The 283571-nt window shown below is 39.2% G+C and overlaps 21 protein-coding genes, 4 long non-coding RNA genes and 4 pseudogenes across 47 annotated transcripts in view; 12 read left to right on the forward strand and 17 right to left on the reverse strand.

The window, feature by feature from the left end:
* Positions 1–2651, reverse strand: part of LOC149105614 (DELTA-actitoxin-Afr1e-like) — a 4618-nt gene extending 1967 nt beyond the window's left edge. Inside the window, exons 1-6 of one of the 3 annotated variants that reach the window (XM_089271176.1) lie at positions 2569–2651; positions 2299–2404; positions 1764–1799; positions 1274–1342; positions 863–956; positions 379–573 (exon numbers count right to left, since the gene is read on the reverse strand). In XM_089271176.1, the coding sequence (XP_089127302.1) occupies positions 379–573; positions 863–956; positions 1274–1342; positions 1764–1799; positions 2299–2397 (493 nt within the window). In that variant the 5' untranslated portion in view covers positions 2398–2404; positions 2569–2651. The remainder of the gene's footprint in view (positions 1–378; positions 574–862; positions 957–1273; positions 1343–1763; positions 1800–2298; positions 2405–2568) is intronic. The other 2 variants (XM_089271177.1, XM_089271178.1) reach the window with 2 other exon arrangements.
* A 2048-nt stretch (positions 2652–4699) lies between these two features.
* On the reverse strand, positions 4700–6230 carry LOC149105615 (uncharacterized; annotated as a pseudogene). Its single transcript, XR_016201610.1, has 3 exons — positions 6166–6230; positions 5633–5689; positions 4700–5441 (listed from the first exon to the last, which is right to left on the reverse strand). The product of XR_016201610.1 is annotated as an uncharacterized LOC149105615 (transcript).
* A 6782-nt stretch (positions 6231–13012) lies between these two features.
* LOC149105616 (DELTA-actitoxin-Afr1e-like) lies at positions 13013–17784 on the reverse strand. 2 transcript variants are annotated; one of them, XM_089271179.1, is made up of 7 exons: positions 17551–17784; positions 17281–17386; positions 16705–16731; positions 16228–16296; positions 15839–15932; positions 15337–15531; positions 13013–13467 (listed from the first exon to the last, which is right to left on the reverse strand). In XM_089271179.1, the coding sequence occupies exons 2-7, from the start codon at positions 17377–17379 to the stop codon at positions 13130–13132; spliced, it is 822 nt and encodes a 273-aa protein (XP_089127305.1). In that variant the 5' UTR covers positions 17380–17386; positions 17551–17784; the 3' UTR covers positions 13013–13129. The 2 variants fall into 2 exon arrangements, with proteins under 2 accessions (XP_089127305.1, XP_089127306.1); XM_089271180.1 differs by lacking the exon at positions 16705–16731 and having other exon boundaries at positions 17551–17781.
* A 1933-nt stretch (positions 17785–19717) lies between these two features.
* Positions 19718–20550, reverse strand: LOC149105617 (uncharacterized; annotated as a pseudogene).
* An 11335-nt stretch (positions 20551–31885) lies between these two features.
* LOC149105618 (DELTA-actitoxin-Afr1e-like) lies at positions 31886–36426 on the reverse strand. Of its 2 annotated transcripts, XM_089271181.1 has the most exons (6): positions 36361–36426; positions 36091–36196; positions 35043–35111; positions 34663–34756; positions 34165–34359; positions 31886–32311 (listed from the first exon to the last, which is right to left on the reverse strand). In XM_089271181.1, exons 2-6 carry the CDS (start codon positions 36187–36189, stop codon positions 31974–31976), a joined length of 795 nt encoding a protein of 264 aa, XP_089127307.1. In that variant the 5' UTR covers positions 36190–36196; positions 36361–36426; the 3' UTR covers positions 31886–31973. The 2 variants fall into 2 exon arrangements, with proteins under 2 accessions (XP_089127307.1, XP_089127308.1); XM_089271182.1 differs by lacking the exon at positions 35043–35111 and having other exon boundaries at positions 31887–32311.
* Positions 36427–41007: 4581 nt separating this feature from the next.
* LOC110040909 (uncharacterized) lies at positions 41008–45486 on the reverse strand. 2 transcript variants are annotated; one of them, XM_020746170.2, is made up of 3 exons: positions 42482–42560; positions 41953–42009; positions 41008–41762 (listed from the first exon to the last, which is right to left on the reverse strand). In XM_020746170.2, exons 1-3 carry the CDS (start codon positions 42533–42535, stop codon positions 41151–41153), a joined length of 723 nt encoding a protein of 240 aa, XP_020601829.2. In that variant the 5' UTR covers positions 42536–42560; the 3' UTR covers positions 41008–41150. The 2 variants fall into 2 exon arrangements, 1 of the variants encoding a protein (XP_020601829.2); XR_016201509.1 differs by lacking the exon at positions 41008–41762 and adding an exon at positions 45429–45486 and having other exon boundaries at positions 41779–42009; positions 42482–42562.
* LOC110061618 (uncharacterized) lies at positions 44500–46384 on the reverse strand. 2 transcript variants are annotated; one of them, XM_089271570.1, is made up of 3 exons: positions 46251–46384; positions 45429–45485; positions 44500–45254 (listed from the first exon to the last, which is right to left on the reverse strand). In XM_089271570.1, exons 1-3 carry the CDS (start codon positions 46251–46253, stop codon positions 44643–44645), a joined length of 672 nt encoding a protein of 223 aa, XP_089127696.1. In that variant the 5' UTR covers positions 46254–46384; the 3' UTR covers positions 44500–44642. The 2 variants fall into 2 exon arrangements, with proteins under 2 accessions (XP_089127696.1, XP_089127695.1); XM_089271569.1 differs by having other exon boundaries at positions 46242–46384.
* Positions 46385–49476: 3092 nt separating this feature from the next.
* Positions 49477–51144, reverse strand: LOC110061628 (uncharacterized). Its single transcript, XM_020768459.2, has 3 exons — positions 50997–51144; positions 50410–50463; positions 49477–50231 (listed from the first exon to the last, which is right to left on the reverse strand). Exons 1-3 carry the CDS (start codon positions 51105–51107, stop codon positions 49620–49622), a joined length of 777 nt encoding a protein of 258 aa, XP_020624118.2. The 5' UTR covers positions 51108–51144; the 3' UTR covers positions 49477–49619.
* Positions 51145–53567: 2423 nt separating this feature from the next.
* On the forward strand, positions 53568–58209 carry LOC110061624 (uncharacterized). Its single transcript, XM_020768457.2, has 3 exons — positions 53568–54173; positions 56466–56606; positions 57520–58209. The coding sequence occupies exons 1-3, from the start codon at positions 53597–53599 to the stop codon at positions 57789–57791; spliced, it is 990 nt and encodes a 329-aa protein (XP_020624116.2). The 5' UTR covers positions 53568–53596; the 3' UTR covers positions 57792–58209.
* LOC149105619 (uncharacterized) lies at positions 57799–62691 on the reverse strand. The gene is made up of 3 exons (XM_089271418.1): positions 62313–62691; positions 59955–60045; positions 57799–58699 (listed from the first exon to the last, which is right to left on the reverse strand). The coding sequence occupies exons 1-3, from the start codon at positions 62674–62676 to the stop codon at positions 58570–58572; spliced, it is 585 nt and encodes a 194-aa protein (XP_089127544.1). The 5' UTR covers positions 62677–62691; the 3' UTR covers positions 57799–58569.
* A 775-nt stretch (positions 62692–63466) lies between these two features.
* On the reverse strand, positions 63467–67657 carry LOC110061627 (COX assembly mitochondrial protein homolog). Its single transcript, XM_089271503.1, has 3 exons — positions 67499–67657; positions 65642–65732; positions 63467–64372 (listed from the first exon to the last, which is right to left on the reverse strand). The coding sequence occupies exons 1-3, from the start codon at positions 67587–67589 to the stop codon at positions 64288–64290; spliced, it is 267 nt and encodes an 88-aa protein (XP_089127629.1). The 5' UTR covers positions 67590–67657; the 3' UTR covers positions 63467–64287.
* Positions 67655–70457, forward strand: LOC110061625 (progestin and adipoQ receptor family member 4-like). The gene is made up of 2 exons (XM_020768458.2): positions 67655–67961; positions 68631–70457. The coding sequence occupies exons 1-2, from the start codon at positions 67745–67747 to the stop codon at positions 69293–69295; spliced, it is 882 nt and encodes a 293-aa protein (XP_020624117.1). The 5' UTR covers positions 67655–67744; the 3' UTR covers positions 69296–70457.
* Positions 70458–75670: 5213 nt separating this feature from the next.
* LOC110061623 (uncharacterized) lies at positions 75671–80802 on the forward strand. Its single transcript, XR_002297987.2, has 3 exons — positions 75671–75876; positions 75966–76199; positions 78732–80802. It is a non-coding gene; the product is annotated as an uncharacterized LOC110061623 (long non-coding RNA).
* Positions 80803–81329: 527 nt separating this feature from the next.
* Positions 81330–95305, forward strand: LOC110061614 (signal transducing adapter molecule 2-like). Of its 2 annotated transcripts, XM_089270529.1 has the most exons (19): positions 81330–81634; positions 81720–81804; positions 83571–83646; positions 84315–84410; positions 85012–85091; positions 85645–85708; positions 86094–86184; positions 86886–86923; positions 87378–87437; positions 87816–87916; positions 88942–89033; positions 89546–89614; positions 90221–90255; positions 90966–91053; positions 91398–91452; positions 92034–92096; positions 92413–92527; positions 92760–92867; positions 92949–95305. In XM_089270529.1, exons 1-19 carry the CDS (start codon positions 81592–81594, stop codon positions 93318–93320), a joined length of 1731 nt encoding a protein of 576 aa, XP_089126655.1. In that variant the 5' UTR covers positions 81330–81591; the 3' UTR covers positions 93321–95305. The 2 variants fall into 2 exon arrangements, with proteins under 2 accessions (XP_089126655.1, XP_089126656.1); XM_089270530.1 differs by lacking the exon at positions 87378–87437.
* A 4879-nt stretch (positions 95306–100184) lies between these two features.
* Positions 100185–101675, forward strand: LOC149105620 (uncharacterized). Its single transcript, XM_089270547.1, has 2 exons — positions 100185–100589; positions 100993–101675. Exons 1-2 carry the CDS (start codon positions 100554–100556, stop codon positions 101377–101379), a joined length of 423 nt encoding a protein of 140 aa, XP_089126673.1. The 5' UTR covers positions 100185–100553; the 3' UTR covers positions 101380–101675.
* A 1763-nt stretch (positions 101676–103438) lies between these two features.
* LOC149105621 (uncharacterized) lies at positions 103439–121345 on the reverse strand. The gene is made up of 5 exons (XM_089270762.1): positions 120806–121345; positions 120559–120647; positions 106775–111560; positions 106591–106658; positions 103439–106347 (listed from the first exon to the last, which is right to left on the reverse strand). Exons 1-4 carry the CDS (start codon positions 120889–120891, stop codon positions 106592–106594), a joined length of 5028 nt encoding a protein of 1675 aa, XP_089126888.1. The 5' UTR covers positions 120892–121345; the 3' UTR covers positions 103439–106347; position 106591.
* Positions 121346–124692: 3347 nt separating this feature from the next.
* LOC149105622 (uncharacterized) lies at positions 124693–136562 on the forward strand. 8 transcript variants are annotated; one of them, XR_016201139.1, is made up of 6 exons: positions 124694–125076; positions 126321–126405; positions 127198–127286; positions 127986–128354; positions 129892–130008; positions 135863–136562. XR_016201139.1 is itself a non-coding variant. In XM_089270544.1 (6 exons), exons 2-5 carry the CDS (start codon positions 126335–126337, stop codon positions 129911–129913), a joined length of 204 nt encoding a protein of 67 aa, XP_089126670.1. In that variant the 5' UTR covers positions 124696–125076; positions 126321–126334; the 3' UTR covers positions 129914–130008; positions 135863–136562. The 8 variants fall into 8 exon arrangements, 7 of the variants coding, with proteins under 7 accessions (XP_089126665.1, XP_089126667.1, XP_089126668.1 ...); XM_089270544.1 differs by having other exon boundaries at positions 124696–125076; positions 128333–128354; XM_089270542.1 differs by lacking the exons at positions 129892–130008; positions 135863–136562 and having other exon boundaries at positions 124695–125076; positions 127986–128044; positions 128333–129063.
* A 3922-nt stretch (positions 136563–140484) lies between these two features.
* LOC149105623 (hydroxymethylglutaryl-CoA lyase, mitochondrial-like) lies at positions 140485–150048 on the reverse strand. Its single transcript, XM_089270548.1, has 11 exons — positions 149935–150048; positions 148259–148330; positions 147796–147903; positions 147145–147240; positions 146628–146686; positions 146011–146100; positions 145220–145279; positions 143943–144019; positions 141994–142109; positions 141456–141581; positions 140485–140970 (listed from the first exon to the last, which is right to left on the reverse strand). The coding sequence occupies exons 1-11, from the start codon at positions 149983–149985 to the stop codon at positions 140854–140856; spliced, it is 972 nt and encodes a 323-aa protein (XP_089126674.1). The 5' UTR covers positions 149986–150048; the 3' UTR covers positions 140485–140853.
* A 1616-nt stretch (positions 150049–151664) lies between these two features.
* LOC110048746 (signal transducing adapter molecule 1-like) lies at positions 151665–171483 on the forward strand. Its single transcript, XM_089270546.1, has 16 exons — positions 151665–152056; positions 153401–153511; positions 153632–153713; positions 154504–154586; positions 155755–158248; positions 158342–160285; positions 160532–160665; positions 161396–161475; positions 162213–162276; positions 162647–162737; positions 163464–163501; positions 168556–168647; positions 169162–169230; positions 169835–169869; positions 170597–170684; positions 171029–171483. The coding sequence occupies exons 9-16, from the start codon at positions 162248–162250 to the stop codon at positions 171085–171087; spliced, it is 501 nt and encodes a 166-aa protein (XP_089126672.1). The 5' UTR covers positions 151665–152056; positions 153401–153511; positions 153632–153713; positions 154504–154586; positions 155755–158248; positions 158342–160285; positions 160532–160665; positions 161396–161475; positions 162213–162247; the 3' UTR covers positions 171088–171483.
* A 1319-nt stretch (positions 171484–172802) lies between these two features.
* On the forward strand, positions 172803–175866 carry LOC149105624 (uncharacterized). Its single transcript, XM_089271609.1, has one exon. The coding sequence runs from the start codon at positions 173089–173091 to the stop codon at positions 175270–175272; it is 2184 nt and encodes a 727-aa protein (XP_089127735.1). The 5' UTR covers positions 172803–173088; the 3' UTR covers positions 175273–175866.
* Positions 175867–177463: 1597 nt separating this feature from the next.
* LOC149105625 (uncharacterized) lies at positions 177464–179273 on the forward strand (annotated as a pseudogene). Its single transcript, XR_016201609.1, has 2 exons — positions 177464–178182; positions 178586–179273. The product of XR_016201609.1 is annotated as an uncharacterized LOC149105625 (transcript).
* Positions 179274–203062: 23789 nt separating this feature from the next.
* On the reverse strand, positions 203063–219429 carry LOC149105626 (hydroxymethylglutaryl-CoA lyase, mitochondrial-like; annotated as a pseudogene). The gene is made up of 13 exons (XR_016201423.1): positions 219344–219429; positions 217846–217909; positions 216728–216835; positions 216108–216203; positions 215564–215622; positions 215025–215114; positions 214488–214551; positions 213859–213933; positions 208253–208368; positions 207334–207459; positions 206425–206536; positions 205043–205108; positions 203063–203656 (listed from the first exon to the last, which is right to left on the reverse strand). The product of XR_016201423.1 is annotated as a hydroxymethylglutaryl-CoA lyase, mitochondrial-like (transcript).
* LOC149105627 (uncharacterized) lies at positions 208842–213677 on the reverse strand. Of its 2 annotated transcripts, XM_089270533.1 has the most exons (8): positions 212354–213677; positions 211941–212171; positions 211632–211706; positions 211341–211412; positions 210792–211171; positions 210112–210501; positions 209856–210014; positions 208842–209634 (listed from the first exon to the last, which is right to left on the reverse strand). In XM_089270533.1, exons 2-8 carry the CDS (start codon positions 212029–212031, stop codon positions 209104–209106), a joined length of 1698 nt encoding a protein of 565 aa, XP_089126659.1. In that variant the 5' UTR covers positions 212032–212171; positions 212354–213677; the 3' UTR covers positions 208842–209103. The 2 variants fall into 2 exon arrangements, with proteins under 2 accessions (XP_089126659.1, XP_089126658.1); XM_089270532.1 differs by having other exon boundaries at positions 211941–213677.
* LOC149105628 (uncharacterized) lies at positions 209934–211345 on the forward strand. The gene is made up of 2 exons (XR_016201143.1): positions 209934–210037; positions 210141–211345. It is a non-coding gene; the product is annotated as an uncharacterized LOC149105628 (long non-coding RNA).
* Positions 219430–221755: 2326 nt separating the features above from the next.
* LOC149105629 (uncharacterized) lies at positions 221756–241994 on the forward strand. Of its 2 annotated transcripts, XR_016201141.1 has the most exons (12): positions 221756–222286; positions 223613–223694; positions 224465–224547; positions 225727–229431; positions 230117–230180; positions 230989–231068; positions 231806–231869; positions 232366–232416; positions 232544–232625; positions 233399–233482; positions 235209–235314; positions 241219–241994. It is a non-coding gene; the product is annotated as an uncharacterized LOC149105629 (long non-coding RNA). The 2 variants fall into 2 exon arrangements; XR_016201140.1 differs by lacking the exons at positions 231806–231869; positions 232366–232416; positions 232544–232625; ... (1 more) ...; positions 235209–235314; positions 241219–241994 and having other exon boundaries at positions 221764–222286; positions 225727–225872; positions 228102–229431; positions 230117–230255.
* Positions 241898–246705, reverse strand: LOC149105630 (uncharacterized). Its single transcript, XR_016201142.1, has 3 exons — positions 245466–246705; positions 244963–245028; positions 241898–243865 (listed from the first exon to the last, which is right to left on the reverse strand). It is a non-coding gene; the product is annotated as an uncharacterized LOC149105630 (long non-coding RNA).
* Positions 246706–246801: 96 nt separating this feature from the next.
* LOC149105631 (hydroxymethylglutaryl-CoA lyase, mitochondrial-like) lies at positions 246802–257325 on the reverse strand. 4 transcript variants are annotated; one of them, XM_089270534.1, is made up of 11 exons: positions 257206–257325; positions 255485–255556; positions 254358–254465; positions 253657–253752; positions 253140–253198; positions 252339–252428; positions 251549–251612; positions 250262–250334; positions 248311–248426; positions 247773–247898; positions 246802–247287 (listed from the first exon to the last, which is right to left on the reverse strand). In XM_089270534.1, exons 1-11 carry the CDS (start codon positions 257323–257325, stop codon positions 247171–247173), a joined length of 1041 nt encoding a protein of 346 aa, XP_089126660.1. In that variant the 3' UTR covers positions 246802–247170. The 4 variants fall into 4 exon arrangements, with proteins under 4 accessions (XP_089126660.1, XP_089126661.1, XP_089126663.1 ...); XM_089270535.1 differs by lacking the exon at positions 257206–257325 and adding an exon at positions 257037–257060; XM_089270537.1 differs by lacking the exon at positions 257206–257325 and adding an exon at positions 255890–256373.
* Positions 257326–264094: 6769 nt separating this feature from the next.
* Positions 264095–279802, forward strand: LOC149105632 (uncharacterized). The gene is made up of 17 exons (XM_089272373.1): positions 264095–264177; positions 265287–265434; positions 265665–265760; positions 266604–266720; positions 266964–267083; positions 267504–267620; positions 267914–268036; positions 268234–268356; positions 268915–269037; positions 269992–270165; positions 270493–270669; positions 270942–272263; positions 272697–272835; positions 273372–277325; positions 277543–277710; positions 278182–278418; positions 279062–279802. The coding sequence occupies exons 1-17, from the start codon at positions 264133–264135 to the stop codon at positions 279271–279273; spliced, it is 7395 nt and encodes a 2464-aa protein (XP_089128499.1). The 5' UTR covers positions 264095–264132; the 3' UTR covers positions 279274–279802.
* A 2518-nt stretch (positions 279803–282320) lies between these two features.
* Positions 282321–283571, reverse strand: part of LOC110062785 (nicotinate phosphoribosyltransferase-like) — a 12913-nt gene continuing 11662 nt past the window's right edge. The window contains exon 12 of the mRNA XM_089270730.1: positions 282321–283045. Coding sequence (XP_089126856.1) covers positions 282968–283045 — 78 coding nt within the window. The 3' untranslated portion in view covers positions 282321–282967. The remainder of the gene's footprint in view (positions 283046–283571) is intronic.

Genomic DNA, 283571 nt, shown 5'->3' on the forward strand with positions numbered 1-283571 from the left:
CCGGTCGAAATTTCTAAAATCTCTTTCTGTGGAAGGAGTTGAAAAAAAAGATTCAGGTGCTTCGATGTTACCAGCTTCCGCCATTTCAGTTTAAAATTTGTTCCTTTACCGCTTTTAGTGATATGGAATACATTTTTCAAGTGGGAAATCGCTGAACTGTATTGTTTCTGGCATAAAATTTAGTCTTGTGTCAATGGGAAAGCGAGGAAAACACAGCGCTAAGCCAAAATAGGTATCAGTATTTTTAAATTCGGCTAACTTTTCTAAATATCTTAATGTTTCTAGAAATCTCGGAAAATTGTAAATATCCAAAAGCATACCCAGATATTTGTGGCAAGGCCTAAGCGAGCCTCTGTAGATGCTAGATTCACTTCTTACCGTTATCCACAGAATAAGGCAAGTTTTCATCCGCAGTGCCAGAATAGAAGTAGAAAGAGCCTTGCTGCCAACGAAGTCCACTTTCGTTGTCAACGCCAATCGCGCATTTGCGTTTCACGTTAGCGAGGACATTTAGGACGTCTTTCAACAGATTGATTGTAAGCTGAGCACCTTCAATAACCGTTCCTGCAGCAACTGAAATGAAATAAGCAAGTTAGTTTCACAACCGAAATCTCGTTAAAACCTTACCACTGAAGTCACCGATCTAAAGATCTACTTGCTATACCAACAGCTCCTGATTTTGACGAGTGGCGGCAAACCTTTGCCATGTTTAGAGGGCTAACTCAACTAGAGTTGCACCAACTGGTAAAGTTTTCACTCTTGTAAAGTTCTGTGTACATGCTTTACGTTTTGATATGTTTTGTTTGTTTGTTTGTTTGTTTTTGTTTTTTTTTTCTAAGCCCGATTCCTAAAGATCATTTACCTTTGCGCTTGGACTTTTCGCTGTCTTGGTCTTCCAAGTCCTTCCGCAGTTTAACTTCAGTGTTATGAGATCGCTCCAAAAGGGCCTCCAGTTCCTATGTAGGAAAAAGGAAAACAAACCAAACAACCCAAAGAGAGAGGTTTTTTTTTTTTCAGTTTTTAAGTTTCTTAAAGGAAAATTGAAGTTTTAGGGATAGTTTTGTAAAGGGCGTCGGGCAAAAAAATGGATGTGTGCGCTATATAAATGAACTATTATTGTTATCATTATCATTATCATTATTATTATTATTATTGTTACTTATTACTATTACTATCATTATTGTTGTTGTTGTTGTTGTTGTTGTTACTATTATTATTATTCAGCTGGATTTTACAGAAAAAAAACAAACAAAAAACAATAATTTCTTTTTACCTGGCGGTTGGGAACCATTTCAGGGAAGTCGGTCAAACCAGCATCTCGCAACAATGCCTCAGCTTCCCGCTTTGTAAAGAAAAAAAAAAAGCTAAAATTTTCGAACAAGAATCAGCAATGTTTCAAAACTGTCTCTTGACACTTTGTTATTTAGGAATGTTTTATGCCAAAATTTAACCGTCCTCTGGCCCGTATGTTCTAATTCTCACCTTATCATGACGACATAGTTGAATCAGTTTACAATGCACAAAAAACATCAGTAGCAACATCATCACCATAATCGAAATTATTGTTATTGTTACAATTATTATATTTATCAATGGTGTTGCCATGGACACTAATGTCAACATTATTATAATCGCTTATCACTTTTAATAACCTGAATTCAAGTTTTCACTTTCTGATTTAATATTTACAATGTATTTGTTTAATTTATTCTTCTTTTCTAGTGGACAGCTACAAATATCCAATAAAAGTTGTCATTACGTACCTTGCTTTCGCGGCCGCCGGGCAGTTCTTCTAGTTCCTATGTGGAGCGAAATATATCCAACAACTTACTGCGGCTATTTCTTAGTGGCTAACACATGCAAAGGCGTGTTTCAATGAAATTGTGGCCGTTTTAATTTGACTTTCTTGCAAAAGTGTTTACGTATGGCAGGGTCTCAGCTAGCCTACCAACAGGTTCCCGGCAAGGACAGAAAAACAAATTCGACGAGCAAGTCGAGCGGGCAAGCGCAAAACTGAAGAATTTGGAGAGCAAGGTGATCGGGGCGCGACGCTCGCTCGCCGGGAGCCTGTTCACAGGCTAGGTCCTAGCATAAATTTTAGATTGTAAATGGCACCTCGAGTTGCAAAAGCTCATTTTCATGCGCTTTTCCATTTTCCATGCTCGTGTTAAAATTCGAATTTCATTCATGGCGTAAAACGGACCACAAATGCCATAGGAATTTTACGATAGACGCCATTTAGGGTTGCAAACAGAAAGTTTGATCAAAGGCAATAACATAAGTCAATTCTTTCTTTACCTCTCCATTTGGGTTGTTTGGTTTGATCGCAGATCCAAAGCTAGTAGTAGTAACCGAAACGATTAACAGCAAGGAGAAGATAAAACTGAGGTGGTCCATGTTCAACCTAGAAAACAATAATAAGACCACAGAGCATTCATTACCAATGACAAGAAGTTCAACAAACTTACCGAAAGTTGCTTCAACAACGATTTCGGTTTATGTTGGAAACAAAGTGATGATTGTTAAAGAGGCAGTTTAAACGTAGAAAATAACAAAAAACTGACTTACTGTTTTCCGCGCTGTATATGTATCTATCTCTGCGTAACCTGATACGCCTTTACGTGAAATCGCTCTAAACAGGTTTTTATATACCGTGGAACTTCGCTATACCCACGAGAGTTAATTGTTTTCTATTTCGTCGCCTATTTTTTGCTTTGCCTTTGTTTCTATCAATTCAAAATATTTCTAGCTGCGTTCGGTTCAGTTTCTGCATTTATTAGTTCATTTTTGCGTACTTTTTCCGTGCAGATTAAATGTAGATTAGTTTTTTTCACGTCGTGTTATGTAATCCCTTATTGTTAATTACGTAACCTCATCAAGTCTCTTCTTTTGCTCAAAATTCCGTATATAGCGTCGTAGTTTTTTGAATTGTTTTTAGTCGTTGTTGTCCCAGCTGGTGACCGTATTAATGGGGTTCCAACATAGGCAAAGTCAATTATAGGAAAATTGACGGCTACGCTATTTTGTCGTCTTCATGTTAGAATGCTTGGCGATCCTTGCCTTCTCGCACGGGACTGGTTCTGAAACTGAAAATGACATCCCGGCACTGAAATGAAATGTTTTACTTCTGGCTATTTGCACAGTTCAAACAACGTTTGTTGAACACTAGTTTATCTCCGCGAGCTAATTAATGCAAAGGAAACTTGACGTAGGCGATGAAATGCAATTGTTCTAAATTATTCAAAGTGGTCGGTTCGTGACTAGTGCCAACGCTAGTTCGCGCTTTGTAACTTAACCTTGAGGCTTGAATAAAGTTAAATTTGTTTGCGTTCTTTCGTTTGCTCTGTACTTTAGAAAACTTCACTTAAAAACACTCAATAAATATCTTTTAAGTCACTTTTTGACTTGATAATGGCGCAGGGTAGCGCCGAAACCTCGCTCGCTTTTTTAAATGCGTTTTAAATCTTTTAGCGTTGAACTTCTTGTTCTTCTTAAGAGCACAAAAGGGCAGCGAACTAAGGATTCACTTCGCTTTTCCATGTAACGTGACGTTAAAATTATTTTTTTACGGGAAAATTTAGCCTAGATAATGGAAGGAATTTACGGCTTTAGTAACGACGACGCCGTAATTATAGCCTTGGAGCTACTTCATAGTTTTATACTGTACTGTAAGTATCTCGGACGCTTGAAATTTCGGGCGCTTAAAAGTTTCAGACAGAGTTTTTTTGGGGGGGGGAGGGGGGGACATCGTTTTTCTTCGAAATTGAAATCGTCCAAGATTTTTGCAAGTTATATATCCTACCTGGTAACAGTTTTCGAAGAGCGAGTTGGGGAACCGCGGAAGATCGAATTTTGGCGCCAAACGAAAAACTTGAAGACACAAAATGTTTCATTTATATTTTTTTACCTTTTTCTTGTGTGTGTGTTTTTGTACTTATTACAATCGGATGTGAATTATATATATATCCCTTAGTTGCGTTTCGTGGTTATTAAATGCCGTCTCCAGTGAGAAAAGTTGCCCGACTTCAACGCCTATCTTATAACATGCTTTTGACGTCAAGACAGTAAATTTTTAGCAACTGCTGAATCCTGATTGGTCAATTCAAATTTCAGGCGCACTGGCCTTATGTAAGGAGTTCACTGAATCCATGATTTCACTTCATAATCAACTCAGTCCGTAAATTATTTTGTAGCTAAAGATGAAAGTGTGAACTGTCAAAAAACCTGGCTTTTTAAAATTCAAAACAAGCCAGTGTTCTTCCTAAAACTTATCCCAATACCGCGGGTGTTCGATTCCATAAACGAGTGATATCGACTTTGCTCCTATTTTCCGCTGCTTAACCTTTAACGGTGCTTTTTTTGACCAAGAAGACGTAAGAGCATGTTTGTCCAGATTGGAAAGATTTTTTCGCTAACTGATAACTGTAAAATGACGATGCGTGCACATCAAAAGAAATGGGACGATTTGCGTCTGATACTGATCGATTATATACAGCGTAAAAAAACAATGACCAAGAAATTTCTCTTTATGGTGTATTGCAAAATATTGGTTTTGAGTTTGTGGACTGACAATGTTTGATCATAGATAATACATAAAACGACCAACAAATTTCTCTTTATTGTGTATTGCAAAATATTGGTTTTGAGTTTGTGGACTGACAATGTTTGATCATAGATAATACATAAAATGACCAACAAATTTCTCTTAGTCCCGTTTTTATTTAGTAACCAACTAAAAACATACAATGATTGAAATTTCTTTGAAACTCCCAGTATTGCTCGTGTTTCCTTTTTCTACTGTTATGGTTCCCTTATGTGCGCTGTGTTTGAGCATTTCTCCTCCTAGGCGTCTTGCTTGACAGCGACCTTGATGTACCTGATCCCAACCCTCTCTCCTGCACTACCCTTGTAAACCTCGAGAGTGAGTCCCTTGCTGAGCATCAGTCGGTTGTTGTAGCCAGCGCTCCTCACGAAACCTCCATCATGCGCAGTGTAGCAGGAGCCCCAGCGTTCATCCAACTTGACTGACCGGGGTAGAAGGACTCGCTGGGTTTAGGGGTAACTGACTCCTATCGAAGAGAGGTCAAAGTAGAGCCAGACAAGCCTTCCAATCCATAGCATGGAGAATTAGTTCCATAATTTCCTTTGTCACATGTTCCAAAGCCGATAAATCTGGTACCGTCTGACACGCCATATTTGATATCGCTGTCAGTTCCTTGGCCAATGCTGACGTCATGCGCGACTTTGATGTCTACGGTCAGCGGAAATGAATTTCTCATCACACCAGTGGGAATCATGGGAATCTTTAGGAGAGCTGCGTCACTTACTGAGCCAGCGTTGAATGTTAATTGATGAGCGGTAACTGTGCGAGAACTGTCAATGTAGGACGCATGCGCCTCCAGCCACGATGGAGTCATAGTCTGATGGTAAATCAATTTCTCCTACAAAACAAGCTTGTGAAAAAACTCATCAATTCACAATGAAGACTTATTTTCTGGGTGGGAGAGTGTCAAATACAAAATCCAGATATGCCGCCCAGGAGAGACAACAAAACTTTAATACATTTTTTTTTAAATGTTTAGCTGTCAGCTGAGTTCAAGAAACATTTGTCTGGCAAGCCAACGTAACCTACCTGTGGTTCACAGTAGTCTGGTGAGCATGAGGTATGCAGACAACGGGAATTAGCGATCTAAAAACAAGAAAAAATTAAACTCCAATCAGAGCCATGGCTGCAGAAATTGAATACTTCTCCGCAAGCCGTCGTGAATAGACTTACAGAATACTTCGGGATAGTCGGATACGACAGGCCATTGTCGGGCGACTTCGGGCCCGAATATTCGACAGCAACAAGTTTTGTTTTTCAACGGAACAACGTTATCATTCTTTTTAGCAGTTGTACCTATAGTTTATAATACTATTCGTAGTGAATTTGTGGGCGGTCATTTGAATCAACAGTTGTACCGAATCGGTTCCTTCCATTTAAAATCGAATGTTTTGTTTTCATCCCTTTAGCCTACTGATTCCTAAATCAAAACCATATCACGTGTTCGCAATGTTTTTTTAGATAACTGTGTTTATAATTAGCACCAGATTGTATTTGATAATGTACAACTTTTACGACCAATTGCAGTTGTCTTATGACTGTCTTCATCTTAATTGACTTACCACGCCGAGCAATAGAACCAGGTTCAGGATCGAACTGAAGGGTAAAAATTGCCTGATTCCGCTTGATTCTTAAAGAGTCAACCAAAAACCCGATTGCCAGTAGATCGCAATAGAGTCAGGAAACAAAGAAAAAGAATAATAAACTTGCTCAATTTATTCTCGAGCAAAATGTTTACATTAAGCTAAAGTACACACAGTACAGAGCAGCGTGCAAACAGCTTGATTCATATTGTGTTTAATCTCTTGCTAAATTAAAACGATTTTGTTGCATATTTATTCCGCAAAAATTGATTCAAAACATGCTAATTGATTTTATATCAATACAGTCTAATTATGATTGTATACCATTTAACAAAAACTTCCGGAAATTTCGGTCAGAATGTAAATGGTACGTAACACAAATTTGGCTCTACCGACCGGAAAATTTTCCAAATAAGCAAAACATTTCGAAAGTTACTAGTTCAAAATTTCCAAACGAAACGTCCGAATGAAAAATGTGCTTACCATTTACAAGTTGTGGAATTGTGATGAGCAGGTCGAACTAGTCTAGACTCTCTTGGTAAATTAAGACTTGCCGAGTTAATGGTAAATACCCAATACGTACGGAATTCAAAATTAGGGGATTTTTGCTTACCATTTGCGCAAACAGATGACGAACCGTTTTATCCGTGTAAACGGTAAATAACCTAGTACCTAAATAACCTAGTACGCTGGACAAAACTGTTTTGGTTGTCTTAAACCTTATTAAATTCCACACATGGAAAATTATTTCCATATAGATCACGCAAGGAAGGCTTGCGTTAAAGCGTAGCTAAATTTGCGGACTGAATCACAAAAGTATGGAAAATTGCGCGATTTCTAAGATAAAAATTGTTATGGTTTACATCGACATCGTAGTGTTAGACTAGTGTTGTTGTGCGAAGAATATCATTGGGTGTTTGTGGATATTTTCATGAATTCAACGAGATGGCATGAGGAAGGAGTGATAATCCATTTAAACAGCACTATAACCCGGTGATACATCAGCGGTATAGAGAATCAAAGATTCAATTTGCGATGCTATTACTGAAGGGCCGCAAAGCAACCCAACAAAGTTATTTCAAGCTGTTATGCAGGAAAATCCGAAAAAATGGCAAGCTACTGGTAGATGGGCCCAGAAACAAGTCCGTAAACATTTCTAAAAGCTCAAATAGCAGTGCCTATTGTTATTGGCCGACAACGCCTTAACACGGCATAATTTTGAGCAAATTGTGGCTTGTACGAAGCGCAATAAAAGACAGCCATCGTCAAAACAGGCGCAAGACCGATCTAGTGGCAAGAACAGTTTCAGAGTTCTAAGATCATATTGTATTTCAGTGGCCAAATAAGTTTTAAGAGTCTTTCTCATGCTTTCTTGTCAAAATCGTGACAAAAAGATCCACCGGCACATAAAGAGTTTCTTCGCAAAACAACACTCCAAATATGACTCATTTTTGTCAGAAATCACGTGATTTTCAATACTTTTGTGACTCAGTTACCAAATTTGGACAAGGTGTAACGCAAGCCTTTCGTGCGTGATCCATATAAAAATAAGTTTCCATGTGTGGAATTTAGTAAAGTTTAAGACAATCTCAAATTTTTTTTGTGTCACTATGTTTGTTTTAATTTTTCGCGGCAAAACGTCGATCCAGAACAGTTTTGTCCAGTGTACTGGTTATTTCGCTGTGTTTGCCCTTCGCTAACCATCGCTAAAGGAAAAGAAACCTTTGTTTGCTGTTTTTCTGTGTTTATCGTTAATATCAGGATGTAACAGGAGCCATAATCGGGGACGGAGACCGTAAGTCTTAGGATCCGCGCGCACCTATGATACCGGTTAATTTTTTTTTATTTTTAGAACAAATTGCGCCATCCTGACGTCATATATCTGCGCGGATCCACCTACATGTCGAGGGCTCTCGCGTGGGTGTTGTCACGTTGTGTGATCAACTAAATGGTGAGAGTTGCGAGATTCTCCCGCAGATTTATCACAGCGATGGCAGGAAATAAGGCAGGGAATAAGAACCAGGGCTCTTAGATGTATTTTTATGCTCTGAGCTAATGAAAAAGGTGAGTTTTTCAGGGTCGAAAGCATGACTTCAATTTCGCGCTGCGAATGAACAATATCTGCTCGCGCTAGTTGTACGAGTAAGATTTTGCGTTTGGTTCTGGAAAGAAAAGTCATGCAACAAAACACTTTACTCTGGTATCGAGTTAATTTGTGAGTTTCCCAAACAATGCTTAATCATAACCAAACCCTGTTTTTGATAGTTTCTTATTGTTCTGTTTGTATGGCGAGTTTGCAAAAGTTTTTGAAAGGAAAGTCAGACGCGTACATAAGTAGCTAATTTGCATAGTGCAGCTCGTGTACTTCCAAATCCGAGTCGGTGTTTTCAATTGTCAACAAATCTTGACAAAGATTTCTTTCGCTGTCTTTTGTGCTGAGAAGTTGCAACAATTTTCACCAACGCCAAAAGGCTCCTGACATTATGTGCATTTCTTTTACAACCTAGTGAAATTTTACACTGCCAAAATAAAATAGACAAGGAGTTTTGATAACTCAACCAACGAAATCGAAATCGTTATTCGAGTTGATTAAAGAAAGCGTCATCGTAACTTTGCTGATTATTTCTGCTGTATTCGCATATTTTGAGCTAAGCTTTTAATATGTTCTCAAACATTTATCACCTTAAACATATTTCAAAACTAGAGATATTATATGAGTTCGATGTACGTTTTCACACGAAAGTGCGGAAGTCCAATTTTGTCATGTTTTACCGACTGTACAAAACACGCATCGGCGGGCGCTCTTATTGATCGACAATAGACAATTGGATTTTTACACAAACAAAACTGAGCAGCATCTACAGACGTAAACGTTATTGTCACTTATTGGGCCTTGATAAAACATCAAGCGTTGCTTACAAGTCAGGCGAAACTCAAACTTGACATTATTTTTTTTTACTTTTCGGTCGCGATAGACTCTGGCGAAATCCTCGCAAGCGTGTGGCAAGAGGAGAGAAACTTTGAAGTCCTGAAACGGTGCTATATCCAAATATATCCAACCGGTTTTTTGCTGTCTTATGGACAAGCTGTTAATCTTCAACATATGTGAAACTTAGAATGGAGTAATGTGGAGCTCTTGTAAAAGAAGCAGCGGAACACAACTTTTTGAGTGGGACATAACTAAATTCGACACTGTCTTACTTCACTCAAACTGGAGCAGCTTACGACGAAAATACTGAAGCAAAAATCCAACAGACATGAACGTATTGATTTGTGGGCCAAAAGCATCAAACATTTCGGGAATTTCGGACACCATTTCCCCGCGCTACATCCGCAAAAATCCTCGTAGCATTGTACACGCGTGTGTCGCACATGATGGCGTAATTTGTTCTAAAAATAGAAAAATTGTCCCATATCATAGAGACAGCCCCAATACTAGAAGTAGCACGCGCTTACGGTCTCCGTCCCCGATTATGGCTCCTGGATGTAATTAAAATTGACCTCACAATCAAAGGATCAAAGCCTGGGTGGGAGACTCCCATATAAAAAAGACGGGGCTGTTCGTCGGAAATTTTAGCCTGCGAACAGGCTCCCGGCGAGGTCGAAAAGAAAGCTCGACGAGCGCGAAACTCAAGAATTCGGAGAGGGAAGCGATCGGGGCGGGGACAGGGGAGCCTGTAGACTTTCTTTTTGATGTGCCTATCCGCCCTTGGTGATTAGCCTGTGACAATTCAGTCAATGAGGCAATTAGACCTGTCAAGAAGCTACAGTTTCAGTACTTGGAAACAGTTCTAATCGACCTAATCAAATAGCCGGGCGGGGCGTCATAATATAGAGTGCAAGTAAGCAACATGTTCACGGAATATTTCAAACTTATCTTTGTCCCTCTAGAGCCAATACTTAGAGAGCTTAAAACACATTTTCCAAAACTGAAATGAGCCTAAGGAAATTATAAGCACATGATAGAGGTGTCAAACTCTACGAAGCGACGTGCCAATAACAGTGGAAAGTCCGGAAACCATGCCTTTGACCAGTAACCGGTCGTTTCGCCTAGAAGTCGATTCGCTTGTGTCGAAGTCGTTTCGCCTACACCACCGAAGTCGTTTCGCCAAACGGCTCCACTCCACTAGCTTTTACTTAAAATTCCTCCTCATCCTTCAAAATCACTTGTGAAATAACGAGAGGTCGAGAGACCGAAACTTAAAAGAGAACGGCAAACGCACTATTGTAAGGAACCGTTGGAGTCGTGTAATTTTACAAAGATCTGTCAAATATTCATCTCAAAGATGTCAACAATCAGCGATTTAACCAATCATATCATGATACCAGGAGCTGGTACCATAAAACGGCGGCATCAATAGAATGTCTACAGGCTCCCTCGTTTCGTTCGGACTCACCGGGAGCCTGTTCGCAGGTTACGGAAATTTCAAAAAGAACGCCTAAGGGGTTTCAGGATCCTGTTTTGTGGATGTGGCTTGAAATTATTTCACCCCTAAGAGGTGCCAATTCTAAAACAACACATAACTGGCACCGACGTTTTTCGGCTCAATTCCCTAAAAGGTGCCGCAAAAGCTTTCACTCTGGACCTTTTAAGGCCAAACACCCTAAGAAGAACCAAAACTGCTTTTTTAACTCCCAAAAGCTACGACGACCATCCCTGTTCCTTTTACATTTCCTCGCCCAAAAATGATGGACACACAATTGACACATCAAAATTTCTGCAGTGAATGAAGGAACAGCTACTGAACGTTTCAGCCCTTTAGAGTAAATTGTGTTTTAAAAACTTTGGTAAAGCCTTCTATGGGGAGGGGGTGTGGTTGATGCCAGCCCCCCCCCCCCCTTGTACGTCCGAGGGGAAAGAGTATTACCTCCGAGGGTTAAAAGAATTAGAGAGAAGAAAGGAAATTAAAGAACTTTGGCAAAAGAAACAAAATCAAACTAAAATATTATACCTAACACATGATATGGAAATTAAGGTATCATGGTAGGTGGATTGATAGTGTTTGGAAATCGCGCTCTTACGCTGGCGCTTGAATGAAAGAAAACTCCATCAACCTATACATTTTCTGAAAGCTTAATAGTTATGGTATAAAATGGTATCTTTGAAATTTTCTAAAAAGTTTTTGTCGCAGTGACATTAAAAGAAATACCCAGAAACATTGCTTCGCTTAAACTGGTTCGCTTCCGCGCGTGAATGATCGGAGCGGCGCGATTTACATCGGAAATGTTTTCTCACACATCACCCTCAAAAAGGTGTCTGCGATTTTCCAGATGTGGTTTGGTTTTTTTCCTACACCCTCCTAAACTTTGATATTTTCAATGCGGACGTTTCCTTCTACTTAAGAGGCATAACTTTGAAACGGAAGCGAAATTACACAAAGCCCGACACCCTTTTTCGAAGGAGGTATCCTAGAACATACCTGCCGATTTTCAGCCAATTCCATCGGAAGACGCGCGTAAACGAACTAAAAATGTTCATCCTTATATGCAGTTTTATTTCATCGAGAAAAATACGAAAAACCTTTTATGAGATTGATATGAATAGGTGTTAAAAGTCCCCTCCGCACTGACAGATGTCGACACGGGTCAGTTTACCACAACAATGAGTTATGACAACTTGAAATAAACAGACGACTAATATTCTGGGGCGGAAACCCGTCGCAGTGAAATCGTCCGAGAAGCGACCTACTAAAAGTTAAACTGCCGTGATTACTTTTACTTAAAAGATTTCGTCGGCGGCATTGGTATTATGTTGCTTAAGTTTAGGCTCCTTCGTTCTCCAGACATTTTTTGAAACCATGCCTCGTGAAGCCAAAAAGCATGAAAAAGAGGAAATCTCGAGGTCTACATTGTCTACATCTACATCTGCGCTTAACTCTCTCATTGTGGAAGTTTCGGAATCGCGTCCGTTCTAAAACAATTTCGGGCCGCTAGCACTTGTTGTACTTTGTCCTTTAGCTTCATTGGCAAGACTAGTGTCCTCGAGTTCCTTCAACCGTTCTTCTTGGTTACAGTACGGTCGCTCGGAGCCAAAGATCTTGTTCGACGCTGAACCTGTGGGTTCCACCAGATTTTCGTCTCTTCAGCTTCTTCGAAGACGAAAATGGGCAAGAATTTTTCATCCGGACATAAAGAAAATTTGACAAGAACGAAAGCCAACTTGTGATGAAACGACCAGATTGAGAACATTTCGCGTGCACAAATGAAATACCACACCGCAATCCACCGTAGGAAAAAAGATGGCGGCTGTACATTTCACCACAATGCCCTGCGAACCTAACACAGCCTTAAGGGCACAAAGAAAGCCAAATTTTTACAATATTTGTCTCTGTACGAAGGATATTAAGTAGCCTATGCTTGAAGATTTTATAACGTTTCTGTACGTTTTTATGAGCTTTGTCGACATTTTCGTGCGCTAAGAACTATGGGTAAATTTAACAGTCGCCATCTTTTTCCTACGGAGGATTCGCATTATATGTGACAACTGGCGGTGAATTTTAATTAGAGGTGTCGACGCGCTGTAAGGGGTTAATGATATTCAAAGATAGTTTTTGCTTTAACTCAAAAAGTGAAAAAAGCGTTTTCCCCCATTCAATTCTTTTTGCAAAATATTTATCTCAGTCTTCTCAATTTGAACAGCGAAACAGAGATTTTTCGCATTTTTCGTAAAAATCCACCTACCATAATACCTTACGTAGCAAACAGGGTTGACATGTTAAAAGGAGGACGCCATCAGCCCTTTAAGAGGAATTCTCCTGACTAGCTCACTGAGCTCCTTAGTGTAGGTCAACTTATGAAAAACAATAAAACAGTTTCTTTTTCCCACTCGTTTATTTTTCATTTCAAATCTTCAATACTAAGCACCACAGGAAAAAAAAAAAAAAAAAAAAAATCGGTCATGCGATTAAGTTGTGCACGCATTCTTAGTTTACATGCCAGTTGCTCATTTTTTAAGAACATGAATTTCCAAGGTAGCTTTACCAGAATTGGACATAGAGCCGCGAAATTTCAGACCAGAACCGAGGGATCTGTCATGCCAACCATTTGCTTTGAAGGGATTTGCATCATAATACAAATCATAGTACTGATCATAGTTGGCCCTTTGGTTTCCAGGGTACAGCTTAGCATTCCACCAGTTCTGGTAAAAGTTATAATCAAACGGAACAGAGAACATCACAGCAAGTGTTTTGTCGATGCTTGGAATGTAGTAGGCAAGGACTCCGACAGCTCCCGTTGCGACTGGTCCGGACGTTTTGCGAGGTCCGTAAACAACAGCGCACGCTATGGAAAATAGAATAAAAGAAACAGACAAACAATTTACACGTTTTAAACTCGGCTATCGCAAAACATCGTGATCTGCGAGTGGCAAGCAGATCGATTATTTGCCAACGCCGAAGGCCGAGGCAAATAACTGACCTGTGAGATCAATTATAAGATAATAAACCACCAGCCTAGAAAATATAGCCCTAGGCCTTCTGCAAGCCACACATGACAAGTACAAACTTTATCGATGCTCCAGTACTCGTACATTTGAAAATATTTGAAATTTCGTAGTATTAGAAAAAATGTAAACATTTAAAAATCACGACACAATTCAATTTAATATTTAGAAAACATGTTTTCCAAAGGCGTTTGCAACTTTGTAAGCCCTAATGTAAAGATGTTAACAAAAAAAAGCTAATTATGAATACTGAAGTGTCCGAAACATGTTTTCTTAAGTCAAACTTGCGTCTTCCTTTTGAAATTTTGAACGCATTTTTAAATAGAAAATTAATATTAAGACCCCTGAACGAAAAACTATGTGCCGAGTTATTTGTTTTTGACCTGCGCTTTCCTGGCAAGGGTTTTAAGGTGATTTCCGCAGAACATTCAAGCAATGGCAAAAATTAAGTTACCAAAAAAACTTCATGGCATGGTAATATTTTGAATAAAGGTAGGAAGATCTTATCGAAACCTTAGCTCTCAAGTTGACCCCGCAAGACAAAACTGGACTTGAAGTTAATTATCCATATTTCAATTAAAACGGACGTTTCGCGTTAGTTTAAAACGCAATAACACGCGCTTTAAGCATTTTTACGAGGTTCGACATTAAATTTCTCGAGAATGCTTGAAGATTTAATCGCGGGGTCATCTAGAGAAATGAATTACAGTGAGATGTTTTAAATAGTATTCAAAAAGTTACCGTGCTATAGGTAGATTTTTAGTAAATAAATTTTGCACTTATTCCTTGAACTTTGAGCGGAATCCGTCTTTATTTTTTTCCTAGTTATGAATCTGGGCCCTTTTAAAGAGACTCCAATTCTGAAAAATGGGGATATTACTTAGAAAATTACATCACACATTAAGCATGGCGCGAAATGGTGAAGGATGTTTGCGCAAGAGTCTTCTCAGAAAAAAAATATACATATATGTTTAACAAGGTGAAACGTTGGTGTTGCTCATATTGTGTTAGTCAAGTTCAAGTAATATATCAAACACGAGAAACAGTGTTTCATCGGGATATTGAAACACCGAGAAGAGAGTTGAAATACGACGCGCAGCGGAGTATTTTTGACGAAATTCGAGGTGTTTGGATAGCCGATGAAACACTGTCTCCAGTGTTTGATATATCTTCTCAGTGAAACAAAAACTAAGCAGAAAAATCGCCTAAATATCTTCCCAGAAATTCTCAAAAAATCTCCTAAATATCAAACGCTTTTTAAATATCTTGAAAACTCCTCTAAAAAATCTCTCATTTTTTATCGTAAACAAAAACATTCCGATTTTAAATTCCTTAACCCAGCCAAAATTTCTAAAATCTCTTTCAGTGGAAGGAGTTGAAGGAGAAGATTCAGGTGCTTCGATGTTACCAGCTTCCGCCATTTTTAAAATTTGTTCCTTTAGCGCTTTTGTGATATGGAATACATTTTTCAAGTGGGAAATCGCTGAACTGTATTGTTTCTGGCATAAAATTTAGTCTTGTTTCAATGGGAAAGCGAGGAAAACACAGGGCTAAGCCAAAATAGGTATGAATATTTTTAAATTTGCCTAACTTTTCTAAATATCTTAATGTTTCTAAAATCTCGGAAAATTCTAAATATCCAAAAACATATCCAGACATTTGTGGCAAGGCCTAAGCGAGCCTCTGTAAATGCTTGATTCACTTCTTACCGTTATCCACAGAATAAGGCAAGTTTTCATCCGCAGTACCAGAATAGAAGTAGAAAGAGCCTTGCTGCCAACGAAGTCCACTTTCGTTGTCAACGCCAATCGCGCATTTGCGTTTCACGTTAGCGAGGACATTTAGGACGTCTTTCAACAGATTGACTGTAAGCTGAGCACCTTCAATAACCGTTCCTGCAGCAACTGAAATGAAATAAGTTAGTTTCACAACGGAAATGTTTTTAAAACCTTCGCACTGAAGTCACCGATCTAGAGATCTACTTGCTATACCGACAGGTCCTGATTTTGACGAGTGGCGGCAAACCTTTGCCATGTTTAGAGGGCTAACTCAACTAGAGTTACACCAACTGGTAAAGTTTTAACTCCTGTAATGTTCTGTGTATATGCTTTACGTTTTCATATCTTTTGTTTGTTTGTTTGTTTGTTTGTTCTTGCTTTGTTTTGTTTTATTTTTTTTTTTTTTTAAGACCGATTCCTAAAGATGATTTACCTTTGCGCTTAGACGTTTCGCTGTCTTGGTCTTCCAAGTCCGTCGGCAGTTTAACTCCAGTGTTATGAGATCGCTCCAAAAGGGCCTCCAGTTCCTATGTAGGAAAAAGGAAAACAAACCAAACAACCGAAAGAGAGGGATTTTTTTAGTTTTTACGTTTCTTAGAATAACACTGTAGTTTTTAGGGATGGTTTTGTAAAAGGCGTCGGGCGAAAAACGGGTGTGTGCGCTGTATAAATGAACTATCATTATTATTATTATTATTATTATTATTATTATTATTATTATTATTATTATTATTGCTGTTGTTGTTCTTGTTGATGTTGTTGTTACTATTATTATCATTCAGTTGGATTTTACAGAAAAAAAAAACAATAATTTCTTTTTACCTGGCGATTGGGAACCATTTCAGGGAAGTCGGTTAAACCAGCATCTGTCAACAATGCCTCAATTTTCCGCTTTGTAAAGAAACAAAAAGCTAAAATGTTAGAACAACAATAAGCAATGTTTCAAAACTGTCGCTTGACACATTGTTATTTAAGAATGTTTTATGCCAAACTTTAACCGTTGTCTGGCTTGTATGGTCAATTCTCACCTTATCATGACAACATAGTTGAATCAGTTTACAATGCACAAAAAACATCAGCAACAACATCATCCTAATTATTGTTATTGTTATAATTATTATAATTATCAATGGTGTTGTCATGAATAACAATGTCAACATTATTATAATCGTTTATTATTTTTAGTAACCTGGATTTTCGTTTTCACTCGCTGAGTTAATATTCACGATGTATTTGTTTACTTTATTCTTTTTTTTTTCTAATGAACAGCGACAAATATCTAATAAAAGTTGTTATTACCTTGCTTTTGTGCAGTTCTACTAGTTCCTATGTAAAGAAAACATATTTCCAAGGCCCTTTTAGCGTCTAACACATGCAAAGACGCTTTTCACCCTCTGTTAAGTGTTAAAAATATAAATAAATTCCTTCGACATGTAAACTTAGTGTATTTGAATGAAATTGTGGCCGTTTCAATTCAACTTTTTTGGAAAAGTGTATAGGTATGACAAGGTCTCAGCTCGTCTGCCAAGAGGCTCCCGGCGGGGACGGAAAAAATATTCTGCGAGCAAAGCGAGCGGACGAGCGCGAAACTGGAGAATTCGGAGAGCAAGGCGATCGGGGCGCGACGCTCGCTCGCCGGGGAGTCTGCTCGCAGGCTAGGTCTCGGCATAAATTTCAGATTCAAAATGGCACATCGAGTTGCAAAAGCTAGTTTTCATGCGCTTTTCCATTTTTCATGCTCGGTTTTAAATTCGAATTTCATTCAAGGCGTAAAACGGACTTCAAATGCCATGGCAATTTTAGGAGAAACGCCATTCAGGGTTGCAAACAGAAAGTTTGATCAAAGGCAATAACATAAGTCAACTCTTTCTTTACCTCTCCATTTGGGTTGTTTGGTTTGATCGCAGATCCAAAGCTAGTAGTAGTAACCGAAACGATTAACAGCAAGGAGAAGATAAAACTGAGGTGGTCCATGTTCAACCTAGAAAACAATAATAAGACCACAGAGCATTCATTACCAATGACAAGAAGTTCAACTAACTTACCGTAAGTTGCTTCAACAACGATTTCGGTTTATGTTGGAAACAAACTGATGATTGTTAAGGAGGCAGTTTAAATATAGAAAATACCAAAAAGCTGACTTACTGTTTTGCACGCTGTATATGTATCTATCTCTGCATAACCTGATAAGCCTTTACGTGAAATCGCTCTGAACAGGTTCCTATATACCGTGGAACCCCGCTATACCCACGAGAGTTAATTGTGTTCTATTTCGTCGCCTATTTTTTGCTTTGCCTTTGTTTCTATCAAATCAAAATATTTCTAGCCGCGTTCGGTTCAGTTTCTGCATTTATTAGTTCATTTTTGCGTACTTTTTTCCGTGCAGATTAAATGCAGATTAGTCTTTTCGCGTCGTGTTATGTAATCGCTCATTGTTAATTACGTAACCTCATCAAGTCTCTTCTTTTGCTCAAAATTCCGTATATAGTGTTGTAGTTTTTTGAATTGTTTTCAGTCGTTGTTATCCCAGCTGGTGACCGTATTAATAGGGTTCCAACATAAGCAAAGTCAATTATAGAAAAATTGACGGCTACGCTATTTTGTAGTCTTCATGTTAGAATGCTTGGCGATCCTTGCCTTCTCGCACGTGACTGGTTCTAAAACTGAAAATGACATCCCGGCAGTGAAATGAAATGTTTTACTTCTGGCTATTTGCACAGTTCAAACAACGTTTGTTGAACACTAGTTTATCTCCACAAGCTAATTAATGCAAAGGAAACTTGACGTAAGCGATGAAATGCAATTGTTCTAAATTATTCAAAGTGGTCGGTTTGTGATTAGTGCCAAGGCTAGTTCGCACTTTGTAACTTAACCTTGAGGCTTGAATAAAGTTAAATTTGTTTGCGTTCTTTCGTTTGCTCGATCTGTACTTTAGAAAACTTCACTTAAAAACACTCAATAAATATCTTTTAAGTCACTTTTTGACTTGATAATGGCGCAAGGTAGCGCCGAAACCTCGTTCGCTTTTTTAAATGCGTTTTAAATCTTTTAGCATTGAACTTCTTGTTCTTCTTAAGAGCACAAAAGGCCAGCGAACTGAGGATTCACTTCGCTTTTCCATGTAACGTGACGTTAAAATTATTTTTTTTACGGGAAAATTTAGCCTAGATAATGGAAGGAATTTACGGCTTTAGTAACGACGACGCCGTAATTATAGCCTTGGAGCTACTTCATAGTTTTATACTGTACTGTAAGTATTTCGGACACTTGAAATTTCGGACGCTTAAAAGTTTCAGACGGAGTTTATTTTTTTTTTGGGACATCGTTTTTCTTCGAAATTAAAATCGTCCAAGATTTTTGCAAGTAATATATCCTACCTGGTAACAATTTTCGAAGAGCGAGTTGGGGAACCGCGGAAGATCGAATTTTGGTGCCGAACTAAAAACTTGAAGACAAAATGTGTTATTTTTTTTTTTTTCTTTACTTTTTTTTGTGTGTGTTTTTGCACTTTTTACAATCGGATGTGAATTATATCTATATATCCCTTAGCTTCTCGTGGTTTTTAAATGCCGTCTCCAGTGAGAAAAGTTGCCCGACTTCAACGCCTATCTTATAACATGCTTTTGACGTCAAGACAGTAAATTTTTAGCAACTGCTGAATCCTGATTGGTCAATTCAAATTTCAGGCGCACTGGCCGTATGTAAGGAGTTCACTGAATCCATGATTTCACTTCATAATCAACTCAGTCCGTAAATTATTTTGTAGCTAAAGATGACAGTGTGAACTGTCAAAAAACCTGGCTTTTTAAAATTCAAAACTAGCCAGTGTTCTTCCTAAAACTTATCCCAATACCGCGGGTGTTCGATTCCATAAACGAGTGATATCGACTTTGCTCCTATTTTCCGCTGCTTAACTTTTAACGGTGCTTTTTTTGACCAAGAACACGCAAGAACATGTTTGTCCAGATTGGAAAGATTTTTTCGCTAACTGATAACTGTAAAATGACGATGCGTGTACATCAAAAGAAATGGGACGATTTGCGTCTGATACTGATCGATTATATACAGCGTTAAAAAAAAAAAAATGACCAACAAATTTTTCTTTATTGTGTGTTGCAAAATATCGGTTTTGAGTTTGTGGACTGACAATGTTTGATCATATATAACACATAAAATGACCAACAAATTTCTCTTTATTGTGTATTGCAAAATATTGGTTTTGAGTTTGTGGACTGACAATGTTTGATCATGTATAATACATAAAATGACCAACGAATTTCACTTAGTCCCGTTTTTATTTAGTAGTCAACTAAAAACATACAATAATTGAAATTTCTTTGATACTCCCAGTATTGCTCGTGTTTCCTTTTTCTACTGTTATGGTTCCCTTATGTGCGCTGTGTTTGAGGATTTCTCTTCCTAGGCGTCTTGCTTGACAGCGACCTTGATGTACCTGATCCCAACCCTCTCTCCCGCATTACTCTTGTAAACCTCGAGAGTGAGTCCCTTGCCGAGCATCAGTCGGTTGTTGTAGCCAGCGGTCCTCAAGAAGCCTCCGTCATGCGCAGTGTAGCAGGAGCCCCAGCGTTCATCCAACTTGAGAGTGAAGACAAACTGACCGGGGTAGAAGGACTCGCTGGGTTTAGGGGTAACTGACTCGTATCGAAGAGAGGTCAAAGAAGAGCCAGACAAGCCTTCCGATCCTTACCATGGAGAATTAGTTCCATAATTTCCCTTGTCAATGTTCCAAAGCCGATAAATCTGGTACCGTCTGACACGCCATATTTGATGTCGCTGTCAGTTCCTTGGCCAATGCTGACGTCATGCGCGACTGTGATGTCTAAGGTCAGCGAAAATGAATCTCTCATCACACCAGCTGGAATCGTGGGAATCTTTAGGAGAGCTGCGTCACTTACTGAGCCGGCGTTGAATGTTAATTGATGAGCGGTAATTGTGCGAGAACTGTCAATGTAGGACGCATGCGCCTCCAGCCATGATGGAGTCATAGTCTGATGGTAGATCAATTTCTCCTACAAAACAAGCTTGTGAAAAAACTCATCAATTCACAATGAAGACTTATTTTCTTGGTGGGAGAGTGTCAAATACAAAATCCAGATATGCCGCCCAGGACAGAGAACAAAACTTTAATATATTCTTTTTGAATGTTTAGCTGTCAGCTGAGTTCAAGAAACATTTGTCTGGCCAGCCAATGTAACCTGCCTGTGGTTCACAGTAGTCTGGTGAGCATGAGGTATGCAGACAACGGGAATTAGCGATCTAAAAACAAGAAAAAATTAAACTCCAATCAGAGCCATGGCTACAGAAATTGAATAGTTCTCCGCAAGCCGTCGTGAATAGACTTACAGAATACTTCGGGATAGTCGGATACGACAGGCCATTTTCGGGCGACTTCGGGCCCGAATATTCGACAGCAACAAGTTTTGTTTTTCGACGGAACAACTTTATCATTCTTTTTAGCAGTTGTACTTATAGTTTATAATATTATTCGTAGTGAATTTGTGGGCGGTCATTTGAATCAACAGTTGCACCGAATCGGTTCCTTCCATATAAAATCTAATGTTTCGTTTTGATCCCTTTAGCCTACTGATTCCTAAATCGAAACCATATCATGTGTTCGTAATTTTTTTTAGATAACTGTGTTTATAATTAGCACCAGATTGTATTTGATAATGTACAACTTTTAAGACCAATTGCAGTTGTCGTATGACTGTCTTCATCTTAATTGGCTTACCACGCCGAGCAATGGAACCAGGTTCAGGATCGAACTGAAGGGCAAAAATTGCCTGATTCCGCTTGATTCTTAAAGAACCAACCAAAAACCCGATTGCCAGAGGATCGCAATAGAGTCAGGAAACAAAGAAAAGGAATAATAAACTTGCTCAATTTATTCTCGAGCAAAATGTTTACAATAAGCTAAAGTACACACACTACAGAGCAGCGTGCAAACAGCTTGATTCATATTGTGTTTAATCTCTTGCTAAATTAAAACGATTTTATTTCATATTTATTCCGCAAAAATTGATTCAAAAAATGCTAATTGATTTTATATCAATACAGTCTAATTATGATTGTATACCATTTAACAAAAACTTCCGAAAATTTCGGTCAGAATGTAAGTGGTACGTAACACAAATTTGGCTCTACCGACCGGAAAATTTTCCAAATAAGCAAAACATTTCGAAAGTTACTAGTTCAAAATTTCCAAACGAAATGTCCGAATGAAAAATGTGCTTACCATTTACAAGTTGTGGAATTGTGATGAGCAGGTCGAACTAGTCTAGACTCTCTTGGTAAATTAAGACTTGCCGAGTTAATGGTAAATACCAGGAGCCATAATCGGGGACGGAGACCGTAAGTCTCGGGATTCACGCGCACCTACGATATGGGATAATTTTTCTATTTTTAGAACAAATTGCGCCATCCTGACGTCATATATCCGCGCGGATTCACGCACATGTCGGGGGCTCTCGCGTGGATGTTGTCACCTTGCGTGATCAAATGGTGAGAGTTGAGAGATTCTCTTGCGTATTTTTCACAGCGATGGCAGGGAATAAGGCAGGGAATACGAACCAGGGCACTTATATGTAGTTTTATGCTCTGAGCTAACGGAAAGGGTGGGTTTTTCAGGGTCGAAAACAAGACTTCAATCTCGCGCTGGGAATGAATAATAAGATCTGCTCACGCTAGTTGTAAGCTTACGCGTATGTTTTTGCGTTTTTTCTGGCTTAAGAATATAGCAAGAAAACTCTCTACTCTGGTATCGAGTTAATTTGTGAGCTTCTCAGACAATGGTTCGTCATAACAAAAACCTGTTTTGATGGTTTATTGTTTCCGCTTGTTTGGTGAGTTTGCAAAAGTTTTTGACCGAAAGGAAAGTCTGACGCGTACAATTAGCTCATTTGCATAGTGTAGCTCGTGCACTTTCAAGTCCAAGTCGGTGTTTTCAATTGTCAACAAATCTTGACAATTGAATCTTATCTTATCTTTTGTGCTGAGATGCTGTAACAAATTTCACGAACGCAAAAAAGGCGTGTTTCTTTAACATAAGCATGGTGAAGTTTTACACTGCGAAAATGAAAATAGACAAGGAGTTTTGATAACTCGATCAACCAAATCGAAATCGTTATTCCAAGTTGATTAAAGAAAGCGTCATCGTAACTTTGCTGATTATTTCTGCTTTATTCACACATTTTCAGCTTAGCTTTTAATATGTTCTCAAACATTTATCAATCTTAAACATATTTAAAAACTGTAGAGTTATTGTTTGAGTTCGATGTACGCTTTCACACGAAAGTGCGGCGGAAGTACAATTTGTCATGTTTACTGACTGTACAAAACACGCATCGGCGGGCGCTCTCATTCATCGACAACAGAGAATTTACTGGATATTTACACGAATAAAACTGAGCAGTATCTACGGACGTAAAGTTATTGGGCCTTGATGAAACATCAAGCGTTGCTTACAATTCAAGCGAAACTCAAACTAGCAATTATTTTGTTTTACTTTTCGGTCGCGATAGACTGACAAATTCCTCGCAAGCGTGTGGCAAGAGGAACTAGGAAACTATGAAGTCCTGAAGCTCTGCTATATCTAAATATATCCACCTAGTTTTTTGCTGTGTAATGGAAAAGCGGTTAACCTTCAACATATGTGAAATTTAAAGTGGAGTAATATACAGCTCATGTAAAAGAAGCATCCGTCGGAACACAACTAGGTCGGCGATATATATAAGCTTACAGCGGAACATACCTAAATTCGACACTGTCTTACTTCACTCAAACTGGAGCAGCTTACGACGAAAATACTTAAGCAAAATTCCAACGGACGTAAACGCGTTGAGTTGTGGGCCAAAAACATGAAAAATTTCGGGAATTTCGGACGCCATTTCCCCCGCGCGACATCCGCAAAAATTCTCGCAGCATGTACGCGCGTGTGCCGCAGGCGATGGCGCAATTTGTTCTAAAAATAGAATTATTGTCCCATATCATAGGGACAACCCCAATACTAGAAATGGCGAGCGCTTACGGTCTCCGTCCCCGATTATGGCTCCTGTAAATACCCAATACGTATGGAATTCAAAATTAGGGGATTTTTGCTTACCATTTGCGCAAACAGATGACGAACCGTTTTATCCGTGTAAACGGTAAATAACCTAGTACGCTGCACAAAACTGTTCTGGATCGCCGTTTTACAATAAAAAATTAAAACAAGCAAAGCGATGCAAATAATTTTTTGGTTGTCTTAAACCTTATTAAATTCCACACATGGAAAATTATTTTCATATAGATCACGCAAGGAAGGTTTGCGTTAAAGCGTATCTAAATTTGCGGACTGAATCGCAAAAGTATGGAAAATTGCGCGATTTGTAAGATAAAAATTGTTATGGTTTACATCGACATCGTAATGTTAGACTAGTGTTGTTGTGCGAAGAATATCATTGGGTGTTTGTGGATATTTTCATGAATTCAACGAGATGGCATGAGGAAGGAGCGATAATCCATTTAAACAGCACTATAACCCTGTGATAAATCAGCGGTTTAGAGAATCAAAGATTCAATTTGTGATGCTATTACTGACGGGCCACAAAGCAACCAACAAAGTTATTTCAAGCTGTTATGCAAGAAAATCCGAAAAAATGGCAAGCTACTGGTAGATGGACCAAGAAACAAGTCCGTAAACATTTCCAAAAGCACAAATAACGGTGCCTGATGTCATTGGCTGACAACGCCTTAACACAGCAGTATTTTGCGCAAATTGTGGCTTGTACGAAGCGCGATAAAGGCAAACATCTTCAAAACAGGCGCAAGACCGATCTAGTGCCAAGAACAGTTCTAAAACTTCAGAGTTCTAAGATCATATTGTATTTTAGTGGCAAATAAGTTTTAAGTCTTTCTCATGCTTTCTTGTCAAAATCGTGACAAAAATCCACCGGCACATAAAGAGTTTCTTCGCAAAACAACACTCCAAATGTGACTCATTTTTCTCAGAAATCACGTGATTTGAATACTTTTGTGACTCAGTTACCAAATTTGGACAAGGTGTAACGCAAGCCTTTCTTGCGTGATCCATATAAAGATAAGTTTCCATGTGTGGAATTTAGTAAAGTTTAAGACAATCTCAAAATTTTTTGTGTCACTATGTTTGTTTTAATTTTTCGCGGCAAAACGTCGATCCAGAACAGTTTTGTCCAGCGTACTATGTATTTCGCTGTGTTTGCCCTTCGCTAACCATCACTCAAGGAAAAGAAACCTTTGTTTGCTGTTTGTCTGTGTTTATCGTTAATATCAGGATGTAATTAAAATTGACCTCACAATCAAAGGATCAAAGGCTGTGGGGGGAGGGGCGGGGAGGAGGAGACTCCCGTATAAAAAATACGGGGTTGATCGTCGGAAATTTTAGCCTGCGCACAGGCTCCCGGCGAGGCCGGAAAAGAAAGCTCGGCGAGCGCGAAACATAAGAATTCCGAGAGCGTAGAAATCGTGGCGGGGACAGGGGAGCCTGTAGACTTTGTTTTTGATGTGCCTATCCGCCCTTGACAATTAGCCTCTGACAATTCAGTCAATGAGGCAATTAGACCTGTCAAGAAGCTATAGTTTCAGTACTTGGAAACGGTTCTAATCGACCTAATCAAATAGCCGGGCGGGGCGTCGTAATATAGAGTGCAAGTAACCAACATGTTCACGGAATATTTCAAACTTATCTTTGTCCCTCTAGAGCCAATACTTAGAGAGCTTAAGAGTCACTGACTGAAAATATCGAGAATGGCTGGCCAGGTTGGAAAAATCGAAAATCCTGAAACTTTGCCTAAACAACGCTTTTAGGGAGCCACTTTCGAAAATATTATTCCGATTTTCTTAGAATTTAAAGTCTTCGAGAAATTCGCAAAAAACGAAAATATAGCTTTTTGCCTCATTAAATATGCAAGAAATATCTGGAAAATTGACAAAGTTCTCGGTATTCGCATTGAAACAATTTACAAAACTAGAACTCGGGATAAACTTAGCATAAGAGCTTTACTTTTCTTCTTTCTAACAATAGGAAGTTTTAAGTTTTTCAAGCATTTTGAAGGATTCCGTCGGCCGTTGAAGAATTGCCTTCTAAAGCCCTTATGAAAACGGCAAAAATTGCGTAGTTTTACGGGCTTAAAACGCATCTTGGTATGTCCGATATGGAACTAAAACAAGTACTGTGCAAAAGAGTGTTGCTTCTACTATAATAATATGGAAAAAAATTTCTGGGCAATCGAGGTTCACACAGGTAAAATGCAAAAGTTCGCGACAGTCTCTTCTCAAATTTGCATAATGCGGTATGTTCAAAGAACTGTATTGTTGAGCACTCTAGTCTGTTTTTGTTCCATTTGTGGGCCTTGCTTTGTGGGAAATATACAAAAAGAGAGTTGATCCATGTCGTTATTACAACATTGTTTCATTATTTCACGCAAGGTACATAAAACTACAGACAAAGCCCAAAATAGAAGTTCAAACACGCTACATGTATTACGTGACTGGCGTCAAGTAATATTTATTTTCAGTTAGCTCCAATTGGAAGTACTAGATTATTAAAGTTTAGGCCCAGTTCAGACGTCGTGCTTCTGTCGTGCCGAACTAAATACAATTAGGTTTGGCTGTAGCACAGCAGGAAAACAACTCTCATTCAGACGTCGTGCCAGAGTCGAACCAAATTCGGGATATACTGATGCCTCGTAACAATTCTCCTCCTAACTCCCCGTGGGAACGCAATCTCCCCAAAATACATAAATATAATTTATGAATTTTGTTTAGCGCGGCAGAAGCACGACGTTTGAGTCACTGCCGTGCCAGAGTCGTGTAGTACGGCAGAGCTTGTCGAACTTAATTGCTTGCCGAACTTAATTCAAAAGTTTGATTCAGACGCCGTGCTTCTGCCGTGCTTTTGTCAAACGTAATTCCTGAATTTAGTTCGGCACGGCAAAAGCACGACATCTGAACTGGGCCTTAGACACTTGCTTATAATAGAGACATAGCAGGGTTTGTCTTTCCCGTTTATATACACTCGATTAGTCTGCAAATATTCGAAAGGAGACTGGTCTTTTAAAGTAGTTTTTAACCATTGTGTGTCGATTTTGATCTTCATGGGAAACGGATTAATTAGAAGCACTAAATGAAACGAAGAAGTTTTATTAACGTGATCCAGCTAGACCAAGGAAGCAGGTTTTTTTGAAAAATAGAGTAAGACTGCTTGATGTCTGTCCCGCGATCTGACCTCGGTTGGAATTCGGCCTAGTCCAAACGTCGAATTTAATTCATTCGCGCAGAAGATCGGAAGAAGTTTGCTTTGTTGAAGACCTTTTTAAATGCTAGAAAGCAACTGCAGCTGATGCAGCAGGATATGAATTCACGGGGACGGCGGAGTCTTTTTTCAAGTGAAAGAAAGGGGGGGAGGGGGGAAGGGAAGGTGCGGGGCTTGAAAACGAGCGGTGCCGGCGCAAGTTTGTAGAGGGGTCTAGGGGCATCCTCCCCCCAAAAAAACCTTTTTAAGTCTAGGGGCTTGGAAATGGTATTTTTGATTATCCCCATGGTGTAGTTCTTAAGAAAATCAACCTAGTGGATGAACCATAAAATGACAGGTACTTTTAGTGCATTTACAGCAATATATTTTGAAGGTATTGTGAGCTTGATACATCTTTGTCAGCCCTCCATGATATATCACGACCTTAGTACTCACTGACCTGCGCTTTTACACAAGCCTCCCGGTGTGTGGGTAGGAAGTGCACGCAGCGAAAAGGTTAAAACTATGTAAACATGAAAAGCTTCCTACCGATTTGGTACGAGGTTGTAGCTTTGTGAATTCTTAGTAAATCTGTAGTCAACCAGACTTTTTTCGTCTTCATTTCCTTCTTCTTTATTTCTTCATCTGTACCTCATACTAAAAGAAAATAAACTGTCATCGTGGTAAAAAGTGGAGGGGAGTGGGGGGGGGGGGGGGGGCTTAAGCCCCAATCCTGGCTCCGCCGTCCCTGGTTCAGTTTGGCACGTGCATGGCAAGAGAACGCCGTTCGAAGCCAAGTCGCGCTACTGCCGTGCGGAACGGCATTAGGCCTGCCGTGCTATAAGTAGTCGCGCCGACTTTAATTCAGCCTGCCGAACTGAGTGAATGCATGGTCAGTCAAACGTCGTGCTACTGTCGCGCTTGAGTCGAAGTTCTCGATAATCGCATTGAAACAATTTACAAGATTAGAACACGGGATAAACTAAGCATATTGAAATCTTTATATTAAATCAAATTTTGAGGGGTTCTGTCGGCTGTCGAAGAATTCAAGCCCCTATGGAAACGGCAAAAATTGCATAATTTTACGGGCTTAAAAGGCGTTTTATTTTGCCCAATATCGGGTCGAAATAAATACTTTGATTAACTTTTGGTCTTGTTCAATCAGTATTTGGAACAAAAAATCTGGGCTGTAAGAGCGTGCGCCAGCAAACACAAACGTTTTTAAGGCTAGGTGAACATTTTTGCATAATTGACGAAAATTGAAGTCTCTTCATAGAATGGCTACTCGATATATTTCTAACAGTGTTGTTTTGTCGTTGTTGGTGCCTTCAATTACTTAGCCTTAATAGTTTCCAAATAATAAAGAAAGAGGGAAAATCGATGGTTAAACTGACAACCGTTTACATAACACATTATCCCCTGTCATATTTTTCGGCTCAATCCCCGTAAAAGGTACCGCGAAACCTCTCGCGGTGGACCTTTTGAAGATTAACCCCGAAAATGTACGACAAGCACCCCCGTTATTTTTATATGAGTCTCGATCTCGAACAGCCTTACTCTATTTTTCAAGAAAACTTGCTCCCTTGGTCTGTCTAGATCACCAAGATCAAAATCGAGACACATGCTAAAATTTACATTAAAAGACCAGTCTCCTTTCGAATATTTGCAGACTAATCGAGTGTATATAAACGGGAAAGACAAACCCTGATATGTCCCTATTATAAGCAAGTGTCTAAACCTCAATAATCTAGTAATTCCAATTGGAGCTAACTGAAAATAAATATTACGTGACGCCAGTCACGTAATACATGTAGCGTGTTTGAACTTCTATTTTGGGCTTTGTCTGTAGTTTTATGTACCTTGCGTGAAATAATGAAACAATGTTGTAATAACGACATGGATCAACTCTTTTTTGTGTGTATTTCCCACAAAGCAAGGCCCACAAATGGAACAAAAACAGACTAGAGTACTCAACAATACAGTTCTCTGAACATACCGCATTATGCAAATTTGAGAAGAGACTGTCGCGAACTTTTGCATTTTACCTGTGTGAACCTCGATTGCCCAGAAATTTTTTTCCATATTATTACAGTAGAAACAACACTCTTTTGCACAGTACTTGTTTTAGTTCCATATCGGACATACCAAGATGCGTTTTAAGCCCGTAAAACTACGCAATTTTTGCCGTTTTCATAAGGGCTTTAGAAGGCAATTCTTCAACGGCCGACGGAATCCTTCAAAATGCTTGAAAAACTTAAAACTTCCTATTGTTAGAAAGAAGAAAAGTAAAGCTCTTATGCTAAGTTTATCCCGAGTTCTAGTTTTGTAAATTGTTTCAATGCGAATACCGAGAACTTTGTCAATTTTCCAAATATTTCTTGCATATTTAATGAGGCAAAAAGCTATATTTTCGTTTTTTGCGAATTTCTCGAAGACTTTAAATTCTAAGAAAATCGGAATAATATTTTCGAAAGTGGCTCCCTAAAAGCGTTGTTTAGGCAAAGTTTCAGGATTTTCGATTTTTCCAACCTGGCCAGCCATTCTCGATATTTCCAGTCAGTGACTCTTAAAACATGCTTGACAATATTGAAATGAGCCTAAGGAAATTATAAGCGCAAAATCACTTATGAAATAACGAGAGGTCGCGAGACGGAAACTTAAAAGAGAACGGCAAACGCACTATTGTCACAAACCGTAGGAGTCGTGTAATTTTACAAAGATCTGTCAAATATTCATCTCAGAGATGTCAACAATCAGCGATTTAACCAATTATATCATGATACCAGGAGCTGGTATCATAAAACGGCGGCATCAATAGAATGTCTACAGGCTCCCTCGTTTCGTTCGGACTCACCGGGAGCCTGTTCGCTGGTTACGGAAATTTCAAAAAGAACGCCTAAGGGGTTTCAGGAGACTGCTCGAAATTATTTCACCCCTAAGAGGTGCCAATTCTAAAACAACACATAACTGGCACCGACGTATCTCGGCTCAATTCCCTAAAAGGTGCCGCAAAAGCTTTCACTCTGGACCTTTTAAGGCCAAACACCCTAAGAAATACCAAAACTGCTTTTTTAACTCCCAAAAGTTACGACGAGCATGCCTGTTCCTTTTACATTTCCTCGCCCAAAAATGATGGACACACAATTGACACATCAAAATTTCTGCAGTGAATGAAGGAACAGCTACTGAACGTTTCAGCCCTTTAGAGTAAATTGTGTTTTCAAAACTTTGGTAAAGCCTTACAAGAGGGGGGGGGGGGGTTGATGCCAGCCCCCCTCCTTCCTCCGCCTTGTACGTCCGAGGGTAAAGAGTATTACCTCCGAGGGTTAAAAGAATTAGAGACAAGAAAGGAAATTAAAGAACTTTGGCAAAAGAAACAAAATCAAACCAAAATATTATACTTAACACATGATATGGAAATTAAGGTATCATGGTAGGTGGATTGACAGTGTTTGGAAATCGCGCTCTTACGCTGCTGCTTGAATGAAAGAAAACTCCATCAACCTATAAATTTTCTGAAAACTTAATAGTTATAGAATAAAATCTATCTTTGAGATTTTCTAAAAAGTTTTTGTCGCAGTGACATTAAAAGAAATACCCAGAAACATTGCTTCGCTCAAACTGGTTCGCTTCCGCGCGTAAATTATCGGAGCGGTGCGATTTACATCGGAAATGTTTTCTCACACATCACCCTCAAAAAGGTGTCTGCGATTTTCCAGATGTGGTTTGGTTTTTTCCTACACCCTCCTAAACTTTGATATTTTCAATGCGGACGTTTCCTTCTACTTAAGAGCCATAACTTTGAAATGGAAGCGAAATTACACAAAGCCCGACACCCTTTTTTGAAGGAGGTATCCTAGAACATACCTGCCGATTTTCAGCCAATTCCAACGATTTATGAGATTGGTATGAATAGGTGTTAAAAATCCCCTCCGCACTCACAGATGTCGACATGGGTCAGTTTACCACAACAATGGGTTATGACAACTTGAAATAAACAGACGACTAATATTCTGGGGCGGAAACCCGTCGCAGTGAAGTCGTTCGAGAAGCGACAAACTAAAAGTTAAACTGCCGTGATTACTTTTACTTAAAAGATTTCGTCGGCGGCATTGGTGTTAGGTTGCTTAAGTTTAGGCTCCTTCGTTCTCCAGAAATTTTTTGAACCCATGCCTCGTGAAGCCAAAAAGCATGAAAAAGAGTAAATCTCGAGGTCTACATGGTCTACATCTACATCTGCGCTCTACTCTATCGTTGTGGAAGTTTCGGAATCGCGTCCGTTCTAAAACAATTTCGTGCCGCTAGCACTTGTTGTATTTTGTCCTTTAGCGTCATTGGCAGGACTAGCGTCCTCGAGTTCCTTCAACCATTCTTCTTGGTTACAGTACGGTCGCTCGGAGCCAAAGATCTTGTTCGACGCTGAACCTGTGGGTTCCATCAGATTTTCGTCTCTTCAGCTTCTTCGAAGACGAAAATGGGCAAGAATTTTTCATCCCGACATAAAGAAAATTTGACAAGAACGAAAGCAAACTTGCGATGAAACAACCAAATTAAGAACAGTTCGCGTGCACAAATGAAATACCACACCGTAATCCACCGTAGGAAAAAAGATGGCGGCTGTACATTTTACCACAATGCCCTGCGAACCTAACACAGCCTTAAGGGCACAACGAAAGCCAAATTTTTGCAATATTTGTCTCTGTACGAAGGATATTAAGTAGCCTATGTTTAAGATTTTATAATGTTTCTGTATGTTTTTCTGAGCGGTGTTAACGTTTTCGTGCGCTAAGAACTATCAGTAAATGTACCAGTCGCCATCTTTTTTCCTACGGAAGATTCGCATTATATGTGACAACTGACGGTGAATTTTAATTACAGGTGTCGACGCGCTGTAAGGGGTTAATGATATTCAAAAAAAGTTTTTTTGCTTTCACTCAAAAAGTAGAAAAGCGTTTTCCCCGATTCAATTCTTTTTGCAAAATATTTGTCTCAGTCTTCTCAATTTGAGCAGCCAAAAAGAGATTTTTCGCACTTTTCGTAAAAATCCACCTACCATGATACCTTAAGTAGCAAACAGGGTTGACATGTTATAAGGAGGAAGCCATCGGCCCTTTAAGAGGAATTCTCCTAACTAGCTCATTAAGCTCCTTAGTGTAGATTCACTTATGAAAAACAATAAAACAGTTTCTTTTGCCCACACATTTATTTGTCGTTTACTCTTCAATACTAAGCACCAGAGAAAGAAAAATCGATTATGCAATTAAGTTGTGCATGCATGCTTGGTTTACATGCCAGTTGCTCATTCTTTAAGAACATGAATTTCCAAGGTAGCTTTACCAGAGTTGGACATAGAGCCGCGAAATTTCAGACCAGAACCGAGGGATCTGTCATGCCAACCATTTGCCTTGAAGGGGTTTGCATCATAATACAAATCATAGTACTGATCATAGTTGGCCCTTTGGTTTCCAGGGTACAGCTTAGCATTCCACCAGTTCTGGTAAAAGTTATAATCAAACGGAACAGAGAACATCACAGCAAGTGTTTTGTGGATGCTTGGAATGTAGTAGGCAAAGACTCCGACAGCTCCCGTTGCGACTGGTCCAGACGTTTTGCGAGGTCCGTAAACAACAGCGCACGCTGTGGAAAATAGAATAAAAGAAACAGACAAACAATTTACACATTTTAAACTAGGCTATCGCAAAATATCGTGATTTGAGAGTGGCAAGCAGATCGATTATTTGCCAACGCCGAAGGCCGACGCAAATAATTGATCTTTGAGATCAGTTATAAGAAAATAAACCACCACCCTAGAAAATATAACCCTACGCCTTCTGCAAGCCACAGAAGACACGTACAAACTTTATCGATGCACCAGTACTCATACATTTGAAAATATTTGAAATTTCGTAGTATAAGAAAAAATGTTAGACATTTAAAAATCACGACACAATTCAATTTAAAATTTAGAAAACATGTTCTCCATCGTCAATTCAAAGACGTTTCCAACTTTGTAAGCCCTAATGTAAAGATGTTAATAAAAAAAAATGCTAATTATAAGTCAAACGTTGTGGCCTGGTTTTTGAAATGTTGAACGCATTTTTAAAATGAAAATTAATATCAAGACCCCTGAACGAAAAACTCTGTGCCGAGTTATTTGTTTTTGATCTGCGCTTTACTGACAAGGGTTTCAAGATGATTTCCGCAGAACATTCGAGCAATAATGGCAAAAATTAAGTTAGCAAAAAAACCTCATGGCATGGTAATATTTTGAATAAAGGTAGGAAGATCTTATCGAGACCTTAGCTCTTAAGCTGACCCCGCGAGACAAAACTGGACTTGAAGTTATCCATATTTCAATTAAAACGGACGTTTCGCGTTAGTTTAAAACGCAATAACACGCGCTTTAAGCATTTTTACGAGGTTCGACATTAAATTTCTCGAGAATGCTTGAAGATTTAATCGCGGGGTCATCTAGAGAAATGAATTACAGTGAGATGTTTTAAATAGTATTCAAAAAGTTACCGTGCTATGGGTAGATTTTTAGTAAATAAATTTTGCACTTACTGCTTGAACTTTGAGCGGAATCCGTCTTAATTTCTTTCTTAGTTATGAATCTGGGCCCTTTTAGAGAGGCTCCAATTCTGAAAAATGGGGATATTACTTAGAAAATTACATCACACATTAAGCATGGCGCGAAATGGTGAAGGATGTTTGCGCAAGAGTCTTCTCAGAAAAAAAATATACATATATGTTTAACAAGGTGAAACGTTGGTGTTGCTCATATTGTGTTAGTCAAGTTCAAGTAATATATCAAACACGAGAAAGAGTGTTTCATCGGGATATTGAAACACCGAGAAGAGAGTTGAAATACGACGCGCAGCGGAGTATTTTTGACGAAATTCGAGGTGTTTGGATAGCCGATGAAACACTGTCTCCAGTGTTTGATATATCTTCTCAGTGAAACAAAAACTAAGCAGAAAAATCGCCTAAATATCTTCCCAGAAATTCTCAAAAAATCTCCTAAATATCAAACGCTTTTTAAATATCTTGAAAACTCCTCTGAAAAATCTCTCATTTTTTATCGTAAACAAAAACATTCCGATTTTAAATCCCTTCACCCAGCCAAAATTTCTAAAATCTCTTTCAGTGGAAGGAGTTGAAGGAGAAGATTCAGGTGCTTCGATGTTACCAGCTTCCGCCATTTTTAAAATTTGTTCCTTTAGCGCTTTTGTGATATGGAATATATTTTTCAAGTGGGAAATCGCTGAACTGTGTTGTTTCTGGCATAAAATTTAGTCTTGTTTCAATGGGAAAGCGATGAAAACACAGGGCTAAGCCAAAATAGGTATGAATATTTTTAAATTTGCCTAACTTTTCTAAATATCTTAATGTTTCTAAAATCTTGGAAAATTCTAAATATCCAAAAACATATCCAGACATTTGTGGCAAGGCCTAAGCGAGCCTCTGTAAATGCTTGATTCACTTCTTACCGTTATCCACAGAATAAGGCAAGTTTTCATCCGCAGTACCAGAATAGAAGTAGAAAGAGCCTTGCTGCCAACGAAGTCCACTTTCGTTGTCAACGCCAATCGCGCATTTGCGTTTCACGTTAGCGAGGACATTTAAGACGTCTTTCAACAGATTGATTGTAAGCTGAGCACCTTCAATAACCGTTCCTGCAGCAACTGAAATGAAATAAGTTAGTTTCATAACGGAAATGTTTTTAAAACCTTTCCACTGAAGTCACCGATCTAGAGATCTACTTGCTATACCAACAGCTCCTGATTTTGACGAGTGGCGGCAAACCTTTGCCATGTTTAGAGGGCTAACTCAACTAGAGTTGTACCAACTGGTAAAGTTTTCACTCCTGTAATGTTCTGTGTATATGCTTTACGTTTTCATATCTTTTGTTTGTTTGTTTGTTTGTTCTTGCTTTGTTTTGTTTTATTATTTTTTTTTTTTAAGACCGATTCCTAAAGATGATTTACCTCTGCGCTTAGAAGTTTCGCTGTCTTGGTCTTCCAAGTCCTTCGGCTGTTTAACTCCAGTGTTATGAGATGGCTCCAAAAGGGCCTCCAGTTCCTATGTAGGAAAAAGGAAAACAAACCAAACAACCGAAAGAGAGGGATTTTTTTAGTTTTTAAGTTTCTTAGAATAACACTGTAGTTTTTAGGGATGGTTTTGTAAAAGGCGTCGGGCGAAAAACGGATGTGTGCGCTGTATAAATGAACTATCATTATTATTATTATTATTATTATTATTATTATTATTATTATTATTGCTGTTGTTGTTCTTGTTGATGTTGTTGTTACTATTATTATCATTCAGTTGGATTTTACAGAAAAAAAAAACAATAATTTCTTTTTACCTGGTGATTGGGAACCATTTCAGGGAAGTCGGTTAAACCAGCATCTGTCAACAATGCCTCAATTTTCCGCTTTGTAAAGAAGAAAAAAGCTAAAATGTTAGAACAACAATAAGCAATGTTTCAAAACTGTCGCTTGACACATTGTTATTTAGGAATGTTTTATGCCAAACTTTAACCGTTGTCTGGTTTGTATGGTTAATTCTCACCTTATCATGACAACATAGTTGAATCAGTTTACAATGCACAAAAAACATCAGCAACAACATCATGGTAATTATTGTTATTGTTATAATTATTATAATTATCAATGGTGTTGTCATGAATAACAATGTCAACATTATTATAATCGTTTATTATTTTTAGTAACCTGGATTTTCGTTTTCACTCGCTGAGTTAATATTCACGATGTATTTGTTTACTTTATTCTTTTTTTTTTCTAATGAACAGCGACAAATATCTAATAAAAGTTATTACCTTGCTTTTGTGCAGTTCTACCAGTTCCTATGTAAAGAAAACATATTTCCAAGGCCCTTTTAGCGTCTAACACATGCAAAGACGCTTTTCACCCTCTGTTAAGTGTTAAAAATATAAATAAATTCCTTCGACATGTAAACTTAGTGTATTTGAATGAAATTGTGGCCGTTTCAATTCAACTTTCTTGGAAAAGTGTATAGGTATGACAAGGTCTCAGCTCCTCTGCCAACAGGCTCCCGGCGGGGACGGAAAAAATATTCTGCGAGCAAAGCGAGCGGACGAGCGCGAAACTGGAGAATTCGGAGAGCAAGGCGATCGAGGCGCGACGCTCGCTCGCCGGGGAGTCTGCTCGCAGGCTAGGTCTCGGCATAAATTTCAGATTCAAAATGGCACATCGAGTTGCAAAAGCTAATTTTCATGCGCTTTTCCATTTTTCATGCTCGGTTTTAAATTCGAATTTCATTCAAGGCGTAAAACGGACTTCAAATGCCATGGCAATTTTAGGAGAAACGCCATTCAGGGTTGCAAACAGAAAGTTTGATCAAAGGCAATAACATAAGTCAACTTTCTTTACCTCTCCATTTGGGTTGTTTGGTTTGATCGCAGATCCAAAGGTAGTAGTAGTAACCGAAACGATTAACAGCAAGGAGAAGATAAAACTGAGGTGGTCCATGTTCAACCTAGAAAACAATAATAAGACCACAGAGCATTCATTACCAATGACAAGAAGTTCAACAAACTTACCGAAAGTTGCTTCAACAACGATTTCGGTTTATGTTGGAAACAAACTGATGATTGTTAGAGAGGCAGTTTAAACGTAGAAAATAACAAAAAACTGACTTACTGTTTTCCGCGCTGTATATGTATCTATCTGTGCATAACCTGATACGCCTTTAGGTGAAATCGCTCTGAACAGGTTTTTATATACCGTGGAACTTCGCTATACCCACGAGGGTTAATTGTTTTCTATTTCGTCGCCTATTTTTTGCTTTGCCTTTGTTTCTATCAATTCAAAATATTTCTAGCTGTGTTCGGTTCAGTTTCTGTATTTATTAGTTCATTTTTGCGTACTTTTTCCGTGCAGATTAAATGTAGATTAGTTTTTTCACGTCGGGTTATGTAATCCCTTATTGTTAATTACGTCACCTCATCAAGTCTCTTCTTTTGCTCAAAATTCCGTATATAGCGTTGTAGTTTTTTGAATTGTTTTCAGTCGTTGTTGTCCCAGCTGGTGACCGTATTAATGGGGTTCCAACATAGGCAAAGTCAATTATAGAAAAATTGACGGCTACACTATTTTGTAGTCTTCATGTTAGAATGCTTGGCGATACTAGCCTTCTCGCACGGGACTGGTTCTGAAACTGAAAATGACATCCGGGCACTAAAATGAAATGTTTTACTTCTGGCTGTTTGCACAGTTCAAACAACGTTTGTTGAACACTAGTTTATCTTCACGAGCTAATTAATGCAAAGGAAACTTGACGTAGGCGATGAAATGCAATTGTTCTAAATTATTCAAAGTGGTCGGTTTGTGATTAGTGCCAACTCTAGTTCGCGCTTTGTAACTTAACCTTGAGGCTTGAATAAAGTTAAATTTGTTTGCGTTCTTTCGTTTGCTCTGTACTTTAGAAAACTTCACTTAAAAACACTCAATGAATATCTTTTACGTCACTTTTTGACTTGATAATGGCGCAAGGTAGCGCCGAAACCTCGCCGCTTTTTTAAATGCGTTTTAAATCTTTTAGCGTTGAACTTCTTGTTCTTCTTAATAGCGCAAAAGGCCAGCGAACTGAAGATTCACTTCGCTTTTCCATGTAACGTGACGTTAAAATTATTTTTTTACGGGAAAATTTAGCTAGATAATGGAAGGAATTTACGGCTTTAGTAACGACGACGCCATAATTATAGCCTTGGAGCTACTTCATAGTCACGGTTTTATACTGTACTGTAAGTATTTCGGACGCTTGAAATTTCGGACGCTTAAAAGTTTCAGACGGATTTTTTTTTTTGGGACATCGTTTCTCTTCGAAATTAAAATCGTCCAAGATTTTTGCAAGTAATATATCCTACCTGGTAACAGTTTTTGAAGAGCGAGTTGGGGAACCGCGGAAGATCGAATTTTGGCGCCAAACTAAAACTTGACGACACAAAATGTTTTATTTATTTTTTTACTTTTTTGGGGATGCGTGTGTGTTTTTGTACTTTTTACAATCGGATGTGAATTATATATATATCCCTTAGCTTTTCGTGGTTATTAAATGCCGTCTCCAGTGAGAAAAGTTGCCCGACTTCAACGCGTATCTAATAACATGCTTTTAACGTCAAGACAGTAAATTTTTAGCAACTGCTGAATCCTGATTGGTTAATTCAAATTTCAGGCGCACTGGCCGTATGTAAGGAGTTCACTGAATTCATGATTTCACTTCATAATCAACTCAGTCTGTAAATTTCGCAGCTAAAGATGAAAGTGTGGACTGTCAAAAAACTGGTTTTTCAAAATTCAAAAGTAGCCAGTGTTCTTCCTAAAACTTATCCCAATACCGCGGGTGTTCGATTCCATAAACGAGTGATATCGACTTTGCTCCAATTTACCGCTGCTCAACTTTTAACGGTGTTTTCTTTTCTCCTAGAGCCTAGGAGAGTATGTTTGTCCAGATTGAAAAGATTAAATTTCGCTAACTGATAACTGTGAAGTGTCGCTGCGGGCACATCAAAAGAAATGGGACGATTTGCGTCTGATACTGATCGATTATATACAGCGCAAAGAAAATGACCAACAAATTTCTCTTTATTGTGTATTGTAAAATATTGACAATAATTGATCATATCAACAATGATTTAGATAAACATATACAGGCAAAAACTAACGATAGATAAATCCGACGTTTCGGCGACATCTTGGCGCCATTGTCAAGGGAAACTAATTAAATATGCGATTTCAAGAGTAACTAAGAGTTCAGAGTTTCTAATTTGCATACGTTAGACAAAGACTTTAGCGCGAACTGAGTCTGATTGTACATTTAAACACGGTCGTAATTGTTTAATGAGTAACATCTCATTAATGAGACAATCAAACTTGTTGTGGCATTTTTTCAACACGCTAAAACAATTGCGAAGGTCATCCGGAATCCTGCCTGCGTGTCTATTATCATAGTGATTGCGTACTGACGAGGTCTTGCTTCTATGTCCATCAACGCGTACGAACAGATGGCCACGGGTGTAACCGACATAACCAGCATCGCACTGGTCACACTTGAAGTTATACAAAACGCATTGTTGATCAATGAGCTGAGGCTTAGGTTCGCTTGTCGGGAACTCCTGGGCAATCTTGCGGCTCGTAAACACCGGTTGAACACTGGTCTGCAGCTTCACACTGAGATCTTTCAACTGTGTCTTCACGATATTAGCAGACTCCTGGTTTTTAAAGGGTATGACAACCCGAGTAGTGTTTTCTGTCTTAGATCTGGACCGTAATGAGGGCTGGTCAGCGACCTTTAAATTTAGGAAGGTTTTGACAGTGGAGTTAACAAGGTGCTTGGGATATTTCAGTTTAGAGAAAACAGACTTCAGTCGTTCGCACTCCTCAGTGAAGTAGGACCATGACGAAGACAGGCGATGTGCGCGATCGAGCATAGTTGTCAATAGTCCGCGCTTGTAGCTATTATCGACATGACTGTGGTAATGGAGAAGCAGACCACTGTTTTTTGGCTTCACAAACACTTTAGTTTCAATACGAGGCGCTCTGTTTAGGAGTTGAGTACCGAGAAAGGGAAGCATTCCATCAGTTTCGACCTCCATAGTGAAGTTGATGGCGGGGTGAGAGTGGTTGAGGGTGTTAAGAAAGTCCCTAGTTGTAGACAAATCTCTTCGTCCGACCGTTTCTAGACTGGCACACCTGTACGGGTTGCCGAAAACACACAAGGAGAAATTAGCCATGCGACCAATCCTATCAGCGACTAATACGTATAATTATGCTCTGGCGAAATGGTTGGACAACAAGCTCAAACTGTTGTCGTTAAATCAGTACACAGTCACGGACATTTTCGATTTTGTGAACGAACTACCGCGAGACCTCAACATAACACCTGGTGACTTGCTGGTGTCCTATGATGTGTCCTCCTTGTTCACGAATTACCTTTGGATGAAACCATTACGATTCTCGCAGACAGAGCCTTTAGAAACAACTGGTTTAATTCCGAGTATGATTTGAACATTTCAAAGCAAGACCTTATTGATCTTTTGGGTGTGGCCACCAAGGGGCAGCCTTTCCAATTTAATGGATCCCTGTATGAACAGATCGACGGAGTAGCGATGGGGTCCCCCCTTGGGCCCTTGCTAGCCAACGTATTCATGTCGTCTATTGAAGAGAAATTAGATGTTGAGGGCAAGCTGCCGCCTTACTATCGTCGATATGTTGACGACACATTCACTGTGATGAGAGATTTGTCTACAGCTAGGGACTTTCTTAACACCCTCAACCACGCTCACCCCGCCATCAACTTCACTATGGAGGTCGAAACTGATGGAATGCTTCCCTTTCTCGGTACTCAACTCCTAAACAGAGCGCCTCGTATTGAAACTAAAGTGTTTGTGAAGCCAACAAACAGTGATCTGCTTCTCCATTACCACAGTCATGTCGATAATAGCTACAAGCGCGGACTATTGACAACTATGCTCGATCGCGCACATCGCCTGTCTTCGTCATGGTCCTACTTCACTGAGGAGTGCGAACGACTGAAGTCTGTTTTCTCTAAACTGAAATATCCCAAGCACCTTGTTGACTCCACTGTCAAAACCTTCCTAAATTTAAAGGTCGCTGACCAGCCCTCATTACGGTCCAGATCTAAGACAGAAAACACTACTCGGGTTGTCATACCCTTTAAAAACCAGGAGTCTGCTAATATCGTGAAGACACAGTTGAAAGATCTCAGTGTGAAGCTGCAGACCAGTGTTCAACCGGTGTTTACGAGCCGCAAGATTGCCCAGGAGTTCCCGACAAGCGAACCTAAGCCTCAGCTCATTGATCAACAATGCGTTTTGTATAACTTCAAGTGTGACCAGTGCGATGCTGGTTATGTCGGTTACACCCGTGGCCATCTGTTCGTACGCGTTGATGGACATAGAAGCAAGACCTCGTCAGTACGCAATCACTATGATAATAGACACGCAGGCAGGATTCCGGATGACCTTCGCAATTGTTTTAGCGTGTTGAAAAAATGCCACAACAAGTTTGATTGTCTCATTAATGAGATGTTACTCATTAAACAATTACGACCGTGTTTAAATGTACAATCAGACTCAGTTCGCGCTAAAGTCTTTGTCTAACGTATGCAAATTAGAAACTCTGAACTCTTAGTTACTCTTGAAATCGCATATTTAATTAGTTTCCCTTGACAATGGCGCCAAGATGTCGCCGAAACGTCGGATTTATCTATCGTTAGTTTTTGCCTGTATAAATTGATCATATATAATACATAAAATGACCAACGAGTTTCTCTTAGTCCCGTTTTTATTTACTAACCAACTAAAAACATGCAATGATTGAAATTTCTTTAAAACTCCCAGTATTGCTCGTGTTTCCCTTTTCTACTGCTATGGTTCCCTTAAGTGCGCTGTGTTTGAGGATTTCTCCCCCTAGGCGTCTTGCTTGACAGCGACCTTGATGTACCTGATCCCAACCCTCTCTCCTGCATCACTCTTGTAAACCTCGAGGGTGAGTCCCTTGCTGAGCATCAGTCGGTTGTTGTAGCCAGCGGTCCTCACGAAACCTCCGTCATGCGCAGTGTAGCAGGAGCCCCAGCGTTCATCCAACTTGAGAGTGAAGACAAACTGACCGGGATAGAAAGACTCGCTGGGTTTAGGGGTAAGTGGCTCGTATCGAAGAGAGGTCGCAGTAAAGCCAGACAAGCCTTCCAATCCATAGCATGGAGAATTGCTTCCATAATTTCCCTTGTCACATGCTTCAAACCCAATAAATCTGGTACCGTCTGACACGCCATATTTGATGTCGCTGTCAGTTCCTTGGCCAATGCTGACGTCATGCGCGACTGTGATGTCTACGGTCAGCGAAAATGAATCTCTCATCACACCAGCTGGAATCATGGGAACCTTTAGGAGGGCTGCGTCACTTACTGAGCCAACGTTGAATGTTAATTGATGAGCGGTAATTGTGCGAGAACTGTCAATGTAGGACGCATGCGCCTCCAGCCACGATGGAGTCATAGTCTGATGGTAAATCAATTTCTCCTACAAAACAAGCTTGTGAAAAAACTCATCAATTCACAATGAAGACTTATTTTCTTGGTGGGAGAGTGTCAAATACAAAATCCAGATATACCGCCCAGTACAGAGAACAAAACTTTAATATATTCTTTTTAAATGTTTAGCTGCCAGCTGAGTTCAAGAAACATTTGTCTGGCAAGCCAACGTAACCTACCTGTGGTTCACAGTAGTCTGGTGAGCATGAGGTATGCAGACAACGGGAATTAGCGATCTAAAAACAAGAAAAAATTAAACTCCAATCAGAGCCATGGCTGCAGAAATTGAATACTTCGCCGCAAGCCGTCGTGAATAGACTGACAGGATACTTCGAGATAGTCGGATACCCCAGGCCATTTTCGGGCGACTTCGGGCCCGAATATTCGACAGCAACAAGTTTTGTTTTTCAACGGAACAACGTTATCATTCTTTTTAGCAGTTGTACCTATAGTTAATAATATTATTCGTAGTTAATTTGTGGGCGGTCATTTGAATCAACAGTTGTACTGAATTGGTTCCCTCCAGTTGAAACCTAATGTTTCGTTTTTATTTCTGTAGCCTACTCATTCCTAAATCAAAACTCATATGTTCGCAAAATTTCTTTTTTAGATAACTGTGTTTATAATTAGCACCAGATTATATGTGATAATGTAGATCTTTTAATAGCAATCGCAGTTGTCTTGTGACCTTCATCTTAATTGACTTACCACGCCGAGTAACACAACCAGGTTCAGGATCGAACTGAGGGGTGAAAATTGCATGATTGCGCTTGATTCTCAAAGAGCCAACTGAGAAAAAAACAAAACGATTGCAAGCTGATCCCAACAGACTCAGGAAACAAAGAAAAAATATGAAACTTGCTCAATTTATTCTCGAGCAAATTGTTTACAATAAGCTAAAGTACACACACTACAGAGCAGCGAGCAAACAGCTTGATTTATATTGTGATTAATTTCTTAATAAATTAAAACGATTTCCCTTCATATTTATTTGGCTCAAATTGATTCATAAAATTCTAATTGATTTTATGTCAATAAAGTTTAATTATGATTATTTACTATTTACCCAGACTTCCGGAAATTTAGGTGAGACAATTTTGGCTCGACCGACCAGAAAATTTCCCAAATAAACAAAACGTCTTGAAAGGTAGTCCAAAATTTCCACACGAAAATATCATTTGCAAGTCTTGGAATTGTGATCAGATCGAACCAGTCCCAGGTTCTCTCGGTAAATTGAGGCTTGTTGAGTGACGGTAAATGATCTGTAAATGATTAATACGAACGGAGTTAACATTAGGGATTTTGCTTACCATTTGTACAAACAGTTGACAAACTGGTTTCTCTGTGTAAACAATAACTAAATAACTGACCGATATCAGTATTTCGATGTGTCTGCTCTTCGCTAACCATCGCTCAAGGAAAATAAACCTTTGTTTGCCGTTTGTTTGAGTTCACCTATCGTTAATATCAGGATGTAAAATTGAGCTCACAATCAAAGGTAGCCAGGATTTTTCTCAAAGGCACTGAATGTAGTTGGTGTAACAGATGCAGGGCGAATCAGCTCTCACCGCAACGAAATCTAAAAGCTTCTCTTATTCTCATTAATTTTCTTTTTCCGGATAAACGATTGCCATTCAGTTAAAAAGCAACTTCCACCAGCAGACTCGCAGACCCGCGCACGGGTGGCTAAACTGTCAATTTTATTCGTAAAGAAAAACTCTCACGAGCGTGGACAAATATTTTTCGCTTTTCCCGGCCAAATAATTGTATTTGATTTTGTACTAGTGATTTAAGACATTTAAGAGCAAAAGAGTGAGCTGCCATATATGAAAATTGTTCCAATCATGACAAACTCACGACATATTCGCTTCACAAGATAAAATGATGTTGTTATTGAGCGAGTGTTCGTTGAAAGGGGTTCAAAAGCCTATTTGTGGTGAGGTTTTGCGCCTTTGCTAACCAAATTACACAGGGCTATCGATCGTGGAAGTTCAACATGATTGCACTTGACCAACGACAAGGCTCAATGTCTTCCTAAGTCGAACTCTAAGAAAGGCTGTCAAAACACTAGTTTGCTAAGACAACCGCCTTTCACCGCGTCTTGTCACACTTTCTTGGTAGCAATTCCAATTAACTGAGTCTATGTATTCCGGCACAAACAACTCAGTCTATAACTTATCTTGAATTATATAAAAAGTCAAATAACGCTCGCATTTTGACTGGTTCTTACTTATAAGCCATTACAGGACAGACGTAAAGATGACGTCATTAACATTTTTTCTTTATCATGCAAGACCAGTAGATTCCATTTGCCTTACGCTCGGCCGATTTAGTAATAGATCACACTAGGGGTCAAAACGGGCTTGGAAACATCAGTTACTCACTCGTCTAATGGCTCATGTGTCATTGTTTTGTTCTTACCACATTTTTACCTCATGCAATCCATTTGTTAAACTGACACTGACTGGTGTAGACTGTGAAAAAACATGGCTTGCTTGAAACTCAGTAGCACAGTATTATTCCTCCATAAATTAGTCCTTATTCCTGGCGGGCATTCCATAAACAAGTGACATCGACTTTGCTGTGTTTTTTGAGCTGCCCAGTTCTTAACAACGTGTTTGTCCAGATTGAAAGGCTTTTTATTTATTGTGCATTGTAAAATGTCGGTCTTAAGTTTGTAGACTGACAATGATTGATCATATATAACACATAAAATGACCAACAAATTTCTCTTAGTCCCGTTTTTATTTACTAACCAACTAAAAACATGCAATGATTGAAATTTCTTTGAAACTCCCAGTATTGCTCGTGTTTCCTTTTTCTACTGCCATGGTTCCCTTAAGTGCGCTGTGTTTGAGGATTTCTCCCCCTAGGCGTCTTGCTTGACAGCGACCTTGATGTACCTGATCCCAACCCTCTCTCCTGCATCACTCTTGTAAACCTCGAGAGTGAGTCCTTTGCTGAGCATCAGACGGTTGTTGTAGCCAGCGGTCCTCACGAAACCTCCGTCATGCGCAGTGTAGCAGGAGCCCCAGCGTTCATCTAGCCTGAGAGTAAAGACAAACTGGCGGGGATAGAAGGAGTCGCTGGGTTTAGGGGTAACTGACTCGGATCGTACGGAGGTTAAGGAAGAACCAGACAAGCCTTCCAATTCATAGCATGGAGAATTGCTTCCATAATTTCCCTTGTCACATGCTTCAAACCCAATAAATCTGGTACCGTCTGACACGCCATATTTGATATCGCTGTCAGCTCCTTGTCCGATGCTGATGTCATGTGCGACTGTGATGTCCACAGTCAGAGGAGATGAATCTCTTATCACACCAGCTGGGATCATGGGGACTTTAAGGAGAGCCGCATTAGTTACTGAGCCTGCGTTGAAAGTGAGTTGGTCGGCGGTAATTGTACGAGAACTGTCAAGGTAGGAGGCAGAAGCCACCAACCAAGATGGAGTCATAGTCTGATGGTAAATCAAGTTCTCCTGCACAACAAGTTTATAACCGATTTCATCAATTCACAATGAAGGCTAATTTTTTTGATGGGAGAGTGTCAAATACAAATCCAGATTTGCAAAGGACGTTGAACTTTAATCATTTTCTTTTTAATGTTTAGTCGAACTCAGAAAAACACTTGCCTGGAAAACCACGTGACTTACCTGTGTTTCACAATAGTCTTCTGAACATGCAGAATGCAGACAACAGGAATTAGCGATCTAAAAATAAGACATAAAAAAAAAAGAAAACACTCAATTCCAGCCATGGCCATGAAATTGAATAGCTCTCCACTAGCTATCGTAAATAGAGACGACATAATACTCCGGTGTAGTTGGAGTACCCTAAGCCGGATTTCGTCGACTGTGGGCCCGAATATTCGAATACTAAGCTAATACTAACAAGTTTTGTTTTTCAACGGAACAACGCTATCATTTCTCATAACATTTGTACTACTATACTTTATTTATAACATTCGTAGTTAATTTTGGGGGTGTCGTTTCAATTAACAATTATACCGAATCGCTGGGCTCCTTCCGTTTAAAACCTAATAGTTCGTTTTTATCCGCTCAGCCTACCGATTCCTAAATCAAAACTATTTGTTCGCAAAATTTCTTTTTTTTTACTAGATAACTGTGTTTAGCACGAGATTTTATTTGATGATATGCGACTTTAAGACCAATCAACAGTTTTGAAAACTTTTCAGTTGTTGACGACAATACATTGTTCACTAGCTGCCAGTACCTCAGTCACGGTAGGTTTACACATGTACAAAATTACCTTCAAATTGAAGGAAACCTGAAAATAGTAGTTTACTAAGATAAACTAAAAAAAAAACATCAAATATGAAATGATAAACCATAAAGGAGCAAGGATGGTTAAGAATGGAGAAGATTAACACGGATTACAAACAACGAACTTGAAAAATTTAGGCTAAATTTTTCAAGATGTGCAAAAAGGCGAAGTAGCTCATTTACCTGACTTACCATGCAGAGTAACAGAACCAGAGTCAGGATCGAACTGAAGGGTGAAAATTGTATTATTCCGCTTGATTCTTAAGGACCCAACCAAAAACCCCACTGCAAGCTGATCCCAGCAGAGTCAGGAAACAAAGAAAAGAAATAATAAACTTATTCAATTTTTTTCTCCAGCAAAATGTTTACAATAAGCTACATAACACAGTCTACAGAGCAGCGAACTAACAGTTTGATTGATATTGTGATTAATTTCTTGCTAAATGAAAGCGATTCTATGTCATATATATTCGCGAAGATTGATTAAAAAAACTGTAATTGATTTTATATCAATACAATGTGATTATGATTGTTTACCATTTACCCAAAACTTCCGGAAATTTCTGTCAGAATGTAAATTGTAAGACAATTTGGCCCGACCGACCGGGAAATTTCTGAAATAAACAAAACGTTTTGAAAGTTAGTTCAAATTTGCAAACGAGATATCCGAATGGAAAATGTCCTAACTATTTGAAACTCTTGAAATTTTGATCAGCATGAATTAGTCCGGCTAGGCTCTCCCTGTAAATTGAGGCTTGCTGAGTGAATGGTAAAGGCCCAATGCGTACGGAATTTAACATTAGGGGATTTTTGCTTTCCATTTGCACAAATAGTTGACGAATCGAATTATGCGTGGAAACGGTAAATAAACTAGTATTTCGCTGTGTTGGTCTTCGCTGAATCGCTTAACTAAAGAAACCTTTGTTTGCTGTTGGTCTGAGTTTATCGTTAATATATATCAGAGTGTAGAATCGAACTCACATTCTCAAACTTATCAATAATTGATCAAGTTAAAAGAAGGAAAATTGCAACCGTGAAGGAGGTTTGGATACCCTGCTATAATTAATAGCATAGATTTTGACGATTTTACTTCTCCGTTTACTCCTTAGTTTTGTTTCGATTGAGAGGATATATCAAACACTCGAGACAGTGTTTTATTGGCTATCCAAACACCTCGAATTTTGTCAAAAATAGTCCGCTGCGCGTCGCATTTTCAACTCTCTTCTCGGTGTTTGGACATCCCGATGAAACACTGTATCTCGTGCTTGATATATTATATCAAATGTGGCCAGGATTTCTCTGAGGCGCTGGATATAGTTGGCGTGCAGATGCAGGCCGAATCAGTTCTCACCACAACGAAATGACACCTTCCGGTATTCGTATTAAATTTTTTACCAGATGAACGATTTCCAATAAACAACAACTTTCACCAGCAGACTCGCAGACTCGCGCTCGGGAGGCTAAATTTGTCAATTTTATTCGTAAAGAAAAACTCCTACACAAGTATATTTTGTTTTTCCCGGCCATAGCAATGTAACTGATTTTATAGCAGTGATTTATGAGCAAAACAATGAGTTGCCATACATAAAAATTGGTCCAATCATCACAAAATCACGACATATTCGCTTCACAAGATAAATTAATTTTGTTATTGTGTGATTGTTTGTAGGGCGAAGCTCAAATGTATATTTTTGGTGACATTTCGAGCGTTTGCTACCGAAACTACAGAGAGCTATCATGGATGTTCGACATGATTGTGCGTGAACAAAGAAAATGCTTAATGTGCCTTAAACAAAACTCCACGAAGGCTGTCAAAACTCTAGCTTTCAAAGACAACTCTCTTTTATCGAGTTTGATGTCTTGTCACAATGTTCTTACACAGTTAGTAGCGGAGCTCCGGCGACCCGAAGGGCCGCCAGGCGGAGCCCAATACCCATATAAGAAAGAAAAGAAAACCCGTGAATTTAATATCTCATGGTTATCATGGCTAGCAGTTCTGCTCGTGGGCGCGTACGCACGACGACAACGGCGACGGCAACGACGACGACGGACTCACATGAATGCCTTGATACCCTTTGAGAGGACAATACTAACAATGGAAACAACGCCCCCCTAGCCCCGAAACAATAAAAGTTGCGAACAAGCGAAAGAATTACAAGTTTACAAGAGCTGCTACACTTCCGAAAACGACACGATAATGAGTCTTTTCCTTCGTAGCCAACAAACAATAAATAGAATTCTGGGTTTGACTTAACCAGAACAGCATTTTCTTGTTGAAAAGGGCACTGTGACTAAAATGCCTGCAAAAACTTTCGACTTCGGACGTTTAGATTACAAACACTTTTTGTCTTCGTTTCGGACAAATTTTGGACAGCAATTTCTGACACTTTGCCGAAACATAACTAGTAGACTGGAACAACATTAAAAGATGAAAGTTTTACTGCACCCTCAAGGTTTTCTGAATACACCGACGAGAAAATAATGCAAATTCTATCAAGCCGTTAGGTAGTGTCCGAACTGGAGTTCGCTCTATAAAGCCGGAACAAAAGAATTTAATCCTTGGAGCAACTGTAAGTATTTCGGATGCTTAAAATTTCGGACGCTTAAACGTTTCAGACTGATTTTTTTTTTTTCGGACACCTTTGTTTTGTCCAAAATTAAAATCGTCCAAGATTTTTGCAAGTAATGTATCATACCTGGTAACAGTTATCGAATAGCGAGTCGCCGAACCGCGGAAGATCAAATTTCGGCGCCAAACTAAAAACTCGAAGACACAAAATGTTTCACTTTTTTTTTTTTTTACTTTTTACAATCGGAAATTAAATGCCGTCCCCAGTGAGAAAAGTTGCCCGACTTCAACGCCTATCTTATAACATGCTTTTGATGTCAAGACAGTGTAGCTTTCGTGACTGGTGAATCCTGATTGGTCAATTCAAATTTCAGGCGCACTGGCCGTTCATGTATTCACTTCATGATCAACTCAGTCTGTAAATTATTTTGTAGCTAGAGATGAAAGTTGGACTGTCAAAAACCTGGCTTTTCAAAATTCAAAAATATACCCAGTGTTCTTCCTAAAACTAATCCCAATACCGCAGGTGTTCGATTCCATAAACGAGTGATATCGACTTCGCTCCTATTTTCCGCTGCTACACTTTTAACGGTGTTTTCTTTTCTCCTAGGGCCTAGGAGAGCATATGTTTGTCAGGATTGAAAAGATTAAATTTCGCTAACTGATAACTGTAAAGTGTCGGTGCGGGCACATTAAAAGAAATGGGACGATTTGCGTTTGATACTGATCGATTATATACAGCGTAAAAGAATGACCAACAGATTTCTCTTTATTGTGCATTGTAAAATATCAGTTTTGAGTTTGTAGACTGACAATGATCGATCATATATAATGTAAAATGACAACAAATTTCTCTTAGTCCCGTTTTTATTTACTAACCAACTGGTAACGTACAATGATTAAAATTTCTTTGAAACTCCCAGTATTGCTCGTGTTTCCTTTTTCTACTGTTATGGTTCCCTTATGTGCGTTGTGTTCGAGGATTTCTCCTCCTAGGCGTCTTGCTTGACAGCGACCTTGATGTACCTGATCCCAACCCTCTCTCCTGCATTACCCTTGTAAACCTCGAGAGTGAGTCCCTTGCTGAGCATCAGTCGGTTGTTGTAGGCAGCGGTCCTCACGGAGCCTCCGTCATGCGCAGTGTAGCAGGAGCCCCAGCGTTCATCCAACTTGAGAGTGAAGACAAACTGACCGGGGTAGAAGGAGTCGCTGGGTTTAGGGGTAACTGACTCGTATCGAAGAGAGGTCAAAGTAGAGCCAGACAAGCCTTCCAATCCATAGCACGGAGAATTAGTTCCGTAATTTAGCTTGTCACATGCTTCAAACCCAATAAATCTGGTACCGTCTGACACGCCATAGTTGATATCGCTGTCAGTGCCTTGGCCGATGCTGACGTCATGTGCGACTGTGATGTCTACGGTCAGCGGAAATGAATCTCTTATCACACCAGCTGGAATCATGGGAACCTTTAGGAGAGCCGCGCGATTTACTGAGCCCGCGTTGAAAGTGAGTTGGTGGGCGGTAATTGTACGAGAACTGTCAATGTATGACGCATGCGCCTCTAGCCATGATGGAGTCATAGTCTGATGGTAAATCAATTTCTCCTAGAAAAGGAATTTTTAGACAAAATCAGCGATACACGATGAAGACTTTTGATTGAACTGATGGGAGAGTTTCGAATACAACTCCAGATGTGCCCTAGACAATGGACATAGCTTTATTAGATTTAGCTGAGCTAAAAAATAAAAAATCACTGGCCTTGCTAATCAAGTGATGACTTACCTGTGTTTTACAGTCTGTTGAACATGTGGACTGCAGACAACAGGAATAAGCGATCTAAAGAAAAAAGAAATTCAAATCAAAAGACAATGGTCATCGACAGTATTTTGATTGAGTACTCCGCCACTATCTCGTGAGTTACTTACTTTTGAGTTAAAATTTATCGGAATACCTATAATTATAAATTAGGCATACACCTACTTAGCATGCTTTCGATTTTTGTAGAAGAAGAATTGAAGCGACGTACATTTTTCATTAATTGATGAAGTAAATGAACTAATACTAAATTAAATGTATTCGATTCAAAGTGACTTTGTCTATTTTATATTTCCTATGATTGCAAATAATTTTGCGCAGTCAATACATGCTACATTACGGTCGATATTTTTTTCAAAATTTGCGTTTTGGGGAATTTTGTTTTCTCTACTTTCATGTGCGCTGAGTGAATGCGCCAAGCTTTAGGCTAAAAGCACCGAAGCGCAGAATTACGTTTACCAGCGTCGTCCGATGGAAACAGTTTTCGAAGTTTTTAAAAACAGAGAATAATGTATGGCTAAACAGCTCGCTTAGAAAATCGTGGATTGACTTACTGGACTGAGTAACAGGCACAGAATTATTAGGCTTGTAGTCACTGAAGCGAAGGGGAAGAACTTCATGATTTCTTCCACAATTCTCGTTAAAGGCAAAACTGAAAACCTCATAAGCCACTAACAAGGAAGTCTGCATGAAAACAAAATGACACAGTCACTAGGTTAACTTAATTTAATGAATTAATGAACACGAACTTTTTCGAGCCACGTATTGTTGACAATTTGTCTTGATCAATTGGGATTCTAAAAGTTATTTATATGTACGTACGATCGATTTTGCCTTAAATCTGATATGTATGTCACACTCATTTGTTTCTCAGTGAAGTTTTCGAAACGTTTAATTAATCCTTATAAGCAAAGGTTTTGTAAAGCATAAACAAGTAAACTTGATAAAACTTAGCGATAAGAAAGAACAGCGTTTCGGTGACATCGTGACACCATTTTCATTTCATTTTCATTTTCATTTTCATTTTCAAGTTTTACCATTTTTCCGTTCTCAGGAAGTACATGAATAAGTTCGATTGTTTAGTGCATGAAGTGCTGTTAATTAGAGAATTGACACCATCTCTCAATGCCCAGTCGGACTTAATTCAAGCAAAACTATTTGCGTGACATTACATATGTGAATACGAAGTATGTTAATCTTGAACGAATTTTCTGACAGTTTTTTTTCTTATTGCACTGTTTGAACTTGAAAATGGTGTCACGATGTCACCGAAACGTTGTTCTTTCTTATCGCTTTTTTTCACTTGTTTAATTAATCAGACGTATTTTTCAGAAATAATAGAGAGGTTAAGCATGACGTTAACGGCAGACGGCAAACGGCGAAGATAACTTCTGATTTTAAGTTCTTTTGTTCTAATCCGTAAATAAAACACACAAAAATGGAATAACGTCTCCCACTATTCATTGCAAATACAAATAATTTCACTCTACTGCACACACAGCTGAAGAGAGAGGCAAAAGTTTCATTTTGCCGTTTGCCATTTGCCGTATGAAACGTCATGCTTAACCTCTCTACTATATTATGCTGCGCTCGCCTTTCGCTATCGATAACATATGGAAAACTGGGCTTTTTTTTGATAGACGATGACCGACGTTTCGGTGTGATCTTGACGCCATTGTCAAGGTGATATATAGAAATATTGCGCGAGTCCTTTTTTGTGAAAAGCGGGTCTCGATGAAGTTAACCGTCAACCGTGAAAATTAGCCGTCAACCATCAAATCGGAAAATGTTTTACTATCAGCCGTCAAACAACCGAAGATATAACCGTCAACCGCCAAAAAGCTATATTAGGGGTGGCGAATGGTAAATGCGAGACTTCGCGAGACGGCGAGACGAGCGTTTTTCTTTGTGAGCCCGAGACATTTTGACTTTTTAGATTGCGGGGCCGAGACTTCAAAGTGTTTTGAGTGCGAGCGCGAGACGTTCAGACTCTTAAAATTCGAGCCCCAGATTGAAGGAGCTTGTACAGCCTTAAGCCAACTTCTTGGAACTGACTGGAACTGGAAATTCGATTATAACACACTACCTTATGATATCCTAGAGAAAAATAACTGTTTTTCTGGCACCAAAACGGACGTTGCGATAGGTTTCGTACCTTTTTGTGGAATTAAGACAATTAGGAGAAGTTAGGATTAACTTTGTCTCGTAAAATTTGTAAGTTGCTTCATTGAAATTCCATATCAAGTGAAGAGAAGACGTAATTTATAAAAACAGATAAAGGAACGAATTGGGACTTCGAGACCCTTAGCCTTGCGAAAAATCGAGACTCCGAGGCAGCTTCGTAGAAAAATCGAGACTGCGAGACCCTCATAACCGCTAAAAAACGAGATTGCGAGACCCGTGAAATTCGACTAAAATTTTACGAGACCCAGAGCTTTTGAAGGACCATTTGCCACCCCTTATATTTTATTAGCCTTCTACAGCTTTCTACTGTCGAATCGAGGCGACGGTAACCCACCATTACGACCCTCTAGGAAGTCAGCTAAATTTGCATAATAAATTAAAAAGTTGAATTACATCTGTATACTTTTGCGTGAATAGGTTATATAGTTTTAAGACTTAGGAATTCCTAATTTCCCTCGTTTCTATCAGTTTAGCAAATTGACGTCAGTTTTTCATGCGTCTGCCCTGGTATTGATCCTGAATTTCGTCATAACATTGTCAAAGTAGTTGTTGATCCATTAACTTGGGAGCAGGGCTCACCTTTGAGTCACGCGCGCGAGCGGGGAGCAAAGCGATCCGGCAGTAAGGAGCCTGGTAGCCTGTTCGGAGGCTATGGATCCACGAGGCGATAGCCGAAAGGTACTTTGACAATGTTATGACGAAATTCATTGTCCATAGCAGGACAGAGGCATGTAAAACTGACGTCAATTTGTTTTTTTATGAGAACAAATCGTCAAATTGTCCGCTCTCGTCTGTCGACGCATCGTATAAATTATAAATTCATGTGCCTGTCTGCTTATTGACAATGAAAATTAGCAGGAGCCATTATGGCTCCTGAAATTAGCCAATGAGGTCGCGCGGTATTCGCCTCTCCTCTCCACTCCCCTACTCAGGCTAGAATAAGGGAGACTGGGTTCCATAATGAAACAAAATGGCGGACGAATTTGCAGAAAAAGTTCTTCAAAAGGCTCGCGCTTTGGGGTTGAAAATCCGCAACCGTATCATTTCTACGGAGGGAAAATCCGTAAGAGTGGATTTAGCAGATGTAGCACTTTCTAGTGGGCTTGGTGTAATAACGTTTCCACTTTGTTTGGGAGCTTTACAAACTGGTATTTTTCGTCCGCTACGAATGACTTCAAATATTCGCGTCATTGGCTCTGTCTGTGGAGGCATTTCTGTGCTTATCTCCAGCAGTACTGCTTCGCTAGCTTTTCTTTCCAGCACTGTAATGTTGAAAGAAGTCAAAGACAACTCAGTGAAAGTTTCGGTGGAAAAATTCCTCTCGTTTGTTCCTGTAGACAGATGTTCAATCTCCATTTCAGTTTGTTACAAGGATGTACCTGTCTACGGATTCGCGAGTTTGTTTGTGTTTAAATTGTTGGGTGGAAAGTTTCGATCAGTCTTACCAAGCAACTTGATTTATCCAGGGGCGTTTGCTAAAGGTTGCTTTCCGGCCAAAGGACAGAATTATGCCTCAAACGCTGTGAAGCAGAAACTTACATTGCTTGGTGAGTTTTTACATAGTTTACGTAAACAGTGTTATCTATTTGTAGTCTAGTGTTATGGAGTGAGGTGAGGTGTTATTCCACTTATTAAGGTCATTCCACTGAAATAGAACCCGCACTGAGATTTTTGTGAAACTTTGCCTATTGATTGTTTATATTACAGGAACTTAAATTCTGAAATAAAAATGAGGGGTCCCCATGTTCGTTAAGGAGCAACAGCACCTTGTTTATACCCATATAAATCCTTATAATAGCACTATGATTGTAGTCACGATTGCTTGCTAAATTCACGTTTCCGTCGATTGCTTTTTGTTCTACATTGAGAACTGGTCCATATTTGTTTTACACAGAGAAATTTATTGCTCAATTCAAAACAACAGACAAAAATGCTAGGTCACCATACTCGTTTGTGAGAAAATGACGATTTACCTCTATGGCGAGGTCCAGCTGTAAAGAAAAAGCCGCCATTTTTTTAATGCGCTCGCGCTAATCACGCGTGAAATTATGCGCAGTAGGGATGTGCAGTGCAATACTGGGGAATGACCTTAATTGGCTGCCTGAGCAGGTATCATTCGTGTGGGAAGAGGGAGGGGTGTAGGTGGGGAATATGGTGTCTGAACAAATGGGACGTTCCATTTTTTATCTGCACCAGCCCCCCCCCCCCCTCCCCTATGGAGGGTATATTTTGGTAAGGTCTGAGTAGACTCTGTTGGAGTTTGCAATTTTCGTTGTAGGAGTGGGGATAGGAAATGTTTTTTTTCTTTTTAGAAAGCTAGGTTATCAGAATCTGTAATTTCTGAAAATTATCACTGACAGAATCAGTATAAAATTGAGAAAATTGCCCTTGTCAGAATCAGCCTTTTGTATTATTAAAAAAAAAATCAGTTGCATCAGAATCAGTAAAATTGAAATTAAGACCTGTCGCAAGCAGTTTTTTCGCTGGATCCGAGACCTGTCGGAATCTGACAGGTATCTATCTGTCCATCTCCAGATGCGGAAAATTTTTGGAATGTCCCAATCTCATTTCCCACCTCTTGACATGTACTCCCAGGGCACTTTCCATTTGAGCAAAAATTCTGATTTGAGCCTTGAGAATGTTCCAATACTGAATTAAACAGCATTCAATTCTGGTTGACTTTGCCTGAATGGAAAATTTCTCATTTCGTTTTCTTTTTCGAAAAGATGCAAACCATATTTTAAAGTTTTCAAATTTTCGTTTTTGGAATTTTTTTTTCTTCTGCTGTTGATCTTGGAAATTCTCCAATTTCCAGGAAATGGTTTAAAGTTCAGATTCTCTAGGAATTTTTCCAAGAAATTCTTGTACCATTCACTCCTTTTCTTCAAAATTATAGGTGAATGGATTGTGTTCTCCCCCCCCCCCCCCCCAGTTCCCACCTCCTTCACGGTGGCTACTGTTTTTCAATATTTGTAAAACACTATGGAAAAGTAAGGGGAATGGATCACGTTCACTGTAGGCTCAACACTCGACTGATATGCAGTCTGACACTCGGCCAAGTGTTGGTTGAGTATCAGTTGAGTATTGGTTGATACAGTGTATGTCAGCCATTACTGAATTGACACTCGACTGACACAAATATCAGCCAACTCATTGACCGATACTCAACTGATATCCCAGGGGGGGTACTCCCAGAAAAGTTGGGTAGGGGTGTGCGGCCCACTTCCCAAAACCCTTACCCTATTTATGACCAAAATCTACCATTTTCCCTACCCTATTTATGACCTTACCAAAAATTTGATACCCTATTTATGACCTGACCAATTAAATCAAAACCCTGTTTCAGACCTGCGTTACAATAAGCTCCTTAGTTCAGACCAATGTTAAATTGCTGTAAACATAATTTGTGAAGGACTTTTGTTAATTTTCTTTTCGATAATGATGAAAAAGTGGCCTCCTCTTAAAAACTTACCCATATCAAGGCTAGAGTGCAAAATCCATGCCCTATTTATGACCAAAACGGTTGAAAAACCATACCCTTTGGGGCAGCACATACCTATATAGCTCATAGAAGGGAGTACCCCCCCCTCCCGGCTGATACCCAACCGACACTCAACCGACACCTGACTGACACTCAACCGATACTCAACCAACACTCGACTGACTGCTGGCCAATTTATCAACCATGTATTGGCTGAGTGTCAACTGATATTCTGCCGATGTATCAACCAAGTGTCTGTTGATATATTGGTCAATAGTGTTGGCCGACAACACCTACAGTAAACTTGATTCGGGTGAATTAGCTACTTAGCTGAGAGTTGACTGCTGCTGTTATGCAGGGAAAAAATATGGTTGCCATTCTTGTGGAAAACGGTGGAGTACATCTTTTGTAGGAGATCATATGCCTCCAAATAAACTAGTTAGAAAAGGACAACAGCAACAGTTTTATCCACAATGCAGAAGCTGCTCTAATTTACAAGGTGAGACTGACTTTCTCCAAATGTTTGTAACACAATTCTTTATTGTGTTCAAATGCTGTATCATGATTTGTCTCCTACCAAACATGGCCATCTCTGGTAACATTAATAGCAGTTGCTTTGCTTCTGGTGATAAAATCAATAAACAACACATGCGTCTCTAGTTGCTTACAATATTAGCTGAAATAAGAAAATCATTGATTTTGTCACTTATTTTATGGGAGTGTTGAGGACACCATATTCATGTCTGAAGCCATTTCAGAAGAGAGACTTCTTAGTAATACTGTATCACTATTTATGAATGGTTTACTGCCACTTATAAGCCCTTCCACTTAGAAGCTTAGATCACCATAGTTCATTAGAAAACCGTTTATTTTTTCCACTGAAATAAGCCCCTCAGTTAAGGCCATTCAAAACCTCATACGAAGTTGTATAAGCCCTGGGCTTACAGTGTATAAGCGGCAGTCTACTGTACATAAGTTCCCAAATTCTCCAGTGATGGTGAAATGATGCAATGTAGGTGAATGCAGTCAGGGGAATTTGTGTCTGACTAATTAACAATTAGACCCGTGGCCCTTGTAGGCTACGGGTCAATAGCCCATGAGGCAAAGCCGATTGGGCTATTGACCCGTGGCCCTTGAGGGCGAAGGGTCTAATTGTTTTAGCATCACCCAACTAGTCAGAGAGAAAAAGTAATAATAAAGTTAACAAATGCAAGTTCAAGAAATATTTATTTGGGAATAAAACGAAAGAAAGCGTCACGCTTGATGGCGCCAACTTTGCTACTCGATGACTATTACTAATAGTCCCCTAGTAGCGTAGCCAATCAAAATGTAGGATTTGCATTAGTCCACTAGTTGGGTGATACTAAGTGTGAATTAGCCACTAAAGACAGCTTGTTATTACTAACTAATAGGTGCAGCGTTATCTTCAATGTCAAGAAAGCTACGTGTCAAGACCCATGGCTCTTCCTTAAGACTCTATCACTTGTGGTTACCATTACCCATTCCATTGGCGCTGTTAAGGAATTATGTCACTGTCAAGTTGGATCTACAAGACTCCAACACAGGGTGTGATAAACAGTCTGAAGATGGGCAAAGCCCAGATGAATATTTATATAAACTTGTGACGAAGACAATGTTGTTTTTAAAACTAAGCGATAAAGGTGACAATGGAGATGACGATTAGCCCCAGAGATGTTTACAAAATACTTTATTGACCATGTACTCCCCAGCAGTGCTTTCCAGTGACAATGTTTACATACATGTAGTATACAATTTTGGATATTTTCATGCTGTATCTAGCTGATTCTGCAGATAAACAAGTTTCAAGTAAGACAATCACATCTGACAGAATTTTAGAATGCCCACTTTCAAGTCTTGCCACATGTCTTCTGATCACTTATTTGTAACATGTACATTTCCTGGCTAGGTCTCAGAGAAAGCTTGATCATAGATCAAAGAGTACATTGTACCACAACTGTATGTAGAGCAAAACCATGACCCGGGAAAATCCTTTAATTGAAGCTACTGTGCAACGCTGGAAGATAAATCGTTGTTGTAATAAAGTGCAATGCTGAGATCAATAAATCACTTATATTAGTCAGGTTGTGAGTCAGAATAAGTAACAAACAGTTTGATTCAAGACAAAACTCTCCCTAGCTAAACTATAAAAATGGATTGTACTCAGTAAGAGAAATTTAGCAGTTGATCAGATCAGTTCTACAATCTGTACATGTCGGGGACATACATGTAAAAGTCTGGGGTCCAGAAATTTGATGGTGCAAAAAACACTCCTCAATCTTCTTGCAAAAGTCATTTTGTTTTTGTTGTGTCACACATCATACAGTATGTATAATCATAGGAATGTTTATCAAGAGGTTTAACCTCAGATGTTCTCAGTCAGTGGCAGTGAAGCTTTTTCATTTACTACAAATCCTTAATTTCTTTTCTTTTCATTCCTCAATTTATGCTATTACTGATTCTTTCTTCTTCATATCTGCCGTATTTCCAGACTGAACATAGTTCATTTGATAATCTTCTCGTTTCTTCAGGTACTCTTTCTTGCATTGTTCAAAAAAATCTTTGTCTTGGTAGCTAAGGATAAATCAGATAAATATATTGTTGGTAATCAAAGTCCTTACAAACCTCTGTAGAGGAATCGTAAAAATTAGTGTTTACAAAACTAACTACGTAGTGTAAAATAACCAGTTAAAAATATCTTTTGAAGCCAAAGTTAAATCTACATCACTTTTTAATTTGAGATTAGTGTTACTGTGTGTGTGTACCATGAACTGGGCGATTTGAGAAAGAGTTAACCAATCTGAACATTACTTGAGAACAAAGGAGAGCAATCTTTTTCTTAAATAAACCAACAACATTGGAGAATACAAACAATCTAGTTCTTAACAAAATTGAAAACCCAGCAAAGTACAAGGTGTTGCAGACCTCTCGAGAAACTTTGCCATTTATTGATTGGTTAGTCTCCATCATACATCTCTTACATTTTTCAACGGTTTGGGTTTAGTTGTCGCAAAATGAGTTTTCAAGCTAAATTTTTTGAGCAGAATGTATAATTATGGTTATCATACATTGTAGTCACCATCTTTCTTCTTATTGGTTAAAAGCCTACAGTTAATTCTGATAAACAGCCCAGCCTACAGATTATTCACTAATCTGCTAACAGATTAGAGAATAATCTGTAGGTTGTGCGCACAATGCATGATTTCCAAGAGCACTGTCAAGTTCACGGACAACGAAGTAAGAACATGGCTTATCGAAAATATCCTGCGTATGATGCGATAATGTGTTTGTCATTATTTCCTTTAAAACAATGCGTAACAAAACAATTATTTGATTCGGTTTTTGTGACATTGAAATAATCAAGGTCTCAGTTAGTGTTATCAGCCTCAGCCTGTGGCTTTGGCTGATAACACTTACCTCGACCTTGATTATTCCGAATATCATAAAAACCTCATCCAATAATAATATTGTTTATAATTTGCCATCACGGACTGAATCTCTGAAAGTTTATATAGTGCAGAGGAGTGGATTGTCTCATAAATTCATCTCAAAAAGACCATATTATTTGTCACCACAAGGAAAATACCAGTCCATTGTTCTCAGTTTACATTTTGATTGGTTAGTTTTCTTCTACAGTGTAGGTGGTCAGCTTCGAGTAGACTAGACATATTATAATTGGCTTTCAAAAAGCCTGTCCCAGACGATAAACCCTCTGACATCTCCTGTAGAAATTGTAATTTGCCTCATTTTTACACTGATGTCAAAATCACAGAAACAACATAAAGCGGCTTGTTATGACCCTTAAAGTTTAGTAAAGAATCAAACTTACTAGCTTGTCATACAATCCTTCATTGCTTGGTTTTCCTTGCGGCAGGCCCAAGCAATGGATACTGTTCTGCCCTTTGCACATTGTGTAAAAGCTGCCAAAAGAAACATTAGAGAAATGCTCTCATCTTGGACCAAATGCCTAGGGGTTTCATTTATGCTTTCAGCAGGCAGGCAAAATGTTTTGAACTGAACTTCTAATCAGAACAACAAGAAAACAAACAAGCAGACAAGAACATTGAGGCTGTTAGGGAGGTGGATGCCATCCCCCTTCAAGTACAATGTGTTCTTGTCCCAGAAAATGTTCATTTCCCATCAAAGTTGTTTTTTTTGGGGGGGGGGGGGGGGTTTGAACCTCTCCGGCTACCCCTCAGGAAATTCTAGTTAATTATAACTTCGCACTTTCCTTCAACAATTTTGGCATTTGATACCCCTTCCCTCTCAAAATTTCCTATGACCATCCAAGGGGATGGGAGGTATGGATAAAGGTAGGTAGGTAAAAAGTCTGCATACGAGCCAAGTGGTCCATCAGACTGGAGCTTATCCCAGTTACTGTAGCATGATGGTAAAATGCAGACTGTGGACCAGGGGTAAAATGCAGACTTAAGACTTCTTAAGTATATATAGTGTTATTTCCTTTATAAAGTGCTAACTGTAAACAGGGATATTCAGGCTACATGTACTCGTAGTGAAAGTCTGCACTCTGGTAAGCTTGAATATCACTCAGGTTAGCCTGAAAAACAACGTTCCGGTTAGCCTGTTTACAGGTAGTTCTCAATGATGGACATGGTAACAGGATAACTCAATAACCATAAACAGGAATATTCAGGCTACTTGTAGTGAAAGTCTGCACTCCGGTACGCCTGAATATCACTTTGGTTGACATGGCCTGAAAAACAACGTCCCAATTAGCCCGTTTACAGGTATTTCTCAATGATGGCAATGGTAACGCGATAATTTGATAACCGTAAACAGGGATATTCAGGCTACTTGTTGTGGAAGTCTGCACTCTGGTAAGCCTGAATATCATTGGGATTAGTCTAAAAAACGTTCCCATTTACAGATAGTTCTCAATGATGGAAAATGGTAACATGATTCAATTAAAAAGTCGTTGGTCTGCAGTCTGCATTTTATCCCCGGTCTGCAGTCTGCAGATGGGCAGTCTACGTGCATTTTACACTTACCATTGAAACAACCATTATAAGCTTACTCGTGCTGTGATTGTTCAAGTTTGTTGACACCCGTTGACTTTGAAATGTTGCCTTGGACCGCAATGTTAAGATCTCAGTCAACATGTCGAGATGATAAGAACTTTCAATGTTTGAAAGTCAGCATTGAGAAAAATCAACTTTCAATCTTTGAAAGTCGGCTGAAAAAAGGGTGTGGACAAAACATGGGGTAGGCCATGGCCAATGCTGTGGCCTACCCTATAGCCTACTGGTGGTCAGATTTTTAAAAACAGAAACAAAACATCAGTAAGAGTCGAACAAGAAAGGTGGCATAAAATTATATCCCTCAAATGAAGGTATACTAAAAAATCAATAACACAATCCTCAAAATCGGAGGGAACAAAACAATGCAAACCTTACAGCACTCAACCTTGAAACGTCCTATTTCTCATTGTGCTCAACGTCTAGCTTCTTCAGCCAAGCAATCAACCATAACGGCATGTTAAGAGGGAGGGGAAGGGCCTGGGAAGGGTGGGGGGATTCCCAATTATAAAAAAGATAGGGGTGCTCGTCGGAAATTTTGGAAAGAACCCCTAAGAGGTACCAAGATCCTGTTTTGTGGACGTAGTGTGAATTTTTTTATCCCCTAAGAGATACCAATTCCGACATAAGACATTATCTCCTGTCATATTTCGCAAAAGCTCCTGCTGTGGACCTTTTTGAGGCTAAACACCCTAAGAGGAACCAAAACTGCGTTTTTAACCCCTAAAGATATGGCAAGCACCCCCGTCACTTATATATGGGATTCCCCCCTCCCCCCGGGGGAAGGGCCGATATTACGTGGTCGCTGAGAATATCTAAAATGGCGGCTCCACAATCCATACCGACTGCCAGTTTGTAACATATAGTGGAGTGCTAGTGTAAACATGTAATGAACGGCGTTAGTGACTGTTAGTGTTAGTTAGTAACTTTTTAGTATACCCCTATTAGAGGCATACAAGAAACCACGAGGGATGTAATTTTATGCAACCTTACTCATTCGACTCTGTTATGTTGTTAAAAATCTGACCACCGGTGGGCCAAAGGGTAGGTCACAGGGTAGGCCATGGCCTACCCCACGTTTTCTCCACACCCCTGAAAAAAATCAGCATTGGCACGATCGATAAAACATCGTTGTTCAACGTGAAGCCTACCTTTAACAAAATCATCACATTTGGCCTTTGCTTTCTCTCTCACAATTTTGGGAATAAGAACTTCTTTTTCCACGTGTCTTAAATTTTCACCGCGTGCCCAAGGAGAAATTTTACTCGATGGATCATCATCTGTAGTATGAACATCTGAGTTTGAGGTAGCCATCTTGAAAATGCCCCAGCAGTCCTTGCAATCGTACAAAAGAGTGTCCGCGGTCGTCCGCGGGCGATCCCGTACCCAGTGTCTACGGATGTCGGTGGACGGTCCTACCGGAAGTAACCGGAAGTGAGATCCGGAGAGCAAGACATTGAGAGGATATCTTTTCTCAACTTTTACAATATTCAGATTTTCTCTGTGAGCAATCATGTCTGTTCCAAGTTTATGCACTGCAAGTAAACTTTATACTTCTCTCAGTCAGCCTGGCAGTCAAGCCTTAGAACATCAAAACAAAAAAATTTTGTTTTTGCATACTTGCTTGGCGGTTGTAGCCCTAAAACAGATACTTCCGGGATATCAAAACGAAAATTGTTAACTTTTGAAATGGGATTAACGAGATACTGGATAGTTAGGCCAAAAAAAGTAAAAGTAACAATAATTCTGCGTTGATTTGCCTGGTGCCAGGCATTTACTGAAAGGGCCTGACCTTATGTTGCTAGGAAGCTCTGTGTAGACAGCCTGCAGCTGGTCACAAGATCAGTAAACGTCAGAGAGACGCTGCATAGATGTGCATATAATTTTATTTTTATGCTGGTCGTATATTACATGTAACAGTCTCTAGTGGTCAATGGCAGGGTGTGGGGGGGTGGGGGTGGTGGAGTTCCAAGAATGGTGAAATAACTAAATGGCACTGCGTAAGTGTTGATGTGTGATAGGTGTTTTTGTAAGGATTAACTTGCTGCCATGTCAGTGATATTTATGCCAGAGCACAATTTATGCTAACCAGAGCTCCATAAGGCTAACTGTGGTAGGGGCATACTCATAGTCCAGTCAAGCAGTGAAGGTTAGAGAGAATTTAATAATTTGCCGTTATAACTGGTTTTGTTTGCAAATGCAGTAATCGGAAGGATTTGGAAGGACTTCCAATGAAAACCCAAGTTGTATATGGCAATCTCTGCATACGAAAAAAAAAAAAAAAAAGAAAAAACATCACCCAACATTTTTTGATTATTATTCTTTTAATAATCTCCACAAGACATTCTGTAATAAAATTTTCTAGCATTTTTTAAAATGGCCACTCAATCTTGAAATTAGGGTACATTTAAAACACACAATGGCAAAACGACAAAATGGGACTAGCACAGTTACCCTAAATATCACTGACTTGAGAGTGGTTAACTCTCAATAATTTTAAGGGTGAACCCTTAGTTACAGACTTCCCTATCCCACATTGTCTCTTACAGTCCACCTGTAGTGCCATTTTGTCATTTCGCCATTTCATGTTTAAAACATATCCTTGAAATTTGTGCACACAACAGGCTATGTAATTAGGTATTAAAAGCCCATAATTTGCCTGCACTGAATTAACAATAATTATATCTGCATGGCCTTGAAGATGTCAGATACTCTTTAAATAGCATCAACAGCTTTCATCTTCCACAACATTTTCAAACTTTTCCTTGGATGGTAATGGTTTTCCAAACTTTTCAGCAAGATCAGTCCTGGAGTAAATTGCCAACACTTAGTTTCTCTGACACATCCAATATAATTCTGACTTCTTGGCTTCTTTGGATAAGTTCAACAGTCAACTTTTATACATGTACAAATCCTCCTTACAAGTCTATGTGCCTTTCTTTAAGACCTAGAGGCATTTAGTTGCCTCAGTTGGTTATCACTGTTTTGTAATGAGAAGTTTGATCCTGATCCATAGTCTCACAAGCTTGATTTAGATCACAAGCTTGATTTAGATGTCAATTTAGCTTGTTGAAATGGGAACACTATTCATGAGACCAGAATCCAGATTATTTTGATGACTGTCTCTCAGTGTTGATTTACTTCCTTCCTTCCTTCCTTGACTGTTTTTAAATACTCGTGCTTGTATTTCTTGAAGTTGGCTTTTCCATAGCTGAAAAGAAATTTAAAAATTTAAAGATGTGGAAAGTGTATTATATTGCATCAAGAGTTATCCAAAGAGTGTAAAATTCTAAAATAAACTTTGATATGACATTGTACACCAAAGTAACACGTACTGTGTATATCTTAGAACTACAGGGATGATCTCCTCGAGAGTTTCCTGTCTACTCATAAACATTTCATTGTTTCTCCTTTGTGATGTAACAACAGTCCACAAATTAAATCTAATTCCTGGCTTTCTGTTTTGTATAAAATTAAAACAACAAAAAAATTAAATGGAGCTCTGTGGAGTCAATGGAAACAAATGCTCGAAAACAAACAATTGTCAGCGAATGAACATAACATATTATTAAGTAGATCCAAAATGGTAGGAGGCCAACCTCTTGACCATTTAGAAGCACTTTTTGTAATGGGATTACAGTGTGACTGAACTCAGGACTACCAAGAGCAACACCAGCTTGTGGCCAGAATTGAACTGAAACTTAATTTAAGTTCAGTGCTCTAAACCACTAGGCCACGCTGCTTACTATGACTTAGACTGCTTGTAGCCGGGCTCTTCTTGTAACTAGGTTTGTAGCTAACAAAATAGTCTCCCACCAAAGATTTTCATTGAACTGGTCACCACTTTTCACAAGAGACCTGGAACAAAATTTTTGTCCCCAATCTTTGGCAACCCCTTGAATGTGGGGCTACCAAGCTGCATGTACATGGAAAGAGAACACGCTAAACAAGTGCTTAAGACAAGATTTTGTTTCAGTTATCTTACTCGATATAGTGGCACTGATACTCAAGCTAGTCAGGAGTTTATTCCAAACTTTCATGATCTCAAATGATTGTACGTGCATAACTTAAAAACTGTTCATTGTCCTTAACCAAGTGATTGCCCACCAAAATCCACAATCACCTCTTTCTCATCTGGGGAATTTCACTGGCAGCTGGTGCTTAGCAACAACCCTGCTTAGGATCACTTAGGGGAGCGTTTAGCCATTGTGAACACAAAACGGCAGCACCCCTTTAAGCTAAAGCGTCTTGCCTCACAACCCCTGCTGAAGTTCGAGAGAACTCAGACTCATACTACAGTCACAACGCAGTGCACATTCCAAAGCAGTCCTTCATGATTCATTGATTACTTTAAACACATCACTTGATGAACACAAACTGTGTTATAACTTATTGCACCATCACTCTTAGCCTTTGTGAAATATACCAAGACTCAGAGATTTTCTACTGTTAATGATTTCAATGCATACATATTACTTACAATCCATTCATGCACTGTTTCATAGCTTTGTGTTCTTGACGGCAAGACCAGGCCAATGAGACTGTTCGGTTATCTGCACATTTTAGAAAGGCTTTTGCAAAGAGAAAAAAAAAGGAAACAATTTATTATTTAAGACAATTCACTTATTTTCATTGCAGCTTGCATCAGCCATCAACACGCTAGCTTAGTAATATACATACCAGATTGTATACCAAATGCTCTTGAAACCTGTGCATGCACCCAAGCCAGGTTTTGGACTACCTTATATAAAATTTCCCCTTGTGCATAAAGTATGTATTGTGCATCATGCAAAATGATCCTGAAAACCACTCAACAGCTTATATTCCTGAATAGCAAAGTATACTGTTAAATATAAGTGTTCTCACAACGTGAAAATCCCAATTCTGAAGACAGTGGGAAACAACATCTGCTCACTCATTTTAGAGTCATATCTGCCTATATCATATCATATCAAGCCTATGAAAATTATACTGCAAATTCCCCTGGGTTAATGACTTGTTTTAAACATACAATGACTGTATAAGTTCTAGTTGACAAATAATTAAACTATAAGACCCAGGTCAAAAGCCAAACTTAACATAAGATGAACTAAACAGAGTGAATTAAATTCATGATAAGTTCGACGTTTAAATGAACTGAATTTAGATCGACCAAAATGATTTCCATCTGTCTGAAGCAGATGGATAGAACATGTTGGTCCAACGATCGAGCTTTACCCATTTGGATAGACACAAATTGCAATTTAGTGCGACATCTGACCTGGGCCTGAGAAACAAAATTGGTTTCTCTGCATGCATGTTGTAGTTCAACACTACCAAGGCTTGGTACAATTTGTTATTTTCCCTTGTTTGATACACACCAGAACAAAGGAAAATATTGAGTTATAACACAGGATACCAAGGGTAAATATACATCTGCAACCTAACTCTCCCACCTTTTCACACTACCCACCCTCTCCCCCTCCCCCCACCCAATTCCCGAAATAAAAAATAGAAAATACATATTAAAAAAACCCCAAGATCTTGCTTTGCAGACTGATAACCCGGCATGCCCAATCAATGAAAATCAATCATCGGAAGGCAATCAATATAATCAATCTAATAGATAATAATTAATTGATTATTATCGATTGCCTCAATTAGTCAATGAAAATTGATACTCACAATCCTAGCCCTCGTAATTGCTATAGATTATATTGATTGTCATCGATTGTCATCGGTGATAACAATGTGGTGACAGGCCTACACAACTCCTATCCACGTGTAATAGCTGCTTTGAGAGTTTTGCTCAAACTAGTATATCTTTGAGGATCTGCCTCTTTTATTGCAAACAAAGCTAATCTCTTGTCCATTACGTTTTTCGCTGAAATTAAAACAAAACAAGAAAAATCGATAATATCAATGAAAATCAATAATATCGATGACAATCGATGAAAATCAACGGAAATCGATGAAAATCGATACTCACAATTTTCTTGGTGATCGATTTTCATCAATCAATTAATATCGATTACATTGATTGATATCGATTATATCGATTATTGGTTTTCATCGATTGGGCACGCCGGGACTGATAATGAGTAAATTAATTATCATTATTTTTAAAAAAAATCAATACCAGTGAATGGACCTCAGGGCTGTGTCAGTTGTGGTTAATCTAGAAATTGCATGGACCTTTCATGTAATAGCTTTAGATGTGAAGAGGTTCACAGATCGATGGAAATGTATTGATGAGGTAGCCCCGTGTTAATGGATCGACTCGTTTCTCCGTATTGAAATGAAACTGCAGGGAACGAAACTTAAACAAATCGAGATTACTCCAACCAAGAGTGCGTACCTTGCACATAAGAATAGCAATTGAGTTTCGCCTTCTGATAGAACCACTCTTTGAACAGGTCATCTCCTTCGACTTGCGTAGGAACGTCCATGTTTGATTTTACCCATCATCAAGTAGTGCCGTTAATGACCGGGAGAGCCTTGTAACGAGAAGATCTATGTAACGCATTACAGTTTGTCACGTTTTGATGTTGTGAGACGGAGACGGTCAAGCTGCCGGTATAAAGGTTCAAAATCCACCGTAAATATGGAGAAAAACGGATGTATAAATCATGCCAGCGGCAATCATTTCATCGAGAGGAAACCGGCCAAGGATCCCCGACTATTTCGACTGGAATTCTGCCCTCCATGGTTGCAATTCAACAAATATATTCTGGGAGGATATCGCTGCCATTTGTCCACAAGTCAATGTGTGGAGAGCTTGTTCTACATTCACAATGAAACATTTAATATTTATTCTCATGGTAAGTATGGAAGTAAGAAGAATTCACTCTGCTAACGCTTGTTGATTTTAAGGTTACAGATTCGTGAACTTCTGGTGCAGAAAAATGATAAAAAAAATTACATGCTGTGCGTACATGTTCCATGGGAGGGAACTTCTCGTTAATTATTAACCGTTGTTGACTGAAAAATCCTGCTTGATGTTGAAACGTACGCTCATGAATATTAAGCATCTTTGTGCCATTAGTAAACTGTTTCTGGAACCTTACCTTTTGAGCTGACTTGCCCCCAGTCCTCCATGCTGTGGTGTGGAGGAGGCTGCCTTTTGAACTGTAATGAATTTATGTTGATTGATGCATGGCTTCTCAGCAAAACTAATCAATGGGCCTTTCTTTTTTATTAGCACCCTCCCTTTGGAGGATCAGATTCAGATACACTAGTTTTAATGTTGTCAGCCCCTTTGAAGTTTGCCTCTAAGGGGCTCAAGATTTTGTCAACCTCTTTTTCGGACTCATTACCAGGGCCTCTCTCCAGGGGGTAGGATGAAGAAAGGCCCTGGGAATGAGTTTGCCTCTTTTTGTGCAGTGCTTCTATCATATACCACTAGTACATGCAGACCGGCATATCACCTACTGTATATTGCAGCTTTTACCGGAAGTATATTAATAAATTTTTGGCAAATTTTGTTTCAGGTATTCCTTGTGTATTGCTATTGGTTCTTATCCCAATGACGGCAAGTCAAGCTTGTCTAGAAAGTCCAGTTTGGTTTTTGCTACATTACTTTGCATGCTTCGCTCCATTTTTTGCAAGTCCGATTTATCATTTATTTATGTGTCATCAAAATGGCCAAGATGCTTATCACAAACTGCTCACCTTTGATGTCTGTGGAGTCTGGGCGATTAATGCTTTTGGTGGCCTTTGTGGAATCAGAGCAACATTTCATTGCCTTCCATTTTTGGGTTCCTTATCTGTAGCATTCTACATAATGGTTTCCTTGTTATCTGTATATTTCATTCTGGTAGCAAGTAGTCCCAAAGAAAGATTCAAGCCGTTAATGCTGTTTGGACTAATGAGATACTTCTTTGTCGCAGTCCGTATCTTGCTGTATACCTTTGATATTTCTAAATGCAGTATCAGTGCTTTGCCATATTACCTCTCTATGGATTTCTTGGCTTTTATCGGTGGAGCGCTGAATGTTGCTAGGATACCAGAAAGGTGGTTTCCTGGAAAATTTGACATCATTGGTAACAGTCACCAGATTATGCATGTGATAACCGTGCTGAGCGCTGTTTGCTTGCATATTGGATCTGTAAAAGATTTCAACTGGATGCAAGGAGCCATTTGTGAAGACATGTAGCTTGAAATTGTGAAAGTCTGTCACATATGCAATGCAGCCACGTTCTAGAATTAACAAACCTCGGTCTATTGTCTAAATTAATGTTTGGTAAGGAACTCACATGGGTTCAGTTCAGACAAAATCCATATTATTATTGTACTTTGGAGGGTGTAGACAACAAGTTTTACTTTGAGAACAAATTACAATTGCAACAAGTTCACAATCATGAAGTATTAAAAAAATGTGATTAAATTCCTCCAACATTTCACTGATTAAATTGACCTGCTTGAGCACAAAATCTGCTGGTTTCTTTTAGGTAGTATTTTCCTCAGACCTACCATAAAAGGCTCTCTTTGTAATGAGTTTTAGAAGCCATTTAGTCAAAACACAAAAACATTCGTCAGAGAACATCCTTCCTAAACATTTCTAGGAAAACTATAATTTCATATTTGTAAAAACTAGCAAACACTAAAGCTGTATTAAGTTTTAAGGGCAAGCCTGTCCATAGGGTCCCATGACAAAATGGGCAAATAAGCATGTGTTTTATGATTGTTTCTACTTGCGCTTGCTTTGCTCTTATTAACTGCACTTGGATAATGGAGGACAGGACAATGGATTAATCTGACTTGTGAATATTTAAGAATGAAGGGAATGGTTCACCAATTTTACCTTTAAGTTTGAGATATCAAAACATCTTGTAAACATAATGTAAATACTCGCTTTGCATCTAGATCTACTTTCTATCTTCCAAAAATTCGAACAAATTATGGCAAATTTAATATTCGATTTAATGGACCTACATTATGGAATGAACTCGATGAAAGATTCAAGTGTTGTACTTCTAATCATTTTAAAAAAGAACTAACTTTGCATTTCATTAGTCTCTATTAATCTTTACTGATATTTTGATGGTTTATATCTATTTATTTTGTTTTGTTTTGTATATTTAATCTTGTACCAAGTTTATGATATTTATGGGTACCAATGTATTTGTTGTGCCTCTTCCTGACTCTTACATTTTTAATTATTGTAACTACGGTCACCCAACTAGTTTAGCTTTTTAGTTATTTTGGGTGTCCCACTACTGTATGTACTGTACTGTTTATTTATATATTTATAATTACAATCTTGTAAATTCTTTTAGTTGCTTACAGTAGTAGAAAATAAACTGTTGTAAACTGTTGATATGAATTATATAATTATTATTTTAAGCTGTTTCAAGGGATCGTTTAGTCGGGGAGCATCATGAAAAAAATCGGTCAGAGGATAAAATAGTTTACCTCCTCAAACTGAATGTCTAAAACAGGCCATTATTATTTATGCTGTCTGCAAAGCAGTTACAGGTGTTATATTTATATGCAGGATCATACCAGGTCAATACCAGATCCAAATAAACACTGGTGTACAATTCACAGTCTACCGGTTCCGAAGCCCCAACACTGTAGTTTTTCACACTGTTTTTGTCTGAATGTCATTTTCGCTGTCCGTTCCAGACCTTTTGGTAACATTTGCTAGGTTTCGGGGTTTTTCCACGATCCGTAAAAATATCCCACAAATTATAAGTTGCCGCGAAAATTTTCGTCGCAATAGTTTACTCTCAGTTACTAAGCGCGCTGTGAATGGGCAATTTAGCGGGCTGTATTCTACTATGCGGTTTTCTGTATTCTACTATAGCAGTTTTTTTATGTCAAAATGTTTCGTGATTTATCGCCAAGTGTCCTTAACTTTTACAACAAGTAAAACTTTTTTTGTTACTTTAAATTGTGTATCAAAACGTGCTAACGGCCTAACAACGATTTCAAATTGACTCGTTACAATTCCGTCTTTCGACGTACGTCAGAAATTTGAAGCCGTCCTGCGTGAATAGAAATCGTTCCCTGAACACATCAGGCACACATTAGAGATAACTGTAGTAAATATCTTACTATTAACGTCGTCTTCTCGGTCCATTCTGTAAGTTACGGATTCTCGTATTTTTTTCCCTTTGATTTAATAATGGCCCGCCCGCTCCGCGCTTGGGTCGTAAATTGAAGGGAAAAAAAACGAAGATCCGTAACTTACAGTCGGTTAGTAAGGAGTATATAATATGTAATAAAAATAAACTAAAATGTTGTAATTCCAATTATTATATGGCTCTGTCTCCCAAGGACTGGAAACTACCAAATTCACGAATTTGATTGGCTGAAATCGATATTGAAAGCGGTCTAGATTTTCCCGTCTACATTTAGACCGGCATCTAGACGGGTAATGTTTTGCAGTGAAAACGTTGCAAAGTAAAATGCGAAATCACTAACTATTTCATCAAACAATACTTATTTATGGAAGTGCCAAAAAGTCTGGTGAGAAAAAAACAGTAAAGAGGACGAGCAAACTTTGACAGAATTAAATTTAGCTCATCGACGTTCGCAAGCAAAACGTCAGTTAGTACAAACCAGTTACATTAAACGAAATCAATTGTTCTTGTTTGCGCCATATAATAAACATCGTAGTCGGTCTATATGGGAGAATCACTCGGGTCTTGTGTACAGACCTCACTGCGTTCGGTCTGTACTCACGTTCTCGGTCAAGATTCTCCCATACAGACCTCCTGGTCCCCCTGCTCGGTCAATAAGAGCCAATTAAACATGGCTTCCTGAATATCACAAAAATCTATACTCAGCAAACAACAACAACAACAACAACAAAACAGTCTTTTACAATCGCAAAAATTATTTCCCGCAAAATACAAAAAAAAACGCCGATACACAAAATTAGCTCCCGCAAAAATTTCGTGCCACGTAGCACGTCACCTAAAGCAGCTCAGTGATATAAGTTTATCGTATCTAGTAATGTATATGAAAAAATTACTCAATTCTGATTAGCTGAGAGCAGTGCAAATTACACATCGTTATTCTGGATTATGATTGGCTGAAAGACAACAGGAAATTTTCTAAGCCAATGATACCACTTGAAATGATGATGAAAATTTTGTGCCGAAACTTTGAAAAAAGTTTTCTCGAATGAAAAAAAAAATGGCTTCAAGAAAGATATTTCAGCACTTCCTCCATGCAAATTTTTCCATGTTTATATACGGTTTTCCTCGTTCAATTTGGAAATAATTTGCACTTGTGGGTTTTTCAAACAGTTAAAATTGCACTCGCCGAAGCGGCTCGTGCAATTTCAGCTTTTGAAAAAGTCACTCGTGCAAATTAATTCCAAATTGAACTCGAAACCGTATGATTACCTCTACTAATAATATATATATATTTTTTCGACTTTCTCTCTTTTACGTTTAAAGATGAAATACCCGAAGGAAAGCAATGAATGCATCTGAAACCGTCAGACGCATAGCAACATTTTAGGCCATGTCATACCCGTTGGGGGCTCAAAACTGCAGACAAACCTCGTTCCCACACAGGGGTTTTCCCTTCGAGATTGGGATAGCCTGCGAGTGGACTGGGAAGAGGCATGTGTAAGATGGCCGCTCAGCTCTGGGACCTCTGTTTCGACATGTGTAACGCGTCTTTTATTTTTGCAGGGTTAGGGGCATTGTTTTCACCTCTAATTCTTTTAAAATACTACGACAGGGACTGGGAATGTTCAAATGACAAACAGCTTTTGCGATGACGAAATCAAATATTTCTCTTTTACACAGATAAATAAACGCTCTCATTCTCCGGTTTTCAAGGCTTTTTGTCAATTCGTTGTGGTGCTCAAAAATCCACTTCGAAGCACCTTCACTATTATTCTTCGTTTTCAAAATAAACAAGGGTTTTTAATTGCTTTTGTAGTCAGCGAAATGAAACGGTATGGTGGATGATTTTATACGGCCGTGCGTTAGCTAACAGTGTTGATATGTAGCCTCGACTGAGCTGGTTGCCCCTTGTTTGCTCGCAGTGTAGTTGATATGATGCGCGCTTGGGCTATTTTCATTGATGTTTGCATCCATAACCCGATGGACACACGCTATTTTGACCTGAAGCTATTTTTAGGAACCAAGGGGGTATCATGTAGAGCTAGTCGCCCGAGATGTCCAGACCCCGGGGGGGGGGGGTTACTTGACCCATGTTTGGGTATAGGGGTGCCGCCTAGGGCTTGAAATCTTGACCCTGTTTAGGACAAAAATACTCGAAAAACCCTACCCTGTATAGGACAAAGAAACAAAGTAAGTAGACCTACCGGTACGACCTCAGTATTCTGTCAATGCGCGCTAGTTAATTATAATACCGATAAGTAGAAAAAAAAAATTAACCGACGACAATAGTATTCTTGTCCAGAAAATGATCTGATGCTGATTGATGATGACCTTGTAATGGCCCGTTAGCGTCTCTCGGCTCGTAATACCATACCCTGTTAAGGACAGGTTCAGACCCTGTTTAGGACAGAGGCGAGTAAAATTGTATACCCTGTTCAGGACAACGGGGCCAAAAAAACATACCCTGTCCAGCGGCACGTCCCCGTATAGCCCAAATAAGGGAGTACTCCCCACCCCCCGCCCCCTCCCCGGGGTCCAGATGTAATGAGTGACCGTGTTGTGGTCCTATTTATGTTGCCGGGCCATCGTTCAGATCATTCATCCTGTACGTTATATGTACAGAAATAATATCGTATCGTACAGAGAGTTTTGGTCCACTGTTATTTCAAAGGAGTCAGTGAATGTCACGCGCATCAAAACCAACCGGGATCAATGCACGTTCCGTACAGAAAATTTTTTCCCGTATCTCACTCGGGATTGGCTGTTCATACAATTACGTCACTCAGCCTGAATAAGCATTTCACTCAGGTGTTTGTTATTGCTCATCAGTGGTCAAAACAAGATAGCGTTAACTAACTAGAAAAAATCTTACTGGTCTTCACGAAACCCGATGGCATGTCTACAGACTGATTTCCAACTTGCTTTCAGTTGTTCTGCGACTAACTTCACATCGCTCGGTTTCTTTTGCGTCAAGTTGTAATCAGATCGGGGAAAAGTCTGCTGAGGGTGTTGTATTTGTAAACACTAAAGTTTGGTATCGACGATTGAATCCCAGGATTTGTACCAGGCGCTAGCTACTGAAGAAACTTTGTCTCCAACAGGCGTAGAGATGTCCTCTGTTCCCATTGCAGTAAGCCTCGTCAGGCACCAAAGGAACTCACACGAAGCTTTGAAGTAGAAAATAGACACCATGAAGACATGTAGCATTGAACCCACCGAAGAAAAAGGTGAAAAACAAAGTTCTAAACAACATGTTATTGTGAAAAGGCAAAGCTTGTCGTTCTACCATGGTCTCTCTACGCAAACAAAGAGCAGATAGAGATTCTGAAGAATTAAGGAGACTTGAAAACGAATCGGGTATAAGTTTTCATTAGTGGAAAGTTTATAGCTTCGTACAAAGTTTATAGCGCGATATCATGACGATCTTTAGGGAAAAAACTGACTCTGAATCTTCCTCGGTTTTACAAAGTGTACGCACGTGACTCTGATCTCGTGTCATTGCAGCAGCTGTTTCTGACGAAGGCGCTATGACAGGACTTGACTAAGCCGCTGATACTGAATACATCATTGGGCTTTAGTGAAGCAGTTTCATCACTGTTCCACATTTTGTGAATACTGCTAAAGTTTTTGAGTGCATTTTCACAATAAAATCATACAACAAAATATAATCAAGAGCTTTTTTAGACTTCTAATAAGACCAGGAGAGGAAGAAGAAGAAGACGAAGGAAAAAAGGGTGAAAAAAGGGTACGGTTTCCAGCCGTTTTGGTCGTAAATAGGGTATCGATTTTGGCCACTTTGATCTTAAATAGGGTACATGTATGGTTTTAGCACTCTAGTCTTGAATTGGGTATGTTTCTTGGAAGAAGCTATTTTTTCATCATTATCGATAAAACCGTCAAGAAAAGCCCGTCACAACTTATGATTAGGGCAACTGCGCCAGCCGCAACGGTCATAAATAGGGTATCGAATTTTTGGCCAGGTAATAAATAGGGTAGCAAATGTCGTAGATTTTGGTCATAAATGGGTAAGAGCTTTGGGAAGTGGACCGCACACCCCTACCCAACTTTTCTGGGAATACTCTTCCCCCTCCCCCCCTCCCCCCCGGACTGAAAAATTGTTCAATGAATTCATTTCCTGGGACTCTCTTTTTTAAAATTTAAAAAAAAAAATCAATCTTCTGAGTTGATTCCAAGATCCCAACTGACCATTCCGCTCGACAATTACTTGGGGATCAATTTGGGCTTATGTTAAACAAACATGGGTATCATGTCGGCGCTGGGGGATAATAATGATAACAAAAGTCTTTATTTGTTCACGAGAGCCATTGTACAGCAAAGTACAAATTTCGAAAAAACGTGGCCATGACGTGACCACGTGAAAATCGTACTCCGATGTTCTGATTGGCTGTTGAAAATGATCTTTGTACTTTCTTGTCGATGTTTTGTCTACGGGAAAGGATTCGATTTCAGTCAGTCGTGTTCGAACGAAGATGGAGTTTATGATGCGTTCATTCCTTCTTGAACGCGTTTCTACCGACTGGTTAAGAATTGCAGTTATCTCCAATTCACTCTGTGTTCTGTGATTCATCTTACAGTATTATTTCTGACTTGAATAGCGCGAAAATAACATCACAACATAAATATTTAGGTAAGATCGGAACGAAAGCTTGAGCTTATTCTATTCCACTCGGAACATACGATTTTACTCTAGTTCCTTGTCAATGTTTTGGCTTTCAGATATGTCTTCAGTTCCTATAAGCAAGGCCTACGTTTCGAAACGCTCTAATCGGGTGAAAAACAACCCTAAATGGACATTTTTTCACCATCAAATAGAGGAAAACAGCACTAGCAGACTTTCTCCGCTCGAATCACGAAAATACAGTGAAAATTTTGGGAGCGATTGCAAGGTTTCAGTACTGTGGGATGTCAGCGCCGTGCGATTGTACGTTGAAACAAGAAAATGATGGGACGGTAAGTTTCTGTGTTTGTTTTGGATCTCTGGCTTTGCTTGGCTGCAGATCAGACTTAAGGGCTTACATCGTTCGATTTAGTTATATTCAGTCATTAAGCTTACATTCGTTTCGGGTACAATACAGAAGTAACGTACGAATAAGCCTTATATATTTTGTTTTTTGAAATAACGACTCCTTTTCCTGTTCTATGCTTCAGGGGTTGTGGTTGAAATGTTAAGCTTATGTCAGTACATGACAATTGAATACCAATGAAATGTCTTGGCATACATTAAGTCAAATCTTCCTGTTGATTGAACAAATTTCTAGTTCATTTCAATTTTTATTGTCTTCAGTTTCTTTTTCATCCGATGGGCTTGTACATCGAATGGCAAACTACAATTATAGCAAATAAATACTGTCCTAAAATCCCAGATCTCAGTCAAATTTCAGAATAACTGAGCTAAATTTCAGGGCCATTCCATTTGATCTCCAGCTCCCCTCTCCTCTTCCCCACCCTCTATTAACAAGGTTAGTCAAAATTTACCAGCTAAGGCCCCATTTGTATGGTCTCAGGTGCCCAAGTCAACCCTCCCCCTGAGGCAACTTTATCAAGCGTTTGTATGTGAAAACATTGTCTCTGTAGTCGGAGTCAAAGTTGACCCACCATGATTATTCATAACCCTTATTGAATAATCAAATGTACAAATGTCCCTCTTTCTTTGAGTTTCCCTTGATCATTTGATCAAAGTACAAATTTCTGCTTAAATCCTAAATCAAGGAATTACATGACACTCGCCACACCAAGAATTGTCCCGGGTTAGGCGAGGCAAAGTGTTTACATGAAGAAAAGTTGTCCCGCCTGCCAGGGCTACCCTACCTGCCGTTGCAAGACAACTCGCCCACCCAAGTTGTCACACCCCCAAGATGAGTTTGTGATCCTCTTGCAAATGTTTGGTTGAATTTTGCAAAGAATTAAGTGCAAAACTAATGAATGAGTTGCCAGCAATCGGATACCTGTGTTATGTGCAGAGGACTCTGGGATTGCCAGGGGGCAAAAAATGCAAATCACTAGACGGAAATGTACAGCGTAAAGTGTTTTGAGGTGCAAAAAAAAAAAATTTGGGAGAGAGCGACGCTTTTTCGACTCTTACCGATGTTTTGTTTATGTTTTTAAAAATCTGACAACTGGTATGCCATAGGGTAGGCCACAGGGTAGGCCACGGGGTAGGCCATGGCCTACCCCATGTTTTGTCCACACCTTCTTGAGAGGCTACCTGGTGCAAATGGTAGAAAGGACCCTCTAAGAAGTTTAATATATAAAAGACAGAAAAGAAGCTCTAAAACAAAAGACGGGAATGCACAAGAAACGTCTACCCTTTGTCATGCGATTTCAACTGATTTTGTTTTGCCAAAAGAAGAGCATAATCATGGTCAAATGGCATTTTTAAACAGAAAGACTTGGAGAGATCATTCAAGGAATCACCCTTGATCTGTCATAGAAAAGGAAAATCGCTTAAAGATGTGCTTGTAAAAGCAAAACAACTTTAGGCAATTGCCAGACAGCATGAGCCGCGTGGTCTGTCTACTCTTAATCAACCCCACACAGCTCAATGATTGCCACCGGGCTTATTTTCAATATTTTTGTATAACTGAGCTTCAAAATCATCCAAAAGTAGCCTGTACATAACTTAAAAGGCTTTACAGGGTTATTTCCTCTCGATTTATACCTAATTTTGTAATATTTCAGACCATTATTCGATGTAAATTTCACAATAAATCTCATGCAAGCAGAGGAATTTATCAGTAGATTTTATCACATATTTCACGGTTATTCAAACAAAAGCTTACATTTTCCATGTATTTACACTGCCCGAAACCACTTGCAATAAAATGACAGAGAAAAAGCATTGATCTTTCTCCAAAATCCTTTTTTTGTACCTCAAAACAACTTTTTACTATACATTTCCTTTTAACAATTCACAATGGTTGCCCCCTGACAATCCCAGAGTTCTTTGCCCAAACACCAGTATGATATCTGATTACTGGCAATTTATTAATTAGGCTAGGCTAGGCTAACTAGCCATATAAATGGGGCCTAAGAAAAAAAAGTGGTCATGATCCCCCTCCCTTCAGAAATAAAGTTACTTTTCTTTACACTGAAAAAGCAATTTTTGTTCAAACGTTTCCTTAAATCTTTAGATGAGTAGTCGTATGCCTTGTAGAAAAAATTCATTTATTGGAGAGGAGAGGGGTAGAGAAAGAATAGAATGCCCCCCTAACCAGTGTCTTGCTGTTAAGTTTGTGATTTGAATCAAGAAAAAATTATAGGTCTGGAAGGCTGCAGTTGAATAGCTTTGCAATCCATAACTTCGTTGAACATTCAAAATTTTAGTTGAGGAATCACTTGCTGATCTGCCAGGATTTCACGATATTCAGTAATTAATCGACCCATGGCTCATCAACAAAATCCCATGTAATCTTGTAGCTAATTATTTCTGTAATTTCTTGTTTTGATCCATGGATATTTATATATTTTAATTTTTTTTCTCAGGATAATACAGCGGATTGCCTGTACTGGATCAGGAATTAATAACACACCCAGATGTATGTTCATCAGACTTTGGTTGGCGCATCAAGTCCCAGGAACTTCAACAATTACGTGTATTATCACTGAGCCAGTGCAGTATTCTCTGAACTGTGTTTCATAACTTGTACATAGCAATATAGAGAGTTAAATGCTTTTACATGTATCTGAACATAATAGCATAATATTATAAGAAGGATTGAAGAGTCATGTAGTGTTTACCATTAAGCCGAAAAAATCTGGAAATTTTTGTTGAAATTCAAATGTATTAGTGACAATTTATAGAAAACTTGTTCAGAAATTTTGGACTGCCATGACCTCCAGAGGTACTCCTCTTGTTCTGTTTGGAATGGCATGTTCAAAATTTTCTTATTATTTTCTCAGACATTTCTTATATTAATTTTCAAGTCGTTCATGAATTAAGGGAATTGGTGCAAGCACCATCTCTATTTTGTTAGTTTGCTTATTTTGGAAAAAAAAAACTTTTCATATTATTCAACATTCATTGGTCTACTTCTGACATTTTTTTCAAGAAATGGTTACACATAGCCCTCACAATGTTCCTCTTAACACTATCAGGTTCTAGAAATCTTCTGGTTACGTAGTTTTTCAAAAACTATTTAAGTAAGAGGAAAGAAATTGGCCTTCTTGTCATTGGGATATTTTTCCCGCACAGTGTAGAATTTATTGTCAATATATAGTAAAATGAGAAGAAGATAGTTTAAGTTTGATGGCTTTTACACCCAGATCTTTATTCAAATGATACATATTAGTTGTTTTCCATTTGGAAAAAAATTCCAAAAAATTTGGTGAAGAATCTGTGTTCCAGGGCAGCTGATTGTTTTCCACTTGTAGTTTCCTGAAGAACCTGCCATTTGTTTGTCTTAGGTGCAAAATTTGGCATGGCAATAAGAGGCCGAAAGGCTTGAAACTAGTGCAAACAATACAAGACAGTAAATAAAACACTAATTTCCAAAGTTTTGGAGCGGCCCAATAGAAAAACAGGATTACTTTTGAAAGGTTCTGTTCTGGTGAAGTCATCATCCACTTAAGACCAAACCGAAAGGTTACAAGTGACTATTTTCTTTCCAACCTAGAATTTCCCAAATTTTTCTGTGAATGGAAAACAACCATACTGCAGTTAAAGCTGTGTATTAATTAAATGTATATTTATTGTTACTACATAATAAGTATTTAATGAAGAATAATCATTCAGTATTTGATAAGGCTTCAACAGTCTATTAGTTGAAGCACAAGTCAATTTAACAAATCAAATGTGGTTTAGCATGGTAGACCACATTTTGATTTGTTTTTTACCACTATCAACGTCAAAGAAAATTTTTCTTCAGAGCGCGAGCTTAAAAAGGCATTGCATGACACATTGACGCAAGTAGCGTTGTCTGGGCTCTTATCAACAACGGCAAATTAACCAATCAGATAGCGAGATTAGTAGCAATTATGGTAAAAACAAGTTTTGACATCTTAAAATGGTCCCTGTTGAAGATATGCACTAACTTGTTTTTATAAATTTATCAATTTACAATCAGAATATATTTTGAATGAGAGTATTTACAGTGTAAATAAAGATACATGGATTGATATGACTTCCATTCATTGAGGGAAACACATGCAAAATTGATTGCGATATATATATTTTTGATCTTGTTTTTTAACCTGGAAAAGCTTATTTCCTTGTGTGTCCAGCTTTGTCCTGACATACTTGTAATCTTTACCCATGGGCTATTTAAGTCTTAACATTTCATGCAAGTTTGTCCCATGTATTTTCAGTTTAAAGCTATCCCAAAATAATATGAATGACAGTTAAAACATCAGAGTGGAAACTTTTGCCTGGATGCCAGATGGACACCTGCAAAATGTAGGTCTCTAGTCTGGCTCTTTTGTTCATACTTGGCATTTTGAACTTAATGTGTTCACTGTAGCAATCCACTGACAGGATAGGTAACATGTAGTAATTTAGATATATATTGATGTAATTTGTATATGCTAGTGAATAAAGATTGAATGATTTCATCCAAAATTCTCCTGACTGCTGGTTTTGATGGACTTTCTAAAGCAAAGCAGGTTTCACCAGTTAGTAACTGGAAAGCGAACAAAAGTTGCTTGTTTGAAAACCACACATTGTGGGGGGAGGGGGGGGGGGGTGGGGAAATCAATATCAAGCTCAGGGTTTTTCCAGCTCATGATGAAGGTTCTGGGGGAGGGCGTGGTATTGGGTAGGATTCTGTAGACTTCAGACCAAAAACAACACACATTGAGAACAGTATCTGACCTTTGTTATTGTTGTTGCTTGTTTTGCTTTTATATGTAAGTCCATTCGTTTTTCTCCATGCTTGTCATATTCAGAGTATCTTGTGAGGCTGGGTTCAGGGTGGTCAAACTGCATCATTAGCTTGGGTTTCAGTTTAAATTCTTTAGGTCTTACGGACCCCCTGCCTCCCCCCCAGGAAATTCCAATCCCCACTGTGTAGGGAGTATCAATATTTTATGGAAGTGCACAATGTTGTTATTCCCTGGGTGCCGGGCATTTGCCTGGTACCTGAATCTTTTTTTTTTTTTTTCCCCTGTCTCCTCAAATTACGAAAAAATTTTTTACCAGCACAACTCAATGTGTCGAAAATAGAACACATGGTAGACCTGTGACTTTTCAGGTTCTGACTTGAATATCCTACTGGTCAGTGGTATCTCGTTTTAATTCTAAGGCCGCAATGACATCATGGTCAATAATATTTCAGGAGCGAAGTTTGTTACGATTGTTCCGACAGTTTACCCTTGATTTTATGTTGAAAAAAATTGCTGTAGGCCTATAATGCCGTTATTTTCTAGTTCTTCACCCTTTGACCAAGATGTTGGTGAGTAGAATCACATTGCTGTCGCTTTCCTACAGCTTTCGTAGTAGACAACAAAATGTCTAACAATTTACCATTTCAACAACAGAGAAAGCGACAAGTGAACTCAATACCACGGACGACTGGCAACTTATTATGGAAATCTGTGACCGTATTCCACGGACATCGTCTGGGTTTGTTGATAAATCTTCATTTTAGCGAGTTCTTTTTATTCTTTTAGAGCGGTCGCGCAATTCACATAGGAAAGAATATTCAAGTATCGCCCATTCATTTGATGTTAGCACGTACGTAAGCTTGATATGAAAGACACGTTTCGCTTCCGTATAGTTCTGCCAGAGTGAACCAGTTGATCTTAGAAGGTTACTGATACCTGGTATTTATTCTGAGGTGGGAGATATTGCTGTAGAGTTTTAGACTTGATTACAGCAAGCTTCTCAATCTGCTATAGCTTCTTGTAAAGGTGATACACGTAAGACTAGAAGTGTGATGTGATGATGCGCTTCAGACAAAGGTACAAAGCTAGCTTAGTTATTCATGTTTTAGATTGAGGTAATATTACATGTACATGATAGGAGTTTAGGTATGCAGAGAATCGAGGAGATGTGGTTATGAAACATTTTGCTTGAAATACACACTTCTCTTCAGTCAAGAAAATAATACGTGTTCAGCTGCACCTCCTGGTGACTGTAAGAAACAGTCTTTAGTGACATCATTATGACATCATCAAGACAGTACATTGTATCATGACATCACACTTTACCTTGCAGAGTGTTGAAACCACACACAGCTTAAACGTAGGCTGCCTTGAACGTTCTTACATGTACCACAATGTTGTACAAGTAGTGTTTAGCCATGAACCAAAAGCATGCAGTTGCTTATTCGACTTCTGAAAACCATCTGGCCTCAAACTTCGATGATATAAACTTTTATGCAAATGATGTCTTCTAGGGTGATGTTGCATAAGCCCTTTTTTAATGTCGATTTTTTACACAACATTTATTGCATTAAAAATCGAAATCAATGTCATGTAACATGGTGTACATGGCAACCTTAAATGCAACCTTAATTTTTGTGACATTGTTGTCCAAATTTTAATTTTCAGAGAATGTTGCATTAACATCACCTTTATGGTTTTAAAATTTTGAATGTATAATGTTCAAGGGCAAAAAACACAACAAACTGCAGGAACAGTGGGAAGATTGAACTTACTTTGCAGAGAACCTTTTATATTCCTCTAGGTTTTGCCTTTCCATAAATATACAAAAAATAGCCTCTGTTTGGCAAGAAAATATGGTGGATATTATTTTTTCTATGGACATTATGTGTTCTAAGAAGCGAACAGTTTTCCCAGAGTGTAGCTCTGAAAACTGTAAGCTTTGAGGAACAAATAATGTCCAAGGACAAATATCCAAGCATATGTTCATGCTAAATGGAGGCTACTGTGTTTTTAATTTTCTTCAAATCTTTTTCGCACCACATGCAGTTTTGAAGAAAATTGTGGAATATCACTCAGATGTTCCCCAGTTTTAGCTGGTGCATATTCAGTCATGTGAAGCATTTAGATGGATTGTATACTTGTAAAAATATACCGTGGGGTCACAATTGTAGAGATTGTGCTTACCTGGCCAACCATGACTCATCAGTAAGTTGGTGGATTATAAATTCAACTACTTGTATAGTGGAATCCCAATTTCTCAAATACTTGATTTTTCAAACCTCCAATAACTCAAACCAAAACTTGTCTTTTCCCTCTCCTCAGTCAAACACTGTAATATTTTACCCCCAAATTTCTTGAACCACATGTACTCTATTTTTGAAACCAATTTTTGTTCCCATGGAGGTTAAAAAAAAATTGGGATTCCACTGTCTTAGTTTATCCTTAGGGATGTATCATATTGATTTCCTAATGCATAATCATAAGTTATACTTTTCTTTTTAGACCCAAAGATGCATTACGTTCAATAATGAAAAGAGTAAACCATAGAGTTCCCCACGTTGCTATTCAAGCACTTACAGTAAGTTTTTAAGTAACGCTATACCTGTGTTCCGTTGGGATGATATGGATCAGGATCAACGATCCAAGATCGCTTGGATCATGGTGCATCTAAGTAATCAATGAATCCAGTCGGAGTAAGGATTCATCAGGTCCATTGTTATGCCATGATCCCAGTGGTTTTGGATCGATGATCTTGATCCTGCAGAGGAACTTGTATGTACATGTAATTGTACAGATATGCCCCTTCTTATCACATCTAGAAGGACTTGTTGTCCAGTTAGTGTTACTCTTATTGAACCTTTGGCTCATTTTCCCTACAGAGTGTTATAATAAGTTACATCTACATCTACATTTATTAAGTTGGTAAAATCATTAAAGACATCACACCAACTAAATTATAAAAGTTGGGTGTTCCAGGCACATTTGTTTAGATATAATTATGTAAAATTTCAAAGAGTCGGTTGGTACATGTAGTTGTTATGCTGGCCTGTTCTCTTGGAGATTTCCCATTTAAGATTTCTTGTGAGCGGTTATGATCATCTGTAAATAAATTGTTTCTATTGTTTGCAATCACTAACAAAGTCAATTCAATTAATGAGGCAAGACTAGACAAGTGTGTTTCTTACTGTAGGTTCATTACTACATACGTTCCTCAAAGTGGTGTGTTTTTCTCGTTTGATAATTTAGCTCCTATCTGCTTGTGTGAATAATTGTGATAAAGTGTTCCACTTGGAAGTGTGCTCCAGGGATTTTGTCAATGAGGCAAAAAGTATAATTTCAAGGGTAAGTACTGTTACAGTAATATTACAGTTCAGAAAAAAAAATACAAAATAATAGAAATAAATTCTGCTCCTTCATCTTCTCATCGACTAAAAATGTATTAACAAGTGCATAATGTTTCAAAACAGCTTTCTGTTTCATGTGTTGAGTTACAGTTGTACATACATGGACATCAGCTGGGAGTAGCACAAATAGCAAAGCGTGTGAGTGACATCATAACTCAGACAAACAAAATGGAACGGTGGAGAATTTGACACTTTTTCATGCGTGTAAGCGAGTGTTCCTAAAACAATTTTTAAAATGAGAATTTGGCCTTCATTTTCCTCCTATTTCTGTCAGAATGCGCTAATGTTGTCTGACTCTCGCGGGGTTTCAATAATTTGCATTCTATTTTCAGACGTCATCCCTGTGATGGCACGTAAGGTTGAACATTCCAACGCTGGTGTAGACCTCAGTTTGTACTTGTACATGTACATGTTATTAAGGTTCAGAAGTTGGTTTCAATAGAGACTGTGCTGTGTTTGTAGCATAGTTTTGTTATGTGATGAACACTTTTCTGGATGGATTTTGATCAGTTGTACCATGTTCATCATTTTTTTTCTAGGGACATCCCAAAGTAACCGAAAAACTGAAAAGCCTGATAAAGGAGTGGTCTGTTAGCTTCAAGGATGACCCACAGTTGAGGTATACAATTTTGTGTGTTATTTTTTTTGTTAACAATTACAGTCCAACCTCTCCATGGATACAGACACCTCTCTAATATGGACACCTCTCTAATACGGACAATTTCCTATTTACCGGCAAAATTCTCATACATTTCCTCTAAAAAACCTCAGTCTATAATACAGACCCTCTCTAAAATGGATGACAGGCGCTAAATCTTGCAAATACAGTACAGTGTAATCAAAAATACTTCTGTGGAAACTTACATGTAAAAGTGACATCATCATAGTGACCTCCAATATGGACACCTCTCTAATATGGACACTTCGCTCTGTCCCTTCCGTGTCCATATTAGAGAGGTTTGACTGTACATGTCTACTATAGGGTGTTTTAAATGGGTACCAGATAAATTATGGAAGGTACATGTGGATGTACAATAACATTTTACTACTTGAAGCTTAATACAATGAAACCTGTACTAAGCAGACACGCTTCGGACTCTCATTAGATGATCAGTAATAATATTTCATGATGTGCATTAATTTTAAGACTTTGTCCTCTTGTTCAATTTCAGTCTAATACCATCGCTTTACAAAGAACTCAAAGCAGATGGAGTTAGTTTTCCTGACAGTTCCAAGGTTGGCTTATTTTACATACTTCTATTCTATTTCTTACCTTTTGATTCTTTGCACCTGCAGTTCAATTTGAGCAGCAATAAATTATAGGGATGAGGCTATTTATTACATTGTATTTGTGAAGAGAAAGTCTGAAATTCAGATGAAATTAAATTATGTAGTACACAGAGAATGTAAACAGATAGTGAAGCACCGTGGTTGAAACTAAATGCAAAGTGTTTTTGTAATTTTCATAATCAAAATCTATTGAGTAGTTTTGACTACTAAAACTACAGTTTTCAGAGGGAAAAATGCCACTTTCTTTCATTATTTTATTTATTTTATTGACTTTTGTATATATTTTTATATACATGTAGTATTGCATTGTTTGTAATCATACTGTTTATAGGACACAAGTTCAAGTTCACCAAGTTCATCAAGTCATTCTTCAGCTCCTGCAACAGTTAGTGCACATCAAGAAGATGAAGATTTAGCCAGAGGTACTTGAACATCACACACTACACAGGTCTACTCATTCCGACAAAAACTTGAGAAAGGATCTCTATGAAAAAATTCGATTTTGAAGCAACTTCAATGCTTTTAACTGTTTCCAACATTACACCCTTCATTCAGCGAGTGAATACTTTACATTTTGTCGAGTTTTCACGTGACCTTGTGCAGTCACATCACAAATAGTCAGAGATGAGGGCATCAACCTTCCCTCACCAATATGCAACCATAGCATGGTACAGTTTGTTGCAGGCATGATTGCGACAACAAAATGTTTTGGCAAAAATCTTGGCACCATTTTTTTAGCAAACAATTCTTGCCTTCAGCTACCGTTCTCAAACTCATAATTCATCAAGTTAAAACAAAGCAAATCACAACTGTGAAGGAGGTTTGTATACCTGGTCTTAATTAGCATACAAATACTCTGCTGCCCGTCGTATTTTCAACTTTCTTCCCGGTGTTTGGATACATTACTTCCCTTCCTCACATCAAGTGCAATTCTGAATTGGAATTCTCTCCATTGAACCATGCGACCATACATGTATCTCAGCATTGTTCTAGTGGGAGATGTATGTGGGGTTTGTAAGGTGTCTGTATGTTGATGATTTGCCAACGGTGTTTTGACCTAAGATACTCTTGCTTTGCATTTCTAATACAGATATTTGTCATTTTTTTTCTTTTTCACCTTCAGCAATTCAGTTGTCCCTTCAGGAAGCAGAAAGTAGTAAGGTAGAGCATACTGATTTATACTATGCTTAAGTAGTCATCGTTTTTACTATGTTGTTCAAATCACTGCTTTTTCAATGAGTTTTCTCTTTGCTTTCTTGAAAGTCAGTGGTATGTGACATGCTTTGTACACAATTGGGAGCTTTTGGTCAAAATTTCATGATATTGACCTTTCTAGTGATAAACCAAAAATTTGAAATGCCTTGAAATATCATCGTCGTGCAGTTTTACAGCTGTCTTTGATTTTGCTCAGCATATAAATACTTAATATGTAAGTCTTCTCTGGAACAACATTGAAAAACATACCTGTAACAGAGTAGGCATGTTCTTGTTTGTGTAAACAGGGTTCAGATCAATTGATTTTGTTTGGTGACTAAGCTGTTGATCATTCTTTTGATGTCCCTTCAGTTGTTTTTCATGACTCTAGAAGTTTGATTGTTTCATTCAATATTTGTAGCCCAAGGTCTCTAGTTTGTATCCAAGCTTCAGTTCACCTTCACCAGCTCCTGCAAGAAGGGTAGGTGTCCTGTTTGAACCACAGCATATCCAGTTATTTGATCTGCTTTCAACAAGTCAAAATTGAAATTATTAGTTATCACCTCTATGACATCTATGTAACAGGATTCCATTCTGTTTGGTTTGATCAATCATATTTGAATAAATTTCAATGGCATGTGGTAGGGTGGGGGACATTGTCTTTGTAACACTTGCCATTGCCATGGCAACTACAACCTGATGCTTGAGTGATTTTGATTAATAAGTTCTCTTTGAATCCAACAGAAATTTATGAAACTGAAATGCAAAAACATTTATCAGTACAAGCAAAAAAAGCAAGCTACGACCTTAAAGAAAGACAATATAGCTTTCAACTGAATGTCTTTTTGTATTATGTTAGGTTGAGGCCAAAAAAGTCCGAGCGTTGTACGATTTTGAGGCAGTTGAAGACAATGAACTTACATTCAAGTCTGGAGAGATAATATCTGTTCTTGATGACAGGTTGGTTCCTAACCTAATCTTGTTTTGCTGAACATTTCTTTTATCAAACGCCTACTGTTTGTTGTCCGGAGGGGTGGGGGGAGGACTCCCAGATGAAAAGGACTGGAGTGCTCGTCGGAAATTTTGAAAAGAACCTCTGCCAAGATCCTGTTTTGTGGGTGTGGCTTGAAACTTTTTTCACCCCTAAGAGGAACCAATTCTAAAACAACACATGCTCTCCTGTCATTTTGTTCGACCCAATACCCTAAAAGGTACCGCAAAAGCTTCTACTGTGGACCTTTTGAGACTGCACACCCAAAGAGGTACCAAACCCGATCTTTTAACCCCTACAGGGTACGACGAGGCACCCTCGTCCTTTTCCTATGGGAATCCGCTCCAGGAGGTTTGTTGTTCCGTAGACCACAAGCGATCCCTGCAACCAGCCTGCTAAACTGCTTTCCAAGAGTACAAATACTGTGAGACACTTGTGTTCAGTTCGGCGTTATTTGTACTCTGCGGAGTGCATTTGGATGATAAATACCTCGTACTAATGGAGTTCCAGGTCCGCACTGCAAGTTATGGACCAAGGTTTTTTTTCCTCCTTCGATTTACGACCAAAGCATGAAGCGTGCTGGCCATTGGTCAAAGGAGAACTTACAGTACGGACCGTGATGACGAGATATCTCTACTATCGTACGGGTTCGGCAGACCATTTCGTAGAGGTCAAAACCAAAATGACTCAATTCGAGACATGTCGCCAACGTTGAGAAATCTTGACGATAAATAACGAAACGCTTTCATCCTCATCATTCTTTATAGCCCCCAGTGGGGCACAGGGGCGCTTTGGCAACAAAAAAATAAAAAAATAAATAAATAAATAGCGAATACCGCCTCTAACTTAATCAATCACAGCGCGCGTATCAACTGAGATATATAATATCAATGTTATTAATATAAAACACTACCTAACGATAAAGAAAGATGGTCAAATGTTTTCCTGCTCATAAACTTATACCTCACTATATGACCGTCATCTCTTTTTCCAGTGATGTGAACTGGTGGAAGGGTGAAACAGCTCGTGGCGTAGGACTCTTTCCTTCTAACTTTGTGACGTCGGATTTGTCTGAGCCCGAAAGTCGTAAGTTTGTATTATGTTAAATCTACCCTATATAAAACTACCCAGATTCTGGCCATGCAGGGTCTCTGTGTTGTATTCTTGTGCAACGCTGTGTTGTATTCTTGTAAGTGATCATTACTTTTTTTTTCTTTCTTTCCTTTTTAATATAAACTCTTGCCCCCGCCTCGATTAGTTCTGGAACTAGTTGCGGTGACAAGCAAATTTTGTACATGTAACTATATGTAAGAAAAGAAAAAAAAATTAAACTTAAACTTAAACTTAGACTGAAACTACAAGTTTCTTTACTCTCAAAGTCCCTTTTACTATTGTGCCGAAAAAATGAATATCTGGCCACTTTGGAAACGAGAAATGGCATGAAAACAAGCTGTTTGAATGACCCACTCTAAAACGTGAGCACAACTATATGAAACAGCTTCTCAGAAGTGGTAGTCTTACTAAGTTTGCAGTGAATTGAAAGCCTGTCTTCTACAAGTTGTAATCGATATGTTTTATATTTTTGCTGTTGTCATCAGCGTCGAAGGTGGAAAAGAAGAAGGTACGCTGGGCTGACGAACCTAGGCACCAGGCCCCGACATCTGAAGGTACTGTGTTTTATTTACGGACCTTGTATAACCGCAAATGATTTTCGATAATTTGGGAATTTCATTAATTAAAAAAAAAAAGAAAGCAAATTTTAAAAACGAATTAAAGCCCTAGGTGGAATTGAATAGTTCGGGTTAAGCACTGTCATATGAATAGCTTCGCACGGAGACTCGTTTTCACACAGGCAAGTAAGAAATGGCCTATTCAAGAAAATCTCGCTCGCTGACTGGCCATAAAGGCGTGTTATTAAGCGTGAAATCGCCATTGGATGCGGCTATATTTCAAATGGCGTTTTAGTACTCTCAGAGACAAACTTGGTCCCTGAGTAGATAAGTCACGTAAAGCTATGTGATTCAAATGAAATTCATTGCTAGACTCGTTCGTTCCACGTTCAATGCATGATATGTACCACAGAACTCACTCGTCACGCGGTGAATTTTTCCGTAGTACACCGCTGTTGACACTTTCCTATATTGTTCTTCAAGAGATATTTAGTTGTTTTTAAACAGTTGTTAGCCCGCTTAGTAGGCTAATGAGTTGTGAAATGTTCCCTCTCGGTGTAGCTTCGAATTTCGTCACTTCGATTTTCTTTCTTTGTTATCTAGAGTCAACAGTACCAGTGAAAACAGAAATCAGTGAGGTGAGATTAGAGCTATAAAGTGATGAATAAATATCTTAACTGACAACTTACTGAGTGGGGCTTTTCAGAGGCATTGAAACAATTTTCGTAAATCAATGCGTCAATAAGCGTAGTAAAACAATTGATAACATGACATCAATGCGCTTTTCTAACGTTTTACTTTGAAAAGAAATATTTTTAAAGAGCGTAGCAGGTTATGCAGGTGGAAAGGTTGTAAAGAAACTTTAAAATGAAGATAGTGAGAGCTGAGGCCAAGGAAGAAATAGAGAGCAATGGAACCCCTGCCTCTCCTCCCACCCACCCTTCTCCCCTCCCTCATCCCCTCTTCCCCCTTTCGCCTCCTCCCTACCCCCCTTCAATCTCCGTTCAGGGAAGGCTTAACAGGCCACGTTCCATATATCAATATTGTAACATGGCTCCGACGTTTTCAGTGCAAAATTGCAAATTTGTTAAGTTTCTCTTTTCCCCTCAATTCCCAAATTAAATGGGACTTGGTTTAACCCTGCGATGGACTAGCATCGCAGGGTTGAGACGAAGAACAGGCTAAGATTTCATGTCGGATTGGCTTCAGGTTCTCATAGAAACAGTCATAAGTCGCTTCATGTTACTGAAACCGGGATAAGCGCCGGCCTGATGGGCCACTTGGCTCGTATATAGACTTTAACTTTACTTTACTGTTGTTAATACCATAACGTTTTATCTGCATTTAGGAAAAGATAGACTTGTGTACAAACATGTTAAAGGGAGCCAATATCGAAGGCGAAGACGAACAAGAGGAAACAATTCAAGATATGGAAGGTTCGTTTTGTTGTAATGAAAATTGTGCCACTCTGCACTTGAGCAGGGTTGAGATGAAGAGCAGGCTAAGATTTCATGTCGGATCATCGAGCTTCAGCTTCTCCCTGCTACGAATAAAGAGGAATTCTTTGAAAACTTACGAGTCTACTTGAATGGGCGGAGGGGACGACTGTAAGTTGAGACCAGAAGCCGCTACTAAATCGGACATTTGTATTTAGCTGGTCAGGGAAATTTGAATTTTATCTGTGGCAACCATGTTGTTAAACTACGGGCACGGGATGTTCTATAGTTAATAAATTGAAGTGTTGTTGTGTTAATTGACTAAGCTCTCCTATACATCACAGATGAATGCTACAGAATGGAGCCTCTTGTCAAGGGCAAGATTGAAGAAAGTGAAAGGTGAACCAAACCTCTTTATTTCTTTTCTTTTTTTACAACTAACAAAACCCGCTTTTAGTGATCGTGTTGTTTTGATGGAAGCTATCCTTACATTTGTGTAAAACCCCATGTATGAGAATTTATCTAGCTAGCAGTTACATTTTTAATAAGTTACAAACCGTAGGAAAAATAGATGGCGAATTGCTCATTTACCCATAATTTTTACAGAAAAGTTCCAAACAGTTCAAACCAAGCATACACAATGTCGTCAGTTCAGGGACAAGTGTTGCATTTAAGTATGGCTTTCCTTGTACTTTATGGGCTGTGCAAAGTTTGCATGGGATTGTGGTAAAATGTACAGCCGCCACCGTTTTTCCTACGGAATGTTGTACAAATCAACTTGAGCAGTCACGAAAATAAAGCCTGAAAAAAAAAAGAAAAAAAAAAGCCTTGAACGTCCTCCTCCAAGTTGTCTTTGACTTTCTACGTTTTCTCCTCCCTTCAGGCTTTCTATGGACTGCTGATTTCGGAGTAACATTTCCTTCCATCCTTAGCATATGATCGGTTATAAGTAATACATCATCTTTTTTCCCTTTTTGTAGGAAACGCCAAGAATTATCATCAATGAACGAACAATATTTACAAGCGTTGAGTTTATACCAGAGGTAATCTCTTGATAGTTTTTTTCTTTCATTGCCTCCCTCATAATTTAAACTTACTTCTCGCGCAAAAATGTGGGGTGCTATCATTGCAACTTAAAATGACCCCTGGCACTTGAGCTCAAAAATTTGATCACAAGATGTCAAGTGGACTTTTTGCTGTGGAGTTAAGGAATGGCTGACAGAAGTGTGCTGAATCTGTCTAAAGTGAAAGCTTAAAAATGTAACGCTCTCTTTCTGTTTGTCTCTCTTGTTCGTAAAAAAAAAAAGAAAATATTTCAAAAACAGTTTAGTAAAGCAGGTTTTTCTTTTTGTATTACAGGCTGATGAAAGAGCCATTACCAGTTCCTACGCTGCCTTATGGATATGGCGCTAATCCCCAGGCCTCCATGGGCATGTATCAGCTGCCTGGATCAACAGCTCAGCAATACCCTCAAGTAAGATGCATAGAACGTCCCTAAGAAACTCTACCGGATATTCAATGTTGGATATGTTTTTTCTTATGGTAACAAAATTCTCAAAACCATCGTCGCAAGGTTTGTGGAAAGGCCGACATTTTCACCCCGATTACGGTTCGATTCACTTTCTACATGTGTAGAAGCCCTGGGAAGTAATTCACATGGACGTTGCCCTGCGTTTACACTAACTTGTCCCGTTACTCTTTTCCAGGCCACCCAGCTCTATGCCCCACATCCTGCAGGTTATCCCCAGGTCTCCCCTCCAACGTCACTTCAGTATATGAGCGAGCCGGGTGCCGTTCTGGGGTCATCTGTTATGGTGAGTGTTTGGAGGAAATCTTAATTCTTCATGCTGTCGGCACTTTTTCCAAGTAATGTTTGTTTCTTCCACGGTTCGTAGGGCACGGCATACTCGAGCCAAGGGCCTGTGCAGCCCTACGCAAGTCACATGTCCAACCACGTGACTTCAGCGCCTTACCAACCGACTCAGCTCAGCCAAGCGCAAGCTCCACCCCAGGCCCCGATGCAGCCTCCAAGCAACGTCCAACAAACGTTCCCAAGCCAACAGCAAGTTCAACAACCACCAATGTCCTACCAGCAGCAACAGCAACTTCCTTACCAACAGGGGATTCCTGCGGCACCACCCGAGTATCCGTCCCAGAGTGCACCGCATGATTACTATGCCCAGTCTCTAGCGCAACCTAGCGTCGCGGGCTACTCGAGTTTTCCCGCGCAACCACAAATGGTTTACTCGCAGCAGCCGCTGCTCTGATAGTGACTGCGGTCTCGTAAATTCCTGGCTTTGATTGATTAGTCGTTAGTGGTAAAGTTTTGTGGCTTTAAAAGGAAACACAAAATTCCCTTTCACTAGACAAGACGAGCGAAAACAAGCCCATTCATAACGGTAAACAATTGAGTTGGACCTGTCTAGGTCAGAAACGTCCTGTTAAGAAAATAACGTTGATTGATGAATTTTTCAGAGCTCAACTAAATGTAACACCAAAACAGTTTAAGATTTCAGAGTTGAATGAAGTTTGGGAAGGAATCCCTTGATAATAAAAACTGGTGTAATGAGTTGTATTCGTTGTTCAAAACCAAGGTCCATACATAACACTGTAAAATGGTGCTTGATTAAGACGATTTTTAAGTAGGATTAGACGTTATTTGTGAGTTATGTACGGTGCAATATAGATGTCGTGAGCAATTGTTTTACAGTTCCTCAATACGAAATGCGTGTAAGATATCATTTGTTAGTATCACCCAACTAGTGGATTAATGCAAATCCTGCATTTTGATTGGCTACGCTACTAGGGGACTATTAGTAATAGTCATCGAGTAGCGAAATTGGCGCCATCGAGCGTGACGCTTTCTTTCTTTTTATTCCCAAATAAATATTTCTTCAACTTGCATTTGCTAACTTTATTATTACCTTTTCTGTCCTTTTCTGTCCGGCTTCGCCTCATGGGCTATTGACCCGTAGCCCTTGCGGGCTACGGGTCTAATTGTTAATTATAAAATGTTTTACGTGTAATAGCCAAATTTTATGCACGTCCAAAAAGGAACGTAATCAACATGAACTGCCATGTGATAAATTTTTAACGCCTTTAATTGTAATCTCATGTCTAAAAAGTGTTCGACAAACTATATTCTTGATCGACTCCATAAATTAGGGTTTTGATATCATTGGCTCACAAAAGACACAGTTACTTGATTGCGATTGGTTAAAACATGTCGGGTGACTGACGTGAGCAAGTGAAAACTTGATTAACCGGATCGACGGAAATCCAACGACATTATAGGTTTATTTTTTATTGTGGAGGACATAAATGAACTTTAAATTCATCAACGGGATTCCAGCTAACCCAATGGTTGAAAAATGCTACTTTGGGTTGAACTCAAGTAACAGTTCTAACAGAGCACTTGCTCTTGTGTTGGAAATTTTCAAAGGGAGATTGAAATTACAGTCTGTACAAAATCCCCTTGCTTATTTTAAATTGTGTCAAAGGATAGAGCACGTGCGTCTTCTGTTTTAGTGATAGTTTCACTTAATCTTGTTTATAAACCACTACAGTACTCAATAGCTGAATGGTCATACATTAGGTATAAAGTTAGAACCCCCTTGTACAGCACAGTAAACAGTACCACATGAAAGTAGTGCACAATAGCTTTTATTTGAATGGTCACACACTAAGGTTTCATCCACAGACTTAAAAGTTAGAACTACCTTGTACAGAATAATAAACAGTACCACGTGAAAGTACTGCTCCATGGCTTTTATTTCATTGGTAATGCACTAGAGTGTCGAGTGGTAAAAGTTGTTTTACAAGTGAGGCTAATTTTGGGGAAATTCTACGCCAATTTGTGAAAGGCTGTCTGCATAGAAACCATGTAATTTTACCTTCTTCCCGTGTCGTATTTTGAGCTTTCTAGTTTTGATTATTACCTGTTGTTGTTGACTTCGTTGATGTTGTCTTTGTTGTGCTTGTTCGGCACATGAGTATTAGTGGACAGTCATTCTAAAAATAGCCTTGCTTGATAAATCTTTGACAAATGACAGCACGTGAATACTCCACTTGACGAGCTCCTGTGTAGGAAGAAGAAAACTAGCTCCAATAGTTCAGGTAGCTAGTGATACTGTCTTGTTAAAAACTCGATGAAGAAGAGTACGGTTTGAATTTGCAAACAAGATCTTGTCTAAAATACACAGGAATAATTTTATCAGTGTATAATAGAAATAAACTATTAAGAGATACATAATTTTGTTCAATGCTGGCCACTAACTTAAGTTCACCGTCCTCGTCATATAGAGGGAGGGGGGAGGGGAGGGGGTGAAGTCGATCTAGGTCACTTGGTCAATCCAGCTTAAGTTGGTACGTAGCGTGGAGCAACTTAGAATAAGGCTGCCACCCCTGGGTAGGGTGCTAGTCCATTGGTAGTCTTTCCCCCCCCCCCCACCCCCCAGATCACTCTATCAGTTGTAACCCACTTGACTCCCTCACACTGTAACTCTTAGAAAATTGAAAAATATGTTTCCCTCGGGGCCCATAATATGGAACAATAACGTCAGGTGACGTAGAGATGACGTCAACATGTCCAAATTTCTTTGGATCCACTAATTTTGAAAAACGTTACAAAACCAGCAAACGTGGCTGAAAAATATAGTCAAAACCGGCAAAAAAAACTAAAAATAAAGAAAAGAAGTTGCTCTAAAGAAGTTAGAATTTTCGTGGGCAAAGTTGGAAATTTGAAAGGCATGCATGGTTGCCAAAATATGATTGTTAACGTAGACATCAAGCTCGTAACCAATGACATGTCACGCCCAATTATTCCCAGAAATATTTCGGAAAAGGTCACCAAATTTGGGACTAATGGCCTTAAATCGTTTTAAGGTTACAAAGTTGGCAAGGGCCTCAGCATCCCCCCCCCCCCACCCCCGCTTCTCCCACTCTCTCCCTCACTCTCCCCTACGCTGGTCTCAATAGGGTTAATTAAGGCACAGGCGGCCCAAGCTCACAATGCGAGGAGTATTTTTTTTTTAATCTTTATGCGAACATTCAGCGTGCGAAACGTGACACGGTTACCGCCGACATCTACTATTACATAACGACCGAGTTTGGTTACGCGAAACGTGACCTTCGCCTTCCAGTATGTGGTGGTGTTGTGTTACAACGGTTTGAATTTATAAAGGTTTGTATGGGGAAAAACGGTAATCGACATTATAGCTGAAATTTTGGTATTTTTGCAATAAAAATGACTCACCTCAATGCCTTGTTGTCTTTTCTATTGTCATCTCGCTTCTCAGCTCGATCCGAAGCCTTTTAAGCAAGTTGTCGCTTTTTGGTTTTCCTCTACCAAGAAAGAGTAAAGGCTACACACTCGATTCTGTACTGACCCCCGCTCGAAGCGAAAAAAAAACACTGAAATCCCGCCAGCCGCCCCAATTCCTCCGCAGAATCATGGTACAGGTTTAAGCGCTCCCTTGCAGTTAAATTCCAAGCCAAATTCATCTCCACAGCGCACGATACAAAGCTCTGAATCGAAGAAAGCTAACCATCAGGAATCAGTGATCATGCTGCCGGTGTCACAGTCATATGTGTATCCCCGTGATATGTGTATCCCCGCACACATATCACTAGTGATATGTGTATCTCCCGTGGGGATACACAAAACACTGATACGCGCCTGGGCATTCAACGAACAAAATGGCGACTCGGTTGCGAGGTTCCAACGAGCGCTGTAAAGAGTAGGAGAAACCAGAAATGAATTCGCGCCCAACGGAGCAGATTAGGATTTCTTGAGTTTGGTTGAGTTCCAACCGACTCGATTGTATATCTGACTAAAACTTCGAACAGCGGATACACATATCACTAACTTTCATGGCACAGTGATCTCAGTGTGTATCCCCTAAACACAGCCTTTAGATTGGCTATCTTAATCTACCTGATCGAAGAAAATGGCCAATTATTGCCGAAACGTGCTGGCTGCTTACTCGCGACGACGTTTATACCCAGGTTGAGGTTTGCGGAGTTTGCAACTCGAATGTCTAAATATCTAAACTGAAATCGCGTACAGGGGATACACATATCACTAATTATTTCATGGCGCAGTGATATGTGTATCCCCATAAACACAACTGTTATAATATAGCGCATCAACGTTGTCAAAACTGCAGGAAATATTAGCACCCGACGTTTTTACACGGCTTGGGTTTACTAGAGTTTGAAACTCGATAATTCCACTAAAAACGCGTGCACGCGTGCACGGGATAAAAGGGATACACATGTCACTGATTATTTCATGAACTAGTGATATGTGTATCCCCATGGACACAGCTGTTATATTGGCTTTCTACCCAAGAAGAAAAATGCCCATTACATTTCATTGTCAAAGCTGGCTTGCTAGAAATATTCACACCCGGCATTTATTCATAGCTTGGGATTTCTGGAGTTTCACTGACCTCAGTTGTACACGACCGCATGCAGGGGATACACATATCACTAATTATTACATGGCGCAGTGTTATGTGTATCCCCTAAAGACAGCCGTTATCTAGGCTAACTGCCGAAGAATAAACGTCGATTGTTATGAAACTTGTTAGCAATGTTCGCAGTATAGCAATGTATACAGCTTGAGACTTAACATATCTTACAAAAAGTCGAACTGAAAAGCGGGTGCAGGGGATACACGAGTGCCACTAATCATTTTATGGCGAGCGGGTCGAAGCAGTGATATGTGTTTCACTCCACGAATAATTCAGATGCAAACAAGGCGATGAACAGTGGAGAATATGCGTTACTCGATGGGTGAGAATGCACCGCGCAATTAATATCGTCCTAGAAATCCCGTGCCGTGAAACTCAAATTGAAATATATCTAGATCCATTTGGTGTTCAACTTTAAATTCATTATATCCTGCTCTCAGAAAACCAGTTAGGATCAAGAACACAATTCCAGCAGCAGATACGTATGCTTTTTCAACTACAAAAATTGAGATCTGTGTTTTAAGTCTGCTTGGGTTAGTCGTTCGTCCAGTAAGCGACCGGACGACGAGAGCGCTTTCAAGAAGGATATTGCTATTTAAAGTAGAGGGGAAGGGGGTGGGGGATACACATATCACTGGTCGCCATCTTGGAGGGGATACACATATCACTAGTGATATATGTGCGGGGATACACATATCACGGGGATACACATATCACTGTGACACCGGGACCATTTGTGGACACATTCGAAACCCGAGCGGAATGCCGGGCTAACAAACTGACCCTGACCAGAGGAAGGGAGCGCACAGTTCACGACAAGCCAGGTACTTTGCTCCACGGTCCTCTGGGAAGATTTTTGTCCAGGCCGCCGACGGAGCATTGTTGTGACAAGCCAATCAAAGCAACGACTAGACGTGTTTACAAATTTTGAAAAAAAGTGCTTCGTTCGCACCGGCAATCTCAATCTAATCGTTGGATTGTCCGTGAAAGTTTTAACAATGCTCACAACAATGCTTCAACAATGATTACCGTTTTTCCCCATACAAACCTTTATAAATTCAAACCGTTGTAACACAACACCACCACATACTGCAAGGCGAAGGTCACGTTTCGCGTAACCAAACTCGGTCGTTATGTAATACTAGATGTCGGCGGTAACCGTGTCACGTTTCGCGCGCTGAATGTTCCCATAAAGAAGTAAGCCTAAGTAAGCCTAAGTAAGCCTAAGTAAGCCTAAGTAAGCCTAAGTAAGCCTAAGTAAGCCTAAGTAAGCCTAATACTCACTCACCTGCGTCTCCCCGTCTGTGTCCTTTTTGGTTTTCTTCTTACTCTTAAAAAAAACTCCTCGCATTGTGAGCTTGGGCCGCCTGTGATTAAGGGGAGTTATCGATCTCGAGTTAGAATCTAGCATTGTTTAAAATTAATGAACACAGGGAGCTGTTCTAAATTAAATGTAATTTCTCTGTCAGTTCACGTCATGTCTAGTTTTCAAATGCCGCTTTTGCGAGCCAAGAATCTTAAAATAAATTTAAATTACGAAATCGTGCGAATTTCACATTCGGTTTCCTGTGAAAACGTCAGCCGAGTCAACATATGCCTTCAGTAAGATATGATAATGTTGACAATATGCAGGAACATCCCACTGATGATGTCTTTAGTGTACTTAAATTAGCTTGTACTGCGAACAAATACGCAGTTATTTTTGCAACTTATTTCCAAAAAGAGTCGTAGGCATAAAATAAGCTTCTGGAGAATCTCTCCTCACAATGGCTTTGTGGCGTCTTTGTTTTCTATCCGTTACAGCAATGTCGCTGTTTGTCGTGACTTCATCAGTAAGTAAATTTCTAACATTTATATTTTTAGTTGTCTGACAGCTTTTCTCTTCACTGCGTGTTAGCGTTCAAGCGAGTGTGGTGAGGATTTCCCACAAAAAAAGCAACAACGTGTTTCCTCAAATTTCTCAGCTAAACGACAAGAACGGCCGTATAAAGCTTATGATTCCACCGTGAAAATTAACGTTTGACAAACAAACTCCTGATTTGTTACAAAGCCTGTGGGAGGTGATACTCTCTGGGTCTACTCAAACGGCTACCGTCAAAAGAATTACTAAACTTGAAGTAACTGAATGAACATAAATACCCTTGAATAATTTAATATTTTTCTCGCAAAATATCTGCAGCGAGCGAAAATGAAAATTGACGTTTACATTCCATATCAAATATTGTTCATCCGATGTTTCAGTTGTTACTTTATTGTAAAGCCTTTGAACGTGTTTTATCACGCATTTTCTTTCCTGTTTAATCATCATCACTTTAAATATCACAAAACTGAATAAGAACTAACTGAAAAGCCTTGAGAAAATTGGCGAGTGCGGTGTCCCATATTTCCACGTCAAACGTGATTTCATGTGTTGTCACGCCTTTAAAACCGTTTAATTAAGTCACAGTCGGAATTTCCAACAAGGATTTCGGTGCCTCGGTGAGTCTTAAGGACCCCGAAATTGAGACACCTCCACAGATTAATTTATGCTGCCGAATTTAGTGAATATACAAAGCTTCTAAGATTCCATTGCAAAAAGGTCATGGTATAAGCACTTCAATAACCGTTCATTGCCATTTTCCTTTTTTACTGAAGGCATGATCAATAATCCATGTAATTCCGATAATTTTAAGTTTCTTTTTTTTCAATTGGATAGCCTTTAGCTGTATTAAACCTGAGTTCCGGCGCTGTGGTATTTCACACAGGGTTAGGAGCCAGTTGGCTCTCTGCTCGATTTCTTTTTCGTTGCCCAATTAGAATGAACATTTTTTCGAGAGAAAAAAACAATGTTTTAGCAGGAAAAAGCATACGGTGGATGCTAAGAGGCCGTGGGCTAGTCCTCGTTTAAAAGATTTACGAATAAGAAGGGAATTAACTCAAGTTCTAGAGAGAGAGTCTATATACACTAAAGGCGCTTCCAGCTAAATACAGTTACGTCTACTTGTGTTTTTGCAGGCGGATGATACGCCTGGTCAGTCTATCTGTATGCCACTTTGTCAAGCAAAAAGCTGCAATGGAGAGGTGAGGATACATATAAGTTATTTCCCGATTGGGAGGTCCGTATAGTAAAAAACTGTGACCGAGGCTTTGGGTATTTTCAATGCCGAGGTCACAGTTTTTCATTGACACAGACCGACCATAGCCGGTAAATGATTTAAAATTTAATTTAATTTATACCTCATCTTTCTCAAACCTCATTTATAATTGTTGACATTTTCCAAACACACATCGTTCGCGTTCCCTACCGTGACCGTGGTCAGAGATAGGAAAATCCGGACCACGCCAAGAACCAATCAGATTGCATCATTAGTTCGTTACCGCGCCCTCTTGGAACAAAATACGCGGTATATTATTTACTTTTGTAGTCGACACATTTTAAGCTCTTAATTTTATTGAAGTAGTAAGATTTTTTTCCTCTTGTTAGGGAAACATCAAAGTCTTCCACATGACGCCCTTATGGCTTGAAACACATGCGTCATACATCGCTCTCGAACGCACAGTATCCGCTGCTCAAATGACTTTTAACGCGGGCTCATTAGCACACGCTGCGCTGCTCAAAGTTCCATTGATACCCGCAGGTGTCTTAACAGATGCCTTACCGCTGACTGTTGAGATCACAGTCGCACATGACGTCAGCACTGGGCAAGACACTGACAGCGATATCAAATATGGTATGTCAGACGGTATCAGATTTATCGGCTTTGGAACATGCGATAAGGGAAATTACGGCGATCATTCCCCCTGCTACGGAATGGAAGGCGTGTCCGGCGTCAGTTTAACGTCTATAAGACATGATCCAGTTGGTCCATAAACCAGCGACTCTTTCTACCCCGGTCAGTTTGTCTTCACTCTCAAGCTGGATGAACGCTGGGGATCGTGCTACACTGCGCATGACGCAGGCTTCGTGAGGACCGCTGCTTACAACAACAGACTGGTTCTCAGCAAGGGAGTCACTCTCGAGGTTTACAAGGGTGATGCAGGAGAGAGGGTCGGGATCAGGTTCATAAAAGTCACTGTTACAAAAGATTCTTAGGTGATAGAATCTAAGAAAAATGTGATTTCAATCTGTACCTGATATAAATGCAATAAAATGACTTTATTGGTCACCAGTATAAGGCCTTGAATATTAAAGAGTTAATTAATAAAGGTGCACTTCAACCGACGCTCAATTGCAATTTTGGTGGAAAAGTCTCAAAACATGGTTGCCATGGCAACATAGGGTTACGTCGAGAGTAAAAAGCTATATTGGACCATATGCAAAAAAAGTTTCATCCATTAGTAAAGACTATTTAATAGAGCGGTTTTTTTAAGACCGTATCCTTATCCCTGGTATTAAAAAAGTGATAAATGCTATTAATTTGCGTTTGAAAAGACTCCCCACATCATCCTCAGTTGCAAGTTAGTTCCAGTCCAATACCGCGTATACGAAAATAGTCTCTCGAGTGTCGTTAAACCAATAACAAAGCAGTCACTCTGGCCAATCAAAACCACAGACAATATCCAATGAACCAATCAGAACTCTACGGAAATACATGTAGCTGATGCAAAGCGCGGGAAAACGAGTGCGAACGAGTGACGCTTGGTTCAGTTTTACTTCAATCGGATGAAAAAGCAGTCAGAGATTTTTGGGCCAATCGCTTAGCGCTGTAACGCAAAACCAATTACTTTTCGAAGCTCAAGTAATTATTTTTCCGCTTTTGCATTGCAGCCGTGCGCTTGTCTGTTGCGAAAGTATTACAATTAGAGTCACTACTTTGAAGACCCATCTTGTTGAAATCAGTGTCGCTTTCATCAGGATGTCTGAAGGCAATGGAGAATGAAAATAAACAGGACTAGGCCCTGTCAAAGGCCTTATTCCCACGTTAATCCCCATCAAGTTAATTAGAGCACTCTCGCTTTTAGAAAACCTAGGAGGGTTTTAGAAATATCCAGTACCGTGACGAAGATTGCACCCACGTGGACGGCCTAAGGGCTGGTTTTCATGGCGATGGAGTCGTAGTCAGAGTCGTAATCGGAAGCGTAGAGCGTTACAATCTAGTGAAAATCAAACTGACGGAGCTGGAAGGAGAAAACCGATTCTGCTTATGAGTCGGTCGCTTATGATCCAGTCAAAACTAGATTGTCGGAGTAGGAAGCAAAAGTGGAAGGATAAACCAATCACAATGCTCGATTTTAGGCCTTGTGATTGGTTGGTTCTTGCACTTCTGCTTCCGATTCCCACAATTCAGTTTTCACAGGATCATGAGCGACGGAGTCGTAAACTGAATCAGAAGAAATGGAAACGTTCTAATTCTTCCGACTTCTATTCCGTCGAGCTTCAGACTCCAATTTTCACTAGATCATAAGCGCTCTTGCGACTACGACTCCGACTCCGACTCCGACTCCGACTCCGAGCCCACTAAGACTCCGACTCCGAGCCCACTAAGACTCCGACTCCGACTCCGACTCCGTCTCCGACTCCGATTCCGACTGTGGCACTGGTAAAACCCATCCTTAAGCGGCGTTGCGAGCGTTTTTATCCCCCTCGAAAACATCTACGCTACGCGAGTGGCAGCATTACCCACAAAAGAACTGGGTACCATGTCTAAAAATAACTTAAGAGAGATAACCTTGCGAATAAGGTCTTCATCGGGAATAATAGTCATATTCTTTATCGTTTATCCTTGGGCACATTATGGGCAAATACTCGCTCACAGATTGATCGACAAACATTAATGAGATTACAAAGTCCGATAGGTGTAGCCAATGAATACATCATTGCTATGCATAAGGTAAAGCTTATGCCCAGCCCTTAAACCTTTCTATGCTTCTCCCATCGCGGCATGTGTATTAGACATAAACCCCACGCGCTTGCTTCAGAGAGGAGTACCTTTAAAGAACCACAAGCTTTTAATGTAACAATATTCTTCTGCCAAGATTTTAATTTAGTTACAGTTACGCCTTATCTAAATAGTCCATGCACAGCAGTGTGCTCTTTTTTACTAATTCTTTGCAGCATAATATCATTAAGGTGTTTTCAGCGTAAGGACATGTCTGCGTTATTAAACCGACGTTTCTCAATGTTTGCTGACGTTCCTAATAAAATAGGCTGGCTGTTTTGGAGAGGTTCGACTCTAGAATAGGAACTTTTCTTAATTTGAAAGAATGTCTGGTCATTTAAGAATTTAACCGGTTGGAGATTAGGTACAATTTCGTCCACAACTCTTGCAAAGGATTACCGTGCCCTAATTTGCTTCTCCGATCAATTCGGTGACGAGTTCCCGCAGACATATCCACGTTACCCTGACTTAAATTGGCCCTTTTTGGTCCTTAGGGACGGAGGTAGAAGAGAGCTTTTTAAGGCCCTAGCCTTGTAACTCTTATTAGAGAATGAAAGCTCTGATAATGAAATAAAAATGAAAAATATTTCCTTTGAGGTTCATAATTTGGAATGACGATTTCATATCACGTAGGAGTGTTGTCATTACTTCTAAAAAGTAGCCCTCTTGTATCCACCATCTTGAATTTCACGAGTTTTCAAACGTTATGAGATCACCAAAGGGGCTCGAATATACTCTAAACCGATAAAGAAGGCTAAAGTAATCTAAAAAATGTAAAAATTTACTCCAGAGTAATTTTTGCCCCAACCCTGAAAAATTCAAAATTTTGAAAACCATGCCCGTCAGAAAAGGCTGCCATTAAAAAATCAAGTTTCTTGACCAATCACATGACAATCCAAACTGGTTCTCCAGATAAATTGAATGAAACTTGTCAACTCAATTTCTTCAATGCTTTTAAAATTACCAGCGTTCAAAACGGGTGAGGTTCTCAAAAGCTCTCCACTCCTATTTCAATAGAGCTATACCATTACTACGGTATACTATACTATTTCTGAGGTTAAGCTATACTATTGGTGGGAGAATATAGATCCAACAATAGGATTAAAATTAAAGCGAAAAAAGTGTTTATAAAATGTGTTTGCAAATTGAATCCTCTTAACTGTACACAAGAAATGAACAGTCACTCAAACAAGTCCTCAATTCATCTCAGCTGCCGAGTGTTCAAATTTCAATTCCTTCCTTCAGTTCCTTCCATGCAGATGGTAAACATTGTTAAGTCCTTCGGTAGAACAGTTCTGTGTCCATTAAGGTCCTCTGCTGTGTATGTACCATTCAGAAATACTTGGAGACAACAGGAACTCTTCTGTTAGGTCTGCATGTACTCCATGGCCGGATTGTGAGATTCTCTTCATGGCTGTACTGTCATCTTTGCAAGATATGATTGAATGTGACTGGTTAACTTTGCTCCTCGGCCATGTCAATGTACGAAAACAGTTCTTCAATTCTTCGTTGCACAATGGATAAAAATGAGGCGATCATCTCCACAACAAGTAAGTCGAGGTCACTTGTGACAGCACGTTGAAATGCAAGACGTTGAGCAGTTCAAACTATCTGCCTAAACTTGACTGAATAATATAATGATAATTATTTTGAAGCCAAAATATAACGCAGCAAAGTTACCATATCTGTAACGAGCAAATGCAAAATTGCCCGGAAAATTGCCAACTTCGGTTTATCTGGTAAAGTTTTTTACGTTTTCATCCAGGCATGCCCATCCTTCGAATATCTGGTCGGTAAACTCAGAAAAAGTGATTTAACTTATCTTAGTTTCATTTTCAAAAGTAAAAACCAAAAACAAGAGGTCTGTCATCAAGCGAAGAATAAAATTTAGCAGCAAAATACAACTAATAAAGACGGTTCACCGGATTTTGGAACGGCAAATTAAAATTAAACCAAAATTTAAAATTCCGCCATGTCAGTCCTTGCCAGCTATACGAGTCCAACCAGACAATGGCCCGGACTAAGCAAACGCCACTACTACCTTAAAAATGTAAATAGCTTTATACGTTATAGTTACAAACAAATGATAAAATCTCATTCGCTTTCCTGAAGTCTTTTTTGCTGATCAGGTAAAAGATCAAATCTTAGTCTGGAAATTGTTTTAAATATACCTTATGGCTGCTACCTGTATTAACAATTGTTGTAACTTTAATCTATGTAGCTTTTAATTAGCAAATATTGCTCAAAAGCAATGCACTACTGTCAACTTTATGACGATATAAACTGAGACTTTCTTTGTTTTCTCTGCTCAATAAAACCAAAGTATAGAAAACAACAATAATGTATTCTTTGAAGTGAAAAACCATAAAAAAAGTGTCATTACTATCTTAACATTCTTTAAAACGTTTTACGTAGGTTTCTGTTTAAACAGATAAGCACATCTTGTCAAACTTGAATAACGTTAACTATAATTCCCAATATATGTCAGGATATAAAAGTCTAAATACATAATGTTTCGCTATCTGTGTGCTCACTGACGCTAGAACAAGTAAATAATCAAATGACCAATAACCTTCCTTCTCTTGCTTCTTTGTCCTAGTCTCTATCAAAACGAACATTAAATCCGACAACAAGCAAATTTAATCTAGAAAAAATGTCAGAAGGTAAACTTTTGTGATCACTGAGAATCGTGAGTGGCTTAATTTAAGAAAGGCTGCTCTGACCAATTTTTTGTAAGTTTTAGAGTATACTTGAGATTAACAATCTTAAGAGAAAAGTTACATCAACTTGTTACGATTATAAGACGTGCTTTGAATCTACAACAATGCTCACACCAGCTAGTATCTTATAAAAATCATGTTTAAGCTTAAGCACCACGAGGAAAACACGGACTGCTGTAGGATATGATATGGGTCCAACTGGGTGGAGTTTTCTTCCCTGAGCTTGATTAGCTTCAGCTTCTGCCAAAAATATAAACAAAAGTTTTCAACAATAACTTGTGACTGTGCGGCATAGTTTGTAAGTTTCTTTACTTGTTTATTACTCTTTATTTCGAATGTTTTGTAATTTGCTTTCGGATTAACACCATGGAGTATTTCTAATCATGGTCTAAACATGTTTGCATGCTTGGGAGATGACTAAATAATAATAGAGAACTCTTTTCTGATAGCTTATATTTTACTTTAAAAGTAATTATAACTCACCTCAATTGTCGTGTTGATTTAAGGATCGCCACAATTCAGGTGCATCCCTCCTATGCATACCGTCAACACTAAAATTTAAAATTTAAAAAGTACAAAATTAAACGGTAAACTAAAATTGCTAAGAACGGAAACTACATATTAAAACTACATAATTATTTTGAAATGACTCTAAAATACATCTTACCTACAATGCTCCTGCTCTTTTCCTCCAAAATCTAGTGTGACATCATCACCAATGAGTACGAATGGAGCCCAGAACTTCACCTCATTAAACTTTGATGACTTCCGGAGACATTTCATGGCCTGGTTGAGGGACACACTGGCACTGTTTCCATTCCTCAAGTGCTGATAGAAGCTCTTCATGAACTCCATCGTGGCCTCGTCATCAATTGCCCAGAGAGACACCAGAACGGAGCGAGCACCAGCTCCCAGGAAAGACCGAGCAATACCAACCACTCCCTCAGCCTTGATCTCTCCTTCGCCACTATGACAGCAACTAAGCACAACAAGCCTTGCTCGTAGCTGAACAGCGTGTACGTCTGCTATCTTCATGATATAGTCCTTCTCTTCAGGATCCGAGTACCTCCGTTGTGTGTTAGGGGCTAAGAAAATTTCACCACTTCCCACTTTTCCATGTGCAGCAATGTGTACCAAAGCAACCGAACCAATCCGTTTCAGCACCTCATCCTTAGTTGCTTCCTTTCCCGTGAGCGGAGTGGTGTTAAGAATCTCGCCGATCATCTTTACTTCTTTTTTGGCATATGGCAACTGCGATATTTTGGGTTGACCAAAGATGTTTGTGATTTCCTCCAGACATGGATCTCCCACGAGAAGTACCCCAGTCTTACTGTGGTAGTCATCAGGACAATCAGCGAGCAGCTTCAAGCTTGTCAGCGACGGAATCATGCGGATCCTGAAAGATTCACTGAGGTATCTTGAAGCTTCATCCACAAACGCAGCAAAAGGAGCAAGGCCTAGTGGACCATCCGGGACAATGATTATTTCATTACCTTTTAGAAACTTCGCGATGGGGCTGAAAATGCTACGATACAAAACTTGCAAGGTATTGTTCTGGCAACATGACTGCTCTGTTTGGCAAGAGGCTTTTGTAAGCTGTAGATCATCACCTCTTTGCAGTTCCAAAGAACGACCACACTTGTTTTCTTTGAAAGCAGCTTTTGTTAAGCTCATTACAAAGCTAAACGCATCTCCGTTGTGTACGTTGCTCTGTCTAAACTGAGCATCTTTTCCTTTGCTGAGTACCCATAAGTTGATCTTTTCACCCTCAAGTGCTGCAAAAACTATGTGAGAAGATGTATCGCTTGCTATGTCTGACATCATTTCTTTAAATTCAAGAGAAAAAGGCAGAGGTAATTTAAGGCCAGAATTTGATGCCATGAGATCCATTAACGCTTGAGCTCGTCCCTGTTCAGCAGCATTTAAAGCCTCGTCAGTCATGGAAAGCTTCAACAGAACTCTGATCAGACTGGTGTACACCTGTTTATGCTTATCACGAAAGCTCACTTTCCAGGTATCTTCAAACTCAAGAAGCATTCTTATGCCATTGAAAACGTTTACACTGCATTGATAACAATCCAGAGCCTCCAACAAACAACCTGAATATTCACAACTCCTAGCTAGATGAAGATATGCACATCCCTCTCCACACATATCGCCGATTTCGTTAGCGACGTTAAGATGCAGCTTGAAATATTTCTTGGCTAGTTTAAAATCACACAGTCGCAGATAGGCTCCTCCTAGACGACAATAGGCTTTTCCTTTGCCACTCTTGGCGTCTATCTCTTCCGCAATCTTCAGACTCTCTAGACAGTACTCTATGCTTCTCTTTGAATCGCCGAGACTGCGATAAATGTCAGCGCGGTGTAAATAGGCAGCTCCTTGTCCGCTCCTGTCTCCCACTTCTTTGACAAAGCTTAGATGTTTCTCATAAAACTCCATGGCTCTTCTGAATTTCGAAAGACGGTAATAACAATGGCCAAGATTGGCATAGGCGCCTCCTTCTCCTGCCCTGTCACCCACTTCTTTAGCTATGCTGAGACGTTGCTCGTGGTACTGTATGGCTTGTTTAAAATCGCCGAGACTGTCGTAAGCAATGCCGAGATTGCCATAGGCACGTCCTTCTCCTACCCTGTCACCCACTTCTTTAGCAATGCTGAGATGTTGCTCGTGGTACTTGATGGCTTGTTTAAAATCGCCGAGACTGTCGTAAGTAATGCCGAGATTGCCATAGGCACGTCCTTCTCCTGCCCTGTCACCAACTTCTTTAGCAATGCTGAGATCTTGCTCGTGGTAGTTTACGGCTTGTTTAAAATCGCCGAGTCTTCGATAAGCATTGCCGAGATTGCCATAGGCACCTCCTTCTCCTGCCCTGTCACCCACTTCTTTAGCAATGCTGAGACATTGCTCGTGGTACTTTATGGCTCGTTTAAAATCGCCGAGACTGTCATAAGCATTGCCGAGATTGCCATAGGCACCTCCTTCTCCTGCCCTGTCACCCACTTCTTTAGCAATGCTGAGACGTTGCTCGTGGTACTTTATGGCTTGTTTAAAATTGCCGAGTCCTTGATAAGCATTGCCGAGATTGCCATAGGCACGTCCTTCTCCTACCCTGTCACCCACTTTTTTAGCAATGCTGAGATCTTGCTCGTGGTACTTTATGGCTTGTTTAAAATCGCCGAGTCTTCGATAAGCACTGCCGAGATTGCCGTAGGCACCTCCTTCTCCTGCCCTGTCACCCACCTCTTTAGCAATGCTGAGACATTGCTCGTGGTACTTTATGGCTTGTTTAAAATCGCCGAGTCCTTGATAAGCATTGCCGAGATTGCCATAGGCACGTCCTTCTCCTGCCCTGTCACCCACTTCTTTAGCAATGCTGAGATGTTGCCCGTGGTACTTTATGGCTTGTTTAAAATCGCCGAGTCTTCGATAAGCATTGCCGAGATTGCCATAGGCACGTCCTTCTCCTGCCCTGTCACCCACTTCTTTAGCAATGCTGAGACATTGCTCGTGGTACTTTATGGCTTGTTTAAAATCCCCGAGACTGTCATAAGCATTGCCGAGATTGCCATAGGCACGTCCTTCTCCTGCCCTGTCACCCACTTCTTTAGCAAGGCTGAGACGTTGCTCGTGGTACTTTATGGCTTGTTTAAAATTGCCGAGTCCTTGATAAGCATTGCCGAGATTGCCATAGGCACGTCCTTCTCCTGCCCTGTCACCAACTTCTTTAGCAATGCTGAGATCTTGCTCGTGGTACTTTATGGCTTGTTTAAAATCGCCGAGTCTTCGATAAGCATTGCCGAGACTGCCGTAGGCACCTCCTTCTCCTGCCCTGTCACCCACTTCTTTAGCAATGCTGAGACATTGCTCGTGGTACTTTATGGCTTGTTTAAAATCGCCGAGTCCTTGATAAGCATTGCCGAGATTGCCATAGGCACGTCCTTCTCCTACCCTGTCACCCACTTCTTTAGCAATGCTGAGATGTTGCCCGTGGTACTTTCTGGCTTGTTTAAAATCGCCGAGTCTTTGATAAGCATTGCCGAGATTGCCATAGGCACGTCCTTCTCCTGCCGTGTCACCAACTTCTTTAGCAATGCTGAGATCTTGCTCGTGGTACTTTATGGCTTGTTTAAAATCGCCGAGTCCTTGATAAGCATTGCCGAGATTGCCATAGGCACGTCCTTCTCCTGCCCTGTCACCCACTTCTTTAGCAATGCTGAGATGTTGCTCGTGGTACTTTATGGCTTGTTTGAAATTGCCGAGTCTTCGATAAGCATTGCCGAGATTGCCATAGGCACCTCCTTCTCCTGCCCTGTCACCCACTTCTTTAGCAATGCTGAGATCTTGCTCGTGGTACTTTATGGCTTGTTTAAAATCGCCGAGTCCTTGATAAGCATTGCCGAGATTGCCATAGGCACCTCCTTCTCCTGCCCTGTCACCCACTTCTTTAGCAATGCTGAGATCTTGCTCGTGGTACTTTATGGCTTGTTTAAAATCGCCGAGTCTTCGATAAGCATTGCCGAGATATCCATAGGCACGTCCTTCTCCTGCCCTGTCACCCACTTCTTTAGCAATGCTGAGATCTTGCTCGTGGTACTTTATGGCTTGTTTAAAATCGCCGAGTCCTTGATAAGCATTGCCGAGATTGCCATAGGCACGTCCTTCTCTTGCCCTGTCACCCACTTCTTTAGCAATGCTGAGACATTGCTCGTGGTACTTTATGGCTTGTTTAAAATCGCCGAGTCTTCGATAAGCATTGCCGAGATTGCCATAGGCACATCCTTCTCCTGTCCTGTCACCCACTTCTTTAGCAATGCTGAGACATTGCTCGTGGTACTTTATGGCTCGTTTAAAATCGCCGAGTCCTAGAGAAGCATTGCCGAGATTGCCATAGGCACGTCCTTCTCCTGCCCTGTCACCCACTTCTTTAGCAATGCTGAGATCTTGCTCGTGGTACTTTACGGCTTGTTTAAAATCGCCGAGTCCTTGATAAGCATTGCCGAGATTGCCATAGGCACGTCCTTCTCCTGCCCTGTCACCCACTTCTTTAGCAATGCTGAGATCTTGCTCGTGGTACTTTACGGCTTGTTTAAAATCGCCGAGTCCTTGATAAGCATTGCCGAGATTGCCATAGGCACGTCCTTCTCCTGCCCTGTCACCCACTTCTTTAGCAATGCTGAGACATTGCTCGGGGTACTTTATGGTTTGTTTAAAATCATGCTCGACAGGTACACCACAGGTATCTCGTTTACTTATTTCGCTGCTGACTTCCTTGGCTATGTGAAGATGTTGCTGATTTCTCGTAACAGCCTTTTCGTAATTTTCGTTGCTACTACCAGCTCTGACAAGGTGACCGTCGGCTTGTGTTTCTTTAACTGTGTGGTCTTCTTTTCTGATATTGCTTAGGCGTTGCTTCTGATGCTCTAAAATTTTCGATCTCTGTTGTTCCATTTCTGTGTTAAGGGCAATGGAAATTGTTTAGCGTTCAAGTGGTTTTATTATAGACATATTTCACAATAGATCACCAGGTTATTTCCGAAAGTAATACAGTCTAATAGTCTAGTAACCATTGGTAAAGTTTAACAATGTAACATAATTCAAGCTCAAAACTTTGAAGTCCTGCAGCCTATACACGTTTGCTGCCGAAAACACCTTTAGTGTTTCTGCTGCTTCTAAAGGATAACTCTCGCTAACTGTCTGGAGTGCATGGTTTGAAGTGTAACATCTACGAACTACTTGCTGGCATTAGATCTCAGTGAGGTTAGCTAGTGTCAGCAATGCTCTTCTCGTAAATGCTGGGAATTTTTTTTTTGTAATATGACATGGCTTTGCCAGCGAAGTCATATGCGGCAAGTCCTCCTCATCGTAGTCTCCGCTAACGCAGGTAGCAGCTGAGCGGTAGTCGCGAAAGGAGAGTATTCGGGGCCTTAATAAGACTTATTAAAGGGTCTGATTCTTAACTTCATAAAAGCTACTTTACAGGTCTAGTCACAACATAAATAAGAATAAGAAATAACCGGAACTTTTGACTACTGAGGGAAGGAAAAGGAAACCCTGGCCCTCCAGATTGGTAGTTGCGCGTGATTCTTATCTAGTATAATACAGGCTACAATGGTTTCAGTACAACGCCATGGCGGACTCTTGACGATGTCTTTATCAACTGGATTGACTATGAAAGAAGAAGAGGAACTCATCCATACTCTGAAAAAATGGCAGGCTGAACCAAAAATCAGCATGAATGTGGGATGTTGAAAAGTGGGTGATCAACACGTTACTGAGGAAGAGACCCTAGGTAAATTTGGTGTGGCAGGAGGGAGAAATGATAATTGGGAGCGCTTTAACTCCTTCTGCGCACTAAGCAATCTCGCCATTGTATCGACTATGTTCCCACACATTCGGTCTTCACTGAATGGCCAATATCTTAACCAGCTGCAGATCGATCATGTAGTTACCTTTACAGCCAATTTTAAATGATCTGTACAAAATGTTCACAATATGTTAGAGCATATAGAGGTGCGGACTGCGTAGGTGACAATAAGTTGGTGATCACTAAAACACTGCTTCAGTTTTACAGAACGGCCAGGAGAGCGTTACAAGTCAGAAGATACTAGACCAGCAAGTTGAACACGCCTGAAATTAGGAAACAATTTCAGTTGGAGTTAAAGAACAGGTTCAACTGTCTGTCAGTGGAGGATAAAGAACACGGAAACAGCTAGGTCTGAAGATGAGGATGAAGTAGCGCACGACAAATAAGTAGAGAAAAAGCGCACAAAGATCAGACAAACCTATTGTAACATTGCTCGAGGTGTGCTAGGTTAGAAAACAAGGAAAAACAAAAGCTGGATCCGCCAAGAGAGCTGGAAAAGATTAGAGGAAAGGAGATGGCTAAAGCAAAGGTTAGTTCGTGCAAGGTCGCCAAGACTTAGCGCGAGGCTGCAAGAGGAATACAGCAAGAAATACGTAGAATTGAAGAATAGTACGCAAAAGGGTAAGGGAGAATGGGCTAACAACATAGCCCATTCCGTGCAAATGAAAGGTGTTTACGAGGCTACAAGGAGGCTGTGCAGCGAGCCACCTAAGAGAATTGACATGGTAAGGAACAAGGCCGGCAAGTTGTGATGGCAAGGCAGTGTATGATGGTAACCAATGTTCGGTACCCGATGACACAGGTCTAACAAGATGGTTTGATGTGAAGTCCGGTTTGAAGCAGGGCTGCAACATGTCGGGGTTTCTGTTCTTGTTTTTGATGGACTGTGCTAATACTGTTATCAGATGAAAATTGTTGTCCAAGTTAGACAACTTAGATTTTGCTGACAATATTTCACTTGCATCTGGCACTAAAGCTCAAATCCAGAAGAACGTGTTGGGGTTCAGTACCAAAAGTAAAGCACTGGGCTGAAGATCATCTCCGAGAAGACAAAACTCCTCAGATTGAACGTAGCTAGCAATGAGAAGGTGCAATTTGACGAACAAGATGTTAAAGACGTAGAGAGTTTTGTGTTCTTGGTTCATACATCAGCAGGTCACGCGGCACGGAAGAACACATTCCAGCAAGACTAGGACAAGCCCTTGCTGCGTATAACAAGCTAAGAAGGATCTGAGGGACTATCAGTTTCACAGCAAAACCAATGGATGTGAAACGTGGCGAGTGACTAGAGCAGACGAGAAAAAGCTGCATGTGTTCTTGCACAAGGGCCTACATCGGATATTAAAGATCTACTTGTCAATGCGCAAAACAAACGAGGAGACTGAAATAAAAGCGGAGAGTGAACCAGTAAGCAAGCAGGGGGCAAAGAAGAGCTGGACGTTGTTAGGTCTCATCCTTAGAATGGATCATCTTTTGCATGTTCGAATCGCTCTCACATGGCTACCAGAAAACAGAAGGAATCGGGGTCGACCCGGAAAGACAAGCAGAAGAACAGCGGAAAGGGTTCTTAAGGAGAAATGGTTGGTGTTCTTCAATAAAGTTAAATAGGTGCGATTATTTCATTCTTAGTCGTAACTTTTGGAAGCGGAAGAACGTAATTGAACATTTTAAATCATTAATAGGCAACTTTGTAGAATTTTCGAGGGACAAAGAGGTAGGGAGAATGTGACTCTTTTTCTTACACATACAACGGCAATTTTTGTTTCGCCAGCCGTCCACTTAGGTCGCGTTTATGGGGCATGTATGTGAACGATTTCTGGACATGCGCTATCATGGTTTCCTTAAAGTTGTTGTTGACCAGACGATTGGGCACGAGGAATAAATATGAGGCGTAAAAAATGACGTATCCAGAAATCAGATAGAGTTTGTCTTCGAAAGAACCCTTGCATGCAGAAACAGATCTACTTGTCGGACAGAACATGATCCATATCAAAGGGTATGAGAACTAAGAAATCCACAAATCAGAGAGGTGTTTTAAACTGACAAAAGTTCGATTGAGGCCTTACACTACTGTAAAACTATTGCGAAATTGATATTAAAATCTCCAAGCTTTCGCCGATCTACTGCATCATAAGGGATAAGAAAAAGTTTACCCCGTAAGGCTTATATACACATGTAAAGTAAACACGTGTGAAAAGCGAGAGAATGTGGAGAGTAAAATATATGAGGTAAACTAAATGAGGTACAAATATGGATAAAAATGAATAAAAAACAGTAATATGATCTAATGGGCGAGTGCCAAAGTACAAATAGTCTCTAGATATGCTAAAATAGTTATTAGAATAAATGGTCCGCGAATTTACTGCATTCCTCCGGGGAGTTAAGGGCAGGTTTGTAGTTTCGTATATAAAACGCTTCGCACAGGCATAGATTTGCGTGGTCGTTTTCTAGCACAATGGGCTTGCCTTCGACGCTTTTGTGGACTTTGTTTTGGCACTTTGAAATGTGTTTTTGGACTGAGGAGTTATCATTGTTCAGGTGTTCCTTACACGATCTTGGATAAAGCGTGTAGTGCTCCCGATGTAGTGTTGGTTGCAGTTGCTACAAGTGATTTGATAAACAGCGTTGCGTAGTAAGCACAGTTCGGTTCTTGGAGATGGGGCAGTTGGCCCTCGTGCATATTCGTTCCTTCTTGTTGTGAGAGAGAGCTCGTCTCAGAGTGTAAGACTTGTGCGTGACACGTACTGGTATACCCTCTTTGCGGAAAATTTTAGTGATCCTGTAGTTGACTCGTTCGGAAATATATGGGATCTTCAGGTACGACCATTCTGTGATGAGAGATAGGAGGTCTTTGTGATGGCTCTGGGGGTGCTTTGTTTGGTCTATATTGCTTTCACGATACCGAGGATGTCGTCAAACATGTTTTGGTGTTTTGTGGTTGTCGTTTTTGTAAACCATTTATCTTCGATACGTTTTCGCTCATTACCAATGAAGTTGATCTTTGACTTTTCCGGTATTGTTGATTGGTAGTGGACGAATAATGGTTTCTTTGCTGTCTTTCCTTTGTAAAATTTGAAAGAACTTTTGCCGCCTTTCGAGATGGTAATTTGGAAATCAAGTAGTGATAGTGAGAGGCTATTGGGTGTTATTTCTGGTTTCTCAATTTCAAACTTTAAGTTAGGGTGCAGATTGTTCATTGTATCATGTAATTGGTCTGCCATTTCTTCACCAGTTGTCTGGAGATAAATGTCGTCAACATATCTTCTGTAGGAGCTTATAGATAGTTGTGAAGGGAGAGCAGTTGTTTCCAGTCTGTCCATGAATAGGATTGCCAGAATGCCTGACATGTTAGAACCCATAGGTACGCCTTCTTTTTGGCGGAAAACTTGACCATTGAAGGAAAAGTACATGTTGTTAAGCGTAACTGTGAGAAGGTCTGTTATGTCTTGTTTGGCTAGGTGGAGTATTGGGGTGTGAAATATGTCGGTGGCGCTGGTAATGGCTTCTTGTATGGGTATTGAGGTGTATAAGGATACCACATCGAGGCTGCATGGATATGGTAGCGTTTTGTTGGTAGTGAAATTGCTGGCTCGGATGCACTTGATGAGCTCGAGGCTGTTTTCTAGGTGAGCTGGAATGTCCTTCAGCATTGGTTTAAGGGCTTTGGCGAGCAGCCATGACATGCACTGGGTTGGTCCACTGGTGGTAGATACAATGGGTCGTATTTTAATATCTGGACCAGTTTTGTGGTCTTGATAAGGTGGTAGAAGCTGGGGAGATCGGTGTTTGCGGCGATGAAGCTTTTCCGGACATAAGGAGGCAACTCGTTCTGTGGGTAGATGTTTCTCCAAGTTGAGTTGACTTTGTTCTCGACTGTTTTTGCTAACATGTGGGGTACCTTTTGATAGGTGTTAGAGTCACTGAGGTGAGTTAGGGCTACTTGCGTGTACGTGTCGTGCTGTATTACGCAGAATTCTGTGCCTTTATCGCTGGGGGGGGGGGGCAGATGTAGTTCTTCTCTTTGAGTTCTTTGATTGCTTTCCTATCTGCGTACTTGATGTTCGACCACTTCCTTTGGGGTTGTAGCTCTTAAAGTGTGACTTGAAGTTTGTGGTGGATCCTCTGGAGTTTGTGGTGTCTCATCTGGAGAGAGGTGTTTGATCATACAAGGGCCAAGAAACGGTTCTAGTTGCCTGACAAAAGATTAGCAACACAATTCTGACGGCTCTTTGACAAAACGACTTAGAATGAAGCTGGGACAACTGCAAAGAGGCTTTTGATGCAACAGTGGAAAACGTGTTGAGCAACATGAAGAGGAAAAACGGTACCGAGGAAAACGGGAAAAACAAAGATTAGAACAAATAGCTATAAAAATGAAATAGAGAACGACACTAAAGAAGAAGATCGAGAACAAAAGTTCTGACAATAAGTTTACTGAACGATCCCCGATAAAAGACTTCAAATACTTCCTATGAAGACAGATGTCCTAGAGACTTAGGTAATAGGAGAGGAATATGTGGTGGAAAAAAGTTCGATAACGGAAGAGCAAAAAACTTGGAAATGGTGAAAAATAGAAGGTAGGCTGCCAATAAACATGAATAAAAGACGATGAGATAAGAAAGAGGAGTAGTGAACAGTTGCGATAGATGAAGCTGTCATAGGATGAGAAATACCAACCGGTGAAGAGATTAGGCCGGACCAGTAAAATCACAAAAGAAGAGATTAAATTGGCTGAGATTAGATATGTAAAAAAAGGAAAAGTAGCAAGAATAGACTCCATCACCATTGAAATGCTAAAAGCAGAAGTACGCAGAATCGTACGGTACTAGTACACATGAGTTATCGCAAACGTTTGGGATCAAAAGAAAAAGCTGAGAGATTGTGCCCTACAAACTAAAACAGCAGTGAGATCATTAAATTACCTACGAAAGGTCTTCTAACAGTATGTGGAAACTAGAAAGGACTAACTCGTATGTCAACAGCAGCAAAGTTTATTTATTGAGCAGAGTGATCATTAAAAAATATACGAGATGACATCAATCGGCAGCTGTGAGTGGAGCACGCTGGATATAGAAGTGAAGAAGTACCACTGAGCACACATGTTTGAGTTTCCCAGTGTATGTCATTGGACATGTTATTTAGTGGAATTAAGGTCTATAGTTGCACCAGTTTATGGAGTTTGAGAAAGCTTTGGATAGTATATACCGAGGCATCATTGGCACTATCCTGCTCGTTAAGGAGTTATAATTATGGGTCAAAATATCCAGCCCAGGTTGGATTACACGTTAAACGTCCACGGAAATTTAACCAATGCGCTATGATGGGTGGGACCTTTCATTTAAGGTAGTCTGAAATGCTATCAAGGGTAAAGCAGGGTTATTCTGTTTCAGGTTTCTCATTATCTACTGGGTAATGAAGAGAACAGTGGAGAACAACAAGGTTGGTATCAGATGGAAATGGATAACAAACATCGATGCTTGCGATTTTTTGAATGATTTAGTTCTGTTGTCTAGAAGATGGAGTCAAGGCAATGCAAGTTTGCAAGAAAAGTACTGAGGTTAAACGTTCAATCAAGAGGAGACCAAAGAAACAGCACAACCCTGAAATGGTACGATTAAAGGTGAGTCGGGGAAAGAGAAGTGGAAGACGTGGAGAAATTTGAGAAACTCGGGCGAAGGAGGACAAACAGGCTGGCAGAAATATTGATACAAGACTTCAAATATGGGGAAAGTAGGAGTTGCATTAACAAGCTTCGAAGAGTATGGGAAAGCAGCCTGCTTAGGTGAAATACAAAAGGGTAATAATATCCATGAGCAGTGTGGTCTCTGTTTGACTCTATGTTACCGAGTCATGGGGATAACCAAAGAGGATTAAAGGAAGCCAAGTGTCTTCCAGCATAAATGCGGAGATAAAATCCTGAAAGATTACTGGCTGATCAGAAATGTTGAAGGTCAGTAATCAAATGATAACAGAAAGATTTGATGCAAGGGCAATCGATGAACAGATGACGATGGTAATGGTTAGGTCATGTTTTCAAGATGTCAGCAGACCAAAATATTAAGAATGCTCTAATACGGGCACCAGCAAAAAAACAAGCCTAGCAGGGGACGCCAAGAGAGACTTGGTGGAGAACTATTAAAAATGAAACAAAAACCGTTGTATTTATAAATACAGTTAAAGCCTGGAGAGAAACAAAACTTGTAGCTAGAGACAGAGTAACTTGGAGTGCAAGATAACATAGCCGTACAGGCCGCTTTCAACTCTGTCTACCTGATCATGAAAACACACGTTTTAATTAGCCTTGGGAAATTTCTAGCTTTAACTCCTTTTTCAAAATTAACTAAATCAATGAAACGTTTTAATCCATTCTTTCGGCAATCACTGTACTTAAAATTTTACCTTACTTTACTTTACTTTTGTCAACAATGTCCACAACATAAGGCCGTCTAAAACGTGTTCTGTTGATTTTTGTGTCACTGACTAGAAAGTAACTCACTAAAATGGTACAGAATTCTTGATTTTTTGGGTTAATGTTTTGTCGTCAGCTAGTGGAGTCATGGCATGAACGACTTAGCAAAACTAACAGCGATGAATTGCACTGATAAACAGATTTGAAGACGGGAATCTGATGGCGATGTGATTTTCACTTTCTCAGTAGTCTATCAATTTTCAAGGAGCACAACACCTTGTAGTGGCTTCCCTATACTTTCAGTTCCAAAGCGCACCATTCAACAGTATTTTAAAAACTACATAACTTTAGAGGGAACAACACAGGCATATATTACTAACATTATTGTAAAATGAAGTTGCAATGTCATTTTTCGCAATATTTCTTATTTCATGATAGAAATCTGAAGCCTCTCTTCTGCAATGATTAAGCTAAAATATTAGTTTGCAGTGTTCGTTTAAGAAAAAGGTGAATTTTAGGACTTCGTCAGATGTCGATATTTATTTCACGAATTTAGACAATATCTTTCAGTTTCGGGTTGTAGGTTTTTATGCTTTCGGATTTTACATTTCACTCTACAAATTTCGTCGAGCAAAGGTTTCAAACTTCTGCTGATGTTTTGACACTATCGTGACACTAGTTTAATCACTTAAAAGTTAGAGTTTTACTCACTGTTTTGACCCAAAGTAACAAATCTTGGAGTTCACGAGCGAACTTGACCAACAAACTGTAAGAAAAAACAAGCATATCAAATTTTCGCTTAGCAATCGTTATCGGCCATCTTCATTTTTTTTTTCTTAAAAAGGAGTTTGTCAATTGCAAAGGAAATTAAGACCTTTGAGGAAAATCCACGTCGACCGTCTGCCATGACGTACTGACTGACAAAAGGATAGTTCAACCACGTGTTATTTACTGACATCATGGCAGGCTCGTTTCATAGTTGTCTTTTCATATCTGAATATCAGGAGATGCAGTTATTGTTAAATTTCCGTTTTCAGGGATTCAATAATTTTTCGAAACTGTTTCTTTTGTATTAAAAATTTCAAGATAGTTTCAGAGCAGGCAGATAGAAACTGAACTCTGCTCTAAGTGGCGTTTTCCATAACCAAGTTAGTACGAAATAATTTTGACAAAATTACAATACTTAGCAAATAGGTACCATGTCGGTGTGTCCTTCTTTGGGGTACCAATTAATATGGCTGCCTTCAAGGTTTAACTAGATTTTATCTCGTCTGAAAATTTGATCATTAATTTCAGAAGCCAGTTACGCGCGCTTTAATGGCTTCCTCCGCAGTGTTTCCTGCAGTTTTCAAAACTGATGAAAGCGCCACAGACGCTTTCGGTCAAGAGAAGTTCTCAATTCCGAAATTTATTATAGGTACGATTAATTAGTAATTGGACCTCGTGTCGTATACAGTAATCGTCCTCGCGATTTCAAATCGGCCAATATCATCAGGAGATCTGTATTATACTATATCACAATTTTACCATAGACCTCTGACTGTATCAATTGTTTGAAAGGAAATAGAACGCCATTAACACTGAATTAAGAAATATATCTCTTTAATTTCACTTGTTTTGCTTGATGCCTGACAATATCGCGAATATTAGCACACGCAGGTAAAATGTGACTTACTTGCAATGGAGTATTTCTGTTCTCTTTGTTTCTCTGAAATCTCTTTCCTGGAGTGACTGTGAGCTAAGTGATCTTTGTTTCTTCGCAGCCTAGTGGAATAAATTAGAATTTTTTCAGATGTAAACGTATCTAAGTTTTAAGAATATGGACCTTTCAACTTTAGATTTTGATTTTCTTGGAGATTTGTAGTTTAGTGTTCAATTTTTTTTAATCAGATTGATTTGAATTCCAATAGCAGGTTACTTACAAGTTTTTGATCCAAAATAGCAACTCTTGAACTTCCTGGCTAAACTTTTCCAAAATAGTGAACCTGCAAATAACCGATTCATACATTTAATGCATACGCTTGGCAATTAAATTTTCCGACAAAGACAAGGACTGAAGTGAAGAATTATCATCGCAGTAAATTTTCCAATTTAAGCAATTGCTTAAATTGGAAAATTTACTGCGATGATCATTCTTCACTTTCATCTACAACCGCAGTTCAAATATGAATTATTCCATATATACGTCACATAATTTCACTCCCCAGGGGAAGATATGAACTCAATTAATTTAGCTCGCTCCAACGTGTGGCTTCATAGCTCAGTTGGTAGAGCATCGCACCGGTATCGCGGAGATCACGGGTTCGAATCCCGTTGAAGCGCTGATTTTTTCAGGCTTCTTCTTTCCAATTGCTTAAATTGGAAAATTTACTGGGATGATCACTCCTCACTTTCATCCACAACCGCAGTTCAAATATGAATTATTTCATATATACTTTACATTAAAGACAAGGACTAAAAGGAGTGTGTCAAATTTTAAAACCAGAACAAGAACGGCAGAGTCTGAATATCTTCGCACAAATTAACCTTTTTTTATGAAATGAAGAAACTTGCCTTTTTTCATAAGATGTGATGAAATCATTGACAGTTGAAATTTAGCTGTTAAAGGAATATAGTTCAGTTTCAAAGGGCTTGTGACATCTTTCTTCTCAACTCTACCTGTACATGTCAAAATCAGAATCAATCACTCAGTTGGAGAAAAATAGTCTTTGGACGTTCTGAATAACTGAAATCCAAAGAAAAACTGTACAATTGACCAAATTATAACCTACCCTAAAGTGCATTAAGACTATGATGTAAAAGTCTCTAAATAGTCCGTTTTTTGAAAGATAACTTATCGGTAATTCGTTTTATTTCTGTAAAGTTTGTTATGCGAACTTTCCGTGTTCGTTCCGAAATGAAATGGCACTTGCTGTGCATGAGAATTCCTTTCCCTGTGTTTACTATTGATGTATGTGAATAGTATTGCTAATATGTAACATCTAATTAATATGACTTACCACAGTGAGGCGTTTTCTTATTTTTCTGCAATAAGCTAAGAAATCAGTGTTCCTCTACCGACAAATGGAATTTAGAACTTCGCCGCTTAATTTTGAAATCTATAGGCTTTATTCTATTTTCAGGATTTCTAACTCTCGACATTGATAAGTTTTGACAGCTGTATATTCGCATTTGACGTTTAGATTTCGTTTTCCAAATCCACTTTCGATATTTCTATTTCCTGGCCATGAGGTTGTAGCTTTCTGTTTCAGTAACCGACGTCTGATTTCGCCGGATGTTTGTTTTCAGATTTCAAGATGTTTTTTTTAATGCCACTCAGTTTCGGAATTCAGCTGGTTTTCCCAGTTATTTATTAGCGTTTGTACCGTTTGTGTCAGGCTCAAAGGCCGCCGGAAAACCTTAGCAAGCAGTAATTAGAGAACGGAGAAACGAATCTTGAATTATTGTACAAAAGAGTTTACAGTTAACGTATACCTCTTTTAATTCTTCAAATTTCTAGTAAACCAGTTTATACCCATACATGTTTTTAATCCTGTAAGATTTAAAAATCTTGCAGGATCCTGTAAGATTTAGAAGTGTTACAGTATCGCCTCGTTATAAAGTGAAGTTTTCCCTTAAATTTTCATATCCCTTGCGCATTTATTCTGATGCCGTTCACAAAGTCTAACTAAATGATTGTTAAGACGTTTGTGTTTTGTTCAGTGCCGTAGATTTCTTTTCCCTTTTATAGTGTAGAAGTTATACTGGGGAAAAAATGGCCGCAGGCGCCAGCTTCTATAGGGTTGCGGCCGGAACCATGACGCCCCAGGGAAATTTCCGATTTTACCCTCTAAAACACTATTTCCAGCATTCCTGTCACATTTGTGAAGGCATATGCATGATGTAAAATCTGCAGCCTTGTTCCCATGGGCAAAGGCCGTGGTAACGAGGTTGATAAAATCTGGAGTTTCTCGAAAAACAGTAATGCAGTAATAAAGCAGTCGCGAAAGGTTCATTAGGCTGATTTAGCAAGAGAACAGGAACGTCACTTGACGACGGCGCGTGCGGTACAAACACCCAAATATGGTCAAATTAGAACAGAATCCAGGCTATTGCGCGCGCCCTGCAGTCGTCATCGGACGTTCCCGTCCTGTTGCTAAATCACCCTATTATCTTTTCCTAACTTGACGATCTGTCAATTGTTGGAAGTGTCAAAAACTACGTTTAGTACTATTTTTATTCTATTATTTTTTATGGTGAGTCAAATAAATAACGAAAGAAAAAAAGATCCTCAAAAGAGGGGGAGGGGGTTAGGGAGAGGGGTTGCAACTTCCTCCACCCCTCCCCTGGATTCGCCTCTGCTTTCCACTTTTTAACGTTGAAAGACTTGAAAGCGGAGATGAATAGCACTCTTGTTAGCCTAAGTTAGCTTAATTAGCTTGTGCTTTGCCTGTTTATTTGGTTAGGGATCCTGTCTCGTATGCTTCGGATGCCTTCCTGGCACGCATATTAGTAACAGTCCGTTCTAACCGCGTTCAGGCGTTCTTTTTTGTAGGCTCAGTCTCCAGCCGTGGGTGTTTCGGTGCGCCCGCGTTCCTCTCCACCGAGAGGATCGTGACCCGAAGAAGAACGCCTGATCGGTCTTCAGGGACACGCACAAGAAACAAATTGAGAGAGAAACTAACTTTAAGACGATTGAGAAAAGTGCTATTTCACTTTTTCCTGAGCTTCTCTCTCCACCTCTTGAACGAGGTACAGGTCAATATCCCAAACTATAAATTACAAGAAAGAGCAGTTTTCATAACAGGCTAATAAAAATGGATATAAGCGATCCAGTGATTTCTTTTAACCCATAGATAACAGTTCATCGACTAACAAGGAGTAAAAACATTACCGTAACGGTATTTTGAATATGTCATCTTAATTAGCATAGTTTTTACGATTTTATTTCTCTGTTTTTTGTTAACTTGAAAAATGTCCTTGTTTTTTAGAAGAAGCTAATTTTTTTATCATTATCAATAAGACCATCAACAAAAGCCCTTCACAACGCGCTTAATATCGGTATGAACTAGGTAACTAATTATAAGGCAGGTCTGAAACAGGGTATTTATTAAGGGTCAGGTCATAAAAAGGATATCAAATTTTTGGTCAGGTATAGAAAATCGTAGATTTGATCATAAATAGGATAAGGGTTTTATTAAAGCGGGCCGCACACCCCATCCAATTTTCCTGGAAGTACTCCCCCGCCTCCGGAGACGAAGTGTCTCCTCCCGGGGAGGGGGGGTACTCCCAGAAAAATCGGGTGGGGGTGTGCGGCCCGATTCCCTAAACCCTTGCTCTATTTATGACTTAAATCTGTGATATTCCCTACCCTATTTATGACCTGACCAAAAATTAGAAACCCTATTTATGACCTAACCCTTAAATCAAAACCCTGTTTCGGACTTGCGTTATAATTAGTTCCCTAGTTCAGACCAATGTTAAATAACCGTAAACATAATTTGTGAAGGGCTTTTGTTGATTTTCTTTTCGATAATGATGAAAAAGTGGCTATTTCTTAAAAACATACCCATATCAAAGCTAGAGTGCAAAAACCATACCCTATTTATGACCAAAATAGCTGAAAAACCATACCCTTTTGGGCCGCAAGTACCTATACAGCCCATGTAAGGGAGTAACCCCCCCCCCCCCCCCTTCCCTGGGTGTCTCCTGGACCTTCAACCTTTTCGTGTGAGTTGCTTTTTAATCCCAACAGATCAGTCAGGGTTTAAAAGGAAAGTAAAACAAAACATGATTCCTGGGCGCGGTTTTATTCTGCTTTTTTTGTTCTTTTGCATTCAAAAGTTTGAACATTTTACACTGGGCACTGGTTTCTTTTCTGGAAATTGTAGAGGGTGCTCACTATTTAGCAAAAAAATCCGGAAATTTTGGTTGAAAGTCAAATGGAATAGTAATTTTCCGGAAAACCGCCAACCGAAGAGGCGCATGCTCTTCGCTGGCCTTGCAAGAAGATTAATTTATTCATCACGTGGAAGCAAGCAAAACAAGCAAGGTTAACGATTCCACAGGTCTATGGATTAGGACTTCGAGTGTTTGTGTTGCAATTCACAAGCTACGTAAAGTTTAAGAAGAACCTTTCGCTTTGAATACAAGATTGTATTTTGTATTCGAATTTGTATCCACTCGAAATGCTGGTTGTAAGAGAAAGCTCGAGGTAAGGTTAGCAAGCGAATGGCCGTCAAAACTCTCTGAAACGCCACAGTTTGAGTTAGTAGCATGTGGATGGTTTCCTTTCTCGTGCTGGGCCTGAATTGATGTGACCTTTTATTCGCTCAGTCGTGCGTATTAAATAATCAAGGGTGGGAAAATTGTTTTGGTGTAGAACTACGTACTTGTACAAAAGTCAAAGAACATGGCGGCCGTACATTTTACCATAAACGCCTTGCGAAACAGCCATTTTAGGCACATCTACATGCGAAATTCCTGTTTTTGCACAATTCTTTCCCGTACTAACGGCATTGTGCATTATAGGTTTGAGATTTTTAGGGGTATTCTGTGGTGCTTTAGAGGGTGCGCTCAGATTAATTGCATGCAACCTAACCCCCCTCCCCCAACCCCAGGGATGTAAGGCTCTGGCATTTGCTTCTTCTATAGAGAACAAATACACCACTATAATTATGAGCCAGTTTCAGTTTGTCAATTGCCCTGCCCTCTGTTGCTTCATACTGGAAAATTATTTCGTTTTTAAAGCTGTAAAATTTATTCACACACATCGTCTTCCTTTTTTTTTTTCTTAATCTACTGTAGTATTTCTATTTTGTCTTGTGACATAGGTGGCAGCTAATCTTATTTAGTTCTATTTTGTGAGTTTTATATTCTGAATGGCTAATTCCCTCTATGAGATGCCGCTGTGTCATGGTAGTGGTATTCATCATCTGGGACTGGATATTTAACTACAGTTGAACCCTTAGTAAACAGACACCCTTGGGAAAATGGATAGTGGCTGCTTTAAGAGGACAGGGGTCCGTTTCTCGAAAGCCCCGGAAAACTCTGTTTATCTTAAGAATATGTGCATAAAACAGCTCTGTGGTCATAAGGTTTGAGATTTTGCAACGGCTTTTCAGGTGCGAAAACTTTTCGGGACCTTTGAGGAACAGACCCCTGCCCACTAAATAGAGATAAAACAATAGAAAAGCCCTCATGGGGACTGGTTACTGGCCACCTAATAGGGGTGGCCGTTTAATACGTTGCCGCCTATTAGGGGTTCGACTACACCATGATTCCCTGCAGGTGCGTCTCATAAAGGAAACTGGCTATTGCAGATTACAAGAATTTCAGCAGGTACTCTGCAACTGCAATGTTTTCAAATTTTCTTCATCTCATTTTTTATTTTTCCTTGGATTTTCAATATCATCAGCAATTGAGAATGCAATGTATTTACTAGAATACTTTCAACAGTTTGTGGATGATTCATGATTATAATGGAACAAGTTGCAAAGGATTGGGGAAAAGCCTCCTTAAGTTGTGTTCTATTACATTACAGGTGAATAGTTTCTTCTCATAATACTAGTTAGTATAATTTATTTCCATACATCGAATATCGATAGAGTCTCCTTCCTATGGTTACTGGTGTCGTCACGCAATGCTTCTCTCTAGAGAGAAAACAGAAGTGCTGTGCAACAACCCAAATAACACCTCCACTGTGTTAATTAGTACTTTTAAAGGTTCAACCATCATGATTATCCCTTATTTACAGTGGATGATGAATATGACCTACCAAAACATCTTACTTTAGTTTAAATGGTGATATCCCAACTTGGGCTAGGCAGGAAATAAGAGGCTTTGATACTCAAGGACAACCTTACATGTATTTAACTCCATATAAAACAGACCCTAAAGGTACTTTAACATTCATCAAGCTTCCATGATCAGTTGTCAGTACAAAGTAAAGACTTGAGATAGCCCTTGTCACAGTTAGTTTTTCTCATTTGCATTACAATGTAGTCCAAGGCGGATTCGAGGCAATTTTGGGCTGAAACTATGAAACAGCCTAAAATTGCCTTGCACACGTGTTAGATTATATTTTAATGCAAAGGAGAAAGGTTAACTGTGAAAAGGGCTAATCTTTAAAGTACATAACAATCTAGATTGTTTTTTTTCACCTGCAGCTTCATGCAGTTGCATCAGTTGCCAGAAATTTTGGTCCTACAACATGCATGGCTCTGTCCAATTGCTACCTGTGTGTTTTTTAATTGATAAACAAAGGTTATCATTGTCCTGTCTAATTCTTAGCTAGAAAGGATGGAATTTAATTATATTTTGCTTTCTCCAACAGTTTCTGGATACATGTAAATTACTTCATTAATAATGGCGAAACTAACAAAAAGATTGAGAGAGAAGTTAGCAGTATCACGATAGCTTATGGTGAGTACAGTTTTCTTTTTCAGTAAAATGAGTATTCCTTTAACTAAGGGACTGTTAAATGTTTGAATTTTCTTAAAATTAAATAAATACATGTAAATAATCTTTATTTACTTGTACTCTCAGCAATGTTTATGGTACAAAGGCTACTGGGGCTGAGCAAATTGTTCTGAAAAGTCTTGGAGGCTCTCCTTTGTTAAAGCAGCTTGTTTTACTCCTTTTCAGGGCCTCTGTTAGGTCGCAGAAGAAAAAGTCAAATTTTGTGGGTTTTTCACAGACAAATTGGCAGATAAAACAGCCGATTTTGTGGGAAATTTGCGGGAATTTTCAGGGCAAATTTCGCTAAGAAACGAGCGGCAAAAAATGGCTGAGCATTAGCCTCTACAATTTAACAACAGAAACTCTGTCTACTTATAGGTGTTGCCTTTCTAAAACCGGCAGTTTTGCAGGAAAATTTGGGCAACTCGTTTGTATTAGCGTATGTGTTTGCCATTTGTTTGACCACGAGGTTCTTGTTAACAGAGATCATCATAAATTTTAACAACAATAGACAATGCGCCAATGGCAAAACATTTTACATGTACAACGTGGCCACTGCCCAGTTTTTGGCAACATTAATCTAAGAACGCCAGGTAGTTTGGGGATGTTGTTTACTCGTTGCAGTCATGAAGTTTCATGATAAATTTCTAAGTTTATGGCAAGGAAACAACCCCAACAGCCAAGACAAGTTTCAAATACATGTTGTTCATGACATGTACTTGGTAAGATTTCTAGTGAATTTTGTGGTATTTTGCATGTTTTTGTGAATTTGGCAGGATTTCACGGATATACTTGAAATTCGCGGCCTCACAACTGCGTGAAATTTCAGTAGACTGGCTTTTGGGTGGCACAAAGCAGTATAGTTAATTTTCAGTAGGCTTGAAGTGGCTACTTGCTTCAAGAACTGAATTGTTTTGGAATCTTTTGCCTTAACATGTAAATAAGTTTATAAATACTGGTATCTTAAGTAAGAAAATAATGTACAGTTGTTGTTGTTTTTGAAATTTCAGCTATAAATTTGATCTTACACAGGTTGGTAATTGTTTTCTTGCTCTAATCAGTGAATTGAACTGCATTTTCCCTTCTCAATTCTGTGTTACTTTATACATGTAGTTTACAGGGAAAATATGCTGTCTTTATAGCATTTCCAAATAGAGTTTTAGTGTTACACGAGTCAACTGCAAGCCCAAGTCAACCCTGAGTCACGAGTCAACCTCCAGTCAAACATGAGTCAAGCCAATTTTTTTTTCTTTTGTTCCGAAAAAAAAAATAGATTGTAGGAAATAAAATACGTGAATACAGGTGATTTTCTTCATTTGTTCATTTCAGCTCCATAAGGTTATTGTCACTATTGTCGTTGATTTCTTTATGAAATAAATGCAGCTTTGCAACACTAATACAGTTCTGTAAACACGATCCTGCAACAGTTATTGGAACTTCAAGGTCGGGCACGAAATTCAGGAAAGAGGCAACTGTCTCGTGTGGCATGAATGTTTAATATTGTTCAACTTTTGTCTGAGTCAGTAGATAGTCTACTAGATTCATGTCACTCGCTACATGTATTTGGATAAGACAATCTTAGGTCCTCGTTACATGACCACGGGTTGCTTTTTACCCGGGGTTGTATTGCCGCACAAAATGCTAAAAATAAACACTTATTTACACCAACCTGGGTTGTTAGCGTGTGGTTTGCTTTGAGCCTGACACGGGACCAGCCTTTCTACCAATCAAAAACTGAAAACATGGGCTAGAAAGATGACAAACAAAAAACCTAGAAAGTATAGCGGAATGGTGGGAGGTCCTGATGTACAAACCAAAAAAATGAAACATGATGGTTATTTGACTGAAAGGACCAACCCGGGTTTAGCTTTTGGCCCACTGTTTACATGTAAGAATTGAAGAAATTTCAACCCCTCTTGCCGGGTCAACCTGACTCTCGGTTACCCGGCAAGGGGGGCTGACCCGGCTTGACTATTGTTTTCATGTAAATGCTTAAAAACTTTTGACTGCAAAAGGGTTACCTGACACTGTAAAGAAGGGTCGTGTAAAGAAGGCCTTACCTTGATAATCGGCAATGGACACAGCAAATAACGTGACTTGCCATAGTTTGGGGGACTGAACACGATCCCAAGGTCCGGCATAAGACTCTAAGGTGGCGTGAGCCGTGATTGGGGTGGGCCTGTTAGACAATCTATCTTCATATATTTTATATCCTACAATCTATATTTTGTCAGGGACAAAATAAAAAAAAAGGAAAAAAAACTGTCTTGACTCGTGGTTGACTCAAGGTTGACTCGTGACTCACGATTGACTTGGGCTCGCAGTTGGCTCGTATGTGTAACGCTACAACTTTTCCAAATAAGCAGTTATAAAGTCAATGTACTTTCAATTGGTTTAAGATTTCTGATTCCTGTCCCTGTCATATATATGCTTTGTCCTGCGACAACAATGCAGTTACTAGTCAGCTGCCTGAAATTTTTGACCGGGATTCTGTTCATTTCCTTAGTGTAATGTTGTCATCTCCTATAACAAGCTAGAGAGGACTGATTTACTTGATTGTATTTTTCAGTTTTCCAACAGTTTCTGGATGACTTATTCCATTAACAATGGTCGGGTTAGGGATAGTTCCAGTAACTAACAAAAAAGATTGGAACAGGGAAGGACCTTATCTCCATCATAGGAAATGGTGAGTACAGTTTCATGAAATTTCTCTTTTTAGTGAAATGTATATTTTCCAGTGCATTTTTGTTAGGTGTAGTTTGTTTCTTTTTCTGAGGACTCCATGTTCGATCATCTTCTAAATTCTTCTGGGAAACTATTTAAATTTACCGTATCAATATTGAAGCCAAGAACTTGTGATCAAAGGACTAATTTTTTTTCCTTATGCAAGGCTGCCTACAGTACTTTCACTGCATAATTGAACAGACCTTAATTGTAAGCAAGTAAATCATGGTTTGTGGTGAAACAGGATTTGTAATTTCTTGGTGGTTATTTACCAGAAATGATATGTGAATGATCCATAGTCTTTAAAACTAAGGCACCTAAATTAATTGGTAGTAACACGGTTGATCACTCCAGTGGCTTTCACTTGCATGCCTGTAGACCTTTGGAATAAGAATTATAAATTTCAATTATTTCATGCAAAGATTAATTACAAACTTTTGTCAGCATATCTCTGGCTTATTCTGGATATAATATGGTGCTCGGCAAAGGGAACACCAACAGTAATCACTTGCAAACTGTCTTCGGGGAGGGTTATTAATTAAAAGTGGGAGGAAATTTTTTGTTGTGTTCATTTGCTTCAGATGTTGTTATGTGAATTTTTCGTGACATTCCAATTGTGACAAGTTTGTTCTCTTGAAATGAGTGGGAATGGAAAGTCCCTTAAAAGTACATAATCATGTAATGTCCCAGCTAAGAAATTAATCTGAGCAACCGTGTATATTAATTTTGAAATTTAACCACATGGCAGTTAATTTACATGTATAATAATCTTGCTTGGAGACTACTTTAAAAATATTTGCTTTTGTCGAAGAGGCACAGACCATCCATGTTTTGTCATCTATGTACTTGTACGGTGTGTGCCATTTAATTTTGGCGATATGGCCATCATTTCAATTTCCGTCGTTTTCCAAGTAAAGGAAGTTACCAATGTTGGTGGCAATAATGTTCAGCATGGACCAGTTAATTTTAGTATAATTTTATGGTTTTTCCCTAAGTCTAGTCAGTAGTGGTTTTGCAAAACATACATACATATACAATGTATCCATAATAATAATCATTTGTTTATAATCTGTTGAAAACAAAGGAAAAACTTCCACGATCACTGTGGGGATGCCTTTCTCGCTATTAAAACACAGGAGCTACAGCTGTACAGCACTCGCTAGACTTTGATATATTCATTTCTGGAACTTTATACGAGTATGAATATGAGACAGACAACCCAGTTCAAACAACAAGAACTGAATGAACGGCCAAGAAATGAACACCCAAATGAACATAAAGCAAATAAACGCCCAAACACAACCCAACCAAAACAAACAGGCGGCTGAAAGCCTAGTCAGACACTAAGACCAGCTGTGGTGGTTTTACAAAGTACAGTGTATACATGGTGTGCAATGATAATAAATTAATACTTGATTTAAATGCAAAAATTTGTGACAGCTATTTTATTTGCTTCTAGCATTAATTCTTTGATACCCCCAAGTGTCTCAACACTTTTGTTGCCTATTGTGCAATTCCAGAAAATATTCATACTATCCCACAGAAGGGATTGGAATTTCTTGGGGGGTGGGGGTTCTGGAAGACCAAAAAATTTAAAGAAATGTATGAAGCTTAACTGGAATTTCCAGATGGGTGGGGAGGTGTTACAAAAAAATCCCTTCTTTGGGGAAGGTATGGATATTTTCTGTAGCTCTGTGATACTGAAAATTTTATAATGTTACTTTTTGTGATATCAGGACTGTGAACTGTTAGCTAAACTTCAAAGATAAGTCACCTTTTCACCCATGTGACAGCTTTTGCGAGCCACCATTATTAATAATGTCATGCAGCTAAATGCGTGGATATTCAAATGTGCCACATTTACAAAACTTATGAAGAACTCTGTTGATTTAAACCGTTGTACATGTAAATGGTCAATATTTCTTAATGGGTCTTATAATGATATTATCTGATGAAACTAAAAACTCGGAAGGATAGGTAATGTTTTTAAATTTGGAATGTGACAAATGACATGTAGTGGAATTAAGGTAACCGCAAAACCTTCGACCTTTTTTAAATGCAACCAAAAGAAGAAATTCATTATTTAGTTCATATTTTTTTCCAAAGAAAAAAGTTGAATGAGACATTGTCTTGATGCACATGTATCCTGAAATTATGTGGAAAAACATAGAACAAATATTGCAGTCAGTAAGGAGAATCAACAAATTGAGCTTAAGACCATAAAAAGGTTCATCTAGTACAAATGAAAAATCATCTCTTTACTCTTGTACTGCTACCTTAAATTTGGAAACATGTTGAAACTAAATTATAAGGAATATCGAGGAAGTACATGACTTTTTGTATGCTTTGCTCTCGAATAAGATCACAAAATTCCAACTAGCTGAAGGATTTCCCTTCAACGATATAACCTCACTCAGCGATCAGGCGTATTTTTTCATCTTTTTTTTCGGAGAAAAGCGGCGGACAAGGGGGCAGGTAGGGGGGCGGAGGCGGCGTGGCTGGGCTCAGGGACTGATCTGATTGGCTACTATTGTCTCTGTTTTGGTTGAGCTTGCACAGGAGCCCCTTGCGTGCACCATTTTATATCCAGAACATTTTTCTTCATGGCAATCAAGAAAGGATGATATAAGAGAACCCACCCCTCATACGTGGGGCTCTTCTCATGGTCATGTTTTCAATAGCCTGCCGTACAGGCGGATTAGCGGGGTCTTGCGCGATACACGAGCGCGTGCGAAGTGCGAGGCGAGAAAAATTCGCCTGTAGTCACACCATTGTTTATACTCTACCGCCCCCTTGAGAGAGAACAAAGCAATTCAAATAACCAATTTACAAATGTATACATGACGCGAAACAGTCAACAGACGTGAACATCTAAATTTAGCTGAATTTAAATCATGTTGTGCCAGAACGAACAAAGGAGGTATAAACCTAATATCGAGCTCAGGAGACGAAAAACTCGAACAAATTCAGGATGACAAGTTGATGACCCACTTTGTTTTGTCAACAAAAGTTGTAGGAGAAACAGAAGACTGTTTCTCTCGCAAAAGTTTTTTAAACTTGCGCTGTTGACGGCCTTTGGTGGTATTAAAGACTCGCTGGATAGTGGATTAACCACATTCTTCCAGGAGATCTGCAAGTTCGGCCGCCAGTTCACACCAGAGGCGCACGCAGAGTCGCTGAACTAGCATCCATGAGATTCCTGAGGGAAAGAATCAGACTGACGCAGAGAGCCAAGGGAGATTCGAAGAAAGAAGCCGAATCACCAGCACAGAGCTCTTTCTGCGGATGACGCTGCAGAGGTACTCGACAAGGTTAAATCCACTATCCAGCGAGTCTTTAATACCACCAAAGACCGTCAACAGCGCAAGTTTGAGAAACCTTTGCGAGAGAAACAGTCTTCTGTTTCTCCTACAACTTTTGTTGACAAAACAAAGCGGGTCATCAACTTGTCATCCAGGACCCTTAACGAAGCTGAGGTGTCCTTTCTGAAGAAAGGTCTAAATTTCGCCGTGACTCCTACGAGCGTCCCAGCCACCGAGATCATCGATTGAGTCAGCAGTCAGGCCACTAGATGCGCAGCGAGCAGACACAGTCAGGAGATCCGTCAACACCATCCTTCAACAGGCACAACCTCCCACGCCCAACATCACGAAGGAACAGCAGGAGGCTCTTAAAAGCCTAAAAGAGGACAACTCCATCATGGTCCTTCCGGCCGATAAAGGTCGCGCCAGCGTAATCCTGGACGCTGACACATACCACGAAAAAATGTCTGCGCTATTTGATTCCAGACGGTACCAGCTGCTCAACAAAGATCCGACAGACCGCTTGACCCGGAAGCTATCTGAGAAGCTGCTAACCCTGACACGGAATGGACACATATCAGAGGCGGTTTATAATGAGATCAGACCCCGACGCAAACAACAACCTAGGATCTATGGTTTGCCGAAGATCCACAAGGCCGACACACCGCTTAGGCCAATTGTGTCGTGTGTCAACACCTTTGCATACGACCTGTCTGCTTTCTTGGCTAACGTATTATCTCCTCTTGCAGGTAACTCGAACTTCACAGTGAAGAACTCAACTGACTTCACCTCCACCATCGCCAGTGAAAAGATCCAGGACCACGAGATCATACCGATCGAGGGCGCCGTACAAGCCGCGCTACAAAAAATGGAGAACGACGCAGGACTGGCTGACCGCACGACACTTACACCAGTTCAAATCGCGGACCTCTTGGATTTCGTGTTAAGATCTACGTACTTCCAGTAAAACGGATCGATTTACGAACAACGAGACGGCGCAGCCATGGGGAGCCCTGTATCCGCGGTTATTGCTAATTTCTACATGGAGATATTTGAAGAACAAGCAATAGAGTCCGCACCTCGTAAGCCTAAGATCTGGAAACGCTACGTAGATGATACTTTCACCATCCTGGAGCGGGATAGAGTTGACGTCTTCCTGCAACACCTGAACAGTCAACAACTATCAATCCGTTTCACTATGGAGATCGAGAACAACAGCAAGATCGCCTTTCTCGACACGTCAGGTTATAGAGAACCTTGCCACCAGTGTCTACAGGAAACCAACACATACTGGTCAGTACCTAGCGTATGATTCACACCACCCTCAGTCAGTAAAGCGCGGTATTGTGAAGTGTCTGTACGACCGGGCTAAACGTCTCGTCACCAAACCATCAGTAATCGCTGGAGAGAAGAAACATCTGTCATCTGTACTTGTTTCTAAGGGATATCCCTCCTCTTATGTACAGAAGATCACAAAGGCTCAACCACTTGATTTTTTTTTTCTGAAATTCATAAGCTCTACACGTTTGCCATATCTATAATACCAATTAGGCGAATACTGAAGAATACTTTCAGGAATTTTCACTGTTTTGCTGTAAAGAGGCTTTTGCAATAAAAACGATACAATGATCAACTCCTCGGGTCTTCAAGATTTCGCGCCAACTTTAACTCGATGATTTCTTTCGTTGCTCTAAAGAGATTTTCTTGATCAAAAAGAATTTTCACATTCAAAGGCTATCAAATTCGCAATATCAACTAGGCGCTAGTTTACGTTGTAATACAATAGCTTTAAAATTTTAGCACAAAACCTCACAATATTGTTTCAAATGCGTTACGGTAATATAATATGAAATGCCAGGAATAGATGCTGCTTTCTAAATTTTGGAACTGTTAAAGGACACAAGAAGATTGCCAAAAATAGCATCAATTCTAGTCAACAGAAATATTAAGACGGAATCCACCAGAAGTTCGAGTAACAAGTGGACAAAAACCTAGTACCAAGATTATTTACATCGTCTTGCAAACTTCTGTGCGACTGTTTTAAATATCTGCTCAAAGAAGATCATTTCTAGCAACACCAAACGTCGAAAACGAATGTTAAACTTTATATGAAACACTTGAAAGTACTGGTGAAATGAAACTGATGATGAAATTTTGCCTGTGTTTGCACAAGTTCTCCTGAACTTTGAAATTTCTTTTCTCTCGTTCCCATGGGAAATTGTTTTCGGTGTTATTTTAGGCAATTATTTGTGTATTTAGCTTTACGAAATTGTAAAAATGACTGTAAAATTCTTAAAATTATTCTGCTACCAGAGTTTTGTCCACTAAATCCTGCAGTTGCTCGCTTTTCTATCGGATTTCGTCTTAACCTTCTCATGGATTGTAGTTTCACCAAGCTGATATTCATGTTTCTTGTAACTACGAGAGTAGCAAACTTTAACCGTTTGACTCGAAACAGTATGTACAGAAAATGACTCGCGACTCACTAAAGTTATATTTGATTTTTCCTTATAGATTCAAAGAGAAACATCAGAAAGCTCAGTGGATCATCAAAGAGCGAAGCAAGGGAGAGCAGATTGTAATAAAATGTTCTCTGGCAGGAACGTTACCTATTCGGGATAAATGTTGTGCTTTTGGGGTAGCTGAGGAAAAAGTCGACACAGTTGTCTTGGATTAAAAATTTCCGCTTCCCTTTAAAAGCAAACGAGAAATCAGTCGGAGAAAAAACTAACTTTTTTGACGACATTATTGTCTTGGTTTTACAAAAATACGCTCTCAAGGCGACCGGGAAAATAACTCTTTTGGCGGGAAAATTGTCCTTAGAAAAAAGTCTGCGCTTTTGAATGATGTCTGGTTTTGAGTCAAAAATATACTAAGTCTTTTGGCGGGAAAATCTTGCACTGTGCAACGGATTTGACCCATCAAAAGTCAAAGTATATGTTTCATTTCAGACTAGACTGTTCAAAATCGCAGATTTTTTTTCTTTGTGGCAACACTACATTGTCAAAAAATAGTAAAAGAGAGCGTACATTTTGACTAGTTACCAGTCCCCTTTTAAAACGCAATATTTTTTTTCTTTTGTAAAATGAAAGACAAAAGAAAAATAAACAAACAATTGTTAAAGTATTTTATTGTTTAACCATCAATGTAATTATTTACAAGTTTGATTAACATAAATTTGTTTACATGCTATTAAAGGAGCTGAAAAACGCAACGTCTGAAAATTGTTTGTAGAAACTAATAAGTAAGACGAAATTACTAAGTCTGAAACAAGTAAAATTACTACAAGGATCGCTAGAAAACAAAAATAACTCTGGCAAAAACAAATCGCAAAATGGCTAGTTTTAAGAAATAGAGCAATCGAAACTACGAACCAGTAGTGAGAAAAAAACAAATCCTGTTACTTTTACGGAGAAGTATTTGACGTTACTGGTAAACATTGAAATAAATTCTACGTGGCTTGTAGCTTTTTTACACCAGTTTCAAGTAAACATTTACTCTGATTTTGAAAGTGAATTCAGTTGACCTAATGCGGATCTATGTTGTAAATTGAAACCACAGAATATACAATTGATAGGCAAACTTTTAGTTTTGTTTTTAAATGCTGATAGAAAGGATTTTCCGAATGGTTTTAGTGCATGATGAATTTGGCTGTAGTCGAATAGCAAAATCTGGTGAGAATCAAGACAATTTCAACTGACTTCGTGCTAAGCACTGAAGCATACGAAAAAAAATGATAATTTAGTCGCATGATCGACCAAACAAATCCATATTACAAATTAAAACGACGAGAAATACACTGTTCAACCACTAGCTTTTAGTTTTCAAAATTTGACTGGTTTATTGAAGTATTTGGCGAGATTCGAGACAATTTCAACCGTAAACAAGCGAACGAAAATTTCTCCCAATTAAAAAAAAAATGTTGCATGGCCGAGCAAAGAAATCCATGTTATAAATTGAAAAGACGCCAAATATAAAAGTCGAGTGAGAAATTTGGCGAGATTAGAGACAATTTCAGCTGACTGCAGCAAACAAGCAAACGACCAAGAAATTTGTTGCAGAATTAGTCTGTGGTGTCAATAACATGGATCCGCGTTTATTCAATCCTTAAGTCTCGAGTTTAAGGAGTAAATTCTCTTTCCTAATTCCTAAACGTTCTTTTAGCATAAATGGTGCGAATTTGCGATACATCAAGACATTACAATTAGTTGCAGATTTCCTTGTCACTTTCTGCTTAACAGTGTACTGATTTTTGGAGGAGACATTGATTGTCGATCAGTCACGGTTTCTTTCGATATATGAATCTAAACTATTGTCCTTTACCAAACGAAGCATCGAGATCAGAAGCCAGACAAGCATGATCCAGAACCAGCTCCCTCAGTAATGTCAGCAGGCATCTAGTGTCCACTAAGCGTCCAAGACAAGCAATGAAAATCCACCAATGACTGTCCATCAGAATCTGCAGCAAGGAGTTACTAAGGAAATAAAAAGAAAAGACCAGGTCAACATTTCTGTAACTAAATACATATTCCACTGAACAAATTGTAAACATGCACATAAAGGTCTGAACGCAAAATTTCCACCCTAGAAATCGACAGTCATTTAATTATTATAAGTGTTCTCGTGTACTTGTTATGGCAGAACAATTCGTATCATTGTTTCCAATGTAATAGAATGCATACGCAATAATTTCATATTATAAAGCAAGTTAGGTTTTCGTTTTTCGTTTTGGCTTTACCACGGCAAAAACACCAAGAATGTACATGTACCCTGTTTCTATCGAGTTTTAGTAGAATTCTACTAGTATACTAAAGCAAATGCTGTAATCTGATTGGCTGAGCCATTAAGCACTATCAGCCATTAGTGTGCAGTAGCTGGAGGTCGTCTAGGAAATGACGCTTTTTTCGTTTTTCCAACGTTTTGGAGGACAATTTTGCTGCAAATCGATAATTAAATTCTGAGAAGTCTAAACAAAGGACATTTACGGTTTCTTGACTTTCAAAAAAGTTGAAATTACTGGAAAAACGGATGCACGTACGTCAATTTTAAATGACAAGTCTATCCGAGCGATCTTTTTCAGGCGCAAAGTTTCATAATACGTCAAGAAATAATTGGAAACCGTTATTTGAAGTAAATTTTAGTAAGAATTCTACTAAAACATTAGATCATTCGCTCTCGACTTTCATCAACTATCACCTCATAGAAATCTCGAGCTCATAATTTAATTGTTAATTATAAATTTGCATTATAATGAAGCTTGACGGCTCTGGTGACTATCGCCTTTGGAAGGTCATTCAAGGTCACCAAAATCCGGAGGGAGCATATTAAGAGACAGGGTTCTGCGTCAGTGAAAATAATTTCTCAGAAGATGTGCGAATTCATATTTTCAAACTCAAGATCCCACCTAGTCAAGGCCATGCTTCTGTGTTTTGACGTCGACTAATTGTCATGAAGCGAATAGGTGACGAGAAAAAGCAACTATCTCCAACTTGGGCATATTGTCTTGATGTACTATTAAATTCTCAGAACTGATATTAAAAAAAATGTATGACAATCAAAGAGGAGAATATAAATTTGGAGCGTGTGACTGAAAGGTTCAACTTACCTGAAGCGATCGTGTCATGGAACACACCACTGGGATCTCGGTGGGTTTCATCGTCGTCTCTCAGTCCTGGAAAAAAGGATAAAATTCTAACAAAAATGAGTTATACTTATACTTATAAGAGATGCGTAAGCTTTCGGCCCTCTCTAATAAAACTCGTCTGGTGAAAGTGAATAACGACACTTCGAACACTTCGTTGCATTGCAACGAGTAAAAACAATGACCGCACAATGTCAATGTTAAATGAGCGCCTTGAAAGTCAACTTTAGAGAACAAGAACTCAGTATATAGTATCAAGCCTTTGAAAGTTTTCTATCACAAATATCACTATCGGTCGAATGAATTCCCCGATATCAGAAGTTCTAAACGTCGACGTTCATTTCTAAGTGGACAAGGTTTAACTAATATTTAAAGAGTTCTACCTGTTTCGAAATTTTTACAACTATTCATAAAGAACGTTCGAAGAAGGCTAAGATTCCTCTTTCCTCTGAGTTTAACTTATGTTCTTACCTTGGCAAGGGGCAAAAACCATCTTAATTCGAAGCACGTGCTTGCAAGGTTGGCTTGGAGTGGATTCTTGTTGCAAGTGTTGGTGTTTCGTAACGGCTCCAAACGAAAGCACATCTCAAAACCGAAAGCTTGCAATTGGTACTTGTTCCTAGAAGTTGCTGAAGAAAGCGAAGTTAAATTTCTGCTAGTCGAATTTTTGAAACTGGTGGAAGATGTGCGGCCGAGGAATTCAACGCAGCAAATGTTTCAGCGATGCATCTTTTGTCATTTAAATTTGCACCCTTTTTGCGACCACGTACTGCATGGCTGATTAATTGCAACCATTTGATTGGTTCGTTTCCTCATTTTAATAAGTGCAAGATATTCAAATTTCATTTGTATTCGAAGTTATAAGGCACCGCCTAGACTACGCCAGAGGAATTTGAAAACGGAGGTTTCACTCTAAAAACGCATGAAATATTTCCTTCCACACTACGCCGGAGAAATTTAAAAACGCAACAATCAGCGGTCATTTTGGTTTGTGTTTGAGGAAAACTGGAGCAGGGAAATCACATGATTCTCGTGACGTCATCGTTTTCGAAAAGCTCCGTTTTCAGTGTTTTCCGTCCACACGAAAACGAAAAGCCGGCTCTTTCAAATTCCTCCGGATTTAAGAGCGCGTTTTCGAAAATCCCCGTTTTCGTGACGGATTAGTGTGGACGGTAGGCCTAGCCGTAGAAATAAAGCTGCGTTTTCAAATTTCTCCACTTAGCGTAATGTGGACGGCGTCTGAATGAAAAGTGTTTTTGCGTCTTTTTTATTCCTAGAAACTTGTGCAGAATCGATATTCCAACAACTCATATTCTTATCGCAAAGCAGAGGAGTATTAGCATACTGGGTTATCTTCCAGGGTCGTCCAGTCTTTCAGCGGGATGAATTAAGAAAGACACCGGCCTAGAATCACGCCTTGGCAAAGGGACACATCAGTGAACTTATATAACGTTAAGCCTGTTACTCCCTGACCCTAAGATGAGTAATGCCCGTATGTTTATATATAAGTGTTGTATTTAACTTCTTTAAAATCTTCTATAATGGAGGTTTACATTCTGAAATTTCTTTTTTTTCCAAATGGCCAGCCAACTGTGGTTTTTTTTCTTCCTGACATCCGCTCTCAGACGCGGAATTCAATAAAGATATTGTCAATATTGGTTCATTCCCACCGGTTCAGTTAATTCCTACCAGTTCAGATGACTTTTTCCGCGCTAAAATTGGTCTCGAAAATATGAGTACGGAAACGCTGTACTGTTCCCACAAATTCTCCGTACCACAATTAAAAGAAATGTTTCCGAGTCAGTAAGGAGAATTAACATTTCAAGATTAGAATGCACAGATCATCACTGTCTTTTAACGTTTATCAGCTTTTTGTGTCTTGAGTTTTTCTCCTCGCTTGAGCAACTTTCGAGGCAGTCTCTCGTTCCAGTGCTCGGCAGATGAAGTCTCCCGCATCCATAAGTTTGTCCAAGTTTACTTCCTAAATAATAATTTAAAAGGCAAATTAAGTAATAAATAATAAAATTTGGCAAAGAAAAAGACAGACCTAAGTGTCTGTCTGGGATCATTACGCCATTTGCGCGACTTAAAATATTTAGCCTACCTCTTTCAAATAGACGAGTTTCGATATATTGCAATTCTAACTTGGCGCCGAGGTTTCGGGGAATAAATTAAAGGAAGCTATTTTCCACCCCAAACCTCGATTTCATTTCTTCTTTGTTTTATTCCCATAAGCCTCGGCATCAAGTTGGAATTTTATCATCTCGAAATTGGCCTGTTCATCAATTCTTTCTAACTCTACACATCACCCTAACAACACCTGACAAGACAAAAAACGATTTGAACAAAACCCGAAATTTTTGTACGATAATAGTTTTTACAGTCACCTACGCCGTTGGTATCTTGTCATTGCAACGCATCTTTCTAGCACTTTTAACTTCAAAAGACCTTCAAATGAAGACTTACCGTTTCAAGGCCCATTCCATGTAGCATATACACAACGTCTTCAGTGGCAACATTCCCAGATGCACCGCGCGCGTACGGACAGCCACCCAGACCACTGACTGACGCGTCTACCGTCCGGACACCCAGCTGTGAATAGAATAGACAACTGACACTCATTACGGTCGAGTCGTCCTGGACTTTCAGCTTAACACATTGTATGCTGTTAGAGAATTTCTCACTTGAGAGAAGGAAGTCTTTCTAGATTGCTTTGGTATTGGTTTCACGACGCTCAATTGAAAACTTCTCAACTATGCTATGCGATTGGCTTAGAAAACTCGCGCCACTTTGTCATCCAGTAAGAAGCAAAACCAAACTCAATCGTGACCCGCGCGGAAACGTTTTCCCGCGCTTCGCGTCAGTTACGTGTATTTATTTAGAGTTTTGATTGGTTCATTGATTAGTACTTTGTGATTGGCCAAAGTGATTACTTTGCTTTTAGTTTTCACGATACTCAATTGAAAACTGCTCTAACACATTCATACATTTAATTTTTACTTACTTGTAAGGCCGTGAGAATATTAGCCAAGGCTTGGCCACACGTGTCATGGCAGTGAATGGCCAGCTTGTCGACTGGTACAGTGTCTAAGACACCTTCCAACATGGCTTGAGCTGTGCCTAGTAAACATTCAAAGTTCGAAGAAAACTATTAGAACCCTGAGAGCATGACGATTTTCTTCCATAGTTTGTGGTTACGGCCCCGGGGGCGGGGGATTTCCCATGTGAAAAGGTCGCGGGTGCTCATCGGGAAATTTAAATTAAACCCCAAGAGAAAACCAATCTGGGTGTGTCTCGAGCTTTACTACGATTATCAGTTGAGTAAGGCGGGACGAAAGTTTGGTCACCAAGTTTTAACGTAAAAATCGCGTTGTTGTCACGAGCAACTGGCTCCGTATCCGTTGGCAACTTGTCGGCCTTTGACGTCAATTGGCAGCAAAGCGCCCGAAATTGTAGGCGACGTGACAGGCGACCAACCGCTGTTGATATTGTTACCAACGGAAACGAGGTAGGTTGCCCGTGGCAACACCATAATTTTGAGGCTAAAACTTCGTAACCAAACTTCCCTCGTGCCTTAGTCAACTGATAATCGTAGTATTTGACCTCTAAACGATACCACTTGACTTTATTTCATACTTACTGAGATTTTCGCACAGAATCGAAACTCATACGGAAATTTCTTCATCCAATCACAATCGCGAAACGACTTTCTCACACGTGGGAAAAGCGTTTCATCCAATCAGAAATCAGCTGTCAAAATAAATTAGTCAGTTCGAAACGCTTTCGCGTTGTTGTTGATGCCTCTTCAATCTTCATTCACAGAAGTTTGTAGAGTTTCCACAAGTTGACTCCAGTTTTCTCGCAAATTAGCTACAAATCACAGACAATGGCGGAAAGTTCGAACAGGTTTATCGCTTTAGATAAACCCATTAAAAAGTACATCCAGGAACAGCAGAGCAAAAAGACTCCAGCAAAAACCCGACGAGACGTTAAGGTTAACTCGCTTAGCGAATTCCTCAAACAGAAGGAAGAGGCAAGAAAAGTTTTAAAGAAGGCAAATACGCCGTAAGCATTATCGACGACAAAGAGTTTTACCAAGCAAAGAAATGTCGGGAAGCTTGAAGCAAACGACTTTAAAAAAGGCAAGGCAAGGGAAACAAATCAAACGCAGCTGAAGCGTTGACTGACGACTAGGTAAACATTCTGTACCAAAAATATTTACACTAGGTTTTTGAAGAAGCGACAGAGTGCTTGCACTCAGACGGAATAAAAAAATAACTTGACATTTGTTCTGCCGAATGAAGGGAGCAAATCTGGTTGAGTGTGAAAATCTTTTTAAGTATAAAATAAACAAATTACAGCATGGGAAGTGCTTTGTACGGTATTTACGCACCCGTTGTTTTTGCATCGGAAAACTCGTGCGTAAATACCGTACGCGTGCACTTTCCATGAAGTAATCTAACCGTTTGTTACCTAGAAATAAAAGTGTTTCTTCATTTGTCATTTTTTCGAGCAACCCTTAAGAAAATACCTTGATCGATAGAAATAGCGGCGTTTCGTTTTGAACACCCTAAATGAGAGTAAAATCCGTGATTTACACTCCTAGAAGCAGGACGAAAAGCATCCCGACCTTTTCACACGGGAGTTCTCCCGGCGGTTCCAGACAATGTTCAGCCTTCCGCCGATCTTAGCACACGCACCCGAGAAGAAACCTCCAATACCCATGAGTACATTTCCAATTCTAATGTCGCCACAAACATAATGTTCTTCATGTTCTACAGACGACATAGCTCTACTCTAAGTCCCCTCTGATGGTTGCATGATACGATGGTTGTAACAGTATAGAGCCATCAGTGTATCATTTTTTTTTCTTTTAGTAAAATTTCAGACCTCTCTCGATTGGGACATGAATTCAGCACATAAAGAGAGACTTGCTAACTAAACACATCTAACCTGGTGCTCCAACACCAATGGTGTCACCAAGAGACACTTCATAACATCCCATGTCAAACAAGCTCTTTGTTACCTGCACAGGAAAGAAATGATTCAGTTACTACACAGTTCACAGCCTCTCAATTTTTTAACGCACGCAAAAGAAAACACGAGCGAAGCGAGAGCCAGCGCGAAGTTCGAGGGGATGGCGGAGGCGAGACGAGCCAAACGAAGAATAAAGAAGTCTCACGTCAAGTCTCCTGTTTTACCCTGGCGTCCAGTTCTCTTGCAACTCTTTGAGACACTCTCCGCGCGTTCACCGATTGAATAAAAATAAGAGAAAACGGAGGGCTGTGAACAGTCTGTGTTCTTGTTAAAGTTGCAGTTGTCTTTAAGGACGACACGGGGATGTAGTAAAGAGACTGCAGCAACTGGGATCATAACCACAGGAAGGTAATTAACAGATACGCAAGCACATGATTGAAAGCAACTTTTGGAGTCAACTGCGACGGTGACGCCGAGGACAACGTCGATTAAAAAACGATTTTTCATTTATATTTTACGAACGAATCTTGCAATAATCCAGTCGAACCCCGAATTTAAAAAAAAAATTAAACATTATAACATGGTGACTTCGCTTCAGAATGACGGAAATGCAATGTCCGAGGACCTGAATCTTAAAAGTTTTCCGGGAGAGCATGCCCACGGAACCCCTAAAGGGGAATGTCTTCGACGGTCCGTATCTGGAAACCCCTTCTCTAAAATCCTGTATAAGCCCACTGTGAAACAGCGTTCGCTTCAAACGAGAAACTTAAACAATTCACCGTTGTGATTGGCGCTGTAACACAGAATTTGGTAGTACGGAAGGTGTATTGGCATAATGGCATTTTTTATTTGGCGGGGGGGGGGGTGGGGGTGGGGGGTGCAAGATATGTTACTCTCGCAGTGCCTCTCTCCACCCAAGTGTATAAATGGGTATGAGCAAATTCTTGACTCTGCGTGATCAAATGCTGACAGGTAAGTTAACTATGTAAGTTGCAGTGGTAAGAATCCCACAAAGTGAGAGTAATACTGCTTTACTTGCCTTGAAGTACTACAACTGGAGTTACTGAAAAAACTGGCTAGATAAACGAAAACAATAGGGTTGATCAATAATTCCTTCTGCGGCTATTGTAAACAAGACACATTTTGGATCAGAGATACTCAGGGAAGGCGACTGTATGTGTATCTAAATGATTGTCGACATATCTGAGTGTGAAATCAATTTAAGTAAATATGACTAGATGCTTTTTTACAAGGCTACAGCCTTGGGAGCAATAAATCCCTCATATGGACAACCAACAACACAGGAAACATATCTACAAATAAAACAAACCACAAGCATTATGAACTAATGGAAAACTCAGTAGGTAATCTCAGAAATTTTTTGACAAATATTTTGCCAAACCCAAACTAAGACAACTAATGCCTCATTTACATCAACTAAACTAGATCAACTAAATCAAGTTTAGGTTTTTCCAATTTGTCAATTGTGCCTTGCAGTCATTTTGAGAGGACAAATTTCAAACCATGTTAAATTATTGCTAAAACATTTCATCAAACAGGGGTTTTTACCATGTTAAGTTGTGGGGTGTGCATGGTACATGTATGAGCAACTAATTTTTAACCTTGTTTAGTTAACCCACTTTTAAACATGTTTTAATTAACAAATTGTTGGTGTGAACAGGGTATTACATTATTACACTGTATCACTTGCAGATTTCAGAGCTCATAAAATTTCCAAGAACCAGCAAAACAACTGTCTCCCAGTGAAAACACTGAGCAGTATAACATCAAACCACAAAATACGACAAGCCTGGAATGCCAGTGATCTCCTGGTACCAGCATAACTGGCTACAATGCTGAGGGCAGGAGATGAATGACAGTTCAAACTAAAAATATGACATGAAACGAGAACATAAGATGTCTCACTTCAAATGGTATTCTAATTAATTTTAATTCAGAGGTAAACATTTAACAAACAATATTGTTATAAAACATTCGCTGTACACATATAAGAACAATCATAAAATTACATTGAAAACCTCACCCTCTTACAGGAATATTGCTTTTCCTTGCGGCCTCACAGACAGCTTCAAATCTTTGTAGGCTTTCTGATATGGAGCAGTTAATGTTCTTTCTAAGCATAAATTAAAGGTATTACATGTAAAAGTATTTGAAGGATAATAAACACAATAGTCTCCATTTGACTTTGAAAATATGCTCGGATATTTGTCCTTGGACATTATCTGTTCCTTCATGCTCACAGTTTTCCTCAAGCCTCGCTCTTGGAAATTTGTTTGCTTCTCAGAACAGATAATGTCCATGGACAAATATCCGAGCATATTTTCACGCCAAATGGAGGTTATTGTTTGTGTATACATCGGCATTTATCTTATTAATAAAGACCTTCAACTGATGTATCAAGAAAAAGGACACACTCTTACAATGTACACATGTATTGTATGGTCACAAAACACAACAGGCATCTGCCAACACAAGTTGAAAAATTTACAAAACAAGAGCCACAAGTCAAAATTTTTAGATGAAAGTTTTAAGTGAAATTTTCTGACAGGGTGGTGGGGCTTAAACCAAGGAATCCTCTCTGAGGATTATCGATACGTCATGGAACAGTGCAATGAAAACTCCTTGACCACATTTTCTCACCTACTGAAGGACTCTGAAGCGGCACCAAAGATGGCTACTTCCTGCACACCACAGTCCAGCTAAAAAGACAAAGTATCACCAACTACTGTACAATGTACTTATCTACAAAAATGAAGAGTGGTGAAATCTGTTAATAGATTTCCATCTGGTCATGTAAATTGTCTGATGCTGTAAAGGAATGGTACTGAAACCAGAGTTGTTGCAGTATTACAACTGAGAAGATAATGGAACTTTCAAAATTTTCAGAAGATCTTTGTGATGTCATTTGCCAACACAATCAAAAAGTTTCTATATGTCACTTAAAATTTAAATAAACACTTGGTACTATTTAAAATGTTTCCGTGGCTTATTATGAGGAAAAAAAAAAACATTCAAAACACTGGCTCCATTTGAGTTTTGAACATTTTCACTTCAATTTTAAGGTCTATAGGAATGTAGACCATGGAAAAAGGTGGTTGACCTTCAGTTCTTTATTGCATTATTTAAACCAAGCTATAGTATTCATGTAGCAACTGACCGCTGCTTGAAAACCTTTGAGGTTTGGAGTGAGCACTGGGTAGGAAATGCCCGAGATCTTGTTTATTCCTCTTATGACTTGCTCGTGGTCTGCCATCTATAACACAGCACATATATTGAGGTAAACAAAGAAACTTCTTAAAGTTTACACCTAACAATTTTATTTGAATCAGGGTGAGGGGTGAGGGGTGAGGGGTGAGAGATTCTCAGTGAGAGATGAGGGGTGAGAGGATGCTCGGTGAGGGGTGAGGGGTGAGGGGTGAGAGATGGTTGGTAAGGGTTGAGGGTTGAGAGATGCTCAGTAAGGGGTGAGGGATGAGAGATGAGGGGTGAGTGATGAGAGATGAGGGGTGAGTGATGAGAGATGAGGGGTGAGGGGTGAGAGATAAGGGGTGAGGGGTGAGGGGTGAGAGATAATGGGTGAGGGTGAGAGATGAGGGGTAAGGGTTGTTGGGTGTTGTGGGGACCTTAGGGCTAAGGGCTGAGAAGTTATGGGTGAGAGATGCTCAATGATGGGTGAGGGGTGAAAAGTGAGAAATGAAAAGTGGCAGAGGGTGATAAGAAGTTACAAGACAGGGGTGAGGGGTGTACACATAAATATTACCACTATTATGGCTGCATCTTGATCACTATTAATAATCCTTCTGAATACCTGTGGAACCCATTTGGGAGATACAAAACTGGTTGCTTCAATCGATGAAAGGCCAGTCTCTGATAGCATATCAATCAACTTGATCTTAGTCTCAGTTGCTACAACTGCCTACAAACAAAAAAGAATCATGCAGTTATGAACAGTTATAACCACAGTCACTTGTCTTTCCATTCATACCTGAAAGGACTGGAATATTTGATCTGCCAAATCAATCTTTGCTGAGCCTGGCAGACTTGGCCTTGCTATTGTCATCCCAGAATATTTTCTAGACATTTTCCATCATTGTGTAAATAAATGCAATAAACACAAACCAAAACACCCTTAGTCTATGTACTGAATCTAACTATCAATCAAAATCAATAGCATTACAGTTGAATTTAAATACAGCCTTTAAGTGTTAATTCTTCTTTTTCACAAAAAATTTGAAATCTTCTAAATTAACATTCCAAACTGCTTCAAATATCTTTTCATTCTGCAGTCCGTCTCTAGGGCCTACTTCTACAATTTTGACTTTCTTTACCAGCTGACTGATAGGCTTAAAATGAAGCATGAAACATAATTTAGACATTTCATGAAGTTGCATGCACTACAACTCTACAACTGGCCATTTCCAGTGTACATTATATCAACATAATACTGATGGCCTAAGTCATCATGCACATGCTTTACCGAGTTCTTCCCAGGCTCACATCAGGGGCTGATTTAGGGGAGGGGGAGAGTAAGATTGAAAAAAGACTGTAAATATTATTATGGTAGAAAAAAGGCCAACAATCTGGTCAGGGAACCCACTATACATAATTTATACTAAGGACATTGTTAGTATTTTTCAGTTAGGTTCCAATTTCCAGATTGTAACATTTTGAGTGCATGCCTCATTGATTCTGCAACTGGGTCAGAGTAAAATGCAGAATGCAGACTGGAGACTAGCTGTAGGCTGCAGACTGCATACTGCAAACCGGGATAAAATGCAGACTGCAGATCCACCAGGGGCAAAATGCAGATGGCAGAATGTAGACTTCGAAGAAAAAAAATATTGTGTTATTTCCATTATTGAGTATTGACTCTAAAACAGGGTTATTCAGGCTAATCATAGTGAAAAGTCTGCACTCAAGTTTGCCTGAATATCACTCTGGTTAGACTAAATACCCCTCTTGTTAGCCTGAACATCACTTAGGTTAGTCTGAATAATGCTCCATTTAGCCTGTTTACAGTTAGCTCTCAATGATGGAAATAGTAACATGATTCAGTTAAAAAGTCTACAGTCCGCAGTCTGCATTTTCCTCGTGGTCTGCGCTAGTCTGCACTTTACCCTTAGTCTGTATTTTACTCCTGGTCAGTCTGCGGTTTGCAGTCTGTAGTCTGCAGTCAGCAGTCCACAGTCTGCATTTTACCCTGACCGTTCATCTATAATTCATTTCTTGAACATCTTATAAAGAACATACTCTTTATGTACAGTTGTATTGCTAAATTGCGTGTGCATTAATTAATTTTAAGTGCTTCCACAGAAATTTTTGAAAACACCAGAAAAGAGAGAAGTGGCTTCTCCTTCTTTGCTTTGGTTTGAGTTGTGGTTGAGTTTGTACCAGTTAAGGCTGTAACTGCTCAGAATTCTCAACCAGGCATTAGAAATTGGTCCGTAATATAAATCATAGCAAGTATGTGTGAGAGCAAAGTTTTTAAAACTCACTCACTATTGAGATCATAAATTTCCATTAAGCCCCATGGTAGCTTACTGCATTATCAAGATGTTTCCTGATGAATGTACAAATGTATTTGTGCGTAGGGGCGGGGAGATTGCCATAGGTGTGAGCGGGGAGGGGGGGGGGGGGGGAAGGGAGGGCTTAGTTGATCTTGCATATGTCTGCATTCCACAATCTTACCAGTAGCGAATTACTGAAAACGGTCATTGCAGAGAAAGAGATAATTAGATGTGTCCTCATGTACCTAGAGTTCTTCCCTTTGACATGTACCTTCCGCATTTTCTTTGATTGTTGAGTTTGTTAGCTGGAGCGTGTTGTTCGGTAGAAGAGGACAGAACAGCGCTGCAACTGTACATGGTGTGACTTCTTACTAATTGAGCAAACTGAACGATCTTACATTTCTTAGAGAACAACATAAACCCTGCATTAACTACCTTACCTTACTAGACAACTGCCTTACGCTTGCTCGAATCATTCGCCCTGGGAACATTAGACTTGTATGCGAAAATGACTACAAACTCGCGAGCCTGCGATCATAGCAAGTACTCATCCCCAGGGATTCTTCCCAGGGATTCTTCCCAGAGATAACCGGCGAAATCTTGTTCAGGGATTTCAACGTGAAAGAACACATTACTGTGGCCCATTACTGTCATTACTCTTTTGTAGTTCGAACATCTTATAATTTCACGTGAACTGGACATAGGAGGAATCTGGAAGACGACAGACGAAGATGTTGCCAATGATTTTATGGGATCGATTTTTAATTTTTTTTTATTTAATTTTTTTTTATTATTTTTATTAGCAATGGTATTTCTAAATAATGTACCCTGGGTGCAGAGGACTTTTAATCCACGGTCCACGAGGACATTACGCTGGCCGTCCTCAGCGCTTTGGGCACCAGCGCGACGTTCGCTTTGACCTCGAAAAGAATTCCTCTGGCACCCAGGATATAAATAATGAAATATAACGCCATACAACAAACTCAGTGGACATCCTTTCTATAAACTGGCATTTAAAACCGCAGAATATTTTATTACAGCAATGAGTCAAATGAAGTTTTGGATTCTTAAAGAATTTCATGTAATCCATTTCCATAACATTTGCATCGCTCTTGACGAGTATAAAAATACATTAGTGATCTTTCGCGTCACAGACTTCTTCGTCGATTCCGATAAGAGATAAGGTCTCGTGACTGTGAGGGATGGGTCTACAAACAAACAATGTCACATGTCATGTATGTACGAGGGCTTGCATTGTACTGTATGTGGGCATGAGGGCGGTGCCGGGGGGGTGAATAGGGTAGGAATTGGCCATGGGTAGAGGGGGCGAGATTGCTTGATACTAAAAGTAGGATTTTAGTATACACAGTTTTTAATGAGCATATATAGAGACTCACTATGTTAGTTCAGTATGATACAGAAACAACCTGTGTGACAATCGCTTTGTGCCAGGAGGATGGTCCATGATGCAGTAGAACTTCCAGCTGTGCTCAACCATGGCCTGCTCTGGGTTGGACACATTGATGAACTGTTGTGTAAACTCTCTTATTGTGTCCTCAGGAAAAAGTAATAGTTTTAGATATGGATGGAATGATACTAGTTCTGTCATCAAGCAGGAAAATTATAACTGCGCCATGGGTGACTGTCAAACAACAGAGTGGAAGAAATTAGTAGCAGGTTGAGTTCACATCGCCAAACTTGAAACCGTGTTTTAAAATTCAAATTTTCCCTACAAGTTGCCGATTACGATTGAAATCAAAACCCTGTTTCGGACTTGCGTTATAATTAGTTCCCTAGTTCAGACCAATGTTAAATAACCGTAAACATAATTTGTGAAGGGCTTTTGTTGATTTTCTTTTCGATAATGATGAAAAAGTGGCTATTTCTTAAAAACATACCCATATCAAAGCTAGAGTGCAAAAACCATACCCTATTTATGACCAAAACAGCTGAAAAACCATACCCTTTTGGGCCGCAAGTACCTATACAGCCCATGTAAGGGAGTAACCCCCCCCCCCCCCTCCCTGGGTGTCTCCTGGACCTTCAACCTTTTCGCGTGCCTTGCTTCTTTATCCCAACAGATCAGTCAGGGTTTAAAACCAAAGTAAAACAAAACATGATTCCTGGGCGCGGTTTTATTCTGCTTTTTTTGTTGTTTTGCATTCAAAAGTTGGAATATTTTACACTGGGCACTGGTTTCTTTTCTGGAAATTGTAGAGGGTGCTCACTATTTAGCAAAAAAATCCGGAAATTTTGGTTGAAAGTCAAATGGAATAGTAATTTTCCGGAAAACCGCCAACCGAAGAGGCGCATGCTCTTCGCTGACCTTTCAAGAAGACTAATTTATTCATCACGTGGAAGCAAGCAAAACAAGCAAGGTTAACGATTCGACAGGTCTATGGATTAGGACTTCGAGTGTTTTTGTTGCACGTAGAGTTGAAATTTTTGAGGAATTCAAAAGCTACGTAAGTTTAAGAAGAACCTTTCGCTTTGAATACAAGATTGTATTCTGTATTCGAATTTGTATCCACTGGAAATGCTGGTTGTAAGAGAAAGCTCGAGGTAAGGTTAGCAAACGAATAGCCTTCAAAACTCTCTGAAACGCCACAGATTGATTTAGTAGCATGTGGATGGTTTCCTTTCTCGTGCTGGGCCTGAATTAATGTGACCTTTTATTCATTCAGTTGTGCGTATTGAATAATCAAGGGTGGGAAACTTGTTTTGGTGTAGAACTACTTGTACAAAAGTCAAAGAAGATGGCTCCTGTACATTTTACCATAAACGCCTTGCGAAACAGCCATTTTAGGCACATCTACATTCGAAATTCTTATTTTTACGCAATTCTTTCCTGTACTAACGGCATTGTGCATTATAGGTTTGAAATTTTTAGAGGTATTCTGTGGTTTTGTAGAGGGTGCGCTCAGATTAATTGCATGCAACCTAACCCCCCTCCCCCAACCCCAGGGATGTAAGGCTCTGGCATTTGCTTCTTCTATAGAGAGCAAATACACCACTATAATTATGAGCCAGTTTCAGTTTGTCAATTGCCCTGCCCTGTGTTTGTTCATACTGGAAAATTATTTCAATCTGTCACAGATGTCATGACATCGTGTCACGCTTTAAGATTGCAATGCATTATGGAACTGTAAGTTTCCCGAGCATGCCTTCACAAGATGGGAGCAATGTTGATGTTTTCTTGTGATTAAAGTTGTTTGCAATCCATCAAGTCTGAGCCAATTCTTAAGTCGAACCGCGGAAACAGGAACCTTCTGAGCCTACTCCAACTTGCAATAGTATTGGATATTCAACACAATCATTTTTAAAGCCGCGAAATTTATTCCCACATATATGTAGTTTTTCTTTCTTTTTTTTTTAATCTGCTGTAGTATTTCTATTTTGTCTTACGACATAGGTGGCAAGTAACATTATTTAGTTCTATTTCGTGGAGTTTTATATTCTGAATGGCTAATTTCCTCTATGAGATGCCACTGTGGTGTCATGGTAGTGGTGTTCATCATCTGGGGCTGGATATCATATTTAACTACAGTTCAAGCCCTAGTGAACAGACACCCTTGGGAAAATAAATAGTGGTTGCTTTAAGAGGACAGCGGCCCGTTTCTCGAAAGCCCTGGAAACTTTTCAGGCCTGCAAAGCCATTTTTAGTTAATTGGTATTTAGAGACAGAGAAGTGTGTACGCCTGAAACTTCTTGTATGGAGGGATCCTCTGTTCATCTTAAGAATATGTGCATAAAACAGCTCTGTAGTCATAAGGTTTCACATTTTGCAACAGCTTTTCGGGTGCGAAAACTTTTCAGAACCTTTGAGGAACAGGTTCATGGCCACTAAATAGAGGTTAAAACAATAGAAAAGCCCTCATCGGGACTGATTACTGGCCGCCTTATAAGGGTGGCCGTTTTATAGGTGGCCGCCTAATAGGGGTTCGACTGCACCATGATTCCTTGCAGGTGCATCTCATAGAGGCAACAGGCCATTGCAGATTACAAGAATTTCAGCAGGTACTCTGCAACTGCAATGTTTTCAAATTTTTTTAATTTCATTTTTTATTTTTCCTTGGATTTTCAATATCATTAGCAACCGAGATTGCAATGTATTTACTAGAATACTTCTTTCAACAGTTTGTGGATGATTCATGATAATGGAACAAGTTGCACAGGATTGGGGAAAAGCCTGCTTAAGTTGTGTTTTGTTACATTACAGGTGAATAGTTTCTTCTCATAATTCTAGTTAGTATAAATTATTTCCATACATCGAATACTGATATAGTCTTCTTCCTATGGTTACTGGTGTCGTCACGCAATGCTTCTCTCTAGAGAGAAAACAGAAGTGTCGTGTAACAACCCAAATAACACCTCCACTGTGTTAATTAGCACACTTAAAGGTTCAACCATCATGATTACTCCTTAATTACAGTGGCTAATTGTATGGCCTACCAAAATATCTTACTTGAGGTTAAATGGTGATATCCCAACTTGCGCTAGGTGGGGAATAAGAAGCTTTGATACTCAAGGACAACCTTACATGTATTTTACTCCATATAAAACAGACCCTACAGGTACTTTAACATTCATCAAGCTTCCACCATCAGTTGTCAGTACAAAGTAAAGACTTGAGATAGCCCTTCTCACAGTTAGTTTTTCTCATTTGCAATACAATGTAATCCAAGGCGGACTCGAGACAATTTTGGTCTTAAACTACGAAACAGCCTAAAATTGCCTTGCACACGTGCTAGATTATATTTTAATGCAAAGGAGAAAGGTTAACTGTGAAAAGGGCTAATCTTTAAAGTACATAACGGTCCAAATTTTTTTTTTTACCTGCAACTTTATGCAGTTCCGTGAGTTGCCAGTAATTTTTGTCCTGCAACATGCATGGCTCTGTCCAATTGCTTCATGTATGTTTATTAATTGATAAACAAAGGTTATCATTGTCCTGTCTAATTCTTAGCTAGAAAGGATGGAATTTAATTATATTTTGCTTTCTCCAACAGTTTCTGGATAACTTACTTCATTAATAATGGCAAAACTAACAAAAAGATTGAGAGAGAAGTTAGCAGTATCATGATAGCATATGGTGAGTAACGTTTTCTTGTTTTAGTAAAATGAGTATTCCTTCAACTGAGGGACTGTTAAATGTTTGAATTCTCTTAAAATAAAGTAAATTCATGTAAATAACCTTTATTTACTTGTACTCTCAGCATTGTTTATGGCACAAAGGCTAGTGGCGCCGAGCAAATTGTTGTGAAAAGTCTTGGAGGCTCTCCTTTGTTAAAGCAGCTTGTTTTCACTCCTTTTCAGGGCCTCTGATAGGTTGCAGAAGAAAAAGTCAAATTTTGTGGGTTTTTCATAGACAAATTCGCAGATAAAACAGCCAATTTTGTGGGAAATTTGCGGGAATTTTCAAGCAAATCTTGCTAAGAAACGAGCGGCAAAAAATGGCTTATTTTGTGGGAATTTTTCTGGGAAAATTTTGCTGGAAACCAATCGGTTTTGCATTGCTTTGATGAACATTTTTAACAAAAAAAGACGGCAATTTTACCATTTTTTGTGGGGGGGATGATGAGCATTAGCCTCTACAATTTAACAACAGAAACTCTGACTACTTATAGTTGTTGCCTTTCTAAAACCGACAGTTTTGCAGGAAAATTTGGGCAACTCGTTTGTACTAGCGTATGTGTTTACCATTTGTTTGACCATGAGGTTCTTTTTAACAGAGATCATCATAAATTTTAACAACAATAGACAATGTGCCAATGGCAAAACATTTACATCTACATGGTGGCCACAGCCCAGTTTTTGGCAACAGTAATCTAAGAATGCCAGGTAATTTGGGGATGTTGTTTAAATACTCATTGCAGTGATGAAGTTTCATGATAAATTTCTAAGTTTATGGCAAGTAAACAACCCCAACAGCCAATACAAGTTTCAAATATGTTCTTAATGACATGTACTTGGTAAGATTTCTTGTGAATTTTGTGGTATTTTGCATGTTTTTGTGAATTTGGCAGGATTTTGCAGATATACTTGAAATTTGTGGCCCCACAACTGCATGAAATTTCAGTAGACTCTCTTTTGGGTGGCACAAAGCAGTATAGTTAATTTTCAGTAGGCTTGAAGTGGCTACTCGCTTCAAGAACTGAATTGTTTTGGAATCTTTTGCCTTAACATGTAAATAAGTTTATAAATACTGGTATCTTAAGTAAGAAAATAATGTACAGTTGTTCTTGTTTTTGAAATTTCAGCACTAATTTAGTGTAAAGAGGGCGTTACCTTGATAATCGGCAATGGACACAGCAAATAACATGACTTACCATAGTTTGGGGGACTGAACACGATCCCAAGGTCCAGCGTAAGACTACAAGGTGGTGCGAGCCGCGATCGAGGTGGGCCTGTTAGACAATCTATATTCATGTATTTTATTTCCTACTAGTAGACCAGTCATAACTTACTCATCTTGAAATGAGAAGGGTATGTGGCCCTTTAATAGCTGCAATGTTACATACGTGCATACCATACCTACCTACCTACCTACCTACCTACCTACCCACCTACCTACCCCCTTCCCCCCTCCCCAACACACACACAGTTCATTACTTATCTGTGATTACAAAGTGAAAAACAAATACCGTCTATATGCCACAAAGCATTGGCTCCTTTTGAGCGGAACGTCCTTCTCTTCAACTGTTTAGATCTCCTCTCTTCTACCCCAACAGGATCAATTTCCTTCATTATTTTTGCCACCAACTTGCAAGGAACATGTATATGATGTCGCAATCTGAGGGGTGCCAAATACTTCTGTAACCTGATAAACTTCCAGGACCTCTCATTTCTTCACGAATGATAGTTCGTATTTCAGAATCATCCATTACCTCGGCATTACCTTTCCTCTTTAACCCAAGAGATCTCAGCCGTCTCTTAAGTGTTCGCACACACATCTGAAGTCCTTCACGTTGCTCGAGAAGACCCACGATAACATCAAGGATAATTTCGATGAAAATAGTGCGTTATTACTTCGTCTATATCTTTTTCAGCCACACATTTATCTCAGAAACTCTCTTGAACTTCCCCGATACCACAAAAACTACAAAACATCACGAATACTACTTAATCGACGAGAATCGCACGGATTTTGGAAAATGGAGGGAAATACTTGAGAGATACCCAGTCCCTTTGGCCAAGTGCACACGCATTATGTGTTCTTTTTTATTTGCAGTGTACATTTTGTTTTGTTTTTTTTTGCAGCGTTCGTTTTTTGTTTGCAATGTTTCTGTTATTTGCAGAATACGTTTTTTAGTTGCAGCGTACTTTTTTTATTTGCATCGTTCGCTTTTTGTCTGCAGCATTTCTTTCCTGTTTGCAGGGTTTCTTTTTTGTTTGCAGTGTGTCCCTTGTGGGCCATGGTATGTTATTAAACAGGTAGATGTAAAAAAGCTGATGAAGGTTTCTCTTATTCATGGTTTGGTCTCCTGAGAAAATATTTGAACTTGAAGCAGGTTCCACGAATATTACGAATATTTAATAAGCTTACATCTTGATCGGCTGTAAGCAACCAGAGACAAAACTTGGACCAGAAAAACTCGGATCGCTAATTTGATGACATCTATACAAGAATGAGGTAAAAACAGCAATTGCCGTTTTTATTTAAATCAACGATCGCCGTTGACCCGGTTTTGTAAATGCCTGCTACATGTACAAAGCGCAGCGCATATAAACAGAGAAGTACGGATGGTATTATGACCTATTATGGCAACAAAATAAATCAGAATTGAAGTTAAATGTATTGCCCTGGTTTCTTTTCATCAAAGTGAATCTCAGAGCCATTCCGGCCTTGAGCATTTAGTAGTTTCCCAGTCGTTTGCATGATGCGTGGACATGAAATCAGATAACGAACATATGCTCTGTTGCGTTCTTCTAGGCAAAATGAAATGCTTGTAAAACACAGGGTTTGAAAACTGAGACACTAACTTTTACCAAGTTACAGGCCTGTACAGATATTTCTGGTGAAGTTCATACAATGGAGCTACCAATTTCATGTGTTATCAATCTTGTAACTGACATGAAATTGAATGATCGGCTTTATTAAATGCTTCTTTGTGATGAAAATACGGAGATTCAAGACTGAGCATTCAAGCATGCTTTACAGAAAACAAAATGCTATCCAAACCTGACCCATCTTCTTTACCGAGGTAATACCTCGTCCAAACGTTGCTGCAGCAGGACGAATACCGTCCTCGGGTTTATCTAGGTATTGACAAGGTTGAGTGCGGGAATACCACGTCAATGACACGTGTAGGCCCCGCGGCCAGAATGAAGGAAATGGGTGAATACTTTCAGGCGGTACTGTAAATTATAAAAGTTAGGTATTCCAGGCATATTTGTTCAGATATATGTAAAATTTCAAAGAGTCAGTAGTTGTTATGCTGGCCTGTTCTCTTGGAGATTTCCCTTTTAAGATTTCTTGTGAGTGGTTATGATCATCTGTAAATAAATTGTTTCTGTTGTTTGCAATCTCTAAGTTGCTATCATTAACAAAGTCAGTTAAATTATGATGAGTTAAGGCTAGACAAGTGTGTTTCTTACTGTAGGTTCATTAGTGCATACCTTCCTCAAAGTGGTGTGTTTTTCTCTTTGATAATTTAGCTCCTATCTGCTTGTGTGAATAATTGTGATAGAGTGTTCCACTTGGAAGTGTGCTCCAGGGATTTTGTCAATGAGGCAAAAAGTATAATTTCAAGGGTAAGTACTGTAATATTACAGTTTATTACATTAACTAATTAACAAGTCCATAATGTTTCAAAACAGCTTTCTGTTTCATGTGTTGAGTTACAGTTGTACATACATGGACATCAGCTGGAGAGTAGCAGAAATTGAAAGAATAGTACGTTTGTGAAAAGTAGACCATTCTTATGCTTAACACTAGGCAATTAACAGAATTATGACCTGAAACAGGCTGCTGTGTTGTGGTCCTCGCCAATGCACATCCCAGGGGTGAGCACTCCCAGATAAAAATGACGTGGGTGCTCATTGTACCTTTTAGGGATTAAAAATGCGATCTTGGTACCTCTTAGGGTGTTAAGCCTCAAAAGGTCCACAGTGGGAACTTTAGCGGTACCAGAAAAATGTGACAGAAGATAATGTGTTATGTAAGAATTGGTACATGTACCTCTTAGGGGAGAAAAAAATTTCAGCCATGCCCACCAAACAGGATCTTGGTACCTCTTAGGGATTCTTTTCAAAATTTCTGTCTTTTTAATGAGGGAGTCCCTCCCCCTGGGGCTTACAGTACACAGACATTAGTCTGTTTACTTTACCATAGCCAGGTTCAACACAGTAACTCATGGCAAACACAGCCCACATGTAATTAAGCTATCTAAGGCCTACTAAGAACACTGAACTTGACCGAACTGATAATTAGCGAAAATTGTTAGAACACTGTAGCAATTGTTTTTTGTGTTCTAACTAACCTTGTGTTGCACATTAGAAACAATGAAACTGCAATTCTAATCATTATTATTAATCTAGTCTTTTTGGGCTGTAATTAGTTAACTATGTCTTGCATGTTTAGATTTTATCTTTTCTTTTAATGATTGGAATTTTGTAATCATCATTTTCATATAGGTGTCCACATTTAGCTTACTGTTTACAGTAAGGTAGAAGTTTGACCTGGTAATAAAGTTATTCATTCATTCAGTTATGACAAGAGATACATTGTATATCTACCTGCAGTTTTGAAAAAGGGGTCTGTTAATTGTGCTGTGAAGTCATTTTTGTTGGTAAACTTTTCAAGCCAGTTTGACTTGATTAATAGTCTTTTGGATTTTCTTGTTTTCAATTTCAATTTGAGTTTGATTTTTCTAGATGATGGTAGGGGCTGTAGATCATAAACATGCGACACTGTCAAAATCAAACTGGTTTGTTATAAAGTTGAAGCCAAAGGTAAATTTTGTAAGCACAATGGGGTTGTTATAATGTACTGATCTTACCTCTCCAAGCCGACGGGCAGGTCAGCCTTACATGGGCTCAGACAGTGACTTAATCTGAGTGCAAAAGGACATGTAGTTTTACAGAAAATGTATGACCTCAAAACATAGAGCCATTACAAGAGTCCTAAAGTGATGACGTCACAAAAATAAAATTTTTGAAATTATGGGATATGATGTCATATTCTTATAGAGAATCCCAAAAGATGCCCTCATCCCAAAAATTAGCTCTGAATTGCAATTCCCAATAGAGATATAAGGGATCAAAGTTTGATAGCATACCATACAAACCCTTCAAAATTTGTTTCAGTTCCTTCAGTTTAGAACTGACTCCAAATTAGAGAGATTTATATGGGGCAGTACCAAATTTTCATCCTTTGTCTTTCAGCTGGGAATTACAATTAAGAGGTAATTTTTGGCAAAGACCCTTTTTTAAGGACGCTTTATTCGAAAATGGGGCCAAATCCCATAATTTCTCAAATATATTTTTTTGTGACATCACACTTTAGGACTCTATTGCACTTTTCCTTGAAGTTTTGAAAAACGCATACCTAATTTTACTCCGCGAGCTGTGCTGAAATCGATGCAGCAGGCATCAATTTCAGCTTAGCGTAGCATATTATTTTCCAGGGGGGCTCCGTTACTGGAAAGTCTGGAGACATCTACAGGAGTGTGGCTAATTGTGGATACCTCTTTGGGGTCCCTGGCCCTTAATCCAGGGGGGTGGGGTTGGTTTGAACTTGTGTCCATAGTCTCAAGTCAGTCTGACAGCTGCTGAGTGGAGTTCAGCTGGGTATGTACTTAGCTGTCCAATGTGACACAATCCTTAAAGTGCATGGAATTTCCCAAAGCTAAGTGGGTTTACTCTCTTGGCAGAAGGTTCCATTATTGTCATGAAGGGGGCTGATATGTGCAGAGTGGTACCTGGCCCCCGGGGGGAGGGGGAGATTTCAAGGCACTTTAGTTTGCTGTCATTAAGTTATGCTTGCAAAGAGCTTTTATCTGATATGATGACAGTTAAGCCTGAGTTCATCCACAGGTGGCGCAGAGATTCTAGTGTCATTTCCTTTTTGCACTAGATGAAGTGTGGAGTGTAGAACTTGGTAAGCACTGCTCACATGACTCTATTAGGCACCAGGTGTTATTGGGCTGTTCGGACCTGGTTTTCAAAAGGTATGTATATTCTTCATGTTTTGTGAGCTCCACTCAACAGAGGTTGCCTCCCTCAGCCATCCAGGATCCTGTTCACACACAAATATATATAAATTAACTATAATTTATAGCTTTTTAAAGGCTTCAAACAAGGGGCTTTGGGTATACATGTACCTAGGTCATTGCCCCCTGGATCAAAAGCAACAAGTTTGAGCCTGGCCTGGCTGTTCATGGCTTGTCAGCTTAGGGTAAATTATTTATCAATTAAATGCTTGAAGATAACATGCAATTTAGATTCTGCTCATCACAGGATGGGCTTGAAGTACTGTAATTTTATGCATACTCAAGCATTGTGCTAGGAGCCACTGGGTTCCTCTGACCCCAACGAATACCCACCAGTTAGTTTCTGTTTGTTGATAATTTGGTCTCCAATAGATGGGTCATAAACATTAGGTTTTAGTAAAAACTTGTAGATTTTTGTAACAAATTGTCAAATAATGAATAAATTTTAAAAGAAGATTTTGCCATACATATCACTACTTTGATTGATCACTTGTCCCTGTAAAGGCACCTAAGGTTGAACATTCCAAAGCTGGTGTAGGCCTCAGTCTGTACTTGTACATGTTATTCAAGGCTCAGAAGGTGGTTTCAATGGAGACTGTGCTGTGTTTGTAGCAGGGTTTTGTTTGTGATGAACACTTTTCTGGATGGATTTTGATCAGTTTTACCATGTTCATCATTTTGTTTCTAGGGACATCCCAAAGTAACCGAAACACTGAAAAGCCTGATACAGGAGTGGTCTGTTAGCTTCAAGGATGACCCACAGTTGAGGTATACAGTGTGTGTTAAATTTTTTGTTGACAATTACAGTCGAACCTCTCCATGGATACAGACACCTTTCTAATATGGACACCTCTCTAATACGGACAATTTCCTATTTACTGACAAAATTCTCAAACATTTCCTCTTTAAAAACCTCTATAATACAGACCCTCTCTAAAACGGACAATGGACACTAAATCGCAACCCTATGGAGCAAATTCATACAAATGTAACCTCTTTGTTATGGACACTCCAGGGATCAGGTGTCGATAATTTGCGGTATGTACCATTTCCTGTCGGTGGTTACACAGACATTGACACTTTGTCATTCAGCAATACCAATACCAGAACAATATCAAAATGTTAGTTTTCAAAACTTACATTTTACAAATGCAAATACGGTACGGTGTAATCAAAAATACTTCTGTGGAAACTTACATGTAAAAGTGATGTCATCATAGTGACCTCCAATATGGACACCTCTCTAATATGGACACTTCGCTCTGTCCCTTCCGTGTCCATATTAGAGAGGTTCGACTGTACATGTCTACTATAGGGTGTTTTAAATGGGTACCAGATAAATTATGGAAGGTACATGTGGATGCACAATAACATTTTACTACTTGAAGCTTAATACAATGAAACCTGTACTAAGCAGACACCCTTCGGACTCTCATTAGATGATCAGTAATAGAATTTCATGATGTGCATTGATTTTAAGACTTCGTCCTCTTGTTCAATTTCAGTCTAATACCATCGCTTTGCAAAGAACTTAAAGCAGATGGAGTTAGTTTTCCTGACAGTTCCAAGGTTGGCTTATTTTACACACTTCTATTCTATTTCTTGCCTTTGATTCTTTGTACCTGCAGTGCAATTTGAGTGGCAATAAATTATAGCAATGAGGCTATTTATTACACTGTATTTGTGAAGAGAAAGTCTGAAATTAAATTATGTAGTACACAGAGAATGTAAACAGATAGTGAAGCACCGTGGTTGAAACTAAATGCAAAGTGTTTTAAATTGTAATTTTCATAATCAAAATCTATTGAGTAGTTTTGACTACTAAAACTACAGTTTTTAGAGAACAAAATGCCACTTTTTTCATTATTTTATTTATTTTATTGACTTTTGTATATATTTTTATATAGTATTGCATTGTTTGTAATTATACTGTTTATAGGACACAAGTTCAAGTTCACCAAGTTCATCAAGTCATTCTTCAGCTCCTGCAACAGTTAGTGCACAACAAGAAGATGAAGATTGAGCAAGAGGTACTTGAACATCACACACTACACAGGGCTACTCATTCTGACAAAAACTTGAGAGAGGATCTCTACATAAAAAGTCGATTTTGAAGCAACTTCAATGCTTTTAACTGTTTTGTACATTACACCCTTCATTCAGCGAGTGAATACTTTACATTTTGTTGAGTTTTCACGTGACCTTGTGCAGTCACATGACAAATAGTCAGAGATGAGGGCGTCGACCTTCCCTTGCCAATATGCAACCATAGCATGGTACAGTGTGTAGCAGGCATGATCGCGACAACAAAATGTTTTGGCAAAAATCTTGGCATCATTTTTTTAGCAAACAATTCTTCCCTTCAGCTACCCTTCTCAAACTCATAATTCATCAAGTTAAAACAAAGCAAATCACAACTGTGAAGGAGGTTTGGATACCTGGTCTTAATTAGCATACAAATACTCTGCTGCCCATCGTATTTTCAACTTTCTTCTCGGTGGTTGGATATCCTGATGAAACACTGTCTCTCATGTTTGATATATTACTTCCCTTCCTCACATCAAATGCAATTCTGAATTGGAATTCTCTCCACTGAACCATGAGACCATACATGTATTTCAGCATTGTTCTAGTGGGAGATGTATGTGGGGTTTGTAAGGTGTCTGTATGTTGATGATTTTCCAAGGGTGTTTTGACCCAAGATTCTCTTGCCTTCCTTTTCTGATACAGATTTTTTTTTTCTTTTTCACCTTCAGCAATTCAGTTGTCCCGTCAGGAAGCAGAAAGTAGTAAGGTAGAGCATACTGATTTATACTCTAGTAAGTAGTCATCGTTTCTACTGTGTTGTTCAAATCATTGCTTTTTCAATGAGTTTTCTCTTTGTTTTCTTGAAAGTCGGTGGTATACATGTGACATGCTTTGTACACAATTGGGAGCTTTTGCTTAAAATTTCAGAGGGTGAAAAACAAAAACTATTAAAATGTATCATGATATTGAACTTTCTAGTGATAAACCAAAAATTTGAAATGCCTTGAAATACAGTGTATCATCATTGTGCAGTTTTACAGCTGTCTTTGATTTTGCTCAGGATATAAATACTTAAGAGTGCCTGCCTGTAAAAATCAGACAAATTCTTAATTTCGCGGCAAGGGTCGAAAATTCGATTTCGCTCATATTCTTATGGTAGATAGGCTAGGGCATGACAAAAACTACTGGATGGTTTTTTTGGCAAACTATCCTTGTATTTCAGAGAAATATGCAAATTACCAAATTCCGTTAAAATCGTCATTTGACACACCATTTTATCAAGCAAGTTTGATAGCCTCGCATGCAAAACCACATCATTCTTCCGTCTTTAAAACACTCAAATATTTTTGTGCAATGTTTAAATGTGTACTGGGTTGATTTTAGGGAATGTTGCGTTGTCTTTTTGGGTGCAAAATAATTAAACTTCGAAGGCATGTATTTCATTCACTTAAAAGTACTTCGTGAATATAATTAATTTTCACCATGTGCGAAACCTTCAAATGGATCAAGCTTCTGGTGGTTGAATCGCAGAAGGATGGTCTACAGAATCCTGTAAAAATTTCTCTGGGCAAATGATTGTGAGCGACGCGAGAGCTTTTCAAAGTACGTCAAAAATGCAAATATTTGACCATCCGTCGTCAAATTTCAATTTGCGGGTTACACGTATATTTTAGCATGTGCCACATGACTTGACCTATAATAAGTTGAAATAGACACAGAGCTGATAATTTCGAAATGTTCTAACCTTTTTTGTTGTAAAAGGCAGGTCCAAAGCCGGTTTGACGAGTTTCTAGTAGATCTCTCACCATTCGTCGCACATAAAGCAGAAGTTTGCTTTTGTTTACACAAGGTTAACGTCCGATGTACATCGCCTACTGTCAACCTATTATTGGTCGAATACTATGAATCTGTGACTATCTTTCTGCGCTTATGAACATCACTGCATCTAAGTCTAAAACGGCTGAGTCATTTGCTTTACGCTTCGCCAAAATATTGCGTTTGATCGATTGCTGACCATTGCTGATAAGCGTGTCGGCGCAGCACAATCTTACAGCCGTTATTTGTTCGTCACGCAATGCTGTCACGGCATATGCTGCACATTTTGATCTATTTTGTATAGAGTACTCTCAGGATAAGTGAGACAATTTAATCATTGTTCATCTGTTTGTTCATATATATAATAATATGTGTATATTTATAAAATCGTGTTCTATAGTGTACGTGGAGTCGGTCCAAATCACGTTTGTTGTACGTTCTGACGTTTCAGACAACAGCTGATAAAGCTAGTGCCTGTACTCACTAGAATTTTAAGAAAATCGCCATAAACAAATTATACAGTCAATGAAGCAAGAACTAGCTGAAATAAAAATAGGAAATCACAACGTGTCTAATTCGTGAGAAAAACAGACTAAATTTAATTAGTAATTACGTCAGTAAATAGCCCTGGCCATGCCATTTTATTTGGCGTACTTTGTTTGCTCAGTGGCGAGGCATTGGTATGTAACAGAAAATAGTGGACTGTTTTCAATACAGTGCAAAATTATCGTCAGTAAAATATTGTAAATAAAACACCTATTGACCGGTTACCTCCGCGGCCACCATCGGGTCATTCTGATAAGGGTTTCATTATTGTCTCTACCCCTATAAAGCGGCCACCCAAAATTTAAGAACTTTGTTTTGGAAAGAGCGATGGCAGATAAGAGTCTGAAATTGAAGGTGCATGACGAGTGATAATTCAAACACACGTCTATCATGATTGTCTTGAATTGACTCCATGTTCACCAAGAAATTTATAACCCGACAGTGAAAAATTAAATATGCAAGGTACACTAACCTCTATTTAAGCGGCTAGCCCCATTAAGCGGTCACCACCCATTTCCCCGAGGGTAACCCACCGTATTACATGTAAACCAAAAATAATTGCATAGCGCGAAAAGACCTAGGTATGAGTTGAGCGTTACAGTATTACGTAGGGCATGTAGGTAGCGGTGGTCGAGTAAAAGATAACAACAGGGGCAATGGTAAACTATTCATTCTTTTCATTTCTTAATTCAATCTCTTCCTACTCAACACGATTGTGTGCTCCCAGTGACTCCAAGCCTTACCTAGCCTTACGTATTAGGATAGAAATTGTCCTACCCCTACCCCCTAAAATGGGATGACAGCATTGCGTGACGAACAAGGAACCGCTGCAAGCAAGGATTCAAGCCATCAAACCATGATGATCAAACGTAATGTTTTGGTGTAGTGCAAAGCAAGCAACTATCTACAAATGACTTAGCCGTTTTTGACTTAGATGCAGTGGTGATCATATGTGTCGAAAGAAGGTCACAGATTCATGGTATTCGACCGTTAAATAAGTTGACAGTTGGAGAGAAACACGTCAAATCGGCTTTGGACCTGCCTTTTACAGCAAATAAGGTTAGAACATTTCGAAATTATCAGCTCTGTGTCTATTTCAACTTAACATACGTCAAGTCATGTGGCGCATGCTAAAATATACGTCTAACCCGTAAGTTGAAATTTCACGACGGATGGTCAAATATTTGCATTTTTGACGTGCTTTGGAAAGCTCTCGCGTCCCTCACAATCATTTGCCCAAAGAAATTTTTAAAGGATTCTGTAGACCATCCTTCTGCGATTCAACCACCAGAAGCTTGATCCATTTGAAGGTTTCGCACATGGTGAAAATTAATTATATTCACGAAGTACTTTTAAGTGAATGAAATACATGCCTTCGAAGTTTAATTATTTTGCACCCAAAAAGACAACGCAACATTCCCTAAAATCAACCCAGTACACATTTAAACATTGCACAAAAATATTTGAGTGTTTTAAAGACGGAAGAATGATGTGGTTTTGCATGCGAGGCTCTCAAACTTGTTTTAAAAAAATGGTGCGTTAAATGACGATTTTAACGGAATTTGGTAATTTGCATATTTCTCTGAAATAAAAGGATATTTTGCCAAAAAAACTGTCCAGTAGTTTTTGTCATACCCTAGCCGATCTACCATGAAAATGTGAGCGAAATCGAATTTTCGACCCTTGCCGAGTTATTTTCCATTTTTATGGACAGGGACTCTTAATATGTAAGTCTTCTCTGGAACAACATTGAAAAACATAGCTGTAACAGAGTAGGCATGTTCTTGTTTGTGTAAACAGGGTGCAGATCAATTGATTTTGTTTGGTGACTAAGCTGTTGATCATTCTTTTGATGTCCCTTCAGTTGTTTTTCATGACTCTAGAAGTTTGATTGTTTCATTCAATATTTGTAGCCCAAGGTCTCTAGTTTGCATCCAAGCTTCAGTTCATCTTCACCAGCTCCTGCAAGAAGGGTAGGTGTCCTGTTTGAACCACAGCATATCCAATTATTTGAACCGCTTTCCACAAGTCAAAATTAAAATAATTACTTATCACCTCTATGACATCTATGTAACAGGATTCCATTCTGTTTGGTTTGATCAATCATATTTTAATAAATTTCAATGGCATGTGGTGGGTTGGAGGACATTGTCCTTGTAACACCTGCCATTGCCATGGCAACTACAACCTGATGCTTGAGTGATTTTGATTAATAAGTTCTTTTTGAATCCAACAGAAATTTATGAAACTGAAATTCAAAAACGTTTATCAGTACAAGCAAAAAAGCAAGCTACGACCTTAAAGAGAGACAATATAGCTTTCAACTGAATGTTTTTTTGTATTATGTTAGGTTGAGGCCAAAAAAGTCCGAGCATTGTACGATTTTGAGGCAGTTGAAGACAATGAACTTACATTTAAGTGTGGAGAGATAATATCTGTTCTTGACGACAGGTTGGTTCCTAACCTAATCTTGTTTTGCTGAACATTTCTTTTATCAAACACCTGCGGTTTGTTGCCCGGGTCGGGGGGGGGGGGGGGGGCGGGGAATCCCAGATAAAAAGGACTGGAGTGCTTGTCGGAAGTTTTGAAAAGAGCCTCTGCCACGATCCTGTTTTTTGGGCGTGGCTTGAAACTTTTTTCACTCCTATTAAAGAGGTACCAATTCTAAAACAACACATGCTCTCCTGTCATTTTGTTTGTTCCCGCAGTGGACCTTTTGAGCCTGAATACCCAAAGAGGTACCAAACCCGATCTTTTAACCCCTACAGGGTACGACGAGGCACCCTCGTCCTTTTCCTATGGGAATCCCCTCCAGGAGGTTTGTTGTTCCGTAGACCACAAGCGATCCCTGCAACCAGCCTGCTAAACTGCTTTCCAAGAGTACAAATACTGTGAGACACTTGTGTTCAGTTCTGCGTTGTTTGCACTCTGCGGAGTGCATTTGGATAATAAATACCTCGTACTAATGGAGTTCCAGGTCCGCACTGCAAGTTATGGACCAAGGTTTTTTTTCCTCCTTCGATTTACGACCAAAGCATGAAGCGTGCTGGCCATTAATCAAAGGAGAACTTACAGTACAGACCGTGATTACGAGATATCTCTACTATCGTACGGGTTCGGCAGACCATTTCGTAGAGGTCACAACCAAAATGACTCAATTCGAGACATGTCGCCAACGTTGAGAAATCTTGACGATAAATAACGAAACGCTTTCATCCTCATCATTCTTTATAGCCCCCAGTGGGGCACAGGGGCGCTTTGGCAACAAAAAATAAAGAAATAAATAAATAAATAGCGAATACCGCCTCTAACTTAATCAATCACAGCGCGCGTATCAACTGAGATATATAATATCAATGTTATTAATATAAAACACTACCTAACGATAAAGAAAGATGGTCAAATGTTTTCCTGCTCATAAACTTATATGACACTATGTGACCGTCTTTTTTTTTTCAGTGATGTGAACTGGTGGAAGGGTGAAACAGCTCGTGGCGTAGGACTCTTTCCTTCTAACTTTGTGACGTCGTATTTGTCTGAGCCCGAAAGTCGTAAGTTTATATTATGTTAAATCTACCCTATATAAAACTACCCAGATTCTGGCCATGCAGGGTCTCTGTGTTGTATTCTTGTGCAACGCTTTGTTGTATTCTTGTAAGTGATCATTACTTTTTTTTTTCTTTCTTTCCTTTTTAATATAAACTGTTGCCCCCGCCTCGATTAGTTCTGGAACTAGTTGCGGTGACAAGCAAATTTTGTACATGTAACTATATGTAAGACAAGAAAAATAAAATTAAACTTAAACTTAAACTTAGACTGAAACTACAAGTTTCTTTACTCTCAAAGTCCCTTTTACTATTGTGCCGAAAAAATGAATATCTGGCCACTTTGCAAACGAGAAATGGCATGAAAACAAGCTGTTTGAATGACCCACTCTAAAACGTGAGCCCAACTATATGAAACAGCTTCTCAGAAGTGGTAGTCTTACCAAGTTTGCAGTGAATTGAAAGCCTGTCTTCTACAAGTTGTAATCGATATGTTTTATTTTTTTGCTGTTGTCATCAGCGTCGAAAGTGGAAAAGAAGAAGGTACGCTGGGCTGACGAACCTAGACACCAGGCCCCGACATCTGAAGGTACTGTGTTTTATTTACGGACCTTGTATAACCGCAAATGATTTTCGATAATTTGGGAATTTCATTATTTAAAAAAAAAGAAAGCAAATTTTAAAAACGAATTAAAGCCCTAGGTGGAATTGAATAGTTCGGGTTAAGCACTGTCATATGAATAGCTTCGCACGGAGACTCGTTTTCACACAGGCAAGTAAGAAATGGCCTATTCAAGAAAATCTCGCTCGCTGACTGGCCATAAAGGCGTGTTATTAAGCGTGAAATCGTCATTGGATGCGGCTATATTTCAAATGGCGTTTTAGTACTCTCAGAGACAAACTTGGTCCCTGAGTAGATAAGTCACGTAAAGCTATGTGATTCAAATGAAATTCATTGCCAGACTCGTTCGTTCCACGTTCAATGCATGATATGTACCACAGAACTCACTCGTCACGCGGTGAATTTTTCCGTGGTACACCGCTGTTGACACTTTCCTATATTGTTCTTCAAGAGATATTTAGTTGTTTTTAAACAGTTGTTAGCCCGCTTAGTAGGCTAATGAGTTGTGAAATGTTCCCTCTCGGTGTAGCTTCGAATTTCGTCACTTTGATTTTCTTTCTTTGTTATCTAGAGTCAACAGTACCAGTGAAAACAGAAATCAGTGAGGTGAGATTAGAGCTATAAAGTGATGAATAAATATCTTAACTGACAACTTACTGAGTGGGGCTTTTCAGAGGCATTGAAACAATTTTCGTAAATCAATGCGTCAATAAGCGTAGTAAAACAATTGATAACATGACATCAATGCGGTTTTCTAACGTTTTACTTTGAAAAGAAATATTTTTAAAGAGCGTAGCAAGTTATGCAGGTGGAAAGGTTGTAAAGAAACTTCAAAATGAAGATAGTGAGAGCTGAGGCCAAGGAAGAAATAGAGAGCAATGGAACCCCTGCCTCTCCTCCCACCCACCCTTCTCCCCTTCCTCATCCCCTCTTCCCCCTTTCGCCTCCTCCCTACCCCCCCCCCCCCTTCAATCTCCGTTCAGGGAAGGCTTAATAGGCCACGTTCCATATATCAATATTGTAACATGGCTCCGACGTTTTCAGTGCAAAATTGCAAATTTGTTAAGTTTCTCTTTTCCCCTCAATTCCCAAATTAAATGGGACTTGGTTTAACCCTGCGATGGACTAGCATCGCAGGGTTGAGACGAAGAACAGGCTAAGATTTCATGTTGGATTGGCTTCAGGTTCTCATAGAAACAGTCATAAGTCGCTTCATGTTACTGAAACCGGGATAAGCGCCGGCCTGATGGGCCCCTTGGCTCGTATATAGACTTTAACTTTAGGTTACCTTACTTTACTGTTATTAACACCATAACGTTTGATTTGCATTTAGGAAAAGATAGACTTGTGTACAAACATGTTAAAGGGAGCCAACATCGAAGGCGAAGACGAGCAAGAGGAAACAATTCAAGATATGGAAGGTTCGTTTTGTTGTAATGAAAATTGTGCCACTCTGCACTTGAGCAGGGTTGAGATGAAGAGCAGGCTAAGATTTCATGTCAGATCATCGGGCTTCAGCTTCTCCCTGCTACGAATAAAGAGGAATTCTTTGAAAACTTACGAGTGAACATGAATGGGCGGAGGGGACGACTGTAAGTTGAGACCAGAAGCCGCTACTAGATCGGACATTTGTATTTAGCTGGTCAGGGAAATTTGGTTTTTATCTGTGGCAACCATGTTGTTAAATTACAGGCATGGGATGTTCTATAGTTAATAAATTGAAGAGTTGTTGTGTTAATTGACTAAGCTCTCCTATACATCACAGATGAATGCTACAGAATGGAGCCTCTTGTCAAGGGCAAGATTGAAGAAAGTGAAAGGTGAACCAAACCTCTTTATTTCTTTTCTTTTTTTACAACTAACAAAACCCGCTTTTACTGATCGTGTTGTTTTGATGAAAGTTATCCTTACATTTGTGTTAAACCCCGTGTATGAGAATTTATCTAGCTAGCAGTTAAATTTTTAATAAGTTACAAACCGTAAGAAAAATAGATGGCGAATTGTTCATTTACCCATAATTCTTACAGAAAAGTTCCAAACAGTTCAAACCAAGCATACACAATGTCGTCAGTTCAGGGACAAGTGTTGCATTTAAGTATGGCTTTCCTTGTACTTTATGGGCTGTGCAAAGTTTGCATGGGATTGTGGTAAAATGTACAGCCGCCACCGTTTTTCCCACGGAATGTTGTACAAATCAACTTGAGCAGTCACGAAAATAAAGCCTGGAAAAAAAAAAAATAAATAAAATAAAATAAATATATATATATATATATATATATATATATATATATATATATATATATATATATATATATATATATATATTTATTTATTTATTTATTTATTTATTTATATATATATATATATATATATACACACATACATATATAGGCAATTGTGGAAAACGAGGACGGGCAACTTCGAGCGAAAAAAAAAATATATATATACAGTAAAAAATCTAAGAAATCTAAAAAAAGGTTTAAAAATTTAATAAAAATAAACGTTTCGGTCAAAGACCTTCATCAGTTGCAGTGCAAGTGAATAATAAATTACAATAACCTTAAATAAGTTTACAGTATAAAAAATGACATCATATTACAAAGATGATTACATAACAGGGCGTGGTAACACATGAAAACGAAAAAATTAACCAATGATAAACAATCGGTGATTACTAAGCGAGATACTATGACAATGCGGTACAAAACTCAAAAGACACAAACCAAATAAGAATAAATAATCGAATATAATACAAATAAGATTAATATCAAAAAAGTAACGCGATTCGTCGAGTCAGCCGAAAGTGTGAAGGGACCCGCGTGTAAAATATTCAATGTTCAAAAAAGGCGGTCCCAAAATCCCCAAACAAAGCCCTTGAAACTATGCCGCGGCAAGGCACAACAGGCGCCCTAAACAGGGCCCTTAAACAACAATAATGTAATAAATTCCCCGATGGGGGCCCCTGAGAAAACCTAGCGCTAACAAAGCTAACAAGATCCAAGGTCAGGGCCTTTGAACACCTGAACTAAGATAACCGCCAAATTTGCAAGTTATTTTTGCGCTAATTGTAGTTTATTCTTTTTTTCGAGTGGAATTCCTGACGTTTGTTCAAGCCAAAAGGTGCCAGAGAGAACAACTGTGCACTCCAATATGCCTCTTTAGTGATTAAAAGCTTTTCGATGTTACTTGTATTGTTTGCATTTATCTGCACTTGATCAATACACTGGAAAGAAAAGTCGTTTAAGTCGTGCGGTGTTCTGTTGAAATGCACCGCTACCTCACAAGTCTTTTTCTTGGTCAGCATAGCAGACTTGTGGTTGCGAAATCTAACTCTAAAATCTGTTGTTGTAGAGCCAATGTATTGTAAGTTACATTTCTTACACGAAGCCAAATAAATGATATTTTTTGAATCACAGGAAAGTTTCAATCGTATCTTATAGCTCTTGCCTGTTTGAAAACTTTGGAAAGAATTTGATTCAACAAAGTAGTTGCGACAGAGATCACATCTTGTTCTTTTGCATTTAAAGCAACCCTTAACCTCAACAACCTCTTCAAAGAAAGTTGTTAAAAACAATTCCGTTAGATCAGGAATTACTTTCATCCAGTAACACCATAGATCTACCCACTATAACCGCCACACAAAACCGTCATTTCCACGGGCTACACAGGCTACTGAGGAAACGAAAACTTTTTCGTCGAAAGCGCAGGAGGCCTGTTAGAACGACTGCTAGCGAATCAGATCAGTTGGATCCCATCAACCTTTCAAGCCAGTCCATCAATCAAGACCAAACCAATCTACTCAAGAAAGGACCATCTTTCTGCCCCATGCCAAAAGATGTTGATTGGCAGCGTGTATATGATGATTTGGAAGCTTTTGAAGCCCGCTTGCGGACAGCAGTATTTTTCATTGAAAGCAATCCTGAGGATAGCCAAGAACCACCTAGTCACCTTCCTCAAGTCCCAAAGGAAAAGAAATGGAAGCCACCGCCATCAAGGTATCCAGAACTTGAACTTTTTCTATCTAGTGTTAGGCGTGATTTGATAAACCCTCGCAACATTAAATCAGCTAGAGATAATTTAACCAAAGGGGAACGGGTTGCGTTAAAGCAATTTAGAAATTCTGATGTAGTAATTCGGATACAAGATAAGGGTTCTCGTTTCGTCTTAATTGATAAAGGGGAATACGAGGATAAAATGTTTGGCCAGCTTCATAACCAGCTCCATTATAAATCCTTACAGGAAGATCCTACATATAGGCATTTGGTTGTAGTTGAAAGTTGGTGCAACAAATGGGTCAGAAAAGGTGAAATTTCAGACCAATTAGCTAATTGGATAATTAACAAAAAAGCCAAACCAGGGGTCGCCTTCGGTAATATTAAAACCCACAAAGCAGGGAATCCACACAGGCTTATCACATCGTGTTGTGGTACGGCCATAGAAAATCTTTCAGCCTTCAGTGAATTTTACTTGCAACCGTTGGCTCGTAAGTTGCCATCTTTCATCAAGGATACGACCGATTTACTTAATAGAATTGAGGATCTTAACAGGAGTGGCCCTTTTCCCGAAGGCACCCTTTTAGTTTCTTGGGATGTTGTGTCAATGTTCCCTAACATAGATAATCAACTCGGTCTTACTGCAGTAAAGAAGGCACTGAATGCCAGAGAAAACCAGCTTCCATCCACTAATTGCATTTTAGAAGCAGTAGAAATTTGTTTGAAGAGCAAGCACTCGGTTTTTAAGGAAAACTTTTTCCTACAAATTCATGGCACAGCCATGGGCCCAAAGAACGCCTGTAGTTACGCGGATCTTGCCATGGGGGAAATAGATTATCAAGCTAAATTTTCTGGCCCCATAAAGCCGACTTTATGGTGGCGATACCGTGACGATGTTTTTGATCTCTGGCAACAAGGCCTTCCTGCACTGCATGAGTTTACTGACTTTATAAATTCCCTATATCCTACCATTAAATTTGAATTAGTTTTTTCTGAACGCGAGCTTCACGTGCTAGATTTAACTTTACATCTCATCGGGGGTTTCATCCAGACAGACGTTTATTCAAAGCCAACTGATAGCCACTTGTATCTTCCACCATCAAGTGCTCACCCCAAACACGTTTTCAAGGCTATCCCTTATGGCATAGCAACTAGGTTACAGAGAAACTGCTCTGAACAAGTATTTCTTGCCGAGAGAACAACTGAATACAAGGGTTATCTAGTCAATCAGGGTTATCCCACAAAACTAGTGGAAGATCAATTTTCTAAAGCCTTAACTACATCTAGAACTGACTTACTTAGAACTCGTGCCAAAGCTGAGAAGAAATTGTTTCCATTTGTAACAACATTTAATCCAAATTTACCTGATGTTGGTCGCATCATCAGAAAACACCTAGGTATTTTGGAATCCAACCCCAAATTAAAAGAATTTTTTCCGCCAAATTCCATCATAGCCTCTTTTCGAAGATCTAAAAACCTTAAGGAGTTGTTAGCGCCATCTCGTTATGGCTCTAACACTAAGATTGAAGAGGTTGTTGAGGTTAAGGGTTGCTTTAAATGCAAAAGAACAAGATGTGATCTCTGTCGCAACTACTTTGTTGAATCAAATTCTTTCCAAAGTTTTCAAACAGGCAAGAGCTATAAGATACGATTGAAACTTTCCTGTGATTCAAAAAATATCATTTATTTGGCTTCGTGTAAGAAATGTAACTTACAATACATTGGCTCTACAACAACAGATTTTAGAGTTAGATTTCGCAACCACAAGTCTGCTATGCTGACCAAGAAAAAGACTTGTGAGGTAGCGGTGCATTTCAACAGAACACCGCACGACTTAAACGACTTTTCTTTCCAGTGTATTGATCAAGTGCAGATAAATGCAAACAATACAAGTAACATCGAAAAGCTTTTAATCACTAAAGAGGCATATTGGAGTGCACAGTTGTTCTCTCTGGCACCTTTTGGCTTGAACAAACGTCAGGAATTCCACTCGAAAAAAAGAATAAACTACAATTAGCGCAAAAATAACTTGCAAATTTGGCGGTTATCTTAGTTCAGGTGTTCAAAGGCCCTGACCTTGGATCTTGTTAGCTTTGTTAGCGCTAGGTTTTCTCAGGGGCCCCCATCGGGGAATTTATTACATTATTGTTGTTTAAGGGCCCTGTTTAGGGCGCCTGTTGTGCCTTGCCGCGGCATAGTTTCAAGGGCTTTGTTTGGGGATTTTGGGACCGCCTTTTTTGAACATTGAATATTTTACACGCGGGTCCCTTCACACTTTCGGCTGACTCGACGAATCGCGTTACTTTTTTGATATTAATCTTATTTGTATTATATTCGATTATTTATTCTTATTTGGTTTGTGTCTTTTGAGTTTTGTACCGCATTGTCATAGTATCTCGCTTAGTAATCACCGATTGTTTATCATTGGTTAATTTTTTCGTTTTCATGTGTTACCACGCCCTGTTATGTAATCATCTTTGTAATATGATGTCATTTTTTATACTGTAAACTTATTTAAGGTTATTGTAATTTATTATTCACTTGCACTGCAACTGTGAAGGTCTTTGACCGAAACGTTTATTTTTATTAAATTTTTAAACCTTTTTTTAGATTTCTTAGATTTTTTACTGTATATATATATTTTTTTTTTCGCTCGAAGTTGCCCGTCCTCGTTTTCCACAATTGCCTATATATGTATGTGTGTATATATATATATATATATATATATATATATATATATATATATATATATATAAATAAATAAATAAATATGTTTCCCTCGGGGCCCATAATATGGAACAATGACGTCAGGTGACGTAGTGATGACGTCATCATGTCCAAATTTCTTTGGATCCACTAATTTTGATAAAACGTTACAAAACCAGCAAACGTGGCTGAAAAATATAGTCAAAATCGGCAAAAACAAAACTAGAAATAAAAGAAGTTGCTCTAAAGAAGTTAGAATTTTCGTGGGCAAAGTTGGAAATTTGAAAAGCATGCATGGTTGCCAAAATATGATTGTCATGTAGACATCAAGCTCGTAACCAATGACATGTCACACCCAATTATTCCCAGATGTATTTCGGAAAAGGTCACCAAATTTGGGACTCATGGCCTTAAATCGTTTTAAGGTTACAAAGTTGGCAAGGGCCTCAACACCCCCCCCCCCCCACCCCCCACCCCCGCTTTCCCCAGTCTCTCCCTCACTCTCCCCTACGCTTGTCTCAATAGGGTTAATTAAGGGGAGTTATCGATCTCGAGTTAGAATCTAGCATTGTTTAAAATTAATGAACGAAGGGAGCTGTTCTAAATTAAACGTAATTTCTCTGTCAGTTCACGTCATGTCTAGTTTTCAAATGCCGCTTTTGCGAGCCAAGAATCTTAAAATAAATTTTAATTACGAAATCCTGCGAATTTCACATTCGGTTTCCCGTGCAGAAAGTCAGCTGAGTCAACATATGCCTTAAGTAAGATATGATAATGTTGACAATATGCAGGAACATCCCACTGATGATGCCTTTAATGTACTTAAATTAGCTTGTACTGCGAACAAATACGCAGTTATTTTTGTAACTTATTTCCAACAAGATTCGCAGGTATAAAATAAGCTTCTGGAGAATCTCTCCTCACAATAGCTTTGTGGCGTCTTTGTTTTCTATCCGTGACAGCAATGTCGCTGTTTGTCGTGACTTCATCAGTAAGTAAATTTCTAACATTTATATTTTTAGTTGTCTGACAGCTTTTCTCTTCACTGCGTGTTAGCGTTCAAGCGAGTGTGGTGAGGATTTCCCACAAAAAAAGCAACAACGTGTTTCCTCAAATTTCTCAGCTAAACGACAAGAACGGCCGCATAAAGCTTATGATTCCACCGTGAAAATTAACGTTTGACAAACAAACTCCTGATTTGTTACAAAGCCTGTGGGAGGTGATACTCTCTGGGTCTACTCAAACGGCTACCGTTAAAAGAATTAGTAAACTTGAAGTAACTGAATGAACATAACTACTATTGAATAATTTAATATTTTTCTCGCAAAATATCTGCAGCGAGCGAAAATGAAAATTGACTTTTACATTCCATATCAAATATTGTTCATCCGATGTTTCAGTTGTTAATTTATTGTAAAGCCTTTGAACGTATTTTATCACGCATTTCCCTTCCTGTTTAACCATCATCACTTTAAATATCACAAAACTGAATAAGAACTACCTGAAAAGTCTTGAAAAAATTGGCGAGTGCGGTGTCCCATATTTCCACGTCAAACGTGATTTCATGTGTTGTCAGGCCTTTAAAATTGTTTAATTAAGTCACAGTCGGAATTTCCAACAAGGATTTCGGTGCCTCGGTGAGTCTTAATGACCCCGAAATTGAGACACCTCCACAGATTAATTTATGCTGCCGAATTTAGTGAATATACAAAGCTTCTAAGATTCCAATGCAAAAAGGTCATGGTATAAGCACTTCAATGACCGTTCATTGCCATTTTCCTTTTTTACTGAAGGCATGATCAATAATCCATGTAATTCCGATAATTTTAAGTTTTTTTTTTTTTCAATTGGATAGCCTTCAGCTGTATTAAACCTGAGTTCCGGCGCTGTGGGTATTTCACACAGGGTTAGGAGCCAGTTGGCTCTCTGCTCGATTTCTTTTTCGTTGCCCAATTAGAATGAACATTTTTTCGAGAGAAAAAAAAATGTTTTAGCAGGAAACAGCATAAGGTGGATGCTAAGAGGCCGTGGGCCAGTCCTCGTTTGAAAAGATTTACAAATAAGAAGGGAATTAACTCAAGTTCTAGAGAGAGAGTCTATATATACTAAAGGTGCTTCCAGCTAAATACAGTTACGTCTACTTGTGTTTTTGCAGGCGGATGATACGCCTGGTCAGTCTATCTGTATGCCACTTTGTCAAGCAAAAAGCTGCAATGGAGAGGTGAGCATACATATAAGTTATTTGCCGATTGGGAGGTCCGTATAGTGAAAAACTGTGACTGAGGCTTTGGGTATTTTCAATGCCGAGGTCACAGTTTTTCACTGACACGGACCGACCATAGCCGGTAAATGATTTAAAATTGAATTTAATATATACCCCATCTTTCTCAAACCTCGTTTATAATTGTTGACATTTTCCAAACACACATCGTTCGCGTTCCCTACCGTGACCGTGGTCAGAGATAAGAAAATCCGGAGCACGCCAAGAACCAATCAGATTGCATCATTAATTTGTTACCGCGCCCTCTTGGAACAAAATACGCGGTATATTATTTACTTTTGTAGTCGACACATTTTAAGCTCTGAATTTTAATGAAGTAGTAAGATTTTTCTCCTCTTGTTAGGGAAACATCAAAGTCTTCCACATGACGCCCTTATGGCTTGAAACACATGCGTCATACATCGCTCTCGAACGCACAGCATCCGCTGCTCAAATCACTTTCAACGCGGGCTCATTAGCAAAGGCTGCGCTGCTCAAAGTTCCATTGATACCCACAAGTGTCTTAACAGATGCCTTACCGCTGACTGTTGAGATCACAGTCGCAGATGACGTCCGCATTGGGCAAGGCACTGACAGCGATATCAAATATGGTGTGTCAGGCGGTACCAGATTTATCGGCTTTGGAACATGCGATAAGGGAAATTATGCCGATCATTCCCCCTGCTACGGAATGGAAGGCGTGTCCGGCGCCAGTTTAACGTCTATAAGACATGATCCAGTTGTTCCAAAAACCAGCGACTCTTTCTACCCCGGTCAGTTTGTCTTCACTCTCAAGCTGGATGAACGCTGGGGATCGTGCTACACTGCGCATAACGCAGGCTTCGTGAGGACCGCTGCCTACAACAACAGACTGGTTTTCAGCAAGGGACTCACTCTCGAGGTTTACAAGGGTGATGCAGGAGAGGGTCGGGATCAGGTTCATAAAAGTCACTGTTACAAAAGATTCTTAGGGGATAAAATCTAAGAAAAAAGTGATTTCAATCTGTACCTGATATAAATGCAATAAAGTGACTTTATTGCTCACAGTATAACGCCTTGAATACTAAAGAGTTAATTAATAAAGGTGCACTTCACCCCGACGCTCAATTGCAATTTTGTCGGACAAGTTTCGAAGCATGGTTACCATCGCAACATAGGTGACGCCGAGAGTAAAAGGCTATACCGTGCCGTATGCAAAAAGGTTTCAGCCATAAATAAAAACTATTTCAGTATAGAGCGGTTTGAATAGACCATATCCTTATTCCTGGCATTAAAAAGGGATAAATGCTATTAATTTGCATTTGAAAAGACTCCTTAAATTATCCTCAGTTGAAGTTGGTTCCAGTCCAATACGGAGTATACGAAAATAGTCTCTAGAGTATCGTTAAACCAATAACAAAGCAATCACTCTGGCCAATAAAAAAGCACACAGACAATATCCAATTAACCAATCAGAACTCTACGGAAATACATATAGGTACGCAAAGCGCGGGAAAACGAGTTTTACTTCAATCGGATGAAAAAGTGGTCAGAGATTTTTGGGCCAATCGCTTAGCGCAGTAGCGCAAAACCAATTACTTTCCGAAACTCAAGTAATAATTTTCCCCACTTTTGCACTGCAGAAGTACGCTTGTCCGTTGCGAAAGTATTATAATTAGAGTCACTACTTTGAAGACCCATCTTGTTGAAATCAGTGTTGCCAATTGGTCCAAACTCTCATCAGGATGACCGAAGGCAATGGAGAATGAAAATAAATAGAGCTAGTCCCTATCAAAGGCCTTATTCCCACGTTAATCCCTATCAAGTTGATTAGAGCAGGCTCTGTTTTAGAATTCCCAGGAGAGTTTTAGAAATAGCCAATCCCGTGACGAAGATTGCACCCGCGTGCACGGCCTAAGGGCTGGTTTTCATTGGCGATGGAGTCGTAGTCAGAGTCGTAATCAGAAGCGTAGAGCGTTAGGATCCAGTGAAAATCAAACCGACGAAGCTGGAGGGAGAACACCGATTCCGCTTATGAGTCGGTCGCTTATGATCCAGTCAAAACTAGATTGTCGGAGTAGGAAGCAGAAGTGGAAGAATAAGCCAATCACAATGCTCGATTTTGGGCCTTGTGATTAGTTGGTTCTTCCACTTCTGCTTCCGATTCCCACAATTCAGTTTTCACAGGATCATGAGCGACGGAGTCGTAAACTGAATCAGAAGAAATGGAAACGTTCTGATTCTTCCGACTCCAATTCCGTCGAGCTTATGACTTCGCTTAGGACTCCGATTTTCGATTTTCGATTTTCACTACGTCATAAGCGCTCTTGCGACTCCGACTCCGACTGGGACTCCGGCTCCGAGCCCACTACGACTCCGTCTCTGACTCCGAGCCGACTCCGACTCCGACTCCGACTCCGACTGGGTCACTAGCAAAACCCATCCTTAAACGACGTTGCACGCGTTTATATCCTCCTCAAAAACATCTGCGCTACGCGAGTGGCAACATCACCCACAAACGAATTGGGTACCATGTCTAAAAATAACTTGAGATAGATTACTTGAGAACAAGGCCTTTATGGGGAATGACAGTCTTACAATTTGTCCTTTATCCTTGGACACATTATGGGCAAATATTCGCTCACAGATTGATCGCGAAAAGTCATGAGATTACAAAGTCCGATAGGTGTGGGCAATGACTAGATCATTGCTATGCATAGGGTGAAGCTCACGCCCAGCCCTTATCCCTTTCCATGCTTCTCCCACCGCGGCAAGTTTAATAGATATAAACCCCACGCGCTTACTTCAGAGAGGAGTACCTTTAAACGGCCACAAGCTTTTTCTTCTGCCAAAATTTTAATTTAGTTACAGTTGCGACTTATGTGAATAGTCCGTGCACAGCAGTTTGCTTCTTTTTACTTTTTACTAATTCTTTGCAGTATTCGACAGGATCTCCGGTTATTTAAGAAATTAACTCGTTGGAGATTAGGTAAAGTCTCATCCACAAGTATTGCAAAGGATTACCGTGCCCTAATTTGCTTCTCCGATCAATTCGGTAACGAGTTGCCGCAAACGTATCCACGTTACCATTATTGAAATTGGCCCTTTTTTGGTCCATAGGAACGGGGGTAGAAGAGAGCTTTTTGAGGCCCTAGCCTTGTAACTCTTAGACAATGAAAGCTGTGATAATGAAATAAAAATGAAAAATATTTCCTTTGAGGTTCATAACTTGGAATGACGATTTCATAATGCTGGGGGTAACCCTACGATGGACTAGCATCCCATCCAGGGGGGAGTAGAAATACTCCTAGTCGCTTCATGCTACAGAAACCGGGATAAGCTCCGGCCTGATGGGCCACTTGGCTCGCATGCAGACTTTACCTTTACCTACTTTACGAGATCACCAAAAGGGCTCAAATATACTTTAAACCGATAAAGAAGGCTAAAGTAATTTAAAAAAGGTAAAATTTACTCCAGAGTAATTTTTGCTCTAACCCTGAAAAATTCAAAATTTTGAAAACCATGCCCGTCAGAAAAGGCTGCCATAGGAAAATCAAGTTTCTTGACAAATCACATAACATGTTAAACTGGTTCTCCAGATAAATTGAATGAAACAAGTCAACTTTGAAGTCAATTTCTTCAATGCTTTTAAAATAACAAGCGTTCAAAACGGGTGAGGTTCTCAAAAGCTCTCCACTCCTATTTCAATAGAGCTACACTATTACTACGGTATACTATAGTATTTGTCAGGTTATGCTATACTATTGGTGTGGGAATATAGATCCCACAATAAGATTAGAAATAAAGACACAAAAGTGTTCACAAGATGATTTTTGCGAATTGAATTCTCTTAACTGTACACAAGAAATGAGCCGTCACTCAAACAAGTCCCTAGTTTATCTCAGCTGCCGAGTGTTCGAATTTCAATTCCTTCCTTCAGTTCCTTCCAGATGGTAAACATTGTTAAGTCCTTCGGTAGCACAGTTCTGTGTCCATTAAGGTCCTCTGCTGTGTATGTACCATTCAGCAATACTTGGACACAACAACAACTCCCTTGTTAGGTCTGCATGAACCCCATGGCCGGATTGTGAGATTCTCTTCATGGCGGTACTGTCATCTCTGCGAGATATGATTGAATGTGACTGGTTTACTTTGCTCCTCGGTCATGTCGATGTACGAAAACAGTTCTTCTTCAATTCTTGGTTCCACAATGGATGAAAATGAGATGATCATCTCCACAGCGAGTAAGTCGAGGTCATTTGTGACAGCACGTTGAAATGCAAGACGTTGAGCAGTTCAAACTATCTGGCTAAACTTGACTGAATAATACAGTGATAATTATTTTGAAAACAAAATATGATGCAGCAAAGTTACGATATCTGTAACGAGCAAATGCAAAATTGCCCGGGAAATTGCCAAGTTGGGTTTATCTGTTAAAGTTTTCTCACGTTTTCATCTAGGCACGCCCATCGTTCGAAAATCTGGTCGGTAAACTCAGAAAAAGTGATTTACCTTATCTTAGTTTCATTTCGGAAAAAAAAAACTGAAACAAGAGGTCTGTGACCGAGCGAAGAATAAAATTTAGCAGCAAAAGATAACTAATAAAGAGGGTTGACCGGATTTTGGCACGCAAATTAAAATTAAACCAAAATTTAAAATTACGACATACCAGTCCTTGCCAGCTATACGAGTCCAACCAAACAATGGCCCGCACTAAGGAAACGACACTACTAGCTATACTACCTTAAAAATGTAAATACGGTCTACTTACAAATGAATGATAAAATCTCATTTGCGTTCCTAAAGTCTTTCCTGCTAATCAGATAAAAGATCAAATCTTAGTCTGCAAGTTCTTTTCAATATACATTATGGTTCCTACCTGTATTCACAATTTTTGTAACTTAACTCTATGTAGGTTTTAACTAGCAAATATTGTTCACAAGCAGTGCACTATTGTCAAATTAATGACGATATTAACCAAGATTTTATTGTTTCCTCTGCTCAATAAAACCAAAGTATAGAAAACAACAATAGTAAATTCTTTCAAGTGAAAAACCATAAAAAAAGTGTCATTACTATCTTAACATACTTTAAAACGTTTTACGTTGGTTTCTGTTTAAACAGATAAGCACATCTTGTCAAACTTGAATAACGTTAATTATAATTTCTTTGATATGTAATGGTAATAGGACTTAGTGGAGTCCAGTTCGGTCGGTTATCATAAGAGTGATTTACTTACTGTTTTGACCCAAAGTAACAAATCTTGTAGTTCACGAGCGAACTTGACCGACAATCTATAAAGAGAAAACAAGCATATCAAATGTCCACTTAGCAATCGCTATCCGCCATCTTCATCTTTTTTCTTCAAAAAGAGCTTGTGAATTACAAAAGAAAATTTTGGTTGGGCAGCTATATCTCTTATTATATTTGTTTTACCGAACTGAACTTTTCCCTGATTATAGAACTCAACGTCCTTCCTTGCCTTAACATATTATTTTGACCACGTGACATGTCACGTGATCATTTTGTTAAAATTTGGTAAATCGGCGAATTGGTGGCGAATTTTCATTCTATTGATCAATAAATGAGCGTTTGCGATGCAAATTTAAATTATCTACCTTGCTACGTTTGGAACGATTTCGATTTTGATTTCGTTTATAGAAGATATAAATGATCAAAAGTCCAATTTTGTTGAAAAAAGGACCTTTCATCCTATAAAATGTTTCTGTGAAAGGAGGGACGGTCATTCCAAACGTGAGAAGATTGAAATAATTGACCTGCGTCTAAAAACGCGTTTTTGCAGGATATTATTACTAAAAACCGCCACCAATTTCTCAAATAATGGCTATTTCCGCTAAACCTCGTCACGTGACATGTCGCGTGACCTGTCGGAAGTACCAATTCTACTTTAAAATGTTCAGGACATCAAAACCTAACTGTGTGCTAAATCTGGTTCCATTGCCATTATACTTTCAGAAGTATAACTAATAAATTATTTTCACCAGTAAAAGCCTTTGACCCAGGCCTTAAACTACTTGAGCAAAATACTGAACCTGCAAATAACCGATTCATACATTCAGTGAACACGTTTGGCAATTAAATTATCCGATAAAGAAAGGATTGAAAGGAGTGTATCAAATTTTAAAACCAGAACAAGAACGCAGAGTCTGAAATCTTCAATCAAATTAATTTTTTTTAAGAAATAAAGAAACTTGCCTTTCTTCATAAGATGTGATGAAATTATTCACAGTTGAAATTGCAATGTCAAAGGAATACAATTCAGTTTCAAAGGGCTTGTGACAATTGTTCTTTTCAACTTGACCTTTACATGTCAAAACCAGGAGCAATCAATCAGTTGGAGAAAACTAGTCTTTGGACGTTCTGAATAACTGAAATCCAAAGAAATTAACCAAATTATGTCCTACCCTAAAATGCATTAAGACTCTGATGTAAAAGTCTCTAAATATTCCGTTTTTTGAAAGATAACTTATCGATAATATGTTTTTATTTCTGTAAAGTTTGTTATGCGAACTTTCCGTGTTCGTTCCGAATTGAAATGGTACTTGTTGTGCATGAGAAGTCCTTTCCATTTGTTTACTATTGATATATGTAAATAGTATTGCTAATATGTAACATCTAATTAATATGACTCACCACAATGAGGCGTTTTGCTGTTTTCTGCAATAAGCCAAGAACAGTATTCCTCTACCGATAAATAGTATTTAGAACTTTGCCGCTTAATTTTGGAATCTATAGGCTTTATTCTACTTTCAGGATTTCTAACTCTCGACATTGATAACGTTTGAGAGCTATTTGAATTTGACGTTTGGATTTCAATTTCCAAATCCACTTTCGACATTTCTATTCATTGGCCATGTGGTTGTAGATTTTCGTTTCTGCAACTGACGTCTGATTTTTCAGATTTCAGTTATTTTTCCCCATTTCACTCAGTTTCCTGATTAAGGTGATTTTACCACAACTTAGTTTGACGGCCGGGTTTTAAGGTTTAAGTCAGAAATCCAGCTCTAGCTTAATACAGTTTTCTGGCATGTCGGCTGATGAAGATATTATTTAATCCCTTAAGGCATTTACATGCCAGATTTCAGTCTTTGGTAATCCCCCGTAAGAAAGAAAAAAATGGTGACTGTACAGAACTCAAAACAAGTTGGAGATTCGTTATATTAAGGACAAAAGTCTCTGAGAATAGACATACTGTAACCTCATGCACTGACAAAAAAATTGAAATGGTTCACATGATTACGGCTACAATCTAGGGGACAACTGTTTGCCAGTTACTTGAACCCTTCTATATCTACATACTATATACAGACTCATTTTTCAAGGCTATGCGAGGACGTTTTTGAGCGCCAGTTCACCAATGTTTAACGACTTAAAAAAAAATTTGGCCTGGACGGGGTGGGGTTTGGTATCACTGAGTATGACTTTTTGAGGCTAAAAGTATTTTTCTCTAGTTATATCCATGTAAACAGCTGATCCTGCCATCTTTCCGTGGCAAAACATTGCACTTTTTCGTACTGTCGTAAAAACAGTTTGTCGAAGGACTTCTTAAAGTTCAAGAACTACTTTTAAAATTTAAGTGTTTGTTAAGGATAAAAATAATTTCTTTTTCACTTGGAGAGACTTTTTAAGACATATATTAATCATGTTTCAGAATAAACTTTATACATAAATTCATTAAAGAAAAATTTTGCCAACGATTATAGGTTGGCCTCTCTCCCTCAATATACCACGCGCGCGCGAAAAATCTTTTAAAATTTTTCAAACAAATACGAGATGGGACATTCCCACATTTGCTTTATCTTTACGTCATAGGACTTATATCATCAATCAATTATGCAAATCAGTGGTTACAACGAGAAGGGTCTTTCCCCCTTTTTACCTCATTTTAACGTCATATAACTTGTATCATCTGTCAATTATGCAAATCGATGGTTAAGGGGAGACGGGACTTTCCCTCATTTTGCTTTATTTCATGTCATGGAACTTGTATAGGAAACGAAAAGAAAGAACTACCTGCTTTCTACTCGCTTTCTACCCAGATTTGATTCAATTCGTAGACAAGTAACATGCTATTTGTCCTGTTGCGTTCTTCGGCCATATATTATATCCATGTTGAAAATTTCACCAAATACTTTAAAAATCTACCCTTGCTACTTCAGACATTGCTGCCAATGGGAATCAAACTTCAATTTGAGATGCTAAATAGAAAGACCCTGTTTTCCTGCATGTACAAACATAACATAACAAATAACATAACACCGAGAAGGGAGTTCAAAATACCACGAGCAGGGGAGTAATTTTGACGAGCTTCGAGGCGCGTGGAAAAGTGATAAACGCTGTTTCGTGTGATGTTTGTTCTCGATAAAAATTAAAACTACGGAGAAACTAAACAAAGGGGCCTAATTTATGCTGTTTAAGAGTAGTGTACTATACAATGTCACGGAAATGATTACCTTTGTTGAGACAATAAAGTAAAAATGGGTTAGAGGATGGTCTTTCAGCCATTTGATTGCGATTAATCAAAGGTGTCACAATAAACTCTCAGCCTAATACCATGCCTTTTACATCGTGAAACTAGCCATCATGTCCTCCAATGTCTAACACTGCGTTTTCACTAGACCGAACATGACACTCCGATAATCTCAGAAAGCAGTCCAACTAAAACCTTGAACAATCAGTTCTGAAAACAATTGGAAAGTGGTAAGGTAGAAAATAAAAGGATCTCGAGAATTATAGGGAAAAGAACTTGCGTTAACGTGATATAAAATTAAAAACGCAATTTGTGACAAATTGAAAGGAAGCAACATTAAATTGATCTAAATTGATCCAGCGACACAGAACAGATCCCAGAGAGCTCGTGCGAAGACTCATGGCTAGCTTGTCTGTGTCCGGGGGGGACTTCCATATAAAAAAGGACAGGGGTGATCGTCGTACCTTTTAAGGGCTTAAAAAAGCGGCTTTATTACCTCTTAGTGTGTTCAGCATCAAAAGGTTCACAGCGGGAGTCTTAGCGGTACCTTTCAGGGTATTGAGCCATGTTTTTCACCCCTGGTACCTCAGGGGTGAAAAAAAAAAATGTCAAGCCACGCCCACCAAACTGAGTCTTGGTAACTCTTAGGGATTCTTTTTAAAATTTCCGACAAGCAACCCCGTGCTTTTTATATGGGATTTTTCCCCCTCTCCTCGGTTTGTGCAAATTAGCCGTTTAAACATGAATGGTAAGCCTCTCGGGTTAAGATTAATTCATCCTTTGTTTCGGGAAAGTATTGTGAATTTTGTTTCTTTCGTTATTTCTTCTACACTTAAAAGAACAAGCTTGAAAACTCGAATCCCTGTGTTTTTACCGGCTTTACCAGTTTACATGCCGGCTAAGTCTTTCGAGTATGCTTGGATGTGTAGTGGAGAAAATATCGACACGCACTGGTTTATCAGCTTGTTTGATTGGCTTAAGCCTCAATTCGTTCTTGTAACACGAAAAAGTCTTAGGTCTAAGATGATATTGTTCTTTTAAAAGTCAAATGTACTTGGATAGATTTGTCTTTTGAGGCAGAGTCGTAAAAGACGATTTCAGAGAAAAACGTCATTAAAGCTTCTACTGCCCAGCTTTAGCAGTCGGTCCTGAATTTTCGCTAATATTGACATATGTATCGTTCTAGTAAACAAGTGAATATATGAAAGACCATATAGTTGAGCTACGGAGGAAGATATGAAGACATGATTGATCACTGCACTGGTATCGCACAGCTCATGGACTGGAATCCTGTACCAGCCTGATTTTTTTTAGGCTTAAATTTCACAACTGCTCTGTTTCATTCTAGTGTAGGTTCATATGATGGTTAAGGAATTAAGTACACTGTTATTAGCCGGAAAGGAAAAGATATGGATCATTTCAAAAACGTGTAAATAGTTAGGCTCTTTTGTTCGCTCACAAATTTTCTAATCTACCGTAAGTTTTTCCAAAGAGTTAGTGAAGTACAAGTGAACCGTCGGTTGAGGAGAACGAAAAATACCGTAAAAAATCCGTTTTTGATAGGACACGGTCGATATGTTAATATTCTAACGTGGCGCAGAGAAGTTTGTCCTGCAAGCTTCGGAGTCATGTTAGAATTTTGATGTATAGAACTTGGCCTATTATCCTAAATTCTCACCGAAATTCCGTAGATAACAGACGATGGACGGCTCAGGAAGTGTATCTCTCACACAGGCCTTATATTCAAGGTAAACCCTTTCAATTTACTCTTAGATCAATTAGATCATCACGTTCACTCCCCCCCCCACCCCTCACCCCCCCCCAAAAGGATCAGGAATAAAAATAGTCAATTCTGTGACGTACACTGTGTTTACGTGTACAGTCTAGCCCGTCTTACACGATTTTTTAACATCCACTAAAATATCCACACAACACAGGCGGTAACTTTGTCCGCCAGAGAACTGAGTACGATGTCTATAATGAACTTGAGAGTCATGACATTGCAAGATGTCCGAAAAGTCTGAGCAATAAATAAATAATCGGCATGCACAGGGTAGAGCTCGATTTCTTCACCCGATGCCCCACCCCTCCCTCCACCCCCTCCGCCCCTGTAAGCGCCTTAATATCAACTCCACGCGCTTCCTTTAGAAAAAGAACACCGCTTTTAAGCGGCCACAAACTTAACTAATTTAATAATGTCTAGTCTGCCAAGATTGTTCATTAACTACAATTACGATTTATCACAACTAAATAATCCATGCACAATAGTGCGGTTGATTTCTTACTTATCACGCATGGCAGCTTCAAATTCCCTTAAGTATTATTAACGTGGACATGTCCGCATTAACCGGCTGACCCGGCTTGACTATTGTTTTCATGTAAACGCTTAAAAACATTTGACTGCAAAAGGGTTACCCGACACTGTAAAGAAGGGTCGTGTAAAGAAGGCCTTACCTTGATAATCGGCAATGGACACAGCAAATAACGTGACTTGCCATAGTTTGGGGGACTGAACACGATCCCAAGGTCCGGCATAAGACTCTAAGGTGGTGCGAGCCGTGATCGGGGTGGGCCTGTTAGACAATCTATATTCATATATTTTATTTCCTACAATCTATATTTTGTCGGGGACAAAATAAAAAAAAAGGAAAAAAAACTGTCTTGACTCGTGGTTGATTCAAGGTTGACTCGTGACTCACGATTGACTTGGGCTCGTGATTGGCTCGTACTTGTAATGCTACAACTTTTCCAAATAAGCAGTTATAAAGTCAATGTACTTTCAATTGGTTTAAGATTTCTGATTCCTGTCCCTGTCATATTATATGCTTTGTCCTGCAACAACAATGCAGTTACTAGTCAGCTGCCTGAAATTTTTGACCAGGATTCTGTTCATTTCCTTAGTATAACATTGTCATCTCCTATAACAAGCTAGAGAGGACTGATTTACTCGACTGTATTTTTCGGTTTACCAACAGTTTCTGGATGACTTATTCCATTAACAATGGTCGGGTTAGGGATAGTTCCAGTACCTAACAAAAAAGATTGGAACAGGGAAGGACCTTATCTCCATCATAGGAAATGGTGAGTACAGTTTCATGAAATTTCTCTTTTTAGTGAAATGTATATTTTCCAGTGCATTTTTGTTACATGTAGTTTGTTTCTTTTTCTGAGGACTCCATGTTCCATCATCTTCTAAATTCTTCTGGGAAACTATTTAAATTTACTGTATCAATATTGAAGCCAAGAACTTGTGATCAAAGGACTAATTTTTTTTCCTTATGCAAGGCTGCCTACAGTACTTTCACTGCATAATTGAACAGACCTTTATTGTAAGCAAGTAAATCATGGTTTGTGGTGAAACAGGATTTGTAATTTCTTGGTGGTTATTTACCAGAAATGATATGTGAATGATCCATAGTCTTTAAAACTAAGGCACCTAAATTAATTGGCAGTAAGACGGTTGATCACTCCAGTGGCTTTCACTTGCACGCCCGTAGACCTTTGGAATAAGAATTATAAATTTCAATTATTTCATGCAAAGATTAATTACAAACTTTTGTCAGCATCTCTCTGGCTTATTCTGGATATAATATGGTGCTCGGCGAAGGGAACACCAACAGTAATCACTTGCAAACTGTCTTCGGGGAGGGTTATTAATTAAAAGTGGGAGGAAATTTTTTGTTGTGTTCATTTGCTTCAGATGTTGTTATGTGAATTTTTCGTGACATTCCAATTATGACAAGTTTGTTCTCTTGAAATGAGTGGGAATGGAAAGTCCCTTAAAAGTACATAATCATGTAATGTCCCAGCTAAGAAATTAATCTGAGCAACCGTGTATATCAATTTTCAAATTTAACCACGTGGCAGTTAATTTATTATAATCTTGCTTGGAGACTACTTTAAAAATATTTGCTTTTGTCGAAGAGGCACAGACCATCCATGTTTTGTCATCTATGTACTTGTACGGTGTATGCCATTTAATTTGGGCGATATGGCCATCATTTCAATTTCCGTTGTTTTCCAAGTAAAGGAAGTTACCAATGTTGATAGCAATAATGTTCAGCATGGACCAGTTAATTTTAGTATAATTTTATAATTTTTCCCTAAATCTAGTGAGTAGTGGTTTTGCAAAGCATACATACATATACAATGTATCCATAATAATAATCATTTGTTTATAATCTGTTGAAAACAAAGGAAAAACTTCCACGATCACTGTGGGTATGCCTTTCCCGCTATTAAAACACAGGAGCTACAGCTGTACAGCACTCGCTAGACCTTGATATATTCATTTCTGGAACTTTATACGAGTATGAATATGAGACAGATAACCCAGTTCAAACGACAAGAACTGAAGGAACGGCCAAGAAATGAACAGCCAAATGAACGTAAAGCAAATAAACGCCCAAACACAACCCAACCAAAACAAACAGGCGGCTGAAAGCCCAGACAGATACCAAGACCAGCTGTAGTGGTTTTACAAAGTACAGTGTATACATGGTGTGCAATGATAATAAATTAATACTTGATTTAAATGCAAAAATTTGTGACAGCTATTTTATTTGCTTCTAGCATTAATTCCCTGATACCCCCGGCCCCCCAATTCAATGTTGTGAAATAGAAAAATCAAACATTGTCTGGGGGGGGGGGGGGGGGGGAATGTTTCCAAGACGCTCGAAAATTGAACTTCACAGCTGCAAAGTGTCTCAACACTTTTTTTGCCCATTGTGCAATTCCAGAAAATATTCATACTATCCCATGGAGGGGATTGGAATTTCTTGGGGGGTGGGGGTTCTGGAAGACCAAAAAATTTAAAGAAATGTATGAAGCTCAACTGGAATTTCCAGATGGGTGGGGAGGTGTTACAAAAAAATCCCTTCTTTGGGGGAGGTATGAATATTTTCTGTAGCTCTGTAATACTGAAAATTTTATGTTACTTTTTGTGATGTCAGACTGTGAACTGTTAGCTAAACTTCAAAGATAAGTCACCTTTTCACCTATGTGACAGCTTTTGCGAGCCACCATTATTAATAATGTCATGCAGCTAAATGCGTGGATATTCAAATGTGCCACATTTACAAAACTTATGAAGAACCCTGTTGATTTAAACCGTTGTACATGTAAATGGTCAATATTTCTTAATGGGTCTTATAATGATAGTATCTGATGAAACTAAAAACTCGGAAGGATGGGTAATGTTTTTAAATTTGGGATGTGGCAAATGACATGTAGTGGAATTAAGGTAACCGCAAAACCTTCAACCTTTTTTAAATGCAACCAAAAGAAGAAATTCATTATTTAGTTCATATATTTTTTCCAAAGAAAAAAGTTGAATGAGGCATTGTCTTGATGCACATGTATCCTGAAATTATGTGGAAAAACATAGAACAAATGAAGAAGCTAGTCATAAAAGGGGATAAGTGACGATTTTGGTTGTTTTTCTTTCTTCTTGTTCCAAGTTAGCTGAATTTTTGCATGTGGTCTTCAGTGTAATAGAAAAACGTGTTCCTGTATTTTTGCCGCTGGTTTTTGCTCTGTTTTAGAGTTAAAACGTAGGCAAAAAACTTGGCTTTTCCTAGCCATGTCTTTAGGAGTTTATTTGTTGAACAGCAAACAGGTAGACTGTTTATAGTGTATGAAGTGAAAACCAAAACCCACAGCATATAGAGCGGAAATCTGGGAACGGATTGTTTACACCGGTTATTGTGACGTGAACACAACATGTGAATCGATCGAGCGTCAAACGAAATGCCATCATACAAAAACGAGATGTGCCGTATTAGAGCTCTGTCAACTAATGTCTTAAGCATTGTTTTTAAGTACCTTGTATGCCTGCCTGGTGGTTGAGAGGCATCATAAAGCCTCGATAGACCCGTAAGTCATCAGCACGTTTTAAAGAATCAAAATGTGTTCTGAAACTTCGAAGGCAGCTGATATACCGTAATCGTGTTATCGGCGTTCGAAGTCAGATCGAGCCAGGTAGCAAAGTCCAAGAGCAGTTCTTGCCCAAAACAAATACCCTCTGGTGAGTTGTGGCCCATTTGCCAAGCGTCGCTAGCGTCAAAGTTTGGAAAGCGAGGACTGGTTTTAGAGTGATAAAATTTGTCTTGTACCGACCGCCATGTTTTCCCGCGCACGAGGTGTAAAGACCCTTCCCGGCATGCATTGCGATTACGTTCTGCGGACGTTTCTCGAACTGGTAACTAGATTTAAACATAATAATGGCCAGCAAGTGGCGATCGATTGTAACAGATCAGGAGCCATAATCGGGGACGGAGACCGTAAGTCTTGGGATCCGCGCGCACCTATGATATGGGACAATTTTTCTATTTCTAGAACAAATTGCGCCATCCTGACGTCATATATCCGCGCGGATCCGCGCAAGTGTCGGGGGCTCTCGCGTGGATGTTGTCACGTTGAGTGATCAAATGGTAAGAGCTCCGAGATTCTCTTGCAGATTTTTCACAGCGAGGGCAGGGAATAAGAACCAGGACTCTTATATGTAGTTTTATGCTCTAAGCTGATGGAAAAGGTGAGTTTTTTTTTTTCGCCCAGTGAATGAATAATATCTGCTCGCGCTAGTTGTACGCGTAAGTTTTTCGTTTGTTCTGTGAAGAAAAGTTATGTAAGAAAACTCTTTACTCTGGTATCGAGTTGATTTGTGAGTTTCCCAAAAAATGCTTAATTAAACCAAACCCTGTTTTTGATAGTTTCTGATGGTTTCTGTTTGTTTGGCGAGTTTGCAAAAGTTTTTGAAAGGAAAGTCTGACGCGTACATTCAGTAGCTCATTTGCATAGTGCAGCGCGCGCTCTTTCAAGTCCGAGTCGGTGTTTTCAATTGTCAACAAACCTTGACAAAGATTTATTTCGTGGTCTTTTGTGCCGAGATGCTGCAACAGTTTTCACGAACGCCAAAAGGCTACTAATATCATGTGTGTTTCTTTAACATAGTGAAATTTTACGCGGCGAAAATAAAAGAAACAAGGAGTTTTGATAACTCAACCAAAAAAAATCAAAATCGTTATTCGAGTTGATTAAAGAAAGCGTCGTCGTAATTTTGCTGATTATCTCTGCTGTATTCGCATATTTTCAGCTAAGCTTTTAATATGTTCTCAAACATTTATCAACCTTAAACATATTTAAAAGCTAGAGATATTATGAGTTCGATGCACGTTTTCACAAAAGTGGGGAAGTCCAATTTGTCATGTTTTACTGACTATACAAAACACGCATCGGCGGGCGCTCTTATTCATCGACAACAGACAATTATTTTTACACAAACAAAACTGAGCAGCATCTACAGACAAACTTTATTGTCGCTTATTGGGCCTTGATAAAACATCAAGCGTTGCTTACAATTCAGGCGAAACTCAAACTTGCAATTATTTTTTTTTTGTTTTACTTTTCGGTCGAGAGAGGAGGGAAACTTTGAAGTCCTGAAACGCTGCTATATCCAAATATACCCAACTAGTTTTTTGCTGTGGTTTGGAAGAGCTGTTAATCTTCAAGATATGTGAAACTTAGAGTGGAGTAATGTACAGCTCATGTAAAAGAAGCATCCGTCAGAACACAACTTGGTCAGCGATATATATCTAAGCTTAAAGCGGAACATACCCAATTTCGACACTGTCTTACTTCACTCAAACTGAAGCAGCTTACGACGAAAATACTTAAGCAAAATTCCAACAGACGTAAACGCGTTGAGTTGTGGGCCAAAAACATAAAAAATATCGGGAATTTCGGACGCCATTTCCCCCGCGCGACATCGGCAAAAATCCTCGCAGCATGTTTGCGCGTGTGCCGCAGGCGATGGCGCAATTTGTTCTAAAAATAGAATTATTGTCCCATATCATGGGGACAACCCCAATACTAGAAATGGCGCGCGCTTACGGTCTCCGTCCCCGATTATGGCTCCTGAACAGATCTGTGATCCAGTTTGCGTTGATTTTATTTCAAATCGGCATGATTTGTAGTGTTTTGAACTTCTGGGATCAGGGGACATGCAGATGTATGGAGACCCGTACGTTGCGCAGAAGGGTTAATCTGTTAATCTGTCAGCCCTATTTATAGAGCGTTTTCACGTGGAGTCATCAAATTCTTAAATCCAAAACTAAACAGCCACCAAAGTTGTTATCCTCATCAGGCATAAGAGGTACCAGCGCATTTTGAACCTGGAAGTTATGGCGGTGCGTGACATAAAGCTACGATCGCGTTTGTCGAAAACTATGTTTTATCTCGTGATTTTTTAGCCATTTAAGACGTTGCCGTATTTGGAAAAGTGCTCATTGAAATGTTTATTTGTTTCATTTTATTTTTATTGACACCTTTTTTTGACCTGAAATCAACATTTTTGAGCTTATACGTTGCGTGAAATTACCATTTTCAGGAGCCCATTATGGGCTCCTACCATTTTGCTGTTTTCTAAGTGAAACCAACATCCTTGCCGTCACGCGTTAACGTCAAATCAACATTTTAACCTATTTAGACTTGGAATCAACATCATTGAGCTTATGCGCTGCGTGAAATTACCATTTTGCTGTTTTCTAAGTGAAATTAACATCCTTGCCGTCACGCGTTAACGCGAAATCAACATTTTAACCTATTTAGACCTGAAATCAACATCATCGAGCTTATGCGCTGCGTAAAATTGACATTTTGCTGATTTCTAAGTGAAACCAACATCCTTACCGTCAAGCGTTAACGTGAAATCAACATTTAAACCTTTTCTGACCTAAAATCAACATTTTTGAGCTTATACGTTGCGTGGAATTGACATTTTGCTGGTTTCTAAGAGAAATCAACCTCCTTGCCGTCACGCGTTAACGTCAAATCAATATTTTAACCTATTTAGACCTGAAATTAACATCATTGAGCTTATGCGTTGCGTGAAATTGACATTTTGTTGGTTTCTAAGTGAAACCAACATCCTTGCCGTCACGCGTTAACGTCAAATCAACATTTTAACCTATTTAGACCTGAAATCAACATCATTGAGCTTATGCGCTGCGTAAAATTGACATTTTGCTGGTTTCTAAGTGAAACCAACATCCTTGCCGTCACGCGTTAACGTGAAATCAACATTTAAACCTTTTTTGACCTAAAATCAACATTTTTGAACTTATACGTTGCGTGGAATTGACATTTCGCTGGTTTCTAAGACAAATCAACCTCCTTGCCGTCACGCGTTAACGTCAAATCAACATTTTAACCTATTTAGACCTGAAATCAACATCATTAAGCTTATGCGTTGCGTGAAATTGACATTTTGCTGGTTTCTAAGTGAAATCAACCTCCTTGCCGTCACGCGTTAACGTGAAATCAACATTTAAACCTTTTTTGACCTAAAATTAACATTTTTGAGCTTATACGTTGCGTGAAATTGACATTTTGCTGCTTTCTAAGTGAGATCAAAGTCCCTGCGGTCGCGGCGGGCCGATCCTTTGTTATGATAAACCGAGGCGAGACTTCGACTTATAACAAAGGCTTGGCTTGGTTATTATGACAAAGGATCGGCTCTGTTTATCATAACAAAGGCCCGGCTTCGTTTATTTGCAGCCTCGGCGGGAAAAGGGCGTTAGGTATTTTAATCAAAAGTGAACTTTGTCGAAAACGCTCCAAATTTCGCATAGAGTTTTGTTTAGGTATGTTTAGCAATGTCCCGTAGTTTTTCCGCTAAACTTTGCTTCGTTTTCAGGATATTGCGTATGCAAAAAACCACTCGGTTTTCCTAGCGGCGTCTTTATAAAGCGAAGCCAAAACCAGCGGCAAAAATACAGGAACACGTTTTTCTATTACATTGAAGACCACATGCAAAAATTCAGCTAATTTGGAGCAAGGAAAAAGAAAAGCAACCAAAATCGCTTATCCCCTTCTATGACTAGCTTCTTCAAATATTGCAGTCAGTAAGGAGAATCAACAAATTGAGCTTAAGACCATAAAAAGGTTCATCTAGTACAAATGAAAAATCATCTCTTTACTCTTGTACTGCTACCTTAAATTTGGAAACATGTTAAAACTAAATTATAAGGAAATATTGAGGAAGTACAATACTTTTTGTATGCTTTGCTCTCAAATAAGATCACAAAATTCCAACTAGCTGAAGGATTTCCCTACAACGATATAACCTCACTCAGCGATCAGGCGTTTCTTTTTTTATCTTTTTTTATTTCGGAGAAAAGCGGCGGACAAGGGGGCGGAGGCGGCGTGGCTGGGCTCAGGGACTGATCTGATTGGCTACTATTGTCTCTGTTTTGGTTGAGTTTGCACAGGAGCCCCTTGCGTGCACCATTTTATATCCAGAACATTTTTCTTCATGGCAATCAAGAAAGGATGATATAAGAGAACCCACCCCTCATACGTGGGGCTCTTCTCATGGTCATGTTTTCAATAGCCTGCGTACAGGCGGATTAGCGGGGTCTTGCGCGGTACACGAGCGCGCGCGAAGCGCGAGGCGAGAAAAATCCGCCTGTAGTCACACCATTGTTTATACTCTACCGCCCCCTTGAGAGAGAACAAAGCAATTCAAATAACCAATTTACAAATGTATACATGACGCAAAACAGTCAACAGACGTGAACATCTAAATTTAGCTGAATTTAAATCATGTTGTGTCAGAACGAACAAAGGAGGTAAAAACCTAAACATCGAACTCAGGAGACGAAAAGCTCGAACAAATTCAGGATGACAAGTTGATGACCCACTTTGTTTTGTCAACAAAAGTTGTAGGAGAAACAGAAGACTGTTTCTCTCGCAAAAGTTTTTTTAAACTTGCGCTGTTGACGGTCTTTGGTGGTATTAAAGACTCGCTGGATAGTGGATCAACCACATTCTTCCAGGATATCTGCAAGTTCGGCCGCCAGTTCACACCAGAGGCGCACGTAGAGTCGCTGAACTAGCATCCATGAGATTCCTGAGGGAAAGAATAAGACTGAGGCAGAGAGCTAAGGGAGATTCGAAGAAAGAAGCCGAATCACCAGCACAGAGCTCTTTCTGCGGATGACGCTGCAGAGGTACTCGACAAGGTTAAATCCAGTATCCAACGAGTCTTTAATACCACCAAAGACCGTCAACAGCGCAAGTTTGAGAAACCTTTGCGAGAGAAACAGTCTTCTGTTTCTCCTACAACTTTTGTTGACAAAACAAAGCGGGTCATCAACTTGTCATGCAGGACCCTTAACGAAGCTGAGGTGTCCTTACTGAAGAAAGGTCTAAATTTCGCCGTGACTCCTACGAGCGTCCCAGCCACCGAGATCATCGCCAAGATTGAGTCAGCAGTCAGGCCACTAGATGCGCAGCGAGCAGACACAGTCAGGAGATCCGTCAACACCATCCTTCAACAGGCACAACCTCCCACGCCCAACATCACGAAGGAACAGCAGGAGGCTCTTAAAAGCCTAAAAGAGGACAACTCCATCATGGTCCTTCCGGCCGATAAAGGTCGCGCCAGCCTAATCCTGGACGCTGACACATACCACAAAAAAATGTCTGCGCTATTTGATTCCAGACCGTACCAGCTGCTCAACAAAGATCCGACAGACCGCTTGACCCGGAAGCTATTTGAGAAGCTGCTAACCCTGACACGGAATGGACACATATCAGAGGCGGTTTATAATAAGATCAGACCCCGACGCAAACAACAACCTAGGATCTATGGCTTGCCGAAGATCCACAAGGTCGACACACCGCTTAGGCCAATTGTGTCGTGTGTCAACACCTTTGTATACGACCTGTCTGCTTTCTTGGTAAACGTATTATCTCCTCTTGCAGGTAACTCGAACTTCACAGTGAAGAACTCAACTGACTTCGCCTCCACCATCGCCAGCAAAAAGATCCAGGACCACGAGATCATACCGATCGAGGGCGCCGTACAAGCCGCGCTACAAAAAATGGAGAACGACGTAGGCCTGGCTGACCGCACGACACTTACACCAGTTCAAATCGCGGACCTCTTGGATTTCGTATTAAGATCTACGTACTTCCAGTAAAACGGATCGATTTCCGAACAACGAGACGGCGCAGCCAAGGGGAGCCCTGTATCCGCGGTTATTGCTAATCTCTACGTGGAGATATTTGAAGAACAAGCAATAGAGTCCGCACCTTGCAAGCCTAAGATCTGGAAACGCTACGTAGATGATACTTTCACCATCCTGGATCGGGATAGAGTTGACGTCTTCCTGCAACACCTGAACAGTCAACAACTATCAATCCGTTTCGCCATGGAGATCGAGAACAACAGCAAGATCGCCTTTCTCGACACGTCAGTTTATAGAGAACCTGATGGCCGCCTTGCCACCAGTGTCTACAGGAAACCAACACATACTGGTCAGTACCTATCGTATGATTCACACCACCCTCAGTCAGTAAAGCGCGGTATTGTGAAGTGTCTGTACGACCGGGCTAAACGTCTCGTGACCAAACCATCAGTAATCGCTGGAGAGAAGAAACATCTGTCATCTGTACTTGTTTCTAAGGGATATCCCTCCTCTTATGTACAGAAGATCACAAAGGCACGAACAACCCCAAGAAGAGAGCCAGTCGCGGAATTTAATTCCACCGCCGTTTTACCTTATGTCCAAGGAGTTTCGGAGTCTCTCCGCCGCTGCCTAGAACAACAAGGCATTCGCACCGTCTTTAAGTCCGACACGACACTTCGGTCACACTTAGTGCGACCAAAGGACACCTTCAACGCGGCTAAACAAGATGGTGTTGTCTACAGGATTCCCTGTGAGTGCGGCAAAGTCTACATCGGGGAAACAGGGAGATCTATGCAGGAGAGGATCAAAGAACACGACAGGGATATACGACTCGCCCGTACCCAGACCTCCGCCGTTTCTGAACACACCCACGAGACCGGCCACTATCCTATCTGGAATGAGGTCAAGTTTATTGATCGAGATCCTCACTGGTACACACGTAGGGTCAAGGAAGCTATTCACATAAGACTTCACCCTATTAACATCAACAGGGATAGTGGAATTGAAATTCCTGATGCATGGATACCCACGATCAAGAAACACAACAACAGGAGAACGGTACAACAGCGGACCACTGAGGGAACAGCTACTCGCCGGAACAATGAAACAGTAAGAGGATCGAAATGCACCAATCACAGCCGACCTTTGTGATATAAATAATACCGTGCAACCAGTCGACCTTATCGCCTGAAGAAGACTAGCAGTAAGCAGTCGAAACGTCGCGATCTACATCTCAAGTGACTACATCGTGAGACAAACGATAATACACTTTATTAAAAAAAAAAAAAAAAGAAACATACCCAAGAAATCAACCTTGCAATTTTGCATTTTGACAGTTAAATGTACTGTAGCTCGGAAAGGTATTGTGTAAAGATTTTAATCCAGGTGAAACTGGCACTTGCAGAATTTGTTTAGGCTCAACCGCTTAATTTTTTTTTCTGAAATTCATAAGCTCTACACGTTTGCCATATCTATAATACCAATTAGGCGAATACTGAAGAATGCTTTCATGAATTTTCACTGTTTTGCTGTAAAGAGGCTTTTTCAATAAAAAGGATACAATGATTGACTCCTCTGGTCTTCAAGATTTCGCGCCAACTTTAACTCGATGATTTTTTTCGTTGCTCTAAAGAGATTTTCTTGATCAAAAAGAATTTTCACATTCAAATGCTATCAAATTCGCAAAATTAACCAGGCGCTAGTTCACGTTGTAATACAATAGCTTTAAAATTTTAGCACAAAACCTCACAATGTTGTTTCAAATGCGTTACGGTAATATGAAATGCCAGGAATGGAAGCTGCTTTGTAAATTTTGGAACTGTTAAAGGACGCAAGAAGATTGCCAAAAATAGCATCAATTCTAGTCAACAGATATATTAAGACGGAATCCACCAGAAGTTCGAGTAACAAGTGGACAAAAACCTAGTACCAAGATTATTTACATCGTCTTGCAAACTTTAGTGCGACTGTTTTAAATATCTGCTCAAAGAAGATCATTTCTAGCAACACCAAACGTCGAAAACGAATGTTGAACTTCACATGAAACACTTGAAAGTACTGGTGAAATGAAACTGATGATGAAATTTTGCCTGTGTTTGCACAAGTTCTCGGAACTTTGAAATTTATTTTCTCTCGTTCCCATGGGAAATTGTTTTCGGTGTTATTTTAGGCAATTATTTGTGTATCTAGCTTCACGAAATTGTAAAAATGACTGTAAAATTCTTAAAATTATTTTGCTACCAGATTTTTGTCCACTAAATCCTGGAGTTGCTCGATTTTCTATCGGATTTCGTCTTAACCTTCTCATTGATTGTAGTTTCACCAAGCTGATATTCATGTTTCTTGTAACTACGAGAGTAGCAAACTTTAACCGTTTGACTCGAAACAGTATGTACAGAAAATGACTCGCGACTCGCTAAAGTTAGCTTACTTTAGCTTAGTTTGTTATTTATTGTAAAGCCACACGTATGTTGTCACTGATTTCTTAATGAAGACTTCTACTACTACTAAGTTATTTGATTTTTCCTTCTAGATTCAAAGAGAAACATCAGAAAGCTCAGTGGATCACCAAAGAGCGAAGCAAGGGAGAGCAGACTGTAATAAAATGTTCTCTGGCAGGAACCTATTCGGGATAAATGTTGTGCTTTTGGGGTAGCCAAGGAAAAAGTCGACACAGTTGTCTTGGATTAAAAATTTCCGCTTCCCTTTAAAAGCAAACGAGAAATTAGTCGGAGAAAAAACTAACTTTTTTGACGACATTATTGTCTTGGATTTTACAAAAATACGCTCTCAAGGCGACCGGGAAAATAAGTCTCTTGGCGGGAAATTTTCTCAGTGAATGATATTGCGCTTTTAAAAGGGACTAAAAAAAAGTCGGGAAAATACTAAGTATTTTGGCGGGAAAATTGTCCTTAGTAAAAAAAAAGTCTGCAATTTTGAATGGCGTCTGGTTTTGAGTCAAAAATATACTAAGTCTTTTGGCGAGAAAAATCTTGCACTGTGCAGCGGATTTGTCCCATCAAAAGTCAAAGTTCTGGCTAGACTCTGTTCAAAATCGCAGAATTTTTTTCTTTGTGGCAACCCTACATAGTCAAAATATAGCAAAAGAGATAGCCTACATTTTGACGAGTTACCAGTCCCCTTTTAAAAGCGCAAAATTCTTTTTATTTTGTAAAATGAAAGACAAAAGAAAAATGAACAAATAATTGTTGTTAAAATATTTCATTGTTTAACTATCAATGTAAATATCTACAAGTTTGATTAACATAAATGTGTTTTCATGCTATTAAAGGAGCTGAAAACGCAACGTCTGAAAATTGTTTGTAGAAACTAGTAAGTAAGACGAAATTACCAATCTCTAAAACATGTAAAATTCTTACAAGGATCGCCAAAAAACAAAAATAACTCTGGCAAAAACAAATCGTAAAATGTCTAATTTTAAGAAATAGAGCAATCGAAACTACGGACCAGGGGCCCGTTTCTTAGGCTCGATTACCAGCCGCTTTTCGGGAAAGGAGCCCGCGCTCCTCCCCCGAAGTCACGGCTGGACTCGTGGACTTCACATTGTTACTTTCAACCAATAAGAAATCTGCCTGCCTGAATCGAACAGGCTGCATAAATTAGCTTTCTCGCAGTAGCAAAAAAGCTGTGCGATATGAAGTGCGATCGCATTAGTGGGACATTTAACTAAATACCGTCAACTGATGAAATCTTGCCTAATCTAAACCGTAGTGGCATATACAACACGCAAAATAGTCAACAGCCTTACGCGTTAGAATCTATATTTGAATCATGTGGTGCCAGAATGTCAGATAACGAACAAAGTCAACGAAGAGAGGGATAAACGCAAACATCGATCTCAAGAAAAAAACACTCAGTCGAACTGATGTGCACGGCAGTCTTCTTGAAGTGAAGCGACACCAGTCTCTGGCGCAGCCAGACAAAATTAAATTTTTAAATGAGCCGAAGCAAAGCGAACTAGCAAAACATAAACATGGTGTCAACACCACGCACACCATACAACATCATGTGCGTGACCTTTGACATGACAGTTGCTACACCATAGTCAAACAGCTCTGCTCTACTCTTCTATAGAACACAACATATAATGTCCTTCCCCAACAATAATGTGAAACAAAATAGGTTGGAGGGCCAAAATTAAAAGAAGTTGCGAAAACGCCACAGATTTTACGAGCCGTAGGCGTCATGTGGGCCTGCCTATGATTGTCATCAGGTGACATTTCCGGCCACCTGAAGCGCCGCAAGAATTAAATTATGAATTTACGTCACAGACATGCTTTGCCGCTCACGCGTCCAGCCGTCTCTTCTCGGGGAGGAACGTAATTAAGTTGCATGATTGACCAAACAAATCTATATTACAAATTAAAACGACGAGAAATACATTGTTCAACTGCTAGCTTTTAATTTTCAAAATTTGACTGATTTATTGAAGGATTTGGCGAGATTCAAGACAATTTCAACTGTAAACGAGCGAACGAAAATTTCTTTCAATTTAAAAAAAATTGAAATCCATGATATAAATTGAAAAGACGCAAAATTCAAAACTTTAGTGAGAAATTTGGCGAGATAAGAGACAATTTCAGCTGATTGCAGTGAACAAGTCTGTGGTTTTAATAACATGGATCCGCGTTTATTCAATCGTTAAGTCTCGAGTTTAAGGAGTAAATCCTCTTTCCTAATTCCTAAACGTTCTTTTAGCATAAATTGTGAGAATTTGCGATACATCAAGACAGTACAATTAGTTGCAGATTCCCTTGTCACTTTCTGCTTAACAATGTACTGACTTTTGGAGGAGACATTGATTGTCGATCAGTCACGGTTTTTTTCGATATAAGAATCTAAACTATTGTCCTTTACCAAACGACGCATCAAGATTAGAAACACATGATCCAGAACCTCCTCCATGTCTGCAGGCAAGACAAGTCATCCAATCTACCAATGAGAGTCCATAAGAATACGGAGCAAGGAGTTACTAAGGAAATAAAAAGCACAGACCAGGTCAACATTTCTGCAACTAAATACATATTCCACTGAACAAATTGCAATAAATATGCACATAAAGACCCGAGCGAAAAATTTCCACCCTAGAAATCGACAGTCGTTTAATCATTATAAGTGTTCTCGTGTACTTGTTGTGGAAAAACAATTTGTATTTTTGTGATGTGATAGAATGCATACGCAATAATTTCATATGATAAAGTTAGTTAGATTTTCGTTTTTCGTTTTGGCTTTACTACGGCAAAAACACCAAGAATCAAAATGGTCGTTCTGAAAAAAATCGACTTTTCGTATTTAGAGGAGCAACAGCCAATGTTAAGACAAACTGGCTCTGAATCTAACAAGTCGGTTAAATTTTTCGCGTTTTTGTTCTGCAAAAGCACGCAATTGTTTTATATTTGAGTGCATTATTTACTGCGCCTTTCAATAACATGCGGACTTTAAAATTCAAAGCTCAACCGACAAATGCGTTTTTCGCTACCGTCAATCAAGTGTTCGGCGGCTCCTCCCAGCTTCCGACTACTGCCGAGCGCGCGGTAATCAAATCGTTGAGCACAGTTCAGACAACGAAACAGTGCTTAGCAGTAATCGGAAGTTGGGAGGAGCCGCCGAACATTTGATTGACGGTAGCGAAAAACGCATTTGTCGGTTGAACTTTGAATTTTAGAGTCCGCATGTTACTGAAAGGCGTAGTAAGACTTATCTTAGTATTGTAAACAAAAAGCCGTTGTAAGAAATTAATCCAAATAGAATCTGTTTACCACGCGGAAATCACGTTGCTAATAATAATTAATAAATTTGCATTATAATGAAGCTTGACAGCTATGCAACCTCGTTCCCAGGGATAAAGAAGAAAGAGAGAGTGCAAGCCGAAACTCCTCCCCATCCCCCACCCCATCACTTTTCTAATGGTCCGTCTCTTAGCGGGGTTGCCACCCAGACATTTTTGTATCCAGCAAAATGCACCCTGCGCAATATTGCTCTCATTAATTTTAAATGGTTCCTCATAGAGCCACGTAGAAGCCAGACATAGTCACTACACAAAAATAGGAACCGCAACTAGAGTGCAATTTGTTTGGCTTAAATGAAAGATGTGTAACGCTTAGAGGGCCTTAATTCTGAAACTAACAGGAAAATATTTGAATTCCTATATTCAAGCCCAAGTCAAGGCCACGATTGTGTGTGTTGACGACGACAAATTGTCATAAGGCGAAAGGTGACTAGAAAAAGCAACTATCTCCAACTCGAGCATATTGACTTGATGTACTATTAAATTCTCAGAACTGACATTAAAAGAAATGTATGACAGTCAAAGAGGAGAATATAAATTTGGAGCTCGTGACTGAAAGGTTCAACTTACCTGAAGCAATGGTGTCGTGGAACACACCACTGGGATCTCTGTGGGTTTCATTACCGTTTCTCAGTCCTAGAAAAAAAAGAACAGGATAAAATTTTAACAAAAATAACACGAGTTATTTCCGATACTTTTCAGGGATGCGTAAGCTTTCGGCCGTCTCTAATAAAGCTCGCCTGGTGGAAATAAATATTAAAAACTTGGAACATGTCATTTCGTTGCATTGGAACGAGTAAAAACAATGACCGCACAATGTTGAAGTCCTTGAAAGTCAACTTTAGAGAACAAGACCTCAATATATAGTATCAAGCCTTTGAAAGTTTTCTATCGCAAATATCACTATCGGTCGAATGAATTCACCGATATCAGAGTTCTAAACGTCGACGTTCATTTCTAAATGGACAAGGTTTAACTAACATTTAAAGAGATCTAATTGTTTTGAAAGTTTTACAACTATTCACAAAGAACGTTCGAGGAAGAAGGCTAAGATTCCTCTTTCCTCTGATTTTAACTTGTGTTCTTACCGAGGCAAGGCGCAAAAACCGTCTTATTTCGAAGCACGTGCTTGCAAGGTTTGCTTGGAGTAGATTCTTGTTGCAGGTGTTGGTGTTTCGTAACGGCTCCAAACGTAAGCACATCTCAAAAACGAAAGCTTGGTACTTGTTCCTAGAAGTTGCTGAAGAAAGCGAAGTTAAATTTCTGCTAGTCGAATTTTTGAAAGTGGTGGAAGATGTGCGGCCGAGGAATTCAACGCAGCAAATGTTTCAGCGATGCATCTTTTGCAATTCAAATTTGCACACTTTTTGCGACCACGTACTGCATGGCTGATTAATTCCAACCATTTGATTGGTTCGTCTTCTCATTTTAATAAGTGCGGGACATTCAGTCTTTCAGCGGGATGAATTAAGAAAGACACCAGCCTAGAATCAAGCCTTGCCAACGAGACACATCAGTGAACTTATATAACGTTCAGCCTGTTACTCCCTGACCCTAAGATGAGTAATGCCCGTATGTTTATATATAAGTGCTTTACTTAACTTCTTTAAAATCTTCTACAATGGAGGTTTACATTTTGAAATTTCTTTTTTTCCAAATGGCCAGCCAACTGTGATTTTTTTTCTTCCTGACATCCGCTCTCAGACGCGGAATTCAATAAATATATTGTCAATATTGGTTCATTCCCATCGGTCCAGTTCATGCCTACCAGTTCAGATGACTTTTTCCACGCTAAAATTGGTCTCGAAAATATGAGTACGGAAACGCTGCACTGTTCCGACAAATTGTCCGTACCACACACAAAGAAACGTTTGCGAGTCGCTGAGGAAAATTGACATTTCAAGATTACAATGCACAGACCACCAATCTCGAGGTCTTTTAACGTTTATCACCTGTTTGTGTCTTGAGTTTTTCTCCTCGCTTGAGCACTTTCGAGGCAGTCCCTCGTTCCAGTGCTCTACAGATGAAGTCTCCTGCATCCATAAGTTTGTCCAAGTTTACTCCCTAAATAATAATTTAAAACATAAATAAAACAATAAATAATAAGAATAGGCAAAGAAAAAGACAGACCTAAGTTTCTGTCTGGGATCATTACGCCATTTGCGCGACTTGAAATGTTTAGTCTACTTCTTTCAAATAGACGAGTTTTGATATATTGCAATTCTAACTTGGCGCCGAGGTTTCGGGGAATAAAACAAAAGAAGCCATTTTCCAACCTAAACCTCCATTTAGTTTCTTTGCTTTATTCCCATAAGCCTCGGCATCAAGTTGGAATTTTATCATCTCGAAATTGGCCTGTTCATTTAATTCTGTCTAAATCTACACATCACCCAAACAACACCTGACAATACAAAAAAAAAAAAAAAAGAACGATTTGAACAAAACCCGAAATTTTTGTACGCTAACAGTTTTTACAGTCACCTACGCCGTTGGTATCTTGTCATTGCAACCCATCTCTCTGGCACTTTAAATTTTCCAGATTTGCTACTAAACTCGATCAAATTTCTCTGCAACTCAACTTGCTCACTTGCGGTGTCAAGTCAAGTGTTCATTAATCTACGTCATTGTTACTTTGTTTTGGAGAAATGAACTGACAAAGACCAACCTCAATCCCAGGCTCGCTCTCCTTTGCCTCTCTTAGGAGACAGAGTCTGGGATCTTGGTTGACACAAGAGCTATGCGAAAGTTGAGCCAAAATGACAGCAAACTTGAAAGTTTGCGTGGCTAAATTATTAGCAAGTGACACCGCTCAGTGCCCAGTGAGTCAAACTTGAGATGAGGACCTTCAAACGAAGACTTACCGTTTCAAGGCCCATGCCATGTAGCATATACACAACGTCTTCAGTAGCAACATTCCCAGATGCACCGTGCGCGTATGGACAGCCACCCAGACCACTGACTGACGCGTCTACCGTCCGGACACCCAGCTGTGAATAGAATAGACAACTGATCTAGACAACTGATCTAGACACTCGCTAAGTACTGCCAAGTCGTCCTGGACTTTCAGCTCAACACGTTGGATGCTGTCAGAGTGGTTTTCACTTGAGAGAAGAAAGTGTTTTTAGCTTACATTCGTTTCCTATTTCCGCCCTAAGAGATTGCCTTAGAACAATTCACGCCACTTTTTCAGCCAATCAAAGTAAAACCAAAACCAATCGTGGCTCACTCGCACACGTTTTCCCGCGCTTCGCGACGGCTACACGTATTTGCTTAGAGTTTTGATTGGTTCGTTGATTGGTCCTTTGTGATTGGCCAAAGTGATTACTTTGCTTTTGGTTTGACGATAATCAACTGAAAACCGTTCTTAGGCTCCGTCCACACTACGGCGGAGAAATTTGAAAAACCAGCTTTATGTCTACGGTTAGGTCTACTGTCTACACTAATCTGTCACGAAAACGGAGCTTTTCGAAAACGCTCCTCAAACCGGAGGATTTTAAAAACGCCGGCTTTGCGTTTTAGTGTGGACAGAAAACATTTTGACAACGGAGCTTTTCGAAAGCGATGACGTCACGAGAATCACGTGATTTTCCTGACCGAGTCCTCCTCAAACACAAATACAAACTGATCGAGTTTTGTTGCGTTTTCAAATTTCTCTGGCTTAGTGTGGACGGAAAACTTATGCAGTGTTTTCAGAGTGAAACCTCCGTTTTCAAATTCCTCCGGCGTAGGTTGGACGGGGCATTAAGCATTCATACACACATGCATGTATTTATTACTAACTTGCAAGGCTGTGAGAATATTAGCCAAAGCTTGGCCATACGTGTCATGGCAGTGAATGGCCAGCTTGTCGACTGGTACAGTGTCTAAGACACCTTCCAACATAGCTTGAGTTGTTCCTAGTAAACATTCAAAGTTCGAAGAAAACTATTAGAACCCTGAGAGCGGTAACCGCGGGTTTCGCCCATAACGAGTTTCGCCCATGACGCGCTTCGCCCAGAACGAGAATGGTTTCGCCCAGACATAAACTCGATTCGCCCAGACCGAGACTCAGATATTATTCAGAATTCGCCCAGAACGAGAATGGTTTCGCCCAGACATAAACTCGATTCGCCCAGACCGAGACTCAGATATTATTCAGAATTCGCCCAGAACGAGAATGGTTTCGCCCAGACGTAAACTCGAGACGAATTTTGTTTTGTGTTCATACGTGGGAAAACTCCCAGGCCTCTGGCCGTTTTTTCTTGGAAAAGCCAGGCTGCTAAGCTTTGTTACGAACATGAACGATTTTATATTCTCCTTGCAAGCGCTAGCAAAGGCAAAATCTCTTGAAAACAAAAACATTCAGACTGCATAACAAGTAAGTTGAATGTTTGATATAACAAAATATAATCCCTTTTTTATTTAGGATAATTCACTTTTTTACAAGTACTTTTACTTTTAGTGCAATGTAAGCTTATAACGAAATGAACGAGAGCTCCTTCCTTCTGAACCGTCCTTATCCTGCATTTGAATTATCGATAACTTAACTTACTAGTAATTCCTTTTCCTACATTCAAATTCTCAACAACTTAGCTCATACTTTTTTCCTACGTCTCTATTCTCTTAACCGACATAAATCCCCCCTTTCCTATTTAATTTCGAACTATTGGCCCATTGACATGGGAACAAGCCTTGAGAAGCTGCACTGCTGACTTTTGGTGGCAGGCGTACTGTTCCCAGTAGCTTAATATTTTCGCTTGGACGGAGCGGTACTTTTTCTTTTGTAGTTTTGTTAGTTTTCTTTCAGAAACTAATCGAATCTGAAGGGCCACAAGGCAGGCTTCCTTGTGCAGCAGGTGGATCAGCATGTAAAGAGACATCTGGGCTCTTCCTGAGGCACGTCTATTAAGGCCATTATGCCATCCTTCCACGTCGTTATTGGTGCGGATCTGCTGCTTGTACACACTCCAGCTGGAGGGAGGCCAGGTAGTGCTTTGTATCCAGGTGCTATCGACATACTCCACAAACTTCTGGAGGGGTTCAGTGGTGGCTTGCAGCTGAAGACAGTTAAACATTGCTGGTATTTCACTTGGAGGCAGGAATGGTAAGGCCATTATTCTACGGAGATACTTGAAGGTGCCATCATCCGATTGGTATGCTGTTTGAAGCCCAAGGTCTTGAATCTGTAATGTAAAAAAAATTGTTAAAAAAATGGTAAGCAAATGCTTAAAAAGATTGGACACTCCTCCCAGCTTCAGCTTTATCCGTCAAAGACAACTACCAATTTGATATTATATTGTAGTTTTGTATATTCATTATTATCTTGTGTATTGATTTGTATTATTTATTTTTTCATAATTCTATTTTTTTGTTTGTGTGGCAAGATATAGCTTCTGTTACTGACCTTTCTCCACAGAACTTGTGTCCAATGGAATACACAGCCTTTCACCGTCACGTCTGGAAGGACTTCACGGAGGCAATTCCACATTGCTTTTTCAAAGTCAATCATGACCTGGTTAACCTTTGGGTTCTGTGGCAGAAGGTCCAGAATAGTCTTCATGACCTGAAAGAGGATAAGACATAGGTGTGAGTGAATGTTCTATTAGCCTGGTTGGAAAAGTTCTTAGTCATCCACACTCTGACTATCAATGCATATTTACCTTTCGATAATCCTTTTTCTTCTTGCCAGACATCAAGACAAAGACCAATGGGACCTGTTTCACGTGGTCCTCGCATCTAGCATACGCATTGATGGTCCAGAGTTGGGTGAAAGGGTGGCGGCACAACTTGAAGGTACCATCTATAAACCAGGTCTTGGCTTTGCTGAGGAACTGAAGTTGTTTTTCGGTGGCAAAGACAAGATGGCATCTACTGTTGACAGTCACATCTGCTTGAAAGAAGCCATCAGGAATGTGATCTTCTTCCAAACTGAAATCCAGGTCTACTGGGTCTTTGGGCCTGGTGTTTTGTCTAAGCCGGTTTGCAGCTTGCGCCAATAACTTTGATTTTGAAAGACTTGGACATGGTCCGTCAAGTTTCTCAAGGAGAACCTATAAAAATGAAAAGGGGACAAAATTCTATAAGCGGATGTCAAATCAAATTCAGTTAAACAGGGGGTGTCAACTCTAAGAAGGTCTGTTTTGGGAGAAAAACAAAATTCTTCCGTGAATCTGAAGATTTTGTCGAGAATCGGGAGACTTGGAAAATTTTCCGGGAAACACAAATAAACTTATGCTTTCAAAATGCAAATAAATAAATTGGCCAAATATTGACCAAAACATATAGCATAATGTGCCACAAAAATTAAAGAAGAACTGTCAAAATATTTAATTTAAATTACCTCATTAACAATAGCTGGTGCAGGTTTGAACAAATCTTTCATTGCCTCTGCCTTTACTGCAACCATGATCTCTGCAGCAGTGGCTGCCCCGGCAGCTGGCTGGTGGTTGTGACTGGTGCTGTTGGATTGGAAACTACTGTCGCGTTCTATCACCAATGCCTTGCAGGGATTTACTTTGGGCCTCACCGAACACTGCCAGTAAATGACGTTCACCCCTCGGGACTTGATATTGTATGTGTATCCATTGCTGTCTATCAATTTTACTTTGCCCCGCTTTGAGCCCTGTTCCACTATCTTGTAAGTTACTGGGAATTCACCAACTGGACACTCATGGATAGTGGGGTCCTGGATCGAGTCTTCAAACTGGTCTATTGTGCCATCTGAAATTAAAGTAACACAGAGAAGTCAACAACTTTTCATTTTTCTACCATTTTAAATTCCTTTCAGAATTGTCACAAAAAGAAATATTTCTACTATTTTAATTTCTTTTCAAAATTTTATGTCTTGATAGGCCTACAATACATGTCTACAAAATAAAATTTTACTTACCAAAAGTGCTCCTTTCTTCAACTTGCAGAGAGGGGACCTCTGTTGGGTACTCAGGTTGGTCTATTGTCCCATCTGAAATTAAAGTAACACAGAGAAGTCAACAACTTTTCATTTTTCTACCATCTTAAATTCCTTTCGAAATTGTGAACGGGGACTGTCTGCATTACAAACTTGAATTTATGAACTGTTGCTGAATTGTCACAAAAAGAAATATTTCTACTATTTTAATTTCTTTTCAAAATTTTATGCCTTGATAGGCCTACAATACATGTCTACGAAATAAAATTTTACTTCCAAAAGTGCTCCTTTCTTCGACTTGTGGAGTGGGGACCTCTGTTGGGTACTCAGGTTGGTCTATTGTCCCATCTGAAATTAAAGTAACACAGAGAGGTCAATAACTTTTCATTTAACTTGTCTCTGTGAAAACAACCATAAAATCTAAACTGTTATACATGTATTCCAGAAAAGGAACAAACTTGAATTTATGAACTGTAGCTGAATTGTCACAAAAAGAAATATTCCTACTATTTTAATTTCTTTTCAAAATTTTATGTCTTGATAGGCCTACAATACGTGTATATGAAATAAAATTTTACTTGCCAACAGTGCTGCCCTCGAATTGTTGTTGCAAGAACTTCCCAAGATGTGGTCCCCATGATACCTCAATTGATGGTGGGTAGATAGCAGACATCGAGTCAAAGTTTTCCAGTCTAGAGCTTGCAGCAACAGGCTCTCCAGATATGTAACTCCACTCTGCAGCACAGGATTTACAATACTAATCTACTTCTGTCCCGGTTTGAACAGCTGCACGGTATGCTTGTCTTGATATCCCTATAACTGGTACAAAAAAAATTGACTTAGCCCTTGTATTGCAGGAAAATTAAAATCGTGATCAAATGTTAACATAAACATAAACAAATTACTTAGATGTTAAACATCAACAAATTACTTTGAACAACCCGGCCCAGGTCCCATAAAAACACATACGTAAACAAGTGGTATCAATTACATACCAGTATTGCAGGTTCTGTGGTTCCACTTGTGACAACCATCACATTGAAGACCTTCTTGTCTGGGTCGCACAGGTTGTTTGCAAGTTAGGCAATGGTCGTTGGAAGACATTTTTTTGGACGAGAGAGACGAGAAATTTTGTATGGTGGGTTTGTGTGGTGATCTATGATCGAATGACTCTCATGATCGGTATTAACCCCTTTTATACTGGAAAAGGGGCGTATTTTTTTTATTGACATGTTGGTCGGCATGTTTACTGAGAAAAGGCTAACAACATCTTATAGAACTTGTTAACAAATTGTAATTAGGACCGCGCGTCTATTCATAAAAAACACAATTGCTATTCGTATTCAAATTACATTTGACTTCACTTTGGAAACAATAGAGTGAAAACTTCAGTTTTCTTTTCAAATTCTATTGACTAGTGAAAAGGTGAGATTTTTTTGCAAGACGGTAATTGCCTTTAATTTCCTTTTCCATACCGCACGCTTTGTCGGAGTAAGTTATTCCACGCGCGCGCACTCATGAACTATACTAGTTTTAATCTCATTTCAAAATATATGTTGCCATTACCTATGTCAGAAATACAATCTTTAAAAACTCTCGATTCCTCTCTTTAGTATTCGCGAATCCGTATTCGTAACTTATCTTTCGTGTACGTTTCAACGGTGAAAGTGATAACTTGTTCGTTTCAACAGTGAAAGTGATAACGTGTTCGTTTCAAAACCTTCATTCTGTGCATACGCACGTTTAGGTTGACGTTTTTTGAGTTAGATTGTAGACGTTTTACTTCTGGGCGAAACCATTCACGTTCTGGGCGAAACTCGTTATGGGCGAAACCATTCACGTTCTGGGCGAAACGATGTGGGCGAAACTCGTTATGGGCGAAACTCGCTATAACCCTGAGAGCATGACGATTTTCTTCCATAGTTTGCGGTTACGGCCCCGGGGGCGGGGGATTTCCCATGTGAACAGGTCGGAGACGCTCGCCGGAAATTTTGAATTAAACCCCAGAGGAGAGCAATCTAGGTGTGTCTCGAGCTTTATTTGACCCCTAAAAGATACCACTTTAATTAGACATGACAGTGTTTTTTAGTTTGTGGCGTTTCCTCTTGAACACCCCAAGTGAGACCAAAATCCGTGATTTACACTCCTAAGCAAGACGAAAAGTATCCCGACCTTTTCACATGGGAGTTCTCCCAGGGGTTGTGGACAATGTTCAGCCTTCGGCCGATCTTAGCACACGCACCCGAGAAGAAACCTCCAACACCCATGAGTACATTTCTAATTCCAATGTTGCCACAAACATAATGTTCTTCATGTTCTACTTACGGCATAGCTCTACCCGAATGCGTTTTAAGTCCGCTCTGATGGTTCCATGATGTGGTGATTGCAACTGTATAAAGCCATCAGTGTATAATTTTTTTAACTAGAATTTCAGATCTCTTTTGATTGGGACAAGAATTCAGCATAATTAAGAGAGACGTGATAACTAAAGACATCTAACCTGGAGTTCCAACACCAATATGGTGTCACCAAGAGACACTTCATAACATCCCATGTCAAACAAACTCTTTGTTACCTGCACGAGCAAGAGAAGGTAATAATTATTAAAGTTGCAGTTCTTTTTCAGGATGGCACAGGGTTGTAGTACAGAGAATGCAGCGACTGGGATCATAGTAACATGAATGGGAGTTTGAACAACTGCACTGTGACGGCGACGGCAGGGACAACGCCGATTTTAATTTTTTTTTCCTTTTTTTTGGGTGGCGGGGGGGTGGGGAAGGGGGAGAACAAGGTACGTTACTCTCACAGTGCCTCAGAGTCTCCACTCAGGTGTATAAATGGGTATTTGCAAGTTTGGGAATAACAGCTGGAGTATCAATACTTCACTTGCCTTGGGGTATTACAACATACTGGAGTTTCTGAAAGAACTGACCGAATAAACCAAAAAAAGTACGCTTGAAGTTTCCTTCTGTGGCTAATAGGACGATCAGGAGAGGTGACGGCATGTATTTAACTGATTGCCAAGATTACCAAACATGAAAGATAATCATACTCACAACAGATAATTAATCAATGACTAAAACATAAGTATGGCTTAGCTAGATGCCCATTAACGATTTTAAATCTTACCATTGCCACAGCAGTAGGAGCAATAAACCCCTCATAAGGACAACCAACAACACAGGAAACATATCTACAAATAAAATAAACCACAAGGATTCGTGAACTAATGGAAAACTCAGTGGGTAATCTCAGAAATTTTTTCATAAATATTTTGCCAAACACAAACTAAGACAAGTAATTACATTATCACACTGTATCACTTGCAGATTTTAGAGCTGATAAAATTTCCAAGAACCAACAAAACAACTGTCTCCCAATGAAACCACTGAGCAGTATAAAATCAAACCACAAAATATGACAAGCCTGGAATGTCAGTGATCTCCTGCTATCAGCATAACTGGCTACAAAGCTGAGAGCAGGAGATGAATGGCAGTTCAAGCTAAAAATATGACATAAAAAGAGAACATACATGTAAGATGTCTCACTTCAAATGGTATTCTAATTCATTTTAATTCAGAGGTAAACATTTAACAAACAATATTGTTATGAAACATTCGCTGTAAACATATTAGAACAATCATTAAATTACATTGAAAACCTCACCCTCTTACAGGGATATTGCTTTTCCTTGTAGCCTCGCAAACAGTTTCAAACCTTTGTAGGCTTTCTGATATGGAGCAGTTAATATTCTTTCTAAACATAAAAGGTATTACATGTAAGAGTAACATTAGCATGTGTTATGACTCATTCAAACAAATAAAATCCCAGTTGAAAGACCAGGTAGATTGTTTGATATTTGACACACAAAACAGTCACAAATTAAAATATTTCAATGTATACACCTGCATTAATCTTTTAAGTAAAGATTTTTAACTGATGTAGAGTATTAAAAAAATTTGTAGACTCTTACAATGTACATGTACATGTATTGTATGGTCACAAAACACAACAGGCATCTGCCAACACAAGTTCAAAAATTTACAAAACAAGAGCCGCAAGCCAAAATTTTTAGATGAAAGTTTTCAGTGAAAATTTCTGGCAGGGTTGTGCATGCATGGGGCTTAAACCAAGGAATCCTCTCTGAGGATTATGGATATGTCATGGAACAGCGCAATGAAAACTCCTTGACCACATTTTCTCACCTACTGAAGGACTCTGAAGTGGCACCAAAGATGGCTACCTCCTTCACACCACAGTCCAGCTAAAGAGACAAAGTATCACAAACTACTGTCTGCACAATGTATTTATCTACAAAAATGAAGAGTGGTGAAATCTGGTAACAGACTCCCATCTGGTCACGTAAATTGTCTGATGTTGTAAAGGTACATGTATGCCACTGCAATCAGAGTTGATGCTGTATTACAGCTGACAAGATAGTGGGACTTTCCAAATCTTCAGAAGATCTTTGTGTTGTCATTTGCCAACACAATAAAAAAGTTTCTATGTGTCACTTGAAATTTAAGTAAACACTCAGTACTATTTAAAATATTTCCATGGTCGATTATGGAAAAAACATTCAAAACACTGGCTCTATTTCAGTTTTGAACATTTTGACTTCAATTTTAAGGTCTACACATGTACAAAATTAATGTAGGAATGTAGATCATAGTAAAAGGTGGTTGACTTTGAGTTCTTTATTGCATTATTTAAACTAAGTTTAATAATAGTATTCATGTAGCTACTGACTGCTGCTTGAAAACCTTTGAGGTTTGGAGTGAGCACAGGGTAGGAAATGCCTGGGATCTTGTTTATTCCTCTTATGACTTGTTCATGGTCTGCCATCTATAACACAGCACATTAATATCGACGTAAACAAAGAAACTTCTTAAAGTTCACACCTAACAATTTTATTTGAATGAGGGTGAGAGATGAGGGGTGAGGGGTGAGGGGTGAGGGGTGATGGGTGAGAGATGCTCAGTGAGAGATGAGGGGTGAGAGGATGCTCAGTGAGGGGTGAGGGCTGAGGGCTGAGAGATGCTCAGTAAGGGGTGAGGGGTGAGAGATGAGGGGTGAGGGATGAGAGATGAAGGGTGAGAGATGAGGGGTGAGGGGTGAGAGATAAGGGGTGAAGGGGTGAGCAGCGAGGGGTGGGAGATGAGGGGTAAGGGGTGTTGGGTGTTGTGGGGACCTTAGGGCTAAGGGCTGAGAAGTTATGGGTGAGAGATGCTCAGTGATGGGTAAGGGGTGAAAAGTGAGAAATGAGAAGTGGCAGCAAGCGATAAGAAGTTACAAGAGAGGGGTGAGGGGTGTAGACATAATTATTACCATTATTATGGCTGCATCTCGATCACTATCATTCTGAATACCTGTGGAACCCATTTGGGAGATACAAAACTGGTTGCTTCAATCGATGAAAGGCCAATCTCTGATAGCATATCAATTAACTTGATCTTAGTCTCAGTTGATACAACTGCCTACAAACAAAAAAGAATCATGCAGTTATGAACAATAGTCACTTGTCCTTCCCTTCATACCTGAAAGGACTGGAATATTTGATCTGCCAAATCAATCTTTGCTGAGCCTGGCAGACTTGGCCTTGCTATTGTCAATTCCCAGAATATTTTCCAGACATTTCCATGATTGTCTAAATAAATGCAATAAACACAAACCAAAACACCCTTAGTCTACGTACTGAATCTAACTATCAATCAAAATCAATGGCATTACAGTTGAATTTAAATACAGTCAACTCTCTCATAGTGACCACATCTCATAAGCAACCACCTCCCATAAGTGACCACTTGGTAAATAACTGTTTTGTTTCTCAGTCATCAAATACTGTTCCAAGAGCTCTCTCGTAAGCAACCGCTACTCAAATTCCTTAAGCGACCGCGACCAGTTTTTAGGCCACAAGTTTGACGTATTCTTTTGTTTTCTGTTTCCGGTAAGCGACCACCCAACATGATCACATATGATCTTTACAAAATCTTTACTCATGCAGAAGTGACAAAAGTTTTTTTGAGTAATGATAATACAGTCTAGATTTCACCTATATGCAACCCATGTTTGACTCTGTTTTCCTGGGTTTTGTTTGGTTTAGATTTCAATCAGGTGATTTTAATTAACACATTGACAAGTACACTCTATAGTACTTTTCCTGAAAACTGTTGCATGTTAAAAAAAAATCATTCATTCAAACAAATTAGTTTCTATTTGTCTAATGTCAGTAGTCACCTCCCGTAAGCAACCACTTTGTCTTGCACCAAAGGTAGTCGCTTACGAGAGAAATGACTGTGTACTTACGTTGCAAGTCCAAACACCAAGGATGAGGATTCAAAATACTCCTCCTGATATTGCAGCATATGGCAGGGTTTTCATTATGTGAAAACTGTTACCTGGTGTAAAATGCCTTTAAGCATTAATTCTTCTTTTTCACAAAAAGTTTAAAATCTTCTAAATTAACATTCCAAACTGCTTGACATACCTTTTCATTCTGCAGTCCATCTCTAGGGCCTACTTCTACAATTTTGACTTTCTTTACCAGCTGACTGATCGGTTTAAAATGAAGCATGAAACATAATTTAGACTTTTCATGAAGTTGTATAAACAGTAACTACAACTCTACAACTGGCCATTTCCAGAGTGCATTAGATCAACATAATACTGATGGCCTAAGTCATCATGCACATGCTTTACCGAGTTCTTCCCAGGCTCACATCAGGGGCTGATTTAGGGGAGGGGGAGAGTAAGATTGAAAAAACACAGTGACTGTGAATATTATTATGGTAGAAAAAAGGCCAACAATCTGGTCAGGTAACCCACTATACATAATTTATACTAAGGACATTGTTAGTATTTTTCAGTTAGGTTCCAATTTCCAGATTGCAACATTTTGAGTGCATGCCTCATTGATTCTGCAACCGGGTCACAGTAAAATGCAGAATGCAGACTGTAGACTAGCTGCAGACTGCAGACTGCATACTGCAAACCGGGATAAAATGCAGACTGCAGATCCACCAGGGGCAAAATGCAGATGGCAGAATGTAGACTTCGAAGAAAAAAAAATATATTGTGTTACCGGTATTTCCATTATCGAGTATTGACTCTAAAACAGGGTTATTCAGGCTAATCATAGTGAAAAGTCTGCACTCAAGTTTGCCAGAATATCACTCTGGTTAGACTAAATACCCCTCTTGTTAGCGTGAACATCACTTAGGTTAGCCTGAATAATGCTCCATTTAGCCTGTTTACAGTTAGCTCTCAATGATGGAAATAGTAACATGATTCAGTTAAAAAGTCTACAGTCCGCAGTCTGCATTTTCCTCGTGGTCTGCGCTAGTCTGCACTTTACCCTTAGTCTGTATTTTACTCCTGGTCAGTCTGCGGTTTGCAGTCTGTAGTCTGCAGTCAGCAGTCCACAGTCTGCATTTTACCCTGACCGTTCATCTATAATTCATTTCTTGAACATTTTATAAAGAACATACTCTTTATGTACAGTTGTATTGCTAAATTGCGTGTGCATTAATTAATTTTAAGCGCTTACACATAAAATTTTGAAAACACCAGAAAAGTGAGAAGTGGCTTCTCCCTCTTTGCTTTGGTTTGAGTTGTGGTCGAGTTCGTACCAGTTAAGGCTGTAACTGCTCAGAATTCTCAACCAGGCATTAGAAATTGGTCCGTAATATAAATTATAGCAAGTAGGTGTGAGAGCAAAGTTTTTAAAACTCACTCACTATTGAGATCATAAATTTCCATTAAGCCCCATGGTAGCTTACTGCATTACCAAGATGTTTCCTGATGAATGTACAAATGTATTTGCGCGTAGGGGCGGGGAGATTGGCATAGGTGTGAGTTGATCTTGCATATGTCTGCATTCCACATTGCAATCTTACCAGTAGCGAATTACTGAAAACGGTCATTGCAGAGAAAGAGATAATTAGATGTGTCCTCATGTACCTAGAGTCCTTCCCTTTGACACGTACCTTCCGTATTTTCTTTGATTGTTGAGTTTGTTAGCTGGAGCGTGTTGTTCGGTAGAAGAGGACAGAACAGCGCTGCAACTGTACATGGTGTGGCTTCTTACTAATTGAGCAAACTGAACGATCTTACATTTCTTAGAAAACAACATAAACCCTGCATTAACTGCCTTACCTTACTAGACAACTGCCTTACGCTTGTTCGAATCATTCGCCCTGGGAACATTAGACTTGTATGCGAAAATGACTACAAACTCGCGAGCCTGCGATCATAGCAAGTACTCCTCCCCAGGGATTCTTCCCAGGGATTCTTCCTAGAGATAACCGGCGAAATCTTGTTCAGGGATTTCAACGTGAAAGAACACATTACTGTGGCCCATTACTGTCATTACTCTTTTGTAGTTCGAACATCTTATAATTTCACGTGAACTGGACATAGGAGGAATCTGCAAGACGACAGACGAAGATGTTGCCAATGATTTTATGGGATCGATTTTTGATTTTTTTTATTTTATTTTATTTTTTTTATTATTATTATTAACAATGGTATTTCTAAATAATGTACCCTGGGTGCAGAGGACTTTTAATCCACGGTCCACGAGGACGTTACGCTGGCCGTCCTCAGCGCTTTGGGCACCAGCGCGACGTTCGCTTTGACCTCGAAAAGAATTCCTCTGGCACCCAGGATATAAATAATGAAATATAACGCCATACAACAAACTCAGTGGACATGCTTTCTATAAACTGGCATTTAAAACCGCAGAATATTTTATTACAGCAATGAATCAAATGAAGTTTTGGATTCTTAAAGAATTTCATGTAATCGATTTCCATAACATTTGCACCGCTCTTGACGAGTATAAAAATACATTAGTGATCATTCGCGTCACAGACTTCTTCGTCGATTCGGATAAGAGATAAGGTCTCGTGACTGTGGGGGATGGGTCTACAAACAAACAATGTCACATGTCATGTATGTACGAGGGCATGTATTGTACTGTATGTGGGCATGAGGGCGGTGCGGGGGGGGGGGGGTGAATAGGGTAGGAATTGGCCATGGGTAGAGGGGGCGAGATTGCTTGATACTAAAAGCAGGATTTTAGTATTCAGTTTTTAATGAACATCTATAGAGAGTCACTATGTTAGTTCAGTATGATACAGAAACAACCTGTGTGACAATCGCTTTGTGTCAGGAGGTTGGTCCATGGTGCAGTTAAGAACTTCCAGCTGTGCTCAACCATGGCCTGCTCTGGGTTGGACACATTGATGAACTGTTGTGTAAACTCTCTTATTGTGTCCTCAGGAAAAAGTAATAGTTTTAGATATGGATGGAATGATACTAGTTCTGTCATCGAGCAGGAAAATTATAACTGTGCCATGGGTGACTGTTAAACAACAGAGTGGAAGAAATTAGTAGCAGGTTGAGTTCACATCACCAAACTTGAAACCATGTTTTAAAATTCAAATTTTCCCTACAAGTTGCAGATTACGATTTAAGGTCATTCCTCACATTTGCATTGCGCATCCTTACTGCGCATAATTTATGGTGTCATTAGTGCGCGCTCGTGCACGCGCACATTGAAAACATGACGGATTTGCCTTGATATTGAGCTTTGTCAGGTGAAAAATGGCTCTAGCTCACCAACGAGCACAGGCACCCCAATCTTTTTTCCAGTCATTGTAATCAACTAATCATAAGCTTTGCATGAGAAAAGGCTGATCTAATTTCTATTGCTGAAAATTGAATAAATAAGAAAAATAGCAGATACACTGTGGTCTTTTCTATTTTGCAGTCGGTAACCACGTCAAGAAATTTGGTTCAAATTTTTAATCAAGGATTTAGCTCTCTGTCTGAATCAAACTTAAAATGTTTATTTGTGTCCAACACAATGTACTGACTGTAGTTTAATGTGTGTTCTTATGAGTCTGGGCTCACAAAGATTTTACAATTACTGGGAATGCGTTTTTATAATAAGCATTAAATAATGCCAAAATGGGGCATTTTCAACTCCTCACTGCTCCTTAATGAGCATGGGCACCCCCCTTTTTTATTTCAAAATTGAAGTTTTCATATGACAAATATTCAGTGGGCAAAGTTTGAACAAAAATCTGTTGTCACTTTTATTTCAGAGGAATTACCTTAAATCAAATCCCTGTTTTGGACTTGCGTTATAATTAGTTCCCTAGTTCAGACCAATGTTAAATAACCGTAAACATAATTTGTGAAGGGTTTTTGTTGATTTTCTTTTCGATAATGATGAAAAAGTGGCTATTTCTTAAAAACATACCCATATCAAAGCTAGAGTGCAAAAACCATACCCTATTTATGACCAAAACAGCTGAAAAACCATACCCTTTTGGGCCGCAAGTACCTATACAGCCCATGTAAGGGAGTAACCCCCCTCCCCTCCCTGGGTGTCTCCTGGACCTTCAACCTTTTCATGTGACTTGCTTCTTTATCCCAACAGATCAGTCAGGGTTTAAAACCAAAGTAAAACAAAACATGATTCCTGGGCGCGGTTTTATTGTGCTTTTTTTGTTCTTTTGCATTCAAAAGTTGGAACATTTTACACTGGGCACTGGTTTCTTTTCTGGAAATTGTAGAGGGTGCTCACTATTTAGCAAAAAAATCCGGAAATTTTGGCTGAAAGTCAAATGGAATAGTAATTTTCCGGAAAACCGCCAACCGAAGAGGCGCATGCTCTTCGCTGACCTTTCAAGAAGACTAATTTATTCATCACGTGGAAGCAAGCAAAACAAGCAAGGTTAACGATTCGACAGGTCTATGGATTAGGACTTCGAGTGTTTGTGTTGCACGTAGAGTTGAAATTTTTGAGGGATTCAGAAGCTACGTAAGTTTAAGAAGAACCTTTCGCTTTGAATACAAGATTGTATTTTGTATTCGAATTTGTATCCACTGGAAATGCTGGTTGTAAGAGAAAGCTCGAGGTAAGGTTAGCAAACTCTCTGAAACGCCACAGATTGATTTAGTAGCATGTGGATGGTTTCCTTTCTCGTGCTGGGCCTGGATTAATGTGACCTTTTATTCATTCAGTTGTGCGTATTGAATAATCAAGGGTGAGAAACTTGTTTTGGTGTAGAACTGCTTGTACAAAAGTCAAAGAAGATGGCGCCTGTACATTTTACCATAAACGCCTTGCGAAACAGCCATTTTAGGCACATGTACATTCGAAATTCTTATTTTTGCGCAATTCTTCCCTGTACTAACGGCATTGTGCATTATAGGTTTGAAATGTTTAGAGGTATTCTGTTGTTTAGTAGAAGGTGCACTCAGATTAATTGCATGCAACGTAACCCCCCTCCCCGAACCCCAGGGATGTAAGGCTCTGGCATTTGCTTCTTCTATAGAGAGCAAATACACCACTATAATTATGAGCCAGTTTCAGTTCGTCAATTGCCCTGCCCTCTGTTTGTTCATACTGGAAAATTATTTCAATCATTTTTAAAGCCGAGAAATTTATTCACACACATAGGTTTTCTTTCTTTTGTTTTTTAATCTGCTGTAGTATTTCTATTTTGTCTTACGACATAGGTGGCAACTAACATTATTTAGTTCTATTTTGTGGAGTTTTATATTCTGAATGGCTAATTCCCTCTATGAGATGCCCCTGTGTCATGGTAGTGGTATTCATCATCTGGGACTGGATATCATATTTAACTACAGTTCAAGCCCTAGTGAACAGACACCCTTGGGAAAATAAATAGTGGTTGCTTTAAGAGGACAGGGGCCCGTTTCTCGAAAGCCCCGTAAACTTTTCAGGCCTGCAAAGCCATTTTTAGTTAATCGGTATTTAAAGACAGAGAGGTGTGTATGCCTGAAACTTCTTGTATGAAGGGAACCTCTGTTCATCTTATGAATATGTGCATAAAACAGCTCTGTAGTCATAAGGTTTGAGATTTTGCAACAGCTTTTCGGGTGCGAAAACTTTTCAGGACCTTTGAGGAACAGGTTCCTGGCCACTAAATAGAGGTTAAAACAATAGAAAAGCCCTCATCGGGACTGATTACTGGCCGCCTACTAGGGGTGGCCGTTTAATAGGTGGCCGCCTAATAGGGGTTCGACTGCACCATGATTCCCTGCAGGTGCATCTCATAGAGGTAACAGGCCATTTCAGATTACAAGAATTTCAGCAGGTACTCTGCAACTGCAATGTTTTCACATTTTTTTAATTTCATTTTTTATTTTTCCCTGGATTTTCAATATCATCAGCAACTGAGAATGCAATGTATTTACTAGAATACTTCTTTCAACAGTTTGTGGATGATTCATGATAATGGAACAAGTTGCACAGGATTGAGGAAAAGCCTCCTTAAGTTGTGTTTTATTACATTACAGGTGAATAGTTTTGTCTCATAATTCTAGTTAGTATAAATTATTTCCATACATCGAATACTGATATAGTCTTCTTCCTATGGTTACTGGTGTCGTCACGCAATGCTTCTCTCTAGAGAGAAAACAGAAGTGCTGTGCAACAACCCAAATAACACCTCCACTGTGTTAATTAGCACACTTAAAGGTTCAACCATCATGATTACTCCTTAATTACAGTGGCTAATTATATGGCCTACCAAAATATCTTACTTGAGGTTAAATGGTGATATCCCAACTTGCGTTAGGTGGGGAATAAGAAGCTTTGATACTCAAGGACAACCTTAAATGTATTTTACTCCATATAAAACAGACCCTACAGTTACTTTAACATTCATCAAGCTTCCACCATCAGTTGTCAGTACAAAGTAAAGACTTGAGATAGCCCTTGTCACAGTTAGTTTTTCTCATTTGCAATACAATGTAATCCAAGGTGGATTCGAGACAATTTTGGTCTGAAACTACGAAACAGCCTAAAATTGCCTTGTACTGGTGCTAGATTATATTTTAATTTTAAAGGAGAAAGGTTAACTGTAACATAACAGTCGAAATTTTTTTTTTTACCTGCAACTTTATGCAGTTCCGTCAGTTGCCAGTAATTTTGGTCCTGCAACATGCATGGCTCTGTCCAAATGCTTCATGTATGTTTATTAATTGATAAACAAAGGTTATCATTGTCCTGTCTAATTCTTAGCTAGAAAGGATGGAATTTAATTATATTTTGCTTTCTCCAACAGTTTCTGGATAAATTACTTCATTAATAATGGCAAAACTAACAAAAGAATTGAGAGAGAAGTTAGCAGTATCATGATAGCATATGGTGAGTAACGTTTTCTTTTTTTAGTAAAATGAGTATTCCTTCAACTGAGGGACTGTTAAATGTTTGAATTCTCTTAAAATAAAGTAAATTCATGTAAATAACCTTTATTTACTTGTACTCTCAGCATTGTTTATGGCACAAAGGCTAGTGGGGTCGAGCAAATTGTTCTGAAAAGTCTTGGAGGCTCTCCTTTGTTAAAGCAGCTTGTTTTCACTCCTTTTCAGGGCCTCTGATAGGTCACAGAAGAAAAGTCAAATTTTGTGGGCTTTTCATAGACAAATTCACAGATAAAACAGCCAATTTTGTGGGAAATTTGCGGGAATTTTCAAGCAAATCTTGCTAAGAAACGAGTAGCAAAAAACGGCTTATTTTGTGGGAATTTTCTGGGAAAATTTTGCTGGAAACCAATCGGTTTTGCATTGCTTTGATGAATATTTTTAACAAAAAAAGACGGCAATTTTACCATTTTTTGTGGGGGGAGGGGGGGGGGGGCATGATGAGCATTAGCCTTTACAATTTAACAACAGAAACTCTGACTACTTATAGTTGTTGCCTTTCTAAAACCGGGAGTTTTTCAGGAAAATTTGGGCAACTCGTTTGTACTAGCGTATGTGTTTACCATTTGTTTGACCACGAGGTTTTTTTTAACAGAGATCATCATAAATTTTAACAACAATAGACAATGCGCTAATGGCAAAACATTTACATGTACATCATGGCCACAGCCCAGTTTTTGGCAACAGTAATCTAAGAATGCCAGGTAATTTGGGGATGTTGTTTAAATACTCATTGCAGTGATGAAGTTTCATGATAAATTTCTAAGTTTATGGCAAGTAAACAACCCCAACAGCCAATACAAGTTTCAAATATGTTCTTAATGACATGTACTTGGTAAGATTTCTTGTGAATTTTGTGGTATTTTGCATGTTTTTGTGAATTTGGCAGGATTTCGCGGATATACTTGAAATTTGTGGCCCCACAACTGCATGAAATTTCAGTAGACTCTCTTTTGGGTGGCACAAAGCAGTATAGTTAATTTTCAGTAGGCTTGAAGTGGCTACTCGCTTCAAGAACTGAATTGTTTTGGAATCTTTTGCCTTAACATGTAAATAAGTTTATAAATACTGGTATCTTAAGTAAGAAAATAATGTACAGTTGTTGTCGTTTTTGAAATTTCAGCTATAATTTCGTGTAAAGAGGGCCTTACCTTCAATTGATAATTGGCAATGGACACAGCAAATAACGTGACTTACCTTAGTTTGGGGGACTGAACATGATCCCAAGGTCCAGCGTAAGACTACAAGATGGTGTGAGCCGCGATCAAGGTGGGCCTGTTAGAAAATCTATATTCATATATTTTATTTCCTACTAGTAGACCAGTCATAACTTACTCATCTTGAAATGAGAAGGGTATGTGGCCCTTTAATAGCTGCAATGTTACATACGTGCATACCATACCTACCTACCTACCTACCTACCTACCTACCTACCCCCTTCCCCCCTCCCCAACACACACACAATTCATTACTTATCTGTGATTACAAAGTGAAAAACAAATACCATCTATATGCCACGAAACAGTGGCTCCTTTTGAGCAGAACGTCCTTCTCTTCAACTGTCAAGATCTCCTCTCTTCTACCCCAACAGGATCAATTTCCTTCATTATTTTTGCCACCAACTTGCGAGGAACATGCATATGATGTTGCAATCTGAGGGGTGCCAAATACTTCTGTAACCTGATAAACTTCCAGGACCTCTCATTTCTTCACGAATGATAGTTCATATTTCAGAATCATCCATTACCTCGCCATTACCTTTCCTCTTTAATCCAAGAGATCTCAGCCATCTCTTAAGTGTTCGCACACACATCTGAAGTCCTTCACGTTTCTAGAGAAGACCCACAATAACATCATAAGGATAATCGCGATGAAAATAGTGCGTTATTACTTCGTCTATATCTTTTTCAGCCACACATTTATCTCAGAAACTCTCTTGAACTTCCCCGATACCACAAAAACTACAAAACATCACGAATACTACTTAATCGACGAGAATCGCACGGATTTTGAAAAATGGAGGGAAATACTCGAGAGATACCCAGTCCCTTTGGCCAAGTGCACACGCATGATGTGTTCTTTTTTATTTGCAGTGTACATTTTGTTTTGTTTTTTTGTAGCATTCGTTTTTTGTTTGCAATGTTTCTGTTATTTGCAGAATACGTTTTTTAGTTGCAGCGTACTTTTTTTATTTGCATCGTTCGCTTTTTGTCTGCAGCGTTTCTTTCCTGTTTGCAGGGTTTCTTTTTTGTTTGCAGTGTGTCCCTTGTGGGCCATGGTTTGTTATTAAACAGGTAGATGTAAAAAAGCTGATGAAGGTTTCTCTTATTCGTGGTTTGGTCTCCTGAGAAAATGTTTGAACTTGAAGCAGGTTCCATGAATATTATGAATATTTAATAAGCTTACATTTTGATCTGCTGTAAGCAACCAGAGACAAAACTTGGACCAGAAAAACTCGGATCGCTGATTTGATGACAGCTATACAAGAACGAGGCAAAAACAGCAATTGCCATTTTATTTAAATCAACGATCGCCGTTGACCCGGTTTTGTAAATGCCTGCTACATGTACAAAGTGCAGTGCATATAAACAGAGAAGTACGGATGGTATTATGGCCTATTATGGCAACAAAATAAATCAGAATTGAAGTTAAATGTATTGCCCTGGTTTCTTTTCATCAAAGTGAATCTCAGAGCCATTCCGGCCTTGAGCATTTAGTAGTTTCCCGGTCGTTTGCATGATGCGTGGACATGAAATCAGATAACGAACACATGCTCTGTCGCGTTCTTCTAGGCAAAATTAAATCCTTTTAAAACACAGCATTTAAAAACTGAGACACTAACTTTTACCAAGTTACAGGCCCTTACAGATATTTCTGGTGAAGTTCATACAATGCAGCTACCAATTTCTTGTGTTATCAATCTTGTAACTGACATGAAATTGAATGATCGGCTTTATTAAATGCTTCTTTGTGATGAAAATGCCGAGATTCAAGACTGAGCATTCAAGCATGCTTTACAGAAAACAAAATGCTATCCAAACCTGACCCATCTTCTTTACCGAGGTAATACCTTGTCCAAACATTGCTGCAGCAGGACGAATACCCTCCTCGGGTTTATCTAGGTAAAGACGAGGTTGAGTGCGGGAATACCATGTCAATGACACGTGTAGGCCCCGCGGCCAGAACACAGGAAATGGGTGAATACTTTCAGGCGGTACTGTAAATTATAAAAGTTAGGTATTCCAGGCACATTTGTTCAGATATATGTAGTTGTTATGTTGGCCTGTTCTCTTGGAGATTTCCCTTTAAAGATTTCTTGTGAGTGGTTATAATCATCTGTAAATAAATTGTTTCTGTTGTTTGCAATCTCTAAGTTGGTATCATTAACAAAGTCAGTTGAATTATGATGAGTTAAGGCTAGACAAGTGTGTTTCTTACTGTAGGTTCATTATTGCATACCTTCCTCAAAGTGGTGTGTTTTTCTCTTTGATAATTTAGCTCCTGTCTGCTTGTGTGAATAATTGTGATAGAGTGTTCCACTTGGAAGTGTGCTCCAGGGATTTTGTCAATGAGGCAAAAAGTATAATTTCAAGGTAAATACTGTAATATTACAGTTCAGAAAAAAATTGCAAAATAATGGAAATATATTCTGCTTCTTCATCTTCTCGTTAACTAATCATTAACTAATTAACAAGTCCATAATGTTTCAAAACAGCTTTCTGTTTCATGTGTTGAGTTACAGTTGTACATACATGGACATCAGCTGGAGAGTAGCAGAAATTGAAAGAATAGTACGTTTGTGAAAAGTAGACCATTCTTATGCTTAACACTAGGCAATTAACAGAATTATGACCTGAAACAGGCTGCTGTGTTGTGGTCCTTGCCGATGAACATCCCAGGGGTGAGCACTCCCAGATAAAAATGATGTGGGTGCTCATTGTACCTTTTAGGGATTAAAAATGCGATTTTGGTACCTCTTAGGGTGTTAAGCCTCAAAAGGTCCACAGCGGGAACTTTTGTGGTACCAAAAAAAATGTGACAGAAGATAATGTGTTTTGTAAGAATTGGTACATGTACCTCTTAGGGGAGAAAACAATTTCAAGCCACGCCCACGAAACAGGATCTTGGTGCCTCTTAGGGATTCTTTTCAAAATTTCTGTCTTTTTAATGAGGGAGTCCCTCCCCTTGGGGCTTACACAGACATTAGTCTGTTTACTTTACCATAGCCAGGTTCAACACAGTAACTCATGGCAAACACAGCCCACATGTAATTAAGAACACTGAACTTGACCGAACTGATTAGCGAAAATTGTTAGTACACTGTAGCAATTATTGTTTTTTGTGTTCTAACTAACCTTGTGTTGCACATTAGAAACAATAAAACTGCAATTCTAATCATTATTATTAATCTAGTCTTTTTGGGCTGTAATTAGTTAACTATGTCGTGCATGTTTAGATTTTATCTTTTCTTTTAATGATTGGAATTTTGTAATCATCATTTTCATATAGGTGTCCACATTTAGCTTACTGTTTACAGTAAGGTAGAAGTTTTGACCTGGTAATAAAGTTATTCATTCATTCAGTCATGACAAGAGATACATTGTATATCTACCTGCAGTTTTGAAAAAGGGGTCTGTTAATTGTGCTGTGAAGTTATTTTTGTTGGTAAACTTTTGAAGCCAGTTTGACTTGATTAATAGTCTTTTGGATTTTCTTGTTTTCAATTTCAATTTGAGTCTGATTTTTCTAGATGAGGGTGGGGGCTGTAGATCATAAACATGCAACACCGTCAAAATCAAACTGGTTTGTTATAAAGTTGAAGCCAAAGGTAAATATTGTAAGCACAATGGGGTTGTTGTAATGTACTGATCTTATCTCTCCAAGCCGACGGGCAGGTCAACCTTACATGGGCTCAGACAGTGACTTAATCTGAGTGCAAAAGGACATGTTGTTTTACAGAAAATGTATGACCTCAAAACATAGCATTACAATTGCACTTTTCCTTGAAGTTTTGAAAAACGCATACCTAATTTTACTCTGCAAGCTGTGCTGAAATCGATACTGCAGGTATTAATTTCAGCTTAGCGTAGCATATTATTTTCCAGTGGGGCTCTGTTACCGGAAAGTCTGGAGACATCTACAGGAGTGTGGCTAATTGTGGATACCTCTTTGGGGTCCCTGGCTCTTAATCCAGGGGGGTGGGGTCGGTTTGAACTTGTGTCCATAGTCTCAAGTCAGTCTGACAGCTGCAGAGTGGAGTTCAGCTGGGTATGTACTTAGCTGTCCAACATGACACAATCCTTAAAGTGCATGGAATTTCCCAAAGCTAAGTGGGTTTATTGCCTTGGCAGAAGGTTCCATTATTGTCGTGAAGGAGGCTGATATGTGCGGAGTGGTACCTGACCCCGGGGGGAGGGGGAGATTTCAAGGCACTTTAGTTTGCTGTCATTAAGTTATGCTTGCAAAGAGCTTTTATCTGATATGATGACAGTTGAGTCTGAATTCATCCACAGGTGGCCCAGAGATTCCAGTGTCATTTCCTTTTTGCACTAGATGAAGTGTGGAGTGTAGAACTTGGTAAGCACTGCTCACATGACTCTATTAGGCACCAGGTGTTATTGGGCTGTTCGGACCTTGTTTTCAAAACATCAGGTATATATATTCTTCATGTTTTGTGAGCTCCACTCAACAGAGGTTGCCTCCCTCAGCCATCCAGGATCCTGTTCACACACAAATATATATAAATTAACTATAATTTATAACTTTTTAAAGGCTTCAAACAAGGGGCTTTGGGTATACATGTACCTAGGTCATTGCCCCCTGGATCAAAAGCAACAAGTTTGAGCCTGGCCTGGCTGTTCATGACTTGTCAGCTTAGGGTAAATTATTTATCAATTAAATGCTTGAAGGTAACATGCAATTTAGATTCTGCTCATCACAGGATGGGCTTGAAGTACTGTAATTTTATGCATACTCAAGCATTGTGCTAGGAGCCACTGGGTTCCTCTGACCCCAACGAATACCCACCAGTTAGTTTCTGTTTGTTGATAATTTGGTCTCCAATAGATGGGTCATAAACATTAGGTTTTAGTAAAAACTTGTAGATTTTTGTAACAAATTGTCAAATAATGAATAAATTTTAAAACAAGAGTTTGCCATACATATCACTACTATGATTGATCACTTGTCCCTGTAAAGGCACCTAAGGTTGAACATTCCAAAGCTGGTGTAGGTCTCAGTCTGTACTTGTACATGTTATTGAACAAGGCTCAGAAGGTGGTTTCAGTGGAGACTGTGCTGTGTTTGTAGCATGGTTTTGTTTGTGATGAACACTTTTCTGGATGGATTTTGATCAGTTTTACCATGTTCATCATTTTGTTTCTAGGGACATACCAAAGTAACCGAAACACTGAAAAGCCTGATAAAGGAGTAGTCTGTTAGCTTCAAGGATGACCCACAGTTGAGGTATACAGTGTGTGTTAAATTTTTTGTTGACAATTACAGTCGAACCTCTCCATGGATACAGACACCTTTCTAATATGGACACCTCTCTAATACGGACAATTTCCTATTTACTGACAAAATTCTCAAACATTTCCTCTTTAAAAACCTCTAAAATATGGACCCTCTCTAAAACGGACAATGGATACTAAATCGCGACCCTATGGAGCAAATTCATACAAATGTAACCTCCTTGTTATGGACACTCCAGGGATCAGGTGTCGATAATTTGCGGTATGTACCATTTCCTGTCGGTGGTTACACAGACATTGACACTTTGTCATTCAGCAATACCAATACCATAACAATATCAAAATGTTAGTTTCCAAAACTTACATTTTACAAATGCAAATACAGTACAGTGTAATCAAAAATACTTCTGTGGAAACTTACATGTAAAAGTGATGTCATCATAGTGACCTCCAATATGGACACCTCTCTAATATGGACACTTCGCTCTGTCCCTTTCGTGTCCATATTAGAGAGGTTCGACTGTACATGTCTACTATAGGGTGTTTTAAATGGGTACCAGATAAATTATGGAAGGTACATGTGGATGTACAATAACATTTTACTACTTGAAGCTTAATACAATGAAACCTGTACTAAACAGACACCCTTCGGACTCTCATTAGATGATCAGTAATAGAATTTCATGATGTGCATTGATTTTAAGACTTTGTCCTCTTGTTCAATTTCAGTCTAATACCATTGCTTTACAAAGGACTTAAAGCAGATGGAGTTAGTTTTCCTGACAGTTCCAAGGTTGGCTTATTTTACACACTTGTATTCTATTTCTTGCCTTTGATTCTTTGTACCTGCAGTGCAATTTGAGCGGCAATAAATTATAACAATGAGGCTATTTATTACACTGTATTTGTGAAGAGAAAGTCTGAAATTCAGATGAAATTAAATTATGTGGTACACAGAGAATGTAAACAGTTAGTGAAGCACCGTGGTTGAAACTAAATGTAAAGTGTTTTGGTAATTTTCATAATCAAAATCTATTGAGTAGTTTTGACTACTAAAACTACAGTTTTTAGAGAACAAAATGCCACTTTTTTCATTATTTTATTTATGCAACAGCTTTTTGGGTGTGAAAACTTTTCGGGACCTTTGAGGAACAGGCCCCCCGCCACTAAATAAAGGTAAATACAATAGAAAAGCCCTCATCGGGACTGATTACCGGCCATCTAATAGGGGTGGCTGTTTTATAGGTGGGCGCCTAATAGGGGTTTGACTGAACCATGATTCCCTGCAGGTGCATCTCATAGAGGAAAGTGGCCATTGCAGATTACAAGAATTTCAGCAGGTACTCTGCAACTGCAATGTTTTCAAATTTTCTTAATTTCATTTTTTATTTTTCTTTGGATTTTCAATATCATCAGCAATTGAGAATGCAATGTACACTGTATTTACTAGAATACTTCTTTCAACAGTTTGTGGATGATTCATAATAATGGAACAAGTTGCAAACGATTGGGGAAAAGCCTCCTTAAGTTGTGTTCTATTACATTACAGGTGAATAGTTTCTTCTCATAACACTAGTTAGTATAAATTATTTCCATACATCGAATATCGATATAGTCTCCTTCCTATGGTTACTGGTGTCGTCACGCAATGCTTCTCTCTAGAGAGAAAACAGAAGTGCTGTGCAACAACCCAAATAACACCTCCACTGTGTTAATTAGTACTTTTAAAGGTTCAGCCATCATGATTATCCCTTATTTACAGTGGATGATGAATATGACCTACCAAAACATCTTACTTTAGTTTAAATGTTGATATCCCAACTTGGGCTAGGCAGGAAATAAGAGGCTTTGATACTCAAGGACAACCTTACATGTATTTTAGTCCATATAAAACAGACCGTAAAGGTACTCTAACATTCATCAAGCTTCCACCATCAGTTGTCAGTACAAAGTAAAGACTACTCACAGTTAGTTTTTCTCATTTGCATTGCAATGTAATCCAAGGTGGATTCGAGGCAATTTTGGGCTGAAACTACGAAACAGCCTAAAATTGCGTTGTACACGTGTTAGATTGTACACGTGTTAGTTAGCTGTGAAAAGGGCTAATCTTTAAAGTACATAACAGTCTAGATTGTTTTTTTTTTTTTACCTGCAACTTTATGCAGTTGCGTCAGTTGCCAGAAATTTTGATCCTACAACATGCATGGCTCTGTCCAATTGCTACCTGTGTGTTTATCAATTGATAAACAAAGGTTATCATTGTCCTGTCTAATTCTTAGCTAGAAAGGATGGAATTTAATTATATTTTGCTTTCTCCAACAGTTTCTGGATAAATTACTGCATTAATAAATGGCAAAACTAACAAAAAGATTGAGATAGAAGTTAGCAGTATCATGATAGCATATGGTGAGTACAGTTTTATTTTTTAGTAAAATGAGTATTCCTTCAACTGAGGGACTGTTAAATGTTTGAATTTTCTTAAAATAAAATAAATTCATGTAAATAGCCTTTATTTACTTGTACTCTCAGCAATGTTTATGGCACAAAGGCTAGTGGGGCCGAGCAAATTGTTCTGAAAAGTCTTGGAGGCTCTCCTTTGTTCAAGCAGCTTGTTTTCACTCCTTTTCAGGGCCTCTGATAGGTCACAGAAGAAAAAGTCAAATTTTGTGGGCTTTCCATAGACAAATTTGCAGATAAAACAGCCGATTTAGTGGGAAATTTGCGGGAATTTTCAAGGCAAATTTTGCTACGAAACAAGTGGCAAAAAATGGTTGATTTTGTGGGAATTTTCTGGGCAAATTTTGCTGAAAAGCGATCGGTTTTGCATTGCTTTGATGAACATTTTTAACAAGAAAAGACGGCAATTTTACCATTTTTTATGGGTGGGGAGGGGGGAATGATGAGCATTAGCCTCTACAATTTAACAACAGAAACTCTGACTACTTATAGTTGTTGCCTTTCTAAAACCGGCAGTTTTGCAGGAAAATTTGGGCAACTTTTTTGTACTAGCATATGTGTTTGCCATTTGTTTGACCACGAGGTTCTTTTTAACAGAGATCATCATAAATTTTAACAACAATAGACAATGCGCCAATGGCAAAACATTTTACATGTACATCGTGGCCACTGCCCAGTTTTTGGCAACAGTAATGTAAGAATGCCTGGTAGTTTGGGGATATTGTTTACTTGTTGCAGTGACAAAGTTCAACAATAAATTTGTAAGTCTACGGCAAGTAGACAGCCCCAACAGCAGAGACGTTTCAAATATGTTATAACGTCATGTACTTGGTTAGATTCCTAGTGAATTTTGTGGCATTAAAAACCTAGAAAGTATAGCGGAATGGTGGGAGGTCCTGATGTACAAACCAAAAAAATGAAACAACATGGTTATTTGACTGAAAGGACCAACCCGGGTTTAGCTTTTGGCCCACTGTTTACATGTAAGAATTGAAGAAATTTCAACCCCTCTTGCCGGGTCAACCTGACTCTCGGTTACCCGGCAAGGGGGGCTGACCCGGCTTGACTATTGTTTTCATATAAATGCTTAAAAACATTTGACTGCAAAAGGGTTACCCGACACTGTAAAGAAGGGTCGTGTAAAGAAGGCCTTACCTTGATAATCGGCAATGGACACAGCAAATAACGTGACTTGCCATAGTTTGGGGGACTGAACACGATCCCAAGGTCCGGCATAGGACTCTAAGGGGGCACGAGCCGTGATCAGGGTGGGCCTGTCAGACAATCTATATTCATATATTTTATTTCCTACAATCTATATTTTGTCGGGGACAAAATAAAAAAAAAGGAAAAAAAACTGTCTTTACTCGTGGTTGACTCAAGGTTGACTCGTGACTCACGATTGACTTGGGCTCGTGGTTGGCTCGTACGTGTAACGCTACAACTTTTCCAAATAAGCAGTTATAAAGTCAATGTACTTTCAATTGGTTTAAGATATCTGATTCCTGTCTCTGTCATATATATGCTTTGTCCTGCAACAACAATCCAGTTACTAGTCAGCTGCCTGAAATTTTTGACCGGGATTCTGTTCATTTCCTTAGTGTAATGTTGTCATCTCCTATAACAAGCTAGAGAGGACTGATTTACTTGACTGTATTTTTCGGTTTTCCAACAGTTTCTGGATTACTTATTCCATTAACAATGGTCGGGTTAGGGATAGTTCCAGTAACTAACAAAAAAGATTGGAACAGGGAAGGACCTTATCTCCATCATAGGAAATGGTGAGTACAGTTTCATGAAATTTCTCTTTTTAGTGAAATGTATATTTTCCAGTGCATTTTTGTTACATGTAGTTTGTTTCTTTTTCTGAGGACTCCATGTTCCATCATCTTCTAAATTCTTCTGGGAAACTATTTAAATTTACTGTATCAATATTGAAGCCAAGAACTTGTGATCAAAGGACTAATTTTTTTTCCTTATGCAAGGCTGCCTACAGTACTTTCACTGCATAATTGAACAGACCTTTATTGTAAGCAAGTAAATCATGGTTTGTGGTGAAACAGGATTTGTAATTTCTTGGTGGTTATTTACCAGAAATGATATGTGAATGATCCATAGTCTTTAAAACTAAGGCACCTAAATTAATTGGCAGTAAGACGGTTGATCACTCAAGTGGCTTTCACTTGCACGCCTGTAGACCTTTGGAATAAGAATTATAAATTTCAATTATTTCATGCAAAGATTAATTACAAACTTTTGTCAGCATATCTCTGGCTTATTCTGGATATAATATGGTGCTCGGCAAAGGGAACACCAACAGTAATCACTTGCAAACTGTCTTCGGGGAGGGTTATTAATTAAAAGTGGGAGGAAATTTTTTGTTGTGTTCATTTGCTTCAGATGTTGTTATGTGAATTTTTCGTGACATTCCAATTGTGACAAGTTTGTTCTCTTGAAATGAGTGGGAATGGAAAGTCCCTTAAAAGTACATAATCATGTAATGTGCCAGCTAAGAAATTAATCTGAGCAACCGTGTATATTAATTTTGAAATTTAACCACATGGCAGTTAATTTATTATAATCTTGCTTGGAGACTACTTTAAAAATATTTGCTTTTGTCGAAGAGGCACAGACCATCCATGTTTTGTCATCTATGTACTTGTACGGTGTATGCCATTTAATTTTGGCGATATGGCCATCATTTCAATTTCCGTTGTTTTCCAAGTAAAGGAAGTTACCAATGTTGGTAGCAATAATTTTCAGCATGGACCAGTTAATTTTAGTATAATTTTATGATTTTCCCCTAAATCTAGTCAGTAGTGGTTTTTCAAAGCATACATACATATACAATGTATCCATAATAATAATCATTTGTTTATAATCTGTTGAAAACAAAGGAAAAACTTCCACGATCACTGTGGGGATGCCTTTCCCGCTATTAAAACACAGTAGCTACAGCTGTACAGCACTCGCTAGACTTTGATATATTCATTTCTGGAACTTTATACGAGTATGAATATTGAGACAGATAACCCAGTTCAAACAACAAGAACTGATAATGAACAGCCAAGAAATGAACAGCCAAATGAACGTAAAGCAAATAAACGTCCAAACACAACCCAACCAAAACAAACAGGCAGCTGAAAGCCCAGACAGATGCCAAGACCAGCTGTAGTGGTTTTACAAAGTATACATGGTGTGCAATGATAATAAATTAATACTTGATTTAAATGCAAAAATTTGTGACAGCTATTTTATTTGCTTCTAGCATTAATTCTCTGATACCCTCAGCCCCCCAATTCAATGTTGTGAAATAGAAAAATCAACATTGTCTGGGGGGGGGGGGGGAGGGGGGAAATGTTTCCAAGACGCTCGAAAATTGAACTTCACAGCTACAAAGTGTCTCAACACTTTTGTTGCCCATTGTGCAATTCCAGAAAATATTCATACTATCCCACAGAAGGGATTGGAATTTCTTGGGGGGTGGGGGTTCTGGAAGACCAAAAAATTTAAAGAAATGTGTGAAGCTTAACTGGAATTTACAGAGGGGTGGGGAGGTGTTAGAAAAAAACCCTTCTTTGGGGGAGGTATGGATATTTTCTGTAGCTCTGTGATACTGACAATTTTATAATGTTACTTTTTGTGATGTCAGGACTGTGAACTGTTAGCTAAACTTCAAAGATAAGCCACCTTTTCACCTATGTGACAGCTTTTGCAAGCCACCATTATTAATAATGTCATGCAGCTAAATGCGTGGATATTCAAATGTGCCACATTTACAAAACTTATGAAGAACCCTGTTGATTTAAACTGTTGTATATGTAAATGGTCAATATTTCTTAATGGGTCTTATAATGATATTATCTGATGAAACTAAAAACTCGGAAGGATAGGTAATGTTTTTAAATTTAGAATGTGACAAATCACATGTACAGGAATTAAGGTAACCGCAAAACCTTCAAGCATTTTCAATTGCGACAAAAAGAAGAAATTCATTATTTCATTTTTTTTTCCAAAGCAAAAAGTTGAACAAGACATTGTCTTGATGTACATGTATCCTGAAATTATGTGGAATAACATGAATAGGACAAATATTGCAGTCAGTAAGGAGAATCGACAAATTAAGCTTAAGACTGTAAAAAGGTTCATCTAGTACAAATGAAAAATAATCTCTTTACTCTTGTACTGCTACCTTAAATTTGGAAACATGTTGAGACTTAATTATAAGCAAATATTGAGGAAATGTATGACATTTTGTATGCTTTGCTCTCGAATAAGATCACAAAATTCCAACTAGCTGCAGGATTTCCCCACAAAGATGTAACCTCACTCAGCGATCAGGCTTTTTTTTGTTGTTGTTTTTCTGTTTTCTTGGAGAAGAGCGGCAGACAAGGCAGCGGGTAGGGGGGCAGAGGCGGCGTGGCTGGGCTCAGGGAGTGATCTGATTGGCTAGTATTGTCTCTGTTTTGGTTGAGCTCACACAGGAGCCCCTTGCGTGCACCATTTTATAACCAGAACATGTTTTTCATGGCAGTCAAGAAAGGATAATGTAAGAGAACCCACCCCTCATACATCGGGCTCTTCTCATGGTCATGTTGTCAATCTTATCCCAGTGCGTTGTTATATACAGTGTATATATTTTAAGGAAGATACCTGATTACCTAATTACATAATGAAATTTAAAATTTGGTGTATGCCAGAAGTATGTGTCAGACACTGTTAATTATCAAAATGTATAGTAAAATTGTTTATTTTGTCCAGTGCGGTCGTCTGGATGAAGGTAGTTTTGAATAAACTGATAATGGTGAATAATTTTTCGACAACCTGAGCAGGCATTGTCTTCAGTGTTAAAAGTTAAATGAAAAATAGTTTCCACGTTATTGGATTGCCAGTCATCAACAACAGTTCTTTTCAGAACTACCATCACCAGCTCGCTCACACCATATGTACTACTGACCATAACCATAATCTCAAGACCATAGCCTCCTCGCTGTTCCCAAAACCAAACACAGGACATTTGGTGATTGCGCCTTTGCACATTCTGGACCTTTTCTCCAGAACAAACTTCCTCGTGAAATAAGCCCAACCCTGACTGTTTTTAAATCAAAGTTAAAAACTTACTTTTTGAAATTAACGTATAGCACGCCATAGTTTTTTAAATTGTATTATTTTTAGACACATTTTTCTTATATTTTTACTGTAATCTTAGATTTTATAATTTTAGCGCTATATAAAGTTACTATTACATTACTATTACTACTGATACTCCTGGTTTAGAACCATTCACTAAAATGATGTCTAGAAACAAGTAAGGAGATTTTGTTGAGCTTGGAACTGAGAGAGTTTAAGACTATATGTTGCGGGCAATCAAATCAACATTAAAACATTTTATCTGGAATCAGAAGTTACAATCCTTTCAAGTTCCCCCTCTCAGTGGTTGGAAGACGAGTGATTTACTCAAAAAAAAAAAAAAAAAACACGCAAGAAATCAACCTTACATTTCGCATTTTGACAGTTCAATGTACTGTAGTTCGGAAAGGTATTTTGCGACGATTTTAATCCAGGTGAAACTGGCACATGCAGAATTTGTTTAGGCTCAACCGCTTGATTTTTTTTTTTTCTGAAATTCATAATCTCTGCACGTTTGCGATATCTATAATACCAATTTAACGAACACTGAAGAATGCTTTTATGAATTTTCACTGTTTTGCTGTAAAGAGGCTTTTGCAGTAAAAATACTAGACTTAGCTTAAGGATACAATGATTAACCCCTCAGGTCTTCAAGATTTCGCGCCAACTTTAACTGGATGATTTCTTTCGTTGCTCTAAAGAGATTTCATTGATCAAAAAGGATTTTCACATTCAAAGGCTATCAAATTCGCAAAATTAACCAGGCGCTAGTTCACGTTGTAATACAATAGCTTTAAAATATAGCACAAAACCTCGCAATATTGTTTTAAGGTGGCTCGTACCAGTTTTCAGGTTTTGACAGTTCATAACTTTGTAAGAATAGAACAAAAAGGCAGACCAGGGCCACTGTAATATTTTTGTGGGTTTGGATTATATAATTTATACTTGACCTAAAACAGCTGTTATGTTGTCGTCAGCAGCTACCATGGCAACATTCCAAAAGGATTTTCCAGACCTGATTTTTCGCTTATGTCACTAATATCTAAAAAATTGACTCGGTGACCCCGAGTTTTTTTTAATCAATAGCTTTTAGCATCTGAAAATGAAAATGCACAGCAATTTTAAAATAATTTTACGGAGCCGATTTCTTGTAAACTTGGAAAAACGACAGTTTGCACAAAGTGCAAATTTCCTTCCGTTGAATTTTTTTTTTCTGACGTTTCCGCTCAATAATAATATCATATTAAAACAATAAAAAGAAGGGGTCACCGGGCTTGTTTTCATGTACAAGCCGTCGTGAGTTCCGTTATTCCCACGCGCGTAGACACGCATTCAAAAATCTAGACTTTATAAGATCAGCGATTACTCATGAGCTGTTTTGACTACCGCTGACTGCTTCGTGTGCCCGCGTGGGCGAGCGGGCTCCGAAAATGCGTTTTCCTCTGTTCGCTGCTAAAACATCATTTACAGTTGTAGTTGTCGTTAAAGACAACCTCCTGGGCTTACTCTGTAGGATTTTTACAGAAATTCTGGGTAGATTTATTATGTTTTGCGAGTCCTTTATACGCTCCGGTGGCTGTCACGATCGATCGAGTTGCCTTTAAAATTTGGGAAACATTGAATTCCCGAAACAATTTTTCTTAAATACGCAGAATTGACTAAAGTTGTTCTAGCAGGTAAAGCCTCCTTTATATGCGAATTTCGTCTCCAACAGTACAAAAGTGACCTTGCGTGAAAAAAGCCGCGCGCCGCCATATTTGTTTTGGTCTTTCGGGTTTTAAATCTCGTGCCTCTATCGTGCGTGCTAGTCACGCGTGACGCACGATGGTGATCTACTCCCCCGCGCGAGAAAACTAGTATCAGCCACCTTAAATGCGTTACGATAATATGAAATGCCAGGAATAGGTGTTGCTTTATAAATTTTGGAACTTGCAGTTAAAGGACACAAGAGGATTGGCAAAAATAGCATCAATTCTAGTCAATAGAAATATTAAGACGGAATCCACCAGAAGTTCGAGTAACAAGTGGACAAAAACCTAGTACCAAGATTATTTACATCGTATTGCAATCTTCTGTACGACTGTTTTAAATATCTTCTAAAAAAAATCATTTCTAGCAACACGAGACATCGAAAACAAATTATACTTCATATGAAACACTTGAAAGTACTGGTGAAATGAAACTGATGATGAAATTTCGCCTGTGTTTGCACAAGTTCTCTGAACTTTGAAATTTATTTTCTCTCGTTCCCATGGGAAATTGTTTTCGGTGTTATTTCAGGCAATTATTTATGTATTTAGCTTTAAGGAATCGTAAAAATGACTGTAAAATACTTAAAATTATTCTGGTACCAGATTTTTGTCCACTAAAACCTGCAATTGCTCGATTTTCTATCGGATTTCGTCTTAACCTTCTCATGGACTGTAGTTTCACCAAGCTGATATTCATGTTTCTTGTAGCTAGGAGAGTAGCAAACTGTAACTGTTTGACTCAAAACGGTATGTACTGAAAATCACTCGCGACTCACTAAAGTTTTATTTGGTTTTTCCTTCTAGATTCAAAGAGAAACATCAGAAAGTTCAGTGGATCACCAAAGAGCGAAGCAAGGCAAAGCAGATTGTAATAAAATGTTTGCTGGCAGAAAATTGTCCGGGATAAATGTTGTGCTTTTTAGATAGCGGGAAAATTTTCTCAGTGAATGATATTGCTCTTTTAAAAGGGACTAAAAAAAAGTCGGATGAAAAAAATTGTCTTTTGGCGGGAAAATTTTCTCGGTGAATGATATTGCTCTTCTAAAAGGGACTAAAAAAAGTCGGAAAAAAAGTATTTTGGCGGGAAAATTTTCTCAGTGAAGGATATTGCGCTTTTAAAAGTGACTAAAAAAGATGTCGGAAAAATAGTAAGTCTTTTGGCGGGAAAATTGTCCTAAGAAAAAAAAGTCTGCGCTTTTGAATGGTGTCTGGCTTTGAGTCAAGAATATATCAAGTCTTTTGGCAGGAAAAATCTTGCACTGTGCAACGGATTTGACCCATCAAAAGTCAAAGTATATGCTTGATTTCTGACTAGACTCTGTTCAAAATCGCAGAATTTTTTTTTCTTTGTGGCAACCCTACATAGTCGAAATATAGTAAGAGAGAGCCTACATTTTGACTAGTTGCCAGTCCCCTTTTAAAAACGCAATATTTTTTATTTCTTTTGTAAAATGACAGACAAAAGAAAAGTAAACAAACAATTGTTAAAATATTTTATTGTTTGACCATGAATGTAATTATTTACAAGTTTGATTAACATAAATTTGTTTACATGCTAATAAAGGAGCTGAAAAACGCAACGTCTGAAAATTGTTTGTAGAAACTAATAAGTAAGGCCCAGTTCATATATCGCATTTCTGCCGTGTCGAATTCAATTCAATTAAGTGCGGCAGAAATGCGATTGTGGATTCATACGTCGAACTTGTGTCGCACTTAATTCAGAATTTATACTGTCGGGTATGTCGGCTAGCGGAACTTGTTTTAAACGTAGAGTATTCAATATGGCGGACGAAAATACTGAGCGACGAAGGACTATAATTTTGCTAAAAATTGTCAGCCAATGGAACGAGAAGGAGAAGGCTGACATCGGAGCAATATGTGTTGCAATATGTTCAGGTTGCATTGGGTCGAGAATGGCCAAGTTTCTTCTTTTTCTTTGGCGGGAACACATTTACGCATGCTCAATACGTTAACATAATGTATGCATTAGATTGGACACGGCAGAAATTCGACGTCTGAATCATTGTCGTATTTCTGTCGGATAATGGGACAAGACCAGTCGAACGTGCGGCAGAAATGCGGCAGCCGATTCAGACGTCGAATTTCTGTCGAATTTAATTCGTTGAATTGAATTCGACACGGGAGAAATGCGACGTATGAACCTGGCCTAAGACGAAATTACTAATCTATGAAACAGTAAGTCTGAAACATGTAAAATTATTATGCGGATCGCCAGAAAACAAAAGTAATTCTGGCAAAGACAAATCGCAAAATGTCTAATTTTAAGAAATAGAGTAATCGAAACTACGGACCAGTAGTGAAAACAAAAATCCTGTTACTTTTACGGGGAAGTGTTTGACGTTATTGGTAAACATTGATATAAATTCCACCTAGCTTGTAGCTTTTTTACATCAGTTTCAAGTTAACATTTGCTCTGGTTTTGAAAATGAATTCCGTTGACCTAATACTTGATAGCTTTTTTGCCAATATATTTGTTGAGAGATTTATAAGCATTGCGTACGAATTAAATGCGGATCTATGTTGTAAATTTAAACCACAGAATATACAATTGATAGGCAAACTTTAAAAAAAAATGCAGATAGAAAGGATTTTCCGAATGGTTTTAGTGCATGATGAATTTGCCTGTAGTCGAACAGCAAAATCTGGCGGGATTCAAGACAATTTCAACTGATTTCGTGCTTAGCACTGAAGCGTACGAAAAAAAAAAATTTGGTTGCATGATCGATCAAACAAATCCATATTACAAATTGAAACGACGAGAAATACACTGTTCAGCCGCTAGCTTTTAGTTTTAAAAATTTGACTGATTTATTGAAGTATTTGTCAAGATTCAAGACAATTTCAACCGTAAACAAGCGAACGAAAGTTTCTCCCAATTAAAAAAATAAATGTTGCATGGCCGAGCAAAGAAATCCATGTTATAAATTGAGGAGATGCGAAATTCAAAACTTGAGTGAGAAATTTGGCGAGATTAGAGACAATTTCAGCTGACTGCAGTGTTCAAGCAAACGACAATTTCTTCCAAGACATTTGTTGTAGAATTAGTCTGTGGTTTCAATAACATGGATCCGCGTTTATTCAATCATTACGTCTCGAGTTCGAAGTATAAGTTCTCTTTACTAAATCCCATACATTCTTTTAGCATAATGTGAGAATTTGCAATACATCAAGACATTACAATTAGTTGCAGATTTCCTTGTCACTTTCTACTGATTTTTGGAGGGAACATTGATTGTCGATCTTGTCACGGTTTCTGTCGATATAAGAAGCTAAACTATTGTCTTTTACCAAACGACGCATCAAGATCAGAGACCACACAAGCATGATCCAGAACCTCCATGTCAGCAGGCATCTAGTGTCCAGTAAGAGTCCAAGAAGAGCCATAAAAATCCACCAATGAGAGTCCATCTGAATCTGCACCAAGGAGTTACTAAGGAAATAAAAAGAAAAGACCAGGTCAACATTTCTGCAACTAAATACATATTCCACTGAACAAATTGTAAATATGCACATAAAGGTCTGAACGCAAAATTTCCACGCTAGAAATCGACAATCATTTAATTATTATAAGTGTTCTCGTGTACTTGTTGCAGCAGAACAATTTGTTTTATTGTTTCCAATGTAATAGAATGCATACGCGATAATTTCATATTAGAAAGTAAGTTAGTTTTGGCTTTACTACGGTAAAAACACCAAGAATGAAAATGGTCGTTCTGAATAAAAATCGACTTTTCATATTTTGAAGAGCAACAGGCAGTGTTAAGACAAACTGGCTCTGAATCTAACAAGTCGGTTAAATTTTTCGCGTTTTTGTTCAGCAAAAGCACGCGATTGTTTTATATTTGAGTGCATTATTTAAGACTTATCTTAGTATTCAAAAACAAAAAGCCGTTGTAAGAAATTAATCCTAACAGAATCTGTTTACCACGCGGAAATCACGTTGCTAACAATAATTAATAAATTTGCATTTTAATGAAGCTTGACAGCTATGCAACTTCGTTCCCAGGGATAAAGAAGAAAGAGAGAGGGCAAGCCGAAACTCCTCCCCATCCCCCACCCCGTCACTTTTCTAATGGTCCGTCTCTTAGCGGGGTTGCCACTCAGACATTTTTGTATCCAGCAAAATGCACTCTGCGCAATATTGCTCTCATTAATTTTAAATGGTTCCTCATAGAGCCACGTAGAAGCCAGACACAGTCACTACACAAAAATAGGAACCGCAACTAGAGTGCAATTTGTTTGGCTTAAATGAGATATGTGTAGCTTCTGAAGAGCGCCTAGATTCTGAAACTAACAGGAAAATATTCGAATCCTTATATTCAAGCCCCAGTCAGGACCACGATTGTGTGTGTCGACGTCGACAAATTGTCATGAAGCGAATAGGTGACGAGAGAAAGCAACTATCTCCAACTTGGGCATACTGACTTGATGTACGATTAAATTCTCAGAACCGACATTAAAAGAAATGCATGACAGTCAAAGAGGAGAATACAAATTTGGAGCTTGTGACTGAAAGGTTCAACTTACTCGAAGCAATCTTGTCATGGAACACACCACTGGGATGTCTGCGAGTTTCATCTTCGTCCCTCAGTCCTCAGGAAAGAAAGGATAAAATTTTAACAAAAAATGACACGAGTTATTTCCGACACTTTTCAGGGATGTTGAAGCTTCCGGCCTTGTCTAATAAAGCTTGCCTGGGGAAAATAAATAACAACACTTGGAACACTTCGTTGCATTGCAACGAGTAAAAACAATGACCACATAATAAAAAATGAGCGACTTGAAAGTCAACTTTAGAGAACAAGAAATCAAAAGTATCAAGCCTTTGAAAGTTTCCTATCTCCATCGGTCGAATGAATTCACCGATATCAGAAGATCTAAATGTCGACGTGCATTTCTAAGTGGATGAAGTTTAACTAATATTTGAAGAGTTCTAATTGTTTCGAAATTTTTACAACTACTCGTAAAGAACGTTCGAAGAAGGCCAGGTTTCTTCTGCAAAATACATTGGTTTGAACTTATGTTCTTACCTTGGCAAGGCGCAAAAACCATCTTAATTCGAAGCACGTGCTTGCAAGGTTTGCTTGAAGTAAGTTCTTGTTGTAGGTGTTGGTGTTTCGTTACGGCTCCAAACGAATTAAGGACAATTCAAAAACGAAAGCTTGGTACTTGTTCCTAGAAGTGACTGAGAGCGAAATTAAATTTCTGCTAGCTAGTTGAATTTTTAAATGTGGTGGAAGATGTAAACAGGTAAAGTCTGCATACGAGCCAAGTGGCCCATCAGGCCGGAGCTTATCCCGCTTTCTGTAGCATGAAGCGACTAGGAGTGTTTCTACTCCCCCCTGGATGGGATGCTAGTCCATCGCAGGGTTACCCCCAGCATTTAGTTCGCCGGTATCCATTTATACACCTGGGTAGAGAGAGGCACTGTGAGAGTAAAGTGTCTTGCCCAAGAACACAACACACTGTCCCCGGCCAGGGCTCGAACCCGGACCGCTCGATCCGGAGACCAGCGCACTAACCATGAGGCCACCGCGCCTCCCACGGTGGAAGATGTGCGGCCGAGGAATTCAGCGCAGCAAATGTTTCAGCGATGTATCATTTGCAATTTAAATTTGCACACTTTTTGCGACCGCGTAACGCATGGCTGATTAATTGCAACCATTTGATTGGTTCGTCTTCTTATTTTAATTAGTGCGGGATATTCAAATTTCATTTGTATTCGAAGTTATAAGGCGCCGCCCACACCACGCCGGAGGAATTTGAAAACGGAGGTTTCACTCTAAAACCGCATGAAATATTTCAGTCCACACTACGCCGGAGAAATTTGAAAACTCAACAATCACCGGTCGTTTTGGTTTGTGTTTGAGGAAAACTGGAACAGAGAAATCGCATAATTATCGTGACGTCAACGTTTTTGAAAAGCTCCGTTTTCAGTGTTTTCCGTCCACACGAAAACGAAAAGCCGGCTCTTTCAAATTCCTCCGGATTTAAGAGTGCGTTTTCGAAAATCTCCGTTTTCGTGACGGATTAGTGTAGGCGGTAGGCCTAGCCGTAGAAATAAAGCTGCGTTTTCAAATTTCTCCACTTAGCGTAATGTGGACGGCGTCTGAATGAAAAGTGTTTTTGCTTTCTTTTTTATTCCTAGAAACTTGTGCAGAATCGATATTCCAACAACTCATATTCTTATCGCAAAGCAGAGGAGTGTTAGCATACTGGATTATCTTCCAGGGTCGTCCAGTCTTTCAGCGAGATGAATTAAGAAAGACACCGGCCTAGAATCACGCCTTGGCAAAGAGATACATCAGTGAACTTATATAACGTTAAGCCTGTTACTCCCTGACCCTAAGATGAGTAATGCCCGTATGTTTATATATAAGTGTTGTATTTAACTTCTTTAAAATCTTCTATAATGGAGGTTTACATTCTGAAATTTCTTTTTTTTCCAAATGGCCAGCCAACTGTGATTTTTTTTCCTCCTGACATCCGCTCTTAGACGCGGAATTCAATAAATATATTGTCAATATTGGTTCATTCCCACCGGTTCAGTTAATTCCTACCAGTTCAGATGACTTTTTCCGCACTAAAATTGGTCTCGAAAATATGAGTACGGAAACGCTGTACTGCTCCCACAAATTCTCCGTACCACAATTAAAAGAAATGTTTCCGAGTCAGTAAGGAGAATTAACATTTCAAGATTAGAATGCACAGATCATCACTGTCTTTTAACGTTTATCAGCTTTTTGTGTCTTGAGTTTTTCTCCTCGCTTGAGCAACTTTCGAGGAAGTCTCTCGTTCCAGTGCTCGGCAGATGAAGTCTCCCGCATCCATAAGTTTGTCCAAGTTTACTTCCTAAATAATAATTTAAAAAGCAAATTAAGTAATAAATAATAAAATTTGGTAAAGAAAAAGACAGACCTAAGTGTCTGTCTGGGATCATTACGCCATTTGCGCGACTTAAAATATTTAGCCTACCTCTTTCAAATAGACGAGTTTCGATATATTGCAATTCTAACTTGGCGCCGAGGTTTCGGGGAATAAATTAAAGGAAGCTATTTTCCACCCCAAACCTCGATTTCATTTCTTCTTTGTTTTATTCCCATAAGCCTCGGCATCAAGTTGGAATTTTATCATCTCGAAATTGGCCTGTTCATCAATTCTTTCTAACTCTACACATCACCCAAACAACACCTGACAAGACAAAAAACGATTTGAACAAAACCCGAAATTTTTGTACGATAATAGTTTTTACAGTCACCTACGCCGCTGGTATCTTGTCATCGCAATGCATGTTTCTGGCACTTTAAACTTCAAAAGACCTTCAAATGAAGACTTACCGTTTCAAGGCCCATTCCATGTAGCATATACACAACGTCTTCAGTGGCAACATTCCCAGATGCACCGCGCGCGTACGGACAGCCACCCAGACCACTGACTGACGCGTCTACCGTCCGGACACCCAGCTGTGAATAGAATAGACAACTGACACTCATTACGGTCGAGTCGTCCTGGACTTTCAGCTCAACACATTGTATGCTGTTAGAGAATTTCTCACTTGAGAGAAGGAAGTCTTTCTAGATTGCTTTGGTATTGGTTTCACGACGCTCAATTGAAAACTTCTCAACTATGCTATGCGATTGGCTTAGAAAACTCGCGCCACTTTGTCATCCAGTAAGAGGCAAAACCAAACTCAATCGTGACCCGCGCGGAAACGTTTTCCCGCGCTTCGCGTCAGTTACGTGTATTTATTTAGAGTTTTGATTGGTTCATTGATTAGTACTTTGTGATTGGCCAAAGTGATTACTTTGCTTTTAGTTTTCACGATACTCAATTGAAAACTGCTCTAACACATTCATACATTTAGTTTTTGCTTACTTGCAAGGCTGTGAGAATATTAGCCAAGGCTTGGCCATACGTGTCATGGCAGTGAATGGCCAGCTTGTCGACTGGTACAGTGTCTAAGACACCTTCCAACATGGCTTGAGTTGTTCCTAGTAAACATTCAAAGTTCGAAGAAAACTGTTAGAACCCTGAGAGCATGACGATTTTCTTCTATAGTTTGCGGTTACGGCCCCGGGGGCGGGGGATTTCCCATGTGAAAAGGTCGCGGGTGCTCGTCGGGAAATTTAAATTAAACCCCAAGAGGAAACCAATCTGGGTGTCTCTCGAGCTTTACTACGATTATCAGTTGAGTAAGGCGGGACGAAAGTTTGGTCGCCAAGTTTTAACGTAAAAATCGCGTTGTTGTCACAAGCAACTGGCTCCGTATCCGTCGGCAGCTTGTCGGCCTTTGACGTCAATTGGCAGCAAAGCGCGCGAAATTGTAGGCGACGTGACAGGCGACCAACGGCTGTTGATATTGTTACCAACGGAAACGAGGTAGCTTGCCCGTGACAACACCATAATTTTGAGGCCAAAACTTCGTAACCAAACTTCCCTCGTGCCTTACTCAACTGATAATCGTAGTATTTGACCTCTAAACGATACCACTTGACTTTATTTCATACTTACTGAGATTTTCGCATAGAATCGAAACTCGTACGGAAATTTGTTCATCCAATCACAATCGCGAAACGACTTTCTCACACGTGGGAAAAGCGTTTCGTCCAATCAGAAATCAGCTGTCAAAATAAATTAGTCAGTTCGAAACGCTTTCGCGTTGTTGTTGATGCCTCTTCAATCTTCATTCACAGAAGTTTGTAGAGTTTCCACAAGTTGACTCCAGTTTTCTCGCAAATTAGCTACAAACCCCAGACAGTGGCGGAAAGTTCGAACAGGTTTATCGCTTTAGATAAACCCATTAAAAAGTACATCCAGGAACAGCAGAGCAAAAAGACTCCAGCAAAAACCCGACGAGACGTTAAGGTTAACTCGCTTAAGGAATTCCTCAAACAGAAGGAAGAGGCAAGAAAATTTTTAAAGAAGGCAAATATGCCGTAAGCATTATCGACGACAAAGAGTTTTACCAAGCAAGGAAATGTCGGGAAACTCGAAGCAAACGACTATTAAAAAAAGCAAGGTAAGGGAAACAAATCAAGCGCAGCTCAAGCGTTGACTGACGACCAGGTAAATATTCTGTAAGAAAAATATTTACACTAGGTTTTTGAAGAAGCGACAAAGTGCTTGCACTCAGACGGAATAAAAAAATAACTTCACATTTGTTCTGCCGAATGAAGGGAGCAAATCTGGTTGAGGGTGAAAATCTCATTAAGTATAAAATAAACAAATTACAGCATGGGAAGTGCTTTGTACGGTATTTACGCACTCGCTGTTTTTGCATCGGAAAACTCGTGCGTAAATACCGTACGCGCGCACTTTCCATGAAGTAATCTAAACGTTTGTTACCTAGAAATAAAAGTGTTTCTTCATTTGTCATTTTTTCGAGCAACCCTTAAGAAAATACCTTGATCGATAGAAATAGCGGCGTTTCGTTTTGAACACCCTAAATGAGAGTAAAATCAGTGATTTACACTCCTAGAAGCAGGACGAAAAGCATTCCGACCTTTTCACATGGGAGTTCTCCCGGCGGTTCCAGACACTGTTCAGCCTTCGGCCGATCTTAGCACACGCACCGGAGAGGAAACCTCCAATACCCATGAGTACATTTCTAATTCTAATGTCGCCACAAACATAATGTTCTTCATGTTCTACTGACGACATAGCTCTACTCTAAGTCCCCTCTGATGGTTGCATGATACGATGGTTGTAACAGTATAGAGCCATCAGTGTATCATTTTTTTTTTCTTTTAGTAAAATTTCAGATCTCTCTCGATTGGGACATGAATTCAGCACATAAAGAGAGACTTCCTAACTGAAGACATCTAACCTGGTGCTCCAACACCAATGGTGTCACCAAGAGACACTTCATAACATCCCATGTCAAACAAGCTCTTTGTTACCTGCACAGGAAAGAAATGATTCAGTTACTACACAGTTCACAGCCTCTCTATTTTTTAACGCACGCAAAAGAAAACACGAGCGAAGCGAGAGCCAGCGCGAAGTTCGAGGAGATGGCGGAGGCGAGACGAGCCAAACGAAGAATAAAGAAGTCTCACGTCAAGTCTCCTGTTTTACCCTGGCGTCCAGTTCTCTTGCAACTCTTTGAGACACTCTCCGCGCGTTCACCGATTCAATAAAAATAAGAGAAAACGGAGGGCTGTGAACAGTCTGTGTTCTTGCTAAAGTTGCAGTTGTCTTTAAGGACGACACGGGGATGTAGTAAGGAGACTGCAGCAACTGGGATCATAACCACAGGAAGGTGATTAACAGATACGCAAGCACATGATTGAAAGCAACTTTTGGAGTCAACTGCGACGGTGACGCCGAGGACAACGTCGATTACAAAACGATTTTTCATTTATATTTTACAAACGAATCTTGCAATAATCCAGTCGAACCCCGAATTAAGAAAAAAATTAAACATTATAACATGGTGACGGCCTCAGAATGACGGAAATGCAATGTCCGAGGACCTGAATCTTAAAATTTTTCCGAGAGAGCATGCCCACGGAACCCCTCAAGGGGAATGCCTTCGACGGTCCGTATCTGGAAACCCCTTCTCTAAAATCCTGTATAAGCCCACTGTGAAACAGCGTTCGCTTCAAACGAGAAACTTAAACAATTCACCGTTGTGATTGGCGCAGTAACACAAAATTTGGTAGTACGGAAGGTGTATTGGCATAATGGCATTTTTATTTGGCGGGGGGGGGGGGGTGGGGGTGGGGGGTGCAAGATATGTTACTCTGGCAGTGTCTCTCTCCACCCAAGTGTATAAATGGGTATGAGCAAATTCTTGACTCTGCGTGATCAAATGCTGACAGGTAAGTTAACTATGTAAGTTGCAGTGGTTATGAATCCCACAAAGTGAGAGTAACACTGCTTTACTTGCCTTGAAGTATTACAACTCGAGTTACTGAAAAAACTGGCTAGATAAACGAAAACAATAGGGTTGATCAATAATTCCTTCTGCGGCTATTGTAAACAAGACACATTTTGGATCAGAGATACTCAGGGAAGGTGACTGTATGTGTATCTAAATGATTGTCGACATATCTGAGTGTGAAATCAATTTAAGTAAATATGACTAGATGCTTTTTACAATTTTAAATCTTACCATTGCTACAGCCTTGGGAGCAATAAATCCCTCATATGGACAACCAACAACACAGGAAACATATCTACAAATAAAACAAACCACAAGGATTATGAACTAATGGAAAACTCAGTAGGTAATCTCAGAAATTTTTTCACAAATATTTTGCCAAACCCAAACTAAGACAACTAACGCCTCATTTACACCAACTAAACTAGATCAACTAAATCAAGTTTAGGTTTTTCCAATTTGTCAATTGTGCCTTGCAGTCATTTTGAGAGGACAAATTTCAAACCATGTTAAATTATTGCTAAAACATTTTCATCAAACAGGGGGTTTTACCATGTTAAGTTGTGGGGTGTGCATGGTATGAGCAACTAATTTTTAACCTTGTTTAGTTAACCCACTTTTAAACATGTTTTAATTAACAAATTGTTGGTGTGAACAGGGTATTACATTATTACACGGTATCACTTGCAGATTTCAGAGCTGATAAAATTTCCAAGTACCAGCAAAACAACTGTCTCCCAGTGAAAACACTGAGCAGTATAACATCAAACCACAAAATATGACAAGCCTGGAATGCCAGTGATCTCCTGCTACCAGCATAACTGGCTACAATGCTGAGGGCAGGAGATGAATGACAGTTCAAACTAAAAATATGACATGAAACGAGAACATAAGATGTCTCACTTCAAATGGCATTCTAATTCATTTTAATTCAGAGGTAAACATTTAACAAACAATATTGTTATAAAACATTCGCTGTACACATATAAGAACAATCATTAAATTACATTGAAAACCTCACCCTCTGACAGGAATATTGCTTTTCCTTGCGGCCTCGCAGACAGCTTCAAACCTTCGTAGGCTTTCTGATATGGAGCAGTTAATGTTCTTTCTAAGCATAAATTAAAGGTACTACATGTAAAAGTAACATTAGCATGTGTTATTAAACTCATTCAAAAAACAGTCACAAATTAAAATATTTCAATTTATAATCCATCAAATATTTTTGCTTGCGTGCGCTTGGTCTAAACGTGTCACGTGACTGAATATCCCCCCCCCCCCTGAAACTGGGGAATATCTGAAAATATTCCCCTATTTTCAAAACTGCATGTGTTGTGAAAAATATTAGAAGGATAATAAACACAACAGTCTCCATTTGACTTTGAAAATATGCTCGGATATTTGTCCTTGGACATTATCTGTTCCTCAAGCCTCGCTCTTGGAAATTTGTTTGCTTCTCAGAACAGATAATGTCCATGGACAAATATCCGAGCATATTTTCACGCCAAATGGAGGCTATTGTTTGTGTATACATTGGCATTTATCTTATAAATAAAGACCTTCAACTGATGTATCAAGAAAAAAAAAAGGACACACTCTTACAATGTACACATGTATTGTATGGTCACAAAACACAACAGGCATCTGCCAACACAAGTTGAAAAATTTACAAAACAAGAACCACAAGCCAAAATTTTTAGATGAAAGTTTTAAGTGAAATTTTCTGGCAGGGTGGTGGGGCTTAAACCAAGGAATCCTCTCTGAGGATTATTGATACGTCATGGAACAGCACAATGAAAACTCCTTGACCACATTTTCTCACCTACTGAAGGACTCTGAAGCGGCACCAAAGATGGCTACTTCCTTCACACCACAGTCCAGCTAAAAAGACAAAGTATCACCAACTACTGTACAGTGTACTTATCTACAAAAATGAAGAGTGACGAAATCTGGTAATAGACTTCCATCTGGTCATGTAAATTGTCTGATGCTGTAAAGGAATGGCACTGAAACCAGAGTTGTTGCAGTTTTACAACTGAGAAGATAATGGAACTTTCAAAATTTACAGAAGATCTTTGTGATGTCATTTGCCAACACAATCAGAAAGTTTCTATATGTCACTTAAAATTTAAATAAACACTCAGTACAATTTAAAACATTTCTGTGGCCTATTATGAGAAAAAAAAAGAACATTCAAAACACTGGCTCTATTTGAGTTTTGAACATTCTCACTTCAATTTTAAGGTCTATAGGAATGTAGACCATGGAAAAAGGTGGTTGACCTTCAGTTCTTTACTGCATTATTTAAACCAAGCTATAGTATTCATGTAGCAACTGACCGCTGCTTGAAAACCTTTGAGGTTTGGAGTGAGCACTGGGTAGGAAATGCCCGAGATCTTGTTTATTCCTCTTATGACTTGCTCATGGTCTGCCATCTATAACACAGCACATATATCGAGGTAAACAAAGAAACTTCTTAAAGTTTACACCTAACAATTTTATTTGAATCAGGGTGAGGGGTGAGGGGTGAGGGGTGAGGGGTGAGGGGTGAGGGGTGAGGGGTGAGGGGTGAGAGATTCTCAGTGAGAGATGAGGGGTGAGAGGATGCTCGGTGAGGGGTGAGGGGTGAGAGGTGAGGGGTGAGGGGTGAGAGGTGAGGGGTGAGGGGTGAGTAATGGTTGGTAAGGGTTGAGGGTTGAGAGATGCTCAGTAAGGGGTGAGGGATGAGAGATGAGGGGTGAGTGATGAGAGATGAGGGGTGACGGGTGAGAGATAAGGGGTGAGGGGTGAGGGGTGAGAGATAACGGGTGAGGGTGAGAGATGAGGGGTAAGGGTTGTTGGGTGTTGTGGGGACCTTAGGGCTAAGGGCTGAGAAGTTATGGGTGAGAGATAATCAGTGATGGGTGAGGGGTGAAAAGTGAGAAATGAGACGTGGCAGAGGGTGATAAGAAGTTGCAAGAGAGGGGTGAGGGGTGTACACATAAATATTACCACTATTATGGCTGCATCTCGATCACTATTAATAATCATTCTTGAATACCTGTGGAACCCATTTGGGAGATACAAAACTGGTTGCTTCAATCGATGAAAGGCCAGTCTCTGATAGCATATCAATCAACTTGATCTTAGTCTCAGTTGCTACAACTGCCTACAAACAAAAAAGAATCATGCAGTTATGAACAATTATAACCACAGTCACTTGTCTTTCCCTTCATACCTGAAAGGACTGGAATATTTGATCTGCCAAATCAATCTTTGCTGAGCCTGGCAGACTTGGCCTTGCTATTGTCATGCCAGAATATTTTCTAGACATTTTCCATGATTGTGTAAATAAATGCAATAAACACAAACCAAAACACCCTTAGTCTACGTACTGAATCTAACTATCAATCAAAATCAATGGCATTACAGTTGAATTTAAATACAGTCAACTCTCTCATAGTGACCGCATCTCATAAGCAACCACCTCCCGTAAGTGACCACTTGGTAAATAACTGTTTTGGTTCTCAGTCAAATACTGTTCCAAGAGCTCTCTCGTACGCAGCCACTACTCAAATTCCTTAAGCGACCACGACCAGTTTTTAGGCCAGAAGTTTGACGTATTCTTTTGTTTTCTGTTTCTGGTAAGCGACCACCCAAGATGATCACATATGATTGTTAGGAAATCTTTAATCAGAGGTGACAAAGGTTTTTTTGAGTAATGATAATACAGTCTAGATTTCACATTTATGAGACCCATGTTTGACTCTGTTTTCCTGGGTTTTGTTTGGCTTAGATTTTGATCAGGTGATTTTAACTAACAAGAAACACATTGACAAGTACACTCTATTCTACTTTTCCTGAAAACTGTTGCATGTGAAAAAAAAAAAATCATTCATTCAAACAACTTAGTTTCTATTTGTCTAATGTAAGCAGTCACCTCCTGTAATCAACCACTTTGCCTTGCACCAAGGGTAGTCGCTTATGAGAGAAATGACTGTACTTACATTGTAAGTTCAAAAACCAAGGATGAAGATTCAAAATACTCCACCTGATATTACATCATATGGCAGGGTTTTCGTTACGTGAAAACTGTTACCTAGTGTAAAATGCCTTTTAGCATTAATTCTTCTTTTTCACAAAAAATTTGAAATCTTCTAAATTAACATTCCAAACTGCTTGACATACCTTTTCATTTTGCAGTCCATCTCTAGGGCCTACTTCTACAATTTTGACTTTCTTTACCAGCTGACTGATAGGCTTAAAATGAAGCATGAAACATAATTTAGACTTTTCATGAAGTTGCATACACTACCACTCTACAACTGGCCATTTCCAGTGTACATTAGATCAACATAACACTGATGGCCTAAGACATCATGTGCATGCCTTACCGAGCTCTTCTCATGCTCACATCAGGGACTGATTTAGGGGAAGGGGAGAGTAAGATTGAAAAAAGACCGTAAATATTATGGTTGAAAAAAGGCCAACAATCTGGTCAGGTAACCTACTATACATAATTTATACTAAGGACATTATTAGTATTTTTCAGTTAGGTTCCAATTTCCAAATTGCAACATTTTGAGCACATGCCTCATTGATTCTGCAACCCGGTCAGTGTAAAACGCAGAATGCAGACTGTAGACTGTAGACTGCATACTGCAAACCGGGGATAAAATGCAGACTGCAGATCGACCAGGAGCAAAATGCAGAGGGCAGAATGCAGACTTAGAAGAAAAAAATATATCGTGTTATTTCCAGTATCAAGTATTGACTCTAAAACAGGTTATTCAGGCTAATCATAGTGAAAAGTCTGCGCTCAAGTTTGCTTGAAAATCACTCTGGTTAGACTAAATACCACTCTTGTTAGCCTGAACATCACTTAGGTTAGCCTGAATAATGCTCCATTTAGCCTTTTTACAGTTAGCTCTCAATGATGGAAATAGTAACATGATTCAGTTAAAAAGTCTACAGTTCGCAGTCTTCATTTTACTCATGGTCTGCGCGAGTCTACATTTTACCGTTAGTCTGTATTTTACTCCTGATCCACAGTCTGCGCTTTGTAGTCTGCAGACTGCTGTCCACAGTAGTCTGCAGTCTGCCGTCAGCAGTCTGTAGTCTGCGTTTTACCCTGACCATTCTGCACCACCCCCCCCCCCACCCCCCCACCTCCGTTGCAAAATCCCGGATGAACCCCTGAGGGGTGTGAGCTTGAACATATATAATTCATTTCTTGAACATTTTATAAAGAACATACTCTTTATGTCTTGCTAAATTGTGTGTACATTAATTAATTTTAGTGCTTACATGTAAATTTTCAAAAACACCAGAGAAGTGAGAAGTGGCTTCTCTTTCCTTGCTTTGGTTTAAGTTGCGGTCGAGTTCGTATCAGTTAAGGCTGTAACTGCTCAGAATTCTCCACCAGGTATTAGAAATTGGTCTATGATATAAATTATTTCAAGCATGTACGAGATCTAAGTTTTAAAACTCACTCACTATTGAGATCATAAATTTCCATTAAGCCAATGGTAGCTTACTGCACTATCAAGATGTTTTCTGATGAATGTACAAATTTATTTGTGTGTAGGGGCGGGAAGATTGGCATAGATGTGAGGGGGAGGGGGGAAGGGCTTAGTTGATCTTGCATATGTCTGCATTCCACATTGCAATCTTACCAGCAGCGAATTAATTGAAAACGGTCATTGTAGAGAAAGAGAAAATTAGATGTGTCCTCATGTACCTTCCGCATTTTCTTTGATTGTTGAATTTGTTGGCTGGAGCCTGTTGTTCGGTACAAGAGGACAGAACAGCGCTACAACTGTACATGGTGTGACTTCTTACTAATTGAGCAAACTAAACGATCTTACATTTCTTAAAAAGCAACATAAACCCTGCATTAACTGCCTTACCTTACTAGACAACTGCCTTACGTTTGTTCGAATCATTCGCGCTGGAAACATTTGCCATGTATGCGACGTTTTGTGTAGCCTAATACGACAATCGCGACAACCTCGCGAGCCTGCGATCATAGCAAGTACTCATCCCCAGGGATTCTTTCCAGGGATAACCGGCGCAATCTTTTTCAGGGATTTCAACGTGAAAGAACACATTACTATGCTTACTCTTTTGTCGTTCGAACAGTTCAAACATTATTATAGAGTATGGGGCTCCGCCCGCGCGTGTTCGGCGCGCAGGAGCTTTGCTCTAAACCGGCATTTAAAACCGCAAAATGTTTGATTATGAGTCAAATGAAGTTTTGGATTCTAAAGAATTTGATGTAGTCGATTTCCATAACATTTGCATGGCTCTTGACAAGTATAAAAATACATTAGTGATCATTCGCGTTACAGACTCCTTCGTCAATTCGGGCAAGACAGAAGGTCTCATGACTGTGGGGGATGGGTCTACAAACGAACAATGTCACATGTCATGTATGTACGAGGGTATGCATTGTAATGAACACATGTATGTGGGCATGAGGGCGGTAGGGGAGGGATGAATATTGGAAGAATTGGCCATGGGTAGAGGGGGAGAGATTGCTTGCTACTAAAAGCAGGATTTAATGAAACACAGTTTTTAATGAGCACATATACACTGTAAAAACTGACTAGTTGAAACAACCAATTAAAATTGTTGCCAAGTGCATCTGAGAGAACCCTTTCTTTTTGGTTGTTGTCACGTTTGAATTAACTGGTTTCTTTTGGCTTGAAACAACTAATTATTATAGTTATTATGACTATTGATTTGTTTGTTTCGACTATTTTGTTTAGTTAAACTGCCGCCATTTCTCATGTCATTTTAACCACTAAGAAATAGTAGTTTTAACCTGTTTATCATAAGTTGGAACAACCATTACCTTTGGTTAAAATGACTATTTGTGTGTGTGTTTAGTAACCACACAAATTGGTTAATTTAACTTATTAAAATGGTACCCAGGGTGCATCTGAGAGAACCCATTTTTTTAGTTACTTCTTGTCAAAATAACTAAGAAGAATGGGTTAAACAAATTTGTTACTTTAACCCCAAATGTGTCAAATATAATTACTGTTTGTAATTAATTGAAATGTATTGGCATTATCGGACAATCTAGTCCATAATTTTAGCGTGTGTTTGTAACAACTTAAAAGTTGAAATAACAACTTAAAATACGTGTACATCATATCCACATCTAATTTTAGTGGCATCTTTCTTTAATAACTATGTTTTAAAAATAATACAGTGTTTTTAGCTAGAGTTCAGTATGATACAGAAGCAACCTGTGGGACAATCGCTTTCTGCCAGGAGGATGGTCCATGGTGCAGTAGAACTCCCAGCTGTGCTCAACCATGGCCTGCTGTAGGTTGGACACATGGATAAACCGTTGTGTAAGCTCTCTTATTGTGTCCTCAGGAAAAAGTAACAGTTTTAGATATGGATGGAATGATACTAGTTCTGTCATCAAGCAGGAAAATTATTACTGCGCCATGGGTGACTGTTAAACAACAGAGTGGAAGAAATTAGTAGCAGGTTGAGTTCACATCGCCAAACTTGAAACCGTGTTTCAAAATTCAAATTTTTCCTACACGTTGCGGATTACGGTTTAAGTAAGTAAGTTTTCAATCTTGAAGCGCGGTTTATCAGCTGTTTAGTAATGTGACTGCCAACTCAACCTGTAGGTAATTTACTCTTTAAACCCACTCTGTGTTTTGTTTCTTGGGATTCACAATCCCCTTTCGAACTGTAGTGAGAGAAAAGAAAAATCTTTGCTGTTGTTGTTGTTATTTTTCTTTGGATTTAGAGTCCGTATTTGCCGGGTGTTCTCAAAGAAACGCTTGCAAAGATTATGTTGTCAAAAAGTCTGTTTCTCGTATTTCTTTATCTCTATGGTGCGAGATGGAGAAGCGAAGTTACTCTATAAAGAATGGAGCGAAGAGCGGCGAAGAATAATAATTTAGTCTATTTTCGCTCGTCAGATTAAACTCCCTCACTAATGCGCAGGCTCTTTGGAAGTTTTAAAGTGCACCTAACCCCAAATTTTTTTTTGCGCTAAAACGAATCTACTTGTTCTTTGAAATAGTTCTGCGAAAAAATTTTTAGATTCCGTTAAATCCTCGATTTTCTGTGCCCCGACGAAATCTCGAAAATAGCTCCAAAACACCGCCATTTTGTTTCACGACCGAGTTTGAGGAGAATGGGTCCAGCGGCTCTTGTGACGTCTACCCAGGAAGGTTGGATATCTTACGTCCTCTCATTTCCTTCAGGATGGTGCAATACACATTCGAAAAGTGCGCAGAAACGCCTTCCAGAGGTGCTGTCGGCTGTTGCAGCAATATTACAGATTTAAAGAAAGATATACTGTACAATTTACTGACGATGATCGGATAATGCTGCAATAAAGACGTAAACGATGGTTGAAACAAGCGAACTGAATCTCTGAGAACCATTGAAGAACTCTCACTGGAATTTGTTCCGCAGACTTTCGAACGCTATTTTCATAAATTTTCAGCTTAAAGCTAACCAGCAATTTGTAGAAATACTACCGACAACCTATATCTTCCAATCCCGCAGTATTTATAACATAACCGGCAAAGTTGTGTGATCCGATCATGATCAAGAAGCGTTTATACTGATATGTAAATAGATCGCAACTGTGCGGCGCTAACCAACATTTATTTCTCTTTCGATTTAAATGAAATTCGAAGATGAATCCTTTAGAATTACATGATAACAAAATTTTTAGACTCACAGAGTTTTTCGAAGGTTTGGAAATCAGCAGTGCGACAAAGATTCTGTGCAATAGCGTCGAAAATATGACCGCGTAACATCTGCAGACCGCTTAGGGAACACATCCTTTCGCTTATCCGACGAATTTCACTGCAAACTTTGTGAACAATTTACATTGGTTATTTGGAGTTACGACTTAAAACGTGTGACAATGTGAAATCGGTAATTGTATGAAATGTTTCCTTCCGCCTTGTTTTCCGCAGCTTCAAAAATACAGGTCCAAACAATACGATTTTCAATCGATCGAAGCCAATGTTTTGGAGGTCATCAAGTCTCGAAAGCTGCAACACGTACGTCGCTGTTATAAACATAAAGCATTCAACTGAAAGTAAAACACAAACTGGATTTAACAGAACAATCACACCTTAACAAAATACATTCTCGCTAAGGACAAATGTAAACGGGCTATAAACACGCGTGGGAATCTTATGTTTAGTTCACGAAATTACCATCCAAAGCATTCCTTGAGTTTTCTTTCATGCTTTTCGTTTGCGTGCTCCTCCACTTCGTATCTAGCTTTCCATTCCTAATATACAAGCAGATCGTTCGCAAAGAAGTCTTCCCCTTCGTCGCTTGAAATATTGTAAATTGCTCTCAAAGCTCTAATAAACAGTGAGTTCACAGTAGTCGAACGTGCTCGATCGAAGTTTATTTCGGAGTCTTCCGACTCGAAACTTAACTCTGACTCCAGTGACGAAAAAGAAATGATTCTGAGACAAAACCTGGACGTTTTAGTCCCAAAATACATCGGAACGATTAGTTTTGTGTTCCACTTTCTCGAGCAAATACAGAGAGTTGACTGAGGCGCTATTGTGTTTGGTTCCTGGGTTGACGTCATCAGGTACCGCCGCCCCAGACTCCCTAAAACGCGGTCCTGAAACACTTCAAGCGCGACTTTAAAAGAGCATAGAAAATCGAGGATTCAACCAAATTCAAAAATTTCTTCGCCCAAATGCTTCAAATAAAGTCTAGATTGGTTTTAGCGAAAAAAAAAAATTTGGGGTTAGGTGCACTTTAAGTTTGAGGAAATAAAGACGACTTTCCGTGGTCTATATTAAAATGTTGATATTTCAACATAAGGAACAAACACTTTTAAGTCAACTTCCCGAATCCTTTTCCCTTTAGACTGAGTGTCTATGAGATCGAAACCATCAAAACGACAAAACCATTTAAAGAGCAACAAAAATAGCCTTATTAGATATTCAGCTCAGGCTAGGATATATTTCAGAGACAGACTGTACTTGCTAAATGTGATAAGGTAAAGGAAACAGAATTTCGCATTAGTTTCGATCGCTAATGGTCTTCTGTCTATCTACTTCCTTATTCTGTTCGTTTTTTAGTGTTTAGAAAGCTGATTGAGATTCCACGTTTTTGTTTGTTTTGTGTTAAAACCGTCAGATATAAACATGACAGATCAGAAAGATCAGAAATGACAAGTAATATAATTATAGAGAATGTAGAAAAATATATGGTTTTCTTGGGATTCGCACAATACCGACAGCTAAGACCAACAAAGTACAATGAACGAAGGAGCTGGAGGGAAAAAACTAGTACTCATGTCTTTATTGACAAGCGCAAAGCAAACTAGATTTCTTTATGCATGTGTCTGGTTTAGGCCAAAACTTTCCTCATACTTACCGGAGAGTACGTCGCTCGGACTTTGACCCTGTTTAAGGGCTGCAGTAATTGATCCGGGCTCTTACCGGGCTTGGCCGGATTAATAAGGACCTCAAATCCCTTCTCATCAGTTGCTCTCACCTCATTCGACGTGAAGGAGTACAAGGGATGTGACTGCAGTTCTTGACGAAAACGAGATTCTCTCGACTCAACAGAAATACTGAAAAACTCAGTAAGTATGAGATTCGTGCAAGATATGGTACCTGGTTAAGTATGGAACTAGTAAAACAACAACTAACTTTATTTGCATGACCATAACTACATACAGTGTTGCAAAAGCTTTTGTAAACTAAAACTAAAACTAAAACAGTAGCGATTATCGTGATCATATAATAATGTTATGATGTTACAATCAAGTTATATTGGTTTGATTTGAAAGTAGAATATTGCGTAGATTTAAGCAAGATGAAATAAAGTTTTCGTATTGAATATTAATATGACGATTTGAAGAAGTCATACGCTCGCCAATGGCTTGTAACGAAGACAATTGTTTGAAAGTCGAAATGATACGTTTTATTTTTTTTTTTATAAAATTTATTTCTTAGAATAGAGTATTGATTACAATATATAAGAAAGTGATCATGAGATTCGTCTTCAATTTGATTAGATTCATAAATAGGGCAGAGTCTGTTAACCCTTGGAATTTGATCATGTCTACCAGTCTCAATACTGAGTTTGTGATTGCCTGTCCTAAATTTCACTAGTTCTTTACTTTCGCTTAGTTTGCTTGTTAGGCCTAAATAAGAGGAGGGTGTATAATTGTTCTCAAAAGTACATATGTGACTCACAATGAGTTGTATCAGACTGGAGTTTATAGCCGCGTAAACAAGCATCGCGACAAAATAGGGCAATTGAATGGACAGCAAACACCAGAGGGCAATGAATGTGACTACACTTGGTTTGCATACAGAAATATTCACTAGCTTAAAATTGCAATAACGCTCAGTTTCTTCAGTATCTCCCTTAGCTTTTCGCTGTGTTTTATTTTTGGCCTTACCTCTGTACCTCTGTTTATATTGCGAAAATCTAAATGTTTGCATTGCGTACTGGCCAGATATGTTGTACTTTTAGTATAAATCAAGGAATAACGTTCTGTCACGAATATCGTTCTCTGATTCTTTTTGCTACTCACTATCTATTCTATTTTAGGATAAATCTACTAGCGTTCTATCTCGAATGCCGTTCTCTGAATGGCTCCGCTACTCACTATCTAAAGTTTTAAACGACTAGTAGATTTTTACTAAAACAATTAGATTATTCACTCTCGATTTCCATGCGTGACTCTCTTGGGCTGCGTCCTCTCAACTATCACGCGTTATAGTTCACCCCTAAATTTTCTCCGATTCTCATTGGTTTAAATTGATCACGTGACGCGATAGTGTTCATCCGCGGAGAGACACTATTAGCCCATAGTGCTCGTCTGAGGAAAATACCCGGATGGACAGTACTCGTCCGTAAAAAATTTTCTGTAAAGAAGCGAGCTTATAAAAAAAAAAAAAATAATAAAATAAACAATTCAAATTGTATTAAGTTAGTTTTGTTCAGTTTCCTTTTTAAATTTTACATTTGGCTTTCATGGCTTTCATTTAAAAAAGCTGAAAATAATTCAATATGAGTTTTGAACAACTGGCGCGTGGAAGAAAATTTAGTAGTGATCAATAAAGGCAATAAAGTGTTTATGTCTCGGAACTATCGGTCTGATAGTTGCCCCTTGGAAATTTGATGTTCTTAAAACTAGCATATTTGTTTAAGAACATCAAATTTTCGCGAGGCAACTATCACCCGATAGTTCCTCGACAGAAACACTCTATTGTTTAATAGAAATCTCGAGCTCATAATCTAATTGTTTAGTAGATATATGAGTAGCCTTAGCAGTGTACATTTGTTGACAAACTGGTCACCGCTTATTTCCGCTTTCGAAGTGTCTGTGAAGAGGATTTAGATAACATTTTGAACCACTAGTAGATTCATACTAAAACAATTAGATCATTTGCTCTCGATTTCTATGCGTGACAGTTGACTCGGGCTGCGCCCTCGTCAACTATCACGCCATAGAAATCTAGAGCCCATAATATAATTGTTACGTACATATTGTATTATCAGGCCATGCCATGCGAATTTTCCTCACACATATATATGCTATTTACCGGAGGATAAAACGAAAATAGATAAAATCTGTCTTGTAACAAACAATCAGTGTCCACGTTTGCTAGTTGCGGTGCGATAAAAATGGCGTAACTCCTAAAGTCAAACAATAAATGCAAGGACTAGTGAGTGTTTCCATGCAACTTATGTTAACACTGCTGTTGTAAGTTTTAAATATAATTTTGTTTGTTTTGTTTTGTTTTTTGATGCAGGGTCTCTACTAAAGCTTTTACTGATCAAATTGCGAAGTCATGAAGGTTGCATGTTTCCCGCTTTTGATAGTTCTTTTTGTAGTGGTAATGGCCGGATACGTCATGAGCCAGTTAAGGTTGCGACCTGGAGGGTAAATCTTCTCGAATTTTTCTATTTCGTTGTCATCACTGTTAAAGGATCAAACCAACCATTCATATGCAGTTAAATCGATTGATCGATCAAATCCAAATGCATACATACTTTCTAATCAGAAAGAACAGCAATGCAAAAAATTTGGTTATATGAAACACACACACACAAAAAAACAACAAATGTGGCAAATACCGTGAATTGAATTTTTCGCCATTTTGTATCATCTTTGTCCATCCCAAGGGCTGATTCTTTGAAAACTGATTGCATTTCATCTGTTTTATTTTCTTTTGCATTACACTGTAAACTGTTTCTCATTGCTATTGTTTTAAGAAGTTTGAGATTATTGTAGTCGACGACGAAAATTCAGAAATGAAATATAAACAGAGAGCAGTTCACGCTTATCCTGATTAGCTCTTAATCGCGCTTTGATAAAGGAGCCCAGGAAAATATAACAATTTGGGAAAACGCAACAAAATACTGGTGTTAACTGGGTGCTAACCTGTGAGGGGCTAAAATATTGGACACTTTAAAGGAAATATTTAAGGGTCATTTTTTTTGTTATTTCGAGGAGTGAAAGGCTAAAGGAGATGAGGTGGGTGCTTCAAAAGATGCGCCATTATTTTGATTTAACTCATTTGAGGTGGAATCACACACTTTTTGTTGCTTCTCTTAATTAATCGTATCTATAACAAAATTCTCGATCGTGATTGGTTCGTTATTGGATACCTGTAATTGGTTACCCACGTGATTCGCACGTCAGTTACGCGTACTTTAATGGGTACCTTCGCACTGCTGCCTACGGTTTTCAAAATTTATGAAACGCGTTACGGACGTTTTAGATTAGATTAAATTAGATTAGATTAGATTACATTATATTTGATTAGATTAGATTAGATTAGATTAGATTAGATTTGATTTGATTTGATCAGATAAGATTAGATTAGATTATGACGTTATAGCCCAACCCAGGCCTATCAATTTAAGACTACCTATAACATCTACCAATAGCTCTTTATCTTTAAGTATATAAACATGTAAGCCAGGACATGCACACATTCAGCGAAATAAAGAAAGAAACTTTATCTATTTATCTTGTAGAAATGTGTACAAATTGCAGTGGAAAACGTATTACACAACAGTAGCTCGATACAAACCACAATACTACTGCGCTTCAGGATGGAAACCAAGGGGCGACCAATGCACAATACGTATGTTTCTTACTTAAAATTTGATAATGTCTAATAATGAAATTGTGTAATGAATCTTTACATAGACCTTACAGTTGTTCTGATCTTTGCTATATAAGGATAAAAGTTTCTTTGAAAATCCCCACTTCACATTTAAAATAACAAGCAAGAGGGAAGAACGTCTGCAACTGAAATGGCAAGTAAAACCAAGCACTGATACTAATTTTCATCGTCTTTTGTTTTCGCTTTAGCAATCTGCTCTGGTGGTTGTAGAAATGGGGGGACATGTACCAGTCCTGGAGTATGCCGATGTACCCCTGGTTGGCGAGGTTCCGGATGCAGAACAGGTAAGAAATATAATTTATTCGCATGTGTGATTGTAAGCGAACTAAGCGAATTAAGTTTAGTTTTCTCCTGATACTACAAGTCAAACTATGGACCATATTTCAAGATCCTTTCGGCCAGCCAAATACAGCTGATTGGAAAAATGTTTCAGTAAATTACTACTTTCTATCGTTCTTGTGTTTGATTCTTTGGTGGCTATCAGTGTCGTACATTGAACTTCCGAAAAGTAACGACCCCCGAAAGTCACGTCAAAAAACTGTGGCCGCTAGTAAATCTCGAAAGTAGCGAACTCCCAAAAGTAGCGAAATGCCCCTCCCCCCGCCCGAAAGTAGCAAGGCCGCGCCCATCCCAACCCCGAAAATAGCAAGAACATCGTTCTAATCAATAGTCAAGTGAAAGTTACGTATCGTGCTATAGTTGCTAATTATAATTAAAGCACCCTACAACAAGAGAATTCGGAAGGTCCAACTAATGCCACGAAGCGTCGCAAAATGTCATTTCGTGCTTCATCTGTTCATGTAGCGCCATTTTAAAACAAAATCCGTAAAACTCTCATCAAGCAACGGGGACGACGAATGGTTTTACGAATTTCCATCTTTTATTGCTTCAAACGCGCTCAGACGCATCAACTTTAGATAACGTTTTCTGTTCCCGGGGGAAGTATCGACCTCCTGAAAGTAGCGAACCCCAAAGGCTGCTAATTCCGAAAGTAACGAGGGTCGTTACTTTCGGAAGTTTACGGTAGCCTGCGTATAACAGAAAGTCTGCATCGCCAGTGTGACACTGTCGGTTGCACTGCAGGCGGTCAGTGTCGGGGAGCACGTTTTTATCCTCTTTCTCGACAGACAAAAACGAGTGCGCTACCAACAATGGCGGATGTCAGCATCACTGTGCTAATTCGCCAGGAAGCTACAGATGTTATTGCAACTCGGGTTACAGACTTTCTGGAAGGAACTGTCAAGGTATGCATCATTTTATGCGCTGTAGTTAAGTTATTAAAGAGTAATGAGAATGAGGGCGATATCTTACAAGTAATTTAGTCTAGAGCCAACAAGTTCTCATGACATGATGTCATGTTAAGACTACAATATTGCATCTCATCCACACTTACATGGAGCGGTAATCAGCCATTGCATTATAGCTGTAATTGTCCTCTTGGAACTGGAAAAAAGGCAAACCTGGTCACTTATCTCTCATCCTAACAGACATTGATGAGTGCAGCGGATCAAACAACTGTCAGCAGAGATGCGTCAATAAACCCGGTAGCTACTCCTGTGCATGTCACAGCAGCTATAGACTCAGTAAGGACTCCAAAACGTGTTCAGGTACGTTGCTAGACTTGAAGCAGTTTTCATTTGAGTGTCTAAAGTAATTCACATTTGCTGAGTTTCTACACTAAGCCATTGGTTTAAAAAATACTCGTGCCACTTTGTTATCCAATGAGAAGTAAAACAAAAACAAATTGCGAGTGGCTCGGACACGTTTACTAGCACTTTGAGTCAGCAACATGTCTTAGGTTGGTATCTTGATTGGTTCACTAGTTTGTCTGCCTCCTTTTTGATTGGCTAGACTTATTACCTTGGTTTTTGGTTTTACGATGTTCAATTGAAAGATGGTCAGTTAGCTTTTGGACCATAAAAGGTATTCATTAGAATCGGCCTTGTATCCGTCATAACGCATACTTCTGCTACGTCCATCTATAAAACACTTCAAGTTAAGTTGTCATATATTTCTACACTTAATAGATATAGATGAATGTGCACAGCCCGTATGCCAGTACAGATGCAGCAACACACTGGGGAGTTTCTTCTGCACATGTCCTCGAGATTATCTCCTCACAACTAATAAGCGAGATTGTGCAGGTAGGTTGCAAGATCAACCATAGACATTCGCACCCAGTTATTGTCTTATTTTAAATGGCTGGTTACATATTTGGGAATGATCGGTCGATTCTACACTATTAAATTGCAAATATCAATAGGCGAATTCATACTGCTTCTCTTGGTATGACTATTGAGACCGCTCAATATTGCATTAACTGGAGATCGGCGTTTATGCTTGACTCAGTTCTCTGGTAATCAAATTTATAACTAAGACATTTAATTAAATTAAGGAGAATTTTACAAGTACTATATATTGTGTTCACTCGCTTCAGATCATGACGAATGCTTGACGGGAAAGCACACTTGTCAACAACGATGTGTCAATCATCCTGGAGGCTACAGCTGCGCATGTCAAGTTGGCTTTACCCTCAACAAGGATAACCAATCATGTTCAGGTGATAAACAGAAATACATCATTTCAAAATACTTTTACTTAAGAAAACTTTTATTATATGTCAATATATTTATTATATGTCAGCCTTCGGCTTCGGTTGATAACACTTATCTCGACCTTGATTTTTGCGGATATCACAAAAACGCTCATCCAATAATTGTTTATTAACACGTACAAATGTGTTTCTTTACTTTGTAGATATCGATGAATGCAAGCTAGGTTTAGCTGGCTGTGGATACCAGTGCAACAATACGATTGGGAGCTTCCAATGCATTTGTCAAAATGGTTATTTTTTAAACTTTGACAATCGAACCTGCTCAGGTGCGTTACGATAGGCCTCATGTTGACAGACTTTACCTGTTGCGTAAAATGAGACAATGGTCCGTATGTTGATTATAACATACTCCATCCGGTTTTGGAAGAGACGGAACAAACGTCTGCAAATGATCCTAGAGATTAAGCCTATCTACCAGCTGGGGCAATTGTAGCATCTTCATTGACTAGTAACCTATTTTCTTCCTATTTTGAATCCTCTCAATGCCTTTTCTTTTTTTGCTGTTTCCACTTTGTTCGACGCCGTCTTGCAACCCCAGCTTTCAAATGCCTCTTACAATTTCTAAAAGGAAACAACTGCCATACAGGTTAAGAAGGCTACAATCACTGCAAAAACGAGAACAAATGGCCAAGCATTAAAAGATCGCCAGTATAGCACAGAATATGTAAAACTATTATCAAAAGCAGAACAAAACAAACCATTGTATGGATTGGTTCTTGCACGGACGATAAAAGCACTTAATCCAATTGGTAAGAACATGTTTGTATTGCAGACGTTTGGCACTGTGATAACGCTCCAATCACCCTTATCTTCTTTTTCTTCAGACCACGATGAATGCAAAAACGGTCAACATACCTGTAACCAGATTTGTGGCAATACTCCAGGAAGCTACTATTGTATGTGCAGGCCAGGATACTACCTGGATGGTGACTTACGGACTTGCAAAGGTATCACATCCGCATCAAAAAAGAGAGAGTATTGAGAACGCAAGTGACGGAGTGAACGAGGAGAGAACGTGTGGGGTGACCGTTAATAGTGGCGGTCATAAAATTAACAAATACCCGATACAATAGGCCATATTCGTATTCTCGGTATTGGACTGGAACTAGCTTGCAAGTGAGGCTAATGCGGGGAGTCTTTGCAAATGACTCTAATCGTTTTTTTAATGACTATGCTATTCCCCCGCCAAACCTCCATTTCAAGCTAGTGCCAGTCCAATGTCGAGAATACGAATATGGCCTATTATTGCATACCTGTCGTACAGGAAACCATACAGACATTAATTTAATGAATATTAATCCAGATTCGAGATTCGAAAAAAATTTTCAATTTGAATAGTCTCGCTGCGGAAAACCTCACCCGTAAAATGGAAATGGAAACGAATAATAGTATAAAACCAAGACATGATTGATCATCGCAGTTATACATACAACAGTTGTGAAATTAAAGCTTCAAAACAATTTAGGCCTGAACGGGACTCGAACCCATACCGGTGCAGTGCTCTACCAACTGAGCTATCAAGCCATCTTGGAGCTGGTCACATCGTGAGATCGTAATGTACCCGAAGATGGTGAAGAATACAAGTAAATAGATGACTTGATAAGCTCAGCTGGTAGAGCACTGCACCAGTATCGCAAGGGTCATGGGTTCGAATCCCGTTCAGGCCTTTAATGTCACAAGTGTTGTGTGTATAACTGCGATGATCACTCACGTCTTGATATCTTTCTCCGCAGCTCAAATATATAATGTTTCTTTCATTCAATTGTAATATGAATCCATGAGAGCTTCAAACTGAACTTGACTTCTTTGCTCTTCGAAGGAACCCATGACCGGGCAAAAACGTAACAACAGATATTACTTGAAAATATTAGAATATCCAAACTAAATCATCTCTTCACCAGGATACCCATGTTCATCGATAACTCAGCCAGCCAAGGGCTACATGAACTGCACGGGAAAAACAATGGACAGCGTCTGTGGGTTCAGCTGTCAAGATGGGTACGAACTAGTTGGATCACAAGTTCGCATATGCTTGGCCACTGGGCACTGGAGTGGACAGCGCGCTTTTTGTAAAGGTACAATAAACGAAGTAAATCTATCACATTTTTGATAGTAAATAGCGTTTTGTCCGCTGAGTTTCGAAACTAAGGAGATGATTATACTAGAATACGACTGGTTGACCCTTACATAGGGGAAACACTCCCAGCGTAGCATTTGTGCAATGACGCCGATTTGATTTTCCCTCCCTAAAGGAACACGAGAGTATTAGAGACTATGCGTATATACCTCTAGCATTCATTATTATTACTATTATTATTATTGATTACTGATTATCGTTAATTAATCGCGTTCGTATCAATACGTACATAGCAAGTTTCACCTTTCTTGTCTTTTTGTTGCAGTCAAAAATTGTGAAAAACCAACTTCTCCTGTAAATGGATATGTTAGAATTCCTTGTTCAACGATCTTCAAAGGAAAATGTTCGTTTGCGTGTCGTCCAGGATTTTTCGTAAATGGGAGCAAAATATTTTCTTGTTCCGCGAATTCCAAGTGGGAACCAACTCCTGGCCAGTGTGATGGTAAGGATAAAGTTTGCAAGATTGTAATTTTGAAAGTTAGTCATAATTAAAAAAATAAAAGCATCATAGTGTTACGTGTGCAAATTTGCTTTTTTAGCCCTGTTTTCTCCTCCTAATCCACAAGTGGAAAAGAAGATCCGTTCATAGAAGTGTTCTTTTTTCAGTTTAATCAGAAAAGCAACGAGACTGCCTATGAATCTGAGCACACTCAATTTAATTTTTTCATTAAAATGTAGCAAAGTATTCTTAAACGTCTCCATTATTGCTTGCAGCAATAACAGTGTGTCATCCAAACCCTTGCCATAATGGAGGTGGATGCAGTGCCATTGACAGTACTTCCTTTAGGTGTAATTGCACCGAGACCACTTACATGGGAAGCAGATGTCACATTGGCATTTTCCGCAAACCAAAGTACCCACGGCTTCAAGAAAGAGACAGTGTGACCATCACTTTTGAACTGTCTCCACCTGAGAAGGAGCTTACCATCACACCACATGCCAAGGGGGTAGAATTCGTACCGCGCAACTTGGTAATTTCTCCAGTGCAGCTGGAAGATGGAAAACTGTACCGTGCCAATATGACGATTACAGCGCGTCTACGTGGCATCCATTCAATCACTTACACTCTGTCTGGCGTTGCAGCTGATTCATACCAGTCAGTGACTCCAGACACTGTGATTGTGCTTGAGAACGGCACATCTTGCAACGGTAGTCTCGGCAACAGTTTACCAGTTGGTTACCATAAAATTGAACTTTTAAAGTGCCCTCTTGCTGGTCATTCCCTGTATGCCAAATCAACAGAGTCGTGGAAAATTACTCGAGGGAAGGTCAGCACCAAAGGAATTGCTTCTGTCCTGTCTCTAAATAATCTTACATTACCACTGGGTCTACAGGGAGCGGCGCTTGACAAAGTGAATGCTTCGCATTTGCCTGCTTCAACAAGCAAAGATCAATGCAAAGCCCAATCTACTAGAAATATTCAATGCCTTCCTACTGAGATCTTAGCATGGGTATTTATCCAGTCCTTAAGAGGCAGTCTTCCCGCCTGGTTCCGTTTGATTCCATCAAAAACCTTATCGAGCTTTGACACGAACGACGCAATAACCTACATATGGACCGGATTGCAACTAAATGGCGTATTAAAAGGCTTAGGATTGTCAATTAACGAGCAGTCCTATTACTCAGCACTCCTTTACACGGGTGATTTATCTGTTGAGGTTAACAAAAGCAGCGTGACACTTCCTAAATACAACGAAAATACCCACCTCGTTGTTACTGAGCTTTGTTCACAATCTTGGCCTGCTAATGTACTTATAATGTTCAACCCACTCTCATACGAAGCCCTACAAAGCATGCCAATTTATCATCAGCTTGCAGCTCAAGGCTGGAATATTTCCGCCATGGCCGTGCAGTTTTCAAGACGTAGTGTTCTTAACTTTTCGGTGAATACGAGGAAGCAAAGCAACACACTCGTATCAGGCGACTTGGAACTATTTGGAAGAGTAGAAAAGGTCATGAATGGTTCGCATCCAATCAGTTCGTTGGGCGTGCTTTTTGGAGGAAATGCGACTTATCAAACACCAGATATTAACAAAGTAAGTAGTTACAGAGTGGAGAGCCTGTTTCTTAATCTAAAGTAGTAGTCCCTGTTGAGTACACGAATTTTGACTTTTTGTAAGATCTGTGCAAAACATATGAAAATCATGATTTATGTCTAACACGACTCTCGAGCTGACAGGAAAAGGTCCTGTTTTCCAATAAGCCGTCAATCACCAACCACTTCACGACATTTTCACCTTAATCATATGTCTTGTTCAGGAAAAGAGGGCCTGATCATTGATGAATACTGCCGGAAGGATGTTTAAATGCCTTAAATGCGGTACCGGTTTGGCTGTCGCCATAAAACACTTGAAACAGCCTAAGCACCGGACTGAAACAAGCCCGAGTGTATCGTTTAATTTTTTTTTTTCAAGAGATAAAGGTAAAAATGTATACTTATGTGTAGTTGTTCCACTCTTTGAAATACAGGTGTGGATTACCAATCCAAACTTTTGGCAGGCTGGATTTAGTGGAGAAGTGACCATAAGCATGAGCCTCTTCTTGCAAAAGCAAAATATATCAGTGCAGCTTCAACTGGATGAAAGCTCTGGACTTGTGCAGTACCGCGGTAAGTCTATAGGAGTACATCTACATCTACATCTACATTTATTAAGTTGGTAAAATCATTAAGACATCGCACCAACTAAATTATAAAGTATGAGTATAGGTATGACTTCCAACGTATGGCAAAATTGATGTTTGACTTCATAACATCGTTACTAATGGGTCTACGTTTCTTAACATATTGCGAATGATAGCTAGGGTTTGTATAGAGCTATGCTTAAAAACGTTTCATCTCGACAAGTATAAGAGACGATGAAAGCGGTAACTCTTAATCTTCAACCTCTCTTGCTACAGCGTAACAAAGTTGATTCCAAAGTGTAAGTTCTTGGACGTAAAAAAAAAGTCGTTTTTGAGACGTTTTTTCTTTACCTTCCCATCGCCTTACTGTAAACGTATGAGCAGGTATCTATTCATAGGATAGCAACGTTTTGATATAGGTCCATTAAAACCTGTAAAAGCTATCTCATAATTGATAGGCGCTAAATTATATTGCACAAAGAAGTTTATCAAAACAAGAATGCGTTACTTTTTTTCTATGAGATTCTCCAAACAACACTTCTTGCAAGATAACAGGTATATACGAATCGTTCCTGGCGGGCCTTTTGAAAAAGGATCCCTTCACTTCTGCTCTTCTCAGTTCCTTCATTGAAATTCCAAGTGACATCTTGGAAGTATCTTTATATGCCTATTCACATCTTCTGAACAGCTCTTCCTTAATAAAAGAGCCAACGATATCGGCCATCCATCTGGTATGTTACTTGAGTGGGATTGTCAAATTTGGACCGCTGAGGTTTCCCAACATGTCCATTAACATTAACATTTACTCAGAAGATTTCAGCACATGCGTTAGTAATCGGTCTAGTACTCCAGGCTTAAAACTTTCAGCCACCTTTAAAAAACAGGAGACTTTGGGAAGATTCTTTACATGTCTCAGTTCGGATTCACTCGAGATTTTTCTACCTTCCGACAGCCTGAACAGCACTGAAGGAATCCTTGACGCAACAGTGGCATTACTTGGTGACTCATTTCGAGCTCAAGTGACAATTTCAAATAATTCTCTACGCTTTCAAAGAGACGTCCATTTATTCAGTAATTATCAGCTGTCCATCAATGGTTCGAGCAACCTTCAGCCATGGGATTTTCTGAATTTAAAAGTCACTGGAAAATTCGGTAAATCGGCCTTCAACGGGCATCAGAATGCACTGGAAAATAAGGTGAAAGGATTGATAAATGATTACATAAATGTCGTGGTTAGAAATACATTCCAACGACTCAAGGTTCTGCAAAAAACAGACCAGAAAATGATTGCCAGAATCGACAGACTCAAATTTAGACTCGTCCAAGCAGAAAATAACACTCATATGGCTGTAAGTCGATATCAATGGGCGCTAAAGACGAAGCAAGTCGTCCTAAAGGATTTAAAAAACGCAGAGGAGAAGTTATCGAACAGCAGTCAAGAGCTGAATCACCTGAAAGCATCCCTTGAACGTTTATGCTCCGTAATTGAATGTCCCTATGTCTGTGTGACTGGAACATTTTGTAATACCTGCTATAAAGATCTCATCAGCAAAGAACAGGGAGTTTGTCCGGCGACCTGTCATAACGTCGTGAAGCAAAGAGTTCCACCCTTTTCTGAGGGTGGGCTTTGTCTAGAGGAAACGTGCGAACACTCAGGACTGAATAAGGGTGAATTTGTAAAATGTAACGTAAATCACGTGCTTAAGGCTACAGTCACTGTAGGAATAACAACTGGATTATCAATGATAGGCGTTCCTCCACCGATTGCGTATGTCGCTTCCAATGCTGCAGTTAATGCTGCATATAAATATCATGAAACAAAGAGTAAAAAGGAAGCAGCGGGAGAAGGGGGAAAGGAAGTGGCTAAAGGAGTAAAAGATGCAATAAAAGACCCCAAAAAACTTGCTTCCAAGGCCACAGCTCGTTTAACCTCACCTGTTGCCTCTATGGGAAAAGACGCGTTGCTGGGTTCATTGCTTGAATGCGTTGACTATAGCGATAAATGGACATGCAAAGACCACATTAATAATTGTCCTAAGGAAGTCTTCAAATACACGTACACCAATATACCATATCAGTGCGAGAAATCTTGTCAGGTTAACGTCGTAAAAGACACAATTGCTTCTCCGTGTTGCCAAGAAGTAAACTGCGCTTCACGAATCAAAGAGCTGAAATGCAAAGAAAAGAACGCGTTTTGTCGTATTGCTAGAGAAAAGGCCATGTCTAAGTTGAATGCAGCTGAAAAAGGAATATTAAAACCACTTCTAGAATTACAACAAGCGAAGAAAGTACTCAACGCTGCCGAGATTGAATTGGCTAAAAGCAAACTTGAGCTAGAATCTGCTAAAAGTAAACGTGACATCCTTAAAAGAGCACACATTGCAATCGCAAAAGCCGCGAACATTTCGCAGAGGTCGAATGAACAGAATCGGGCACTCATTCAAGACGCAATTAAATTGGCTCGGCTCTGGAACAGCACTAACGGAACTTGCCTGGTGAAGATAAAGGAAATATCATTAAATGTCACCTTGTCTTCACCTTCCGAAACTCAAATTCCAGTGGAGTTCAAAATAGCCTCCGCCAGTGAAGAGAAAACCATCTTTCCAATCGTCAACTTTGCATCACTGAACGATTCTTTAGGGCAGACAGCCAAGCGGATCGTAAAGGCACTTTTTGGCAATGTGAATGTCGCTCTCCGCTCTGGGCATCCATTAAATCAGGTGGCTTCGGCACAAAACAAAGGTAGAAGAAAGCGCGCTTTCGATGAAAGGGGTTTGGATGTAACACCCTTGGTTATGTTAAAAAAGAAATGTGCTCTGGTGACGAACTATCAGCGTGCCCTTAGTGACATAATAAGCACACTATATGACATCTCTAGAGAATCGTTACATCTTGTTGACAACTTAGCAAATCACACCTTGGAACAAAAGCACGCAGAAGATCAAGATTTTGCTGTTAACGTTACACAAGCTGCTAAACTTGGGCTTTCAAACAAAGATATTGTTGACTCAGCGAAAGCTGTGCCTGCCGACGAGGAGGTGATGAATTTAGTCAGCTTATTTGAGCTTGCAAATGTCACCAACCAGAACAAAATCCAAGCTGCGATAGATATGGTGTTCAAGGACTGGGAAGCAAGTATGGAAACCGTGTTTAACAGCACGTCACTAGAATGTATTGGCTTCGTAGATTGCATGGAGGATTTTGTAGACAACTTGCTTTATCTCTACCAAGGGGTCGATATCCCCGGGGCAGTCCGTTTGCAGAAACAAATTACAATTCTCGGTGCTGAGGTCAAAAACCTACTTTCTCATGACGACCTGTCAGTGGCCGAAGCTACCGAAAAGTCCTTGAGAATTCTGCACATGTTGCGAGATATAAAAGATGAAAAGGTCTTCTGTGCCGTCGCTCCTAACATAACTCATAATCCAGCGGCAATGAAAGACTTGAAAATCGGACAGACACTTGAGTTGTCTTGCAATGCATCAGGAGACCCAGCACCATCTTATCGCTGGAGGAAAAATGGCGTTCTTCTGTCAGGGAACAACAGAGAAACTTTGCGCATCGAGAAAGTAACAACAAATGACAGTGGTAACTATACGTGTGAAGCATACAACCACATAAAGGTGGAACCATCAACAGCCTCTTACATTACTGTACACGCACCACCAACCATGGTGTATCAGCCTCCAAGCAACCTGAACATACCCGTGAACACTAGGTTTTATATGCGATGTAACGCGACTTCTATCACAAAACCGCTTCGATACCAGTGGCTATTTAAGCCATTAAATGGTGATGGGTATATTTTAGTTCCGAATGGCAATTTCTCTGTGTTAACCTTTAACTTTACGCAGAAACAAGATGAAGGATTTTACAAATGCAACGTGTCCAATCCATTTGACTACACCCTATCCCATAGCGTTCGTGTCCGAGTTCTTGGTTTCTCTTTGGTTGTGCCTTCTTTTGGATTTTCCTTCGAGATTGTCGGGGACAATAGCAGCCTGAACGACGCTTACGACGCTTACGTAGACAGCAACAAGGTAAACAATGGTGGAAATCCTCTTCATGCCAGTGAAAACTTCAAGCAAGACGTACAATTAGCGCTCGTGAGGAATGTAAACAACTTAGTTGACCTTCCTTCCAATGCAGTGCAGGATCTTACGATACGAGACTGCGAAATCATCGACGAGGACAACAATATCTCTTGCAATGTATCTTTCAGACTACGTAGCTTCAACATGACAGGTCCCGAGTCTACGAATAGAAGCGTAGAAGAAAACGCTGTGAGTGTCATGGATTCTGCAAAGCATTTACAAAGTGCCGCAGTATTGCTATTGAATGAGTCCAATGCAAGAAATATCAGTTTAAACGTTAGAGGTGTTAGCCTAAAGGTTGACCCAGCCTCATGGAGTGTCGGAGAATACATATCTTTATGTCCCACTGGCCAAGTCTTGTTTGACAACAACTTCGTTTGTGGTAAGTAAACTTTGTGCATTTGTCTGCTAAATTGTACCAGCCTTTCTTAAGAGTGTAGCATGCCTGTTGAGGGCCATTTATTACTACAGTGAATAACGTTCGATTATTTTCCGTAACGGTGCTCTAACGAGGTGACTTCTCCGATTCTTCGCTCAAAACGCAGCATTGTATGCATCTTTTACAAATTTAACGCTTTTCTTCCACTTACTTCTTTCAGTTAATTGTCCACCGGGTACTCTGGGGGCCATACACGGGGCGTTGCCCGCCTGTTTATCCTGTCCCGCAGAAACATATCAGCCTAATGAAGGACAGACGTCTTGCGTGCCTTGTCCCCCGGGATCAAGCGCCCGCAGAAGAGGATTGGAAAATCTATCTTCTTGCAAAGGTGAGACACGATCCTTGTTTGATTAATTTTTGTTTAAATTAATTGAACTTAACGTTTCGCGACCTAATCAACCACGAACAAAGTCTACTTTCCCCTTACAACACCAAAGAAAAACAAATAGGTAACTTAGAAGAATGTAAGTGTTTATTGACAGAGCTAATATCCCATTGCACGAGAATAGAAATTCCTAATCACCTGGATAAAGCGGTTGTCACTTGATTGGTTTCGCATTGTTACGCTGCACAATCGTCTTAAAAGAAACTCTAGTCACTTCCTGATCCAGTGAGGAGTAAAACCAAAATTAATCACAACTAACTCGCAGAGGTTTTCTCGCACTTCGCGTCAGCTGCTTAGCTTGTATTTACGATGAGTTTTGATTGGTTCTTTGGATTGTCTATATGTTTTTAACGACACTCAATTGAAACCCGCTCTATATCTCTATTAAAAGGCAGGCTTTCTCCTATTCAACAGATCTGTCACCAGCAACTACAACCTATCAGCAGACCTCTCGGTCCTCAGATGTCTCTTCAAAGTCATCAGTGCCTTCGGTACCTACCACATTTTCCTTGACCACCTCAAAAGCTCCGGAAAAAGATGACGTCACGACCAACGAACCCGAGTCTCTGGATCTTTATGGTCACGATATTGATTCTAAGTGGAAAATAGCGTTCGGAGTTTGCTTGGCTATAATTGTCATTTTACTGGCGGGTACGTTTCTAGACTATAGGTCTTAGGAGTATCCACTTTCCTTTTGGCGCACTTTTCCCAGGAGTGGAGCGCATTCGCATATGATATGAAAACTTTATGGATAAAGGCATATAAAAAAAATACAGATATATCTGTGTGGTGCCCTTAGTGGAAGCGCCCAAAGGGTTGCATTGGGTCCACTTTTAATCTTTTAGGGTTGCAGCAGGTCCACGTTTTGGGGAACAGGGATGGCGCAATGGTGGGAGCGCTCGCCTCCCACCGATGCGGCTCGAGTTCGATGCCGGCCTGGTGCCATGTGTGGGTTGAGTTTTCTCCGGGTTCTCAGGTTTTCTTCCTTCCACAAAAACCAACACTCAAAATTCCAATTCCACTAGAATAGAGGATCCACATGAAAACCAGCCAAGGCTGATGTGGTTCTCTCTCTAAATATTGTCATTTATTTATTTATGTTCTGTGGCCCAGATAATGGCTTGGGAAAATGACAACGCTTTCCGCTAGAGAAAAGAAAACTGGGAATATTCCCTGCGTTGACAAAATGTGAAATACGGTACAGTCAAATGCTCTGAAACGTATAATGCATGATAAATTGAATGAAAAATGGGAGTGGCCAAGTCTAATAGCCCTGTGCAATTCTCACTTTAAGGAGTGGTGTTCTACGCCATAAACTACCGTGTCAAGAGAATCGGCTGGTTTAAAACCACACCAGATGATTCCAAGAAAAGAACAGAAACTGAAAAGGGTCAATGCTTCCAGAATCCGGTTTACGATGTAAGCGAGGTTGTGAAACAGGAGCCACTTTACAGTCACGATAACCCAGTCTACCAGATGACGGATGACACTGAAAGGGAGATTTAACACTTGGACTGGGCCACACTGTTACAATCTGATAGTGACGCCTTTACTAGATGTTAGTTATTTTATCACTTGATCAATCAAATAGAGTTAGTCTAGAAGCGAGACATCGATCAGTGTAGCCGCAAGTCGATTGATATCATGTAAATTGTTCTCTCTTTGATTGACTCAACCTTTTCTTAACTCCTAAACCTCCAGCGGAGACGGGGACGGGGCGAAAGAGACAGACAAACGAGAAACATAACCAACGAAGGAAAGATTTTTATACTTAAAGTACTTGCGTTTTTCTTAGTCCATGTCTCTTTATACTTTCCTGGCGCGTGTACTTTGAGAGTTAGATTAGTTCGACCGCAAGTGCGTTTATTTGCACCGTTCCCCATGATCTGTTAGCCCAGAACAACAATTGGATCTGACTACTATCAGGCCTACCTACAGCGGGCTGGAGATACGTTTAACATTCAGTTAAATCCTTAGCTATAATCACACTCTTGAATAGACTATGGTAATAACTAAGAAGCTAAAAAAAAACAAAGTAGTGACAAAACTTAAATTTGTTGCATATTTGCTCGGAAATTTTTTTTCAGGAAATTTGATTTTTGAAAAAAAAAATTTGAAAAGCGTAACTTCATATGAAAAGTAAACTTGCGAACAAACATCAAAAAACGTTTCTAATTACAGTGTGTAATGGAAACTTAAGCGGCATGGATGTTCGCTCTCACTTCGAAAAGCATGGAGTTTCACATTTTTAGCCGAGTTAACCTAAGTTCCATATACGCTAGCTACATTTTACATTGCTTTTAAACTTTTGGAGAGCTGAGGATAATAGTCTCATTTGCAAAAACATGTGAACGATGAGGACGACGACGACGACGACGACGACGACGACGATGACAATGATGAATGTCTTTTGATGCTGTCTGGTTTTGAGGTTTTATTTGGTAGTATAACTATAGGGAGCATACAGAGTTCCTTTACTAGTTTTTAAAGAGAAAACGTTTGCTTTGCAGATATGTCTTCAACAATTTTTTAACGGCAATTAGAGTATATTCAGATTTTTTTTTCCTTTTCGGATGCTAGTTTTTGGACCAGTTCTTTACTACGATGTAGCATTACTGCAATCAGTCGTCTGTTAAGACTACAGTCAATCCAAGTCGCTTTTGCACATGTTATAAAACAGGTTTAGTTTCGGCTCCGACGCCCGACTAATATGCCTTAGATGTTCAGAAACTGGTACGAGAAGAGCGACATCTGTTTAATCATAGTTAATAGAGGGAAATGGTTGAGAAGCCCAGCAAACAAAGACGCAAGCAAACCGAGTAGGATTTACGTTGAAATGTTCTTGACCCTGCATATCTTTTGTTTTCTGTTCATTGACTATGCATGAATCACATTATCGCAAGCTTCTATTGGTTAGTTGTATAAGCACACATAACCACCTTTGTATTTTGCCAGGTTTTGCGGAGGGTCAACACCCAAAATAGCCAACAAAAACATACAACAAACAACTTTGCTAGTTTTCATAACCATCTCCTTCTATTAACTATTATTTGATTAAGGCTCTAACGACAATTAAAATATGCTAAATATTTTAGGCTTACATATACCTCTTGAATTTTTCAGAAGATTTTTTTGCTGGAGTTTTGTAGTGTCCGCAATAAAATTGGAAACGTTTTTTTTTTTGTTTGTTTCTGTGGTTGTATCAATGTTTTCTCATCAGTTTGCCGTTTTCATGCATATTATGATTTCCTGTTCTTTGCCAAAGTTCGAAAAAGTCGTATATGGGTAAAATCGTGACCCAATCTAATTTATCACGCTCTCCACTAGCCCGTAGTTTTTGTCACGTCACGCGAAAACAATACAAAACTTATAAGTTGTTAACTAAACCGTTTAAAATTCTTTCACCTCTAAACGGCACAACTAGCGAAAAAGCAACACTACAACACTAGCCATAATTTTATGTTCGATGCTAATAATATTTCTGCTCTACCGCTTCTCGGTACCGCTACATTTCTCGTTTTCGTTTAAACAAACCACGGTTTTGCGAAATTCGGTCAGTCATCTAAACCAACACAAGTTTTATTTTGCTAATCTATGTAAACTATGGATAAACGACCAAGAGGGAAGTGATTTTCGCAACTGACCTCTAGGAAAACACTCGTTACCATGAAAAACTGTTTCGGCATGCGCTTTCCCTCTCGAAAGTGCAACGAAAACTAACTCGCATGAAATAGTAAACAGGCATGGATGATCTACAAACCTATTTTCACCACTGATAAATGCGCCTTTTCAACATTCTGGCATAAGGAAAGAGAATCGAGTTTTCGCTGTTCAAAGCGTCTGATAAACTGCCGACATGAAAATCCGAAAAAGCACCAGCTTTAATTTCTGCCGGGGATTCCTTGATCTGCACTCTAGATTTCAGTATTGAAGAGGCTCGAAGAAGAAATCTGCAGCATAATCCTGATTTTGTAACCTTTTGGGGAGAGAAAGTGGTTCGAAAAATCAAAGATCCATTTCTCCTAGGAACCAAAATTGCGAATCCCGGTTCGAAAAACTGGGATTCCACTGCGCATATCGGATTTAAAAGCTTTTATATCGAACCTCCACGAACTAATAGTCGTTAAATCGTTTCTACCACTGTATAAAGACATAATCCCTTATTTTCTTCGTGCCCCCCCCCCCCCCCAGCCCCTCAAAGTATCTTCATAATAAGAGCTGCTAGACCAATAAGCGCCCTTATTTTAATGAACACCGCCTAATTTCCGGCAAGTGGACTTAAAGGGACATTGCCACCATTTAAGCATGATTTTAGACATCTCAAAAACATATATCGATCTTTGGCAGCTGAACTATTATGGTTTTATCTTGTAGGGCAGTACTCGACAAATTAGAACCCATTAGGAAGTGAGGATGGCTAACGATGGCGAGGATAGAAACGGATTGTGATATGAATTTTTGAAAAAGCGTCAGGATGTCAGTTTTTTAAAGGTTCAAATTTTGCAAAAATGTTGCTGCAATGTGGACATTCTTCAAGAAATTGCTTTTGATCATTTAGTTAGAACTAATTTTATTTCATATATATTGGGACCATTTCGTGAATTTATAACAGTTTTAAGCAAATATTTCGTGGCTGTGTCCCTTTAACAATATGTTCTCAGATTCAAATACTAATGCTCAGTGAACCGAATTTAATTTAGTTTTGAGTTGAGGAAGATATTTTCCTTGACTAAGAGTTGACACAACTTCACTAGACTGAGCAAAGTTTGCTCGATCACAGTTTACGGTTACGCCAATATAAAAATAATTTCAGTAGGCCTCCCCTCAGGTTTTTTGTTTTTACATCTAGAATTAAGATCACATCCAACAATACAATTACCATAGTTATTATTTTGTAATTGCATATATGACCTACATAGCGCTGGAAATCTGATGATGAATTGCGTTTTCTGTTACTGGGTTCTTCAAATTAATTTCTCGCGTAAATAACAACCAAATAGGGACATGACATGGATTTGCAGGGCGAAGATCAAAAAATATTTCGAGGGAAAAATAAAAACGCGCGAATTACGACGGTTGCTTATTAAGACAGGTCGCTTTCAGACGATCTGCACAGCGGCAGCTTTCTAAAGTTCTGGAAGTGATGCTAATATATTACTAGGTGAGGGTGAGTTTGTATATTAAATATCAGTTTTCCTTCTTAGAACAATTCTCCAATTGGAGCGTGGTTTAGCCAGAGCTGGTGCATAAATGTATACAATTTGTCACTCAACGAAACCTGGAAGAAAACAAAACAGAAACAAAAACAAACAAAGTTAAAAAAATAAGATGGAAATACTATTTCTCAGCCATGAGTAGTTAACTATGGATCGTGAGATTTTGAACTTGGGACACTTGCTGAGTTATGACATGGCTAGAAAACACCAAGGAACTGATTCTAGCAGCCTGAAAATCTCTCTTTCGTACATAGACATTGAATTTCGCAACAACCAAGAATTTAATTTATCCTTCACTGAATGAAAAAAAAAACACAAAAACAAAACAAAACAAAAAAACAAAGGTTTTTGGCGATAATGGCATAATCATCTGGGAATATTCTAACGTGATCAAAGAATTTTAAGAGGAAAGAGGAAAGTGTAAATACCGGGGACCCTCTATTCCCCTATTGACACCTCCCCCCTCCCCCCTCCCTCCAAGGCATATTTACTTCCAACAGGTTTGAGCGGGCGGGGGAGTGGATCTCCTTCACAAAGAAGAGATTAGTTACAACGAGGGGAAAAACAAAAGCAGGTGCTTGCGAGTAC

The sequence above is a fragment of the Orbicella faveolata genome, unplaced genomic scaffold, assembly GCF_042242905.1.
Source record: "Orbicella faveolata isolate gen_17 unplaced genomic scaffold, um_ofav_v1 contig_34, whole genome shotgun sequence".
Lineage (NCBI taxonomy): Eukaryota > Metazoa > Cnidaria > Anthozoa > Scleractinia > Merulinidae > Orbicella > Orbicella faveolata.

Coding starts and splice junctions, on each gene's coding strand:
- LOC149105616 (XM_089271179.1), bottom strand. CDS start 17,379: ATGGACCACCTCAGTTTTATCTTCTCCTTGCTGTTAATCGTTTCGGTT. Junction 16,732..17,280: donor CAAACAACCCAAATGGAGAG/GTAAAGAAAGAG, acceptor TTCTTTACATAG/GAACTAGTAGAACTGCACAA. Junction 15,532..15,838: donor CGAAACGTCTAAGCGCAAAG/GTAAATCATCTT, acceptor ATTTCATTTCAG/TTGCTGCAGGAACGGTTATT.
- LOC149105618 (XM_089271181.1), bottom strand. CDS start 36,189: ATGGACCACCTCAGTTTTATCTTCTCCTTGCTGTTAATCGTTTCGGTT. Junction 35,112..36,090: donor CAAACAACCCAAATGGAGAG/GTAAAGAAAGTT, acceptor TTCTTTACAAAG/CGGAAAATTGAGGCATTGTT. Junction 34,757..35,042: donor AAATGGTTCCCAATCACCAG/GTAAAAAGAAAT, acceptor TTTCCTACATAG/GAACTGGAGGCCCTTTTGGA.
- LOC110040909 (XM_020746170.2), bottom strand. CDS start 42,535: ATGCAATTTTCACCCCTCAGTTCGATCCTGAACCTGGTTGTGTTACTC. Junction 42,010..42,481: donor TGGTTGTGTTACTCGGCGTG/GTAAGTCAATTA, acceptor TCTTGTTTTTAG/ATCGCTAATTCCCGTTGTCT. Junction 41,763..41,952: donor CAGACTACTGTGAACCACAG/GTAGGTTACGTT, acceptor CTTGTTTTGTAG/GAGAAATTGATTTACCATCA.
- LOC110061618 (XM_089271569.1), bottom strand. Junction 45,255..45,428: donor AAGACTATTGTGAAACACAG/GTAAGTCACGTG, acceptor CTTGTTGTGCAG/GAGAACTTGATTTACCATCA.
- LOC110061628 (XM_020768459.2), bottom strand. CDS start 51,107: ATGAGGTTTTCAGTTTTGCCTTTAACGAGAATTGTGGAAGAAATCATG. Junction 50,464..50,996: donor TGTGCCTGTTACTCAGTCCA/GTAAGTCAATCC, acceptor TTTTTTCTTTAG/ATCGCTTATTCCTGTTGTCT. Junction 50,232..50,409: donor CAACAGACTGTAAAACACAG/GTAAGTCATCAC, acceptor TTCCTTTTCTAG/GAGAAATTGATTTACCATCA.
- LOC110061624 (XM_020768457.2), top strand. CDS start 53,597: ATGGCGGACGAATTTGCAGAAAAAGTTCTTCAAAAGGCTCGCGCTTTG. Junction 54,174..56,465: donor GCAGAAACTTACATTGCTTG/GTGAGTTTTTAC, acceptor GCTGTTATGCAG/GGAAAAAATATGGTTGCCAT. Junction 56,607..57,519: donor AAGCTGCTCTAATTTACAAG/GTGAGACTGACT, acceptor ACTAACTAATAG/GTGCAGCGTTATCTTCAATG.
- LOC149105619 (XM_089271418.1), bottom strand. CDS start 62,676: ATGATTGCTCACAGAGAAAATCTGAATATTGTAAAAGTTGAGAAAAGA. Junction 60,046..62,312: donor ATGTGATGATTTTGTTAAAG/GTAGGCTTCACG, acceptor TTCTTTTGGCAG/CTTTTACACAATGTGCAAAG. Junction 58,700..59,954: donor AAGGATTGTATGACAAGCTA/GTAAGTTTGATT, acceptor ATTTATCCTTAG/CTACCAAGACAAAGATTTTT.
- LOC110061627 (XM_089271503.1), bottom strand. CDS start 67,589: ATGGACGTTCCTACGCAAGTCGAAGGAGATGACCTGTTCAAAGAGTGG. Junction 65,733..67,498: donor TTGCTATTCTTATGTGCAAG/GTACGCACTCTT, acceptor TCTTTGCAAAAG/CCTTTCTAAAATGTGCAGAT. Junction 64,373..65,641: donor AAACAGTGCATGAATGGATT/GTAAGTAATATG, acceptor ATTTCTTTTCAG/CTATGGAAAAGCCAACTTCA.
- LOC110061625 (XM_020768458.2), top strand. CDS start 67,745: ATGGAGAAAAACGGATGTATAAATCATGCCAGCGGCAATCATTTCATC. Junction 67,962..68,630: donor ATTTAATATTTATTCTCATG/GTAAGTATGGAA, acceptor ATTTTGTTTCAG/GTATTCCTTGTGTATTGCTA.
- LOC110061614 (XM_089270529.1), top strand. CDS start 81,592: ATGCCGTTATTTTCTAGTTCTTCACCCTTTGACCAAGATGTTG. Junction 84,411..85,011: donor CAAAAAGTATAATTTCAAGG/GTAAGTACTGTT, acceptor TTTTTTTTCTAG/GGACATCCCAAAGTAACCGA. Junction 91,453..92,033: donor AAGATTGAAGAAAGTGAAAG/GTGAACCAAACC, acceptor CCCTTTTTGTAG/GAAACGCCAAGAATTATCAT.
- LOC149105620 (XM_089270547.1), top strand. CDS start 100,554: ATGCCACTTTGTCAAGCAAAAAGCTGCAATGGAGAG. Junction 100,590..100,992: donor CAAAAAGCTGCAATGGAGAG/GTGAGGATACAT, acceptor TCCTCTTGTTAG/GGAAACATCAAAGTCTTCCA.
- LOC149105621 (XM_089270762.1), bottom strand. CDS start 120,891: ATGTATGAATCGGTTATTTGCAGGTTCACTATTTTGGAAAAGTTTAGC. Junction 111,561..120,558: donor ACAGAAATACTCCATTGCAA/GTAAGTCACATT, acceptor CCCTTAACACAG/AAATGGAACAACAGAGATCG. Junction 106,659..106,774: donor AAAGAGCAGGAGCATTGTAG/GTAAGATGTATT, acceptor TTTAAATTTTAG/TGTTGACGGTATGCATAGGA.
- LOC149105622 (XM_089270538.1), top strand. CDS start 133,746: ATGGTCCTTCCGGCCGATAAAGGTCGCGCCAGCGTAATCCTGGACGCT.
- LOC149105623 (XM_089270548.1), bottom strand. CDS start 149,985: ATGTTCCCAGGGCGAATGATTCGAGCAAGCGTAAGGCAGTTGTCTAGT. Junction 148,331..149,934: donor TAAGGCAGTTGTCTAGTAAG/GTAAGGTAGTTA, acceptor CTTCATTTTAAG/CCTATCAGTCAGCTGGTAAA. Junction 147,904..148,258: donor ACGGACTGCAGAATGAAAAG/ATATTTGAAGCA, acceptor TTTTGTTTGTAG/GCAGTTGTAGCAACTGAGAC.
- LOC110048746 (XM_089270546.1), top strand. CDS start 162,248: ATGGAGTTAGTTTTCCTGACAGTTCCAAG. Junction 162,277..162,646: donor GTTTTCCTGACAGTTCCAAG/GTTGGCTTATTT, acceptor TACTGTTTATAG/GACACAAGTTCAAGTTCACC. Junction 170,685..171,028: donor AACAATTCAAGATATGGAAG/GTTCGTTTTGTT, acceptor TATACATCACAG/ATGAATGCTACAGAATGGAG.
- LOC149105624 (XM_089271609.1), top strand. CDS start 173,089: ATGCCAAAAGATGTTGATTGGCAGCGTGTATATGATGATTTGGAAGCT.
- LOC149105627 (XM_089270533.1), bottom strand. CDS start 212,031: ATGTCTGCTATCTACCCACCATCAATTGAGGTATCATGGGGACCACAT. Junction 210,015..210,111: donor AGAAAAAGGATTATCGAAAG/GTAAATATGCAT, acceptor ATCCTCTTTCAG/GTCATGAAGACTATTCTGGA. Junction 209,635..209,855: donor CACAAGTTCTGTGGAGAAAG/GTCAGTAACAGA, acceptor TTTACATTACAG/ATTCAAGACCTTGGGCTTCA.
- LOC149105631 (XM_089270534.1), bottom strand. CDS start 257,325: ATGATCGCAGGCTCGCGAGGTTGTCGCGATTGTCGTATTAGGCTACAC. Junction 253,753..254,357: donor CTCCCAAATGGGTTCCACAG/GTATTCAAGAAT, acceptor GCTGTGTTATAG/ATGGCAGACCATGAGCAAGT. Junction 253,199..253,656: donor TCAAAGGTTTTCAAGCAGCG/GTCAGTTGCTAC, acceptor TTGTCTTTTTAG/CTGGACTGTGGTGTGAAGGA.
- LOC149105632 (XM_089272373.1), top strand. CDS start 264,133: ATGAAGGTTGCATGTTTCCCGCTTTTGATAGTTCTTTTTGTAGTG. Junction 270,670..270,941: donor AACTCCTGGCCAGTGTGATG/GTAAGGATAAAG, acceptor TATTGCTTGCAG/CAATAACAGTGTGTCATCCA. Junction 272,264..272,696: donor AAACACCAGATATTAACAAA/GTAAGTAGTTAC, acceptor TTTGAAATACAG/GTGTGGATTACCAATCCAAA.